The sequence below is a fragment of the Culex pipiens genome, chromosome 2 (genome assembly GCF_016801865.2).
Source record: "Culex pipiens pallens isolate TS chromosome 2, TS_CPP_V2, whole genome shotgun sequence".
In the NCBI taxonomy this organism is placed as follows: domain Eukaryota; kingdom Metazoa; phylum Arthropoda; class Insecta; order Diptera; family Culicidae; genus Culex; species Culex pipiens.
The window spans coordinates 40,005,405-40,249,411 of record NC_068938.1 but is presented as its reverse complement, the minus strand read 5'-3'; the positions used below and the strand labels follow the sequence as shown (position 1 = coordinate 40,249,411).

Genomic DNA, 244,007 nt, shown 5'->3' with positions numbered 1-244,007 from the left:
ACCTGGACTGAGCTAACGACCTATCCTTTTTGAGGATAGTCCGGGGCCAACATTTACTTCCCGTCCGACGGAAGGCTTGATCAGACAAATCTCGTCTCGAAAAATGCCACCGGGACCGGCAATCACGCTTACTCCTACACCACGGTCCCGAGACCCAACGCAACGGACTGCTCAGGCTAAATTGTGGTACCTGGGTACTCCACGGAATTGCGTCGGTCTTCTCAGAAACCTACGTGGCGCCCCACCGTATGTTAGAAAAGTCGCGCCTCGATGTGGAGTTGAAGATCATCGACCAGTACGGTTTGCGCAACAAGCGCGAGTTCTGCCACCTCAAGTACACGCTGGTCAAAATTCATAAGGCAGCCTAGACCTGCTGCCGCTCTGTTACGCCGTTTGGTCCACATCGGAGTGCTGGACGGGTCCCGATTGTGCATGATGGACACATCCCTCAATTCCTTTTGCTGCTCCATTTTCAGTCATCCTAAATACGATTTGGGGCCGAAATATGTAAATCAAAAAAATTGACAGCAGCGGAGAAATTTTCCTAAATGACCTGATTGCCCGGGCGGCATGTCCATGGAGCTCAACAAATCGAACATCCCCCTCCCGATTATTGTCCGAATGATCAACTCGGTGCACCACATCGTGGCCACCTGGGAAACAATCCTGGCAGATATTCGGCCGACGGTTGGATGTAACGGCGTTGTAACATTGTAACGCAGAGCGAAGAGGAGGATAAGAAACCCCTTCTGGACGCGACACTTCCGGCTGCTTCGGAAATGGAACCCAAACAGAACGGCTCACGGCAGAAAGGCGTTGGGTAGATGGAGAAATATCCGCCTGTGTTTGAAGCGCCGGAGCTACCGTTAGAACGATACGACCTCGGCAAAACCGAAACCGGTCACATCACGTGCGTTTGTTCGTCCACCTCGGATGACGAGTTCTTCAAGTTTGACCAGACCTTCAAGGGATTGCAGCTGGCGAAGGTTCTAAAAACGCTGGATAATATTGACGAACGCCTTGATGTCGTTCCGGAATCGCCGACGGCGGTTTTCGGAGTGCGGTTCGAAGGAACAATCATGAGGGTCATTCGGAATAAGGTGGACGGTGAAGGCGAGCCGTGATTTATTCAGTTGCTGAACACGGGAGAAATTGTTCTGCTGGACACGTCCATGGAGCTGTATGAGGTGCCTCCTTTTACGCCCGATTAGCGCCGTTTACGGTACCGTGTCGCTTGGAGGGTTTTGAGGATAGTGCGTTCGAGGCCGATGATAAGCGAGCCTATCTGGGTGGCAGGTGTGGCAAGTCGGTCGATCACAATTGAGCGTCCGGCTGGGTCAACCGGGAGATACCAACGAACGATACCAACGTCAGAACCGAGTTACAAGAACTCGATGGACACGTTGAGTCCGGACCAGATTGAGGAACTTAATGAGGAGCCGCTGAATACGACCAATGTGACCGTGTTGGATTACGTTTCGCAGGATGGTCGGCGAATCTGTCCGTTCTACTATCCGGCCATCGAAGGTTGCTTCAAGGGATCCGACTGCCGGCTGGGACATGTGACCAAGCTTGAGGATGGTTGGACCAGGGAAAGTAAGAAATTGAGTAGCCACGCGTAGGACCGGAAATGGTCATCATCCCGACGTTTGTGGTCAACGTGAACGAATTCTACGCGCAAATTTGTCTACCAAAGCTAAGCGAGGCGTTGAATGATATGTAGAGCAAGCTCAACGATCCGGAGTACACGCGTGACTTTAAGCTGCTGAACCACCGCACTTTCACGAGCTGGGTTTTGCAAAGTTCTCCGTCGATGGCTGCTGAAAGCTTGCGGAAGTGGTTGAATTGTTCTCCCTTGACCGCATCTCCGTATTTTACGTCGACTACGGCAACCCGGACACGTTGAAGATCGATCAGCTGTGCTACTGGGACGACCGGTTCGACTATCTGCCGTTTCTTGCGGTCCATTGCAGGGTCGCAAACATCAAACCGCTCAAGCAGCATCACCCGGAAGCGATCGACCAGTTTCGCCGGGCGGTGCTGGACCGCGGCGTGAAGATCCACGTGCTCGACAATTAATCGCCGTGGGAAGTGCTGAAATACGACGAGGACGGGGAAGATATTGGCGAGATTCTGTTGATGACCAAATTAATAAAAATAATTCCAATTTCAAAACGATTGCAACGAGTAGATCGGTGTTTATAAACATCAATATACAAATGTCATTCTATCAGTGCTGCGAGTTGATTTTATTTTGGGGGAAAACCAAGGGGTCTCTCAATTTACCGTGACTTTGGCGGATCACGGTGATTTCACGGGATTCACGGTGGGGAAACTTTTTGAATAGGATTTTCCACCGAGTGTCTTGTCGTGTCGTCGGTTTCATGCCGTACTTTCCCGCACAAACTGGATCAACTTTGGGCCTGGCCGGAGTGTCGCTATGGGAACACGGAAAAGAACCAAGGTGGAACAGCTCGTGACGACGTCGTGGTGTTTACGTGTGGGAGTTCTGGAAAGGTGTCAATTTGTCATAAACTCCCGCGGTTCGTGGTTGAGGTTGAGGTGTCGACGGCTTTTGTTCTGGTTCCGGCAGGTTTGATTTAGAAGTTAAGACTTCAAGGTTGGTGTATATCGTATGACCATAAGTACATCTACACGCAGAAAAAAGAGTTCCCAAAATTGTGAACAAGCGTTCATGAAAAGCGGAACCACGAACAAAGTGTTCAAATTTCATGGTACGTTTTTCAAAATCGTACCATGGGATTTGAACACTTTGTTCGTGGTTCCGATTTTCATGAACGCTTGTTCACGATTTCAGGAACTCTTTTTTCTCCGTGTAGCATCTAGATGTTTGAAAGCGTTGAGATTTTCGACAGCTAACCGCCTGCGGTTGAGCAATAATAGAATGTTATAACATTTAGAGCCCAAACAATTTGGACCTGTTGGTGGCCCCAACGTCCACACGTTACAGACACAAGGCACCACATAATTGCCCTTTGAAAATGGTCTTTTATTTGCTGAACGTGTGCGTTGATACCGGGTTCGGCGGTGGCCACAATCCCAACTGCTCCAAATCTGCCGTAACGTTTAAAAGGTAAAAGGGTACACTCCTGTCCTGTCATGGCAGCAGCGCAGAGTCATTGTGGAGCCTTTGGTTATAGACCCCGCGAGGACTCGTGCAACCTTTGCGCGGCGGCAATCACGAACCGCGCCCATTTAGGTTTAGGTGGCCCTCCGGTTCCACAACAGCCCCTCGGTGGCGTGGAGTTCACGCCAGCTGAAGGGGACTGCTGCAGCTGTAGATTTGCTCCATATTGATAGTCATTTATTATTATTTTTTGACTCCGTGAGCACATTGAGTTGGGAATGACTGAACGCGGTGGTTCAAAATATATATTTTAGCAATAAAGTGAGAAACTTGAAATTTTTAAGACATTGCGACTGTTCAGGGTGATTTTTGAAATGATTAGAAAACTTAAATTAAAAATCATATTTTGGATCACCGAGAGCCAAAGGTAGAGGGCACCCCTCTCAAAGGTCCAACATTTATAGTTCAAGTCGAATTGTTGCATAGGGTGGTGGCGAAAAGTTTACGCGCCGGTAATCAATGACCGATTGGAGGTCCAAACGCGCGTTTGGCCACCTCGCTCGATTACATCAATTTGGCGGGACTGCTGACCGCGGCTGTCAGCTGGTGGACGGCAAAATCAAACAAATGTGACATGGAGATTTGTCCTGACCAGAGTGTGGACAAATATTTCGAGTGTAGCTGCGTTGCTGGGGCGGACGGACAAATGTTGACAAATTGTTTAATGGGTAAAGTAGCCACTTTAATAGCCGCGATGTCGTTAGGAGTTACGGGTTTTCTTTCAACGACACTTGTTGCTGTCCACGCGCACACAAAAGTGTATCACTTGACAAATAGGGCAGGGAGGTTTCGGAGCACACGAGACCCTTGAACAGGTCACGAGCAAAAGGGTCAACCGAAAACTAATTGCCGCGGTCGGTGTATTTCTCAACGTTGTTGACCAAGTCGTTGTACAACAGTTTTACGGCGTCCTTTGCGAACAAAAAGTCCATGTGATTGAACAAATCCAACTCAATCAAGTGACTCTCGAGCAGGTTCGGCAGCTGTGTGGCCAACCGTCGAACGTCGTCCACGTGTGCCATGTAGTCGTTGGCTCCGTAGTGCAGAACCACGGGTGTGGTCACCCGGGTGAGGTTGTACGCCGGTGGTTCCGCTTGGCCGTACTCGTACAGGTTCTTCACCTTGCCGTAATCGTACCGGCGGAACTGACCCGAAAGTACCTCCTGGCCAAAGTGGACCAGCTGTTTGGTGGATGAGCCTGCCGGGATGTGGCCGAGGATGATGGGGACCATGACCTTGAAAAAAGAAGACTTTTAGTTACTGAAATCAGATTAGGATCATAATTAAAACCTACGGGATCAATTTGATCTGGGTTAGCTCCCGCTAGCAGGAACATCACGTTCAAGCACAGGTTGTTGGATTGCGATGTTGGGCAGATTAGCTTTGCCAGCTCCAGCAGCACACTGGGTATTGGTTTGAACTCTCCCAGCCCGAAAAAGTCGATCATTGTCTAGAAGTGAAAATTAGTTCGCTGTTATTGGCAGGAAAAAAAACGCAAAAAATGTTTGGAGAAAAAAAATGTATTCAGAAAAAAATGCAGTGATAAAAAATTATTCGCCAAAAGTACCTGCTTCATTTCACCATTATCATCGAACATAAAGAACATTTTGCAAAGTTTTTTCATTATTTCTGGAGTTTTTTTAGTTTCAATAGAACCAATAAACAAACTTATAGAGGTGGGCAAAACTGCTTTTTTTGGAGCCGCTCTTTCAGGCTCGCTCATTAATATGAGCGGCTCTTTTTAACGGCTCTTTCGCTTTTTTCAAAATTTTGTTGAACAGCAGGTGTGTTTATTATGCATTTTTATATTATTTTCATAAATTATTAAAAAAATACAAACAAAACATTGGCATGCAAACCATAGTTACTTGGAAATTTTCTTTGTAAAGCATTTTGAAAAGCTCAAATGTATTTTCAATTTTGTGAAAGAATTTGTATTTTGTTAGAAATCCATTCAGCTTTACTTTGTGAGTAATTTCAAAGTTTACTTGAAAAACTGTGGTGTTCAAATACCGGCACAAGTGCTATTAAGAGTCTTTAAGAGGCTCCTCTTTAATTTGCCTGATTATTAAAAAAAAAAGTTACTTGAGCAATTCTCTACCAAAACCGGAAATGGATTTTTATTGTATTTTTTGATTTGGCTGAAACTTTGTGGGGGACTTCCCTATGACCAAATAAACTATTTTGTGTGATTGGTTCATCCATACAAGTCTCCATACAATTTTGGCTGCTGTCCATACAAAAATGGTATGTAAATATTCAAACAGCTGTAACTTTTGAGTAAATTTTCTGATCAATTTGGTGTCTTCGGCAAAGTTGTAGGTATTGTTGAGGACTTTTGAGAAAAAAATAGGTACACGGAAAAAAATTGCACATTTTTTTAACAACTTTTTTCACAAAAACTCAATTTCCCAAAATACGTATTTTTTGATTTTCGAGATTTTTTGATATGTTTTAGGGGACAAAAATCCGCAACTTTTGAGCCATAAAGAAACATGGTCAAAAAATCTGCCGCCGAGTTATGAATTTTTGAAAAAATAGTGATTTTTGGAAAAAATCGAAGTTTCATGCAAAAACAAGTTTGACATTATTTTTTAATGCAGAATTGAATTTAAATCGAAAAGTACTTTCCAGATTTTTTGATAAAGGGCTCCGTGCAGTTTTTCAATTTAAAAAATAGTGACCATGAGTGACCGTTTCTAAAAATATTTTTTTTGAAAAGTTCAGAAAAAATCGTGAAATTTTCCGATTTTTTTCGAAAAAAATATTTTGATTTTTTTTAAATCAATACTAGCATTTTAAATGGGCGTAATATTATATGTATGGCCCATTTAAAATGTAAGTCTAGATCTAAAAAAAAATTCGAAAAGATCGGAAAATTTCACGAATATTACATGTATTAACATTGATAATTGGACCATTAGTTGCTGAGATATCGTCATTAGAAAATGGTGGGTTATTTTGGTGAGATTAAGAAAACTTTAATTTTCAAGTTTCTTTTTCTTAAAGCGGCTCTATCTCAGCAACCCGAGGTCACATCTTCAATGTCTTTTAGACAATTTCATAGCAAATTTTCTGAACTTCTCAAAAAAAATATTTTTAGATATGGTCACTTATGGTCACTATTTTTAAAAATCGAAAAACTGCAAATATTTCGCTTAATTCAAACTTTCGGTGGCTATATCATGAAAATAGGGCAGCGAATGACCAAGAAGGTTAAAGCTGCCAGAAATAAATAACTTAACAACAACAACATCTTGAAAACGGAGCTCTTTATCAAAAAATCTGTAAAGTACTTTTCGATTGCAAATTCAATTTTGCATTAAAAAATAATGTCAAACTTGTTTTTGCATGAAACTTTGTTTTTTTCCAAAAATCACTGTTTTTTTCAAAAATTCATAAGTCGGCGGCAGATTTTTTGACCATGTTTCTCTATGCCTCAAAAGTTGCGGATTTTTGTCCCCTAAAACATATAACCAAATCTCGAAAATCAAAAAATACGAATTTTGGGAAATTGAGTTATAGTGAAAAAAAAGATGATTAAAAAATCTGCAATTTTTTTTTTCCGTGTACCTATTTTTTTCTCAATTGTTCTCAACAATACCTACAACTTTGCCGAAGACACCAAATTGATCAGAAAATTCACTCAAAAGTTACAGCTGTTTGAATATTTACATGCCATTTTTGTATGGACTGCAGCCAAAATTGTATGGAGACTTGTATGGGTGAACCAATGACGCAAAATAGCTTATTTGCTCATAGGGAAGGCCCCCACAAAGTTTAAGTCAAATCAAAAAATACAAAAAATAAAAATCGTCGAAATCAGCTGATTTCGTAGAGAGTTACTCACTTGGAAAAGAACACCGTTGGATAATTTTGACAAATTTGGCATTAATTTATGATTGTAATTGTAATTTGTTGCTTTATTGGATACGATAACTTGTAGTGTGTACTTTTCGTCAAGTCAAGGAAGGAGCTGTAGGATTTTACAATAGTGCCAAAATAAAGATAAACAAATTTTCCAAACAAAGTTAATCAAAAAGTTTGAAACTAATTTTCATTCCTCAAAAACAATTAAATCAGTACAATCTGTTGGAATTTCAATGAATTAAATTTTTAAATTAAACACAGACACACGTTTTAAAATCTATTCATCTTTAAACGATTTTTTCAAAAGGCTTGAGTTTCAAATAGAAATGATGTTCAAATTAACTGGCTCTTTGAGTGGCTCGCTCTTTTTTTGCCTCTTTTTATAACCATTTGTTGAAAATTGCTGGACAACTGGATATTTGTTTTTGGTTAATTATCCCTTTCTATAAAGGTGGGATTGGACTGTAGAGGGTAAAAATTCCTTTTTTCATAATTAGAAATAGCCCCAGTACAAGCTTATCACTGCACTCCACTTCTCCGTTGTCAACACCCAAGTGGTCACCACTCACCTCAATCGCTCCCAAGTACTTGACCAAATACCGGAGCAGCGGGCTACCGATGTTCTTCATGTAGGCAACGGGTGCCAACGCCTGCATCAGGATGACCTTCTCGCTGTACTCCGGCCTCTCTGAAGCCATTACGAAAAAGGTAGTCGTACCCTGGGAGTGCCCGATGTAGTGCAACCGTGGCTTTCCCGTGCTCTCCAGCACGTGATCGATGATGGCCGGCAGATCGTACACGCCAATCTCGTGCCACGAAAAGTCCCAGAACTTGACCATGTTGGGCGTCCAGCTGACGTGACTTCGGCAGTACCGATTTCCGCGGGCATTTCCCAGCCACACGTCGTAGCCCAGATCGCTGAGGTGGTAGGCAAGGCCGTTGCCTGGGCCGATCAGCAGCCAATCCGCGGACGAGGTTAGAAGGCCGTGCATCAACAGGATTGGCGGAAGTCGCTTGTCGTACGCCGTGGAACCACTTCCGGTGATTCGGTGCAGTTCCAGCAGATATCCATCCTCGGTTTGTACTTTGTGAGTTTCCGCCCGGTAGCCGTACTTGATTGCAAGCTCAGGGGCAGTTATTTTGGCGTCTTGAGATTCGACCTGAAAGTCGAAGTAATCCGGAACGACAAATCCTTTGGTTTGTTGAGTTAAGCAACTTGCAACTATCACAACAACGAAGTAGGAGTACATTTTGTCTGTCGTCTGACACTACGTTCCGCGACGAAGCATAAACTATAACTGAAGATGTCCATTGTTTCCATAATGGCAGCAATTCCTTATCGATTGGCATTACATAAGTAATCCAACTATCAATAAATCAATAAGCTGGTTCTTCACAAAACTAAAAATCAATTTAAGTATAGTTTTTGCTCAGTTAGTTTATGTTGACATCGTCAAGCCATGATTCAATAACAATAACAAAAAACAACTTTTGCGATTTTCCAGAGAACCGCTGAAGTACAGCTAACCCCTGATAAACGCTCATTCACCACGCCACTTGTCAACCTCTGCATGTCCCTCTCGTTAACCCGCGTAATCCGCGTAATAATCGTTGTCTACGCGACCGGAAAGTGGTCCATTATCGGACGCAAAACCGTGCCGATTGATTGACTCTACCGGCAGGAGGGTTCACGCAGCAGCAGCAGTGGCCACCGCCGCCGCCAAACTTTTTTTCGTAATCCATTTTTCAAACCAATTTGAAAGCACAACAATCGGGTTGGTTGGTAAAAAATCGTTAATTGATTTTACAATCAAATTCCCCTCCGCCGATCACGCTGAGCCAAGCATAATCGAGCCAAATTTTTTCGAAGGGGGTGGGTTTTCGAACACCGGCTTGGCAGCGAAAGTATTACGGCACATCCGAAAACACTTGTCGGCGTTGTGTGGGGAGATAGGAATCATGTTGGGCACTGTTAAAAAAATAATATAATAATTTGAGCTTTCAATCAAGTATTTTAAAATTCGTTCCGAGATTAAAATGTTCCCATTAAAGTATTTCATTAAATTTCATGGATTTTCAACAGTACACAGCAAAATAATATTCACTCTTTTTCAACTCTACTGTTTTGCAAGGTAATTGTTTCTCTTCAAGCTAACCGACCACGTTGTCGTAAGCTCGTTTTTGGTATTTTTTCTCCCCTCTGCGATGTTTGTTCTTTTGTGTAAGTGTTTGTTGGTGCTATTGTTTTGCTCGTGTGTGTGTGTTTGTTTGGAAAACACAGATCAATAGCTTGCTCGTGGAAATTAATTTTTGATTAACAGGCCTATTAATTCGTGCTGCGTCTGGTGGGAGCAGCTTTAAAAGATTATTGGAAAATAAAATTTATTGAACGTATGACTTTTGAATAAGTTTAAATAAACTTTTTTTTTAATTAATTCAGAAAATTTGTCATTTTGTTGATAATTTGTAGAACACTTTTTGATTGCAATCTAATTTTATGTTAATTGAAACAATAAGTCCCCAATCTACATCGACTTCTGAACATTTTTGGTTACCAAACTGTGGTGGCCGAGGCAGTTAAGTCATTAGGTAAGCCTGTCAAAGGTCTCTAGTTCGATTCCCGAAGTTGTCACTTTTGTTTTTCTGTGCTGTGTTGTGCTATCTGAGTCCGTAAATGGTACAACTATTCTCTCAACTAGAGGCAATTATTCTCTCGTCCCAGTCCTGTCCAGTTTTGAGTTTAGGGTTTTAGAAGTTTAACTTTTTGTAAAAAAAAATAAAAAACTTAGTTGTTTTTTTGCTGCTGCACACTAAAATAAAATTAATTTTACCCAAAATAAACTCCCAAGCACACAATCCCCCTTTGAGCAAGGTAACAGCTTGTAAACTTCAATTGCGGTTAGCACGGATCACGGAATCCGACAGTTTGGTTCCCTTTTTGCTAACTACTAACCCACTGAACTAATGCGGCTGCTGCTGCTCTGATTTGCCAATTTTAATTTCAATTTACAACCCTCATTTGGAGTTGCAACAGCTCTGGTCTGGCTCGCGCGCAAACTGGCCCCCAGTTCAAACATTGAAAGATATACAAACTGCTTAGCAGCAGCAGCAGCAGCAACTAGACAACAACACCAATATTTCATGCATCAATCAGATCAAATAACAACTTGCCAGCTTCAGAAAGCTGCCCAAGTTTTTCTTCTGCACCAATTGACATCGATCTGTTTTGGTCTGTGCCTTCCAGGTTGACCAACCTGGGGGAGCTTTACTGAGAAAAGAGAAAAAAAGAGTTTTGCTACAAAGTGGGTACTTTTTTGATACGTGCTGGGTTCGAAAAACAGCAACTGGCATTAGCAGCTAATTTGTTCTGCCCTAACCCCCTCAAGCTGACTGTGGTGAGGCAAATTCGATCATTATTGGCCAGATGGTGTGAAAAAATTGAACACCAGGAAATGCATCTTGGCGCCGCCACCACCGCCCTTTGTTGTGTGTCGTGGTAGAACATATTTGTGCAATTGTCGAGAGGCTATCGAAATGCCACTAATGTCCTGCAGCAGAATTGAGGTGAGATGTTGATTACGTTTATTACACACCTCGCAGTGGGTGATACGTGCTGCATTAACACCCAGCTCGGTTATGCAATTTGAATTTTATTGCTTAGAACAAAATTATCTTAGAATAAGCTTGATATGTTCATGTTGCATTGCAATGTAATTCAGATTTTTAGTGTCCACTTTCCTCTAACGATCACCAATCTATGACCTATTTCGAAGGTTTTCTTGCAATGTTTTTTCCCGTTGAAAGGTAGTTCATATCTTAGCTTAAGATAGAAACTGTACACAAGTAGTCAACGAAATAAATTAAAATTATTGGAAAATGTGTTAAACGTCGACAGTTAGAAGAATTCAAAATGATTCCATTTTTTGATAAACATTAACATCATTGAACAAAATTTAAATGCAGTAGTTAATATTTCCAAGCATTTTTTTAATTTTTGCAATACTATTTTTCTATAAATGTTTAATATTTTATCAAGTTTACTTTCATCCGAACTCTACCCTAAATCTTTTTTAAACTTGTTGAACTAGAGCGTCCAATTTCCCGTCCGAGGAAATATATTCCCTCAACTTTTTTTAATATTTCTTAAAAATGACACCAATGTTTTCAAAATCATTTAAAAAAATAAAAAGCTCAATTCAATTGTTGTTATTATTTGTTGAACTTATCTGCCATTCTGAAAATATCACATCCACATTTCATTTTTTTTATTAAAATTTTAATGTCACAAGCGGGAATAGCTCTTGCTTCGGCAATAGAAATCACAATAGCATGCAATGAAAATAAGCATTGACATTTTTGATAAGCGTTTTAAAGAATAGTTAATTTTATATTATTATTTAATTTAAAAAAGGTAACTCCTTCTCGAAAAAGTAAAATTTGAAATTTTTGCGTATTACTGTAAAACAAGCAAATTGGAAGAAAATGAAATTTGTATTATGAAACACGTATAATAGAATTTTGCAAGAAGAATTAGGGGTAATTCTCTACCAACTCACACGAAATCGGGAAAAGTTGCCCTGACCCCTCTTCGATTTGCGTGAAACTTTGTCCTAAGGGGTAACTTTTGTCCCTGATCACGAATCCGAGGTCCGTTTTTTGATATCTCGTGACGGAGGGGCAGTACGACCCCTTCAATTTTTGAACATGCGAAAAAAGAGGTATTTTCCAATAATTTGCAGCCTGAAACGGTGATGAGTTAGAAATTTGGTGTCATAGGGACTTTTATGTAAAATTAGACGCCCGATTTGATGGCGTACTCAGAATTCCGAAAAAAACGTATTTTTCATCGAAAAAAACACTAAAAACGTTTTAAAAATTCTCCCATTTTCCGTTACTCGACTGTAAAAAATTTTGGAACATGTCATTTTATGGGAAATTTAATGTACTTTTCGAATCTACATTGACCCAAAAGAGTCATTTTTTCATTTAAAACAAAATTTTTCATTTTAAAATTTCGTGTTTTTTCTAACTTTGCAGGATTATTTTTTAGAGTGTAACAATGTTCTACAAAGTTGTAGAGCAGACAATTACAAAAAATTTGATATATAGACAAAAGGGATTTGCTTGTAAACATCACGAGTTATCGCGATTTTACGAAAAAAAGTTTTGAAAAAGTTACTTTTTGCGTTTCTCTTTGTTTCGTCATCCGTGTCTGTCGCGGGTGACCATGAACGACCATGATCGATGACGACCAACTTTTTCAAAACTTTTTTTCGTAAAATCACGATAACTCGTGATGTTTACAAGCAAACCTCTTATGTCTATATATTCAAATTTTTGTAATTGTCTGTTCTACAACTTTGTAAAACATTGTTACACTCTAAAAAATAACCCTGCAAAGTTATAAAAAAACACGAAATTTTAAAATGAAAAATTTTGTTCTAAATGAAAAAATGACCCTTTTGGGTCAATGTAGATTCGAAAAGAACATAAAATTTCCCATAAAATGACATGTTCCAATAATTTTTACAGTCGAGTAACGGAAAATGGGAGAATTTTTAAAACTTTTTTAGTGTTTTTTTCGATGAAAAATACGTTTTTTCGGAATTCTGAGTACGCCATCAAATCGGGCGTCTAATTTTACATAAAAGTCCCTTTGACACCAAATTTCTATCTCATCACCGTTTCAGGCTGCAAATTATTGAAAAATACCTCTTTTTTCGCATGTGCAAAAATGGAAGGGGTCGTACCGCTCCTCCGTCACGAGATATCAAAAAACGGACCTCAGATTCGTGATCAGGGACAAAAGTTTCCCCTAAGGACAAAGTTTCACGCAAATCGAAGAGGGGTCGGGGCAACTGCTGTGTGAGTTGGCGGAGAATTACCCTTAGTTGAGTTCGTTTAAGTCACTACCAAGGTTGTTAACGATAAAATTATCGATAACGATAGTTCTATAGTTAGTCACGATAACGATAATCTATTGCAAACTTAGCGAAATTAAGCATGCGTTTCACTTAATAGAGTTTTATTTTTGATACTTAAATTACCACAAATTATCGTAATTTTTCGAAAATACTCAAATTTTTCAAATATAATATAACGGTACACATTAACCATAACTTTTGCACCAAGATTTCTGTTGCAGACATTTTATTATCTTTAAAACTACGGGACCTATCGATATATTTTTTTATTCCCCCCATTGTTATTTACAACAAAGTTTGACTATTTTGGCAATCAGATTTTTGCAGGATTGGGTCCGTAAGTTTGACAATTTTGGAATAAGAAGACAACAACTTCCATGGTTGCGGTGCACCCTCAAGCTTTTTGTCTAAAATATAATTTTTCACAAAATACCTTTTTTTTATTTTAAAATTTTTAAAATTTTCAATATGGGTTTCAAACGAAGCTATAATTATAATTCGTTAGCGTTTTCACATTGATTGATTTTTTTAAATACAAAAAAAATCACAAAATAAAGTATTTTTTGAAAGAACTAAAATTTTTAAAATATGCAATACTAGTAACAAAAAAAGCAAAATTTTGTTTGCTTTTTCACTTTGTAAGAGTTTTTTAATTATATTTTTTTCAAAATACCATATTTTTCGAAAATACTCATTTTTTGAATTTGCCATATGGGTATCAAATAAAGCAAAATTTGATATGAAGCATTCACAATTTAAATGTATGTATGAAGCATACAAAAATTCTCTTCGTTTGATACCCAGATTGCAAATTTAAATTTTTTAAAGTATATTCGAAAAAAATCAATGATTTGTGAAAATTTTAGTATCTTCCAAATAACTCTAATGAAATGAAAAAAAAGCATACAAAATTTTGCTTTGTTTGATACCCATTTTGCATGTTTTGAAATTTTAAGTATTTTTGAAAAATTACGATATTTTGTGAAAATTTTGAATTTAAAAAAAACATTAATAAAGTAAAAAGGCAAACAATTTTTTTTTTTTTTTTTTTTTTTTTTTTTTTTTTTTTTTTTTTTTTTTTTTACAGCAAATTTTGAAAGTTTGAGTTTTTTTCAATAAATTACGGTAATTTGTGAATATTTTAATATTTTCAATTAAACGCTCTAATATACTTAAGCATACAAGCATACAAAATTTCACTTCGTTTGATACCCATATTGCAAGTTATGAAAATTTGAGTAACTTCGTTAAAATGCGGTATTTTGTGAACAATTTTGGGTATATATTTTTACTTTGAAACTTACTAGATTTTCAAAAAATATATTCTCGATGAAAGCATTGAAAATTTAACATGATATGGTTGAATTAATCGATTTAAGAAAGATTTTAAAAATGATTAATCGTCCATTATCGGCGATAAGATTATCGCCGATAGAATTAACGAAATAACGATAACGATAGATCTATCGTTATCGTCTCGACGATAACGATAACCATTATCGTTACCGTCAGACGATAATATTATCGACGATAATTTTATCGATTACCAATCTTCACCACTGCATTTATTTTCAAGTTTTTGTTTCAAAGTATACACCCCTTCCTGACCAGTGAAAATCCTTTTTTTTACGTTTTTCCTTAACCAAAATGGTTGAAAAGAAACGTTTTTTTTTTTTTTTCATAAAATTATTTTTATTAGGTCCTTTTCGGTACTGGGACCTGGTTAGGACCGAGTCGGCTTTTGTAATTACAAAAAACTTAATAATTACAGAGGATCTTGTGTGTAAATGTTAGTGGGAGGGGAGCCGATTACCCGCGGCCTACTCGGGGTTAGTAGGGAAGGGATTGATGTTAAAGACAAGGCGTGGGATGGGAAGGGGGATTGTGTAGGGGTCTTGGTTGGCTCTGCTGGCCTTTGCTTGTGTCCTCAGCCGCAACTCGGTGTCCAGCTGCTGGGGCGTTCTTGCTTTGCTTCCGTGAAAAGAAACGTTATCAGCAAACAGCTTCGCTTCGCTTCGCTAGGAGACGGTGATTTTAGCGGATTGCAGACTGGATTTTTCGCCATGTGATGTGATGATTGTCTAAGCCCAAGTTGCCTAGGAAACGATAATTGGGAATAGAACCAATTCCACCTGAACCAGATTCTCACCACCATGGCAGCCGTCCATTGCCGGCCGCTCCCATCTCCACCGCGCACCAGGGACAAGGAAAGGGAATTGGAAGACGGGAAGTGTTGATGCTCCACTTTTTTAAGAGTATTAAGGGAAAATCTCCACGGTATCCTCAAGTAAGTTTCGCTTGGAGTTGGACGGTTTTTGGGAAGGTGAATGGTCTGAGGAGCCACCCTAGGCGAGTGGTAACGACCTTTGGCATTGTTGTTCGAATTCTTCGTGTGTTCTCATTTCTAATGCACCCAAAGGAAATATATATCTCAAAATCTGCAACAGTGGATTTGCTGCAGAAAATGTCACATTTTATAACATTTTTTGCAGCAAGCCCGTAGATCATTTTTGCCCGCGTGTAAACATTTCAGCGATCTGCAGTTCTCACCAATACATATAAAGCTGGCCCGTCCAAGATCAACACACCAAAGAGAAGAATATGTTGGTGCTCTTTCACTCACATTTCATCAAGCGTCCATAGGGACGTGGCGTTACATCGTGCTGCCACCTGGTTTTTTTTAAGTGCAAGAGTGGAAAAGTGCTGAGTCATCGTCTAAAAATAGACGGCGTCCTATCTCGCCCAGCAAAATGAAGTCGATAAAGTAGTCGGTTTCGATGCGAAAAAGTGGAAAATGTGGTCTAAAAATAGCGACGCCATCCCCCTATGGCGCGGTGGTAGCGTGTCGGACCAATAATCAAGAAGTTGGTAGCTCAATCCTCGTTCTGTTAAGATTTTTTTTTATTTGTGAAATACAACCAAAAAGCCGTCGGTGATGTCGATAATTGTCGATAACGGGCAAAAATGTCAAACCCCTATATTGCAAAAAATGCATGAGGACAGTTTTCATGCAGATTCTGATATACTTTCATGCCGCCATGCATCACAATCATGCGACCGCCGTTTGGGTGTGGGAATGCTTTCAATTCTTCTCATCTCTTATTGGATGAATTCTATTTTTAGATTCAATTTCAACTGCGCTTGCAATCTTGTTTGAGTTCTGATGTTCAACTTGCATTCAATTTGACTCTTTGTCCGATTCTTGGATTCAACTATACCAGTCTAATTCCTCCTCAAGCTACCAATGCTCCTCGGTTAAGTGGAAAGCATTTTGCTTGCCAATCCTAAGTACAGGGGATCGAACCCCGCCGTGAGCTGAAGTTTTTCATTAATTCCAAATTCAATGAGTCCAGAACTTTCTCGTTGGGAGCAGATGGGTATCGAACCCAGAACCATTCGCTTATAAAGCGAACATCGTAACCATTCAGCCACGACCGCTCCCAAAAGAAACGTTATCAGCAAACAGCCTAAAAAAACTGTTTAAGAGTAATTATTTGAATTTATTCAACAGTTTCGAGAAAATTCAATTTGATTTGAAAATTTAGTGCTGCTCTGGAGCTACCATGGGCGTTATAGGGTTATTCGAAACCAGGATCAAACAGTGTTTCATAAATTTCAAATTTCCAGGGATTCCAGGGAAAATCCTGAGCTCAGTATTTAGAGAGTTAGTTAAAGTCATAGCTTAAGGAAAATCGTTTATCGTCCTCCATCATCGCGTCACCCAATCAATCAACGTTCCATTAAAGTCGATACAATGTTTGTTGTGGCTGACTTTCCTTCTATGAGTTTTCCTTCACCCTCGTGGATCAACTCTGGCAGCCCAAGGCTCAAGTGATCCAGCTACCAATTCACTCTTCATAACAGCCCCCCTCACTTTACCCTGCAAGGCAAAACCTATGCAAATATGGGCTGTATACATTTATAAATATTTTTGATACAGTTTCGAGCGCGTTATTACTTCCCTGTGTTTATACTGGAACACAACGCTCGAGATTACCGAGCTGGTGGCCTAATTGACAGTGGCGCAATCCGAGCAACATCACCAGCAGCAGCAGCCCAGGTATCAACGATTGGACGATTGGAACTAATGGCTGACTTGAGGCCCTCGCCTCGTAATCGTGCAGTTTCTGCGTTTTGTTGGCATTATTTTCCCGGGCTGCACGCCAATCTCTTCCTGCTTCTCATGGAGATTAACATTTTTGAGGCAGGTCCCTGATGGGTGCGAGATGTAAGGCACTTCGCTCTACTAGCAAGTAGCAAGTTAACGAGCCTGAGTTAGTTGCTGGTGGACTGATTAGATCGCGTGTACGTGGGTGGTTTTCGCGCATAAAAATATGCTGAAACGAAAGGTGGTGGTATCAGATCATGAACCGCTTATCGTGTTGTAGAATTAGGAAAACAATGGTTATTTAGATAGGTCTGGAAGATTGGATAATTTCCGACTAAACAAAATGATTGACATTAGGGAATTGTTTTTGTTCTATCTGAAATCATAGATAAAATCACATTTTTCATCAATTAAGTAAATCTTGCATTTTTTTTTTTTTTGTAAATATGTTGATTTCAGTTTTAAAACAATTTTAAAATCATAATTGCTGGCTTTCCAGTTTTTCAAATGGAAGAATAATTATTTACCTTCAATATGCAACTAATTTACAGTCAACCAAACACCGAGGTCATACTCACGACAGAACCATGTTTTCCTCACCGTCACCAATAGCTGATATTTTACGACCAGACTAGTTCTCCACCCGGATCGGGTTCTACACTGAACTTATCCGCCAACTGGCAACCTACGTCCTCAAACTGCTCCACAAAAACGGAACACAGACCTTAGCGGACCTCAAATCGAAAGTCTCGCAAATAAAATTGTTCTAATTTCGTGACATGAAATTTTAGTGCTCAAAAAAATGTGCTGCTCGATCGCGTGCCTCGTTCGGCCGTAGAGATCGTTCTGTAGACTAATTTGCCAACAAGACCCCACCCCCGCCCAAATACACCAGGGTGCATATTAGCACCCTCAGCACTTTTTTATGGTCGTCACGGAAACCTCCCAACGCCAACCGAAGCTGCTGGGCTGGTGGTTTTCGCGTGATCGGCGTCAAATCGCCTCTTTGCTAAAGGTGGCATTTAGTTGGTTCTAGAAGGGAAAGCTGCAAACTTGGCCGGTTAACAATATTGGTAAATTTTTGGTTTGGTCATTCGGGGGCGTTTTGAAACTTTAGAAGGGCGCACGAAAATTCCGTTGGGTTGTTTTACGGGGCGATCGGTACCACGGGCACCACAAATTGATAGGTCTCCAAGGTATTGGCAATCGATTGACAAGTTCAACGAGTATGTGAGTCATACCGGGTAGACCTTGAACATGTGGACAATTACCGAGCACGTACCGTATGATTTCGGACCCCTAGGCGTGGGTTCACGTTCCGGGGAGGAGGTCTCTGGGGTCACCACCCCATGATCTAGATCTAATGGCAACAATGTTCCCGCGGCGGTGAACAGCTCTCCGAGGAGTATTGTCATATGAGTCAGCAACAAACCACCTCCGCGACGATCGATCCGTCGAAGTCGACCCGTAATTACATGCTGGCCACAACAGCTCACCATTTGTGCGTTCATGTACCGTTTTGAACTCGGCGCGCGCTCTGCTGCTCTATTTTGCGCCTTGTCCGGCCGCACCCTCGCGCCAAGATCTGATCTCATTTTTTGGAGCTTGCGCCTGTAGGAGGTCACACCATGGCACTTCGCACCTCACACCACCGCCTGACCTCACGGTGGTGATCAGTTGTTTGAACCGTACCAGCCATAGATTAGAGCAGTGGTTCTGTTTTTGTTGTCTTGTCCACTATATAGTTTCATATACAATTGCAACCCTCACAAGTCAAGTTGGGAACCTCTGGCCCAAGTGATCCAAGCATGCGCCCCACCGCGGACGTTCGCCGATGTTGAGTGCGTCAAATCAAGGCCACCGTGATCGCTGCCTATTTGTTTCATGAAAATGCCACAGTTCAATAAGTGTTTCGGAAAGAACACACCTCAAGCGCGTCAAGCGTTGTTGTCGTGTTGTCGTAGTCGTCGGACATGTGCTACATACTTTGAGAGACAGCATGACCTTGATGTTTGTGCGGCAACGGCATGAGCTATCAAAAGGAAACCCCGCATGCGCATAAGGCACGCGTGACCGGCGTGGCACCCCCCTGAAGTCACTTACCTGTGTATGAACCAGTTTTAGATGTCAAGCAGGACATTTTGGCTCAAGTAGGCATTTCGGTGAGTGCCCTCCATTGACATTGACGTTGGAATTTCTGTTTTTTTGTAATCGTAGACTACGTTCGGCTTATTCACAAGATAGTTTTGCCAAAACTTATCAATTTAGAACGGTATTGAACTTATTCCATACTTGACAATGCTCCTGTTCTGCCCATGTTCGCATAAATGTTTTATATAAGCTTCAACATATCGTCTGTTTTGTGCTATCTTGTAACCATGACCATATTGGTCGAAAATGAGTTAATGATGACGTTTTGCTATACTTAACAAACACTAAAAGATGCTTTAATCCGGTTTTGTAAATTCGCTTCCGTTTCCCGGATATCGCAAAACAATTTTGTGACATAGACATATAAAATGATCAATTGTGCACACTTGTGACACGACATACATGTTGTTGGAAAATGTGAAAAAAAATTGAAATTTTTCACAAATTTGTTGTAAATAATCTTTTTTTTTTTCAAGCAATTCCATCTTTTGTTTTTGAAAATAAACTGTTTAAGTCGATTAAACATACAAACATATGGAAATTCTGTGCGCACTTGTGACACGTAGTACAATTCTGGAGTTTTTTTTAATGGTCCAATAAACCAAATTTCCATTTTTTGCTTTATGGGTGTTTTTAAAACCGCATTGATTCAAGGGTACCTTTTCAAAAAAAAAACTCCAGAATTTTACATTCAAAACACACTTGTGACACGTGTTTTTTAGATTTTTGTTTACATAATTTGCTGTATCTTTTAACTGGTTTTACCAAATTAGTTGAAAATGGAGCGTTTGATTAGCGATAGTATATGAACCGATTGCTTCAAAAACTTTGACTCCATCATTCTTAGTTTTGAAGTTATTTACTATTTAAACTTTAAAAATTAATTTTTCCGAAAAGTGCTAAAAGGTCTTTGTCACAAGATAGCACACAACAGACGATATTTGGTTTTTCATACTTTCTAATCATTTTTAAGATGTTGGGCTTTTGTTAACCAGCAATTATACAATAAACTTGCATATTTCAACAAATTGCGTTAGATTCTTCATACCACAATATTTTGTACACTAAACAATGACAAAGTCACTTGGAAAAAAATCAGCGAACACTAAACCCAAACTTGCCAAATGCTCTGGAAAATTTGTCAGCGATAGCAACAGGTGTTTTGCGAGTGTTTTCCTGTTTTCCGTTTCGTTTTTCAATAAACTTTATTTTCATTCATTGAGATATATTTATAAGTCACCCAGCTGTAAGGATCCCCCAAAACTCTGTACTGCATCTACAAACTATTATTAATTATTAAATCCAACGAGGTTGGATAAATACGACGAATGCTGAAAACATCAAGTTTAACAACGAGTTGCTTACAACATTTTTTGCAATTCCGAAAAACGCTTCTAGATGGAATTTTATGTTAAACATTCAAGTGTTTAGTAAAATCACCGCTGAAAAGTGGAACTTTTCAAAAATCAATTCAATTCAATTCAAAAGTTTTACTTTTCAGCACTGGTATTGAAAGGTATTAATTTTCCATTCTGTTATTTTTGGAAAAGTAGGCCGTTTCGTTTCTCCAGAAGGACAGGAAAAGTTGACAGTTTCACAGCGGAATTGCAATAGTAGTTTATGCAACAAGTTGCAAAAAGAGGATTTTTTCAGCACAAGTAGTACATTTATCCAACGAGGTTCACCGAGTTGGATAAATACGAAGAGTGCTGAAAAAATCAAGTTTTGCAACGAGTTCCATACAACATTTTTTGCAATTCCAAGAAACACACACTGAGTGAAATTTTATGTCAAATTTTCATGTATTTTGTCAATAAATCGTTTAAATCAAAAAAATGTTGAAAAGTGTTACTTTTCGAAACAAGTGCTGAAAAGTTCAACTTTTCAGCACCCATTTGAGTGCTGAAAAGTAGAACTTTTCAGCATTTTTTTTGAAAAGTGTTGCTATTCGATTCTGTTATTTTTGGTACAGAAAAGAAGGCTATTTCGTCGTTCAAGAATGACAGGAAAAGTTAGTAGTTTCACGACGGAATTGAAAAAAAAATGTTTGTAAACCGTCTGCCACTGAACGAATTATAGGTTATTTAAATGAGAGCATATCGGCAACGAAATGTCAAACTGAAGAAATGTAATTTTATTTGTATGAATTAAATAGCCTATACAGTGCATTAAAAAAATAAAGTGGATGTTTCTCATAACTTTTCACAATTGATAAAAAAGGTAAATTTAAACTTTATGTCATTAGTCACACAAAATCATAGCATAAAGTCGAATATTAGTCATCCTGTCGACACTGATTTAGCACATTCCAAGTGCCATTCTCTCTTTCGAGTAAGCCATAAGCAAGCGACAGCGTCAAGCATAATGTTTCCCCCATAATCTATGAACCAGAAGAGTTAGGCAGCGTAAAAAAAACTAAATTCCAAGACCTCTGAACATTGAATGATGGTGCCCGGGTCGCGGTAGCGCACAACTTTATGCTGGCTGGTCGCAACCCACCCTCCCCAAAAGTGCCACGATACCCCGTTATATTTTGCCATTCATATGGATATTAGCTCAAAAGCAAAGCCCACAGAGTCGCCACCGTCGCTGCCATTATGTTCACGACTTTTGACAAGAGTGACAGCCTCGGCCGCGTAGCAACTTGCAAAAAGGCTTAACCCTCTAACGCCCAGAGCTGTTTGCTTATCGTAAAAATAGTAAATGGCTTAATTTTGGTACAATAATGCAGGAAATACTTTACTTTGACTCACAAACATCGAATTGAGGCAAAAAAGTAGAATTTGAAGTGGTGCACCAGAGCACCATCAGGAAGATGAGCAACTTTTTTTTGAACCACAAAATCTCGTTTTCTTCAAATCTATTGGTTCATTTGTTTGAAAACGCTTCGAAATGTGTTAAAAACAACTTATTCTTTGCTGTAATACCATATTTCTGAAGTATTAACTACAAATTCTAAAATCTCTGCATTTTCAGGTTTCTTTGATTGGCTCATTCAAAACCCACAAACAACCATTTTCATGAAAAATGAGGAAAATAATAAAATTATCGGTCTAATAACAATGTTTTGTCTTGTTTATGAATAGTCAAAACGTTTATAAACTTTTGTTTTGATAAAAATAAGCTTTTTCTGTAATTTAGAAAAAAGAGCTCCTGAATATTTAGTTGCTCATATGCCTAGGTGGTGCTCTGGTGCACCAAATGAAAAAGGTTGAAAAACACTTAAAACCGGTCCAAACTCACAATGTTATTCACAGGGGTTCTTGTCCAAGGTTCAAATGATAGCAAAACATTTTTTGTTTCATAAAATTTTGTGTTTGGTATTTTTTACGGGCTTTCGAAAACAGGTCTTATTTATTTCCCTAAAATTGGCCCATTTTTGTTTACATTTCACACTGTAACTTTGCTTGTGCTTAACCAAATTTGATGAAATTTGGGGAGATGTTAGTATACATTCTACATGAACACTTGCAACTTAAAGCATCATGAAAAGTTGTGTCAGTTCCAAGATATTTGAGTTCAAAGTTTTGGTGCTCTGGAGTAACCATGGGCGTGAGAGGGTTAAGCATAAAACACGCGCCAACGAAACGTGTGCTGGAGCGCGCGCGCGACATTAAACACATTCCAAGCATGAGGAGAACCAAATTCACCGTGCCAGGGCACACGCCTAAATTGCTGTTCTTGCCAGGTCTAGAGAGTGAAAAAAATAAAATGAAAATTATCTAAAAGACACATTCGAACTTGAAGCAAAAAAACATTGCGCAGATCGGCAAGAGAATTTAAACATAAAAAACTGTAAGCACTCAAACATACACTTGCTTATTGACCGCTAATATTATTTTCCAAACTTAAGAATGGTTGACTTAAGGATATATTACAGTAATAAATTATCACTTCAAAACCATCTTTTTTTAGTTTTTTTTTAATAAGGCTCGACATTATCTTCGATATTTTATTCAGAGATGTTCACACAACCTTTAAACGAACATCCATAAAAAAATCGCAAAGATCTGAAAACTTCCATTCAGTTCTGAAAGGACAAAAAAATCAAAATTGTAAGATTGTTGCATCCTTAATTTAAAAATCAAAAAAAAAATCCAAATACAGGGCCACGCAAAACCCTTTCTACTTTTTATCAGGAAGTGGTACAAATTGCACTTTTGCTCGTAAGTCATAAAATTGAAACTGCACATTAAAATGTTATGCAATCGTCAATAATTTGACAGCAAACCGCGCGCACGCGGGAAAATCAATCACAACAACAACGCGCGAGCCACTTTTTTCCCAACCCAACCCAAAAGGTGGGTGGTGCCGCCCAATCAGTCAGCGAACCCTCTCACATATCGCAGCAGCAGCAACAACACTCATCATGACTTCTCCGCGTGAAGGCTTGATTGATAAGCGGAAAAAGCTACCTAATTATGGAGGCTAACTGGTAAACGTTACATGAGCTGAAGAAGCGTTAGGTGCGATATGTTCACCCCCGTCCCCCCTTTAAGCCACGTGTACAACTCATTTCCATCGCTCATAATGCACACACACACAAACACCTGTTGGGAGGTTGTAAGCAACAGAAGCAATATCTCATTAGGCACCTTTTGCGGACATGATGGAGTCAGCTCCATCCAACCCAGAATATCATTTGAGAGTCAAATGGGCACCGCCGATTCGTCGAGTTGAAGAAGCATCATAATTATGAGAGCAGTTTCTGCACGTGCACGTCAGCGAGAGTGAGAGGGTGGAGGCGTGCCACGGTGTAAGATTTCCACCTGGCGCAAAAAAAAAGGTAACCTGCACTATCAATTTGATATGCCGACTGAGTCATTGAGCGTGCTCGCTATAGAGATACATATGCATCAATTTGTACCGTTGATGGTGAGTTATGATATTTGATGCCCTCCGCTCTGAATGGAGGCGGAGAGTTAAGTTCACATTGATTCACATGAATTTTCATGTGGAAAATTTGCGAAGAAAAGGTGTTGTGTAAGCTCGTGGATAATCAAAGTAAGTTGGATTCGATTCAACGGTTTTTAGTTATTTAAAAAAAATGATATTTTTTTTTTGAAAGGGATCAGAATTTTTTTGTGGAAGTGATGAGATGAAAAATCTAAAGATAGTTTTTGAACAAAATATTTTTTAAATTTTCAAATAAATACTTACATTTGAAATGATCAAAAATAAATGTTGTAGTGCCAAAATATTAGAGTTACTGAACTCGAAATGTAAAACAGTAGATGACCTACGTCACTATCATTTACCACAGCGGATTTTGTTAAAAAGTTACCTGTTGTCTCAGAAATTGAAAATAGTTCCAGCTGAAAAAATCTATTTGCTCATTTCAAACGTTGCGTCTGATACATAGCAAGTTTTGTGATTTTTACGAAAAAAATGTTTTGGGAATAATATCAAGAAAAAAAACACAATTATTAATGCAAATAACTCAATAAAATAGAAATTTATGCACAGTACTTTTCGATTTAAAATTTAATTTGACTTCCAAATATAAGGCCAATGTAAATAATACTAAGAGATTATTTCCGTTGACTTTAGCATAGGTCAAGAAGGCGAGGGAGGCGTAAATAAATAAAATTGTGTTAAAATTGAAACTACAAACCATCGTTTAACCCCGTCTTTCGACGGGCTTCAATTTAAAAAATCGCAAAAATCAATTTTTCAACCAATTTTTGATCTATATCTATATTTTAAGTAAAAACAAGTATGCAGTATTTTTTTAATTGTCCCAGACTATGTCTCTACGCATTTTTCGACAGATTAAATTGTAATGATGCCATTTTGTAGCAGAAAATGTGAAAAACGAGCGAAAAATTGAAAAAGTGACTGTAAAAACATGAAAAAAAATAGATAGGCAAAATTTAATGATAGGAGGTGGTAGAATAGGCCAAATACTACCAAAAACAAACATAAACTAAACAAGATAAATGCAAATTAAAATACTAAAAATGAAACAAGAAAAACATAAAACAAGAGAAGTAAAGTTTTTGTAGAACAAAAGTCCTGACCTCCTGAACACGGGAAAAATAAAATGGGCAGTAGAGGGTTAAATTTAATAATGATTTTTTTATGCAGTATACAACAGTACAGTTGTTTTGCAAAAAAAAACTTTGTGTTGTGCTTTAAACTACGCATCCACTAATATTTGAAATATGTTTTGTATGAGCTCTAACGTGCTAAATTTGATTATAAACGCAGGAAAATGCATTCTAAATTGTTTTTTTTTATGAATAAAAAGTCATTTGAAAAATGATTCTTGATGAATACTGAAAAGAGAAGGACGACATAAACTTTGAAAAATATTAGCAACGGCCTAAAGTAAAAAAGAATGTTCAAAATGTCCCCCTTCCTCAAAAATCATGTTTTTTCGAAAAATTAGCAACACTTCCAATTTAATTTAGACCAACATGTGCCATAGCCAAATTTTTGTCATCATTTCATTTTTCAATACCTTAAAACGCAGTGATTAAGATAGCCGGGGTGGCTTTGATAGGTTTGAAAATTTTCCGCACATTGAAAAGTACAACTTAAATACGTACGGAATGGTATGGAATCGTTTTGACCGCGGTAGAGAAGTATCCAAAGTACCTCAAGATGAGCTTTTCATAAAATTTGGAGAAGTTTTAAAAGCTACTTAACTATAATTAAGAAACTGTTGATGAATACCATTTTTTTAAATTTCTCAAAGTGCCATGATTTTTTAAACGAACACGATTTTGAATCAGAAAATGGAATGCATTTTCGGTTTCTTTGGACAATTTTTCACTAGGAGAAGGTAAAACAAATTGTAGATAATACCTAAATATTATGTGTTTTTAGAACACAATTCAATAAAATCTCCAAATTTTTTGGAATTTTTTGTCGAACAATTTTCGTATAAAATGTAAAAACATTTGATTCGTGATTTCGAAATTAGTTTGTAATGCAATATTAATCGATAATTTTATAAACAGAACTAGTTTGAACGAATTTCAGCAAAAAATCTGACTTTTTAACATATTTACTTAAATTTTATATATATATATTGTTATCAAGCTTATAAACTAAAAAAAATCAAATCAAATCGAACTTGATTTACAAAAAAAAATATTTTCTGATATGTTTTAGGAGACATCAAATGCCAACTTTTCAGAAGTTTCCAGAATGCGCAAAAAATCTTTGACCGAGTTATGAATTTTTGAATCAACACTGATTTTTCCAATAAATTTAAATACTGGTCGCAAACAATTTTCAACTTCATATTTCGATTTAAAATCAAATTTTCCATCAAAAAGTACTTTAGTAAAATTTTGATAAAGTAAACAGTTTTCAAGTGAGAGCCATTTTTAGGTAACTTTTTTCAAAAAAGTCGCAGCTATTCATTTTATAAAATAATTGCCCGTGTTTGCCCACCCTTGAACAAGATACTTCTTAAATGCTGATATCGATATCTCTGCAACTAATGGTACGATTTTCAATGTTAAAATATGAAATACTCGTAAAATTTTCTGATCTTTTCGTAAAAAAAACTTTCGAATTTTTTGAATGAAGACTAACATATCAAAAGGGCGTAATATTTATTAATAGCATTTTTATCTATAGATAATCGTTGAAATTTGAAAATATGTTGACAAAAAACTTCGGCCATCTCTAACACAGCAGGATCTGTTAAATAAAATTCCTCCATTAACAAAGTTAAACAGTTTGACAACCTCTGCGACCCAATATATCAACAATATTTTACAACCGTTTATTCTCTCGCGAAGGACACGTCAGCCGTAATCTGAACCGCTGACAGTAAACACAAAATGTGTGGAAAGGAAATCATATCGTCACGATTTCCTCAAACTTCCTCAATTCACGATTTTCCCCGCCCCAAAAGACTCCACCCACACATGCAGCCAGGACATTCACGAGGTCCAATCAAAACTGCTATGCTACAAACTTGGCGCATACGCCCCTCGGCAATCGTCATAACCAGGGTGGTGGTGCGCAAACCACCCTTCCTCTTATGCTCCAGAAAGACACTTCTGGGTTCTACGCCGCCAAGGGGGGTGAATTTTCACCACCGTTGCGCCACCTTACATAACCCAAATGTAGAGCAGCCCGGCATCGAAATGGCCTTTTTGCCAGTCCAGGCCAGTTCAGCTCCCGTTGCCTAACGGCCTTTCGCGTCGCCAGTGCATAATCCAAGCATAAGTGAAGAAATTATCTCAATTTAAGCATAAATCTACACTAGCGCAAGCCGCTATACGGATGGTGGTGGCACACGTTTTTCGGGTGAACTGAATGGAATTGTTAGTTGGGGTTACATTGATCACTAAAGAAGTTTGTTTTTAAAAGATTGTTTATTATATCAATACATTGTTTATATGAATTGATGATTAATTAAAAAAATAGATTTTCCATCAATCCAAAATATAATAATTTAAGAAATCAGTTCAACTTTTCTCCAAGTCACGGTTACAACAAGTAAGTTCATAGAGACCCCAAGCACAACATAATGATATCAACCTCGTGCCATGGGGCACTTGTGTCATTTTGGCTGTTGAAATATCATGCTCAATTTTTTTAATCCCATTTTCAATTAGTCAAAACCTTTCCATCGCTGGACCAAGTAACAACGACTTTGGTGGTGACCAGCATAAAATTACCAGGAAAACATTTTCACCGTCCATCGGGTATTACACGACAATCGATTTTAATCAGCCCAGAAATGGTTCAGTTTCTTATCGGACCCCAAAATCGGACACATTTCTTATACAGAGCCTTTGGGCATTTGGGCAAGCCTCCCCTCGCGAGTAAATGTGCGGAGGTAATTAGTTGGAGCTGGGTGGGCAGGCAGCTTAAGCTAATGTTCGAACCAGTTTGGAAATTACCAAAAGCCTCCTTTCGACACGTCCATCGCGTTACAGTACAATCTCATTATCCCCCTGAATGCAACCTCATAGGCTGGAATGTGTCCGGCGTGGTGGTCCACAAGAGCAGTGCCCCCCTACATGTGTTTATTAGATAATCTCGTTTCAGGGAAAAGTTGTTTATGGGAGGTGAACAATGGTCATTTTTTAGAGGAGATAGTGTCCCTTTTCCCCCTTAATTGAAATATTCATGGGACTTGACATGGGCAATATTGGTAAGATTGAAAAAGTGTGATAACAATCTTTTTTGTTTTAATCAGAGCTTGTGCAACGCTTAATGAAGGCAACTGCATATAAGCTCTACAAAACTTTTTCTTTCTATGCGAGACGTTTCAGTTCGAAATCAATTTGAGGATTGTGTTACAGTTATTTTAAGGAATAATTGCAAAGCAAAACCGGGTATCAGATTCTCAAAATTATTAAAATGATGTACCTCCAAACTCCAGAGGCCATCTGCAGGAATAACTAGGCATAGCCACAGCACAGGTGCAGTACGATACAAATTAAATTCAATTTTCCTACATGGAACGGAAAAGTTTCTTGAAATGTTTCTAGTCATACATTAGAAAATGATATGTTTTTAAAATAATATTTGTTTATAAAATGTTCTAAACAATAAAACAATGAAAATGTTAAAAACTAATCAATTAAATTAAAAACAAATTAAGCCGATTCGACTTTTTCAAAAGTAGTTGCAGATTTGTTGCATATCCTTCAGGCGTAAAACATGGGTATTAAGCCGTTACAAAAGTAACGCACTAAACGAAGCATGTTGAAATATTTCTGGCGAACGTTGTTGAATGGTTTCCTCAGTACATATTCAGAGAACTAATGATTTGTCTAGTCATGCTTTAATTAACGGTAAAACACCATGCTTCTCCAAACTTAAATTCCAATTAACAACTGAATTAATTCTAAAACAAGGATTTTTGTACTAAATGACAACTTGAGATATATTATGTTAAAAAAGGGTGGTTTAGATTATTTTACAGTAGGCTTAAGGAACAAACTCAAAATAAAGACTATACAAAACTTGCATGATCAAAAACCTACTAAATCTGCAATCTACAAAATCTGTTGAAAAAGATTATCCAAATCCTTCTTTAAATTATATCTTGTTTACAGTTAAACACGATTTGGAAGCTCATTAATTTTACTTCTAAATCACATTCAAGTCAATATACCAAGACACTAATTATATTTTTTGTCTCTATAGAGCAGCATAAATTTTAATTTTAGAAATATTCTTTTTTTTTTTTTGCTGAAAAATGGTTCTACTCAGTTACAACATGTTAACGCACATAAGAGCGTCTGTTGCTTGGATCGTGGCATAATCGGATCTGGACAGAACTGAAACTCGCGGGTTAAACTAATGCACAGAAATTGTAATCAAAACTTTATTGCTCTCGGTTTCTGTCGGTTTATTGAACTGTACTGGACGGTAATTAGACAAGAAAACTGTAACTTTCTACATCTTGAGCTGTATTTCAGAACAGGACGGTTCTGTTCTGTTCTGTCTGATCTGTTCTGTACTGTGTCTCGCGGAGCAATGGCCACTTCTAGAGAAGATTCTTGTGACCAAAGCTGATAGTTCTAGCGGGAAATTCTATAACAATGCTAAGAACTCATTTGGAGATGCTTAGAATTATTCTGTAGTACTAGATCTAACTAAACTGATACAAATCTACAATCTGAACCTTTTGCATGCGCAAACACAACATGTGTTTAACTTGTTAAATACTTTTTGTGTCAAAAATACAGTCGACCCAGTCTGTCGATCTTATCGATGTCAATATTGCTACTTCTGTCAATGAATTTGTCAGTCCCCTCTAAAAAAAACGGAATCGACGTAACACCTTATAATGTGGCCTCTTAAACCTTGCGGTTTCGTCAACGGATCCACAGGCGTGTATCGTTCTTTTTGCGGCAAGACTCCGCCTCCCGGGTCACCTAAGTGTGAAGGTATGGCATGGGGTTGAGGGCACCGAAAACCTATATTTACACTTAGAATTTTTTGCGTCCGCCTCGGGATTTGAACCGGCGACCTCTGGATTGTGAGTCGCGGTCCGATTGATCCACACAAGCTGACATAGTCTCCTCTAAAGCATGCTTTGATTTTTTTCGTTCTTTTATTTGATACCTCTCGACGGTCCCTTCAATATCGACACAGAGAGAGTCCACTGTACTGAAAATACGAAGTGTTCTTTTATTTTTTTTTTAAATTTTAAAGTTCAATCAAATCAAAGGATTAGCATTATAAAAAAAAATTAGTCAAAGAAAATTCTAACATAATTTGGCTAACGTTTGTACCATCAATTTTTTTAAGAAATAGTTGCAGATAAAACTCTGCAGGAAAAGCAAAATATTTTATGGTTTAGTAGCAGGCGACCCTTTTGATTCTTTTATAAATATTTAACAGTTATATTTTGTTGGTAATTAAAAAAAAATGATGGTAAAAACAGCAAAATAATCGAAATAGGTCACTTACCAAGCGACCAGACGTTTGTAATACGACATTTTCAAATTCTTGACCATTTTCAACATGTTTGAGTTGATTTAAAAATTTGTTGAATTATAATAAGTTCTTGTAGTACATTTTTGCAAAAAGTTTTCAAAAATCAAAAATCAAATTATTCGCTCTACAGCATTGCCTTGGCGTTCTCGATTGCGAGATTCCTACTCCAAACTAAGTGTCCGAAGGCTTGATTGTTGAGGCAATTGCAAACCCTTTTTTTTACACCTTAGCTTCCATCCACCCCGAAATTCGAACTGACGACCTTTGGATTGTTGGTCCAACTGCCTACCAGCGACTCCACCAGGACAGGACCCAGGGGAGACGACTCCTACACCTGAACTGAGCTAACGACCTAACCTTTTTAGGTTAGTCCGGGGCCAACATTTACTTCCCGTCCGACGGAAGGTGTGATCAGACAAATCTCGTCTCAAAATTTGCCACCTTCTGGGACCGAACCCAGGCCGACTGGGTGAGAGGCAATCACGCTTACCCCTACACCACGGTCCCGGCCTCAGTTTTATTTTTCGCAAAAAATATTTTCGTCAAGATTTTTTACTCCAGATTTCTAAAACAATGTTCTGGATATTTTTGGGTTTTTTTTCTTATTCAATTTTGCTCCCAACTGCATCAATAACTCAAAAGTGATTAAAATGCATATGAAATAATAATTGAAAACACAAAACAAGCAAAAGGTTTGAGGTTGGTAAATAAGTCTGGAAATATAAACAAAAATGATAAAAAAGCAAACCAAATCGAACAAGTGGATGTAAAAATACTAGAAGGAATGAAAAAAAAATAAGTTTCTTGTAGGCTGTGACAGTCAGGAGTTAATGAAACACATTTTTTCTAAATTTCTCGACGTTTTGACACTGTTTTGAATCTTCTTCAGAAGGAGCTAGGGTTTATTAATTACATAGCTCAGTGTAATCCCTCGCAAGTGTATCTACAGTCGTCCCACATATTCGGAACTCCCACACAATCGGAAAAAATAATGTGATAATTTGTTTATAATTTGATAATTAATAATTTGATAATTTCAAGACCATTTTATCCAGACCAGCAAAAGACTGCCTCCAAATTCCCTGTTCCATAATTGTGGGATGTTATTGAGCCTCCCACAATTGTGGAACACCTGAATTAAACTAATATTTTCCCAAAAAAGTTATCAGACCATTCATAAAACACAACCAAGCTTAAGTTTCATTGATTTCAGTGTTTGTATTCATTTTTTTGAAATAAAATTCCTGAAGCGAACCAAAGTTTGATTACATCCGCAAGAAAAATGTGTTCCGATTTTTTTGGATTTCAAGGGTCAATATTTTTCTTTAAAAACTTGATACAAAACGTAAAAAAAATCAGTCGGTCAGCGGTCAGTCGGTCAGCTTTCACATGAAGGTAAAAGTAAATCATTAGGTTCAATTATCGATTTGCTATGATTTTTTGAACATTGGCCGATCTGTAAACTGTTGCGAATATGAGGGATGACTGTAACCACTTACTTCGTGTCAGACAGTGTCCCAAGTCCGAATTGCTTACACAAAGCTTGGTCGGGGTGGGATTTAAGAGATCCTTTCGTCCAGACCGGCAAGCAGAATCTTGAGGAAATCAACATATCGCTCAAGAAGTTGTGATGCTTCCAGACTCACCCCAAATGATAGTGAAGAAGACTCAAACCAGAGTCAAGACCGGAGTCGAAGTTTTGAAGATACAATGTCTGTAACAAAAATCTTGGTGCAAAAGCTCTGGCTGATGTTCTTCGTTAACGCTTCATTGTACTAATGATGTTAGTATTGAGTTGTACGTTACAACAGTTAACAGATACTCTCTATAACATATAGTCCCTTAGCCATGTGCTCCAACAATATCCCCAAATCTCAACACTATTATCGCAAAACACAACCACTATCACACACATCTCTGCACACTATTCCACTACACAGTCTTGCATTCCCCATCAAATCAGAGTCTGCTCGAACTCAAACTGCAAAGTCTTTTCTACTCAGCTACCTTGTTCACTACAAACTTTACGTGTCTGTGTTGAGCTCAACCTCATTTCTCATCCGATATTTTTTCTCGTTTTTTTTCTTCAACGGCTAGTACCGTTGCAGTTACACGGTGCGGCACACCACGCGCGCCCAAACACCCTCAAACTTGACTCTGTTCAAACTGAGCGAATCTCACCGCACCACAGCAACGCACACACCCACAACGGTCGCGTAAAAATTCGCGTGAGTGAGGTATTGCTCACTCTCAACCAGCACAACTACGCGCCATTTCGATTTCCACGGCTCAGTACTAGTGTGTCTTCAGTGGTTGAAACAGTCGTCGTAGTCTTCGTCGTACTAAGCGTTTGCTCTTCTCTTGTGGGTGAAATGCTGGAAAATTTCTCCTAGTGCAACTGCAGTTTGGTCGGATTTGGAATTGCACGATTTTGGCGGGATAGTGACGCTCAAACCTGATTCGTCGTGAAAGTGAAACATCGTGAACGAGACTTGGACGGGGAGAAATCCTTGAACTTTTGAAAAGGGGAAAGTACCTTGGTCAACAAAGACCCCGCAGGAAGAAAGTGATTTGGGCTGATGTGGATGCAGTAGCTGATACTAACTGTTCCCCAGATATTGTCGGGCCTGGAACTTTCTACACAAGATGAGTTTGGCGCTCAACTTTGAGCGCAAGTGTCGCACCTGTGGCACGGACATTCTCGAGCTGACCTGCGGGATTCCGATCTTCGGCAGTGGGCTGCAGCTGGACCACAAGATTCATCGGTACCTGGGCCTGGATGTAAGTGGTTGGGGTGGCCCCAAAACGCAATCAAACTGCGTCATTGGAAAAGCGCACTCTTTTTTCCCTTCTGTATAGTTGCTTGCTGTACACGTAAGAGAATGTTCCTCACTCTATAGTGTGGTAACGTTCAAGGTACAGCACACCAGAGATAGGAGGGAAGAAAGAGTGAGTGAGAGGGAGAGGCACCGTGTCTATGTATGGGTGTAGCTGGCCTTGGGGATGTTTCCAAAAAAGGGTACTAAAGTCAGGACATCAGCTGAGAACCACCAACAGCATTAGCTATGAATCAAACTGCATTTTCCAACAATTCTATGTTTGTCCAACACGGTCATCAAGTTCGATCAACATCTACTCTGTACTCAGCGCTCTCTCGCGTACCAACACATTCACAAAAACATTCAAATCGTGAGCGATGTGACCCTCAACACACATCAACAGCTGCTCCCCAAACCCATGCCGAACCACCCTTCCGAGACTCATGCTGCCAATGTTTACACTCTCGCATCCTATGCCATGCTCTGCAAGACACGTGTTGGGCCCAACATACATACAAACATACAGAGTGTTGTTGTGGACAAGTGGTCATGAGCTACATATAGTTTTTCACCCTGACGCGTGTTATCTCTCCTCGCGCGAGCAAAATTTGTCGTTCGGGGTGAGGGTGACACGCGTTCAAAAGTGAGCATAGTCAAATCATAAAGAATGTGTTTGTATAGTGTGGATTGTAGAGGAGTGTTGTTTTGGTTAAATTTAGCATGAGGGAAAGCATAGTTTTTGGGAGAGCTTAGCAAAGCTTCACTGATATCGTGGAATGGTACTTTTTTTATTATTTTTATTTTTCATTTGTCTGAACCAAGGCCATGGCAAAAACGGAATAGAATGGGAATAGGAATGCAATGAAATTAAAACACTTTTTTTTTAATCCACGAATAAACATAATAATGCATTTTTGAACAGTTTCATTGGCTTGACAAGCTTGCACTTTTACTTTTTTGCATTTTCAATGCACCAGATAAATTATTAGAGCAAAAACACTCTCTCTTCCTTAAAAATACAAGATCGATTCTTCGGTTCTTTTCCAAAAACTTCCCAAGTTTTTCTCTGCGTTCAGCGATAATTGATTTTCCTACATAGAAATGTCATGTAGAATGAACATTATTGTATGTACCTTAGGGTGCCCAGAATATGGAACTTTTTTTCAAAACCTCGCTCCACAAGCTGAATATTGTTCCTTGACCTATTTTAGGACTCTGGGTCAAATATGAGCGAAATCGGTCATCATTTACCCATTGATACTCGGAGGTGAAGTTTGTATGGGAAAAATCGAAAAAATGTATGGAAAATCCAAGTTTCTTACGATTTGGTCTGCACGGTGCGCTACTGCCATCCAAATATTCCCAAAAGTGAGAATCTCATTGAAAATTTAATGTTCTACAACTTTGTAGAACATCTCAAAGCTGTGAAACTTGATCCTGAAAAGTTATTAGCGATTTAAAAAAGTCATTTTTGTATGAAAAACATTTTTTTCACCAACTTTAGGCTCGGGTATCAATGGGTTAATCTCATCCAATTTCGCTCAGAATTTACACAGATGCTTAAAATTACCCAAAAAACCGTTTTCCGCTTGTGGAGCAGGGGGTCATTTTTTCTGGGCACCCTAATGTACCTGTGCTTCCCCTGAAATGAAAATTTGGCGAGACGGGACAATATCATAAAACTGGACTTTTTAAACTCTTCTACACATTATCACAAACTGAAAAACGATTCTTTTGCTCGTCGAACTAAACAAATTGGTTGAAATTTGAGTTTTTGCCAGCCATTTCTTTGCATGACGGGACAACTAAAGTAGCAGAGTTATGAAAAAAAACTCCTCCCCCATTGGCTTGCAAACCAAATTTGATCAATACTTTTGGTGTTTAAGGTAAGAAAATTTACTTAAAGCATATTGCAATTATGGAAGCATAATAATAAACTTTGCGGATCTGTAAAAATCAAATGAAAGCTTTATCTATCTACACTCAAACCCCGATGATTTGACACCAACTGTTGTCAAACGAACGGGGTCACTTTTTAGTTTGACACCCCTTTTACACGGAGTTCACACTCACTACCAAACATATGTTTTGATAGTGTGCGTGAGCGCCGTGTAAAAAGTGACAGTTCGTCACTTTTTAGTTTGATATTGACCAACCAACGGGGTACAAACTAAAAATGTGTCAAACGAAAAAGTGACCAACCGCCGGGGGTTGAGTGTATAAGCTATTTATCTTGCTTAGTTTATGTTTTGTTCAGGAATTATTGCGCTTATTCCCGAAAAAGACACGCGGCATACCAGCCTCGAAACGACGCGCCGCACTTTCGGCAAATGCGCGCTGTCAAATCCCATACTGTGCGTTTTGTTTTTGTTGATCTTCTTCTTGGAATTGCATGGCATTGTTGCCGGGAATATTTTTTTATTGCACCAAAAGTGCAGACAATCGCTGGCAACAGTATCTGCGGCATACCTGAAATGCCGCGCGGCGTGTATCTTCGAGAGAAACGGACAATATTGGGTCTGTTCTCTGATGTTCAATAATTGTCTTTTAACCGGTACACTCAAACCCCGGTGGTTTGACACCAATTGTTGTCAAACGAACGGGGTCACTTTTTAGTTTGACACCCCTTTTACACGGAGTTCACACACACTACTGAACGTTTGTTTTGATAGTGTGCGTGAGCGCCTCATACAAATTGACAGTTCGTTTCTTTTTAGTTTGACTTTGACCAACCAACGGGGTACAAACTAAAAAAGTGTCAAACGAAAAAGTGACCAACCACCGGGGGTTGAGTGTAATCGTTTGTCATATTTTCCAGACACTGTTTTATTTCTTTGCATAAAAATAACTCATTGGACGTCTGTTAACCAAATTGGCTGAAATTTGGGCTCACTATTTCGGGCTGTCTCTTATACTTTAATATCTAAGCAACTAGTTTGTAACAAAAATCTTTGTGCAAAAAACTGTGCACCGTTGAAACTTCAAAAAAAAAATGATCAGAAATGATGAAAATCATCACTTTTCCAAAAAAAAAAAACATTTCGTAAAATAACTATAGATAACTCGTTAAAAATGCAAAAATCTATTTTTTGTTTTTTGTTTTTGTCTGTTCTACAGCTCTATAAAACATTGATAAGCTTTAAAAAGTAATTTTGAAAAATTACAAAAAAACACGTAATTTTGAAATGGTTTGTTTTGTTCTTTTCCCAATTTTGTGTGAATTAGCGGAAAATTATCTAGCAGTTATTTTTTAAAGTTTATAGCTACAGACTTTAGATTTTTGTCGAATTGGAATCTGTTATGTAATAGGTATGTTGAATAATTAGAATCTAAAAAGTTCTTAATAATTTCAAATAAACAGATTCCATATTATTTTCATGCTTTTAAACATAAAATCAATCAAAACTATTTCATTTTTTTCCACCACATTCCAGGTCTCCCTGCACGACGACCTACCCAAGTGTCTGTGCGCCACCTGCTTCATCAAGATCGAAAGCATCGACAAGTTTGCCATCCTTGCCAAAAAGACCGAGGAAGCATACCTGGGCTGGTTCAAATGCATCCGAGCCAACATTGCCAAGCACTACAGCCCAATCCCGGGCTCCTCAGCCACCGTTGGTATCGCACAGACGCCTATAATGTCGCCGGGCGTGATTCCACAGAAGATCGACTTCAACGCTCTCAAGCTGGCCGTGGACGATCAAATGGCCAGCTCTTCCCAGCGGGTCTCCCCGTCAACGGACGTGCAGGTGGTGAAGTTGATCAAGCCGGAAATCCCGATCGTCTCGTACAGTGATCTCAAGCTGGGCCTGTTGATCAAGGACCAGGAGTTGCTCAAACTGATTCTGAAGGCCCTAAAGTGGGCGGATCATGATCCGAGGGCGTCGTTTGAAGTGCTGATTCAAAGGTTGAAGAATACCACGTTTAGGGAGGTTTTGTCCAACCATAACTTGTTGAACGACAGTGATCTCATCCAGCTGTTGCAGTCCTACATTGGACAGGAGGCGTTCCTCAAGTTTAGTGGGGGTAGCGGAGCGGGTGGTATGAACTTGGGTGCCCGAGCTGTGACGATCAAACCTGCCGTGCTGCCAGTTCCGGTTAGAGGAAACAATTACAGTACTGCACCGTCGTCGACGGTGGTCAAGATGACAAATGAAGTTCGAATCGAAGAGGATAGCGTAACCCAGATGGAGGTTGGAGTTGATCCAAGTCTGTTTCTTGATGATGATGATTCGCAGAACAAAACGAAGATTGATAAGCCTAAAAAGCCGGAGAATGTTGTTACCATCAAATTGGTACCGGCTAATTTGACAAACAAGTCTCCAGCTGAAAAGGTTTGTTAATTAGTTTTTTAAAAAGATGAAAATATTGATAAGAATCTAAATTTCAGATGATACCAGCGATTTTAAAGTGCGATGTTCGTAATAATGGACGCCATGCCTGCACGACCTGCCCAGAGTCCTTCCCTACCAAAACCGATCTCCAGCAACACATTGTCACTGCGCATTTGGCGAAAACTCAAAAACCAGCGTCAGCAATCAAAATTGATACGAAAGCAATAAAAATAAGAGTTAAGAAGGCCAGGACCCAAGCTCAAGACGAACCACCCAAGACACCTCCAGCTCAACCGATCATCCCTGCATCGATTCCGATTTGTATTCCTCCAACCACAACGATAACAGTGGTACCGGCTGTCACTAAACCCGTGGAAAGCACGGTTCAACCTGTAACCAGCAACACCAATACCGCAACCAGTACAACGACTTCTACGCTTCAAAAGCCTACGGAACCCCCAAAGGTATCCACCAAGTCAAAGCGAAAACGCGATATCAAGCGTCCGCTCAAGATTCGTCTTCTACCCCCAAAACGAACTCGGGGTAAAACGGTCACCGTCGCCAGCAGTTCAAAGCTGAGCTGCAGCAGCTGCAAGAAAAGTTTCTCGTCTAAAAGCACTCTCAAAGCGCACGTCGAGACCCACAAAGTGAAGGAATCGAAGCCGGATAAGCCGCAACAGTACACCTGTGAAAAGTGCAACCAGAACTTCAAAACCAGCTCGAGTCTTGCCAAACATCAGCAGTCGCACGTCGGGAATAAGCCGGATAGGGCACGGAGAGGAAATTCTTCCAGTAGCGTCGGTAGTTCGTTGAAGACCCGAACGTCGCGTACGGTGACGCCAGGTCGTGCAAGTGCACGGGCTGGAACGAAGCGAGGTGGTGGGTCCAGAAATTGAAGGTTGGTTTATTACATTATTGATGACTTTCTTCAATCTTCAAAGACACAATTACTTTGCAGATTTCTCTTAACTCACCTTGGAAATTCGCTATCGTCACCGAAAAAGAGTGCTGAGCGCCGTTAAATGGCAACATCACTTGGTCCAGCTGATCATTCAAGCTTGTTTTAGAATTATTTTATTTTTATTGCAAACGCACAAAGTTCAAAGTTTATCGTTCAAATACCCCTTTCTCTAGCGATCCCAGCGAGAACCCCCCAATGTTACATACAGAATGATGTAAGATTTGCCAATCCCGCTGCAAATCCATTCTCGCACGTGACTCACGTGAGCATGAAATAGTGTGAAATAAAGCATGATGTTGAAATCAATCGTTGCGCGCATTCTATCATCACTGATCCGAACTTCTGGCTTTTTCCCCGCGCCCGTAGCGAGGATTCAAACCAAACAAACCGACGGCCATCCCGCTGCTCTGTCAGCGCACGAGCAGTGTCAGATTTGACCTTCAAAATACCTTCACCGTGGGGCCACGCTTCGCGAGGGAGCACGGTGGAAGAATGCTGATTGATACATATTGGGGGAGGTTTGAATGAAAGTGGTTATGAATGGATGTAACAAATGTTGGTAAATTCACGAGTGTTTCGAAATTTCGTTTAAACTGGAAATAAAGCATATCAGTTGAAAATTACATGACATTGAAGTAATTCAGCCCAGCCCACCATAAATCCAGCCGTGCCCCCGTCCACGTTCTGCAGTCGCCCCCTGAAGGTAGGCCTCTCCGCGGGTGCGCACACCACCATAACAGTCCGGCTTCGGCCACATGTGGTGGTGTCGCTCTACTGTGTTTACAGTGTCAGGAACACAGTCTACACATGAACAGACCTGGTCCACAAACTACACACAAAACGAAAATTGCAACTTTCATTGACATTCAGTTGTGCTTTCGATTTCGTCGGGTTCGGTTCGCAAAAATACTAATCGTAATCCTTTAAAAACGGGCTCACCCAGGTCAACCTGCTTGAGATAGTGTTGAGCCTTGTGGCTGGCGCTATCAGCTCTTCAAGGTTCGGGAGCTCCTCGGACAGAGATTTGAGGTTCGAACCTGATATGTTTTGGGCGACCAGCACTTGTACTCATCTGCTGCTACCGCGACCTTGGTGAATGTTTCTGAAGTGAATCTCTGTGCTGTCCACTCCGCGCAACAAACAGTGATTGAAGCCCTTTAGTGGTGTCCCGTGTGTGTCCCTTTCTGTTTCAAGTGGCGCCGACGATCCTCGCCCAAGTCCTGAAGAAGCCACTCCAAGTGCGCCGACGAAATCGTAACTAGTTTTCGGGTGTCCTGTAAAATTCCATGATGTCATCCAACAACAGTGTTGACCTGCTGGAGGACGGCGCGTTTGCCGCCAACAAGAACAGTTGGAATCGCTACTACCAGAACAGCGTTGTCCAGCCACTACTCACTGGTAAGAAACGGGGCAGACTCCTGCGCCTGACTCTACCTTCAGAATCTGCATATGTGCACTTTTTACACACGCTACTACTACTCGATATAATTAGCTGCCTTGTGTGTCAAACCGAGTAATAGTCTACACTTACGCTCAATGAAACCACAAGTGCCCCACCAACACCCACAAAAAGTGTCACCATCAGACTACTACATCGTTAGTGTAGTTCTCCTTCGCGAATTACACTCGCGGCCAGCAGTGGTCAGTGTGTTAGCGATAACCTACACCACGGTAGAACACGCGACTTTTGGCAAAGTGTGGTCCCCTCGTCTCACACACAACGAGCCCCGCCGGCTTACTAATCGACGCGCGCGGTGAATATGAGCCGTGAAATGTTTGTAAATATTCGCGTCGGAACACGATAAAGCATGGATTCGGAATTGGATGAACAGTGCTGACTAAGAAAGGGCAATAAACGAAGGAATTTGGACTAGTTTACTCTTGATTACATGAATAAAACAAGGATTCATCAAAAAAGATTGCTTCCTGAAAAAATATTATTGTTCACTCTTATTTTAGTTTTTTATGCATTTTGATAAATGTAAACACACTTTTCACTAAGTTTGAAAAGTTGCATTGTGGTTTAAAATACCAGTTGTACGGCTGATTTAAAAAAAAATCTATTTATGGTCCTCACTTATGAAAATGGTGTGTAATCGGACACCATAGTTAAATTTAAGCTTCCTGATATGTTTTACAGAGAAAAAATCTGAATTGTATACAAACATTGGGAGGTTACTCCACAAATTTGACCGTTACGATCAAAAATAAAACAAAAACAGTTTTATAGAAGGAGTGGAAAAATCCGTAATTATTGTAAAATAAAAAGATATTAACCCTCGGCAACCCAACCCCGTCTCAAGACGGGCTTCGATTAAAAAAACGCCAAAAATCAATTTTAGAAACAATTGGAGCATTGGAAAAAAGAACTCATAATTTTTTGTAAACTTTGAGTGTGAGAAGTTTTACTTGTTTTATGTGACTTTGCCAATATTTTTTAAAATGATCATTTTTGTAGGGGTAAACTTTGATAGTGTTTTACTAACATTTCCTGTATTTTAAGTAAAAAGAAGAATGCAGTTATTTTTCTAGTGTCCCAGACTATGACTACGCATTTTTTTTTTAAATTTTGAATGATAATAGTGCAGAAAATGTGAAAAACAAACAAAAAAATAAAAAAGTGACTGTAAAACATGAATATAATAGATAGGCAAAATTTAATTATAGAAGGTGGTAGAATAGGTCAAATACTTCCCGAAACAACATAAACTAAACAAGATAAATGCAAATAAAAATACAAAAAAAGAAACAAGATAAACATAGAACAAGACAAGTCGTCGCCGTCGTGTTAACTAGTCGCACGAGCATTTTGGGCCAAATTGAGTTAAAAGTACCATTTTGCGCAGCTCACAACGCCTCACTTTTTGAACTTCACAGATCCCCAAAATTCGATTTCAATCCTGAGATATTCAACAAAATCAGAAAAAACTACGTGCATCGTTTTCACTTTACATATTAAAAAAGTTCCAATCATTCAATATTACGCCCTTTTAAAATGTTAGTCTTGGTTTAAAAATTTTGAAAATATATTTTTTGAAAAGATAGGAAAACTTCACAAATGTTTCATATTTTAACATTGTATATCGGACCATTAGTTGATGAGATATCGACAATAAAAAATGATAAGTTGTTCGGGAAAACATAAATTTTCCTGTTTTTAAACACTTGCATGGCAATATCTAAGCAACTAAGGGTCGTGTCAACAAAGTTCAAAATGCAAAGTAAAGAGAATTTTCTCAGCTTTTCAAAAACATTTTTTTCAAAGTGGGCAAACATGTGCACTAATTAAAAAAAATTGCGACTATTTTCAAAAAAATTATTTCAAAATGGATTTAACTTGAAAACGGTGCACTTTATCAAAATTTCACTAAAGTACTTTTTGATTGCAAACCATATTTTACATCGAAAAATGAAGCTGAAATTTTTTGTCATCAATATTTCGATCAATATGCCATCAATATTTCATTTGTATTGATTAGAAAATTCATAACTCGGTCAAAGATTTTTTGCACAACCTGGAAATTTCAGAAAATTTGTCATTTGATGTCCCCTAAAACATATCAAAAAATAATAAAGTTAGTGTTTTTTCGCAAATCAAGTTTTAGTGACAAAAAATGAAATTAAAAATCACCAAATTTTTTTTACCGTGTATATTTTTTTTCAATGCAGTCCTTATGCATACCAACAGCTTTACCGAAGACACCAAATCGATCAAAAAATTCCTTCAAAGGATACAGATTATTGAATGTTCATACATCATTTTGTACAACTGCCAAGTTTGTATGGAAAATTATATGAACAAACTAATGATGCAAAATGGCTTCGGACCATCCATAAACCACGTGGACACTTTCGGATGGGGGGGGGTAAGGCGATTGTCCACGATCCATAAAAAAAAGTTTTTTTTGCATGGACAATTGTCCACGAGGGGGGGGGGGGGTAACAGATTCCCAAAAAAGTGTCCACGTGGTTTATGGATGGTCACTTCTGTGGGCATACCGAAGGCACCAAAAAGTTTCAGCCTGATTTACAAAACAAAAAGTCGAATGACCGGAATCTGAGAGAATTGCTCACCTTCAAATTTGACTTTTAAACATAAAAATCAAAAAATCTCATAAAAGTGGTGTGTTTTTTTCTTTAAGTGTATTTTTTTAGAAATCCCGTCAAATTTCCTACAAGTTTGTCTCTGACCACTTTTTGATACGACAAGATACAGCGATATTTAAATTACGAAATGCAAAAATGTTTAAAACGCTTACGCCCTTCGCTATTGTCATTATCGAGTGAAACTGGCTCTATACACGGAGAGACCGGCCAGGGCAAATCTAAGAAATTCTTGGTTAATTTAACTAAAAGTATGGGCTAATTTTTTACACAGCTTTTTTTCAACAATCGATTGTTGATTTTGTTAACCCGAAATTGCTGACCACCAGTAGGTAAAAGTAACTAAAAAATAGTTAGAATTGCCATTTTTGTTGGTTAAATGACCAAAAAAAAATTCTAGCAGTCGACTGCTAGAATATTTTTTTCAGAAAATTAACTATTTTTTTTTGTTTTCAGCTGAATAATTGTTAAATATTCTGTAAAAAACAGGCTGGACAACTTTTTTTTTCGTTGTATCAACTGAAATATTTTTGCATGCAGCAAATTATTAGTGGTTTATAACAAAACATTTCTTAATTAAACATAATTTATGTTAGTGTCTATATATATTTTCTTTAATTATTTAACGATACAGGCTGGGCCGAATTTCTAGCTATATTTTTAACTAATGTCTTACTTGAATACAGAAAAATATTCGTACATGTAGTCAGTAATTAGCTGTAGTTAGCAATATTTTTATTTAATTTGCAGTAAATTTTGTAATAATGCCTCACAAATTAACTTGTTGTACTTGTACTTATTTGTATTTTTTTAATTGTTATTATAAAACATGTTATGTTTGATTAATGTTTTAAAAAAATTATAATAAAAAAAGCATTTTACAAATTTTGTTAAACATGTTCAAAAAATATGTTTAATTTCTCGTAAATTCCTTAAAAGTAGAAACCGAGCAAAAATTTCACCAAGTTTTAAGCTTATATTTTTATTATGTTGTATACAATTAAGTGTTGTATTCACTTACCATCACTGAGAAATCATCCGATAAGTCGTCATCATCTACAACAACGGTCTCATGTTTAGGTATTTTTCTTGAGGTTGGACACAGAATTTACACCAAGGCAAACCTTTTGCTGCAAATAGACATATGAAATTTATTATTAATCTAATAAAAAAATTAATTCCGGCTCTAAACTGATAAAAGGAACGTAAATAAATGTAATTATAAACAAGAAATATCAATAATGCTACTTACCCAGTTTGCACTAATTTAACAACTACTTTTGGCAACATACTTTCATTGCATTTGATTCAATTTATTTAACGTACTCCGATTCCTGAAAACAATATTTTGAGTTTTACTTACCAGTTTATTGAGCAGTCTTTTTCAACAGCATTTTTAAAATATTAATATCTTCTTTTTTATATCTTTTATATATTTTATTTTTTTAGACATTTCCCACCATCGAATTTTTATTTTGATATAATGTGTACGCATTTCCATGTATTTTATGGTTGATGATTCTGAAATATCCATCGTAAGCACGAAGGTTCCTGGTGATTCAGTTTTCTAATTAAAAACACAATAGATAAATTTTTGTGTAAAATTAAACCCATACTTACTTAGATTAACCAACATTTTGTTAAATTTGCCCGTGCAAGTATTGTGCAAGAGTTGGCCCGCCTCTTCCTTCCACTGCCCCTCTCTTTCCTCCAAACATTATCATAAAGTCCCCTCGCATCAGAGGTCCCCATTGCGAATGTCCTCGTTTTGCTCTTCATAGTTTAACACCTGCAAAGAAATCATCAACAAACTTACTCACCAATTCCACCTTCACAGTTGCAGCAGTGTGCACTTCGATTTGCCACTTCAACTTAGCCAAATAGTGTAATTTTCACCTTTCACATCCTCTTACTTCACAATTAACAACACGAACTCAACAAACCGACCGCTCTCGTTCGAATCCTGACTTCAAATGACAGATGTAAACAAACCCAAGTTTATCTTCTAAATATTCAACCAAATGTAAATTATATTCAACCAACAAAATTTTTGATTTTCCTAAAACAAAAGCTAACAGTCGAGCACGTTCATTCGAGTTCGGGAAATCTGTTAGCTTTTTGCCTCTAGCATTTTCAACAAACAGGTTATTAAATAAATACTGAATTTTAGTTATTTTAACGGAATATTGGCAGTAACAAGTACGTTTTTGTTAAAATTTACGAAAGTAAAATCAACAATTTTAATTGTTAAAATTTCTGGGCACAGTCTCTCCGTGTACCATAATAACAATGAAATTAGTCTTAGCAATAATTTCCGATTCAAGATCATGCTTGAATTTGGCTCCCAAAATAAATTCCAATCGATTCAATGGAAATAATTTAATTTTGATTGCATTCCGTCCTAAAAATAGCTTCGAGTACAAATGCCATGAAATCATTCTTTGAAACAAAGCACCTCCAAATGAATACCCGGATTTGGACCACCCTTATGGGGGCGCTTAGTTTTTCAAATGATTTCAAAGGACGAAAATGAACTAAAATTTAAATATGTCAATTGGAACAGCACTTTACATTAGCATTTCGAATATATTGAGCCATTAGATCATTACGAAACACCTGTGAGACCCCGGTTTTGAATTGACCCCTCCCCTCCCCACTATGACACAATTTGTCACACTGGCTCTGAAAAATAAAAAAAAATCAAACCATCCACATTAACGACCCCCGGGTCTTTTGTGGTCTCTATTGCAAGTTTCTGCTCGAACCTAGGAGTCCGAAGGCTTGAATGGGGAGAGCACCCAAACCTCTTTTACTCCAAGGAACCTTCCACCCCAGTGTTTGAACTGACGACCTTTGGATTGTGAGTCCAACCGCCGCCAGCGATTCCACCGGAGTAGGCTTGGTTTGGTGTGTTGTTTGTACTTATGGCATGGAGACGACTCCTACACCTGGAATGACTTAACGGCCTAACAAACCAAGGCCGGGACCGACATTTTACTTCCTCATCCGATGGAAGGTTGTAGCAGATGGGACACTGGCTCTGACCCCCCTCAAAAAGTACGTCACGTTTGGTCGGACATGAAATTCACGGCAGACAACAAAATATGTTCATTGAGTATTTACTGGATTACTTATAACTGGATTTCCTAATCTAGATGTCACAATCTGACGTAAATCAAACACATTTACATTCGTCACTAAAAAAAAATCAATATTCAAAAAATAACCTAGCGTGACGTCACAGTACCACGAACCCACCCTCTCCCCCATGTTACATTTTGTCACGCTTGCGAAGACACCGCCCCCTCCCCCTCCTAGAGCGTGACGTACTTTATGGATGACGCCTAAATAAACCTTTAACCCTTGCTATGAAAATGTTATGTCACTAATTTGTACTACAGACCTACCACACTGCCGAACTTATCAATGAATTCTGACGTCACAGTATTATTTAATCGACCACTACGGGAGTGTGTGAGACCATATGGCGTGCTCCCACCAATGAAAAAACACGCGTAATCTTATCTAGAAAAAAAGCTTCCTCCAGATTGATTAATTTCAAATTCATCAGCTATCGCGTGTCGCTAGAAAACTGAAAATAATTGAAGCATGAATTCATGACCTGTTTCATCATCACCTGTCTTTTAATCGACTCTTAACCATTTTCATTCTTAGAAAGTAACATTGTTTACTTGTCTTACAAAAATTTATTCCGATTCAAGCTAGTTGTAACCCTCATTTAACTGCAATGTTATACAAATATAAACCGCGGCACGGAACTGTTGTCATGTTTACTCATTTTATAACAAGTAAAGTTTGCACTTGACGGTGCGAGTCTTATCAGCCTCAGTGTCTATTCTGTGACGCTTTTGTGATGGTTTCATATGATTTGTATGTGAGAGACTTTGGCGGCCTTCCTTGGCCAACGTTAGGTCCGTGAGATAGGGAATGGTTAGTTTTGCGCACTCAGTAATTATACACCGAGTTATCAGCTTTGTGTGTAGCCTTGAAGATGATGCTCGAAGCGTTGTTTCTCAACCTTGATTTCAATACTGATATTTTTTTTTAAGATTAAAATGTTTTTTTTTGCAAGGCTATGTTTTTTTTCGAAATGTTTTTTTTTTTTTAGAAATAGCTGGAATTGAATAAAAGGTTTTGAACAACACAATGCTTTAATAAATAATATATAATTCACTTTTCAGTGTTTACGATTATCACGTAGACATATTTGTATTAAGCCATTGCAAATTTTATTTCAAAATTCTGTTGAACTTGGTAAACCTGTCCCGTGTGCATTAAAAAAATCGTCAGTTATTTTTTTTTTGTATTTCTAAAACAAAATTTTAAAATCGAGGTAATTCATGCACACGCCAGCTGTCTTGAGAGTCTTCACCCCAAATTTCAGCTAATTTGGCAAATTAAATCAAGAGATATCGCGGCATTCGTAAATCAACTCGGTATTTCAAGAGAAAAAACGCCCAGAAAATTTCCGCTTTGCGCATGGCTCAAAATTTTGCTTAAATCTGTCTGTAATTTATTTTAATCATGAACTATCTTCAAGTAACATTCAAAACTTATTGGAAATCAACTGTTTTGTGAATTTAATAAATTTTATGGCTTTCTATACCCTTAACTTAAATTACCCCAATGCGTATTTTTTAACCAATGAGGTTCCTTCCCTTAAATGGCTCATAATTTAAATTGCTCAATAATTTCATTTGTAGTTTAATTTTTTTTCGTGATATACATTTTCAGAAAATTTACATTGCATTTTGCTGAACTTTTTTGATTCCATTTACAAAACGATGTTTTTCCTTCCTTTTTCAGATCTCTACCAGATCACGATGGCGTACGCGTACTGGAAGTCCGGCAAGATGGACGATCACGCCGTGTTCGATCTGTTCTTCCGCACGAACCCTTTCCAGGGCGAGTTCACCATCTTTGCTGGACTGGAGGAGTGCCTCAAGTTCATGGAGAACTTTCACTACTCGGAGACAGGTATTGCAATCTCACGTTAAACAATAAATTGATTGATACCAACGCAATCTTTCATTCACAGACGTTGAATACCTGAAGCATGCCCTTCCGCAGGGAATTGAGGAGGAATTCTTCGACTACCTTAGCCAGCTGACGGCCAAAGACGTCACGCTGTACGCCATCGAGGAGGGTTCCGTTGCGTTTCCCAGGTACGTGTCAACGCTGGCTGAAATTGAATAATGATGGTTAATTTGAGTCCCATTTTCTACTCCTACACCTCGCACGTAGAATACCGCTCATCAAAATAGCAGGCCCACTGATTATTGTGCAATTGCTGGAAACGACCCTGCTGACCCTGGTGAATTACGCTAGGTACGTGCGCTTCAAACTTGGCGGGATCAAGTTCAATAGATATGTTCTTTTCTGTGTACTCCACTCAGCTTGATGGCCACGAACGCGGCCCGATACCGGATGGTGGCCGGACGCCACATCAACCTGCTGGAGTTTGGCCTTCGCCGAGCCCAGGGTCCCGACGGAGGCCTCTCGGCGTCCAAGTACTCGTACATTGGTGAGTCACGTTATCATTAGCAGCAAAAAAAAAACACTGAGTCAAAGAAATTCGACAGAACTCGGAATGGCGTTCCGAAATTTGCAACACGTCAATCGATCGCTTTTGGGGAGCCATGAAACGCCCCACTGAACGACAGCAGTGCGGAAAATCACGCGATTCCAATCCGAATTTCATGCAGTCCGTGAAATTCGTTCCGGGTAGAACCAGGAAAAAATCGGCGTCACGGAAGCTCCTCTTTCAGATTTTGAATAACCTTGGCAATAATTTTGAGCTGAACAGGAAGTCTTCAACTGCGTTTCTCAAGTGCATACAAGTTAAACTACTTCTGTCGACCTGGTTACCCTAAGCCGAAACTTGCAAAGCGATTCTCTATCGATGCAATGTGTTCAAAGTTGCTGTTCGTTCGAAACCCTGTGGAATCCAGCGGAACGGTCTAAATCGAGAAAATAACATCGAATGTGATTTTGCGGGTGGAAAACAACACCTTGACAGTGAAGTTGCGCTTGTTTTCGTGATTTTGACAGCAGGGAGGGGGGAAATTGAGGTTCAAGAACAACAGCGCCACATTGTTGGCTGGGTTGGTTTGGAAACCATGTCTATGCCGTGAGGTGTTTACCGATACATCGATAGGCTAGCACTTTTCACACGGTTTCATGACTGCGGAACGATGTGGCCGCGGGAGCACATGTTTTGGGCGGTGGAAAGTTCAATGCTAAGGTTGTCACTTTCTCGGGAAGGCCAAGCCCTGACTGTTTGTGGGAAATTGGCATGCACTTCAAAAAACTAATATCAGTTTTGATATTGAACCCTCGACGTATGTTATGCATGATGTGTTGGTATTTGTGTTTATTGATTGGCTGATTGATTGATTGCGATACATGAAAAGTATTTAGTCAAAATTAATTTAATTTTTTTTAAACATGGTGACCGTATTATTGATATATTCAGAAAAAAATTCAGAAAGAAAATCAACTCAGCTTATACAATTTTAAGGCAGTTATTTCCTGTTGAAGGACCTACCAGAACATAAATCCAAGTTGCATGAGTGCACCGCGTGCATGTGCAAACTTATTAAAAACATAGTTTGGATGGCATTTCCGGCTCTTGGAAAAGAAACATACTTAATGAAACTTCTCAGAATTGCTACAAAGATTTTTTTTTTGCTTCTTTCTATTTTTCATAAGGTATGGTGATCGTGCAACTTTCCATGCAGTTGTGAATTTGTTTTCCGTTGAAGCATCCAGTCTAACTTTGAAGTGGCCCGCAGTGAGGTCTATTTCTGTCATCGGACCATTGATAAAGCTATTCAATAGGGGGGCAAAACTGAACATTATCCAGTGCTCTTATTCAACCAGAGCTGATTTTACGACGATGTATGTCACTGTGTTGTTCGGAGTAGATACATCGATTGTCCCTCGTGGTTTCATGATAAACCCTTGTAAATCGACCAATTTACGATCTTGCGCCGATTTATGTTTTTGTCGTATGATTTAGAAAAGTTATAGATGTTGCTGAGTCATTATCCACCCGAAATCGGAAAAAAGTTCTCCGATTTCCATGAATCTATACTCTAAAGAATAATTGTTATACAGTAGTTGTTCGGTAACTGGGCGCTCGATAAATAGGCTGCAGCCCAGTTCAAAAGCAAACAAACGTCAAAAAAAATCAAAACAAACCAAAATGACCGAGGGGTTAATGGATGCAAAAGTCGTTTTCAAAAAATACAAAAACTTTTTCGAGCATTTATTCAATTTCAAGTCACAATTATAAAAATATATACAGTGAGTATCATACATTAATTTGAGTAACTTTTATTTTAATGTTTCATCAGGAAAATATTATGCATCGGTGGTCCCCTCGAAATTTTGCGTTCAGCCCAGTTAGCGAGCAGCACTCGGTGACTGGGCTACGTTCTTAGCCCAGTTACCGAACAACTACTGTACCTTCTCACGAATCCAAGGTGTATTTTACGGTATCTCATGACGGTGGGGCGGTGCGACTCTTCAAATAATTATTGAAATTTGATGCCAAAGGGACTTATACAGCGATTCCACGGCAAACCAGAAGGATCCAAATCAAAAGTGCTCCGATTTGGTTCAAATTGGCATGGGAGTTCCTCGGTCAAAATTATTTAATCCGTAGTTCATTATTTGGCAAATAAGGTGATCTTACCCGAAATAGGGTGGTCCAAAAATGATGTTTTCTAGCATATTTCACAAAAAACATTATTTACTGAATTGGGTGCTAAAATGAAGCTTAGATTGCTGATATTATTGTTTACAGCGATAAAACTTATTTTTCTGAGTACAATGACCCTTTGTACGATCACAAAGAGTTTAAAATGGATTTTTAAATCAATTTTGAAAAATTAACCTCACGGTCCTTCTTGACAGAAAAGCTCCTACTTGACAGCTTGTTCCAAGGGGACCATAGTTGATCCATCAAAAAAACGTTGTCTTGTAATTTTTTGTTTTCTATAAAAATGAAAAAAGTGATCAGAAATGGTTTTAAATCGTGTTTTTTACCGTTGTAAATAAAAATTGATACAGGGCTTTAGTACCCAATTGAAGGTTTTGGACCAAAGATAGCTCACAGCTAAAAATATTTTATCAATGATTTTCATGATATTTTACATAACGTATGATAAAAAATAATAATGTGGATTTCTGTACATTTATAGAATCTAAAAGACCATGCGTCTCCAACAAACTGTACTGGGAACTCATTTCGAAGGAGAAGCGTGGTGCTTTAAGTTCGATTGATATAAATACAGACATCTTATTTTAATTTTCTCAAAAAGTAATGTCTTAGAATTCATCTTAGGTAAAGGATATTGTTTATTTCTGTAAAACACCTAAAAATGATAGTAAAATATTTTCTAGAACTTCGGTCTCGAGACCTCCAAATCAACAAACAACAAAAAAACCCATGATTCATACAAAGAAACACAAACCAACTAACAAAAATAACCTCCAGCTGCAAAATAACAAAACACTCCTCATCAGCACAAACGATTTGTCATCCCACAAACAAAAACAACAACTGTGCGCAGAATAATGGCGTGAACTTGATATAAAAATCGCCAAAATTGTTTGATTTTTCCTCTGCCAAAGACCCAAACACGGCTCGTGTCGCCTCGTGAGAAATCGCACCACGTGGAGGTTTTCACTGCACGCCTTCACGGTATCGTGACCAAGGGGGGGGCAAATAATTGCACATCCACCGTCAGAAACCGCGGGCCACCACCTTCTACATAGCGATTTTGTTTTCTTTCTTTATTCCCCATTAGAAAAGATTGATCAATAATTTCAGTGAATATCTGACTGCTCGTTGGAAACGCCAAAGCTACCAACGTGTTTTTTGCTGATATTTTCTAGCACCGGGAAGTGCTGCAAAATAAGGGTGGTTTTAGCAACCACCTTCAGTATTGGGGCTAGGGAAGACGGGTTTTAGGGTGGTGATGCAATAAAATGGTACCATGTTTATCAACACGCTCTCTGCGGCGCGAAAGTCAAATTAATGTGGGTGGTAGAAAGTTGGGAGACATAAACGGGCGGCAGGAGAGGAACTTTATTTTCTGGACTGGAAAATAATCATAAAAAAACTGTAAAAAAATTAAAATGTGTTTTGAAAAAATAACAACCTTACCATTAATTTTCATGCTTCACCTTTTCCACTGGACTTTTAAACGATTCTAATTTCCCGCTTCATCCGTTGCACCAGGTGGCTTTGACGGCACGTCCAACGTGTTGGCGGGCAAACTTTTCAACATTCCGGTAAAGGGAACCCACGCCCACGCGTACATTACCTCGTTCACCGGCATCCAGGAGCTGAAGACGCGTGTGCTGGCCCACAAGGAAACCGGTAAGCCATGGCGGTATTTTCGTTAAATTTTCAAGCCAAAAATTGACAAAATTTCGAAACCCCCCTGAAGGTGACAAGCGTGACCTGCTCGAGCTGGCCCTGCAGTACCGCGGCCAGCTGGCCAAGATCCTGGACATCTCGACGGACGAGTCGAGCGAGGGCGAGCTGGCCGCGATGGTGTCCTTCGCGATCGCCTTCCCCGACGGCTTCATGGCCCTAGTCGACACGTACGATGTCAAGAGGTATTCCGCTTTTAGGCTACACTCTCTCGGATTTCTTCTGCCTGTGTTGGTGTGCATTATTTTCTTTTTTTTTATCTATTTTTGTTATTTATTTCTTTGGGTTACTATCAAATCGGCTTGCTTCATTGGCTTTTGCCAACGAGCTCAAAATTGAATTTCTCTAAATTATTTCTCCCACTTCAGTCTTCCTTCTGTTCGATTTTCTGACCATTTCTGTACTGTTTCCTCACTTTGGTTTGGCTTTGTTTTAACACACTTTGACGTGGATAGGTTTGCGTTTAGTGTCATTTTAGCATAACTTTGATTTGAGATTTGTGAATAGCACAAAATAAAATAGATTTTTGAAGATGATTTCACCTTCTGAAATGTGAATTCAGATTTTTCAACTATGTACAGACATGAGCAGTATGACAAAGAACATTGGATAACGAAAATACTAAAAGTCCGTTCAGGAAAAATCTGTAAAATCTCAACAGCGGCCGAATTTTAAAATTTGCTAACAGGCTTCATTTTATAAATTCATGTTTCATTAATTATAATGTAAAATTCTTTTGAAAAAACTTGATTTCTTATAAAAGAATTCAGATGTGTATTGGAATCAGCAAGATTTTTTTCATATTTTTCAATTATATCAAAATTTGAATCTGTTAAGCATTCATAATAAAACAAATTATTCCGGATAATTCATTAAAAACATAATAAAGAAGAGGAATGCATCCGATTTCATTTATAAATAACATTGCCATAATAGAGCAGTTATCTCAGATTTCGGTCATTCGATTTTTTTGTATTTTTTGATCCGACTGAAACTTTTTTGGTGCCTTCGGTATGCCCAAAGAAGCCATTTTGCATCATTAGTTTGTCCATAAAATTTTCCAAACAAATTTGGCAGCTGGCTATACAAAAATGATGTATGAAAATTCAAAAATCTGTATCTTTTGAAGGATTTTTTTCATCGATTTGGTGTCTTCGGCAAAGTTGTAGGTATGGATATGGACTACACTGAAAAAAAATGATACACGGTAAAAAAAATTGGTGATTTTTTATTTAACTTTTTGTCACTAAAACTTGATTTGCAAAAAAACACTTTTTTTTATATGTTTTAGAGGACATCAAATGCCAACTTTTCAAAAATATCCAGGTTGTGCAAAACTTCTTTGAACGAGTTATAAATTTTTGAATCAATACTATTTTTTTCAAAAAATCGAAAAATTGGTCGCAAACATTTTTCAACTTCATTTTTCGATGTAAAATCAAATTTGCAATCAAATAGTACTTTAGTGAAATTTTGATAAAGTGCACCGTTTTCAAGTTAAATCCATAATATTATTGAAGTGACTTTTTTGAAAATATTCGCAGTTTTTCATTTTTTTTTAATTTAAAAGTTGGCATTTGATGTCCTCTAAAACATATAAAAAAAAAAATAGTGTTTTTTTGCAAATCAAGTTTTAGTGACAAAAAGTTAAATAAAAAATGACCAAAAAATTTTTTACCGTGTATAATTTTTTTCAGCGTAGTCCATATCCATACCTACAACTTTGCCGAAGACACCAAATCGATGAAAAAATTCCTTCAAAAGATACAGATTTTTGAATTTTCATACATCATTTTTGTATGGCTAGCTGCCAAATTTGTATGGATAATTATATGGACAAACTAATGATGCAAAATGGCTTCTTTGGGCATACCGAAGGCACCAAAAAAGTTTCAGTCGGATTAAAAAATACAAAAATTAAAATTTAAGAAAAAAGTCCGATTTCGTGGAGAATTGCTCAATATAATTACGATTTCAAATACAAAACAAATTTAAATGGCAATAATTGAAACGTTAAAAGTATGCAATGAACCTTTCGTGAATAATTACGTTTCAAGTTATTTTTTCGGTATTTTTTATTTATTTTGTGATTAATCTAATACAAAGTTTATTTTGATTTATGACAACAAGTCATATAGTTGATTTTTAATTTCGATCAGATTTTAATTTACTTATAATTTAAAAAATATGTTATGTGGATGTAATTCTGAAACGCAGGTTATCAAATTGTTACGCCAACTCAGGGCCCCATTGTGACTTTCGGCAAATTTTCTCTTTTTTCTTACTTTCAAAATCTGTCCTCCTAACACCACACAACACCTCTCCACCCTTGTTACCCAACCCTTCCGGTTTGATTTCGATTTCACACGCGACAAAGCGATAAGCATGACACAAAAAGTACGTTCCTGGGCGGTGGAGACCCCGGTTGTTTGCCCGACGGAACCCCCCAGTACGATCCGTGCTGTCTGTTGACCGGGGACCACCGACCGACGCCGGACGACTACGACTGTGACTCGTTGCTAGATAACCCGGACCCGGAGCTAGCCGACGTAGACTGCTTCGAGCCGACCGAGCTGGAAGGCGCGGGGGAAACAGAAGGACAGGATGAGGACGGCGGACAGGAAGACGGAGGTGGCGGCGGTGGTGGCCCGGTCGTCGATAGTAGTAACTGTTATTATTGTCGTGATAGAGTGACACGTGCTAACAACGATCCGTGTGCGAACGGTGGTAATCTTCAGCAGGACGGCGACGAAGATACCAACGTCACTAATACCGATACTAATGATGATGGTAGTTTGCCTGCACAACCTCCAACAGCAGCTGAACCGGACCAGGTATGTCCGGAGAATGGCAACGGAACCGCCGACGAGGAGCTGCTGGTTGGTAACGGTGACGACGTCGTCAACTACGAGGTGGAAATGCCCGAGGACAGCGAAGAGCTGATGATACCGTACACGGAACAGCATCCACGATGCTCCAACTGCGAGGCCAACGCACGCGAAACTCGACCGTGCGTAATCGGGCACCTGAAGGCCGTCGGGAAGTGTTTCAGGTGAGGCGCCATGAATCCCGCCATCCCGCGAGCGCAAACTAACTAGTCCCGGGCTGTACAAGTCCAAGTCCCCCTGAACTCCTCCTTCAAACACACACTCTGTTCGTTACACACCCAAAATTGGTTTTGTTTTATTTTGGTTCAATCATCCCTCGACCCGCCCCTCCATACCAGTGTAGTGTAACCCCGTTGCGTAACACCCGGGAGCAACTTCCGGAACTACCACCTCCACCACCAACAACAACAACGCATGCCACGTGATCCCGGGTTTTGTGTGTCGGGTTAAGCTACCATTTCGCTCGCTAATTTCCGCTCTTGTCAGAACTGCATAACTTATGGCGTCCAACTTTTGTTCAGTTTTGTTTTGTTTAATCTAACATCAACACGCAAGAGCTGCTCGTTACAAAACTTTCCGTTTAGTTTCCTGTTATATGTCTGCTACCCAACGGAGCATGTGTAATTCCGGGCTCAACTTACAACACTGCATCATGCCGAACCACCACCAGATCAACAACACGCGCACACACACACAAACATTGCTACACCTACCATCATACCTTAGAAAGACCACTTCACCAATCAAGCAATACTAGGCGCAGCCACCAAAGTACCTTAAGAATACTATAATTTCAACCAATTTGTTCGAGAACAAATGGGGCAAGTAGCCATTCATGTGACTAACACGTCTAAAATCATCAACTGATTGGCAAAACGGACAGAAAACTGTTTCTAGCAAACAACGGGAGCTTCCCCAGGGTCGTACTTTTTGTGTATTTGTGCTACTTGGCTAAAACATACCGAAACATTCGCATTACACAGTATTTATATTCAATTTTCCCATTATCGAACTCCAAACATGGATTCGTTTGTTGCGGTATTTAATGTAAAATCAGTTACTACTACTAGTTACTTCTAGTTTTTCGTAAGAAACCTTTCAACAACTAACTCAGTCCGAGAGAGCACTGCATGGCTTGGGTTGTATATAATTGGAGTATTTGTAAGTTTGTTTGAATCCTTTTTGTAGTGTTTTGTAGCTTTGTTGTAGTTTTAATGTAACTTTTGAAATAAATTATGAGATAACTGACACAGAGTCTGGGTAAGATCTGATGCTGATCAAGGATGCTATTTGCTATTTGCTTTATCAAAACGGTATCCAAGAAAAAATACTTCAGATATTGGAAACACCTATTTCAACAAAATTCTTAGAAAATCCGGGACCGTGGTGTAGGGGTAAGCGTGATTGCCTCTCACCCAGTCGGCCTGGGTTCGAACCCAGACGGTCCCGGTGGCATTTTTCGAGACGAGATTTGTCTGATCACGCCTTCCGTCGGAAGGGAAGTAAATGTTGGCCCCGGACTAACCTAATGGTTAGGTCGTTAGCTCAGTCCAGGTGTAGGAGTCGTCTCCCTGGGTCCTGTCTCGGTGGAGTCGCTGGTAGGCAGTTGGACTAACAATCCAAATGTCGTCAGTTCGAATCCCGGGGCGGATGGAAGCTAGGGTGTAAAAAGAGGTTTGCAATTGCCTCAACAATCAAGCCTTCGAACACCTAGTTTCGAGTAGGAATCTCGCAATCGAGAACGCCAAGGCAATGCTGTAGAGCGAATAATTTGATTTTTTTTTTTCTTAGAAAATCCAAACGTTATTTAATTCAACATTAGGTAAAAAAATAAACTGATAATATATTAAGAGTGTATTTATATATTAAGAGTTTATTTTAAATAAAAACTATTTAAAACACAAAGTTCAATTCAAGTTATAAAAAGCTTCATAGAACGTGAGCAAGAATGCTATTTTAAAAATTTTCAAAAAAAAATTGTAGATAGAAGCAATCGACAAATTTAATGGATCAAATTATTAAACCTACAAAAAAGATTAAAAAAATCTCTTCAGAACTCTAAAAAATATCAGTGAGTAAAACATATTTTATTGAATCTATATTTTTACACCTTTTATTTTCAAATTGTTTACAAATATTGGCCCATTGTGAAAAGTACTCGAGGTGTATACTGCCCAGCGATGGAATAATCATCATCGAAAGAAAATCTTTGGATGTTCATCAAGAGAAAAAGTCCGAAGAGAGCATGGCTCTTCTCTCTCGCGCACGAAAGATCGGTAAAAATAATCTAAAAAAACACATCATCTTGATTATTCGGCGGAACATATTTTTCACTACAACACTTGCAAGTGTAACGTTACACGTCGAAAAATGACCTGTCACATTTTGTAGATGGGCAATGTGTGTAAACAAACTGAAATAAATATTTTTGAGTGGTGCTAAGAAGGAAATTCACAAAAAATCATAGGCAGATTGATTTTCTTGGAGAATTTCGGGAGCGATTTTCTTATGCGTGATTTGCCTCCTCTCTCTTTCGCGGGTGAAGAAAGTTCGCAAGCGAAATTGATTTTTTTTTGCGATTATTCCATCCCTGATACTGCCGTTCTACGCATATTTGTCCCATGTTCAAAAAAGTGCAACTGAGAAAAACGCGATTGAAATTTTTCGATCGATTCCTGTGTTTCTACGCATAGTTGTCCCGTGGGACCCTATTCACCCCATAAGTCCCTAATCATCCCAGTTAGCAGTTTAACACTCTTATTTGTAATCTTCTTGCTATACAATAGGTAAACAAGACACAATAATTCGTAAAACTGATAATTTCGTGAAAGAAAATACTTGGTGGGACAATTATGCGTAGAAGAGTAACGATGGGACAAACAGACTTGGTGTTGTTTTTGATGAGTTTCCGAATTTTATGGGTTTTTGGAAAAGTATGCGACAAACTAAACTTAAAAATGTCAAAATCGTCAAAAAATGACATGGGACAATTATGCGTAGAACGGCAGTGTAGGTAAGAGCAAAATTCTCTCATTCTTATTTCGCGTAAGAGAGAAGGGAGATTTGAAAATTTTCAAAGTTTTCTTTCGCTGAGTTCAAAATATCATGAGTAACAAAGCTCGGAGCAGAAATATAGATTTACTGCAAAAGTGATTTACTCACATTTCCTATCTCATGTCATAAAAAATTGCATGACTAATGGAAAAAAAATTGCAGAGAATATTTGTTCAGTTTAGATATCATTCGGTAAACAACCTAAATTTGCAAAGTCCAAATCTCAAATTTGTAACAAAAAATGTAAAAAGAATAGTATGCTTTTAGGAATAATGTTGAATTTTATAATTATAATCAAATACTTTTGCTGTTGAAGCTAGCTTTTAATTATGTTATAAATAAAAAAAACTTTCCTATAAAATTCTTGCTGGTAAACTCCCACAAATAAACACAATCTTGAAAACGTTTCCCTCTCCCGTTCGTGCCGTTCGCAAGCATAGTTGGCTCAACCACCAGCACCATCCGCCGCTTAGTATCTATCCACTTTGTCGGTACCCCTCCAGTAAGACTGAGCTAGACACCTCATCCTGCTCCGCCATCAGTAACCACAGTAACGGTATCGATTGTAGTACCTACGCTAGTTCCGATTGGCATTCCGTTCGAAATTGCTACCACGAATTGGACCAAGTTTTGATCAGGTTAGATGTTGTTTCTTTAGTCAAAATTACGCTTCAAATTGAGGAAAGTTAATTTTTTAATCATAAATTTTGGTTTTTATCACTCACGTCAGCATTCATTCAAAACACGGTTCGTCACACACACAAGTACATAATTACACATCTCTGAGTTCTAACTCTTGGCCTAAGTGTATCTCTCTAATCCCAACTCTCTACCTCTGCGCTAAGTTTCCTGCAAACAGTTTAACTCCTGGTGTTGTTCTTCCTCGGCGTGCACGTGCACGTTGAACTCCACTAAACCTGTGCTCTCTTCTCTCGCTCTTCCACAACCGATTCTACCTCTTCTTAGGAGCGGCCTGTTGAACTTTTGCGCCGTGGCATTGGCCCTCAACGATCAGGGTTACCGCGCGGTCGGCATCCGCATCGATTCCGGTGATCTGGCCTACCTGAGCTGCCTGTCACGGGAGACCTTCGAGCGGATCTCCGAGCGCTTCAAGCTGACCTGGTTCAGCAAGTTGACCATTGTCGCGTCCAACGACATCAACGAGGAAACGATTCTGAGCCTGAACGAGCAGGGCCACAAGATCGACTGCTTCGGCATTGGAACGCACTTGGGTGAGTTGTTGGGCTTATTGTAGAAGAAAGTTGGAGTTCATAACGCTATTTGTTTAACTCTAGTGACATGCCAGCGACAGCCGGCCCTGGGCTGCGTCTACAAGATGGTCGAGATCAACAGCCAGCCCCGGATAAAGCTGAGCCAGGACGTGGCCAAGGTGACGATGCCGGGCAACAAGAACGTCTTTCGCCTGTACGGTGCCGACGGGCACGCTCTGATCGACCTGCTCCAGCGGGTGGACGAGAGTCCGCCGGAGGTCGGCCAGAAGGTGCTCTGCCGTCACCCGTTTCAGGAGTCGAAGCGCGCCTACGTCATCCCGACACACGTCGAAGCCCTGTACAAGGTGTACTGGGCAGACGGGCGTGTGACGCAGGCGATGCCTTCGCTGGATGAGGTTCGCGAGCGGGTGCAGAACTCGCTGAAAACGCTGCGTCAGGACCACAAGCGTACGCTCAACCCGACGCCGTACAAGGTAGGTGATGCCAACTACACCTCTCCAAAAAGATCTAATTCAAAGAAATCCAACTTTGAACCTCGTAACAACTTTCAAAGAAAGTTATTGGAAATCTGTGGACTACAGACTCAGACTACAGCCACAAAAAAGATATTTTACACTAAATCTTCTTTCCACATTCATTCCCACTTCCAGGTCGCCGTGAGTGACAACCTGTACAACTTCATCCACGACCTCTGGTTACAGAACGCTCCGATCGGCGAACTGTCATGATAAGTTTGCCCCCCAAAAATTGAATAAAAACACCACTTGGAAATGCATACCCCTCGCTTGAGGGATGCTGCAATTTGTTACGTAATGCACTCAAAGTGTGTTATGATTGTGAAGAAATACTCCCCACCCAAACCGCGGGGAGTCGATTGTAAGGGTTTGTTGAAAATTATTTAAAAAACAAGAAAAAAAATGTTAGCAATTCCACACCGAAACACACAGATTGTATTCCTACAGGAAGAGAATAGAAAGCTGGAAAAGAATGTCGAAAAAAAATGATTGAAAAAAACAGATTTTTGCACGAAGGCAGCGAAAGGGATTGATTCCGGATGGAAGCTTATTTTCAGATGTGAAACACTGTTTAGATCATTCCGTAGCAAGCTCAATGCTAAACTGTTTTACAACACCTTTTTATTGCAGAGGAAAACAAAGTAACAAACAAACACATAGTCAACGTAAAGTACAACCGGTTATTACTGAAGCTTTTGAATAAAGATGTAGGATTTTTTTAAACCTATTTTATACTACAAATTAAAACTTAAAAGTTTGTTTTATTTCATTCAAAGTAGTGTTCACGAATAGAAAATCTTTCAGCCCAGCCACAACTAAACCTTTCTGAGTAGTTTTGAACTAAACTCTGTTGAAAATAATTTCACTCCAAAACACGCTGAGGATCACAGAAGCAGTGCCTTACCGGAAAAAAACAGATATCGACAACATAATTTAGAAAACAGAGAAAAAATAGAAACACTTTAAGTGTCTAACGGTTATCATGTAATTCTCGAAACACAAATTTTTACTTAGTTCAAATCTCAAAATAAGCTTTCATTTCAAATAAAAAACATTGAAGAAAAATATTTGAAAACCCACTACAAATTTGTCAAACTGTGGAAGCATGTTGTGGAACATTTTTTCCGAAAAAACAGAAAATTGTTAGCAGATTTATAAACACCATAAATATTTATTCTCATCGGCAAAGAGGTAAAACAAACAACACTTAATAAACACTATTAAAACAACCTATAACACACAAAACAATGGTAAAAATAAAACAATATAAACGAAAGAGCGTCGTCACACAAAATAAGTATAGTCAGAGTAAGGAAGAGTTGTACTCGCCCGTGGGGCTTTGGATAGTAAATGTGAATAAAACATTTTAAAACACCAAAGATGAATCTTGTTTTCCTGGACAAATATCACTCTCATCCATATCGCTAAATAATTGATATTTTCTAACTGCTGAATTAAAATCATTTTTTCAGGTTGAATTTTGACATTTTAAAAGGTAAACTCAGAAATTGTGCTATATTACCTCATTTCATGCGTAATTCCACATGTTCCACCTGAATTGAGGTAATATTACATTACATCATAAAAGATAAAATATTATCACCAAATTTCACACCATCGAAATTCACATTATTTCTTATGTAAAACACAGTCTCTCCAAATATTTTTTTTAAGATCGTGATGTAAAATTATTATCAAACTTTAATAAGTTTTATACAGTTGCATACATACAATTACAATAATTTTCACAATATTTATCTAAATCATAACTCAAGCTCTCCAAAAAGACACGTTTGCAGCATAGTCAGTGCAATCCAATATACATACAAAGTAAAAATAGGACTTAAAATATATATTTTTAGTTTGTAATGTAGTAAAAAAAATTTTAGGCTGTTGACCATACAGTATGTAAAAAAAGTATTTACACCCCTTGGGCACTATGCACATTTTGTGATGAAACATGTAAAAAATTAAAGTTTGACAGGAACCTAGTACTACGTTTTGTTCAGAAACTCATGCCAAACATTTTGCTACAAAAAGCTCATGAAAAGATGATTTCTATAAAAAGTTATATAACAAATACTATTACGAAAATAAAAAAGGTGCAAAAAAAGTTTGTACACCTTTCGAAAAATTAACATAAATAATGTTATTTGTTGACAAATCACCATAAATCCAGTCTCCCAACTCCAAATAGGCATCCTTGACTGATTAAAAAAATAATTTGGATTGAATATAAAGTTTACTAACTACTTAGTTTAAAAGTTTATATAACTCTGGAAATTCTATATAAAACTTATCTAACCTTAATTTTGCAAACTTTTAATTCAACTAAATGTTAATATATTACCATAGAATTGCTAAATAAACACTTTGGAGTGGGTATAACACCGTTTTGGGGGTATTAGTATCGATAGAATAGATTTTTCGTTGGAATTTCGTACCAACCCGGAATTACGTCGTAGGAAAATTCGCCGGCATCCGAACCGGTCCACAATTCACAAGTCAACCTATGTGGAATCGGAAAGGGCATAAAATTTCCGATGTTTTGATACCCATACATCTAGGTTTTCTTTAAAACCTACGTTTTTAAATACCTGGGCAAAAAGTAAGTTTGATCCACGAGAACAAAAATTACGAAATTCCATACATTTTTGGCAGGTTGCTCAAACGAAACCATAACAACGTTTTTACTTAGGTATTTAAAAACGTGGGTTTTATAGAAAACCTGGATGTATGGGTATCAAAAGATCGGAAATTTTATGCCCTTTTTGATGCCACATAGGTTGACTTGTGAATTGTGGACCGGTTCAGATACCGGCGGATTTTCCGACGACGTAATTCCGGGTTGGTAGGAAATTCCAACGAAAAATCTATTCTATCGATACTAATACCCCCAAAACGGTGTTATACCCACTCCAAAACGTTTATTTAGCAATTCTATGGTAATATATTGACATTTAGTTGAATTAAAAGTTTGCAAAATTAAGTTTAGATAAGTTTTATATAGAATTTCCAGAGTTATATAAACTTTTATACTAAGTAGTTAGTAAACTTTATATTCAATCCAAATTATTTTTTTAATCAGTCAAGGATGCCTATTTGGAGTTGGGAGACTGGATTTATGGTGATTTGTCAACAAATAACATTATTTATGTTAATTTTTCGAAAGGTGTACAAACTTTTTTTGCACCTTTTTTATTTTCGTAATAGTATTTGTTATATAACTTTTTATAGAAATCATCTTTTCATGAGCTTTTTGTAGCAAAATGTTTGGCATGAGTTTCTGAACAAAACGTAGTACTAGGTTCCTGTCAAACTTTAATTTTTTACATGTTTCATCACAAAATGTGCATAGTGCCCAAGGGGTGTAAATACTTTTTTTACATACTGTATATTATGATTTTGAAATTTTGTTTAATATCTAGTAAATATAAATACATTTGAAAAAAAATATATCTTCGATACCAGATTATGCACCATCCTAAACTCTTGAGCAAAATTTGCCTTTTTTGTTTTTTAACACATATAACAAATATTTGAAAATTCCTATTTTGGAAATTCAGCTTTAACTTATAAAAAGTAAATTTAAAAAAAATCCTGTCGAAGACACCAAATCGATCAGAAAATCCCTTCTCAAAGTAAGGATTTTTGAGTACAGTCCAGACTCGATTATCCAGAGCCTCGATTATCCGAAGTTTCAATAATCCGATGTTGATTATCCAAAGGTTTGTATGGTACTCCGGATATTCCTGGATTTCCGGGATTTCCCGAAAAAAAATATATCCCGTTTATTTGTGGTATCTTTTTTTTAACGAAAATTGTTATTAAATCATTTTTAAATATAATATTAACCCACTCCGACCAAGATCAAAATTGAGATTTGTTTAACGTTTTTGTTCACCGTGACCAAATTGGATGAACATAGAACGGCTATCATGAAAAAAATTAAAGAGGGTTGTGCAAGAAGAGTTTGTTTAATAGTATTCTATAAATTACAGGTCAATAGCAATGCATTCTGCTAAAACGCTCAACCAAACCACAAAGTTTAAAATTAACAAGCACTGGGGCTACAAGGGCGTAAAAGGAGTTAAATATAAAAACATGTATCGTTTAATTTAAACCAATTTTTGCACTTAAAATTCATTATTTTGTTAAAATTATGTACTCATGAAGAGAACCAAAGTTTGTTTACATCCGTAAGAAAAAAGTATTCCGAATTTGTGGATTTCAAGGGTCAAAGTTTTCCTTCAAAAACTTGATATGAATGTTAAAATTTGCAATTGTTCGATACAGCATTCGAAAGATCGCAAGAAAAGCTTCCAAATGAAGGTAAAAGCAAATCATTAAGTTCAATTATCGATTTTCTATGATTTTTTGAACATTTGCCGATCTGTAAACTGTTCCGAATATGAGGGATGACTGTAATCTTAGTAATTTATTGGGCTGAATACCATCTAGAAAAACCTGAAAAATGCGAAGAATTACTCATTAGAAAAAGTATGTTTGTTCTCAATTCAAAATCTGCTTCATTCGATTCAGTTTCCCCTAAACCTTTGCAGCATAAAACTTCTTTAATCTTGCATACAACATTCCGCCATCCTTTTTTTATGCTGCAACATAAAACAATCCACCCTGCCCATTCAATGTTCGAAACAATCTCCCATCTCGCTCTCTCACACACACAGATTCGTCGATTCAAAAATATGCTTATGTTTCATTCAACAAAACGCTTGCCTGTGTGTGAGCGGTGAGTACACACCACGCAGTCAAAACAAACACCACTACAACCGTTGCGCGCTCCTTGCTACACACGGTGCCGTTGTTTTTGTTGTTGCTTTCCCTGCTTCCCCCCACCTCTTTGATGGTGTTTGTGACCACTTTCGGAAGCTGCCTTTGTGTGAGTGCGATTTCTTCGATTAGCTCAGAGGGAGAGAAAAGTCAGCTTTCGTCGGGTTCTGTTCAGTCATCAGTCAGAGTTGGAACGAAGAAGAAAATCGTCGTCGCCGAGCTTCGCGTTTCGTCGTTTTTCTTCGAGTGGAGGTCTCTTTCGCGGATAATCCGGTCCCCCGAGTGGCCACTTTAGTTCGCGGACCCAATCGTGCCGGGTGGACAATCCGTAAAATAAGCGGTGAAATTGTGAGTGCTCTTTTTAATCGGGGTTTCTTTGGGCCATTTGTGGCGAACAAACACGCAAGGTGAAAAGTCACCAACAGCACAGTCAGCAAGGGAGGAGTGCTAATTCAGCAGAAGAAGAAAAAAGAGTAGAAAAAAGGTTCGTGAATACCGCACCCTCACACACACGCGCACACACACATACCTGCGGAACGTTTTATTGAACGGAGTAAGTGCAGCGAAGAAGGATACGAGTTGATCGAGCACGGTGGGTTTGGTAAGGATTACGATAATGATTTGTGGCAATTGAGCAAACAAAAATTTAATAGGTTGTATGTTTTTAACACTGTTTCCTAATATTTTGGTAATTCTCCTTTCTGAATTCGCATTTTCGGCCTTCATTACAAACATCCTATAGTAATCAATCGATATGTTACAATCCTTGACGCACGCAGAAAAATGTTTTGTAGAATCAGCCTGTACGAGGTTTAAATCAACAAAAATTTTGTTGAATATAATCAACAACAAAATTGCGTTGAAACAAACCTTGATTTTCTCAATTCCACAAAAATCTTTTGTTGTTTTGAAAAAGCTGCTTTTACGTTTAGCGTTGATTCAACAAAAATCATGATTTTCAAAAGAACAAAACGTTTTGTTCTTTCAAATATGCCTTATTTTTCTGCGTGCGTGATCGTTCGCTAATTTTTTTTTAAATTATTGTGGTTTTAGTGAAAAAAGGATTTTTTCAGTTTTTGTCATTTTCTCGTTTTTGCGCGCGGCACGTCGATAAACTCAGTTTTTAATTTAAAAAAAAATCATATCTCGCATTCCTTTTAATGCATTTTTTTAAAATGTTATATTAAATTTTCCCATAAATCCGATAAAATTATTTTCAAACTTAGGCTCTTTCGTCCCAGTACCTTCAAAACAGCATTTAACGGTGCACATCAAACATAGCTTTTGCACCCAGATTTTTGTTACAGACATTTAAGTATCTTCAAAACTACGGGTACTATCGAAATATTTTTTTATTCATCCCCTAATGTACTGTCCACAAAGTAATTTACAACAAAGTTTGACAATTTTTACAATCACATGGTTGCAGGATTCGTTGCTGTGCACCCTTAAAGTTTGCATTTATAAATCTCAAGAAAAAAAAAACTAAAACAAGAACAAAAACCAAATATGAAAGCGCTGAAGAGATGCTGCATCACTTAAAATGTAGAGAATGTAAAACGTAACAAACCCCAAAATATAATCAACTGAAAGTCAAAAAAAAATTAGTTTTCGTGTGACCTTTCAAATGTCAGATTACATTATTAAAACTTTAAACTAGTTTTTCTTAAAAACCTAACTAATTATCTAAAGTCGGTTGAAATGGCGCGCAGTTATGATTTTTCCAAAAACGTGGTTTTTGCAAAAATCGACGAAAATTATCATTTTATGGACCACCCTAACAAGGCGTAGGTCCCTTGGCAAAATAAAAAAAATATTTCGGCCAAAGAACCCCCTTACCAATTTTGGGCCAATTTTTTCCGAATCATGCTTTTTTGGAGGGAAATTGCCGAATTTAAATTTAAAAAGGTTAAAAAACAAAATATGTCACTTCATTCAGTCAATTCACAGATCATAAAACCTATACAGTTATGTTCTTTTCTGATAGTTTTCTTATTGGCAATGTAGTAATTCACAACAAAATTTATGATAAGATTACGATAGAATCAAGTAATAATCAATATTTATGGAAAATAGTTTTTTTTCCCTTTTTAAATTTGTTATGTGAGGCCGTTGCAAATATTTTTTGAAGTTTATGTCCCTCGACTCTGACTAAAGTCGTGGGGGGGGGCGAATAATTTTTTTGCGGTGATGTACATTAGAATTTCATAAAAATTCAAAACATTTTTAAACAAGCCCAAACATGCAAAATATGATTATCTTATATTTTTTACAACCAGCAATCAAATTGCACTATAGTTGTTTTTAAAATTTAAAACTTTGATGACTTTTTCGTCACTTTTTCAAACGTAAAAGTCTGTTTGTCGGTGTCCTCAATTGATTAATAATAATAAATTATTAATTTTACCCTCTAACATGCTAATATATTTAAGAAAATATTTTTATGAGATTGACGGTGAGCTTATTTTGAATGTTAAATGAGACTGCAGCTTATTTTTTTTACGAAATTTTGTTATCATTTTTGTTTTTTTGAACATAATTGTTTTACCATAAGGCTTTTCCCAACTTTCATATTTTTACATTTTAAACAAGCTAAACCCGAAATAGTTCGTCTTGTCTTTTTTCGTTTTTTGAAGTTTTTAGCTTGTTTGCTTATTCAGCCTCCTGTGATCAAATTTGATTTCACGGAACTTTTGCCATAAAATCTGTAGATTTTCAGGAATCGGTTCCAGAGTTGCCAAAGTTGTCATCTTTGGACTTATACGAACCCAACGCAACAAAGAGCAGCGATCCGACGCGTTCTAACAAAACCATCGATTTTTTTTATATATATAGAGAAGATAGAAGAAAGAAGAAGATAGAAGATAGAATATGCAACGCTTTTTGGAGTCAACATTCGAAAATCTTATTGACTAACAACAAATGAACACTTTTTACATAGTTTTCGAGAATCATTTTTACACCTCTATGATTTGCACTTGTCTGCAGCCCAACACATTCAGTTGTCAGTTGATTTTGAAAGCATAGCTTACACAAAAACGGAAGTTATTTTGATTGGCTAATAATCGTTTCTATCAGTTTTCGTCTTTTTAAATCAAACATTATCAGATATTTCAACTCCATTGAGTTGATTGTCGTTTCTACTCAACCTTCAAGCGTCATATCAAAACAAATGTGCTCTAAATTGAATTGCGGAATTCGGACGAAACGAGCCAAAATCTGCGGGTTTCCAGTAGCAATTACTTTCACTGATTCCCGTCAGATAAATTAGCTGACTGTCTGGCTACTGTCAACGAGACAAGCGTACCGTTAACATTGTCCGCGACGATGACATAAACCACGCAGGCCAAAACGTTATCGCCTAATACAAATCTTTCAATTACGATCCTATGTAAGCGGGCCTTTCTCCCCTGCCGTCCGTCCAAAAGCAACCAACCGAAATCGTAATTGTTATTTTTTTTAATTAAAAAATCGTGTTATCTAACCGCACAAAACCCACCGTGCGCTCACTGGGTGTTGATTTGTCATCATTTTCGTACGCTCGCTGGTATTGGTGCAATGATTTCCAAGCTGAATGAGATACGCATACATAGATAAGCCAGAAGCAACACACGTTTATGTTACGCGCGAGTATGTTTTTCTCCTCTATGAATGTGAGCGTGAAGAAAAAGATGACGACGACGGTGAAGCAAAAGTGACAGCTCGCGTTTTTTCGAAGTTGTGAGCCCGCTCCAGGAGAGCACCGAGCTCCGCAGTCAGACATCGCGTGTGTGACAGCTCGTACATCAACATAGAGTAGCAAGCAAGACAGAGAGCAATAGACGGGAGTGAAACAGAGAGGGGCTGGAGATTATTGTGCAAAAAAAAACGCAGGCAACAAGAAGAAAGTTTCGGTTTGGGTGAAAATCTGCGCCTTTAAAGATTTTGGAGTCGCGATTCTGCCGGACAATCTGCCCGCGGAACGGCCCAGCGGTAGACCGCGGTGTCCGGGGATCAGGAAGAATTCGTTCCTCGCGCGTGTGTGTTTGTGAGTGCGCGGATGTATGTGCCAGGGGAAAGAAGGTTCCAGTGGGTTCAATAATCAAAATAAATTGTGTGTTTTTATAGCATTTCATTGCGGAGTTTTGGGCGAGAGGGAAAAGGGGGCCACAAACCTCGCAATAAAAGTGATATTTGCAATCAAGAGGAAGAGGGTTTTCAACGAGAATCGAACCCTAGAAGTGAAGCAAATCAGCGAAGACGACGTGTGCAGCATAGTAATAAACACGACTAAGAAGAAGAAGTAAAGTGTGCTGAAAGGAAGGAACCGCAAGAGAAGTGAGGGAGTGGGGGTCGAGTGATATCAAAGACTCTTCAAGGAGGACGAGGTTTTGTGTCGATTGTCCAGAAGCCGAACATCGTGCCGCTGTCTCGTCATCATCGTCTTCATCAACAACAACTGAGGATTGACATTCAAGTGAGTAATAACAACGTGCCAGTGTCGCGGCATAATCGCGGGGTTAGTTGAAGGTGACAATTGGCCTGCGGGGAGTGTAGCTTTAAGAATGATTGAATTCTGGAATGAGCTTATTTTTTAATCATCTTTTTAAATGCTAACTATATTTTTCAGCCATGTTTTCTTTAATAACGTTTAATAACGTTTCGACATATTTCTATCCAATTAACAAATTCTCACTTTATAAAAAAATTGTTAGCAATAAGCAAAAAATATTAAATCTACCGAGTATGTCTTTAAATAGGAAAAAATGAAGAATCTATTTGATAAAGAACAAATATCAAATTTTATAACAACCATAAATGGCTAAGTTCAAAAATGCCCAAAATTGATTCTGCTTGAATAAAATATAATGTTGTTTTATTTTTTTATGTATCCAATGCTACTTTATCATTACATTGATGATTTGGCATTTTAAAAATGAGCAGTTGGAAAAAAAAACTTTAAAAATAATTCAATACAACATATATTATTATTTTTTTATTATTCTCTTCTTGGATACTCATTTTACATAGTAAAAAAAATCATGGTAATATTACATCTGGGAAGGGGTACATCTTTTGTGTCAGAAAAAATGTGTAATTTTTCCTCTGAAAATGTGTAATTTTACCATTTTTCTAGTGTAATGTCTTTTTTTCTTTCTAAATTGAGGTAAAATTACATCATAAAAGAGGTAATATTCAACCTTCCAAAATTACACCTTCCAAATTTAAATTATTTTTTACTGTGTAAATATAAAAAGGCCATCTTACTGCCCTGATTTTTCAAATAAACTAAACTCAATAAACAACCGAACGAATACATTCTTATTATGTACTTCTCATCGTGTATTTCAACAGTAAAATATTTATCTGATTCTTTTTTTTATATTGAGCATTTGAATTGCAATGTAAAAAAAACATTAGTGAAATTTTCATAATTCTCTTTACAGTTAACTTCGTCAGAAATTTTAATTTTTTTAAAGGATTTGTTTTATATTTTCGATTTGATTTTTCTTTATTTTTGGTCAAGCTTGATATCACTTTAAACTGTATACAAACTGAACATTCTTGTTGGTTTTAAATTTGATACTTCATCTGAGTAAATTTGGTTAAAATTGACTATATTTTAGACGAAAAAAAAACGGTTTGATTTAAAAAAATATCGCAGCACTTTAATTTCAAATTGTATACTAGAAGTTACATTAAATTTAACATTATTTTCATGTAAAAACACTAAAAAAGTGTATTTTTTTAGACAGTAACATAAATAACTACAATTTTGCCAAAGTTACAAAATCGATAAGAAAAAATCTTTTTCATCCTACACTTAAAACTTTTGGCGAAAAATCATTCCGCTCTATCTAAATATTTCTTTAAATTTCTTACTGCACCTGTTTCTGAGAGACCCAAAGTACATGCTTCCCCTCTCATAACTCTTAGTCAGATGAAAACTACAGATTTACAAAAATCTAAGAATTTTAGGAATCGCTCTAATCTTATTGACTTTATATGAGTTTTTTTTTTTTTTTTTTTTCAAACGAAGTTGCACGAACATTCAAGAATTTTTTCAAAAATACTGAAAACTATGTTGTTCTTTTAATCTTCTCTACCAAAATATTAAATTTTGATTTATTTCAAATAAAAAATATTTTCAACACTTTATTCCTTATAGCCATTTTCTGCTTTGTACATGGAATAACTTAAATAAATTATTCTCTAAAACAAAACCAAAAAAATTAATGGCCTGGAGAAATTAGGGGGTTTCTAGATTTAACCATTTTCTTCAGGGTATATCAATAATCAATAAAACAATAACTTTTAGGGTATATCAAATGAATAGAAAAAAAAATTAACTAAGAGTCCACCTGCTAGTGACATTACAAAATTGAAAGCTAGGAAAGATGAGCATTTTCATTAAAAGGATATTTTCTGACAACCCAAAATGTAATTTTAAGTTGTTGATATCATGCAAAAAACACTACAAACTTTAAATAAATATATTTAACAAACAACAAAATCTTGATAGCAAATATTAACAAAATATTTTCAATAAGTAAAAAAGAGTGTTGCGTCTTCACTGTCAATCTATGATTCAATAAAATGAGTACAATGCGTTTGTTGAAGGCTTGAGTATGCGTTTTTCGACCATAAGTTCTTCAGCAAATGGATAGAACTCAGCAAAATCTACAAAACTTGGATTTTTTGTCCCAAGTTTTATGTAGTTCGAGAGAGGAATCTCTGAAAAAATTTGCGTAAACCATTTTTAGGAGAAAATTATATACCAATCTTTTGTAAGGAAGACAAATATATGAAATTTCCTGAACTTCAGATAATGTATTCGAATTTTTAAATTTAATCATGCTTTTAAAGAGTTCAAAATCATGCGATTATTATTAAGAAACATTTGGCATTATTCGGGTGAAACTGAGAAAGTTTAATGTTGCCGGTTATTTATATTTAAAAACATTTTTCTCAGCTTCAATTGTCCAAGCATTAATGATATTTTGGCTTTGATTATAAGGTAATTATACAGTCCAAACTCGATTATCCAAAGTTTCGATTATCCGAAGGTTTGTATGGGACTTCAGATAATCGATTCATGAACAAAAAAACTAGAGTTTTTTAAAGGTTCCATAATCAATTGTGTTTAATTTATAGGACCTTTTCAAATAAAATCACAGAAATGTTTTTTTTTTGTTTTTTATTTATTTTTTACTCTTAACATTAAAGTCGAGTTTTGCTACCCAATTTTATTCAAATTTATATAGTTAACTGCCTATAAAATTACAGAATGCATTTTTTCTTTGTTTCATCTTGGATTTAAAAACTCTAATTTGGAATCAAAATATGAATGAATCAATAATCTTATATTTAAAAAAAAAATTAAAAGAATCATAAACATGTTTAATTCGAAAAAACGCATTTTGAAAAATCACTTTACAAATGGTCAAAGGGCCATTTAACATGACCATTCAAAATGGGTCCGCGGGCCACAAAAAATCACCTCGCGGGCCACGTTTGGCCCGCGGGCCATACTTTGGTCACCCCTGGGATAGACCATTAGCGCGCGTTTTTGCATTTTTTTTATTCGATTGTGAGTAGCGAGACCTCGCGGTTACTCTGCAACGTGTTTTCCGAGCCTTTCATTTTTGATATTTTATTTTTCATAAATCCTTCTTTTATCATCGTTGATTGGAAGGCACGCCGCCGGCTTAGTTCGTTTAAGTTATTGTTTTCATTTCATTAGAATCGGTTACGTAGTGTCCTGTTTTCTTTTTGTTGATAATCGTGGATCGTAATAATTTATTCCAACTGGCAGTTCTAGAATTAACTCATCAAACTATCGATTTTATGAAGAGTAAAGCGTTTTTTATTTACTATTTTTGAAATTTGCACGCGTTATCTAAATTGTACAATTAGTAAAAATAAACTGATAAGTCCAGCCCATAGCACTACTGCTCGGTTGGCACGCGTTCGATCAAAAAAACTTTCTAACTAATCAATAATTTATCTTTCCGCAGCCGGCTGCCTAAGATTTAAATTTTTCAACCGATAAACAAAATGCTTATGGTCACATCACTGCCACTCGTGAATCCTGACCTCATACCCATCTACTAACCCCCTCAAAACTCATGTGAGAAGCAGTCGATTGGGCGGTCTCTATCACTCAAGTATCGGACTAACATTCCCATCCACTTCCCCGTGACTCTACCACTGGTCGTGGCCGGCGCCGGTATTGATCAGCATGATAGGGGCCTTTGAGAAGTGGCGAAGCGAGGAAAGAAAGCACCCACTCATCTTCCACGGCTCGTGGATGTAACTTCTGGAGGTCCTGGTCAATAACGGAGTAGCAACTGCGAGTGGGCACCTATGCTTTTTGCTATGCTTCTTGGATTTAAAAACTCTAAATCACTTTAGAGTAGTTTATGGCTAAAGCTCTATATAGTTAAGCTTAACAATCATAAGACATAAAAAAAATCCTGATTAGATTATCCGAAGTGATTTTTTTCCAAGGTCTTCGGAGGATCAAGTCTGGACTGTAATATGGTTACCGGTATTGTGGAATCAATCATCTATTAACAACACACTTTTTCAAAAATTAATATAACTTGAAAACATTGCATTTTAAAAAATGTTAAGTCCTGTGCCTTAACTCAAGGATATATTTTGTATTTTTAATAATTTGATATTTGAAAAATAAACTAAAGACCTCTACATATTTATTCTGGTATTTTTTTTTCTGTACCTGAAGGTTCAAAATTTCGAATGTAAAGGCCACGTTGTTTAGACGGGAACCCTATAAAGGCTGAGGGACAGAAATAAATTCATCGTATCTTTCTAAATGTTCAAGCAAAATAATCACAAAATACTTATGATTGATTTTTCCTATTTTCACAATATTGAAAAAGATGGTTAAATTAAAAAGGTAATTTTTTAAGTGATTGTATAACCTTTCTTCAGTGAGGATGGTAAAAAGTGAGTTAGATGAGAATTGAAGACAAATCTAAACAAATTAGAACACAAAACAAAAAATAATTAAGACCAGCCACATTTGCACATTCCACCCACCCAGTGCTATCTGAAACAGATACCCACCGCAAGAAACGCACGCAACCAAAACAAATCAATCGATTAAACACATTTGATTGGATTTGGTGGCGGCTTCGATTGCCATCGCCTGATGGATGCCACACTGCAGCAGTTCGTCGGGCCGATATATAGGCCAGGCCACTTTAACCATGAGGTGCAATCGATAGATACCACATTGCAGTGTGACCGATAAACGCAATTGAGTTTTTGAGCTGCTAATAAATGTTTTATTGGCGTTGAATTTCCAATGCAGACTGGTTTCGATTGAGATATTTGTTATTTTAATTAACTGGGTTAGGGAAGGTTAGTTTAAGTTCTAAGGGTTAGCTAAGTGTCTGAAGTTAAGAGAGAGGCAAAGAAGCTCAAATTAGTTTAACAGAACGCAATTATTGGTGCAACGCCTGATGATCTGCTCATGTATAGCGTGACTTCTTCAATGTTTGAGAATAAAGTTAATTTTTTTTTCAATTTTTCTTCCTGTACTACTTCTACTGAAATAAAAAGTTTGTACAATCCGGAGATCCGGAGAACATGCCTTCTTCAGGGTGTTGTTTTTGCACAATTTCGCAAATCTATACCCCCATTTTACCGGGCGTGGCTGCGATGATGATCACTGTTAAGGTACTTTTTGCCAGAACGGCTATAGAAATAAAAAGTGCAGCTCGGTAGCCAGGGAATGTGTTAAGTCATAGTCCGTAATGAAATGGGTCAGCAAGCCGCAAAAAAAACCCCATTCAACATTCAGCCAGCCAATCGCAAAGGGGGGAAAATCTAGTGGAAATTGGCAACGGAACCGAAGACAGGTGCCCATCGAATGGGCAGTTGACCGTGAACGGTTTGTCGATTTGCGGTAGCTGAACCAGGTTACATCGCTTTTCTCTCTTTTCGTTTCATTCATCAATGAAAACCAGATGAAAAATCTTCAAGAGTGGAAAGTGTCACGACGTCGGTGATTACAGCGAGGAATTCCAAGCAGGTCGATCTCGAGTGTCTCCGGTTGAACTCTACAACTCTTTGGAAAGTATCGCCCATTTGGGTGGAACGCACTCGAGAGTGAAAGAGTCTAGTGCAGGTTGCATAATAGCTCGAGAAAGTCGGAAGGACCATATATGAGGGGTGAGGCTGGTGGTTTGAGACTCGTTACTGCACTGGGTACAGCATAAGTGCTGCGTTCGAGTGATGATGGCTTTCCAACATCTGTGTGTGGAGTCCGTCCAGTCCACGCGATGGTCGTTTCGCTGGAAGAGTGAGCCGGAGGCCAACGGCCCTGATCTTAGTCACTTCCTTTTGGCGATGCTGCGGCACGTGGCGGAAGATTTGCTTGAGTTAGTTTTCTGAGGATTTTTTGAAATTCCTCTTAAAAACTGAGTCACTTCGTTGTGGGAATGAAAATGTATTATTAAATGCAAAAAAAATCAATTTTACATAAGTCTACATTGTTTCTATCTATTTGAAATCGACTGTTCTTATTGTTAAGCCAATTATCCGGTTCTGAGAACCCTAGAGTCGCCCGGAATCGCGCATATGCCGGCTGTGACCGTCATTGTACTCCAGAGTAAAGACAATTATCCACGGCGTTCCCTTCTATGCCAAACTTCAGTCCAGTCCTCCCCGCCAGAACCTAGAACAGAACCCTTCAGGATACACTCACACCGTGAAAAGTGTGCAGTTTTTCCTTCATTTTCCAACCCTCGTACTCACCCTCTCTAGGGGAATTCCCCCGGACCACCTATCGAGAGGAAAACGACTCCTGCGATGACACCCGGGTGGTGAGTTGCTGCCCCACCCAAAATCATCCCGTCCCGTCGTTGTCTAGTATAAGCTTGTGTGTCCTCAATACTAATGTGCTTAGCAGGTTTGGATAAGAAGGATAAGCCATGTGCCGGTGAGTTTTTCTTTTTCTCCAGAACGCAAACACACACTACTCCGGCGAACACTGACAGACGGCGAGTCCCCCCGGCATCAGGAAGAAAATATCGATTTCTGGTGGCCGGCTTCTGACTGGGTGGGGAAAATGAGAGCACAAAAAGTAGGAGGAAGGGGACACTCTTGCCGGATTTCGGAGGATTTGAGGAATGAGGCAAGAAATGGCGACACTGCTTATTTGAGGGATGTTTGGTGGTTTTTTAAGCTTAAATAATGTTGTTTTTTGTGTGGTTGCTACAAAATATGTTTCGCTGTACTTTTGAACGGTACTTCTCGGAGTTGACACCGTTCTATTTGTTTTGTATATTTAACACTGTTGTGCAAACATCCGAGAAATGGTCATGCGATAAGACTCGTGGATTGTATCGTTTACACGAGTTCCAAAAGGTGGTGCAAACAAAGATTATGGTACATCAGCATAGTATGATGTCATAAGTTCAACAAATGTAATATCTTTTTTTTTGGCATCAGTACTTTTACAAACGGTTTATTTCGTATTATTGCATTTAAGAAAAAAGAACTGTCTAGTAACTATCAACACTTCTAACTCCTTGAAACAACGATGGTTTGTATCAATGTACTCTAAGCTGGAATAAAATCAGGTTCCTTCAGTGACCTACACTAAAGCAACATTTTGTTGAAATTCATTGAATTCATTTAATTTTGAATTGTTTTAATAGTTAGGAAACTAAGTACAATTATATTGCTAAATAGGATTATTTTAAAACTCTCAAAGTTTCGTGATTTTTTTCAATATAAATGTGTTTGAATCGGAAAATGGACTGAACTATCGGATTCATGGGACAATTAGACACTATGAACAGTTAAAATTAGTTTCCGTGTTACAAGTTTTAAGTGTTATAGAAAAAGGAACATCTGATTTATAGATACCAAGGTTGTTAACGATAAAATTATCGAGGCTCGATAAAGATAACGATAATTCTATCGTTATTTCGATAATTCTATCGCCGATAATGGACGATAACTCATTTCTTAAATCTTTTTTTTAAATCATGTTAAAATTTCATTGCTTTCACTAAGAATATATTTTTCAAAAACTTTGAATCTTTGTAAACGAAAAACGCAATCGACGTAACACTTTATAATGTGGCCCTCTTAAACCTTGTGGAAACTGTATAAATACTTAAAATTGTTTACAAAATAACGTATTTTTTCGAAAGTACTTAAATTTTCATAATTTGCAATATGGGTATTAAACGAAGCGAAATTTGAATGCAGTTTCAGTTTTTTTTTTGTAAAACACATAATTTTTTTCACAAAATATCGTTTATTGACGAAATTACTAAAATTTCTATGATTCGCAATATGAGTATCAAATAGTGCGTCCATCCCGGGAATTCCCGAATCCTGGGAATTTTTATATTTTGTCCCGGGAATTCCCGAAATTGAAAAAAATCTAAATTTTGGTCTGGAAATTCAGATTTGGTTGTGGAAATAGATGAAGAATTGAATACTTAGTAATCGATTAGAATTTTAAAGCATCAAAATTTGTTTTTGGATATATCAGCATAAATTTGGAATATTAGGGAAAATTGTTAAATTTTTGTTTACAGATCCACAAAATACCTAGCGCTTAAAATATTTTCAATTTAATTTTATATATTTTTACAAAGACTGGGTTTTTCATTTTATTTTTTCACTTCTTGACGTTTTTAGCCTCCTGTGATCAAAATTTGATTTTACGCAACTTTTCCCATACAATCTGCATATCTTCCGGAATCGGTTCCGGAGTGGCCAAAGTTGTCACTCTTTAGCGTAAGAACCTTCCTTGGGCGTATACGAACCCAACGCAGCAAAGAGCGCTCCAATCCGACTTTCCGTTATTAACTGATGCGCGTTCGAACAAAACCGTCGAAATTTTTTATATATATAGAAGAAGAAAGATAAGAGACTCATTTATTTTGAAAAACATTGGATTAAAAATTAAAAGAACAAAAAAAAACATTTTTTGTTTATTTTCAGCTATCTAAAACTGCTGTTTTTATTTAGATTGAAGTGTAATTAATCACCAATAAATAGTATTAAGTAATTCTTGAAAAATAAAAAAAATATAATGAAAATCTATGTTTCAGCCATGAAATCTATGTTTTTATGACTTTCAAAAATTTCCCGGGATTCAAAAAATATTTTTCCCGTTTCCCGGCAAATTCAAAACCCGGGAAAATTGGACGCCCTAGTATCAAACAAGCCAAATTTTGAATGCACTTTCACAAAATATTGTATTTTTTTTCAACATACTCAAATTTCCATAATTTACAATATGGGTATCAAACGAAGAAAAATTGTATATGAAGCAAACAAAATTTGAATGATTGTATGGAGCATGCAAAATTTCGTTTCGTTTGATACCTATATTACAAATTAAAAAAATTGGAGATTTTTCGAAAATTACGGTATTTTGTCAAAATTTTAGCCTTTTCAAAAACAAAATGTTGAATGAAAAAATGTTTTGTGGAAAATTTAATATTGTTCAAAAAAAAAAATACAAATAAAATGAGAAAGAAAACAAAATTTTGCTTCGTTTAAAACCCATATTGCAAATTTTGAAAATGTTAGTATTTTTAGAAAATACGGTATTTTGTGAAAAAATTAAAAAAAAAGTATTTAAAAAAACTCAGAAAAAATCGTATCCAAGCTACCGATTTTTGAACATTTTTATGGCATTTTGTATGGGCAGCTTCCAAAACTAAATACAGATTATTTGTATGGTCGAACTAATGATGCAAAATGGCTTTTCAGTAAAAGAGAAAACCAAATTTCAGGCAATTTAAAAAAATCAATAAAATTACAAATTCTTGTAAGAATTGATCTTCTTTTATACATATAAGAGTTTTTCTTTCAAAAAATTAGCACGATCAGTGAAGAATGTTTGCATGAATGTTGTAAACTATGTATTTTATAAAATCTCCTCTACCCAAATTTTAAATTTTGATTGAAAATGATTTTCAAAATGTTCTGATACGGATTTCCCACTTTCATGAACTTTAAATAAAATTTGCAATATCCTAAGATATAAAACGATTTTTCTTGATCATTATCCTTCGGATAATCGATAGTCTGGACTGAAAATTTTGAAGCTTAGGCATTAACATTGTCGCATAAAAACTTGAGAATTTTCACTCTGTATACCACCAACATTATGGAAGAAAAATTAAGCCAGTTTGAGTCACTCTAATTTATATCTATCCATGTGACTACCTCGCGACATTGTCAAAGCTTTCTCAACCCTCACTGAACAAGAGTTGAGAATTGACACCCTGAAATACGCCACTCCGTACACTACACAAAAGTCCGTAGTCCGTAGTAACCTTTCCTCCCTGCTGCTGCTGCTGCTAAATCAGCCATAGTGGGTGGGCGTTAAAAAGGGGGCGAGTTTCGCGTAAAATGGAATTTTAAATTACGCTAATGCATTTGACGACGGAGAATGCGACCCAACGAGGGGTTGAATATTGATGAATTTCGCGCTGTTTTTACAGAGGGGGATGGTGGCAACGATGATAATGTTTGCTAATCTTATCAGGGATGCGGGATCCCTGAGGAATACTTCCCGCTGTCGCTGCCTTGCAAGGAAATATTGATCCCCCCCACGTGTCGTCGGGGTACCCGGGGAATGGGCAAGTGCACTCTGCTGCTGTTGTTGTGTTGTGAGCTGTTTTTACGAGACCCATTCGTGTACCTTCACGTCTGACGGTTGCCCTAATGACACTCTGTGCTTTCATCGTTCGTCCCCTGATGTTGCTTCGTGAGGCAAAAAAGCGTTCATAACGGAAATCACTGGCCAACGGCAGCGGGTCGTGTAGAGAGAAGGTTGTTAGGAGGGCTGGCTAATAAAATTGTTCGTACCAGCTTTACGTCAGAGCTTATGAGTCCGCCGGTAATCCGGACCCCCGCCGACGGAATGACCGCAACGAAATTGCGCTTTAATGGATATGGACGGAAGTCATGTTGATCTTTCGAGCTATTAAGGTGTCCCAGTTTTGGCAGGTGTTATCTTTTAGTGGCGCGCATGTCTGCTGGTAATAACATAAAAAAGGATCAACAACAACTTCGCCTTCAGTAATGCGATATGCCACACGTAACGCAATCAATTACAGGTAATGTCACGTGTGCCGTCCCAACTCGTCAAATATAACCAAATTAATTATCCCATCATGAATAATGCCCCCGGATTTCATCGTAAGCAAATTCAATCCCAGTTTGATGAAGGGCACCGCCCTTCAATTTCCGGTTGACTGAGTACCTCGCAGACCGTCCAACGTTGATGGGGGGAAAGGTTCCATACGACCTTGCAGAACTGACTGCACTCCACTCCGGGAACCGCAAAAAGAACGGAAGGGAAGCGGAACGGTTTCGTGTAGAGAGGGAGCCCTCGCTTCACCATATAGAGTTGCAACCGCCGCTCCATTTCACCTGTGTGACGTTGTGGTGGAGTTGTAAGGTGGACTGCTGCTTTGTAAGGGGAGCAAGTGGGAAGTCAGTGGTTCCCAGAGTAAAATTGGTTTCAATGCATTTTTCAAATTTCAATATTCACTTATTTTTAATTAAGATTGAGGACGGCAATACTAATTTCTATAACCTGTTCAAATAAATCTATCGTAACACATTTGGGACCTTTTGACCTAATGGCCAAGTAACATTTTTAAACCAACTAGCCACCACCTAGTTTTATTAAGGTTTTATGGAAGCATCTTGATTGCTTAATAGTTTTATTTGGGCATTCACCGCAACCAACAAGCAAGAGCTAAGTTATAGGTTCTAACAGGGTTTTACGCCTCGGACATAAAACCTTGTGACAATAAAAGCTAAATGGCTATCAATAAGGTTTTATAAAAGTTTTAAAAGAGTCTTGAAAACCCAATGGCAATGTCATGCCAAACGGTTTTATCACATGCTTCTTTAAAACCAAGGGCGTTTTAGCGGCAAATTCCATTAGGCATGCAAAAAGCCTAATTAAAACCACAAGCTCCTGAAAAAGCTTTTAACGCGGCCAATTAGCAGTGCATAAATATGGCGCTAAACGCGTGTTCTGATTGAATGTGATTGACCGCCATCTTGGTTGAAAAAATAGAGAACTGAGAAATTTGATTTAAATTTGACGAAAACACTCATTTATGCTGAATTTCTGATATAATTAATATAGCGATAGATGTTTAAAAATAATTTGAACATTTTTTTCAAAGAATTGCAATAAAATATGTTTTAACATTAAAAACTATGATTACAAAATAATGATTTTTCATGAAGCGAGTTGATTTTTTTAGCTCTATCTCCCCTTCATTTATCAGTGAAATTTCAACCGCAGCTGAATTTGAGCCACCAATTGCGAGAAATAAGCTTTCAAATTATTTTGATAACCTCCAATATCTATTATTTTTCATCGCCATTTTTGCAAACCATCTTCAGTTTATCATTTGACTTATTTTTTGCCAAAATAAAACCTATTTGGCATAAGACGTTTGAAGACGTATGAAATGTCATTTTTCCTTAACTCCTGACTAGGTTTTAACAAAGGTTTTATCAAGGCTTTGAGGATGTTGTTAGGATTCAGTTGTAAAGCCTTGAACTCCTATGTAGGTTTTATAAATAGGCCGTGACAACCTTCTGCGGAGGTCCTTTTGGGTTTTAAGTGAGGTTTATCGGGGTTCTGGGGAGGCTGTTACGACTTAGTAATTTTGGTTTTGGCTGTTAGGTTTTATAGCGGTTGTGACAGCTTTGACAAAGCCTAAAATGTTACTTGGGTGGCCTAAAAAGTGCAAGTCTAGTTATTTCAGTCAAGGAACCCTCAACCAAATTTGAGCTAAATCGGAGTACTTTTGATATTGAACGATTCGTTGTTTTGTGCAACTGCTGCATTTTTCTTGAATATTTTTCGAAACACTGTTTGAGAACCCCTTCCATCTAATTGCATGTCCGCCTCGACCATCAGGTAAATGTGAAAATTGACCGATTCGAAGGTACAGGTGGTGCACCTGTTGTCGTTGTCAAAACTTTACTTGGCCAAATCATATTCCCTGGTTCGACTCCAATTTCATGGACTGCGTGCATTTTTTAGACTTCCACGACCATTTCCGACTGATAGTCCGCAAGTGTCCAAACTACTTCGTTATGAAAATCTTTTTTTTTCGGGCAGGAATACCTTTCTACTGCTTCGAGCACTTTCACTCTTATAACAGCTTAGTGCTCTGGGATCTTAAATTGAGACAATACTCGAAAAGATCACTTCCCCTTTGTTCGTCAGATTAGAGCCCACTTCAGACGACGACGTCGACAACTCTGTACGCTGTGGACTGGACTTTCTATGAAACCCGTCATAATCTCTTCGCAGACTTGTGGGTGACGCTCAATGTCTTCCCCAAACTTTTCCCAAGATTAAATTTCGAGGAATTCACATTGTTTTGGTGTTCACTAGTGCGTCCATCCCGGGAATTCCCGGGACAAAAATCCCGGGATTTTTCTAAAACCGGGAATTCCCGAATCCCGGGATTTTTTGTAATTTGTCCCGGGAAATCCCGAAACCCGAACAGACGGTAATAACTAAATTCACGCCATTTCAATAACAAATACCGTTAAAATAACAGAAAGTGTTATGGAGTATTCTTGCAAAATACAATTTTGCATAAGAGTTTACTAACAGTTTATGTTATCATAACACAATTTGTTATTGGTATGATATTGATTACAAGCCAAAACAACTTAGGAATAACATTTTTTGCTATGGAAGAATATCTCAAACTTTTATTGGGATGATCGGATTAGTTGTTGAAATAACAAAAAATAATAACATAGATTTGTTCGAAGAATAACTAAACATGATGTTAGTCTGTTATTACAATAACAATCCAATAACGAAAAAATCATAACGGCGAATGACAAACCTTGTTATATATAACATAAAATGTTATTGGCCTAGTATTTTCAAACATCAAAAATTGTTATTCCCAAGTTATTTCCGTCTGCTCGGGAATTGAAAAAAAAAACAAATTTTGGACTGAAAATTCAGATTTGGTTGTAGAAATAGATGAACAGTTGAATATATAGTAAGCGATACGAATTTCAAAGCATTAAAATCTCAAAAAAATAAAAAAAAAAGAGTATTATATTTACTTATATTTAGGATATTGAATTTAAAAAAAAACCTATTAAATTATTTTTCATCAAATACCGGCAAAATCTGGGGCAAATCAGGACATATGTAACGTATTAAGACAGCTATTGAAGCCATTTTTTGCATAATGACTTCGGTTCAAACAGGAACAGATCATTATATTCCTAGTAAAAATTTAAGTTCATTTAAAATCCAAAGCACAACAGAGGATAAAAAAACAATTTTTAATTTCTTTTAATCTATTTCAAAACGGTCGTCCTTGTTTAGATTGAAGTGTAGATTGTCACTAATTAATATTGTTCTGCTTATTCTATGATTTTAAGCTTGAAAACATATCAAATATTATGAAAACATAGATTTTATGACAGCTTTAAAAATTTCCCGGGATCCCGGGAATTCCCGGGATTTCAAAAATATTTTTCCCGTTTCCCGGGAAATTCAAAACCCGGGAAAATTGGACGCCCTAGTGTTCACCAAGTAGAAGAAGACGGTAATTGTGTCAGTTTGCGTGTGTTGCTGGCACGACCCGTAGACTTTTGCGTTTGTTGTCGAGGCGACGTTCTAACGACACGATAATTAGAGGCCGCCAGTGGATTGATAAAACAAACGCGACAAATTTTTCGCTAATTGAGGACACTCTCGCACGCAAAGTCGCAATAACTCTACCATCACATGATCCGAAGATGCGTGTAGATTTGTGAGTCTATTCTTGGAACTATTGCCGGTTCGCGTTTGGCTTAAGACGTTGAGTTGGAACGAAATTGATTTGAATCGCTTTGAAGCAGCAGCACTTGATAGTTTAAAGCAGATGCAGTACCGAACCTCCAGCTGACAGCTCACATATACAAAGGAATTGCACACAAGCGCACAAAGGTGCACTCCTGTATCAACTGGGAAACACCCTTTTTTCTGTCGAGTTGTGAGCAAAACGTGACACATCTTACTGCACCTGATGGTGAAGAATGCACTTCTCTCGAGAGACGCTTAACCTTTAGTTTTATTCCATCAGGCACACACGATGATATCATAAATCACACCCCGTTTTACGGCTTAATTGAATTCCAATTAAATTCGTTGGCTGTCGCCACACGCGCCACGCGGTGGCCAACCGGCCCCAAATGTAGAGAACATCCGGTGAAGAGAAGCGATGAACTCCGAGGCACAAACGGCGGTAATCATTCTTAAGGACGTCATCCGTCAATAGAATTTCAAATTGAAGTTGAGTAAGGTTATTTTACTAAATCTTGACCCAAAAAAATCTCAAGACAAAATTGCAGGTTAAGAAATTTCATAATAAATGAACGAGTTCTTCCAAAATCCTACCCTTTGGGAGCGTTCTTTTATTACGTAACGCAATAGGGGAGGAGGGGGGATCGAAGGCCGTGTTACGCTCCATACAAAATTTTTAAAATATGTATGGAAATTTTGTTACGAGATTGGAGGGAGGGAGTCTAAAAATTCGATTTTTTGCCTTACGTAATAAAAGAACGCTCCCTTTGATTTACAGTAAAATAGATTCGGAAGTCATTTGCTTTTGACTTTGCAACATTCAGCTTTGAAAAGTTCGACCAAGGTTTCTAAGGTGGCGATGTTTTATGTCAGCTTTACTGTATCTATATCTATTAATTTATCAAAATGATCTTCAGAATATCTTTTCAAAGGTGAACAGATATATGATTTTAGAAGTCATTTGTGTCATAATTTACGACTAATAACTTTAGATACGTCTGCCAGATATTCAAAACATTACCCTCATTCAAATACACATTCAATGTTAAAAAATTAAACAATCGTGAAATTTTCCGTTCTTTTCGAAAACAATATTGTCAAATTTTTGAAGCAAAACTGACATTTCAAAAGAGTTCAACGTTCAATATTACGACCTATTGAAATGTTAATCTTGATTAAAAATATTTTAATATATTGTTTTCGAAAAGATCAAAAAATGCACGAACGTTTATTTTTTAATGTTGAAAATTAGACCATTAGTTGCTAGGACATCGGCATTACAAAATGGAAGGTTGTTTGGGTTAGACTTAGAAATCTTTAATTTTTCTATTTAATTTTCTTTAAGCCGCTGTATCTCAGCAACCAGCGGTCCAATCTTCAATGTCTCTTAGACAATTTTATAGCAAATTTTCTAAACTTTTCAAATCAAATAAAAATAGAAATGGTCACTCATGGTCACCATTTTTTTAAATAAAAAAACCACAAATATTGCATTTAAATCTAACTATTTCTTTAAAACGAAGCACTTTATCAAAAAAACTGTAAAGTACTTTTCAATTGCAAATTCAAATTTACATTTCAAAAAAAAGGACAAAAAATGTTATGTATTAAATTGAGATTTTTTCCAAAAATCATTTTTTTCAGATTTTTTATTGATAACTTATACAATTCCTTCAAAAGTTACGCCGAAAAAAGTCTTCCAGGCAAAAGTAAAAATCTTTTTAGCATGACTTTTGAAGTTGTTTATTGCACCTTAGTTTTTCAATGGTTACTTGAAACCGAATTGAATCCGGCCATGAATTGATATGAATTTTATTTTATCAAAATATTGTTGATATCTTTAAATCGGTAACTTCAGGTTGGCAAGTCAAGTTGGAAAGCCGGGAAAGACCCCGAGCAGACGGAAATAACTTGGGAATAACATTTTTTGATATTTGAAAATACTAGGCCAATACCATTTTATGTTATTTATAACAAGTTTTGTTATTGGCCGTTATGATTTTTTTGTTATTGGATTGTTATTGTAATAACAGACTAATAACACTTTTAGTTATTCTTCGAACAAATCTTTGTTATTATTTTTTGTTATTTTAACAACTAATCCGATCATCCCAATAACAGTTGGCGGTATTCTTCCATAACAAAAAATGTTATTTCAAAGTTGTTTTGGCTTTCAACCAATATCAGACCAAAAACAAATTTTGTTATGATAACATAAACTGTTATTAAACTCTTATGAAAAAATGGATTTGGCAAGAATATTCCATAACACTTTTTGTTATTTTAACAGTATTTGTTATTGAAATGGCATGAATTTTGTTATTACCGTCTGCCCGGGACGGGAATTCACAAAATCCTGCAAATATCGGGAACTTGTGATTTTATTGTCAAAAAATCGGGAATCTTAAGCAAATTTGCAAAGGGACCATCCACAAACCACGTGGACACTTTTTTTGGTAATCTCAACCCCCCCCCCCCCCCTCGTGGACAATTGTCCATACAAAAAAAATCTTTTTTGTATGGAGCGTGGACAATAGCCATACCCCCCCCCCCCCCCCTAAAGTGTCCACGTGGTTTATGGATGGTCCCAAATTATTTTCTAACGTTTTAATAATTTGTATAATTTTGTACTCAATTTGTTTAGAAAACTTTATATGAAATGTAAGGTTCGTTAAACTATTTTAATATACAGTCCAGACTCGATTATCTGAAGGTTTGTATAGGACTTCGGATAATCAAATCACGACCAAAAATTTTTTTATCGTTTTTTTCATTTTTCTTGTTTTTTTACATCAAATTCGAGTTGTGCGACCCCATTTTAGTCAAATTTGAATAGTTGATTGCATATTAAATAATAAAATGCATTTTTTCAATATTTTGTCACCACCATATTGGCCGCCATCTTGGAATTCAAATTCTAAACCACTTTAGCGTATTTAAGCGGTCATACTTTAGCTCGACAATAAAAAATAAGACATCAAAAATATTTATTTTCGTGATTCGATTATCTGTAGTTTCGATTTTCCGAAGTGAAATTTTTCCGAGGCCTTCGGATAATCCAGTCCGGTATTTCAAAATGAAAGACTATTTAAGCTCCTAAGACTGTATATAAAAAAAGGAAATGTAGATTTACCACATACATTTATGTCTGATTAAGTTTCATAATAAAAAACGTAACAGTAGACTTAAACAATAACAATAGCAAAGCTGTGGAAAACCCAATTTAAAAAAAGGCTTTAATTTCAAAGAGAGTGCCCAACGTAAAGGTATTATTCTGTTTAATTTTGTCAAATTGTAAAAAAAATATTTGGAATCATCTAAATTGAGTTTGGCTATAATTTTTTTTGCAGAAAGCATTTTAAAATGTTTAATTAAATTAATTTAGGCCGTTGCAAATATTTTTTGAAGTCTATGTCCCTCGACTCTGACCAGAGGGGAACACCCGTAGAGAGTATTGAGGCCGGCATTTACAAAGCGGATTCAGTGACAGTTATTAATCAACTTAATGTTAACATGTTAAGGTTGATGTTAACATACCATAGGTTGTCTTCCTAAGGAGTCATGATAAGGTCCAGTTTGTGACGATACACTACCTTCCCTTTACTAAGCAATCGAATCCAGAAGGGAAAAGATCACCAGTTGTGTTGGTCCGAGCCGGGATTTGAACCCCGATCTACCGATTACGAGGCGGAAGCGTTACCACTGGGTTACGTGGCTCGGTCTGTACTTTGGAATTTCATTAAAAATTCAAAACATTTTTAACCAAGTCAAAACATGCTAAAAAAATGCATTTTAGATTGTTTTCAGTTGATAAGACTTCTATTTTCATAGAAATTTAGAAGTTTATTGGAAAAAAAAAAATTTTGCCCTTTGATTTTTCTGACCAATTTTGAAGGGGGGGGGGGTGGGGGCGACATAAACTTTGAAAAATATTTGCAACGGCCTTAATAATTTTAAAAATAAAATTTATTATTTTTTATAACCTGAAACTAACAAATATGTTTAATGAATTTGTCTCTTGTAAAGCTTTGTAGTTTCGGGTTCAGTTAAAAATAATTTTAATTTTAGTGAATTTTTAATGTACAGTACCGCAAACATTTTTTTTCGCTGAAATTTATTTTTTCGTCAAATCTTACTTTTTTCGACAGTTAATAGTTTCAAGTGAATTTGTTTTTTTTATTTATTTAGAAAACTTGTGCTATGTTCTATGTTGACTTTTTTTTGTAAACAGTTTTCGATCTCTAATAATAATTTGAGTAAAAAAATCCTGCTTTTTGAGGTTTTGGAAAAGTCGGGAAAAAATCGTTTATTTGAAAATGGGATTTGATTGGCCACCCTGTATTTTTCATATCTCAACCATATTTTTTCTTAAACTTCTTTAAAAAAGCCTTTTATAATTTATAATAAATTTGGCACTAACTAATACACAGTTTTTTTTTCAAAGCTATGGCTAATTTTTAACTTTTATCCTTAAACCGTTTTAAAAACAAAAATTATGTCAAGCGATAATAGCATTAAAAAAAATTTCTAAAAATTTTACGAACAAAAATATTCAGAAAAACGATCAACATGGTGTTTCCAACAAAACTGTTGTATAATAAATTTTTCAAAATAGGTAAATTATGGCATGATCTTTCAAAAATCTGTGAATGTTTTTGAAAAGTTCCTAATAAGAAATTTCATCGATAAAAAAAACCCAACCAAATTTAAATAAAAAATTGCAGATAGAAACATAATCAGCAATGAATTATATCTACCATTAGAGAAAAAATACAAATTTCTAATCATGCAACTGTTAATTAAAAAAAAACTATGATCTTGACTCAAATCGGTAGAATGATTAAAGAATGATTTTAACAGATAGCTGATGATGATTAACAATAAACATATCATTATGTCCACCAACCAATTGTCACAGAACACGAACATCGCAGTACAGATAAGCCCGCAAACACACATAACCCGGAGGGGTAGAGGGATGGTACACCAATTGTACCGATATTATCAGCGGCGACAATGGTGCACATGCGATAAATATGTTGTGAGTAGGTACTTATTTAGTTATCGTGCTTGGACATTTTTTTTCTCTCTGCCCTCTTTGTCATCGTTTTGTTAGTGAGTCATTTAGAAGTTCCCCTCCGCGCATAGTTTCATGTGTTCCGACTATTCTAGATTTGGACGAATTTCGGGGTGAAACGACCAATTGTATGCTTTGGACATCTAAATCAGTGCACTAGCTCCAAGTGAGTCAACATGAGGGGCATTTACCCTAGCAATTTCAAGTAATACGACGAGCAATACTCTGCGAGGGGGACCGTTTTGTACGGGATTGACCACTGCTGATAACGTCAGCACAAAATTGTATGTTTATTTTAAGCTCGACACCGATAAGGCGCAGCGATATGTGAACATGACCTTTGTTTGAGGAAATCTTTGCCGGGCCGTTGTACCTTCTCTTGTGGCGCTGAACGCGGTCAGCAAGACTTCTTATCGCTTGCCGAAGATCTGCACTTCCTTTCCTCTTCGCACTTGGGTGTGGTATTAGCTAACCATTCGGATCAACGGTGGTGTGCGTAACAGCCCGCCGAAATGACTGTAATTACCAAATTGCACAACATTAATATTAATAATTGCAAAACTCTTTTCGTTGCTCCGTGCTTCACACCCGTTGCTTCCGCTGGCTTCGCTGGCTTAGAGTTGAACACCAGGTAAACAACGTCGGTGTACAAACTACCAGCTTAAGTCGTCTGGTAAGAGTACGAAAAGTGAGTGGGACTGTGATTGGCTATGCTGGAGTTCCCTTTACTTTTAAGGGGTTACTTCACCATCAATTTTTCTTCAAAAAAATAAAGTCTGTTGTGATTTTGAGAGGTCTTGGAGTGATTCTTAATTCTTAAACTTCACGTAACCCCTTTCTACGCAAGCACTACCCAAAGTAGATCTTGTTTCTTGATCTCCTTGTGAACCATACCGTACCATAACTGCTCATTTGGAGTGCTGCGCACATACAATCTCTTCACTTGCTACGTAACCTATGAATGGTTCCCTCGTTCGCCGAAGTGCACCCGTGAGTAATCCTCCGAAAAGCAAGTCTGAGTTGTTGAAAGACCTCCGCGCTATAAGCTAGGTGCGGTCTTGCTAGTTGGTCGGAGTAGTAAATCCATAAAACACCCATAAACATCGTAAAAATCGTCGTCGCTGGGCGATTTGTTCCTTGGTTCGTTGGTAAGATAGAGTTACGGCATCGGGCTCGCGCGGGACGATTCACTTGGCGGGAGATTTACTCAGACGCGAAATTGTTGGCTGGTTGTAGAGTGTCTTACGTGTGATTTTTGTGTTTTTTTTTTGTCAGTTTGTCAAACTTTTTTATTACCGTAGGGTGACAACCCGACTTCGGTTTTGAAATTCCTGGTTGTCTTCCGAGACCTAAATAGTTTTTCCGGAAATTTTTTAACATATTTTTTTTTTATCTGACCGGATTATCAAAATACTTAAGAAATACATGTATTTTTTATATTTTCATTTCACTTATTGCGAACGGATCCGTTTTGAATCGGTTTTCAATCCAATACCTGAATTTCAATGAATTGTGGGATTTCAGCTTTTCCAAACTCAAAATCAATAAAACTTTTTTTTGTTATAGAAAATAATGTTTATTATTACTGAAAAGCAGTAAAGGCTCATAAAATTCAATTCAGTTTTATTGGTGAATAATCAAATTATAGTAAGTTAGCTTTACGTACATTACAGAGTTTTTGAGTTCATTACAGCTGTGTTTTGCATAATAATTAGTTTTTGAGCAATTGGAAATGTTAAATAAGGCATAATCAAAAGTAAGAAAAGTTCAAAAAAAAACTTACAAAATTAAGGCCAAAAAATACATTTTAAGAGTCATCAAAATCAAATTATTTGCTCTACAGCATTGCCTTGGCGTTTTCGATTGCGAGATTCCTACTCGAAACTAGGTGTTCGAATGCTTGATTGTTGAGGCAATTGCAAACCTCTTTTTACACCTTAGCTTCCATCCACCCCGGGATTCGAACTGACGACCTTTGGATTGTTAGTCCAACTGTCTACCAGCGACTCTACCGAGACAGGACCCAGGGAGACGACTCCTACACCTGGACTGAGCTAACGACCTAACCTTTAAGGTTAGTCCAGGACCAACATTTACTTCCCTTCCGACGGAAGGCGTGATCAGACAAATCTTGTCTCGATAAATACCACCGGGACCGTCTGGGATCGAACCCAGGCCGACTGGGTGAGGGGCAATCACGCTTACCCCTACACCACGGTCCGGCTTTAAGAGTCATATTAACTTTAAATTAAAAAAATCAACAACCCAAAAAATCTCGTATAATTTAAGAAAAGTGATTCTTCCAAGAATTAGCCATCTCTTTGATTTTTTTTGTATTTTTTTTGTTGGTTGAAATTTGATGAAGATTTTTTCATTGACCATTGCCATTTTACATCATTAATTTGTCAATATAAATCAACATACACACTGTCCATACAAAAATGCCATGAAAATGCTCAAAAATCTGTACCTTGAATAAGATTTTTTGTAATCGATTAGTTTTACAGTCGACTCTCTGGTTGTCAATATCCAAGGGACCGTCGAGGAAGAGAAGCATCAGTTTACAGAACGATGTAAAATGAAGACTCGATTGAAATTTGTTTTTGCTTGATGAGCAGCTATGGGAGAAAATCATGGCAACGTCCAGCAAACAAAAACAAACAAACGTCAAACACCCTTCAAAGCTTCGTTTCTCAAAGAAAAATACCTATGCAAGTCATGAGAAAGTGAAATTATTGACAACCGGAAGAGATTTTTAAAGCAAAATTAATCCAAGGGACCGTCGAGGAAGAGATCCTTCAAGCAAGAGAAAATATCGAGGAATAAGGACATTCAAAGTTTGAAGGGACTGAATAATTCATCGGTACATGGAGCAATATTGATATCGAGAAGATCGACAGCCAGAGAGTCGACTGTAGTTTAAAAACAAACCTTATTGCATTTTTCACAAGAATACGGAATTGCACAAAATATTTATTATGTATGTTTGTGATTACTTTTTTTTTTGCTTAATTTTCAGATTATCTACCTGAAAGTTATTGTATTGCATACTAAGTGACTTTTATACCAGAAGAAGTCATAATCAAGCTTGGCTTGAAGATTGAATGGAAAATTTCTTTAAATTTGCAATTTAAAATAATGAATATATACAGCAATTCCCCACGAAAACAGCATGATTCGAAAAAAAAGTTTTCCGATCGGGCTCAAAATTTTCCTGGGGGTTCCTTGGCCGAAATAATTAAACCCGTATTTTTTTGTTTGCCCATTAGGGTGACCTACGCCGTGTTAGGGTGGTCTGAAAATTCCAATTTTCGTCATTTTTCACAAAAACCACTTTTTTCAAAAAATCATATCTCCACGCCATTTCATCCGATTTTAGCTGTCCTAGACGCAAAAGAAAGGTGATTAGTTTGGATATTTGGGAAAAATAGTAAGAAGTTTCAAAAATCTAGCTTAACATTTGAAAAGGTCGTATGAAAACTTAAAATGCTGTTTTGAAGGTCTCGGGACCAAAGGGCCTATATCTGAAAATATTTTTATCGGATTCCTCGGAAACTTTCACATAACATATCAAAAATTGGTGAAGTTATGTTTTCAATACTCTGAGATACGATTTTTTGAAAACAAAAACTAGGGTATTCGACGCGCTACGCGCAAAAATGAGAAAATGACGAAAACGGGAAAAAATCGACTTTTTTTAACTAAAACTGCGATAACTTGAAAATTTCAGCGATGACCTGGACATGTTAGCGTACCAAAATTTTCGTAATTGAAATACGCAAGCCCGAGCTCGATCGGAGAACTTTTTTTTGAATCATGCTGTTTTCGTGGGGAATTGCTGTATATTTATATGAAATCTGCCGAGCTGAACCAGCGTTTATGACTGAAAGGCTCGTTAATAAAGACAACTAACTAACTTACATAAAATCAATATGTTCAACATGTTTTTACAAGTATTTTTCTGTTGAAGGTTTCCAAAACATCTGTTTAAAAATATGTTAAATTCCAAATATTTCAAACATTTTAAAACTAATACATCATATACTCAAATCTGGTCAATTCAAAAAAACGTTTGCAACTTTTTTTTCTCAGGGATTTATCATCGATTCATAAGGCTGGTACAAATTTTATTTAAAGTTTTTGTCTCTCCTTCTTCAAAGTTGGCCCGAAAAATTAGGGGGCAAACAAATATTTTTATCAAAAAACATCAAAATTTCAATGGAAATTTAAGTGCAATCAGCTGAAATCAATTTAAAATGCATTCCCTTGCGTTCAGAATCATTTTTAGCATGTTTGGACTGATTTAAAAATCTTTTGAATTTTTTGAAAATTTTCGATCTTTAGTATCGCAAAAAGTTTTTTTTGTTGTTGAAATTTTTGTTTTCGTGAAATATTACATTTTTTGAAAACTAATGATTGCAAAACAACTTAGCTAATGAGCAATTCTCTGCAAAATCGGTCTTTTTATAGAATTTCAATTTTTATATTTTTTAATCCGGCTGAAACTTTTGTGGTGCTTTCGGTATGCCCAAAGAAGCCTTTTTGCATCATTATATAATTTTCCTCACAAATTTGGCAGCTGTCCATACAAAAATGATGAATGGAAATTAAAAAAATCTGTATCTTTTGAAGGAATTTTTTGATCGATTTGGTGTCTTCGGCAAAGTTGTAGGTATGAATAAGGACTATACTTAAAAAATATGATACACGGTAAAAAAAAATTGGTGATTTTTAATTTAACTTTTTGTCACTAAAACTTGATTTGCAAAAAAAAACATTTTTTAATTGTTTTAGACGACATCAAATGCCAACTTTTCAGAAATTTCCAGGTTGTGCAAAAAATCATTGACCGAGTTATGAATTTTTTAATCAGTACTGATTTTTTTCAAAAAATCGAAATATTGGTCTCAAAAATTTTTCGACATAAAGAAAATTGCAATCAAAATGTACTTTAGTGAAATTTTGATAAGTGCACCGTTTTCATGTTATAGCCATGTTCAGGTAACGTTTTTGAAAATGGTCGCAGTTTTTCATTTTTTTAAATAAGTGCACATGCTTGCCCAATTTAAAGAAAAAATTTTTTTTGAGAAGCTGAGGGAAAATTCTCTATATTTTGCTTTTTTGAACTTTGTTGATACGACCCTTAGTTGCTGAGATATTGCCATGCAAGTGTTTAAAAACAGGAAAATTGATGTTTTCTAAGTCTCACCCAAACAAACCACCATTTTCTAATGTCGATATCTCAGCAACTAATGGTCCGATTTTCAATGTTAAAATATAAAACATTTGTGAAATTTTTCGATCTTTTCAAAAAATTATATTCTCAAAATTTTGATATCTAGACTAACTAACTAAAACAAAAACAAAAAAAAAGAAGTCAATGTCAATTATAATTTTCCCGAATTATTCACATAGAAAATAATGAGTACAATATCCATTTAGAAAAAAAATAATTGAATGCATTTAAGAGAAATTTGTTGGATTTAACTTAACTCACTAAATCAACTCATTTCTTATTTGAAATTCAGCCATTCATACAGTTGAATACACTTAAAATTGGCAATTTCATGTCATGAAGACTGTTGCTTACAAAAAGCACATAAAGTATAAAAAAAAACATACAGTGAACTCTCTGGCTGTCGATCTTCTCGATATCAATATTGCTCCAGCTGTCAATAAAATTTTCAATCCCTTCAAATAGATTGCTTTGATTTTTCGTTCTGTAATTTGATAACTCCCACTCTCGACGGTCCCTTCAATATCGACAACGAGAGAGTCCACTGTATAAAAAAACCCCTCAAGTAAATAAAACACCCTGGCGCCTTCCACAAAATTTCATAAATCCACCGTGAAATGCGTTTCCATTCATTCATGAACGCTCTCCACAAATCACACACTCGTAACGCCCGGCCCTGCCCGGATAACCTCACCGCCGTGCCGACATAAATAAGTCGGCGTAACCCATCGTTAAGTTTACAACTCACCGAGCGCAACGCATTTTTCTCCTATCTTTTCCGAACGGATTTCCGATTTTGGTTTGGCACACGCGGGAAAAACTCACTTTCTCGCGGGTGCGCAATACCAAAAAAGGTCTTGCGTGTTTTTCCTTCCCCTTAACGAATCGAAGCACACTCACTAAAGAAAGCATAAATTGCGTTGATAATGAAAAGTTTGCCTTCTTTTGCTTCGTTTTTTTTATGATTCATGATTGACATGAATATAAAAACGAAACCCTTTGCCAGCTGAGCCGCGGAAAATGGTTGACGATGGGTGGGTGTTTTCCTGCTGTCTGTTTTCCACCCACTTTTATTCATTAAGCTCACGTGGTGAAATAATGAATGCAACAACAAACCCAGTTGATTAGTGAAACATTAACGAAGCATTAGAAAACAAGTTGAACGAAAATGAGAAAGATAAAAGAGCAATCGAATTCAGCTTTTGTGCATTATAAAGAAAAGGCCCGATCTGCTTCCATAAACAAACAGATAGAGAAAAAAACAGACGAACGCAAAGCCACACTTGAGACTTGAAGACTTGAAGATGAGTGCTAGTTGCATCAAAATTCAAACCAGAGAAGAAAATCCAACGTGACGTCGTCGGTAGTGGCACCGAAATCTATCAGGGCATTCACTCTGGAAGCGTTTCAGCGCGCGGATTCTCTTTAATCTGGTGTGTCCAGGGGTGGTGGCGGTGGGGTGGTTATAGTTAGTTCGAGCTACTATAACACATCCGAGGGTGTTGTGTGTACTCTACATACATAAATATGGAGAGAATGGAAAAGATGCAGTTATTCACACCGCCGCGGTGCACACGGTCGTCGCCGGCGATGATGCGCTTTATTTATGCGGACTAGTGTTTTGTTTCTGGAAGCGGGCACTCGGGATTTAGTGGAACCATGTGTGATGTTACAAGTGAAATTAAAAAAAATGCACTGCAAATGTTTAAGTAATCTTAATTTTTTTATGAATTTTTTTGAACATTTAAAGCTCGAAAAAATACATTTTATCTTGGGGTTTCAATGCCTTCCGAGCTGCGATGCGATGTAATGGACTTGAATAGTCACATAAAAATAAACCTGTCGCCGAGCCTTCCGTGTTACAATGTTATGGAAGGATATATTCTGGTCAATGCTATTTTTTGTCGTGCAGCAATAATGTTGCTAAATCAATTACAAGTAATGATTATAACTCCACAAACCCAACATAATCCCGTGCCTTTACATCAACGATTAAGGCATAGCCAAGTGAAAAATAAATAAAATAAATACCAACACTAGATATTATCAATGAAATCCTAGTCAAAACTTTAAATAGGCATAACTAAATAAAATAATTTGGCACAAATTTTATTTGAAGTGGTTGTCTCTCAGCTCTGGTCAATGTCACGGAGTCAAAAAAAAAATGAATCATAATTTGAAATTATAAGCCTGTTTTTTTTTATTTTGAAGCAACAATTATCACAAAATTCATTTTTCTACTTTTATATTCGTTTTCAGAATGTCAATCATTCATTTAAAAATATTTAGAGTTTTGTGAATTTTTGTAGTGCAGTATCGCAAAAAAAAATTCCACAGGAAAATTAAAAAAGAATTTGAAATTTTATACCCAATTTTCAATACATAAAAATGCGAAAAGTATGACCAAATGCTTTATACATTATTGCAGTTTAGTCCCTGTCACAAATTTACTTAATATCCATAAATCTATGAAAATATTGATTTCCTTGTGTCTCACGTCTATTTTTGATCTGTGTTCCCAAATTTAAAATTTATAAAAAGCTTAAAAATGCTCAATGTCGATTTTTTTTTGAAACAAAAATGCACGAATAAACTTTATTTAATGGATCCTATTCAGTTTACAACCGATTGTACAAGTTGTTTTTCCACGTATTTTTTTGTTATTTTAATTTTTTTTGCAATAATAATTTTTTTGCATCCTGATTTTTTGAGGCAAGGGTAGAGAGGACAAAAACTTGAAGTAAAATCTGCAATGGTCTTATTTATTGAATTTTTTTTCCTTTTTTGTGTCTCAAATGTTTTTTATAAGAGTTTGTTGCTTCAAAAACATTTTAAATAGAAAACAAATTTTAAAATATAAATGTGAAATTTCGAGTTTGATTTTCGAATTTTTAAATCAATGAATATCAAAAAATGCTCCACACATGCTACTATCAAAGATTTGCATTGATACAATGAACTTTTACCACTTTTAACAATCTTTGGTCCAAAAATTCAAAATTTGTTAAAAGATTAAAAAGTCATTTATTTATTAAAACGGCATAAAAAATGGTTACAATGTATTCTGTATAGTTTAGTCGATTGTACAAGTTTTGTAAATGAAAATTTCAATTAAAGCCAATAATTATTTTCTGCCCCGACGAAACACTAAAATAAAATTTGCAATCGGCTTAAACAAATTCCGCCGTGTTAAACTAACTTTTCTTGTCATTCTCGAACGACAAAATGGCCAGAATCGAAAATTAATACCTTTCAATACCAGTGCTGAAAAATTGAACCATGTCAGCACTTGTATCGAAAAGTAACATTTTTCAATATAACACATGGATGTTCGACATAAAATTAGCAAAAAATCGTTGCAAATGGAGGGTGACGAGCGGGAATTCCCGGGAAAAAAATCCCGGGAAATTGACCATTTTTGGACATCTCGATTCCCGGGAAATTCGGTCGAGACTCCCGGGAAATTTAAACTTATAAATATCGAAGCAAAATTATATAAACTAATCAGAAAAACATTTGAAAAATTCAAAATTGTTTAGAACATTGAATGTCCAATGTTCGATGTTCAAGTTCGAATAAACCAATGTTTCTCTAATCTTCTTATTCAGAAAGTGTAAATTTTAACTTGTCAAAAATTCCAATAACTTTAATTTAGAGAAGCCAAAAAAAGGTGGACCCCAAAATTTACCTAAAAAATTATTTAGCAGTTACACCCCAGATATGAAATCAATTTTTTTTTTCAAATATTATTTTATCTAATTATTTGTAAAAGGGAAAAGCTTTTTCAAGTTAAGTTCAATTTCCATATCTTCTCTTGAGCATAGCAATCCAATCTAGTTTTTTGTAAACATTTGGGTTTTCCTGATAACTGTAAATATTGCTTCAATGAATATTTAATGTTGAATTTAAAAATTATAAAAAATAATTTAATTTGTTGTTTTGAGTCGTTGTTTATCAGATTGCAAAATTCCCGATAATGGGAAATTATATATTAGCTATATAAGTTATTTTTTTACAAAAATCTAATAACAAGTTTGTGAACCTTTTGAAAAATCACTCAGTGCGAATTAAGATTCGTAAATATTTTAAACTACAATTTTGAGTCTTAAAAAACTCAAGAAACGATTTTGTTTTTGCAGATTCAGAAAAAAAATCTAAAGTTTTATATAGTTCCTCAAAACAATGAGGCTGCTTAAATTAACGTTTCATAGAATTAGTATGAATTAACAGTAACTGAATGCATTTAAAAGAAACAATTTTATTACCTTTCATTTAAAATTTTTGACACTGTTGGCGTAGTAAAAAAAACTCCCGGGTCCCGGGAATTCCCAGGAAATTGCCAAGTTCAACTCTCGATTCCCGGGAAATTGAAAATCTCGAGAATCGTCACCCTCTAGTTGCAAAACTTGATTTTTCAACACCCGTTGTATTTATCCAACTCAGTAAACCTCGTTTTATAAATTTACGATTCTAGCTGAAATAAGCACATTTTTGCAACTTGTTTCTTAAAGAAAATGTAAGTAAGGCTGTAATTGTTGGTCTTTTGATTTTGATAAGAGGTTTTTTTTAAATAAATGATATAAATTAAAAACTGATTTTTAGATTGTTTTTTTTTTGCAACTAACGGAAAGGCAACAATCCTTTAGTTTTGCTCTTGTTAATTTTTTTGTCATTAAAAAATTACAATAAAAAAAATACCGCCTGAAAAATAAAATTTGGCCGGCCAAAAGGTTAGGCACCCCTGCCCTAGTAAGAGTAAACTCAGTATAAAATCCAAATAAAAGCAACATAGATTGAAATTCTTAATATAAAGGCAAGCTTAATGAAAGTAAAATGATGTTTGTGATGTCAAGAATAGTAAATTTCATAGCTTTTTAACAAAATTTGATTAATTGAAAATGTTAGGAAAATTTTTCATGAGAATTATGAAGTTTATGGCACTCTTTTTTTTATATGATTTGAAGGTATTAAAAAGTGGGCAATATTTTATGAGAATTATGAAATTCATAAAAAATCACCATTCTTTCTTTACGAGATTTAAAAATATCACAAAGAAGGGAGAACCTCTATGAAATTCATTATCCTCATTAAAAATTACCCTCCTTTTAGTAAAACAACATCAATAAAAATTTCTAAGGAATTTCAATTCTAGGGAATGGGAGAGAACTCAACATTAAAAGTTAAAGTTCGGTTAAACCGTTTAACCCCACTGTTCCCAAAATTCACTATTCTCTTTGAGTAAAGAGTAAGCCGGCAGCCGCCGCCGATGATTTGTCCATGATGATGGCGTTGTACTCGGCAACTTTAAAAGTTCTCAGTTGCGCGCAGGCTTGGCAGCCGGCTCGCCAACAGTTCGGTAGTAGGAGCTCTTCTATGAATGTTTTTTTTTTCTTCACTTCCTCAGTCTTCCTTTCCTTATGAATAGGAGCGCCACACGCTGGGGAAAATATGACTTTTCTTGTTTCAACGATGCGCTTTTATTGTGCATTCACCCTGTATACTTGCCCCTTGACATGAGATTCTTTATTGCATACTTTATTTTTACTGTGTCGTTTTACACTTAAAAATATGAATTCAAAAGTGACGATTCAATCTGGAAGAAAAATTAACAGTGTCTTTTTTCAGTTTTGTAAAGAATACTTGAGACCACTTTTTCTACTGTCATTGAACTGATTGAAAAAAGTTCAACTCTGAGATATCGTTTGAGCTTGAGCAAGAGATCGGCATTTTCTTAATGAGAAAAGTACTTAGAAATAGCGGAATGTGTACATTACAAAACGATCTCCAGAAGCACTCGATGATGAGCGGCGTGTGGCGCTTGACTGAACTCGTTACTCGTGGCAACATTTTTCCTTCAAGTCTTTTTTCTTTGCAAAATTGTATCCCGACTTTCTTATGATTTCAACATTTCACTTGGCGAATTTGGGTAACGGTGCCCAGGTCCATATAAACCCAACAAGTTTAGTAATTAAACTAAGCCCACTTTGGGTTTGGCAACAAATGTACCCAATTCCCACAGGAAGAACTATTTCCGATCCTCCCGAAATTTAACGTCATTTAGTGTGGAGTTAGCAGCAGAACCAGCGATGTGTGCGATGAAATTGAGACGGTTGATGGAGACCGGTTGAGCCGGTAAAGTACTGTCGTAAAACTGATCCACTCACTGGAGGAAAGTCGCTATAATGTTAATTGATGTGGGAAAATGTTTTTATTTACATTTTAGAATGATTAGTTGAATAAAAAAAAATCCAAATCAAGTTATTATTATTATTATTGAGAATTTGCTTATGTAGCAACTGAAAAGATTCTGTATAAATTAAAATTTTCGCATTGTTTCCAAAAACTCTTGCGAAAAAATTATAAAATTTTGGATCCTCAAAAAGCATAAAAACATCTAAAATCATTAAAATTGCCTTTATTGGACTGCCGTTCTACGCATAATGTTCCCATGTCATTTTTGGTCGATTCTGACTTTTTGTCATTTTTAGGTTTATTTTGACGTTTACTTTTCGAAAAACACATAAAATTTAGTACTTTGTTCGGAAACTCATTGAAAACAACACCAAGTCTGTTTGTCCCATTGTTGTACTTCTACGCATAATTGTCCCACCAAGAATTTTCTTTCAAGATTTTTTTATTTTTTTTAAACTTCATCATCCCGGTATGAGAATCGAACTCACGACCTCTGGATTGGAAACCCAGCACGCCGCTAGTCGAAACCCATCCCCTACCGGTCAGTATTCCCTATGCCGAGCCAGACAGGAATCGAACCCATCACCTTCCGCTTACAAGGCGAAACCCGTAACCTCACGGCCACTGAAGCTCGGCTAATTCATCAGTTTTACTAAGTATTGTGTCTTGTTTACCTATTGTATAGCAAGAGGATTACAATTAAGAGTGATAAACTGCTAACTGGGATGATTAGGGACTTATGGGGTGAATAGGGACCCACGGGACAATTGGGTCCTAAAATGAAGCTTAGATTGCTTATATTATTGTTTACATCGATAAAGCTTATTTTTCTGAGTACAATGACCCTTTGTACGACCACAAAGAGTTTAAAATGGATTTTAAAATCAATTTCGAAAAATTAACCTCGCGGTCCTTTTGACATAAAAGGTCCACTTGACAGCTCTTTCCAAGGGGACCATAGTTGATCCATCGAAAAAATGACGTCTTGTCAACTTTTTTTTTTGCATTAAAATAACAAAAAGTGATCAGAAATGGTTTTTAAGCGTGTTTCTAATCGTTGTGCATACAAATTTACTTTAGGACCCTATTATGCGTAGAAACACAAAAAACGGTCGAAAAATTTCAATCGTGTTTTTCTCAGTTGCACTTTTTTGAACACAGGACAATTAGTAGAACGACAGTTGAGAGCGCAATTTTTCTCCGTGTTATCAATTTAAGTCAAAATAAGTTTGCATTCCTTTGTGTACACCAGGGATGGAATAATCTCAAAAAAATCAATTTCGCTTGCGAACTTTTTTCACCCACGAAAGAAGGAGGAGGCAAATCACGCAAAAGAAAATCGCCCCCGAACTTCTCCAAGAAAATCAATCTGCTGATGATTTTTTGTGAATTTCCTTGTCAGCACCACTTAAAAGTGTTTATTTCACTTTGTTTACACACATTGCCCATCTACAAAATGTGACAGGTCATTTTTCGACGTGTAACGTTACATTTGCAAGTGTAGTAGTGTAAAAGATGTTCCTCCGAATAATCAAGATGATGATTTTTTTAGATTCCTTTTACTGATCTTTCGTGCGCGAGAGAGGAGAGCCATGCTCCTTTCAGATTTTTTCTCTTGATGAACGTCCAATGATTTTCTTTTGATGATGATTATTCCATCGCTGGTGTACACGGAAAGAAACTCCATCGCCAAATCAGCAGATAAATTATCATGATTCGATTTTGCTTATGTTTGACAAAGTTTTTGCTAAATTGGCCATGTTTTTCACTAATACCAGCAATTTAATTTTACTGGTTTGTTTAAGTCCTGCAGAAATAGAAGTTTTTTTGCTGGTTCGGTAATTTTTTAGTTGCTTTGAATCCAGCGAAAAAAAGCGATTTCAGTTAAGGCACATGTTTATCTCAGAAAAAATATTAAAATCTTGATTTAGAATGCATCAGTCAAAAAATTGCTTTTTTGTAAAAGTATTTTACACATAGTGATTCATTTTTAATTCCATTTACTATTTCTGTCTCTAAATCCAGAACTATTATTCATTTCTCTATGACTGAATGACACCATCGACGACCTTTATTTTACTACAAGCTAAGAAAACAGTTTATTCGCAAGTTTTTACTAACTTTATCGCCTGTAAAATCAACCCTTTATTAACATCCACCAAAATTGTTTGTTTGCATAACTATTAAACAACTAAATAAAACTTGACAATTTTCAATACCAGGCTTTGGGACTCAAAACTAGACCGAATGAAACAAATCCCGACAGAATTCGCATCGTGTACAATTTTCTCTTTGAGACATTAAAAATCAGAAAAATTATCTATTTGTAGACCTTCTCAAAAGTAATGCTTATGGAGAATCTAAAGATCGACAATTAGAGACGGAAACGGAATAAATGTCAAATCTCTGTTTTTGTTCTGGTAAAAATGCTTTCAAAATTTTAAAATCAAGCTTTCGTTCATAAATTACTTTAAAAGGTCGAAACCTTCGTTAACGTAATTGAAAATAATAGAGCGGATATTTCAAAATCTGTTTTTTGCACCTTAAAAAAAACATGGGATATGTTTTTAGGCCGTGTCATAACCTTCTCATATCGTTAAAATTTGTTTTCTCAATTATCGCCCAAATTTCTTCACCCGAAAACAAATTGCCCAACACGGTGGTGGCCCGCATCCAATTATCGCCGATTTTTGTCACGAACCGACAGTTTGGTGCGCGTTGTTAGTACACATTTCTCTATAACTAGGCAGCAGCAACCAGTCTCCGGCGACATTCCAAGACGGCGGCGAGTGATGATCCAATCTGGAGCAAAACAGCATCTCTGTCTCGCTGTGTCGCAGCGCCGCCGTGGGGAAAATTTTCAATTAACATAATCGCCCACTTCCTCCCTTCCGTCCGAGTCCCCGCCGCCGGTGCAGTGAGTCAGTGTGACCTAAAGTGGGGTTCGAGGTTGTGGCACACGACTTTAATCACGACTATTTTTTTTTGGGTCGTTTTGAAAAAGGTGCGTTTTTTAAAAGAAAATGATACGTTTCTAGGGTTCACAGCAAACTTGTTCCATTTCCCAAAGGCAAAGTAATTAAATTTCCCTTTTCGCTCTCTCGCTTCACAGGTTGTGCGAAGATGCGGTTACCGCGCCACTAAAAAGGTTGCTTAACTGCGTCGCGCAGTCGACACATCAACAGAGGAGACTACTACCCCAACAGAGAGAAACGCCGCGTAACTCATCATGCCGCTGCCGAAGCGCCTCGTCCAGCCGGTGTACGTGGCCCGGTCCGTGTACGTCCGGGAGGAGCTTCCGGCCGAGCTGGAGACGGTCACCAACACGACGCTGACGAACATCGTGCGGCAGTTGTCGTCGCTGTCGAAGCACGCCGAAGATCTGTTCGGGGAGCTGACGCGGGACGCCGGCAATCTGGCCGAACGGGCCAACTCGCTGCAGGCGCGAATCGACCGGCTCGCCATCAAGGTGACGCAGCTGGACAGTACGGTGGAGGAGGTCTCGCTGCAGGACATTCAGCTGAAGAAGGCGTTCAAAAGTGCCACCATGTTCGACCAGCAGATCTTCTCGCGGGCCACGATGCCGACGGCGATGCTGGAGGTGTATCAGGTAAGAGGGTTCGCCTTAAGATCCTGGTGCTCGTACTAATTAGAACTTCATTTTAGGCCTGCGACAAGCCGCCCCCGCTGGACAAGCTCAACTGCTACCGGGACGACGGCAAGGACGGGCTCAAGTTCTACACCGACCCGAACTACTTCTTCGAGCTGTGGCGACAGGAGATGCTGAAGGACACCGAGCGGGTGATGCACGACCGTGGCAAGAAGGTGCACAAGCCGCGTGACGGCGCCGGTGGCGTCGAGGGCGGAGGACGCCAGAAGAAGCGACCGCGGGCACCGCACAATACGCGCGAAAAGCAACGCCAACGGGCGATCGGCCACGGCGAAACGCTCATGCCGAACAACGTGATCTACCGAACGCCAAATGCGATCGCGCAAGCCAACGAGGAAGCCATCTACAACAGCACCATGGGCGGCAACATCATCTACGACTCGCGGAACTCGATGGCGGCCCGGCCAAACTCGATCGAACTGCGACGAAGTTACCAACCGGAAACGCAGGTCGACGGCGGAGGTTACGCCCCGCCCTCGCCCCACTACCAGCAGCAGCAAATGATGCAGGGCGCCAACAGCTACCAGCAACAGCAGCAGCAACAACCAATCTACGACGAGTACAACGGCCAGCCCATGTACGGTACCGCCAACTCGAGCCAAATGTCCCAGGAAAGCCTGTACGCGCCGGGAACCCCATCCCGGTCGAAATCGCGACCATCGCAGCCTCCGCCGGCGCCTCCCTCGACGGGAAGCGGCGGAGGCACGCCAAACGCATCGAACGCCAACACTCCCACCCGTGGCCGAAGTATGTCGACGGGTCGGGACAATCTGCCACCGCCGCCACCCATCCCCGAGGGCATGCAGTCACCGCCGCACCTCCCGAACGGTGGCGTCGCCGCCAAGCTCCTGATCAACCGAAGCAACTCGCGGTCCGGATCGCCCCAGCTCGGGGCCAACGGGCAGCCGGCACTGCCCCAACTGCCGCCCCAGCACCAGCAGCAGCAGCAGCCCGTCATCGACCAGAACCAAATCGCGCTGGCCCAGCTCAACCAGCAGATCAACAATCTGAACAACCTCAACTTGCAGCTGAACCAGATCTCGATGAACGACCTGCCCCCGCCGCCGCCGATCCCGGAACAGGTGAGTCCCACGTTTATTTGTTACCGAAACCCAATTTTAAAAAAATCTTCTCAAATAGTTTCGCAGCTCGATTTGCATTCGCTTTAGCTAGTGAAATGAGGAAAAGTAGAACTAAAGGTACCACGCAAAGCTACATTGTGCTGTTACTAATCCACCCCCTTCAGTCGGACTGGAGCCGAAATGTAATGTGATATGGTGTTAACGGCACGAAAAAAAAGTGATACGCGTTGAAGCGTAATTGGGTGTTAATCGTGTTTGGTAACAAAATGTCGGTTTTGAATTTCCCTGCGTTGTCGCTAGTAATTATTTACACGAGCAAATGTGGTTGATTGCATTTGACCTTCTGTCCATTTAGGTTCCTTTAGCAGATGCTCGGGGAATTTAGTGGAAAATGCTTGTTTTTCTGCCGGTTTCAAATCATAAACATAAAAATAGTTGGTTTTTAAAAAAGCATTTTTCAAAAAGTTCTGCTGATTGAGGGAACTCGAATACACGTTTGAAACTAAAACAAACCGAAAATCGGACAAAGCAACAGAACGAGCTAGTTGATGTGTTAATTAGACACTTTTACTCTTCAATTACTAACTATCTTTAATTGCTGTTTCCCATGTGATAAATTCAAGTTAACACCTTCAAGCTTCGAGTACTTCTTTTTTAACATTTCATGGTGAAATAAATAATTTATTTGGGATTTCCTTAAGAAATTTATTCAACTTCTAGTCCAAGTCCAAAGAAAGCATATTTTTTTGGTAATCAGGGGACACAAAAACCACAATTTTTGAGCAATAGTAAGAATAGTATCGAGAAAAAAAATTCCTTCAAGTTATGATTTTTTGAAAAATCTGTATTTTTTAAATAGAAATCTTACTCACAAGTTTTTTTTATGTAAAATCAAATTTGAAATCGAAAAGTACTTAAAAGATATTAATTTAAAGACTAACGTTTCAAAAAGGTTAAATTTCGAATTTTATGCCCTTTTAAAATTCTAGAAATAATTTCTAAATATTTAAAATATTGTTTCCGAAAGGATCAGAAAATTAAAAAAAAACATTTATTAACATAGAAAATTCGACCATTGGTTTAAGAGACATTGGTACTATAAAACAAAATCTACAAAATTAAATATAAATTTCTGAAAATTGCAAAGTTAAATTGAAAAATTTCTTAGATATTTTTTTACTAAGAAGGTCACTTTATTATAGGATTTTTTTAAAAATCTAAAAAAAAATATTTACCGTTATTCCGCTTACTCCGATGGGCATTGACATAAGGTCTGAAAGGGATACATTCAGTGTTTACATTTGTTTATGGGTAATTCTCTACCAACTCACACGAAATCGGGAAAAGTTGCCCCGACCCCTCTTCGATTTGCGTGAAACTTTGTCCTAAGGGGTAACTTTTATCCCTGATCACGAATCCGAGGTTCCGTTGCAAAGTTAGAAAAAACACGAAATTTTAAAATGAAAAATTTTGTTCTAAATGAAAAAATTACCCTTCTGGGTCAATGTAGATTCGAAAAGTACATTAAATTTCCCATAAAATGACATGTTCCAAAAAATTTTACAGTCGAGTAACGGAAAATGGGAGAATTTTTAAAACTTTTTTTGTGTTTTTTTCGATGAAAAATACTTTTTTTCGGAATTCTGAGTACGCCATCAAATCGGGCGTCTAATTTTACATAAAAGTCCCTTTGACACCAAATTTCTATCTCATCACCGTTTCAGGCTGCAAATTATTGAAAAACACCTCTTTTTTCGCATGTTCAAAAATGGAAGGGGTCGTACCACCCCTCCGTCACGAGATATCAAAAAACGGACCTCAGATTCGTGATCAGGGACAAAAGTTACCCCTTAGGACAAAGTTTCACGCAAATCGAAGAGGGGTCGGGGCAACTGCTGTGTGAGTTGGCGGAGAATTACCCTTATAGGACCTTATAACAAATAAGCCAAACATTTTCTATTTTCTTTAAAATTCTGAATTTTTAAAAAAAATATTTTTGCTTCTCTATTTTTGGGGCCGATTTTGAAGAGGCGGGGGGGGGGGAGGGGCACATAAACCTTAAAATATTCGCAACGACCTTACAAAAAAATAAAACAAGACCTTAAAACTTTAAAATAACTAAAAAAATTAAATTCCAGAAAATATTTTTTAATTTCTGAAAAGAAGAAAATTTAATTTAAATTTTAATTAATACAGACTTATAACTTCTAAAATTAAATAAATTCAAAAAAAACAAATTTCGAAAACGTTTGAATTGGAATTTCAACCTTAACCCTCTACAGCCCAATTTTTTTTTCGAAATTTTTTATTTTTCTCGTATTTAGGAGGAGGTCATTTTGAGCAACTTTTGTTCTACGAAAAACTTTACTTCTCTTGTTTTATGTTTTTCTTGTTTCATTTTTAGTATTTTAATTTGCATTTATCTTGTTTAGTTTATGTTTGTTTTTGGTAGTGTTTGGCCTATTCTACCACCACATTTTGCCTATCTAATTTTTTCATGTTTTTACAGTCACTTTTCAACTTTTTGCTTGTTTTTCACATTTTCTGCTATAAAATGGCACCATTATCATTTAAATTGTAGAAAAATGCGCAGAGGAATAGTCTGGGACACTACAAAAATTACTGCATATTGCGGATTTCAGAGATTTTTAGAAAATCGTGCAATTTGTGGAAAGCTCTCCAACAAAGTGCACACCTCAAACTACAGCAGAAAAAAAAACTATCCAAGACACACACCCTAGTTTGAAACTGTTCTAAAGTGGTCGAAAGCAACAAAGCTCAGTCGAGACACGCACCACTCTAGGCGAGAGGGGGGGAGAAGGGGTAGGATTTCAAGTGTGCAAATATTTGGTGTGCAGATATTATTTGCAAGGGTGGAGAATTTGGTGCAAAGTGTGCAATACTTCTTTTTACTTAAAATATAGAAAATGTCAGTAAAAAACACAGCCAAAGTTAACCTCTAAAAAAATGACATTTTTAAAAACATTGGCAAAGTCACATGAAACAAGTAAAACTTCCAACCCATAAATGTTCTAAAATGTTAAGAGTTCTTCTATCCAATGCTTTTTAAAGATCAAAAATTTGTTGAAAAATTGGTTGGGGTTGGGTTGTAGAGGCTTAAATGTGGGCAGGAGGGGCAGAACGACCCGCCTAAGTAAAATGCGCCAAAAAACCATAGAATAACATAAAAATTTATGAATTCAGTGTAGGCTTATGCTTTGGGATGTTCCCTTCAATGTTGTATACTTGGCTGATGATTTTTTTTATTTTAAAACTATTTTTGATGCAATTCAAAAAAAAAATTCGGCTGCATTTCCAGGGTGCGGGGCAGAATGGGCCACCTTAGAAAACAAGCCATATCGTCTAATACAACGTTGAAGGGAGATAAGAAATGACTTAAGGGACCTTTCTAACATAGTTTCTATGAAGTTAGACCACTTTTATGAAAATAGTCACTTACCAAAACAAACATTTTTGAAAATAGTGTTAATAGGTTGAAATAAGACACTATTTTTACAAATAAGCATCAAAACAAGTAAAAAATCAACTAATGTTGCATTAAAAGTGATTTGTGAAGCTACCAGGAGTGAAATAATCCATTTAGCTCAAATTCCGAAACTTTTGATTGTTTTTATAAGGCAGGATAAGGGTGGTCCATTCTGCCCCCAAGTGGATTTTAATTTAACACTTCCACCACCAAGCCTCTAAATGATTTAAAGGTTCGGTTGTTGTTTGATTACCTTAGTAGTAACATCTAGTAACATTATAAGCATTAAACGAACTCTTTCAAACAATCCAACTTTTCAGAAAGCTTATTTTAAAACCTCGAAAAAAACAACATTTTCGTGATTTTGTCAATAAATTTACATTTTTGCTCATAGTTCGAAAAAAAAAACAATGAATTCAAATGTCGTTTTCGGTATGGTGATATTATTTGACGTGAGATCTAATCAAAATGAAACTGCTAGGTCGAGTACCCGCCTGGTTCTTGCTCTATGATTAGATGGGCGGGACAATGCTCAATGACCTCAGCATTTAGCCGACAGTTTCTCTGTCATTCTGAAATTGGTCCTCAAATGCAGCGCGAAGGCTTCTCAACCTAATACTAGGGATTGAGATCAGCATAATCAAAGTCTGATACAAACTAGACTTTACCATAATTTCGATGCCGGCCTATTTTTGACAAAGTTGTAGAAAATTTAATGTTCTACAAGAATTTTACTCAGTATGTGAACGCCAACGGTCAACAGTGATTCGTATAACTTATTCGATTTGGCAAAACTATCTCAATTTTCAAAATGGATATAACAAAATAATAAGCTCGGCTAGAGCTTCTTGACGCACATTGTTTTACTTACCTTTTTTACATTGTCAGGTTTATGTTAAATGTTACAGGTTCATAATATTCTAAAGTTCCTTCCAAACGAACCGAATTGATACCAATGTTATTTTTACTGTCTCTCATCAAGTCCTCGCGTTATCGCTCCTTCCCTCTCGTGTATAACGCTCCGTTTACTTCCCAGACGATAAACAAGTCCACGTTCCGTCAAATTGTTATGATCCCTGCTCACTTTATCGCCGTCCCTCTTGCTTCCAGCTATCACCGAAGCAGTCCCCGCCGAACGTGGCCCCACCGCCACCTCCGCCGCCACCCCCACTGCTGGACGGCCCGCTGAGCCCCTCGAAACCTCCGCTGGCGAACGGCGATGTCATGAGCGGCGGCATGCCCAACGGTAACCTCATCATGGGCCAGATGCACCAGCTGAAGAAGATCCCGCCGCAGGAGAAGATCGCGTACGAGGACCCGCGGTCCGACCTGATGAAGGCCATCCGCGATGGTGAGTTGAAGTGTAGACTTTGCTCAAGGGTTGATTCTGATTCTTTTCTCTCTCTCTCTCGCAGGAATCAAGCTGCGCAAAGTGGAGCAGCGGAACGACGCCAAGGAGAATGACCGCACGATCGAGCGGTTGCACGACGTGGCCTCGATTCTGGCGCGGCGCGTCGCCATCGAGCTGAGCGAGTCGTCCGACTCGGAGAGCGACGACGACAGCGAGGGCTGGATGGAGAACGAAACGTCCGCATGACAGCACGAGGGGGCCGCCGCCGGAGGCGCAAGTGCCGGTGGCGCCACGATCGTGGCCGGTGGCGGCAAGAAGAAGTAAGCGGCGAGCGGCGCGTGGTAGAGCACAGTGTAAACGATAAGGAAGTCATGCGAAGTCGCGCGATAAGGGTCTCCTGCTGAAGGGGAGGGAGGGAGGAAGGTAATCCAAGTTTTGTAACCATTTTTGATTCGTGAACACTTTCGGCAAACGCGAATAGAGCTGTGCACAAAAGGGGAAAACCGAAAGTAATTTGGTTTGGATAACACGATGAGGGGGATTCGCGCCGTGGAACGGGGTGATATTTGGGGAGAAAACGAACAGAAGAGATGTGTATTTTTATTGTAATTACTAAGTTATTTATTTACATAAAAGGGCGTAACCGGGAAAACGCGAGCGAACGAAATAGAAAAGTGAGTTACGAGAAAAAAGAAAAGGAGTTATTTTTACCTTTGAATCTTTATTTTGTACAGTTTTCATTTTCGACTCTTCTTTAGGTTAGTCAGGTGTAAAGTACGCGCGAGAAGGCAAATAAAGTTGGCGAGAAAGCGAGTGAAAAGAATCAAAACTATTTCAAAGCTGTCAACAACAGCAAAGCAGTAGCGCTGTGTAATTTGAACTTTGAAAGTGCATTTTCGTAGATTTTTTTTAAGCGGAACCTACTCCCCATAGAGAGCAGCAGAGCAGTTGCACCACAAAGCGCTAGATTCAAACTTGTTGCTGCGTGGCTTATGTTTCAAAGTTGTCCATAAAAAAATCCTACAAGGTTGTTGTGAGTTAAAGGAATTATCATTGAGAAAAATGCTGAAATTTTCATTAAAATGAAGGGGTTTGCTTAAAAAAATCAAGCATTTTTTTTTCGCCAGTAATGCCGTTGCAAATATTTTTCAAAGTGAATGAAATGTTTGGCCCGTTTTAGTCGCCAAATAGTCTGTTTTGGTGTATATTTTCTAAAAACTGTCTTGAAGTGTGCTAGAAATTGCTTCATTTTGACATTCTTCACTCTAGTTGCAATGTCTAATAACAATCTTGTGAAACATTCAAACATGATGTAACCGGAAATTTCGTTCAGAACAGTATTCCTGAGAGAAGGTCATTAGGAAAAGAACTTATGTAATAATCAAAATTTCAAACTTTCAATATTAAAAAACAGCAAATCAAAAAATTAAATTGAAAAATTGTCCTCGCCAAAATTTCTCGTCATATTATAAAATCTTCAGATATTAAAATAACGAAATATTTATATTTATCAAAATTTGCACCTCAGACCAGAAATATTACCTCAAAAATATTCTAAGGTAATCTGGTTTTGTTTTATCTAAGATGGTGGCCAAAATGGCGACACTGGGGTTCTGCAATTTTTTTTGTAATGTATCAGGCAAACAAAATGTAAAATTTCACCTCAAAAATAAAATTTAGCAAAAAAAAAGTGTTCATTATCTGAAGTCTATACGAAGTCTTCGGATGTTGTTTTAAAGATTTCGGCTTCAGAATAATTTATATTTTAAAGATTTTTAGTATTGAGTTCAACTTATTAGGTATATTTCTAGAGTTTTTTTAAAGGTCCTATAAACATATGAAACAAAATAGCTAATAGGAACTTTAAAAATAAATCTAGATTAAATCTAGATAAATCGAAACGTTGGATAATCGGGGTTTCGGAAAATCAAGGTCGGACTGTATAAAAAAAAACTTTTTAGATTTTTGAAAATTCATTTTTTTAAAGCATTGAAGTTTTGAGTTGAACTTTGTTATATGGGTAAATTTTAAATTTTAGAATATTTGAATTATTTTTTATTTGGTTTTGAACTTGGAAATTTTCCAGTTTTTCTAATTTTCAAATTATTTAAATTTAAAAAATCTGAATGTTTTGATTTTTTTAATTTATTAATTCACAATTTTCTAAAAAGCAACCATTTAAAAAAAATCAAAATTTTTCTCCTCTTTTGAATGATCTTTAAAACAAATTTCTCAAAATGATTAGATTTGAGTATCTTGCTTTTTCGTATGGTGGCATTTTACATTTTTGATTTTGCATACCTACATAAAACTGAGTTACAAATGATGTTTATTTTCTGTGACATAGCAGCCTTTCCTCAATCAGGAAAGGACATTTAAATTTTAAAACGCAAATTAATAGATGACTTAATTTTCTGCAATTTTATGACATCAAATTTAGATTATTGAATATCTGGGCAATATCTGAAAAAAAAACTGCAGGCAAATTTTGTTGAAATTCTCTTTAAAAAACACGATATTTCCGACTTAATTTTTCCATTTTTTATGAACACTTTTTGATCGTGGATCGGATTTTTTTAATCAAACATTCAAAGTTTTGCATTCTTTTGGCAGCAGCATTGGCATATTATTGCTTTTTTTCAATTTTAATATTCGACTTTTCAAGTCTTGACTCGGAAATAATACGTTCACTAACAGCAACCTTATCCCGTACTAAAATTAAGAAAAGAGAACACCACACCACAATTCCGTAGAAAACTCCTCCCCCAAATAGCCCAGTTTAGCGGATAACCATTAGATGTTATGCAAGTTTAAAATCGGTCAAAGACTCATTAACAAAAAAAAAGATAACAATATTTCGCCTCAAAAGAAAGAAAACCATTTAGAAGAAAAAAAAATCAATAGAAACCCATTCGAAATGGATGTTAAAGGCTCAACCTTTTGGCGAATCATTTGCTAGTTTAGTGGGTAGGAAACAATAGACAAAAAGAGGAAAACAAAACAACCTTAAATTCACAACAATCGACAAACTTTGCTTCCCTGGCAAAAACTCTCGTCAGCACCCTATCTTTCCACCAAATCCTTTCGTCGCGTCGCGTTGGCTATCACTTTCCCACTATCTCTTATCGTGAGCGCGCCCTAACTTGCTTTTCTCAGCTGTTGCAATTTTATGTGAGATCGCTGTTAAAGTTGGTGTGCACGCTTGATTGTTCCCTTAAAATTTTGCCAGCCTATATTCTTTCTTGCTTCGCTCTTCTCTTCTCTCACACACAAACACAACATCAACTCGATATTACCTAACTTTAACTCGGAAATGAATGAAAAAAAAAATGGAAACAAAGAAGAACGTGTTGCATCAAATGCTTTTTTTGGACGAAATATTATGTATTAGAAAATTATTGAATAAACACACACACAAAAAGACTCATCGAAATCGCTAAGCTAGAGGTAAATTCCATTTCTCTGAGAGTTGCAAAACAAGATTTCAGACTGCCAGTTTCGTTCGTTCTACTTGGCGCGCGCAGTTACTATCTCACATACTCATTCTTCATCACAGACAGGCACACACACACCGAACAATAGCTAATCGAATACCAAAATTATTTATAGCGAAACAAAAACAAAACACTGGAAAAGTATAATCAAAGAACATGGACACGCGAACTCTTACTAAAGACACTCACACAGAATAATGTACTAATCGATAGATAGAGAGACAACACTAACGAAAAGAAAAAAAAACAAGAACATTCTTCCAGCAAAGCAGCAAATACCATTTAAACAGTAAAAGTTGTTTTATTTACAATATCCCATCATCAAGGCAGAATCAATAGTAGGAAAAAAGCAGTTACATTTAAAAGTGAACAAACATAGCGAAATTAAAAGGAAACGTAAAACAAATATGTTCAACTTTGTAGTAGCGAAAACAAAAGAATAAACAAAACACAGACAGCAAACACAACCACTAGATGTAATAAGAACTCAATAAATTTGCCAACGTAAGCTTTTTGTACGCATGATGATGAAAAACATATTTCGAATATAAACACATATAAATGGGTCAAACAAACAAAAAAAAACACGCAGTCAATATTCGAAACTAGGTGGATTAACGAAACAAATTAAAATCTTAAAGGAAAAATACACAAAACAAAAAAAAATGGGATAAATCAAACCGGTCGTTACTATTTTCTGCGTGAACGCGCAAACTGTATAATTATTATTTGGGCGCCCCTCAAGGTGCGCGCGCGTTATCATAAGTGAGAGATTCTAAATACTTGTTTATATAGGTTTAGTTCAACTATTCATACTGAAAAAAAGAAAGAATTCTGCTTTTAATTACTCTCCCTATTCCAGTCGTCGTGCGCGCGTTGTAACATTTGTTTTTATGTATAGTCTTTTTTATTTTATATATTTTTCCAATTAAAGTGTACGACATAATATAATCAGACAAAAACACACACACTCAGCCCTATAAGAACTTTAAATTCAACTCTGTATCATATACTTGCTAATGATAATAAACAAAAAAGAAGTAAACTACTGTCAAATCTTACTAAGCGAAAGATAAACAATGGATATAATATTGAAAAATTTATTAAAATAAAGTGAAACTTGAAAAAAAAAAACTGTGTTGGTTATTCGTGATTGAGAAAATGCCTGCAACCAGTATCGCCTCCTCTATCTACTTCCGGATCTTTTCATTCAATTGGGTACTAAAGCCCTATGTAAATTTTTATGTACAACGGTAAAAACACGATTAAAAACCATTTCTGATCACTTTTTTTCATTTTGATGCAATTTTTTTTTTTACAGTACAACATTTTTGCGATGGATCAACTATGGTCTCCTTGGAACGAGCTGTCAAGTAGGAGCTTTTCTGTCAAGAAGGACCGCGAGGTTAATTTTTCAAAATTGATTTAAAAATCTATTTTAAACTCTTTGTAATCGTACAAAGGGTCATTGTACTCAGAAAAATAAGCTTTATCGCTGTAAACAATAATATTAGCAATCTAAGCTTCATTTTAGGACCCAATTATGTGCCTTAATTCTGTTCTACAAACTCCAATCGTTATATTTTTTTCTGTTGTGTGATTTGAATAAGCCTTTTAAATATTTGCAACAGCCTTATTGAATGAAAAATCCTCGTAGACTCAAATTTTTATATGAAAAACATAATAAATATGTAAGGAAATACGGATTTTTTTGTATTTCTGTGGATTAAAAAAATGGTTGATTTATATAAAGAGGAAGAAATCCACAAATTTTGGTTCAATCGTATTAATCTTAATCAAAACATTGTTTATACGCTTTGTGGTTGAAAACCTCATTTCCCTGTTTGTTTTTCTCTCAGCAACTGTAAGTCCAATCTTCAAATATATTGGAATATTATGAACAAGGAAACCATATTTAAAAAATGATTATTTAAAGCCGTTGCAATATCTTTTGAATTTAATGTCAAAATCGGCCCGAAGTCAGGGGACAAAAAATCGTCAATACTTATATATTTGAAAAAAAAACAGTGATTATTTATTGTCTCTCCTCCCAACCCCTCCCCCCCTCCTCCTCGACTTTGGTGAGAGCCGAGGGACATAAGCTTCAAAAAATGTTTGCAACGGCCAAATAAAAAAAAATATATTAAAATGATTTATAAATACCTAAATAAATAAAAATGTTTGGAGTGCACATCGACACGTTCTCAAGGAACCGATATTTTAATATTTTATAGGCATTCCATATTAAGCTGTCAAAAATATACGAACAAAAAATCGAAAAATTAGATCACTCTTGTGAGAATTGCTCAAAAAATAGGGACCATCCATAAACTACGTGGACATTTTTTAGAAATCTCAACCCAATGGTATAATGGTATTGTTTATACAAAAAATCTTGCTAAAAATTGGCCCAAAACTTGCCCAATAAAATTGAACCACAAAGTTAGTTACTTAATATCAATTTATATGAAAATTTTTGATTAACCGAAGAAGGCCTTGGAAAAATGTCACTTCGAATTATTGAATCACACTGACCTCTAAACTACGCTTAAGTGATTTAGAATTTTAAAATACTAGATGGTGGCCAAAATGACTATGATAAAATATTTAAAAAAAAATATTTTGAAATTTAAATTCAACTATTAAAATTTGACTGAAATGGGGTCGTAGAGCTCAAATTTGTTATAAAGACACAAGAAATTTTTTTTTTGCGAAAAAAAAACCGTACCGTAAAACGGGGTGACATTGATAGGATTTCAATTTATTTTTGGAATAGTTTGCAACTGATAAGGTTTTTATCAAGATTTTTTTTAAAGAAATTTACTGGGGTACGCCACACAACGTCCATGCGCTATTTTTGAAAAAAGGTTTTTCAATAATGCTTAAAAAAATAGTTGCGTTGAAAAAAAAAATTTGAATTCCGGGTTGACTATGACTATGACTATCAACATAGTTTATCTTGTTAAAATCAGATTTAAGGTGTTCAGATTGTATTTTTACGTCAAATCTATCATCGCGAAGATTGCTAATATAGTTTCTAAGAAAAAATCAATGCTTATATTTAATTAACTAAGTTTATAGAGCAATTCCAGCCCAAAACAGGAATTTTTTAGGTTCTTTTTTCTCGACCCTCTCCGATTTCAATGAAACTTTGTAGACATGTTATCCTAGGCCTATATAAGCCATTTTGTGTATATGGAGCTAGTTTCACGCAATAATGACATTTGAGAAGGGCGTACTGCCCATGTTCGCATAAATGTCCCATATGCAAAAACAGCAAGCTGAGAAAAACGCATTTGAAGTTTGTCCCATACATAAGGCTACGTGTTAAGTTTTCGCGAAAAAACTGGATTTCCTCCTGATTTCTAGAACAAAGTACTGGATGTTATAGGCTCTTTCGAGAGAGCACACAGTTTTGAACCAAACTGCATCAATAACTCGAAATCGCTAAAAATGCATATGGGACATTTATGCGATCATGGGCAGTGTACTTGTTTTAAATATTTTTTTTCGGAACTTAAATATCGCTGGATCTCCAAGCCGTTGCATCGTATCAAAAAGTGGTCAAAGACAAAATTGTAGGAAATTTGACGGGCTTTCCGAAAAAAATACACTGAAAGAAAAAAAACTTTTATTAGATTTTTCGATTTTTAAGTTTAAAAGTCAAATTTGAAGGTGAGCCCACGATTTTTCATCTTTCAAATTGTTTGTGAAAATAGCCTAAAATGTTTCAAAAATACTCACGAAAAATGCAGGATGGAGCAACTCACCTAAAAAAAATACAAAAATCATTTACTAAAACTGTTTTTTTGAAAAGTGCTCTAAACGTCAAAATTTTCAAAAACCGAATACGGGAATCGATTCTTCAGACAATTTTACATAAAAGTATCAATATTGACCACTGTCCTAAGTCCAATCCTTGTGATGTTACAGCGGTTTTATAAATAAAAATGTTGAAAAAATGTTTTTTTTTTATGGTTTTTGACAATTTCTATATGACAGACGTGATTTTTCAGTCATGTACATATTTTTTAACGGAAAGCTCGTCCAATTTCCCATAAGATTGTCTTCGACCACTTTTCTAAATAACTCGTTTTTTTTTTTGACGATTTAAGCTAATTTACTATCGGTTACTACCATCCACTGAACTACACTAAAAAAAATATTCAGTTTTCAGTAATGAGTAATGCAATTAGCTTATATCTGTGAGCCCATACTTCAAATTGAAATGTGGATAAAGACAATCTTATGGGAAATTGGACGAGCTTTCTGGTTAAAATATACATTTGTTTTTTGCTTTTTTTTTGTTTATTTTTTTTTTAATCCCACATATTCAAACACTCAGTTAAAACTAATATTTCAAAATGTATAGCATTTTCCAACCTTCTTCAAATATGATTCCTGTTTTTTTTTTGCACATTTTGATGAGCAAATGACACATGAAACACTTAATTTGACAAGTTTCCTGAACAGTTGTTAAAAAGTTTCCATTAAATAATAATGAAATTTAAAAACAAAAAAAAACTTAAAAAAAGAATTTCTCAGCTTTTTTCTAATGAGACATTTCGCTCTTTGAAGCATTGGAAAGCTGAGAATATTTTCTATAAGACACTTTTATAAGTACACGCAGAAAATTGTTTTGTAGAATCAGCCTGTACGAGGTTTGAATCAACAAAATTTTTGTTGAATATAATCAACGCCGATTTTGCGTTGAAACAAACCTTGATTTTCTCAATTCCACAAAAGTCTTTCGTTGTTTCGAAAAAGCTGCTTTGACGTTTAGCGTTGATTCAACAAAAATAATGATTTTCAAATCAACAAAATGTTTTGTTGATTCAAATATGCCTGATTTTTCTGCGTGTAGCAATGGCTATTTTTTCCTTTGCCGTGCTTTGAAAAGGTGGTCTTAAACAATGCCAAAAGTTTTAAAAGAACTATTAAATGGTCGGCCTATATTAAGAAAACAAAATGCATCTTGTCTATAAAACTCTTTTTTTTAAGTCCATTCCAATCAATTGCAAAAAACGTTCCAAAACCTTCAATAAAGCAAGTCGTATCGAGCGGTTTTTAAAATCGCCTGAAACCACCTCCAACCTCCCATTAATCAGCCTGGTTGGTGGGGCGGTATTCGAACAAGCAATAAGTGTGTTAATTATAAAAACAAGATCATCCCCCTTGCTCGGTTTCCACCCCTCCATCAATCGTCGACGGCCGATGGCCACCCCGCGCCGGAAGCCTTTATATAGTGATTAGCTCAAGAGCCAGCTCCGTCGTCGTCGTCGTCGTCACTGGCTAGTTGGGCATTCTATTTAAGGCCATCCTCGGATCGATGACGGAGAAGGTATTTTTATACGACCATAATTGCCTTCTGTGTAGAGAGAGTGTTAGCCCTCATCGCCATCGATCTCGGACAGGAAAAATTAAAAATAATACCTTCACTTGACGCTCAACATTGTTGTAGTTGATCAGGTACTTACGGACTGTACCGACGTTTATGCGCAATTTTCCCTGCCCTGTTTGGGGCTTTCGAATAACTTGTTCTAGTACTGCTGCTGCAGTACTATAATAAAGGTGGAGGGGGCACGCGAACGACACGTGATTGCCCTTCTTCATCAGCGCCAAGTCTGTCGCGACCAGATTCTGATTAGACTAGAGAAGCTGCCGCCGCGTGGTGCGCAATCGCAAATTATAACGGACCTTTGGAGCGACGACGCCTCAAGTCAAGTCGGCGCGTGGTGCGTGATACGCCTCGATTAAGGTAAATCAGTCCTTGCCGGGGAAAAACAGGTTACTTTCAAAGATTGCATCAACCGCCTCGATTATCAAGAGGCCCCATAGCTCAGCTGGTTAGAGCGTCGTGCTAATAACGCGAAGGTCGTGAGTTCGATCCTCTCTGGAGCCAGAATAACTTTTTTTCTCTGTTTTGATGTGTACTACTTTTTTACTAAGCGCAATTCTTGTTCTAGAATCGAGAATCAATTACGTTAAATTTGATAGATGTGGGTTATCAACGACAGCGTCGAGATTCGCGTGTCTGGTCGCGGCGCGGCTTATCAGTCTTATTTATTATGACGCTTCGAAAACGTGATGCACTAGTTTTGTTTATTTTCCTGTTAAGATTTATTAATGATGCGCATTTAGAATCTAAGCGTGGAGCTGTTGTTCTTTGGAACCGTCAAGGATATGGCCGTGATTTTTTCTGGGTCAAAGCAGGGGAGATGTTATTTTTAAATATTATATGTATTTTTATTTTGAACACAATATTTGTTTTATATGCTGAAGCAGTGATTATTCATAAGTGTTATGCCATTTTTTCGTTTTTTTTTTAAATAAGGTATTTCCCTTTGTGAGAACCCCTTCCAGCAAAAGAGATTTTAATCGTTTTAGTTTAAAACCATTTTAATTTAAATTTGAATTGTTATCATGGGCGTACGAGGGTTAATTATAAAAATGGAAGCCTTATTGAATAATATATCAATTTCTCCTTTAATTTAAAACATTTTTGTGCTCTAAAATCACATTTGACCGAAGTAATTTTTAAAGCTATAGACCATTTAACATACACCATCATTCCATCAAAAAATACTTCTAGAGTTTTTTTAAAAGGTCCTATAAACATATGAAAATATAGGACCTTTTCAAAACAAACTCTAGACTTTATAATGAATGTAATTAAGAACGCTAATAGATTTTTTAGCTACAAAATATTAAAAACTCAAATTAAATATGATTTAATAAAAAAAAAGTTTCAAAAAACAACGCAATCAGATTTGTTCTTGAATTCCCGAGCAGACGGAAATAACTTGGGAATAACATTTTTTGATATTGAAAAATAATAGGCTAATAATATTTGATGTTATTTATAACAAGATTTGTTATTCGTCGTTATATTTTTTTTTGTTATTGGATTTTTATTGTAATAACAGACTAATAACATTTTGAGTTATTCTACGAACAAATCTCTGTTATTATTTTTTGTTATTTTAACAACTAATCCGATCATCCCAATAACGAAACGAAGTTGACTTTATAGCTGTCGGCCACCATTGCTAGTACCAACCACTAGTGTCTTCCTTTTTAACTACAAGGACTTCGCCGCCCTGGGCTCCTAAGTGTTTGAAAGTATGGCACGGAGCGACGGCGCCGAATACCCATATTTACACAAAGAATTTTAGAGCGCCCGCCGCGGGATTCGAACCAGCGACCTCCGGATTGTGAGTCCAGTGCGCGGTCCGATTGATCCACACGGGCGGGATCTCATCCCAATAACAGTTGGAGGTATTCTTTCATAACAAAAAATGTTATTCCAAAGTTGTTTTGGCTTTCAACTAATATCAGACCAATAACAAACTTCGTTATGATAACATAAACTGTTATAAAACTCTTGACGGTTGATTTTTCAAGAAGATTCCATAACACTTTATGTTATTTTAACAGTATTTGTTATTGTAATGGCATGAATTTTGTTATTACTGTCTGCCCGGGTTGTTATTTGTCAAGATAAACATAATTTCAGCACAGTTTTCACTGTCGATATCTGTATCAAAATGACATTTCCTCAAACATACCTAAGATTTTAATATTTATTGTAGTATTGAAGTACCATCATCAGGGGTGACACTGGGTCTGGGGGGTGAGATCGGGTCATACAAATTTGAGCATTTTGGTATGACCCAATCTCACCCGCACCCCCAAGACCCAATGTCACCCCTGATGACGGTATTACACAAAAATTAAAAAAAATATGTTCTTCATGTTGTACAATATTTTTACATGAAATTAAGTCATCAATTGAACATCACACTAATTTCTGATCTGATCAATTTCCAATTAATTTAAAATTTCCCAGGAAATCCCGGTATTTCCAGATAAATTTGTTGAAAAATTGCCGTTATCCACGATTTTTGTTACCCTAGAATTTGGACGCTCTACTATAAAAGGTTTTTTTTTTGCTAAAATTTTTGTTTTCGTCAAATTATACATGTTTTGAAAACTTATGATTGCAAAACATCTGGACTAGTGTAAAATGCATTTTAAAACACTTTTTCCATGCAAATGTTGGAACTAAGGCTTGTTATTTCAAAAAAAAATTTGCCCCATTTTTTTGTTCATTATTGTGTGAAGTTTAAGATTGATCAGGTCTAGAAGAAAAGATTAGATTTAGAAGAAAAAATTTTCATCAATCATTTTTGATGAGAGGAAATATGTCGAAAAGGCGTGTTGCCAAAAACGGGATGACGCTGTACCAGAGCAGTGAATTTTCGAAATAGATGTGATTTCGGAAAATTTTGACCTTAAGACTAAAACTTTCGAAAAATGTTCCATTACTTAAAAAAAATCGTACCTTTTTTTAAGAATTTTATGATTGGATTGGTGGTGTCTGATATGCTTCTAGTGCCTTTTGAGAGTTACATTTTGCGGAGAATGTTTTTTAATTAGTGTCAAGAAATGTGTTTCCCCCTATGTAAAATGCAATTATTGAATAAACAATCGCCCTCCTATACCTTCACAAATACCTTTTTAAGGAAGCTTCAACCATTGCACATTCATGAATAATTGCTTCTTTCTTTGTCTTCATAATGTCAACATCAATATAATGTTGTTATAAAAAGCTTTTTATCACAGCCGCAATATGCCTTTGATAGGATAACAAAGACGATCAGGTAGTAATGAAGAGTGCAAAAAAGATGTATGCATTTTCGCACCATCATTCCTCTTTCTCTCTCTCTCTCTCTCTCTCTATCTAGTTGCAGCATAAAATGAATGATCGCGTGATTGATTGATGGCTTATCAGCTTCCTCGTAAAAAGTTGACGCTTCGGTAATGGGCGGAAAACTTTGATCAGGTGTCCCGGCGCCCGGTGTCCGACCAGTGTCCAACATGGTCGTCATGCACCTACGATACGAACATGAACCTCCTGTGAACGAGCGAGGGCTTTCCAACGTGCGTACCCTGAGTACAAGAAGTGCAAGTGCTTTTGCATAGACCCTTCATTACCTACCTACCGCTGTTAACCAGAAGTGAAGTGCACATCTATATTTCATGCTACTTGTAGCGAGCATCAAGTCTCATGTGGAATTTGCAACCGTCGCGCCGTCATCCGTCAGCAGATCAGTTGCAGATTGTCGAGTAGACCCACGAGAGGAATGATATCAACTCTCGCCAAGATTGCATCATCAATCAGCTAAGCTAAGGTTCATCATAATCATGTCGGAGCACCTGCGATATGTTGCAGCAGCGAGGTGTAGATAACACGAAGCAGGGTGACATTTTGGCGCGCCAAAGTTACATCAGCAAATTTGTCTCACGGTGGAAAAGCTTTCCATTAGCTTGTTGTCTACTCTCTAATGGCTTAATAATTGTTTACTATAGGGTAGCGTAATTAAGTCAAACTAGTCGTTATTACTAGGTGTTATTTGTCAATAACAACGGAATAATTTATTTCTATTTTTCAAATTTTTCCATTACGCATTGATTTATGATTCATTTTTTAATAACATCACTGTACCAGTCACTTTGTACTTAGTAATTTCTTATTACCTATTTTGTATTGCAATAGATTTTGAACGTCCTAGTTTTCTGGAAATCTAGGAATTTCCTGGGAAATGATCTTAATGCTTGTCTTTATTTAATTTTTCAAAATTTAAGTGACAATATTCGATGTCGATGAAACTTCGTGCAATTTTCCATTAAACTTAACATATTTTCAATTTAAATCAAAATATGTTAAGTTTTTCCAAGCAAACGACAAGAGTTTTGACAGCTAGTTACGTGATATTTATAAGTGATGATTTCAAGAATTAAATATTTAAAAAAATGTATTGAAAAATGTTTTTTATAACCATTAAACCGAGGAATTCTCGGGATTAAAAAAAGTTTCCCGGGAAAATTTAACGCCACAAAATATTTATTAACTTGTTTTGTAAATGACCGTTGCAAAAACTAAACAAATAACAAATGAAATTACAAGTAATTTGTTTCAATATTCAATTAGAAAGGGTATTAAAATTCATTTTAAACAATTGCAGTTGTTTTGAAATTATTTTTTTTTCTAAATATGTAAGCAAAGTCGATTTCTTTTTCGCAAAAAAAAAAAACATGTATTTAAAATTGTTTTTTATTAAGTTGATAAGAGTTCTTTTTCAATTACCATTTTTAAGCTTTTTTTTTATGGGTTAAATCCCTTTAAACATTCAAATGCAAAACGACAGCTCCTGTTAAGTTCAATCAAGCTCATATTTGGGATTTGAGCTCAGTATGCCCACCGTAACCAGTCCCTGAATGACCGCCAAAATGTAATTTTTGTTACATCCTGCTGAGTATGATCGTAGTAGCTATTTATAACAGAAATGAGTTGAATATCGAAGAATTATGAAAATTGGCAGCAATTTTCCGACTAAAATAGACATAACTTTACTGAAAATGGATAAAGTGTCATACTTTTTTCTGCAAAATTGTTCTTCATTTTATTGCAACATTGCTACAATATTAGTTTTTGGATTCAGACATGACAGTTTATTTACCAGAGCAAATTGAAAATATTTTTTCAAAATAACGCTATTTTATACCTCCTGATGACGCTGGGACTCAAGTAATGGATCGATTTAAAGTGTACTATGTCAGGAATACATTTTGGGAGCTAAGAATTGATATCTTGATGCAAATTTACATCTTTGTCCAGAGTCAGACCGTGATTTTAGACGTATTTTTTAGGTTTATGGTGATATATTAGGTTTTTTAACTTCAAATTGAGATAAAATCAGTTTTCACCGACAGAATATTTTGGGAGTCGATTTTTCTGACTCAGAAGAGTCCCCCCAACAACCTCCAGAAGGAATATCCGAGGTGCATGCAAGTTGCATAATAATCCCCTTCTTACCCACCGTGTATCTTTAAATGAATTCATGTCATTATAGTTCTCAAAAAGTATAAAGGAATTTTAAAAAAATCTCAAAAAAGGATTTCAATATTTTCCCATAAATTCATGGGGCAAAATATTACCACTCAAGTACTAAATTTCAAGGAAAAACTGGTAAAAGCAATTGTGAACTATAAAAAATACATTTTATTACGTTTATTTTTGAAACTATAATCAAATCGGGTATTTCGGGGTATCGGGTTTGAAACTTGAGGAAAAAAAAACAGATATTAATTGACGTTTCGCAATTTTTTGGTAGTAACTATTATAATGATTAAAGCATTTTATGGCGCTTTTTGTGTAAACATGTTGAAGATTAAGCTTGAAATGAGAATTAAGAACTTGTCCAGGCCCGGACAAAAATTTTAAAAACTATTTGTACCATTCTTATTTATTTCTTATTTAGAATTCATTAATTATTAAATCTGGAGCAACATTTGAAAAGGATGCATAGCATTTTGACAGCTGGAACTATTTTGCAAATTCTGAGACAACTGATCACTATTTAAGGAAACCCGTAGTGTTGGAAGGTAGCTGAAGCAATTGTTTAACACTTCTAGTTATACGAAAAAGTTAAAATTAGCCTGAGAATTAACAAAATAGTCCAAACAGTCAAAATGCTTATCCGCCCTTTTCTCGTGTTGCTCTAGAAATGTTGTAACAATTCTATTTTAACTTTTGTTTTCATTAAATTCATATATTTGCAAGAGTTAAATAAAGAATGTCTCGTTTTAAAAATAAAAAAAAAAATTACATAAACATGTTTTGGGGATAAACTATTTGTAAAAAAACTTAGGCAAATTCTTGAATTTCACTAGATTTTGCGAGAGTTACAGAATTTCCAGCATTTTACTCTGTCCGCAAAATTGTGAAAATGCATTAACCCTAGTCACAAAGAATTTGCTGTGTGCTGTGTTGTAATGTTATTTTGGTGCATTATTCTAATGTAAATATTTCAGAAATCTGGGACTAATGCAGCTGGCAGCTTTGCTGACTGAAAATTCAGATAATGAAAACTTGGCAACATCTTCAAAAAAAAAAGAATAAAACATTAGTAAAGACTCATAAAAATGTCAAAAGTATGTGACATTGGACGATTTGTCAAACCTAACTCAAAATTAAAATGGCTGGTGTTCGTTCGTGTTTCAACAAAATCTCAACAAATTTTCGGCATAAGTATTTCGGAATGCCTATTTCAGATGCTTTTGAAAAACTGAGCTAGGTACCTATTATCGTTTCAAAGTTATTGTCATTTTCGTAAAATACGATTATGACCCTCAGCAAAAAATTGTCCTTTACCCAAATTTGTTGAAAAATAACACAAAATGTCATAAAAAAAGAAATTTGTTCGAAAAATAACTCATTCTGTTATCAAAAAATATTACAAGAAAATCCGATAACAGAGACAAAAAATGTTCCCGATAACTCAATTCGATATTGGTGGGATAGTTTTTTTGCATTAGTAAATAACTGATTTTGATATTGATTTCTTATTATTAGCTGATTATTTAATTCTGATATTATTGATTGGCTACAATTCATTGTTTTTTAATAGGTTGAAATATCATATGAATAACGCGATCAATGATCGAATGATTTTCCATATTTCATACTTTGAGTTGTTATTGTCTTACTCTCTTAAAAAATCTTTTCAATAACAATTTTTAGAGTAAGTGTCGGGCATGTTATTGTTTTTTTTTTTTTCTATGTATGTATGTATGTATGATCCCCATACCCGCAGGCAACTTGGTCCCGAAACACATGTGAGCGCTAGGTGAACAATTCGATCATCTTTTACTCCGTAATCTGTACACCCACGTACATAGGTTTTTTTGCACGAATTTTAATGCTTCAAAAACCGGCGCATGGATCAAAATAATTTCCCGCTTCCCTCCCCAAGCGCCGGAAATTTGTAGCGGGTGTAGGGACACTTTGCATAGACGCCCTTGTCCCCATCACGTCACTGAGGGTATGGAGCGACGAGAAATTAATAAGCATGCCCCCCTAGTCGAACCTTCATTAGAGAAGCAGGCAATCCACAACTCACAGCGGACGACCAAGGGAACACCCTACCGCGTATTTAATGGTAATTTGGCGTGGTTGTCTTGAGTGGTTTGAGCGAATGTCAGAGTATTAGTGAGAGTTTTCTGTTTTAGAAAAAGAACGGGCTCACCAAATAATGTAATCTTCAAGACCAGCTTCATTTGAGTTCCGGGAGTTGTCCGATTTGATAAACTTGCGACCGGATGAACTCCCTTCTACAAACTTAAAACAGCCAACCACAACTTTCAGCTGGGATTGGTGACGTTGCGACGGACTCCACCGTTGTCCATGGAAGTGTACCGGATGAATTAGCTGCTGCTGGAAAATCTTGACTACGATGATTTTTCGCGTTAGAATCCGGGAAGCAGCTCCGACATCTGCAACTTGCTCGGGCTCTACGTTTTTTGGCCGTTTTAACATGTAACACCTTTTCGAGATCCAAGTTTTGTTCCAATTGCTCTGCTGGATACCGCTGCTGAACTGCTCGTTCTTGACCACAAAGTTTTCTTCCGGATATTGCCAGGAAAGGGCAAAATTAAGTTTTTCATTTATTTTTTGTACGAAAATTTGAAGAACCAAATTGACAGCGAAAAATTTCGATCCGCACACGCGCATGGTTTACTTCGATCTTCGCATGTTATTGTTATTGTTTTTTTTTCTGATAACAAAATTAGAAATTTTAACAGGACTTGTTATTGAAATGTCCTCCGTTTTGTTATTCCCACCTGCCCGGGTAGGACAGGCCACGAATTTACAAAAAAAAAGATTTTTTATTTCGAAAAATCACAATCTGTTGAAAAGTATTTAAATATTTTTTTACCGTCATCAGGGGTGACATTGGGTCTGGGGATGAGAATGGGTCATACAAATTTCTGAATTTTTGTATGATCCAATCTCACCCCCCAGACCCAATGTCACCCCTGATGACAGTACATGTTAATTACACGAATTTGTAAAAAACTTAAAACTTAACGAAAAATTTGCACATTTTTGAAAGACGCAAGTTGAAGTTATGTTTAAAGCAATTTGTGATACTTTTTGTTTAAAAAATAAAAAAACGGATAGAATATTGTTTTTTTTTTTGCTTTTTCTTCGATCCCAACCAAGGCCGATGGACAGAAACTTTAAATCAATTTTGTAATGGCCTTTACAGTTCAACTGATTCTGGGGACCTTCTGATTATTCTTATGAGCCATTCATGTAATATATTTATTTATTTTGTAATATTGTCATTTATTTTAAGTTAATTTAAATCTTGCTATATTTTTAATTTCAAGATTATCATACTTGCAAAACCATTAACAACCCCAAACCTAAACCACCAATTAGAACTCATGGCTAGTTTGTCTCTTTTTTATCGCGGAAAATCCACACACCACAAAGTTCTGCTCCTCTCCGCGGTCAAACAGTCGTCGGTGGTAAGCCAACAATCATCAACCACGGAGCGAAATCGCGCTCAGCAGTTGTGGCGCACAGTCAGTCAGTGCAGCAGTGGCAGTATCGAGTATGGGCTCCTTGCGCTTGCGCTTTTATTACAAGATTGGCCGTCGAGCCGTACGGACGTGTCGCGCGGGTGTTTGTCTCAACCGAGGCTTGTGTTTCTAGAAGAGTCCTTTTGCTGAATTTTGAGCAAGAGTGAAAAATACGAACTTTTCCAGTGTGTTAAATCAAAGTGATTAGGGAAGTTTAACAAATTACACAACCCGCTTAAAACTATCACACGCTTTTCAACCTGCCGTGAGTGAGTGCATAACTTGGATCGCGTTTGGACTATAAGCTAGGTGCCCAGGAAAAGCGCGTGCACCAAGTTAACGCTTTTCCGCGCCGTTTCATGCTGCTGAGCTTTCGTGCTAGCAGCTCGTCAGCTCGAAGGGTTCACGTAACGACGTCGACGACTCGCGACTGCTCGTGTGAATTAAGGCATCACTCACCGGGCGCGAGGAGGCTTCAAAGTCGTTGGCCATCATCTCGGTTACAGTTGGAAAATCTACTCCGCTGCTAGTGCTGGTGGGCAACCTTGGCTGCGATTTTTGTATTTGGCGCGATTAATTAAGTCCATAAATTAAAAGTGAAACCGTGGCGGCGTCGACTTTGGTTCAGAGACGGTCATCGTCGTCGTCGACTTAAGGCTCCTCCACGTCGTGCTAATGACCGATAGTGCAGAAAATTGGTGCAGCAATCACATAATACAGTGCTTGATGAGTGCTGAACTACCTACTAGCGTGAGGTGTGCATAAAATCGCAGCATAAAATTCAGCAAGTGTAGCACAATAGTTCGGTTCGGTTGTGATTGTGGCGCCTGATATCGATACCCGCTAGCTGCTTCTGGGTTGGGCCGAGTGGAAAATCAACCGTGTCCAACCGACCGACCAACAGTGTGGGGGAAACGTGAGTGAATGTTTGCTGGGACAGTGAGGAAAAGTCAATAACCATTTCCGCGGACCGGTGAAGGTGGAGGAGTGTCGACAGCTGAATTTGAGCTAATCAGAGCTGAGTGGAGTTTAATTTGAATCTGATTTTGGCGCTCCTGTCGAGGCAAAGTGAGCAGCATGGCGTTTTTCAAGAGTATCTGGAAGAACAATTCGAAGCACAAAAGTGAGTACGGAATTTTGCTTTGTCTTGGTTAGAATTGTTGTTGTGTGAAAACTTTGTAAGTTATTTTGCACTAGACCTCATTATTTTAGATTTAGAATTACAAAAGTCAAAAGTTGAAATATCTCGCAGGGCATTGAATTGTGGAAGTATTTTTTTCCAAAGGCAAATACTAATTTTCAGTAAATTTTAGCATATTAAATTCACTCGGAAAACAACAGTTTAAAAAAAACTCTAACCGAGATATCGTTTGAATGGGATCATTCACAGAAAATATCGACAAAATTGTAATCTTCGTGCTATCATACATATTAAGAGCAATTCTCTGAGATTTCGGTCATTCGTTTTTTTTTTTGTATTTTTTAATCCTTCTGAAACTTTTTTGGTGAGCAATTCCAGCTCAAATCAGGATTTTTTCTGGTACTTTTGTACCCGACCCTCTCCGATTTCAATGAAACTTTGTAGACATGTTATCCTAGGCCTATATAAGCCATTTTTGTGTATATGGAGCCAACAGTACTCGAAAATAACATTTGAGAAGGGCGTAAGTTGTGCCTTCTGAACAAAGAAGCCATTTTGCATCAATAGTTTGTCCATTTAATTTTCCATACAAATTTGGCAGCTGTCCTTACAAAAATGATATGTGAAAATTCAAAAATCTGTATCTTTTGAAGGAATTTTCTGATCGATTTGGTGTCTTCCGCAAAGTTGTAAGTATGGATAGTATGGACACTGAAAAAATATGATACACGGTAAAAAAAAATTGGTGATTTTTTTATTTCACTTTTTGTCATTAAAACTTGATTTGCAAAAAAAAACATTATAGGGGAAATCTACCCATTTTAATCCTAATAAGCGGTCGTGTTTGAATGATGCTGATAATCTAGAGTCTCCCTTGAATTTTACTAAAACCAAGTACACCAACGAGTAGAGCAAGTTTTTGTGAACATTTCTGTTTATTTTCACTTTCACTAAAAGTTATTCTATTTCTTTACCAAGCATTTAACAAAAAAAAAATCCCAAGGGTATTCTAATCGAGGCGAATGCATTGGGCCACGCCCATTTTTCTAATATCGGCTTAGTTCTTTTTTCTTCCAACACTCTGTCGAGTGTTGCCATTTGCGCTGACAGTTCAAACGAACACTTACGAAAAGTGGCATTTATAGGGAAAGTTTCCTGGCATCGCTGGCTGTGCTGCTGGTGGTGTTGACGGCCAGCCTTTGTTCTTTTTTGCCTTCCTCTCTCGCTCGGTTTTCTTCAGCCTTCGTTTGGAATGCAAAGTGAAAATTGAAACGTCAAACGACTTGGCGCGTTTGTTTTTTTGATGGCGCTTGCTAATTTATTACATTTTTCGGGATTATTCTTCAAGTGAGTGCCTTACTAATGATCAAAAGAACATGTTGCCGGTAGTTGGAAGCAATTTCATATCTTAAGCGCCGTGAAAAAGTAAGCGAAAGTGAAAAGTTAATTTTGGCGATATTCATTAAGCGTTTGAGGGATTCTCGTGTGTGTCACTGTGTGTGCCAACAAAATGATGAGAAGTGGTCTCGCAAAATACAAATTATGATCAAAAGTGCATTAAATGTGATCTTTTTGGCCAGTAAGTGGCATACATTTGCGTGCTTACTCGAGGCGGTGCTGTTGCTGGTAAGTTTATAGCCCAAATAGTATTTTTGGAGCTTTAATCGAGCATCAAACTCTCCATATGACGAAGATAGGTGTTTGATTGGAAAGGGTAGATTTCCCCTATTTATTTTTTTTATTTTCTGATTTTTTTTAGAGGACATCAAATGCCAACTTTTCAGGAATTTCCAGAATGGGCCAAAAATCTTTGACCGAGTTATAATTTTTTGAATCAATGCAATTTTTTTTGCCGTTTTTTTATATAATTTTTTTTTTCACAAAACTCAATTACCAAAAATACGTATTTTTTTATTTTCGAGACTTTTTATATGTTTTAGAGGACAAAAAAACCCGCAACATTTGAGCCACACAGAAGAAAACAAGTTTAAATTTGGAAGGTTTAAGTTTTGGTTGATTGAATATTTACCTCTTTTCTGAAAAATGCGTAAAAATTCATCACAAACTTCATCAATTCCTGATGTAATATAGCACATTTTTTTTACACAAAATCTATCACCATTTCCTGATGAATATTACGATCATTTTTTTTTCTGTGCGTAGAAAAGTATGTTAAAAAATGTTGCTGCCGAGTTATATTTTTTTTTAAATTGTGATTTGTGGCAAAAATTTAAATTTAACATATATTCTTTTACCTAGTTTTTTTTTTATTTAAAATTGAATTTGCAATCGTAATGTACCTTACCGATTTTTTGATAAAATGCACCGTTTTCAAGATCTTGAAACCGAAAGTTTAATTTCAGCGAAATATTTGCAGTTATTCGATTTAAAAAAATATTGACCATGAATGACCATTTCTGAAAATATATTTTTTGAAAAGTTCAGAAAATTTGCTATAAAATTGTGTAACAAACTTAAATATGAAACACTCGTGAAATCTTTTCGAAAACAATATTTTGAAAATTTTGTAATCAACATCAACATTTCAAAAGGGCCAAACATTCATTTGATTTGAAATGTTAGTCTTGATTTCAAAATTTTGAAAATATTTTTTCGAAAAATCGGAAAATTTCATGGTTGTTACATTTTTGTTGGAAATTTTTGTTTAATAATAAAACATCAAAGAACAAAACTAATTTTACAAAGTTCAAACTCCAACCAGGTGAACTAATACATTTTTCAACAATAATTCCTCCGATTTCAATAATATGTGAATACATTATGGTCTGTCTGGATCAGATAGGTAGAAGGTTGCTAAGGGCAGTTTGAGTCCAAGTTCATAATTGAATGATTTATTATTAAATTTAAATGGAATACTTATATTTTTGCTATCTTTTAATTGAAATACCAACAAAAATTGTCTTTGATTTAAATATTACTCTCTCAATCACATTCAATGGAGTGAAATTGTTTCAGTGTGTTTCAGTGTTTATTTCTGTCGTATAAACAGAACTAAAATATGGATAAATCACTAATTTAATATTTCTCGGTATAAAATAAAATCTCAAAAAATTGAATTGAACTTCCACTGGAAATAATTAAAATCACTTTACCGATGGGTCAAAGGGACATTCTACAGTATCATTCAGAACGGGCCCGCGGGTCCTAAAAAATCAACATGTAGGCCACAGTTGTCCCACTACTTTGGTCTAGGGGTGCGTATACAAAAATTTCGTAACAGAAACACATTTTTATAGTAAAGAGTACAAAGATTAAAAAGTTGGTTTTGGTTTTGTACACCACACGAAATAATTCGTTTAAAATTGGCTCTATCGAGACTGTGTTTGTGTGATTGTATTAGTATGCGATAGAGTATACAATTTTACAAAATTTGTTTCGTCAATCTGACAAAAATGTTTCGTTGCCAAAAACCACGAATTCCGTCTTTAAAAACCCCAGAAAAATATTCGGATATCCGTGAAACGAGAAAAATTTGTTCTGTTAAGCATTGCAAACTATTCCCTGCTATTCTGGTTTTTTTAAATCATAATTTCCTGTTGTTAAATCAATCAAAAAAATATCCGAGTATCCGAACCCGCATCCCTACGTCACCCTCTGCGTAAATGAAAAAAAATAAAATGAAAAAATGCGCTCAAAAAACCTGCAATTCTGCATAACTACAAGTGAGATTGAAAATGACCTTGTCAAACAGTAAGATTTTCTCAAGCCGATACTGCAAAATAAAAGAGACTATGACAGCTTAATCCCCGGAAGAAAATTAATTTAATTGCTACAACCTTCACTTGCCTACTTCAAATTTAGAGAACTTTTGAAGCTTAAAATTACCCAACGTTTAGAACAATCGCTCTCAAATTATAACACTTATAGCCTCCTCCGACTCACTCACAATCGTCACAATCCTTCCGTGATGACAATGATCACCGTTTGCCATTCACTGAATCTTTTTTCTGCTCGCATGCCCACCAACTCCGAAAAAACTCAGCTGATCCTTCAATCAGAACCAGAACCAACGAGCATGTCGTGACTGGCGCGAGTGCGATTTTCCATTAGGCTATCAAAGTCATAAAATTAACAGTCGGTTTCAAGAAAAATATCTCGCGCACCACCGACCACCACAAGGTCATCCATCCGCGCCGGCCGGGCTCGGTTCCAGCAGCGAACTGAATGTGGATGATCCAAAATTAGAGTTAATTCAATAAACTCCCCACACGCTCAATACCGGCCAGAGAATGGATCTCTGTGCACTTCATCAGCGCACAAAGAGCGGTTGCAATTTGAATGTGCAGCCGAAATTGGAGGGGTAAGAGGGCCTAAACTGATTTCTGAAGCATGTTATCTGTAAAGGCTTTAGCTAAAACATTTTTTCTTATCTTTTTCTCAAAATTTGGAAGCTTTAATTTTTTTCGTGTATTTGAGCAACTTTTGTATACTTATTTTGTTGACCTTAAAAACATTTTTTTTTTTTTAAACATTGAATAAAGTCACATGCAACAGGTCTTGCAAAACAATTTAATTGGGCCAATGTCAAAGTGTAAACAAAGAGTCTAACCTGCTCGTTCCTAATCTAATCATCAATTGGCGTGAGCAGGATAGACTCTCTGTTTACACTTTGACATTGGCCCATTCACATTGTTTTGCTTGAAGTAGAGTCATTAAAAACCGAGATTATATTTTTTTAAAAAGAATTGAAAATTATAATTTTTAATGGTTTTGAAAGATTCAAGATTGCTTCAAAAATAGATTTTTTTTATTGGTGGTGGTGGTGTAGTTGGAATTCTATAAAACAGATTAACCTTTTCAATGGGCTAAAACCACCTGTTTAAACTATTTAAATTTATGGACTCGATATTTAATTTATAAATAATTTTAATTAAAAAGAACAGAAAATTTCACAAAAGTTCATTTTTTTACATTGTAAATCGAACTAGTAGATTCTGAGAAATTTCGAGTTGAAAAATGAGGACTAATTCGGTTGACTAGGAAAAATACATTTCACACAATTTAATTAAGAGGCTGTACCTCAGCAACCAGCAAACAGACCAACAAAGTCAAAAAAAGATTAGTTTTTTTTGCAGAGGTGCCTTTCCTTCATTTTAATAAAAAAAGTAAAAGGTATTCATAAATGCCAAAAATATTATTTAATTTGAAAATGGTGCACTTCATCAAAAAAAAAAGTTATGTCATTAGTGATTGCAAATTTGATATTTTACCTAAAAATTATTTTTGACAATATTTTTTATTTTTTTCCAGAAATCTTTTTTTTATTATGTCTCTTGAAAAAAAAAACATTTTGAAGGAAAAGTACCTTGAAAAAGACATTTTTAAAAAGTTGAAAAAAATTTAAATCGTTTTCTTTTATAACTGAGAAACAAATAAAAATTTTAGTAAAATCAATTCTAATTGCTTTCTATTCTGACCATCTGAGTTTAAAAATTTTACAAAATGCATAACATACACAGTAAAAAAATGAGTGATTTAGGGAGGTGTAAAATTTGAAGGTTTAATATTACCTCTTATATGATGTAATATTACCTCAATTTAGACTGAAAAGGTGTCATTACACGGAAAAGAGAAAAATTTACACATTTTTAGTGGTCAAATTACACATTTTGTTTGACATAAAAGATGTACCGTAAACTGGGGTGACGTTGATAGCCCGGGGTGACATTGATAGAAATTTGATTTGGCCGCTAATTTTGATACATCCAATGTAACAGTCACATTTTTGCATATATTATGTTCGATAATAAGCTATCCCTTAATGCTTACATACTCAAAATTCTCAAAAATTTAGATATTAATTTGATGGGCATTTGAAAAACCTATCAAAGTCACCCTGGGCTATCAAAGTCACGGTACTCATAAAAAGTAGAAATATTACCATGTGTTTTTTCACACTATATAAACAAGTTCAAAATGTCTTAGAAATTGATCCTTTTCTCGTCTCTTTGAAACAAAAAATCACAGAAAATCAAAAATACGACTTACATTTTTAAAGAACCAAATGAAGATTTCTCTAAGGCTTTAGACATTGAAGTCAAAAAACATAAAAACTGAAATTACAAGCTTTGAATCAATGTTTTAATGGAAAAGTTTTGTAAATTTCATAAAACGCCAGTGGTTTTTAATTATTTATTTTCAAAAAAAATCAAGATTAACAGAAAAAAAATCATGGAAGGTTTTTTGTTTGTTACTGTAGTTTGAATTTTCACCACGAATTTTCTGATTCTATTTAAAGAGGACGTTTTAGAAAAAAAAGTGACATTCTAAAAAGTATTGTCTTAACTTTGAAATAAATTTGATAAAATTTATTTATATTAGTTTTTTTTTTCTATTTGTTTCATTAAACATAAAAAGTCATGATTTAGCCAAGTTGACAATTCTTTTTCAAGATGCATTAAATTTTTGAAAAATAATGTTTAGAGGTACTCTATACAAATTTTGTAAAGGGTACCTTTTTCTACAGTTATAGCTATTAATATGTATTAAAGGCAATTTTTTATTAAATTTAATGAAAATTGTCCTTCTAAGATTTGTTATGAAAAGCTGAAAATAACATACGACTCACCCTTTCAAATATGTTAAAAAATTAAACATTGAAAAAAATACCTATCTCCTTGAAAAGAAAATCGATATTGAAAAATAATTAGCACTTGAAAAAGGTTAAATATATGAGTTTAAAAATTACAAATGAAAATATGGGAGCTGTATATATAAAATCTTTTTTATTAATTTATGTTCAAACAATGCACACCCACCAGCCTTTGTTTTCACTTTTAAATAAACGCCCCAATGCCAAGTACCCCCGAAAATGTGCCAAAACGCACAAAAGCAACAAGCATTCAGCTTCACAATATTTTGCGCTTGTTCGCACACAGCAGTGTAGGTAATTGAACACTGGAAGCTGAATTGACGATGAGCTAAAACACCACGCTGCTGCAAATCTGTTATTGGAACAACGTTTTTTTTTCGCCAACTCTCCAGCACGCAACGATTGCAATCAAACAATCAATCAAAATTGGTAATTTGGGCTGAACCAAGTCAAGTGCGCTGCATCTCGAAACGCTGCCGCTGTGAGGCAAGTAAAAATAGATGTCAAAAATAATAACTATAGTGAGCAGGAAAAAAATCGAAAAAATGAGAGTAAACTTTTAAGGTAAAAGGCACAGCAAAAAATAATTAATACTGAATTGCTTGGTGGTGGCTCGCTCGCGAAAGTTGGCGCAGCCAATCTCCGGTATCAATTTTAGAATTTGCATTTTGATCTCGATGGGGTGGTTGGATTGGGTTGAAGTTGGGTTGGGCCATGTGGTTGCAATTATAATTGCAATTGCCTGACGCGAGCGCGAACCCCGTGGTGGAAACGGTGGCAAACAGTTTAGAAAGTGAGTCAAACTTAAGTGTTGCTGCTGCTGCTGTTGCTACTCTCGGACGATTTAGTGTTGCTCAAGTTAATCGATCAACGCGAGTAATTATCTCGTTGTCCGAGGTGCGACGATTTGCATTAAATTAATTATGCAACTTTTGGAGTACTGGCTAATTGGGCCATTATGAGTTACACACGTTCGAGACATGATAAGTGAGCGACGAACTTTGAGGTTGCGAAGCAATAGATTGCAACATTATGCAGATTTGGATGGTGAAGTCTGGCAGATTTATTGCTGGATTCGTATCTATAGGGGTTTGATTAACATAATATCGTTTTTTTTATTTATTCGCTGATAATTATTAGTAGAACGATTTTTTTCAGAAATAAAAAAAAACTGATTAAATTATTTATAAATCAAAAAGGTTTACTTGTACAACTTCCTTCAATGCTCAATTAATCTTCAAATTCCCCTTCGCAACAAGCGCCCGATTTTCCCACATTTAATGCAACCAATAAAACGAGTCCAAGATAGGTCATATCAGTGGCTGCACCCTGACACTCTTATTCAATGGACTACGTTGCACTTGCACTTTTCTCCCATAGGCACTCCCAATCTGTTTAACATTTCATCTTCCTGCCCAAATGCAACAAAAGTGATAATTGGCACACGTTCTCGCTGACTTATCTCGCAGAATTGCCACACCTTATACAATGTGTGTTATGTTTAAAAAAAAAAAAAAATGTTTTTTCTTGTCTCATTCCAGAGCTGTGCGAGGAGCTGGCGCTGGCCAACAACATCCGGGACTTTTCGGACAACCACGAAGAGCTGGAGGATGGCTTCGAGGAGGCGATCACGTACAGCGTCAAGTACCTGGGCAACACGACGATCCCGACGCCCCGGTCGGACAGCTCCACGGCGGACGCCGTCAAGCGGATCATCACGGCGGCGAAAGGTGAAGTTTCTCTAGTTTTTTTTTTATGTTTTTGAGCCTTAGAATATCCGTACTTTAAGCTGTCTATATCCTTTCGAAATCGTTATTTATTTTCTATAAAAGATCCCTCATAACTTCAAAAAATATATAATAATTGGTATTACAAGCAAGGATACCAGATACACAGATTTGTCTGTGTTTCACAGACATTTGAGCTTGTGCCAGAAATTTTTTGAGGTGCACAGACTTTTAAAAAACATCATTAAATTAATATTTTGTAAAAATTTCAACCGAAACTTATTTCGTTAGTCTTAAAATGCTTGAAAACGCAATTTCTGATGGAACTCCATGAATATAAATTGATATATTTGAATTTTAGACAAGTGCACAGACATACACAGACTTTTTCCCAGACATTTAAAAAAACATGTGGCATCCCTGATTACAAGTCAGAATTTCAACTTATTTTCAAAAAATATTTTTATTTCAGGGGTTGCTTTCCTTGTTTCTGAGAAACAGCCTCACAAATAATTCGAATCGATGAAAATGAGTTTTTCTAAGTGTCACCTAATTATCCTGTAATTTTCAACTGGCAATATTTTGAAAATTATTGGTTCAATTTTCAATAGAGCGTCCAATTTCCCGTCCCGGGTAAAAAACTTCCCGGGATTTCCAGGAAAAAAATATTTTCCGTATACCGGGAAATTTGTAATTCCCGAAATACAAGCGGAAGTAAACATATTCCTATCTTTTTGGCACATTTTTTTTAGATGATACAACAAATAATAATAAGTGAACTTGATTTGATTTTATTCATTCCAAGCTACTGTTCATATAGGACTAATCAGCTTGTCTGTAAGTTTCATGTCTAGGTTAATTCAGATAATATTTATTTCTGAAGCATTCACAACTAGGAATATTGTTTGCTTATATGTTGGGCAACGATTATTTTACTTTTGACAACCTATTTTTTGTCATATAATTTGAAAATAAGATATTTACCTCTTCCGGCCAAGATCAAAATTGAGATTTCAGTTGCAAAGTAACCGCCGACCTTACAAGTCGCATTCTCAACGCCAGTCCGCAGTTTGTGTGCGCGTCGCCGCTTTTTTTAAAATGTGCACCGTAGACAAAAACAGTGTGGTTCTGGACTTTTGTCAACTCCAAAACCAACCAAGCCCAAAGCTTGTAAAAAAATTTCTCGCAGACCTTCAAGTAAACCAAGAAAACTTGCGAGCATTGCAATTATGCAATAGAAGAAAAATAGCCGTGTTGCAGTTCGCCGACTCAGCAATGGCCTCGTCCATCATCGACAAACCTCTGGTATATCAGGGTTGCAAAATCCCGATTTACCTGGACAACAACGCTACGGAAGTTCGTGTGCTTGACCTACCTCTAGGCATAAGCAATGATGACGTAGTCAAAGTGATGAGTAAATACGGCGAAGTTTTGACCATCACCAACGACCGCTGGATTAACTTCTTCCCAGGGATCCCAAATGGAGTTCGGACCCTGCGGATGTTGCTGAAACAGCCAACGCCGAAATTAATCACTGTAAACAATGCTGCTGCAGCAGTGACGATTGTAGGCAAAAAATCGCTTTGCAAACTCAAAGCAAAGAACAAAAAATGTGCGGATTCGAGTAAAAAGGTTAACCAAAAAAGCAGTACACAACCGATTGAACCCGAGCCAAGCAGCAGCAGCAGTAAAAGCAACAATAGTAAACCAGAACAAAATGCAATGGAAACAAGTGAAATCGACGAAGAAGACAACGATGGATTCGAGACCGTGCTTTCTAAGCACACCCGCCGCCGAAATCGCTTACAGGCATATTTGGACGCGGAAGTAGAACTAACAAAAAAACGAAGAGAGATGGCTGCAGAAGAAACAGATGAAGAAGATGAAGATGTCATAAAAGCAAAATATTATAAGAAAAAGTGTTGTGAGATAACTTCTAAATCCCTGGAAGAAGAGGACGAAGATAAACTTGAAGAACTTGATAATTCATTCTTTAAATATTCTGCTAAATATTTGAAACATAGAGAGAAATCGTTAGAAAAAAGGCATGGTAATAATTATTGAAGTGATTTTAAACTCTGTAATATTTCCTCTTTCACTATCCACCTTGAAGAGATGAATGCACAATGGTGTAAAGTCTCTATAATAATAATAAAAAAAAAAAAAAAAAAAATTGAGATTTGTTTTACATTTTGGTTTACCTTGACCAAATTGGGTGAAATTACTGTTTGAAGTTATAAATTTATGAAGCACGTGAGCTACCAAGGGCGTAAGAGGGTTAAATATGAAAAAAATATCGTTTAATTTCAACCACTTTTACACTATGAAAATTATTTTAAATGTAATTAATTTATTAGGCCATTTAATCATATAACTAAAATCATACCATAAATGGAACCATGAAAGATCAATTAAAAAACAACTTTGCATCATATGAAATTTACCCAAAGAAAGCAACCATACTTTAAAAAAACTCGCTTCAAATATTTTAAAACTTTGAGTCGTGATTCAATGAAATAGTCTTTCAAGTTAAATAGCGCTAGAAATTAGATTTGTGAGGCAAATTCAATGATAATCTATTTATTCACAAGCTGAAAATACTTGTTCTGAAATAAGTTATTTGCCATGAAAAGCATTATTTCTGCATGAATTTTTTCCATTTCAACTTTATGCTCACTGAGACAAATTTAAAGGCAATTTTATTGTTGAGGAGCATAGATTTTCACTGTCTAAACACTTTGATTTAAAAAAATACTTCTCAGCCAAAAAAAACCTTTTTTTTTTGATTTGGTACGATTTGAAAAACAGCATAAAAAATTACAAAGATTTATTTATTTTTCTCAAAGTTGCATGATATTTTACAAGCAGTCAAGCCATTAATTGATCCTCCTAGAGGTGGGCAAAACCGCTCTTTTTTAGGAGCCGCTCATTTCCGTTCACTCATTAAAAAGAGCCGCTCTTTTTTCAAAATTTGGAAGAAAAGGTTTTTTTAAGAATCGTGTGATTTTATAATTTATTTCGCATTGGACATTTATAAATTTTTTGATAAAAAAAAATTAGAACTGAAAACGAGAAGATGCCGTTGAAACAAACTCTATGTCAAGATTTCTACTCAAACCTATACATTCGAGTAATTGAATGACATCCAAACTTTAATCTAGGAAAAATTGCTATTTATTTAGAATTGCGTTTAGATTGCGCAAGAATTGAACTAATGCTTATATTTCATTTTGAGAAAATCTGTAGATTTTTGGTAATATTTTACAAATTATGTAACTTGAAATGCTCAAATTTGTATTCTGGTAAAACAATCAGTTGTAAAATGAAAAGTTTTTTGCATTTTGTTTAGAACATTATTTACTTTTGAGATTAATTTTTATAAGCATTTAAATATTTGGAACTAAATTTTCAATTCTCAAAAACAAATTTCTTACTTCATTTTTTTGGAAACCAATAAATTATATGTATAACAAAATTCATGCCATCCTGAAATGGTTCTTTCAAAAGACCGGAGTTTAAAAAAGAACCGCGGTTCCTTTTTTGTGAGCCACGGTTCGTTCGCTCTTTTCAGTGAACCGGCTCTTTGAGCGGCTCGCTCTGTTTTTGCCCACCTCTAATCCTCACAATCATTTTGACCATTATAGTTGGTGTTCTATACAATTATGTTGCAAAATATTTATCAGAAGCGGGATCAGAATAATTTTCATTAAATTTAAAATTTCCCGGGAATTCCAGGGATTTCCCGTGAAATTTGTTGAAAATTTCCCGTTTCCCGGGAATTTTGTAACCCCGGGAAATTGGACGCTCTTATTTTCAATGTTAAAAGTTCTTTCTATAAAAATATATTCAAAATATTAAATTTTGGTCTAAAATATTAAATGAGGAAAATTACGGACATCATTTTCATCAAAGTATCTGAGATTCGGCCTCAAAAAAGCGTATGATTAGCACTTCAATGCGCATAACTTTTGATAGGGTTATCAGATCTTTAATCTTTCTGGTTCATTAAAAAGTGGTAACATTTTAAAAATTTGCAATATAGCTATCAATCGAAGCGAAATTTTGTATGATTTTTCACTTCATTAGTTTTTTTTTTTTGGATCATACTAAAATTTTCACAAAATATCATTTTTTTAAATGCTGAAACTTTCAAAATTGCAAAATGGGTATCCAAATTTAGTGAACATTTTTATTTTATAACAGTTTCTTTATATTAACCCTCTAAAGCCCATGGTTGCACCAGAGCACCACTTATTTTCACTTCAAATTGAAATTTATCGAATACTTTCGAATGAAATTAACTCATTCTTCCTGCACAGTGTTACTTAGGACGTTTACTGCCTCCAATTCAAATTTCATCCAATTTGGTCGATTCTGTAAAAAAATGCCAAGGGAAACCGTAAAAATCTCGATTTTGCTATGGGCGGGAAGGGGTTGAAATACTATAATATATACTTTTCGGAAATACTTAAATTTTTATTATTCGTAATATGCGTATCAAACAAAGCAAAATTCAGAATGCATTTGAACTTTTTTTTTTGTAAAACGCAAAAAATTTCACAAAATCTCGTATTTTTTTTAATATACTCAAAAATTCATAATTTTTTTTTGGAATTTTGAGTGAGCTCTGAGCTGTTTTGTTGTTGAGTCGTGATGAGACGGAGAAGGCTTCCTGAAGAGGTGTTCAACTAGTTGGTCCAATTTTAGCTTAGCTACACCCTTCGCTCCAAAAGGAAAAAGTGTCGGTATCGGTGAAGTATCGGTGTATTGGAAATTGTTTCTCAGTGAAAACATCACCCAATACTTGTGAGTTTGTCGTGCAACACAGCAAACGTTGGCAGTTGATCGGTCGTTTAGGCAGCGATGGTTTCCGGAGAAGAGATTTTCAAAGGAAGATGACAACTGTTTCGCAATAAATGGAAAAGAGTGAGAAAAGTGAACTAGTGATCAAAGTGTGTAGGTGTTACACTGATTGCCCGGTGTTGCAATCGTCGCTTCATCTATTTGAGTCTCCCTCTCTTGAGACTCGACTCGACTCAAATTGGAAGAGCAGCAACTTTAAGGATCTCGGTGAGGACTTTCCAATTACATGAAATTTTATTATTTATTATATTTGCATTATGTATTATTAAATAACAGCACACTAGACACACCCTAGATTAGATTAGACAAAAAATAAATATGCTGATTAATCCCATTACACAAAAAAAATTAAATGCTAACTAGTTAAATGCTTATGAATCGGTCGTTTTAATTTAAGTTCTAACTCTCACATTTAAATAAAACAGATGAATAAATAAATATTTGATGTTCCCTCCGCATCGCTGTAAGAGTTTAAATTCAAGATTCTAATTATGCGTTAAATCATCTTTAGCCTCGAATTTCGCTTAAACACATAATAATTTATAGAAAAATATATAAACTTCGCTTTACTCTTACAGTCGATAGCTTGAGTTTAACAGCAGACATGTTAAAACTGTGTTTAATCAGCATTGTTTTACCTGAGGAAGTTTAGTAATACTACAGACAATTTAATCATGCACGGCTTCGTCGCGTTGTATCTGCCGTGACTTTAAATCGAATATATATATAAATCATGCATCTTTTACACTGTACAATCATCTGTATAAGTTTAATAACCAAAAAACTAAATTTACTTGACTCGCCCGCAATACCTTTCGGGGTATATCCTAGGGTTCTACCTCTCCTACTAACATTGAGTCCAAAACCTCCCTACAAACATCTATACCACTAAGGTGACGTAGGGGTCCCTGCGCACTTTAGATAGGTGTTTACTAACATTCCTTCATTTCCCCGAGGATAGCTTGGACCCGGCGTGGACCCCCTTATGCCCTGGGCTGTATTACACACTCATCAAAAGATGAAGACATGGTATCTCCCGTGTTGGATTATTGTTCCGGATGAGGGTCTAACACAACCATACCAAACAGTGGGATAAGCGTTGTGGAGCCTTCCGGTGGTGGGGCGTCCTCCAAATGCTAATGCTAATGCTATACTCAAAAATTCATAATTATTTATGCTTTGAAACTTATGCTGGTACAAATTTTACTTAAAGTTTTTGTGTCGTTATCAGGTTTGGGTTGATTTAGAAATCTTTTGAATTTTTTGAAAATTATCAATGTTCAGTATGGCAAAATGATTTTTTCGGCTAAAATTTTAGTTTTCGTCAAATCTTACATTTTTTGAAAACTAATGATTTCAAAACAACTGAACTAGTGTAAAATGCATTTCAAAACACTACTACTATATTTAAAATGTTATCTATTCTTGTGCTTCTGCTAATCTTGTGCTCTTTCCCCCACAGGCAACAAAAAGCTCCAGCGCGTAACGCTGTCCATCTCCCCGAAGGGCATCGAAATGCTGGACGTGACCACCGGCGAAACCCTGCTGCAGGTCTCAATCTACAACATTTCGTACTGCTCGGCGGACTCCGCCCACGACCACGTGTTTGCGTTCGTCGGCACCGTCGCCAGCCCCGAGTCCGAGGTGAAGGAGATGTGCTTCCGCAAGGACGTCTCCGAGGTCGACTTTGAGGGTCCGCTGGTTTGCTACGCGTACCTCTGCCAGAAGCGCAAGATGGCCCAAACGGTGACGCTGACGGTGGCCCGGAGCTTCGAGCGGGCCTACCAAATCTGGCAAAACAAGCAGTTTCACGCCGAGCGAAAGCGGAAGGATCTGGAGAAGCGGAACAACGCGTGCAACCGGGCGGACAGTGCCAGCAGCAGCGGAAGTGGTCGATCCCAGGTCAAGCGAACGGACGATGTGCTGATCGACTTCAATTCCGACCTGACGGCAGAGATTTGCTCCAAAGATCACCGCGAGCTGTTGCAGAACACTTGGGTAGAATTGTAGTTGATAAAATGAACAAAATGTTTTTACTAATGAAGGTTGCTTGCTTTGAAGGTATCATTTGACGATGAGCAATCACCACAGGAGTTCTTCGCAGTGCCAAATCTTAACAATGCCGTCAACGCCGCCGCCAGCAACGGATGGAGCCGGACAGCCATTTGCTCAAACTGAGGTCATCATATTTAGTGTCAGGAAAAGAAAATGAGATTTGCTTTTATGCTTTAATTATTACTGTTATTTTTCAGCAAAGGGGAAATAATTTTAACGTAGTGTTATTTTAAATCGTTGCAGGTGAGATCGTAGCAATCGGGGTGTGCGGACGCGAAAACTGTTCGCTGTCACAGTTTTTCTCGGGCTTCAATAATTTTTGATGAAAAGTTGTGAAGTTACGTGTTTCAAACGAATAGTTTTTGGCAGAAATTTAAAAATCTTGATAGAACGCGGTGCTGATGGTGCTGGAGAAGGGCGGTTGAATCAAGGACGTGGCTCGTTCCGGGTCGGTTGCGGAACTGGTATGGAACGCGGTAGCTGTCGAGCATTCCTCAAAGACCAGGATGGTGGGTTCGACCGGGAAGTGCAAAATTATCGGTCCTCGATCACCGGTCCCTGTCAAGGTAAACATCCAACGAACAAAAGGGAATCGGAGCCGAGGGCCATGGATTAGTTTACTGGCACCGATAATGTGGAACGCAGTCGTAGCAAGGAGGTTCAGTTGCCGCAGCGACAGAAGCTTGGAAAAATCCTACAAAAGAAGGACGACGGAGCGGATAACGAGTGGAGCGGTGACAAGCGGAAGCAGCTCAAGCGGGAACCGGCCTTTTTGAGCGGGTACCAGCCCCCGTTTGACGGAGACGATTGAAGATAAGCTGGTTTTGAAGAATTTGTTGACTGGTGAGCTCGTTCTTTTTATAAGACCACAATTCTTTCATTTATTCTGACATACATACACATCATTCAAGACAAAACCGGTAAGGTGTTTACAAGGAGCAGCCGTGGCTGACTGGTTACGGTGTTCGCTTTGCGAATGATCCTGGGTTCGATGCCCATCTGCTCCCAACGAGAAAGTTTAAGACTTAGAAATACTTGAAATTCTTTAATATGAACGAAAAAAATCAAAGTCGCTCGGGTGGGGTTCGATCCCCCGTCCTTTGTATTGGTAAGCAAAACTGCTAACCACTACGCCATCACGGCTGCTTGATGAGCTATGACTGGAATAAGGAATACTGTTACTACCACCTATATACGCGCTGGGCCTTTGTCCACTTGGCAAGGGTTCGGAAGTTCTAAATAACGTTTGAATCCGATTGATGCAAACGTTCTTCAGGGCGGGGCTTGTCGATTCAAGCTGAGGTACCTCGCGCACGGCTAGCCTGCGTAGAAATGGGTCACCGAAGCTCGGCAGAGCTAACACCATCCAAATGCCTATGCGAGTTATTTGCATGTGTAGAATGTAAAAATTCTAAAATACATGGAAACAACTCAATTTGTAAGAAGCGACCGCGTGGTTCCGTTTGATTGGTTGCACACACACACACACAGTGTTATTTTAAATCGTTGCAAATCAAGACAAAAAAATAAAGAGAAGAGAAAATCATGGCAAAAATAATAAAAGAATAACGTGTACGAGTAGCCTTAGTATAATTGTGATAAATTTGGATATTCTTTTACATTAAAATTTATTTTATGCAAGCATTAAAAATAAATAAGTATTTTTTTATGAAAGAAAATGTCATCTAAAAACATAGCATTGAATGTCGGATTGTTTTAGTGCATAAATCAATTTTTACGTACAATTCTTGCCCAATAGTTTGTTTTTTAAAAAGCTTCAAACGTTCGCAGCCTTACAAGATAAAATTCCAGACTTACAGACCTCCCTCTCTCCGTCACGCCGCCGGCTGTTGGCCCTGCACCTTGGCCATTTCCGTCTTGAACTTGGCGATCGTTTCCCGCGCCAGCTTGAGCTTATCCTTGAGCAGTGTAATTTCCGATTTGATTTTTGCCTTCGTTTCGATTATGTTCTCCAGCGATTGAACTTTTTTCTCTTCAACTAAAAAAATAAGGCAAAATTAGATAAAAAAAATTCTTTTCAAATTTGAATAAACCTCACAATCCGTGTCATGCTTCCACGCGCCCGTTGTGACCGGTTGCACGTTCGTCAGCAGTTGCTGCATCAGCTGGGTCGGTTCCTGAAACACAATCTCCTCGTACTGCTCCGACACCAGGCCCTTCTTGCCCTCAATCTGCGTCGTTGTAACTTCCCCGTCCAGAATCGGACTCTGGAACAGCTTCAGGATGTGGTACATCGTGACGGGTCGTTCCGTTGGGTCGTGAAAGTGGATCTTAATCACGATTTCAAACTCTCCCCAGCCCGTTTCGGTCACTTCGAAGGGGGGTTTTGTGACCACGCGATTTGGGTTGGCGTAGCTTTCGTGCAGTTTGAAGTGGATTTTCTTCACGTACGTGGACATGTCTTCGTTTTGGTACGGCTTTACGTACACCGTCCACTGGTGGGTGTGGCCGTCTTCTTCGCGCTTTTTGCCGAATGATCGGGCTACGTTGCCGTAAATGAGAGGTTTGACGATGGTGAGGCCCTAGAGAAGAAAAGATTTTTTTTAAATAAATGTTTATTTATAAATAAAATAAACCTTCTCTAATTTCAACAATTTTTTTATTAAAATTTAATTCTTAAATTCATAAATTCTTAAATTCTTAAATTCGTAAATTCTTAAATTCTTAAATTCATAACTTCTTAAATTCTTAAATTCTTAAATTCTTAAATTCTTAAATTCTTAAATTCTTAAATTCTTAAATTCTTAAATTCTTAAATTCTTAAATTCTTAAATTCTTAAATTCTTAAATTCTTAAAATCTTAAATTCTTAAATTCTTAAATTCTTAAATTCTTAAATTCTTAAATTCTTAAATTCTTAAATTCTTAAATTCTTAAATTCTTAAATTCTTAAATTCTTAAATTCTTAAATTCTTAAATTCTTAAATTCTTAAATTCTTAAATTCTTAAATTCTTAAATTCTTAAATTCTTAAATTCTTAAATTCTTAAATTCTTAAATTCTTAAATTCTTAAATTCTTAAATTCTTAAATTCTTAAATTCTTAAATTCTTAAATTCTTAAATTCTTAAATTCTTAAATTCTTAAATTCTTAAATTCTTAAATTCTTAAATTCATAAATTCTTGAATTCTTAAATTCTTAAATTCTTAAATTCTTAAATTCTTAAATTCTTAAATTCTTAAATTCTTAAATTCTTAAATTCTTAAATTCTTAAAATCTTAAATTCTTAAATTCTTAAATTCTTAAATTCTTAAATTCTTAAATTCTTAAATTCTTAAAATCTTAAATTCTTAAATTCTTAAATTCTTAAATTCTTAAATTCTTAAATTCTTAAATTCTTAAATTCTTAAATTCTTAAATTCTTAAATTCTTAAATTCTTAAATTCTTAAATTCTTAAATTCTTAAATTCTTAAATTCTTAAATTCTTAAATTCTTAAATTCTTAAATTCTTAAATTCTTAAATTCTTAAATTCTTAAATTCTTAAATTCTTAAATTCTTAAATTCTTAAATTCTTAAATTCTTAAATTCTTAAATTCTTAAATTCTTAAATTCTTAAATTCTTAAATTCTTAAATTCTTAAATTCTTAAATTCTTAAATTCTTAAATTCTTAAATTCTTAAATTCTTAAATTCTTAAATTCTTAAATTCTTAAATTCTTAAATTCTTAAATTCTTAAATTCTTAAATTCTTAAATTCTTAAATTCTTAAATTCTTAAATTCTTAAATTCTTAAATTCTTAAATTCTTAAATTCTTAAATTCTTAAATTCTTAAATTCTTAAATTCTTAAATTCTTAAATTCTTAAATTCTTAAATTCTTAAATTCTTAAATTCTTAAATTCTTAAATTCTTAAATTCTTAAATTCTTAAATTCTTAAATTCTTAAATTCTTAAATTCTTAAATTCTTAAATTCTTAAATTCTTAAATTCTTAAATTCTTAAATTCTTAAATTCTTAAATTCTTAAATTCTTAAATTCTTAAATTCTTAAATTCTTAAATTCTTAAATTCTTAAATTCTTAAATTCTTAAATTCTTAAATTCTTAAATTCTTAAATTCTTAAATTCTTAAATTCTTAAATTCTTAAATTCTTAAATTCTTAAATTCTTAAATTCTTAAATTCTTAAATTCTTAAATTCTTAAATTCTTAAATTCTTAAATTCTTAAATTCTTAAATTCTTAAATTCTTAAATTCTTAAATTCTTAAATTCTTAAATTCTTAAATTCTTAAATTCTTAAATTCTTAAATTCTTAAATTCTTAAATTCTTAAATTCTTAAATTCTTAAATTCTTAAATTCTTAAATTCTTAAATTCTTAAATTCTTAAATTCTTAAATTCTTAAATTCTTAAATTCTTAAATTCTTAAATTCTTAAATTCTTAAATTCTTAAATTCTTAAATTCTTAAATTCTTAAATTCTTAAATTCTTAAATTCTTAAATTCTTAAATTCTTAAATTCTTAAATTCTTAAATTCTTAAATTCTTAAATTCTTAAATTCTTAAATTCTTAAATTCTTAAATTCTTAAATTCTTAAATTCTTAAATTCTTAAATTCTTAAATTCTTAAATTCTTAAATTCTTAAATTCTTAAATTCTTAAATTCTTAAATTCTTAAATTCTTAAATTCTTAAATTCTTAAATTCTTAAATTCTTAAATTCTTAAATTCTTAAATTCTTAAATTCTTAAATTCTTAAATTCTTAAATTCTTAAATTCTTAAATTCTTAAATTCTTAAATTCTTAAATTCTTAAATTCTTAAATTCTTAAATTCTTAAATTCTTAAATTCTTAAATTCTTAAATTCTTAAATTCTTAAATTCTTAAATTCTTAAATTCTTAAACTCATAAATTCTTAAATTTTTAAATTCTTAAATTCTTAAACTCTTAAATTCTTAAATTCTTAAATTCTTAAATTCTTAAATTCTTAAATTCTTAAATTCTTAAATTCTTAAATTCTTAAATTCTTAAATTCTTAAATTCTTAAATTCTTAAATTCTTAAATTCTTAAATTCTTAAACTCATAAATTCTTAAATTTTTAAATTCTTAAATTATTAGATTCTTAAATTCTTAGATTCCTAAATTCTTAGATTCTTAAATTCATAAATTCCTAAATTCTATTTTTTTTTAATTCGTCAATTTTCATATTATCATGTTAAAATTATTTGTTGATTTTAATATTATTTTTAGATTATTATTCATACGAATTTTTCCATTTTAGGTATTCTGAATGTTTTATTTTTTATGTTCAACATTTTGAATTTTCGAATTCAAAAATTTACGAATTTTAAATGTACGCCTTTTTTTAATTGAACAATTTTTGAATTTTAAATTAATCACTTTTTAGTGAATTAAAAAAAATCTATTTTTTAACGTTAGAATTTTAAAATTGCATAATTTTTGCATTTTAGATTTGTGTTTTGTATTTTCCAAGTTATGAATTTTGTTATTTTCAAATATTTTTGGATTTTGAATTTTATTTGTTTTAATTTGTGATTATTGTCTTTTTTGAATATCTCAATTTTAAATTATTCAAATTTCATCTTTTTCTGTTTTAAAACTCGAAATATAATATAAATATTCTGCTTTTTGAAATTCGCCATTATAAGGCAATTCAAAATTATTGATAAGTTTGTAATTTTCAGTCGCATTCCATTTTCAATTTGAAAAAAAAAAATATTTTTTATTTCTTCCACACATTGTTTGATTGACGTATTTTGTTTATTTTGTGAAGATATAATGTATAAAAAGTGAAAATACACTGTTTTTGAACACAAAATAGCTTATTACTTTGAGAAAAGTGGCTTGCCAGATTTTTCCCAGATTTTTTTCTCTTTAGACCTGGTACCCTGCCATCAGCCTAGGACAATGTTGTGATTGGGTTCACTTTAACCCCACTCTCCCCGAGCAAGATTTGCTGCGATCAAAACAAGAAAAGCTTACCTTCACTCGCCCGCCTGAGTCCGGTCCGAAATCCGTAGAAATATTCATTTTGACGCTGCTGAACTATCCTAGGGACACTGCAAAACTTTTTAAATATCAATAATCCCTCTAAATATAGCAAATTTTGCTTAAAAATCTCCTCGAAATTATTTCCACTTTCGATGCCGCCACAATCAAAACAAAGCCGCTTGCTGATCTGTCAAAAATATTGTGCAGTGCTGCCAGCTCACTCGACCCCGTTCAAAACTCACCACACTCGATTCTGTTTTGCTCGCTCACTTCGTGAGCAGCGCACGTGTGTTGATAAACAGAAATCTGACGCAAGTGGACCGGCTTTCTCGTCGGTGTTCCGGTAGATTTTCGGACTCAAAATGCTGCTCCAGATTCGGAAAGTGAGCTTGCTCCTGCGACGAGCCAAACACAGCAAGTCCCACTGGGTAAGTTGCTAAAAAAAATGTTTTAGAATCGTTCAAAAAGTAGTCTTTTTCTCGATTTAGTCCCAAGTGCAGAAGAAGCAGTTCGCCCGGGATCGGGCGCTGGAGAACTTTGACGACTTTTACGGCCAGGTGTACGGCAACCGGTGGAAGAGCATCCGGGTGGCGCTGCTGAGCGAGCACAAGTACATGGCTTTGGTGAATCAGTTTGGCGACTGCGAGCGGACCGTGGCCGAGCTGGAGGCGGACGGAGCGATTAATTTGCGGGAGATTTACGCGGCCAAGAAGCGCTCGTTGAGTGGGCGGTTTGAAGAGCGGGCGGGTGGGGATAAGATTTTCAAGATGGACCAGCGGATTGAGGCGTTTGCGGAGAACCGAGAGCGGCAGGAGATGGAGCGGTTGTACAAGGAGGACGTGCCGGAAGTTGGGACTAGGGAAGAGGTTGAAGCGAAGGAGGAAGGAGCTGTGGATTTCAAAAAATCTCTTAGCAAAACGTTGCAAGACGATAAGGAGATGGACTTTCAGCGAATAATCGATCCAGATTTTGGAACGTCCGCGCTTCACGAATTTATTCCGGCAACGAAGCTGAAGGGAATGGAAGATTACGTTCCGGAATCGGACCACTATAAATACTACAGCAACAGCGCCGACTTTCCCGTCACGATCGAGATGGAAAACAGTTTCGAAATCCCCCAAAACTTAGACATTTACACCTACGAGCGCGGCAACTGTTCCGACTTCCGTCCACCTCGAAACTGCTCAACCGGAGTTCTGTCCCATTTCCTCCTGGACGGAGCCTCAATCCTCCCAGCCCTAGCCCTAGACGTCCAACCGGGTGACCGCGTCCTGGACGCCTGCGCCGCTCCAGGCGGCAAGTCCCTGCTCCTCCTACAAACCCTCCGCCCAGGAACGCTCGTTTGCAACGACGTCCAGGAAAGTCGCGTGAATCGCATCCGAAAGCTCATGGGCAGCTACCTGTACGACTTTAGTGAAAACTGGAAGCAAAAACGGTGCTTCATCACGCACGGAGACGCTCGCAATCTCACCGAGTACGACATGTACGACCGGATCCTGGTGGACGTTCCGTGCACCACGGATCGGCACTCGGTCATGGAGAATGACAACAATATTTTCAAGTCGAGTCGTGTGAAGGAGCGGCTGAGGCTGCCCGAGTTGCAGGCGGGGCTCTTGGCGAATTGTTTGCGGCTGTTGAGGCCGGGAGGGTCGTTGGTTTACTCGACGTGCAGTCTGAGTCCGGTGCAGAATGACGGTGTGGTCCACATGGCGCTGAGCAACGTGTTTAATGACACCGGGATGACGGTGACGGTGAGGTGAGTGGAATGGATTGAAGTTAGGTAGTTGAGCAATTCTACCTACCGGCTGAAACTTTTTTGTTGCCTTCGGTATGCCGAAAGAAGCCATTTTGCATCATTAGTTTGTCCATATAATTTTCCATACAAATTTGGCAGCTGTCCATACAAAAATGATAAAAATTCAAAAATCTGTATCTTTTGAAGGAATTTTTTTAATCGATTTGGTGTCTTCGACAAAGTTGTAGGTATGAAAAAATATGATACACGGTAAAACAAATATTGGTGATTTTTAAAATCACTTTTTGTCACTGAAACTTGATTTGCAATAAAATACTATTTTTCTTATTTATTGATATGTTTTAGGGGACATCAAATGCCAACTTTTCAAAAATTCATAACTCGGTCAGAGATTTTTTGCACAATCTGGAAATTTCTGAAAATTTGGCATTTGATGTCCCCTAAAAAACAAATCAAAAAATTTTAAAAATTAAAATATTGTTTTTTTTTTGCAAATCAAGTTTTAGTGACAAAAAGTTAAATAAAAAATCACCATTTTTTTTACCGTGTACCATTTTTTTAGTGTGGTCCTTATCCAAACCTACAACTTTGCCGAAGACACAAAATCGATCAAAAAAATCCTTCAAAAGATATAGATTTTTGAATTTTCATATACAGTAGTTGTTCGGTAACTGAAAATTGACAAAAATTAAAAGGGAACTTGATAAAAACATTTTTTTTACAAAATTTTAAGAGTAATAACAGTGATTTTTATAAAGCGTTCTTTGATTTAAAATAAAATTAAAATAAGAATGCAATTTTAAACTCCGTTATCTTTAATCTTTTGCCATTAACTGTTGAAACTTTTGCCAACTTAGGTTATTTTTCAAAGACTAATTGTTTATTTTTCTACTCTAAATCAAAATAATGTGTGCTTTCATTTTTGAAGTATTTTTTTTTTAAGGAATTTGTTGTTAGGTTTCCGTATTTACAAAAATCGTCAAAAGCTTGATTTTTTTGCGATGGTAAATGTTGACTTTATAAAGAGATTTTGGTTTGAAATCATTCTTTAGATAGGAAATGCCTATTATATGAGTTTCTGGAAAGGACGAAAAAAAGTCGGGAATTTGAAAATGGGATTTGAGTTTGAACATGTTTGAATGTTGAGATTCTTGAGTTTTTGGTTTTCTGAATTCATGAATTTATGACATGAATGCCATAAAAGTGATAAAATGGTGGTTTATGGATAGTCCCTAAATAAAAAAAGTATTAATTTTTTTTTATAATTTTTGAATTTTCGTATAGCAGTATTTTTAAAATTTGAAAACTGTAGAACTAATAAAGTTTACAGTTTAAAATCTTAAAATTTTTAATTTTTAATATTTATGAATATTGGTTTTTTCTTTGAATTTTTAAGTTTTTGAAATTTCTAAATTCTGTTTTTTTAGTTTTAAATATTTTTATATTTTGAAGTAAATTTTTGTAAATTTCTGAATTTGTGTTTTTTTTTTGCCAAAAAAGGGTTTTCCCTCTGTATTACTTAGTAAACAAATAAAAATACGTCCTTCCTTTTAAATTTTTGATATTCAATATTTTGATATCGAATACAGTTTTTTTTTAAACGGTTGTAATTTTTAGTCTCATTCAAAATAAGCAAATCAAAATTATTTGGTTTTTCAATCACAACATGTTGAAAAGAAGCACCGCGCGAAGAAACAATCTAGAGCTTTTTTTTTAAAAAAAAAAGGTCCTATATGCTATTTTATTTCATATGTTTACAGGACCTATTCAAAAAAACTCTTGCAATCCATTTTTTGTGTGAAAAGTCGAACTAAAAATGTAGGTATTTTTTTACAGTGTAACTATTTTTCTTAGAATTGATAAGCTATACGGCTAAGTTTGTCGAAGACACCAAATCGATCAGAAAATTCACTTTAGAAAAAAATCTAAAGAAATTCAAACATAACTTCAAAAATACTTTTTGAATCTTTGGATTTTGGATACACATTATTTAATAAAGTGCTCCGTTAGCAAAGAAAGAGAGAGAGAGAGAGAGAGAGAGAGAGAGAGAGAGTATTTTTCTTATAAATGAAAATTTTGACATTTTTTGAGAACATTCAAGCAGAAATAATGCCTTAAAAAATGACATAATTCGAAAGTCTTGAATATTTGCCAATTTATTTATACTATCCAGAGACCTGAGCCAGGTGATGCAACCCTTCTCGGACATGTACAAGTTTGCGTACCCAAACACGCTCAAGTACGGCCAGCTGGTGCTTCCGTTCCTGCCCGTCAACTTTGGTCCGATGTACTTTTGCAAACTGGTGCGAAATAATTAGATAAGATTGCGAGTTGTTTTAGAAATGTTTATTTTAGTGAAAGTAGAAATAAAGTAACATGAAAAATTTATCACATTTAGGTTTTCATCTTTTTCTTTTTCGGTTTGGCCGCAATGGGCGCGGGTGCCTTGAAGACGGTGCTGGAAAGAAAGAAAATCAATTTTTGAAACGATTCACAGCTACAAAAATACTCACTGGCAGGTTGTACAGATCGGGCTAAACTTGCAAAAGATGGACAGACAAACCGAGCAGACGTAACCGATGTCGATGAGTTCGCGGTGGCAGAAACAGGCCGCTCGGTAGTCCACTTTTACCGGTGGAGGCAGCACCAGTTTGCAACGCATCTGTGGATCCGGCAGGAATACCCACAGCAAATACTGCAGAAATCCGTCCAGTTGGGGCAGCTTCAGGTATTGTCCGCCGGTGATGTCGCAGCCCTGCTGCAGAAGACTGAGCGGTTTGTCCAGCGCGCACACGTCCAGCGTGACGTTCTGCTTTTGGGCGGTGAAGAACACGTTCATGTAGGTCATGTACTGCGAGGCGCACTCGTTGCTTCCGGTGACCACTAGGATCCGGGAGTTGATTTTCACTCCAGCCGGTTTGTTTCGGTTTATCTGCAAAATTACAAACATTCAGCAACCAAATCAACCAACCTTCCCTCAATCGCGTAACCTACCCTAGCGATGTAGCAAAGGGCCATGGCCATACTGCCGGCCAGCAGCGATTCCGTCGGAGCGGCCAACCTCGGCGCCTCGTTAATCATCCGGGCCAGCTTCTGCTTGATGGTTTTCTCCACCAGCGTAAACTGCTCGTACTGCCCATCGACCTGACGAATGTCCAGCGGTTTGCCCGGGTTCGGGTACAGGAACTCGGTCGCATGGTGGTGGCACGCCAGCACGGCCAGTTTGTTGTGGGCCTTCTGCATGAGGTGGGCGTTCGCGAAACCCACTATCGAGTCCAGACATTGCGTCAGGTGGTGCGGGTTCTCGCGGATTATGCGCTGCGACGGGTTCGTGTCCAGCACTATGACCAGCAAGCTGGTGTCGTTGTTTTCTGGGGATTTAAATGGGATTTATTGAAAGATATTGCGAAAGTTTTAGAAAATCTTACCGTCCATCGTTGCAATCCGTTTTGTATTCAGAAAGGTAGATCAAAACAAATTTGGCGAAATGTCAAATATATTCACCACCACTCAGGCCTGAAACAACATTTGGAAAGGGAATAGGGAGCGTTCTTTTATTACGTAACGCAGTAGGGGGGGAGGGGGGGTCGGAGGCCGTGTTACGCTCCATACAAATTTTTTAAAATTTGTATGGAAATTTTGTTACGAGGGGGGGGGGGAGGGGGTCTAAAAGTCCGATTTTTCGCGTTACGTAATAAAAGAACGCTCCCATACAATCAGTTTTTTTCATGCTGAGTACGGAGCTCGGAAGGAACGTGATCAAGAAACGTTTTGCAGATTTAAATTGTTTAATTCTTAATTTTGGGGCTTAATTTAAGAATTTAAGAATTTAAGAATGTAAGAATTTAAGAATTTAAGAATTTAAGAATTTAAGAATTTAAGAATTTAAGAATTTAAGAATTTAAGAATTTAAGAATTTAAGAATTTAAGAATTTAAGAATTTAAGAATTTAAGAATTTAAGAATTTAAGAATTTAAGAATTTAAGAATTTAAGAATTTAAGAATTTAAGAATTCAAGAATTTAAGAATTTAAGGAAAAAATTGATCAGAAATGGTTTTTAGTCGTTGTCTCGGTCGTTGTTCATAAAATTTTCATAGGGCTTTTTTTTTCTAAAGGCTAGTATGCTGCCCACCAATGAAAAAACGGCTAATATCCACTTTTGGCAAAAACGAGATATTAGCACCAGGTGGTAGAGGATGTTCCAACGCATCTTCTGCAACTTGAATTTTAATGAAATAGTGCTTAGACTTGGCTGCCGATGCGAAAAACCAAACGGCTAATATGCCACTCTTATGGGAAATTGCCTTGACGGAGATTTTGTGACAAACACTAAAACGCGTTTTTCTCGGAATACTTGATTTGGCATAATAGCCGAATTTTCAATTATGGGCAGTATGGAGATCGGAAGGAAAGGGGTCAAGAAACAGCTATACGAACAGCAGAACAAAGGAGAGGGAGCGTTTTCTTGGGGCTTTTCTTCACCCTATCTGGCTTGCTTTCGCTGCCGCTGCTGCCCATTTGAAATTTTTCTTGACCGGTTCCTTCCGATGTGCATACACCGCTTAAATTAGGACCCTATTCTTAAATTCCGTCCGTCACGATGCATCAGAAACTCACCACTAACTGTACTGGCAGCACTGCAATTCGCGCTCTCTCAACCAGAACTTTCGAGAGAGTTCTGGACGCAGGAGAGAGAGCACCCAACATGCTTGTTTTGGTTCGATTGCTCAGTCAGCTGTCAAATTTGCATCATTCTACAAGAACGTCTCGAGAAGGAAACGTGCTAAAATTTACTGTGAAATTATCGTGAATTTCGTGCAAATCTATAAGTTAAATCGTGTAGATCAGAATGGCAAGTGGAGGAGACAATCCGGATCAACCGAGACAACCCCGAAACATGCAGGTAAGACTAGAAAATCAAAAATCTTTAAGAACCCGGAAATTAACGTTGAATTCCACTTTCCAGGGTCTGCTCAAATTTGCTATGGAGGCCACGGCGGCCGAGGACGCCCCTGCTGCCGGCCAGCTGCCCCAAATGGACGAAGATCGGCGTCGCTTCCTGGAGGAAGCCCTCAAAACGCTCACCGTCGATGTGGTCCAGGAAATCGAAAAAGCGATGAAAACCCTGATGGATCCCGCCACCGAGGAGGACGACAAAGCGGAAGCGATCGATGTTATAATCGATTACGTGGAGGACATTGACGCGGCCAACGATTTCTTCAAAGTGGGAGGGTTCGTCATCATAAAGCCCGGACTAAACTCGGAAAACGTCGACGTGCGAACGGGAACGCTCCGGCTGGTTGGCGAGCTGGCCCAGAACAATCCCACCTGCCAACAGCACCTGCTCGAAGCGGACGTCCTGCCCCGCCTCGTGGAACTGCTCTCGGACGAAGCTCCGGTGGCCAGCCAAGCGATGCACGCCATTTCCTGCATGGTTCGGCAGTTTGAACCGTGCCTGGCCGCGTTCATCGACATGGGTGGCCTCGAGTGCATCCTCGGCTGCATCCAAACGGACAACGAAAAGCTCCGCATCAAATCGTCCTTCCTGATGTCGGCCCTCTGCACGGAATTTGCCGCCGTTCGGGATGAGTTTATCAAGCTGAATGCTGTGGAAAGGGTGGTGGCTTCGATTCGGCCCTCGAAGGAGTTCGAGCCCAAGCTGGAGACGGCGCTGTCCACGCTGACGGTGCTGACCGAGAGCCAGGACGCGATTCGACGCTGCCAGGCGGCCGGTTTGAGCTTGAGGTCGAAGCTGGAGTCGATTCTGAAGCTGAACGATGGGAAGGAGGAGTGTTTGGTAGGGCTTTGAAGGGCAAAGCATTTGGTTTAAGTAAACTAATTTTGGTATTTTTTTTAGGAGCAAATTGAGTACGCCAACACGCTGCTGAAGCGATGTTTTACCGACAACAATGGTGGAACGGATCGGTAAGACATCTGATTACGGTATGGTTGATTTGTTGAAAGAATCGTAATTGAGAATAAAGCTGGGAGTTTTACATTCAAAAAGTTTTGCAAAATGTGTTTAGTAATCGATGACTGCCTTGATGAAGCAGTGACCACAAGCATGACCGCAAGTACTGTTCTCAAAAAGAAACCACAAAGACTTGGTTTATAGATAGGGGAAATTACCCTTTCTCGGCTCATTTCCATTATCGGCTTATCAAAACTTTGATCATGAATTACAGCTTTCATAAAGAGTTTTTGGCTATTAATAAATATAAATAGCACAATTAAAAATGAGCTATTGTTTTGTTTTGCACTGTTGTCTCTCTTTATAATCTTTATATGACACACCCTGCAAATTCCTGTAAGTGCGACAACTGGCCAAAGGGATTTTAGTCAGAATGCGTTTGACACACGTACAAGCCCGACTAGCGTAAACATGTCTGGAGTTTTATTTGAAAAGGTCCTAAAAACAATTTTTTTTTTGCTTTTTGGGTGTTATTAGAACCGCCATGAGTCAGGGGTATTCAAAAACACTTAAAAAGCACAAATTGAAAATTTTGTTTATAGGACCTTTTAAAAAAAAACTCCAGATGTGTAATTATAACTCGGGACTCCGGCAACCAAACTTCAGGACAATGCACAGAATGGTCAACCAAACAAAACATGTTTGTTATTGTTTTTACGCGTGGCTTATAAAAAAGTTTTTAATTTCAAAACGTCGTTTCTTTAATTTTTATTTTTTTAATCTGGTCGAACATTATGGAGTGCTTTCTGTGTACTCTAAAAAGCATTTAAAATTGTTTTTCATGAAAAATATAAAAAAATTTCTTTGTGTAAAATTTAATTTGCAATCAAAAAGTACTTGAGTGAAATTTTGATAAAATGCACCTATTCCAAGTTAAAGCTAAAAATAGCTCAACTTTTTTGAAGAAAAAAAAATCGCTGTTTTCTTCATTAATAACGTCATGATTCGAATTCCCGGACGCTTCGAAACCCGGACACTTCAACTTGTTTTATCAATTATTTGGGTATAAGTTCGCATTATGAATGTCAAAACTGTGTTATTTGATGAATTCTAACATCAACTTCCATTCCAAATTAGTTTGGACGTTGTAGTTAATGCCAAAACAATTAAATAAAATAAAATTATAAGTTTACCAAAAATGCGAAACATTTCAACGGAAATATTTCATAGGCGTCCGAAGCAACGGGAAGGCAAAGCAGAAATTTATGTTTTTGATTTCCTTGAATTCTATCAAATTTTTATATAAACTATCGATTGTTTTGATGTTAACAGCTTATATGAGACCTAAAAAATGCCATTCACTAACATTTCAGTCCAAATTTGTGCGATTCATAAGCAAAATCGAGTGTCCGGAATTCGAAGCAAAAGTGTCCGGATTTCGAATCAGCTTTTAACAGTGTCCGGGATTCGAAGCACAACAAGTCATTTTAATTTTCAAATTCTGATTAAAAATTGTTAGAAAATACATATTTTGCATGCATTCTCTTAAAACTGACTGTTTATAATAAATCCTGATGATATTTCTACATTTCCTACTTATTACATGATTTTTTGCCAGCTATAACAAAAATAATATGGTACTAAGTGTCCGGATTTCGAATCATGACGTTATTGCCCATTTTTGAAATTATGAATTTGAAAAGTTCAGAAAATTCGCTTCATTTAACTTTTTTTGAACTTTGTTAATACGATCTTTAGTTGCTGAGTTCTGTCATGTAAAGATTATAACAGGAATAAATATTTCGATTTATTTCCGAAATCACAATAATAAGTTTTTTCAGTGTTGGCCAATCTGCCCTCGTGTTTTGATAATTCGACGCCAACATTTCAAAAAGCATCATGTACAAACCATGCGTTTTGAGAAAAACGAATTTGAATGTTGAGCATCCATTTTCAATTCCCATTTTAATATAAAAGCAAAATAAGATGTTCTAATGATAACAAACGATGAAAAACGTTGCTTTTATTGATACTTGATCATCCAAATTCAATAAAACATTATTTCCGTAATTTTATTTGAGAAAAACAAACATAACTTCTTTTGAAATAACGAACGTCTATATCACCCTGCTGTCATTGAGGGGGACGCTTTGTTATGATTCGTTTTTCTTCGCCGAATGTACATGGCGCTTTGTTTATGTTGCTTTTTTTTCGTCACGAGGTTCATGTAGTCTTTTGTTTGACAGGTTGACAGGGCTATATAAACAGGGACTGCTGATGGCAGAGATTTTGTTTATGTTACTTTATTTAAAATCATGATTAAACAGACTTTACTGAAGTAATTTTTGCTCATTTTTGGTGGAGAGGTAGCTTATTAGGAGTACTTTCAGAATAAGCAATAACTCAGAAAGTGTCAAAATGTACATGATGCCTATTGAAATGTTACCGTTTATTATTGTTCGCTTTTTCGAAAAAAAAATCGGAATTTTATATTCAAGCAGAACTTGTTAATAAAGCCAAAAACACTTATTTTTGACATTTAAAAATGTTTTTTTTTTTTCACATAAGGCCGTTGTAAATATTTTTAAAAGTTTATGTTTATGTAATTTTTGAGGAAATCTCATGTACAGCACCGCAACAAGTTTTTCTTATATATATATATTTTGAAAACTAATGATTGCAAAGTAAGTGTAAAATGCATTTTAATACACTTTTTTCTTTCAAATGTTGATTCCATGGCTTGTAATTTATTCATTTTTTTATTTTATTTTTTTTGTATTTTTTTAGTGACTTTTGGAAAAAATCGAAATCGTACACAAAAAAATAACCTAATTTTTTATGTAAAATTGAATCTGCAATCGAACTTCCCGTCGAATGCAACTGACTAGATAGAAATTGGTCAATATCGAAAAAAACAAAATACGCCATAGTTGTAACGTCACTCTACATATTCGCTCGTAGAACAGAAACCAACACTTCAAATCCCAAACCTAAAGTTGATTCTTATAGCATATTTAACGTACTTTCAGAATCTGTAAACTTTCCAATAAAAAATATAAAAGTTTTAAAAAAAGATTTCTGCTTTATCCAATTCAAAAGCAGTCCTACTGACCCCACGCAGTTTCATAATCGAAGTCAAACTGTCCCGCTGGTTTGGGCCCAACGGTCATGTGGTGTATCCTGCTCTGCCAACGTTGGTCAGCTATCGATCGAAAGGATTCCCACATGATGAAAACGGACCTCTTTGGGGCAGGAAACGCGAAAGTAGCACACACACACCAATCAAAGTGTCACAAAACCGAAACCGGCGCAGCAATCGCACAAATCCGCAATCCTTTCAATTGGCCACCCCCGTTTTGCAAATGGAAAGAAAAAAAAACGAAAAAAAAAACTTTCACCATCATTCATTTGAAGAGAGAAAAGAAAGAAGGAAGAACGTGGATGGCACAAGGAAGCCAATAATGCCGGAAAACATAAAACCGCCATCTGCAAAATGCGAGCCGCGGCAAATCGGAAACAATCTCTTCTTGAAACTTATACACACTGGCACACTAAGAGCAGTCAGTGTAATGCATATGGATTGAGGTTCAGGAACTGGCGAAGAAAAGATTGCCGAGAGTCGGGAGCAGGAGAGGAAAAAGCGCGGGCAACTTTCGCGAAGCACGCACAAATGTAGGGAGAGTGGAGGCATTTGGGGCAATTTTAGAATTTTCTGTTATTCCGTTGCAGTTAAAAATAGTTTTTTTTTGAATATAGATCAAATTGGTCCTTTAAGAAACACCCAGATCAATTTTTTAAACATTATTTTTAACTTTTAAGGCCGTTGCATATATTTTTCAAAGATTATGCCCCCCAAAATCGGCCAGAATAATCAGGTGGCAATTTTTTTTTTAAGAACTTAAACATTTTAATGAAAATTAATGTTTAATCAACTTAAAATAAGTTGAAATGCATTTCCTGCGTTTATAATTATATTTGAACTCCTTTGAAAACATTGAAAACATTTTTAATTTTCATAAAATACCAATGTACAGTCCGACAAAAAGTTTATTTTTCGCGAAAAATATTTTTAAAACTAATAATTGGAAAGCAACTGGGTGCATGTAAAATGTTTTTTTTCTTGAAAGTACTACTTATTACCAGTCGAAAGTCACCTGGAGCACAAAAATCCGTTGAAAATCCACTGAGGTATGGTCATTTCGGTAAAAATAGCCCCGGAGTAAGTTCCTTAATATGGCCAAATTTCAATCGGAATTCGTTATGTCGTTAATCATAGAAAAAATATTTGTCTTATTTTTGATTGTCAGGCTTTAGTAAGACCTCTAAACTTCTTTAAAATTTTCAAATCCGAGCTGGCAGCCAATATGGCAGTAATGACAAATTTAAAAAAAAAATACATATTGTTATATAATAGGCAATATTTAAATTAGACTAAAATTGGGTCGCAAAACTCGATTTTTAATGATAAAAGTAAAATACGAAAAAAAATGTTTTGTTCGAGATTCGATTATCCAAAATCCTTCGAATCGAGTTTGGACTTGAACTGAAAAGCATAAAAAAAATCAAAACAATTGTCCACTAGGTCTGAAATTTTGCTCGATTATCCAAAGTCTTGATAATCCAAAATTTTCGAAGGTTTGTATGGGACTTGGGATAACCGAAACATGACTAAAAAAATATTTAATCCAATAAATGTCAACAACAAAAAAAAAATGTTTTCGTGATTCGATTATCCAAAGTGAAATTTTTCCAACGTCTCGGATAATCGAGTCTGGACTGCACACCGAAAAAAATCCGGTTTTTTATTTTACATTGTGAATAAAAGTCGAATTCCCAAATACGTATTTTGAATATTCGATTTTTTTTATGTTTTAGACACTTAAGCCATAGTGCATGATGGAAAATCTAGTTCTGGAGATACGATATTTGAAAAATATTTTTTTTTAATTTTGAAAAAAACGGACAAATTATTTTTTTTTTAAAACCATAACAAATTTGCATATGAAAAGTTCTTCAACATTTTTTTTAAATATGTTGTACCGTTCTCAAGTTACACTTTTGGGTATACATTTTGGATTTATTATTTTTTGCATTATAAAATTATTTCTTGAAAGAAAAGCAAAGAAAAAAAATATTTGTGCAAGGTTGAGAAAATTTCTTACAAAACGCACTATACTAAAACCTACAAACTCAAGCACTAGCTCAAGCATAACTTTTTAAAAGGTTTACAATTAGATAAATTTATTTATTTTTTTTTACATTTTTTTTTATTTTGATATTACAAAAAGTAAATACAGTGCCATTCCGTTTTTGGCAACACGATTTGTTCAAACTTTTCTGCCTGCCTGAAATTAAGTCAATTTTTAAATACATAGAAAAAAAAAACCTTGGTGATATTCATCAGGAAATGATGACAGATTTTGTGTCAAAAAAAATGTTAATTTTACCTCTGAAAATGATAAATTTTCATCAGTTTTTGGTGAATATTCATCAGGTTCTCATTTTTACACATTTTTAAGTAATATTACACAAAAAAGAGGTAATATTCAACCAAGCAAATTTTCAACCTTTCAATATTCAACTTTTTTTTCTGTGTATTAGGTCATAATTGTGTGAAGTTTTATTTTGGGTTTCGCTCAACAATTTATAAGAAAAAATAGGCTAATCTCATTCATAAGTAATTTTGGAAGACAATCAAATAAAAAAGTTTAAATCATGCCGAAGTAGGCTAATTTGTAAAAATAGATTTTGGTAATAATTTATTACAGAGGGCATTTACAAATTACGTAGTTTTTGAGTTATTTTGAAATATTAATCTTGAGTTGCATTTTGGCACAATATAACCCTTTAGCTCAAACATACTTTTGAGCCATCTCGTAAGCCTTTGCTCAATTCTCTGATTTTTATTATTAAATATCTTGTATGCTGAAAATGTCAATAATATAAATAAAGTCTCTGTTTTTTTCAAATTTAAAGTTAGTTTTGATATAGAAAAAAAGCTTTATCTTTAGCCTCCCCTAACTTCTGTGGCTCTGCTGCTAGATTTGCTGCATGCGGTAAAATGAAATGAAAGTGTTACATTATGCGTGGGAAAATTTCGCTCGGTATAAGATTGGTATAAATTTACCGTCGAATAGAGTAGTTTTACAAATTACTAACGCACTTGAATCCTCGTAATTTATGTGACATAACTTTCATGAATGAATTTATAAAAAAAAAATCAAAAATGCATTTTATTTTGGAATATTGAATTTTTTATTGGACAATTTCAACCCCCTGGGACGGTGCACTAATCCGAGCGCATCCGACGTGCAGTAAAGGGGAAGGCGGAAGGTTACTACAGAGACAGATGCCACGCACGTCGGCCGCGACAGATGGGATGCTGATGGGGGGTACAACGCAGGTGAAGTGCATTCGCAAATGGTTGATCCGCGTGTGAGGTGAAAGTGATTCGATTCTCGTTACACGCATCACGAGGCTTTGCAGCTTTTAGCTTTACGGTTGGCTAAGTTTGATGTCACCATTGGAAAAAGATGAAAAAAATTAAGCAGACAGAACAAAAACTTACCTTTAAGTTAGCATAACTCACACGTTGGCCTAGAACTGTCCATTAGGATCCGATTTCAGTTACAACGACCAGCTAAGTTGTGTTTGGCCCAGAAAGGGCCGTTGGCGCCAAACATTTAAAAGGATTCGTTTTGTGCCAATTTCACGGCGTGAAGAAACGCTAAGTAAACCGGGACTTGCCGTTTTTGTTGCTGCAAATTGGCCCCGTTTACCCATCGCCAGGAAACTTGTTTGCCTATACAGTAAGAAGTGTGTCTTGGGTGGAGGTGTACATCGATTTGTGTGGTTTGGGGTTTACCCCCGCCCCCCTCTAGTTCATTTTGCAGCTGCAAATTAAATCGATAAACTGCGAATTGGAGCAAAGTGCGAAATGTGGGGATTGTATTTATAGGACGTTGACTTGCTTAGGGAATTGCGGTTCCTTGAAGATTTGAAGACAATAATGAATAATTAGCTGAGAAATCACTGAAATAAATTAGGTAATGTTAAAAGAATTGAGGTAAGAGAGTGTACAATAAGAAAAAGTCTGAATAAGTAGCATAAAATTGCATCTTTAACAAAAAAATAATGAAAAATCGACGCTTACTTTCCAAACGTTCAGATTTTGTCCTTGAAATTCCTTGATTTTTCTTCACGGTTTTTATAACAAAAAATTGGTTAATGTTTTTCCCGTTTTTGACTGCACAGAAAAAATGATGGTAATATTCATCAGGAAATTGTGACAGATTTTGTGTCAAAAAAATTAGTAATATTGGTGAATTTTCATTAGTTTCTGATGATTTTTCACAAGGTCCACACTTTTACACATTTTTTGAGTAATATAACTCTAAAGAGAGGTAATATTCAACCAACCAACCCTTTTCAACATTCCATAATTTGCTTTGTTGCTGTTTATATCAATCTTTAAATTTAATTTGAAAATTTAAAAAAATATTTTATATTATATTCGAAAGTTCGGAATATTTCACGATGACGACTGACTAAATTCAACGCTATTTTGGTGATGCAGATGATCTTAATAAGATAATATCTTCAATATCTGTGAAGTAAATTTATAGGAAAATTTCCGATCTTTTCGAAAAATATTTCCAGATGAGGTCTAGCTTGGTAACTTTCGATTGCATTTTGATTTAACCTCTAAAAATAATGTCAAAATATATTTTTCTAATTGTTTCCCAAATATCATGATTTTTTTTTGTATTTGTAAAATTGTCAATACTGTCGAATTAATTGTGATTAATTGTCATCTAAAACATATCCAAAAATGTAGAGAAAACCTCGGAGGCTGTAACTTTTCACTATTGGTCTAATGTTTAATATCTCCAAATCTTCAAATTTATAGTAAATTTTCTGGTCTTTTCAAAAAATATTTCCAGCGATGGTCAAGCTTGGTCATGACTTTTATAGTAATTTATGCATTTGTAAAAGCTGATTTTAACTTCTTTATTTTTTAAAATTTCCTTAAATACAGTCCAGACTTGATTATCCGAAGCCTCGATTATCCGAAGGTTTGTATGGGACTTCGGATAATCGAATCACGAACAATTTTTTTTGTTTTTTTCTTTTTCTTGTTTCAAAGTCAAATTTGAATAGTTAATTGCTTATTAAATAAAAAAAATGCATTTTTTCAATATTTTGTCATCGCCATATTGGCCGCCATCTTGGATTAAAAAAATGTAAATCACTTTAGCGTAGTTTAGGGGTCATACTTAAGCTCGACAATCAAAAATAAGACAGCGAAATTTTTTTTTTTCGTGATTCGATTATCCGAAGTGAAATTTTTCCGAGGCCTTCGGATAATCGAGTCTGGACTGTACATAATTTAAAATAAATAGAATTTGCAGATATATGCTTTTAGCTGTCAATTCTGAAAAGTACAATAGTTTTACATCAGTTTATATAGGGTTGTATAGAAAGTAGCTTAGGTACTATTAAAACTACACACTTGCAATATAATTCAACAGTCTCAAGATACAATACATACAACTAATCTAGACCAGTTGAACGAGGGATACTTCTGTAAAATGTTTAATAATTTCTGTATATATGACATGGCTGCTCAAGAACGAAATTTTCTTAAGATAATTTATCAACTTTGTCGTATGAAGCAAAACAATCTTAGTTGGTCATAACTTGTTTTATTGATTCCACTTTTAAATATTCCTTCAAACTTACGCTTCACTGGTGCCAAACAAAATATACTAGCATCACAACTTTACATCAATAGTTTATTGACAATCAATTGCAGTCTGATTGTTTCGATTTGCCGAGTGTATGTGTGTGCGTTAGTGTGTGCCCTTCACACATTATTGAACGGTCGATGATGGCGCGTTAGCTTTTGGTCAACGGACTCTTTGCGCGCCGCTGAACTGTTGAACCCCCGAGAGACGACACCGGCTGTGGGTTGTGGGTACTGTACATAACTGCAGCTCCGATATGTGCAGTGTATACGTAGTACGTACAAGTACAATAACTACATGAAAGTGCTTTGCTGGGACGCGTTAGGGTTGTCGTCAAAATTGTCGTTCAAAACTTCAAGAAACTAAACTAAAAATAATAATCAAACAATATTTGATAAAATTAACGTAGTTAGTAAATTTAAGTTAATAGGTAGGATTATCCACAAATAAGTTAAAAATAATTAAATGTAGCCCCCCTAACAGAACCATGCGTGTACGTTACGGTTCAACGATGCGTCAGCTCTTCGACCTCCGGGGTTCCTGCTGCCATCGTGGTCCCCATCGTCGCCCCGTGTGCATTATGGTGCCCCGTCACGTGGGACAGTGGCCCAGGAAGCAGAACGGGTCGTCGGGACGGGCATCATGATGGAACATGCGTGCACAGGCGATTAAAATTTGTAATTGCAAATTGTAATTGGAGTTGTTTTGTCGTGCCACCTTTGAGTTGCAATTTTTTCCCGTGTCCACCAGGTTGTAACTCAACTTTTTTTTTTGCTCAGCTGAATAGCCTAGCGGGACGTGCTCATCTGTCCCCGAAAGAAAAAGATACGAGCTTGTAAACATCTGTGGTACTAGTTTTTTTGGGAGGGAAATTAGCTAAATTAATTGCGTTATTGTTGGGACGTGTTGGCGAGTTGCTTTTGGGTAGAAATTGAATTAGTTTACTGTGGTCAACAGTTTAAACGACTTTTTTTTCGTGCAGCTTTGAATTACTTTGAAAGTTTAGCTGGGAGCAATTTGGGAATTTATTCGAAAAATTTATTTAACTTAATTGAAAAACCACTTTTCCATTAATTAAATCCTTTTTTATCAACAACTGTTCAGGTTAGGTTACTAAAATATGTAATACCGAAATTTAAAAAATCTGAAAAATTTAAGCTTGTTTTTATCAGCAAAAGTAACCAATTTGAAAAAAAACTTTTTTGCTCCCCTTATTTTAAGAGATCTTTGTGTTTTGTATGTTTGTATTTTTGGGGGTTAAAGGCAACCACGCTTACCGCTACACCGCGGGACCCGCGGGTATATTTATTTTTTTTTTGTATTTTTGTATTTTTGTATTTTTGTATTTTTGTATTTTTGTATTTTTGTATTTTTGTATTTTTGTATTTTTGTATTTTTGTATTTTTGTATTTTTGTATTTTTGTATTTTTGTATTTTTGTATTTTTGTATTTTTGTATTTTTGTATTTTTGTATTTTTGTATTTTTGTATTTTTGTATTTTTGTATTTTTGTATTTTTGTATTTTTGTATTTTTGTATTTTTGTATTTTTTTTATTAGCCCAAGCCCGTTAACCACCCTCAAAGCTCCACATTTTCGCACCAATGTCCGTGGGGCTGATGGCAGGTAATTATTGTTTTCTATATAAATAATGATAGTAATCGCATTGAGCCTTAAATATATTTTGAGCTTATCGTGTTTCGCCTTGACTTGTGCTGCTGCTGCAGCTTCGTCTCGATGAAGTGTGCCTGGTGGTTTCACCGTGGATCGATCGAGTACGATCACGGTTATGGCCCTGCCTTGTCCCGTGTTTCTTCACATAATATTTTTAATTCAGCAACGATCGATTGTATCGTAGTGGGTACGTAGCATTGATCGGTGATCCTCTTACTTTGAGATACTGTAAGAGAGGTTTTGATAAAGTACCAGTCGTTACATTATTTTAAAGGTTTTTTTTCCTTTGTGTATAACATCAAACAAACTCTGCCTACACTCAGTTTTTAAACCACATAAATTGAATAAAAAAAGTAAAAACTGCAAAACAGTTATCAAGTGATCAATATTTTTAAAATCAAACTTTTGACAATACACAGAAAAAATAATGTAAATTTGGAAGCTGTAATTTTAAAAGGTTGAATATTACCTCTTTTATGATGTAATTTTACCTCAATTTAGACTAAAAAAGTGGCATTACACCATAAAAGTGGTAAAATTACACATTTCCAGAGGTAAAATTACACCTTTTTTCTGACATAAAAGATGTACCCCTTCCCAGATGTGATATTACCATGATTTTTTTTTCTGTGTACATATTAAATGGGTCACAGTTATAAATAAACTCATTTTGATATTTAATTCACTTTATTGAAGTATATAAAGTTTTTAAGCATAAGCATAAGCATAAGCATAGGTGCCCACCCGCAGTTGCTACTCCGTTATTGACCAGGACCTCCAGAAGTTACATCCACGAGCCGTGGAAGATGAGTGGGCGCTATCATTCCTCGCTTCGCAACTTCTCAAAGGCCCCTATCATGCTGATCAATACCGGCGCCGGCCACGACCAGTGGTAGAGTCACGGGGAAGTGGATGGGAATGTTAGTCCGATACTTGAGTGATAGAGACCGCCCAATCGACTGCTTCTCCGACAAAGTATCACATGAGTTTTGAGGGGGTTAGTAGATGGGTATGAGGTCAGGATTCACGAGTGGCAGTGATGTGACCATGAGCATTTTGTTTATCGGTTGAAAATTTTAAATCTTAGGCAGCCGGCTGCGGAAAGATACATAATTGATTATTTAAAAAGTGTTTTAATCGAACGCGTGCCAACCGAGCAGTAGTGCTATGGGCTGGACTTGTCAGTATATTTTACTGTTTGTACAATTTAGATAACGCGAGCAAATTTCAAAAATAGTAAATAAAAGACGCTTTACTCTTAATAAAATCGACAGTTTGATGAGTTAATACTAAAACTGTCAGCTGGGATAAACTATTACGATCAACGAATATAAACGAAAAAAAAAAACAGGTAATCACGTAACCGATTGTAATGAAATTTAAGCAATAACTTAAACGAACTAAACCGGCGGCGTGCCTTCTAATCAACGATGATAAAAGAAGGACTTATATCAAATAATAAAATATCAAATAAAAGGCTCCGTCAAACACGTTGCAGAGTAACCACGAGGTCCCGCTGCTCACAATCGAATCAAAAAATTCAAAAACAAAAACCCTATAACGATGATTTTCAATGAGATGTGATTTGGATTTATCGACCGATTCTGGAGATTTTACGCGGTTTTGAATATTTATTGGGCTGAAAAAAGAACAAAAAAAAAACTCATTCACACTCTCATACACACATAAACTAATTTACCTTTTTTCAGACTTCAACATTATAATGAGAAAGATTTTTAAATTAGACTTGAAATCATTTTTGAATGGCATCAATATAATGAAAACAGCCTGTACTGCAAAAATAAGAAATAACAAAGTACCCTAAATTGGGTAGAATTTCCAGCAAAGGAGAAAATCAACTCGCGAAAAAAAAAGTTCTCACTCGCAAATGGTTTTACTCTCACACTCATGATTCATTCTTCAACACACACACACACACACACACACACACACACACACACACACACACACACACACACACACACACACACACACACACACACACACACACACACACACACACACACACACACACACACACACACACACACACACACACACACACACACACACACACACACACACACACACACACACACACACACACTTGAAATGTCATCAAGGAACGAGCTCACCGGGGTCTTGAAGACTGGAGACTGCTCCGCCGCCGCAGCATCGAAATCAGGTGCAACCCGACCACACCGCCCGACGACTGCAGCACCGCACAAATCCGTTTGTCGTCGGCCTTACTGCTCCGTGTATTCACCATCCGACCTACTGACCGCTGCTCCTCTCACATGTTGCCTCAATCAGTTTCACAATATTTTTTTCTCTGGGGCACGAACAAATCCACTACACAATTTTTAACGCTCACAACACCCACCCTCCTTCCCCTACCCACCACGCACAAACCCAAGCTCGCCATAAAACGAGCTCACCCAATGTTTGTAAAAAGTCTGCAGGTTATATCTAAAGTCTGCATGTGTAGATTTTGCCATTTTCAAAAATTACACTTCAAAGTTCAAATGACGTCTGTCAGAAAACCTCGCGAAAAATGAAGCAACAGCAGAATCCATCTGCACTTCACACAAATACACACACAAGCAACCAGCTTGTGCTGTCACCGCTCTTCTCTCACAATGCACCACCCCTCCACCCTCCACCTGCTCCCGACTCAGGAACCTGAACCCTTGCCCTTGGAGAGTAAGCGACGGCCACTCCGACTCCCCCGCCAACCGGGAACTGTTCTCCGCCGCACAGCAGCGTCGAGTCGCGTCATCGGCAAACCAAAACACTTCACCGAACACACACTCTCCTTCCTGAGACGCTCTCCGAGAGCAAACTCTCTGCCAGAAATGACGTTTGGCTGCTTTTTTCTTCCTTAGATACACGACAACAAAAAATTAAAATGGACCAAAAACCACTTTCAAAACAGAAACACGCGTAATTTTCACAAAAATCGGTTAGCCTGCCACTTAATTATTGTATAGATGCACTTTCCCGGACCGTAGCACTACAAAAACACTTCGAAATCGGCAAGATAAATCGCGACGGAAATCCACAACTTCCACACCGCCGCCATCTTTTCCACTCACCTCCATTGAAGTATATAAAGTTTTTATCCCGCGAAGACAGATGCGTGTAAATTCGATGAAAGCGTACGTAAATCAATATTCAACATAGTATCGAAGACCAAGAGTTTAATTGTTACTACAATAGCGTTAATAATAGTTGCAGCAAAAAAAGAGTTGAAATCCCCTAAGACACCAGTAAAAACGTAGTTCAATCGCTTAAAAAGCCTCATTAAATTAAGACACTTGTTCTGCATCGTGCTTACAGGCCCTCCCCTTTTCCCACCTCCAGCATTGTTCATCATTTTGCAAAAAATAATCAATTTGGACCGCGCGCCACGTGCATTGAGCCATTAATTAGCACAAAATGCCGCGGTGTCTGGCCTAATTGAGCCACTTTACCTTAATATGCAAAACAGGCTGGCTGACAAGAGCCACCCATCGCGAGACCAACTGCCATAACTTGACCTACTTTTGTCCCCGGACGAGGAACCTCCTGCCAGCTGTATCCACCTTAAGCTTCCATTTTGATCCTTTTTTTTTGGGGGCTTTCGCCACAGACAGTGTAACTTTAAGGCTTAAGTAGCCACTCAGCAGGTCAGACCCCGGCCAACATTTTTTATCGCACTTTAATCCACTTTCAGGCTGAATTACAAAGTAAGTAGGTTTTATGGTCTTCGGTGGGGAAGCACATGCATCACGGACGATGTGTTCCAATTAACGGCCGAGACCGGCCAGCCTGAATGCAGTTTGGCGGGGGCCGAAAAAGTCATATCTTAGGATCCGAGGTCGTGCTTACAACGTGTGTGTGATTGTCTTCTCAGCTTTGACCTCGTTTTGGGCTTAAACCTCGTGGGGAAAGGTGCTAAATCAGCCAAAGCATCGGCAGTTTTTGGGCTTTTACTTTCCAAAATGAATCCTCTTTTTTATTTGGTGCCAGCTATAAATGACGTAACGTTTCCTTCAAACAAGAGAAATGGAATAACAAAAATCGAACTTATGTTGTGTGTTAAACTCTATTAATTTTGAAATAATGCGAATATACATTATTTAATAAATTTTGTAATTATTGCTAACACTGCACAGTGATCCAGATCGCAAAATTAAGCGGAATATTGATTTTCCGAAAAAGTTTTCGAGCTTTGGTGTTTTCAGAAGAGTTGTTGCAAATGGAAAGGGACAACTTTTAATTTGGTTGAAAATCAGGGTGGTTCAAGATTAGGGTGAGTTTAAAAATCTAACTTTTCAGGAATATTTTTATGATTTTTTTTGTATTCTAGAAAAGTTAACCGACTAGCCAATCCATGTAACTTTGTCGAAGATACCAAAATTTTATATCGCAATCTACGCGTTCTAAGACCAAATTTAGAAAAAGCCACCGAGCAATTCTGGGTCAAGTTTTAGAGAAATGAGATGTTCAGGGCACTTTCAGAGCTCTGAAAAACAATTTTTTTTTATTTTTGACAAGTCAATTTAGTTACAGTCATTTTAAGGTTAAAATCATGCAAAACCTCAATATCTCGACAAGGAGTAGGTCAATCTTTAAGCGCCAAGTTGCATTCTAAAGCATCACAAACGCTGAAAAAATCTTAGGGAAATTTTACACTAAACTAGAGATATCTTCATTTGAAAATGTATATTTTGCCTGCTGAATTTGAATCTGCCTTCAAAATTGTACTGATTTTTAAAGGTTTTCTCAGATATTTTCTCTAAATTTGGTCGTGGAAGGCGTAGAATGCGAATGATAAAATGTTGGTATCTTCGACAAAGTTGGCAAGCCCAACAACTTTCTAGAAGACAAAAAATATTAAAATTCATTTCGATCGCGTCCAAGGCAGCGTTCTTTTATTACGTTACGCAGTTGGGGTGGAGTCGGGGGGGGGGGGGGGGGGAGGCGAAGGCCCTGTTACGCTCCATACAAAAAAATAAAATAAAATTTGTATGGAAATTTTGTTACGAGGGGGGAGGGGAGAGAAGGTCTAAGAATGTTTGTTTGCGTTACGTAATAAAAGAACGCTCCCCAAGACATTCAAAATCTGATAACCCTATCGATTTTGTCGGTTTTGTCTGAACGAATTTTGACCGAATTTGTTCCTTCCGGTTCAGTTTCGGTTCTCATAGCTTATGGTATTGAAAGTGGTCAAGTTGAATTAAGTTGTTAAATGATCATACAAACAAATAGTGCGTCCATCCCGGGAATTCCTCGGGACAAATTTCCCGGGATTTTTCCAAAACCGGGAATTCCCGAATCCCGGGATTTTTTTCTAATTTGTCCCGGGAATTCCCGAAATTGAAAAAAAACACAAGTTTTGGTCTGTAATTTCAGATTTGGTTGAGGAAATAGATGACAAGTTGAATATTTAGTAATCGATAAGAATTTTAAAGCATTAAAATTTGTATTCGGCATATATTTGGAGTTTTTTAAAGGTCATACAAATAAAATTATCAATTTTTGTTTTTTGGGTGTTTTTGAATATCCCTGACTCAAGGTGGTTTTAAAAACACCCAAAATGCAAAAAATATTTTTTTTTCATACGACCTTTTTTTTTTAAAAAAAAATCTCTAGATATCAACATTTATTTGGCTTTTTAGGGAAAATCGTTAAAATTCTTGTTTACAGATCCGCTTTAAATATTTTCTATTTAGTTTATATTTTTAAAAGACTTGGTATTATATTCACGTATATTTATGATATTAAATTTGAAAAAATAAATCATATTATATTATTTTCTTCAAACATCGGAATCTAGGGCAAATCAGGACAAATGTAACGAATTAAAACAGCTATTCAAGCCGTTTTTTCGCATAATATTTTGAACGACTTCGATTAAAACAGGAACAAACCAAAACAATTAGTACACCGAATTCCAAATTTTTTGCTCTAAAATCTTCTGTATTAATTCAGACTGTAGTCCCGTTTTTCCTTGTTTTTTTTTTACAATTTCAAAGAATTTTTCTAGGTTTTTTTTAGTCATGTCATATAAAATATAAATAAAAGAAATATATTTATATAATTATTATTTAATGTGAATCACATTGGATAAAATTTTTACTTCATTGAAAATATAAAGCACAACAAAGTACAAAAAAGATCAATATTTTATTTCTTTTAAGGTGGTAGATGGTGTCCTTCACTTTTGGGGCAATGACTGTCAATGATGGTTCTGAATTCAGGGTCCAGAAATAGTAAATTGAAATGAAAAAATAATCACTATATGTAAAATGCTTCTACAAACAACACAAAGAAACCCATTTTTTGATTGAAAACTTCTGAATCAAGATTTGAATGTTTTTTTTCTAAAACAAACATGGCCGCCAAATGGCCGATCGGGAATGATGCCTTCCAGAGCCTTAAGCTATTTAAAAACTGTCATTCTTGTTTAGATTGAAGTGTAAATTACCACCAATTAATATTGATGAGCTATTTCTATGATTTTAAACTATTAAAAAACATAACAAGTAAAATTCCCGGGCTCCCGGGAAATTTTTGAAACAGAGCAATTCTCTACGGAATCGGTCTTTTTTCTTTAATTTTAATTTTTGTATTTTTTAATCCAGCTGAAACTTTTTTGGTGCCTTCGGTATGCTCAAAGAAGCCATTTTGCATCATCAGTTTGTCCATATAATTTTCCATACAAATTTGGCAGCCGTCCATACAAAAATGATATGTGAAAATGCAAAAATCTGTATCTTTTGAAGGAATTTTTTGATCGATTTGGTGTCTTCGGCAAAGTTGTAGGTATGGACATGAACTAAACCTAAAAAAAACGATACACGGTAAAAATTTTTTTGGCGATTTTTAATTTCACTTTTTGTCACTTAAACTTGATTTGCAAAAAAACACTATTTTTATTTTTTTGTTATTTTTTGATATGTTTTAGAGGACATTAAATGGCAACTTTTCAGAAATTTCCAGAATGGGCAAAAAATCTTTGACCGAGTTATGATTTTTTGAATCAATGCAATTTTTTCAAAAAATCGAAATATTGGTCGCAAATTTTTTTTAATTTCATTTTTCGATGTAAAATCAAATTTGCAATCAAAAAGTACTTCAGTGAAATTTTGATAAAGTGCACCGTTTTCAAGTTATAGCCATATTTAGGTAACTTTTTAGAAAAAAATCGCAGTTTTTCAGTTTTTTAAAATAGTGCCGATGTTTACCCATTTATGAAAAAAATATTTTTGAAAAGCTGAGAAAATTCTCAATATTTTGCTTATTCGGACTTTGTTGATACGACCCTTAGTTGCTGAGATATTGCCATGCAAAGGTTTAAAAACAAGAAAATTGATGTTTTCTAAGTCTTACCCAAAAAACCCACCATTTTCTAATGACGATATCTCAGCAACTAATGATCTGATTCACAATGTTAAAATATGAAACATTCTGATCTTTTCGAAAAAAATATTTTCAAAAAAATTAAATCGTGACTTACATTTCAAAAGGACCAAATATTCAATATTACGCCCTTTTGATATGTTATTCTTGATTTAAAATTCTTGAAAATATTTTTTTTGAAAGGATCGGAAAATTTCACGAATGTTTCATGTTTTAACATTGAAAATCGAACCATTAGTTGCTGAGATATCGGCATTAGAAAATGGTGGGTTGTTTGGGTGAGAACATCAATTTTCTTGTTTTTAAACCTTTGCATGACAATATCTCAGCAACTAAGGGTCGTATCAACAAAGTCCGAATAAGCAAAATATAGAGAATTTTCTCAGCTTTTCAAAAATATTTTTTTCATAAGTGGGCAAACATGGGCACTATTTTTAAAAAATGAAAAACTGCGATTTTTTTCAAAAAAGTTACCTAAATATGGCTATAACTTAAAAACGGTGCACTTTATCAAAATTTCATACTTTTTGATTGCAAATTAAATTTTACATCGAAAAATGAAATTAAAAATTTTTTGCGACCAATATTTCGATTTTTTGAAAAAAAAAGTATTGATTCAAAAAATCATAACTCGGTCAAAGATTTTTTGCCCTTTCTGAAAATTTCTGGAAAGTTGCCATTTAATGTCCTCTAAAACATATCAAAAAATAAAAAAAAAAATGGTTTTTTGCAAATCAAGTTTAAGTGACAAAAAGTGAAATTAAAAATCACCGTGTATCATTTTTTTTCAGTGTAGTCCATGTCCATACCTACAACTTTGCCGATGACACCAAATCGATCAAAAAATTCCTTCAAAAGATACAGATTTTTGCATTTTCATATATCATTTTTGTATGGACAGCTGCCAAATTTGTATGGAAAATTAAATGGACAAAATAATGATGCAAAATGGCTTCTTTGGGCATACCAAAGGCACCACCCAAGTAACAATTTTAGTTTTACTGTAGTTTTGGAGAAGTTATGTAGAATTCCTGAGAAAATGTATGCGAGATGCCTTTTAGTCCCACATGCTGTGTTAAATAAGTGTTAAATCAGCAATAAAGCTAAAATGGACTACTTTAGGAGGTTAGCCAGAGTAAAAATTAAGAGTATCATAAGACATTATAATTTTATTGTGTACCTAATAAATACTTTATAAAGCTCTTCAATGCTCGAATAAAACTTTCTAGTTTAGAAAATATTTTTGTGGCAACCTGTAGGAACTCCTGAAAGTTATAACAAAGCACGAAGCATTTATGAATGTTCTCTCAAAGAGATCCAAAAGCCTGTACAAAAAGGGAACAGCATGCTGATTTACTTGATTAAAGACAAATATTCTTATGTGAAATGGAATTCTAAAAGGCTTATGGTAGTTGATTATTCATTTGATAATAATTGTATAAATATATTTAAGCACTTGCATTTTTCGAATGAAATGTACCGTTACAGTAGTGCCAAAAAAATTACCGAACATTTTTTCAAGATAGCTCGAAAAAATGGAACGCGCCTTTAAAATTATCACAAAAAACTAAACTTTTATCGAAAAAAAAAATCTTTTTCGCCGGTTGTTGCTCCGAAATTCAACATGGCTACGATTTTCAGCACCTCGATTTGTTTGGCAATATGGCGAAAATTTATAAATATTGAAATTCTTTTTTAAGTCTATTTCAAATTCAATGCTTCTTCAAAGACTCTTATCTAAAACTCGCTAGGAATAACTTGATTTAAAAAGGATTTATTAGGGTTTAAAACAGGCTCACAATGCTTTATCGTGGTCTTAACCAAGATTAAATTGCACTCGGCTGGGAACGTAGCGCATGCGGGCTTCATCAACTGCAAATAGATCGACTTGGACAACGGATTTGAATTTGGCAATAATTCAATAAAAAACACATTTTTGTTAGTTTGCATGGGGTTTATTTATTAAATAACAACTAAAAAAGCACAAACTCGGTCACTCAACACAGTTCAATGACCAAACTTTAAACAGCGAAGGTGGTTTGGACACTGCCTTAAAAAGCAGCTACTTTCACTGTTTTTACCTTCTGTTGCTATTACAATCATTAACTCCACCACAATATAGACTGCGCACCACAAACAATGATATTTTAAAACGATTATCACTCTCTTTTCAAATTAAACATATTAGTGAACAAAAAACCGCTGCAATCAGCACAAGCAAAACTGTAAATGACAGCGCGTAGCAATACAGATAATAATATCTTGATAGTTTGGAACAAGGTAACTCTAAGGATGAAAAGTTTTATCAACTACTTTTCGAAAACCATATGTATTTAAAGAAGTTCTAATCAAGACTGAAAGGCTTTGATGAAAGGGGCAGGACGAAGAACACTAAAACGAAAACAATTTGATAAAATGCCTCGTTTAGTAACGATAAATTGCCAAATAACATGATGTACATCCACTTTGACACAATAATGATAATGCACAGCACTAGTACATGCAACAATTGCAAAGCAAAAGAATTTCTGGTTCAGTGAAATGTTCCGATTTCTCACAATTCTATCACAATTCAAACACGATAAAAAACCACCAATTAAAAAATATTTTATTATTATCAACACATAGTTAATAAGTCATATGTAATTTTGAAACTTTCACCGAAAATTCACTAGTAATTATGCCCAGAAGCGTTTTTCAAAAAATCAGCTCGCCTCTCAATGTATTTCACTGCGCTGTTCACGTACAACTGAATATGTCAAAGTGAAAGTACAAATCTAACAAGATTGATAAAATGCTTACGGAAGACTTAACAGATTTAAAGCAGCATTTGTTAAGTTAATCAAGCTATATCAAGAATTCTTCAGGCGTACTTGAAGTGTAAAGTTGAAAGCCTAATTAAAACTTCTAAACAAAATTCTTCATGATATCTTGAAGAATTCTTTAAAATATGTTTAAGTTTGTGGAATGGTAAAACCTGTTGGATTTGGTGAAAGATGTAACAAATCTTTATTGCATTTGATAAAACTATTATAAAAATGCTTAAGAATCAAAGGCATTTGTCTTGCTACTTGGGCATAAAAGTTTCAGCTGGATTAAAAAATACAAAAAAAAAATCGAATGACCGAAATCTCAGAGAATTGCTCAACAGTCATAATTTTTTTTATAGATTTTCTGACTGTTTCAAAAATTTCTCGGGATCATTTGACCTCTTGCGGATTTATTTGGAGCTTCTTTTCCAAAGCTTTGATTGATAGGCTTTATTTGTAATAATAAAATACAAACAGAAAGCTTTACCAAATAATTTGATGAGGAAGGCATGGAAACAGGGGTGGTTTAAAAAAGGTTTTTTTTAAAGAAACCATCATAGAAAATAGAAATCTCCTTTCCAGAGGTTGTAATGTCTTTCCAAAGCAAAAATGCACAGCAAAGGAAGAGATGCAACCCATAGCAGTTTGCCGCACCGAACGCATCACGTTTCGTTGCACTCTTGTGTGCAATTTTGGTTTCTTTCATTCGCGGTTGCTTTGGCTTCTTTGACTACGGTGCATTTTTGCTCCTTTTTGGATGCTGCTTTATTCATGCAATTTCAGACAGTACAGTTTGCTTGTGTTGGTGTGTGTGTATGTGCTAGCCAAATAATGATTTCTTGTTTAAATTCTGTAACAAAACTTCTCGTTACGTTCTAATGCTGTTTTATTTTTTTTAATAAAAAAATGTTTTTACACTTTATCTACGCACACTAACACATATTCACGTCCCAATCCAACCAAAGCAGAGTGCATTCGCTTAGAATCTGGTTCTTATTCTCTTCTAAGATGCATACATTTTTCATTTTTTCCTTCATCCCGTTTCACGTCGCGAAATTGCTTCTTTTATGCTGCTGAATGCATTAGAAAACAAGTTTTATGCATGCATGCAGTTTTTACGTTTCGCTTTGATTCGTTTTTCTTTTTAAACCTCCATTCGGTTCCTTCTTCCTGAAATTTAACAAAAAATGCATTAGAAATCGTGATGGTTTTCAGCAAAATCTCTTCGGGAAAGGGCCCGCGTCCCGTCAATTTGGTTCCGTCGCGCGTTTTTGCCCTTTTTCGCGCGCGCTCTCTCTCTCGATCTACCGAGGGAAGGCAAGGGAGAGAACTTGTAAATCAAGTTTATGGCAACGATCCCGGGACGCGGGACTGTTGGGCTGGTTTGCTGTAAAAGTGTGGGATGATTATATGTTGGGACGATTAGACGATTTGTAAGTATCTGTTTGCTAAGTGGTGTTAATTGCTGAACGCAAGTAACATGATTTGTCGCTGCAATTTGTTTGCTATTATATTGCAGCTAGAAAAAAATAGAAATTTTTGCTTTAGAAACTTATCATTTAAAATAAAAAATTTGCAAAATCTTTTAATTTGATAATCAAAGAAAAAAGTTTTTTTTTATCTTTGACAACTTAGCTTATTTTTTAATGTTCCAGATTATTTTGCTCAGGTATGCCCAACCAACGACCCGCGGCCGGATCCGGCAAAAAAGCAAAGCAATCCACTTTGACGACCCCCGGGTCTTTTGTGGGCTCTGTTGCAAGTTTCTGCTCATTTCTAGGCTTCCGAAGGTTATGTGTGGTGAGTCACTTAAAACCTCTTTTACGCAAATGGACCGACGTTTTACTTCCCCATCCGATAGAAGGCGTGGTCAGGCAAATTTCATATCGAAAAATGCCACCGGATCCGTCTGGGATTGAACTCAGGCCTTACTGGGGTGAGAGACTATCACGCTAGCCATTACACCACCGGTCCCGGCTCGTGAATTGGACATTGAAAATGTTAATTTATTGAAATAATTAAGAAATGTAATAAATAATGTTGTTGATTTTCCATGGAATACAATGTTCATGTTTTCAAAAAAATTTTTAGCAATTTTCTAAGTTTTTTATTTCTAATTAATGCAATTAAAAATAATATAATGTATTATAAAATGTTTTGAACATTATAAGAATCACGCTACTGTCAAAAAATTGCAAAAAGTTTAAGAAATAACGAACATGTTTACCCTTTAATTTAGACGGTTTTTTAAATTATTATTTGAAAATATTAGCAATCTAGAGTTTTTTTTAAAGGACCTATAAGCTTTCCGAAAACAACTTAGAAATCTATTTCAACATTAAAAAATTAATTTAAGTTTATGGATTTGTGCAGGGAGGAGAGAGTGCAGCAAATGAACATAATTTGAATTTGCGTTTGCGTTCATTGTAAAATAAATGTGAAATTGTCTCATTTTAATGACACTTGGAAATTTAACGGTGCACATCAACCAGAGCTTTTACATCCAGTTTTTTGTTACAGACATTTAAGTATCTTCAAAACTATGGGTACTTTCGAAATATTGTTTTATTCATCCCCTAAAGTACTGTGCACAAAGTAATTTACAACAAAGTTTGACTAATTTTACAATACCGTTGTTGCATGATTGGGTCCGTAAGTTTGACAATTTTGGAATAAGAAGACAATAACTTCCTTCGTTGCTGTGCACCCTTAAAATCATAATTGAAACATTGTTGCATTGTTTTATAAAGAACAAAAAAAATGAAATCTTAAAGCAAAATTTTTAGTCTCATAGAAATTTGAAATTAATGAAACGTGAAAAATTTTGCTGCAAACCTGCTGTTAAAAAACTTCATTCGATTTTGTTCTTATTTTCACTATATCTAATTAAAATTAAAATTAGTAAAAAAAACTTAAAACTGTTTAAAAAACAAAATTCCGAATTTTCCAAAAAGCATCTTTTTAAATTAAACAGAAAATGAGGTTTATATGAAGATTGTGTCCTTCTTTTTTGGCAACTTCTAATGTTGAGTATAAAAATTGAGAAAGATTTATTAAGAAATTGAAACAAATGTTGTGTTAACACTTTTTTCATCATTTGTTTTATTCGTTATTTTGTTTGTATTTTCGTCATCAAAAATTAAAATCAAAACATATCCCCTGATTTAGCTTAACAATCAGGAAGGTAGTAATTCTCTACGTTTGGCAAATAGACTTTCCTCTGTTTTTATTTTTATTTGAATGCATGCACTTATTATGTCAAAGTAAGCCATATTTGCAACATTAGTTTTTCTATACAAAGCTCCATACAAATGTGTTTACTAGTCATACAAAATGGGCATGTGAATATTCGAAAATATTTGTCTTGATATTGAGGAAGGTGCAAAATCTGGTATCGGAAATATACATTTTCGACCAATATGGATTTGGGATGAACAAGAATATTGTCAAACTTAATTTAAAAAAAATAAATTATTTTTTAAGATTGAAAATCAAACCAATTGTTTTCAAGAGACTGTGATTTGAAAAAGAAGCTAATAAAGTAACACTTTTAAATACTCATTTCACAAAATTTAAATTTTAAGAGGCTGTATCTCAACATCCAGCACTCCAATCATAAAAAGTCTTAATAAGATTTTATTTTTGTAAATTTGTTCGGGTTTTCAATATTTTTTGTATGAGTTCTATTTCTTCATGTTTTACAAATGCATAAAAAAAACATTGAAACATTGCCCTTCCCTATATTTTTATTTTCTGAAATTTGATATTACAGATAATTTATTAAAATGAATTTTTCTTTCAAATTACAAATTTCATTTGGGATTCCCTAACAAATTCAAAGAAGTTTCCAAAAATATTTATTCTAATTAACTTTTTTTTTAAAACCAAGATGTGAACTTGGCAGAAAATTTCTGAATTATTTGGAATATATATATTTAATATTAATGAATATAAATCTTATTTACACAGTAAAAAACTTGTAATTTGGGTAAATGTGTAAATTCTCAAACAAGTTCCTCTCAGATTTTGAATACAAGATTGATTGGCATCAAAATTTCAATAATCATAGTTTAAGAATTTCTTCATTTTAAACTAGCTTTTATTCAACCATTCGTACAACCTTTAAAATGACATGCTCCAAAAAAAAAAGTTGAGTAGAGAATAGTGGTAGAGTTTTTAAAACTTTTTTAGTGTTTTTTTTATGAAAAGAACGATTTTTTTGGAATTTTGAGTACGTCATCAAATTGGGCGTCCAATTTTACATGAAAGTTTCTTTGAAATCAAATTTCCATCTCGTCTTTATTTCAGGCTGCAAATTATTGAAAAACATGTGTTTTTTCTCATGATCAAAAATGGAAGGGGTCGTACCGCCCTTCTATCACGAGATATCAAAAAAAGGACCTCGGATTCGTGATCAAGGACAAAAGTTAAAACTTAGGACCAAGTTTCTCGCAAATCGAAGAGGGGTCGGGGCAACTCTCTCCAATTTTGTGTGAGTTTGTAGAGAATTACCCAAATATAATTTGTTAATTATTTTGTTCATTTGATTGATTTTGGGTTCCTTCCTAAAAATTTGTGATGCCCAAAAAGCTCATAATTAATTTTACGTAAAGAGATAACAAACAAAATCCTGCCAACGTTCGTTTCTAATTAATTGTCCGAATTAAGTTACAAACATGATGAGTGCTCAATTCCATCGAAAATTCTTAGAACTCCCCGAAAAAAAAACAGCGCAAACCACCACCGAAACCCTTTCGCACATTATTCACACGAAAGCGCATTTTGCGCAACCGGTGCATTTGAAAAAATGCATCCAAAAAGGGGCTACGACAAGCAAAACCGCAACAAGCAGCAGCAGACAGAGAAAGAAAGAGGACAAAGCAAAGTGAGTTGAAAGAAGAAGAAAAAAAACATGACGCAGAACTCCGAGAATGAGTTTAATGAACTTTCACGAAATGCGCTCGCCTGGGCTGCGCGCGCGATCGTAACGCGCGAAATGCGAATAAAATAGGAAGAGACAGAAGGGAGGCAAAAAAATTCGCGTAAAAAATGCATCCAAACAAGAAAGACGGGATGAAGAGTGAAAGAGAGAGAGAGTGAGAACATCACGAGAGTAAAAAAAAGAAAAGAAAAAAAGATTTCAAACTCCAGCAGCAACAATCCAAATGAAATGTACGAAAAATAAGCTAATAAAAATAGTGAGAAGAAAATGCTCCCAGTGGTGAGCGATCCAGCGATCGTCTTGAGAGAAGTGAGGAAGGAAAGAAAAAGTGCATACAACGAAGAAAGAGGATCTCCTCGCAAGAAAAGTGCATTCGCATGCAGCTTCAATGGACCAAACTTCACCACCGCTGCACTTTCGATGAGAGAGATGGACACAATGGAGGGAAAGTTTTGGGGGCACAAACTCCACATAAATATAGATGAATCGAAGGGGACGATTTTTTTGTGCTCTTGCTGCACTTCTTTTAGGATAAACTAAGATTTATTGTGTTGTCCCTGGAAAAGCGTAACGAGATGAGTACAGTTCTGGTGGGATTTTCGCTGATTCAATTGATTTTTTTTTTAATTCAATTAAGCAATTTAAATGTTTGTGCAAAGTGTTCAATTATTTTGAAAAAATATTCGAAAATTTTATCCTGTTGAAGAGACGGGATTTTTTGATCGATTAACTGTCTTTTTCAAAGTTGTATTATGGCTATACAGAATAAATGTACATACTCTGAAACAAGTATAATGTGTATAAATAATTCAACCGAGACAAAAAAATAATTTGACAAATTTAACCTTTTGCGTAACGTTATTTTTTGTTGACGTTTTTTTATGTTTTTATGAATGGTATCGAAAATTTATTCGAAAAAACTGTTCAACAATCATAAGTAATCGGCTTTGCATTCTAAAGTACACTTCGTCGCCATCGTGCTAACTTGTCGTACGTGCATCTTGGGCCAAATTGAGTTTGGAACGCCATTTTGTGCAGCTCACAATGCCTCACTTTTTGACCTTCACAGATCCCCAAAATTCGATTTCAATCCTGAGATTTTTATTGAACTCCGTGCATTTTTGTAACTTTACATATGAAAGTATTTTCAATCTTGTCGTGCTATCTTGTCACTCCCTGAAAATTGATGTAAGTGCGACAATTGGCCAAAGGGATTTCAGGTCAGAACGCGTTTGACGCACGTACAAGTGAGACTACCGTAAACATTTGTAATTATAACTCGGTACTCTGACAACCAAATTCCACCAAACTTCGGGACAATGCACAGAATGGTCAGCCAAACAAAACGTGTTTGTTATTGTTTACATTGCGTGCTCTAGTTTTCGTTTATTCAAGGTCAAACATTAAAACGCGTTTTTCTCGGAACGTCGAAATGGCGGGTGTGACAAGATAGCACGACGACGTCGACTTGTGAAATATTGATAGAATGTTTTTTTGTGAAAAACTGTCAAGATTACAGTTAAAAACAAGATTCCTTCCTTGTCCATCTCGGAACAAGAAAAAATATCAATAATTTCGAAAAAATAAAGCAGTTCTAATATATTGATATTGGTGATTTGACTTTGATTTTTCGATTTGTTTGTTTCGATTTGTTTGTAATGGTTGTTTATTTTAGCTCCAATAGGAAGTGAGAAAAGATATTTGTTTGTAATGGTTGTTTATTTTTGATTTATTGCTTATTACTTTTCAGCAAAAGTGTGATAACTAAATTGCAAAAAGTGTTATTGAGTTTAAAAAAACACAAAAAAAATAAAAGTTTGATTTAAATTAAAATACACAAACTACCTTCAAGAACAATTAATTAGATTTTATCAATAAATTAAATGTTTAAAAAGTGCAAGCTTTCAAAACATTTAAAAAGGACTTTCCTGAAAACAAACAAGAATTTTCAAATACTCGATTTTCTCCCTAGAAGTTTGGCGGTGCTGTACATTGGAATTCCATTCAAATTTAAAGTATGATTTATCAGTGCAGAAAAATGCATTTTTGATTGTTTTCAGTTGATTATTTTTTTATTTTCATAATTCACTGTTGAAATTTTTCTAAAGAACTGGTTAAAAAAATATTTATAATTATTTAATACCAAACATTCAGATTTTTAAAGACTAAAAAAATATTCCAATCCGATTGCTCCAAAAATATTATTTGTTTTTGTTTTGAGGATTTATCACTAATTTGCAAATATCAACATTTTCTTAGCAATTCTCCTAAAATAGTTTAAAAAATAATTAAGAAAAAGTATATTTTTAATTCCTATAAATTTTCTGCTGTAAAAATGGGTAGATATTCTAAATTTTTCAATAAAAATATTAAAATAAACATTTAAAGTAAAATATAGAATTCACTCGGTATTTCATTGTATTTTATGAGTCCCAAAAATCTATAAGACTTTAAAAATAATTTGGATGTGTGAATTTTTTATATATGATTTTAACTGTTGATAAGCAAATTTGAAGGGAAAACTGACATTTATCTAGAATTTTTTTTATTGAAATTTTAAAACTTGAGTTTAAGTTTATTAGAGAAAAAACGTAATGAATACTTTCTCGAATTTTGATGAAAAAAATCCTGAATTCCCGACATTTTCCGGGGTTTCCCGAGGTGGGTTAACCCTCTACAACAGGGGTGTCCAAACTTTTGGCCCTGCGGGCCAGATCTAATTTTTTTGAAGCAGTGGCGGGCCGGAACCTATGTTTGTAAAAGTTCAAAAAAATAAAAAAAAATCTTAAAATGCTATGCTATGCTATTAACATTAAATACCCTAATATCATTAACAAAAATAAACAATTCAATTGTTTGAAAAATCAACAGCACAAGATAAAATTTATTGAATCAAATTTGGATTCAAATCTTCTTTACGAAAAAACAATTTTTGCGTTGTTGTGCACCTTTATTCAAATATTTTACAAAACATTTCAAAATGATGGAGAAAAATAAATATCTGATAGTTTTTAATTCGTCATTCTTAAATTTTCTTAGAAATATTGAAGTAAATTAGAAAAAATGCTGTCTGATTTTTGACTCATTTTGAAAGATTTTTAAATATTTAAAAAATATTTGAAACGATTTTTATTTTCGATAGGATTTGCTTAATTTGCTTTGTTGAAGCTTTTTTTCATCAAACATTATCATTAAAAAGATGTTCTGAAAAAATATATTATGTTTGCTTACTCATTTATGAAAAATCAATTTCAATCAAAATCTTCAAAAATGTAACAATTCATTTAGAAGTAAAAACAGCCAAAACTTTAAGAAACTAAAAAAATACAAAGGCAAAATCCTAACAAAACGTAGAATTAGAAACATTTTATGTCAAAAGCAAAAATTAAACAAATGTTTCGTTATAATATCTGAAAATTCGATCTCAAGATGATCTTTTAAATTTTGACACTAAATTTATTTACAATTTATGAACAGCCTTTAGGGCCGGTCATAGAACTATTTTGAAAAGCTGTCGCGGGCCGGATGAAATGGCTTCATGGGCCGGATCCGGCCCGCGGGCCGGACGTTGGGCAGGCCTGCTCTACAACCTTTCTCTAGGCGGGTTTCGATTTAAGAATTTGTAAAAAATCCATTCTCAACCAAATTTTCATCTATAAAAAGCATAGGAAAAAAGAACTCTTTAAATTTAAGATAATTTTTGGGAAGTTTGACTTGTTTTATGTGATTTTTCCAATGTTTTTTCTTAAAATGACATTTTTCTGGGGTAAAATTTGGCTTTATTTTAGGTGAAAATCAGTATGCAGTAATTTTTGTGATGTCCAAGACTATGTCTCTATGCATTTTTCTATAATTTAAATTACAATTTTATCATTCTATAGCAGAAAAATTGAAAACAAGCAAAAAATTAATATATAAAAATAGCTGTAAAACATGAAAAAAAAACTAAAAAGGCAAAAGATAATGATAGGAGGTTGTAGAATGAGCCAAATACTATCAAAAACAAACATGAACTAAACATGATACATGCAAATAAAAATACTGAAACAAGAAAAACCAAAAACAAGAGAAGCAAAGTTTTACGCAGAAAAAAAGTTGCTCAAAATGACTTCCTGAACACGGGAATAATGAAATTGTTTGAAAATAGAATTGAGCATTAGAGGGTTAATTTTTTTATGAGCTACTCTTGTTATTGTATTTTTGTTGATTTACATAAAATGCTGCTAATTTTTTATCTTGAATGATATCACAACAGATATCCTGCAACTCGTTGCATAAACATTTTTTTCGTGAAAATATCTACATTGTCTGCGAAAGATGGATTTTCTATAGATAAAAGACTTCCAATAATATTTGTTTACCTAGAATAAAAATAAAAAAAATACTTTTTCATAATTTGTAAGAATCATAATAAAGACAAAAACAAGATAACAACGTTTAAAAGTTAATAAGGTGCAAGGGTCGAACTTTTTTTATACTTCTTTACCAACGGTATCTCATCTCATCACCTTGTTTTTCTAAATAAAGAAGAACAATGAGAATTTAGTGCAGATGCGCTAAAAACCGTTGCTTTGGCTCAAAACAGCCGGGATCTTCTATTCTTGCACAAAACATCACACGCAGATGCAAATTGTTCCAGATAGAGAGAACCCCGCGTGCGCTGGTCCCATGAAGTACACCGGTCGGTGCCAATTGACCGTTCGAGGGTCATTGTACGTCCGTTGTTGTACACTCAAGAAGATCATATTCCCATGGTTGGCCTCCAGACTGGACATCCCGCGTGAGAGATCAATTATGATGCCTTTTTCTAAGCATCCCTTTGGCGGGGCAGATGTCTTCTCAACCCCCTTATTAGGAACCAGCAGAGATACGGCTAAAAGGGTCGCACTGCTGGACATTCTTCTTCTTCTAGCCGTTATCTCTAGTAGGTTCACCCAAGTTCGCGAATTCAAGAGTCTCGTCTATAGCTGCGAAAACAGACAAAGCGGGCCCAGCCGGGGCCCGTCCCGTCGTTGGCAGCCTCCGGGGGTCCCGAAAACCGGTTATGCAAAATGGCAACTTTTCTAAACGCACATTCGCGGGACCCGCGAAGCTCATGAGAGGAACATTCCGTTGCAGGCGACGGAGCATTAGCATATTTTACACATCGTGCCAGCCAGCATCATCGGTTGCGAACATGGTGACCACTGATTTATTGAAGTCGGAAAAGCAACTATTTGTTGTACTAATTCATTGTCTTATTCATTGTTATTTTTTAAAAAAATGTCAAATTTCAGATAGTCAAATTTCATAGTCCTAATTATTTGAGTCACCACCCTGCACTCTGTGTGTTGCATCCCGAAGATTTCTGACCAAAACTCATCCCCCTCCATCATCATTGCACGAATTCGCGGACCCAGTTGAACCCCGGGTGATACCAAAGTTGCAGGCCAAGTGTCCGTTCGTGGGATTCGTTGGTTTAGTTGGTTTAGTAACCAGAACCAGGAAAAAATATGCGAGGGGAATAGGAACCGTGGAGATACCAACATCTTAGGCAAGAAAAAAGGTGAGCTGGCTTTTTGCCTAATCGCCCGGTCTGGCCCAGGTTCTGGGGACGAAACGGGCAGCATTTTGCGTAGATTGTCGGTAGGGTTGGTCGATGAGTTTGAGAATATATTTTATGTGAATTGTGAAATAATTCTTGCATAATACAGTTCTACATCTTGCGAGGGATTTTTCGCACCGAATCCATATAGCGTTCCTTCTCTCAGGATAAGGAAAATCACGAGAGCCCTCATGTTTCCAACACAAATCGCGTACAATTTTGGGATTTCCAGGCTAAAATAAAATTTACTAAAATACTAAAGATAGCACGTGAAGTTCTTTTTCATTGATTGAGTATGTATGTAAGTTAGTCTCATTATCACATTAGTATAGAACATGACTAGTGACACAATGATTTCATGGTGAAAATTAATAGAGATGCATAATCTTAACAATTGTTCAACTCAAACAGAACATCTGATCGTAATTAGACCTCAAAACAACCGTCTTAAATTAGGGAGCAATCTGAGAAGACACGGCTTTCTGTCAAGCATTTTTGTTATTTGATTTTTATAATATTATATTTTTTTGCCAATTTAAAAAAAAATATACAATATCGAAAATAGAGAAAATTCTCTAAAACTATCCCAAGAAAGTATAGTCCTATCTTGATCCTGGCAAAAAATACAGCATTTCAAAAACGCCCGTGTGGATTAATCGGACCGCGCACTGGACTCACAATCCAGAGGTCGGCGATTCGAAACCCGTGGCAGGCATTCTAAAATTGTACGTGCCAGGAGCAAGATAGGACCATACTTTCTTCAGGAAAATTTTAACAAATTGTCTTTATTTCAATGCTATTGTATTAGTTTTTCAATTGGCAGCAAAATGAAAAATACAAAAATCAAATAACAAAGAATAGGTTTTCCTATAGCAATTCCCATAAAAAAATTAAATGCTTTGCGGAAAGCCGGGTCTGCACAGAAAGCCACCAAGTTTTGAAAGGTTGTTTTGAGGCTTGATTGTGACCAGAAAATGTCTGTTCTGCATGTAGAGCACCCTAATGTATAACAAATCCAGGCAGTAAACAATCCCGGGTTTTAGCAGTTTTGTAAAAAAAAAATTATTTGAAGAGTTTTTTTTTTTGAAAATGTCCTATTTCCATATTTAACTTATGAAAGACATTAGTTTATATGACATTTTAAAAAAAAACTCTAGATTTGAAGGTTTTTAGAGAAAATACATTCGTTTATGATATAAAGTTTTAGATTCATATGTTATACGGCCTTGTTCTTAAAAATTGAGCTCAAATATTAGGAGGCTATTTTTTAACTTTAATCTAATTAGAAAAAGATGTTTAATCTGTTTAAAGACAAGTTTTAAAACATTTTCAAAACAACAAAGTTTTTACTATCAACGAAAAACGAAACTATTGGCACTACGCCCCCCGGGGCATGGCCTTCCTCTAACGTGGGATTTCTGCTCCAGCGCCTCTGACGAGACAGGAGAAACCGGGACCGACGTTTTACTTCACCATCCGATAGAAGCTCAGTGGATAAGGCGGGAATCGAACCCGCGTCTCATAGCATCATCGGGATCGGCAGCCGAAGCCGCTTCCCCTGCGCCACGAGACCCACTACTATCAAATTAAAAGCAAATTTTAAATATTTTCGAACAAAGTGCATCCAAAATGGCTGTTTACATTATTTTTAAATTTTGATTGGAAAACATAAAATAAAAAAGCAGTCTTATTTTGATTATCATATTCAATCCATGAAATGCAAAAGAATTCTGCTTAACGCGGATTCGCTTCGCTTCGCTAGGAGACGGTGATTTTAGCGGATTGCAGACTGGATTTTCGCCATGTGATGTGATGATTGTCTAAGCCCAAGTTGCCTAGGAATCGATAATTGGGAATAGAACCAATTCCACCTGAACCAGATTATCACCACCATGGCAGCCGTCCATTGCCGGCCGCTCCCATCTCCACCGCGCACCAGGGACAAGGATAGGGGATTTGGAAGACGGGAAGTGTTGATGCTCCACTTTTTTAAGAGTACACCCAACTGGCGGTCGCATGATTGTGATACATGGCGGCATGAAAGTATATCAGAATCTGCATGAAAACTGTCCTCATGCATTTTCTGCGATATAGGGGTATGACATTTTTGCCCGTTACCGACAATTATCGACATTACCGACGGCAGATTGATTGTATTGCAGAAAAAATCTTAACAGAACAAGGATTGAACCATCAACTTCTAGGTTGCTGATCCGACACGCTACCACCGCGCCATGGACGCTTGATGAATGGTGAGGGACAGAGCGCGAACATAATGTTCTTTCTAGAGTGTTGCTCGGGGACGCGCCAGCATTGTATGTGTTGGTGAGAACTGCAGATCGCTGACGTGTTTACACGCGGGCAAAAATGATCTATTGGCTTGCTGCAAAAAATGTAATAAAATCTAACATTTTTTGCAGCAAATCCACTGTTGCAGATTTTGAGATATATTTTTCGTTTGGGTGTATTAAGGGAAAATCTCCACGGTATCCTCAAGTAAGTTTCGCTTGGAGTTGGACGGTTTTTTGGGAAGGTGAATGGTCTGAGGAGCCACCCTAGGCGAGTGGTAACGACCGTTGGCATTGTTGTTCGAATTCTTCGTGTGTTCTCATTTCTAATGGGAATGCTTTCAATTCTTCTCATCTCTTATTGGATGAATTCTAGCAGTCGCCCAGGCTATTTATAGCGAGGTAATGTAGGTTCATTTCAAATGCGCCTGCATGCATGCAATGCAATTGCATTCTTGTATGTTCTGATATTCAACTTGCATTCAACTTATTCTCGTCCGTTTCTTGGATTCAACTATATCAGACTAAGTCCTACTAAAGCTACTAATGCTCCACGGTAAAGTGGAAAGCATTTTGCTTGCCAATCCTAAGGACAGGGGATCGAACCCCGCCGTGAGCTGAAGTTTTTTTTCATTAATTCCAAATTCAATGAGTCCAGAACTTTCTCGTTGGGAGCAGATAAAGAATTCTGCTTAACGCGGATTACTAATAAATAAAATTTTACGTCAAATATCAAATATGACGATCACTCAAAATAGAATTGTAATTCTTATCAACACAATACAAATTCGTCACTGTCGTGATATCTTGTAGCACGTGCATTTAGGCCAAATTGAGTTAAGCACGCCATTTTGTACAGTACACAATGGCTCACCTTTTGACCTTCACAGATACTCAAAATTCGATTTAAATCCTGAGATATTCAATAAAAACCGAAAAAACTTCTTGCATTGTTGTCACTTTTCACATGAAAAAAGTTTCAATCTTGTCGTGCTATCTTGAAATACCTCAAAAATTGATGTTCGTGCAACAATAGGCCAGCGGGATTTCATGTCAGAACGCGTTTGACATACGTAAAAGCCCGAGTACCTTAAATATTTGTAATTATAATTCGGGACTCCGGCTACAAATTTAACCAAACTTCCAAACCATAACCAAAAACTTTTTTCGTAAAATCGCGATAACTCGTGATGTTTATAAGGAAACCCCTTATGTTTATATATATATTTTTTTGTAATTGTCTGCTCAACAACTTTGTGTAACATTGTTACACTCTAAAAAATAACCCTGCAAAGTTAGAAAAAAAAACACGAAATCATAAAAAGAAAAAAATTGTTCCAAATGAAAAAATGCGTCTAATTTTACATAAAAGTCCCTTTGACACCAAATTTCTATCTCATCATCGTTTCAGTGTGAGTTGGCGGAGAACCCATTTGTTATTGTCTACATTGCGTGCTCTATTTATTGTTTATTTAAGGTCAAACATCAAAATGCGTTTTTTTCGGAACGTCAAAAAGGGATGTGCGAAAAGTTAGCACGACAACGTCGATTTCATGAATTTATGAGAATTATTCGATACTATTCGTGAATGTAAGTGTTGTAAATTAGTGAAATTTCGGGCATGATAATTGTAGTCGCTGAGAATTGAAGGTTTGATGTGTTTACAACACTGGTTTATGGAATTTCAAGAATTTTTGCTGGATTTCAAATTTTTATTTGATTTGGAATAAAATTTGGGAATACATTTCCAATGTTTTTTAAGGTCTAAGTTTTTGGAGTGTGTTTTCGATCAAATGATTTTTTACGATTTTTTAACCATTTAATACTTCTACTACAACCACCCTAGTTCACTGTTCGGAACCACAGTTGCTCCATCAGCAGGATCCCAATTGCATACAATGATGAAAGCGACCTCGTCTTCCGTCCTCCCATCCTTCAATGAAAATCACAACGTCCTTTCTTCAGTCTTTCATTCAGGGTTGCTGTGCTGCATTTTAAATTTATAAAGGCATGATTTTTTAACAGTCGACAAGTTAAAAAAAGCTTTTTAATGTTCGTGTCATAACATTTTAAAAAGTTCAATCAAATATTTTCTTATTTAATAATTTAGGTTTAGCCTGCCAATTTTTTTTATCCAATTTTATCTAAATGCTCTTCCAGTTAAAAAAAAACCTTGTACCTTGTAACCCTGCCCGTAACCCGCAGCCAGCCAGAGCCAAGAGGTGAGCCCGAGAGTGCAGCAGCATCCACAAAACGGGACGATAGCGACAGGATCAGTTCACCGTGGAGGATGAAGATCGGTTATGGAGGATGAGGTGGGGTTAGAGGGGATCCAAGAAGTGCACACACACAAACACACACGCGCTCACAAATAGAGAGAGAGAGAGAGACTGTGGATAAAAGTCTGGCCTCTTCGCTTTTGGCTTCGGCCTCAGAGTTGAAGTTGAATGACCTCGCGAGTAGCTGCAGCAGCATCAGGATTAACTGGCAGAGAGTCCGTGTGTGTGTGCCTGATTGTGTGTTTTAATGTTGAAAGAAGAATACAAATTATAAAAATCTCGTTCACCCTTTTTCATTGTTTGGCGGCTTTTTTTTTCGCGCTCGAAGTTTGCTTTTTTCTGATTCGTTTATTTTTGCTATCAAAGTTTGAGGGCAAAAATGCGTATGGAAAGAGTCAGATTCTGCTTATGAAGCAAATAAGTGATTTTAATAAGTTTTTGCAATTTCATGAATTCCAATAAATATGCTTTTAAAATCATGAATAAAAGTTTGAAGGTTTCATTTCCACGTCTTACATAAATCAATGTACAGATAGTTTGAAACATTTCTCTCCAGAACCATAAAATGGACGCAATTTTTCCTCCATCCTCCGGCGACGATATCCGCAAAGAATGCGAAATCTATTTGAACATAAAATAAATGCCGGACGCTCCGTCAATCTGCCTAGATTGATGCTGCACGGAGGTAAAACATTATAATTTAAAATGCAAAACATTAAAATTTATGCACCAACCAATAAACTTTAATAACACCCATTTCTCGAACGCATCACATCGTCAGCTTTAGTGGCTGCAGGCGCTCGCGTCGTTCGGTCGGACCCGTCAGCAATTTCATTGCTCAATTTTATGTGAAATCTCCAAGTGCGTCGTCGCGGTCATCATCGTCGCTATCGCTTGTACGCATGTCTCGAAGCGACTGACGCTTCTGATTTATTTTAACATTCAAATAAAAAAAAGGAAATGAAAAAAAATGTGAAACCTTACCTTAAATTTATTAGTACGAGCTATATTTTTTGAATGTCTATTTATATTTAAACAATAATTTAATACTAATTTGCAAAACAAAATGCTAAAGAAAAACACACTTTTCACAAAATAAAATTTTGGATTTTTGAAGTCACGAAAATGAAACATAAATTTGTCACGGACAATTTTTCAACATTTACGCCGTGTGCAATGAAAAATCTCATGCTGTTTTTTTTCTTTTCTGTAAATAGCGCCTTTTCAACTTTTTTTTCTAATAGGACATTTAAATTTAACTGTCAGTTTGATTTTATAGGGATCCGGGTTTTTCTCAGTTCAAAGTTCATCATGAAAAATAGTTCTTTTCAAATTCCTTACAAAACATAAAAAGATCCAAAGGCTTTCTAAAGCTAGTTAAAACCTGTGATAATTTGAATTAACACATCTATAGTCGTTTTTGAAAAGGTCCTATAAGCTATTGTGTTTCACATGTTTATAGGAACTTTTTCAAAAACGAAAAACTGATATAATTCAATAAGCAAACTTGATATTTCGCAAAAATTATAAACGTTTAAGGCAATGGAAGGCATCATTCCAGATCGGCCATTCGGCGGCCATGTTTGTTTTAGAAAAACATTCAAATCTTGATTCAGAATTTTTCAATCAGAAAATGGTTTTCTTTGTGTTGTTTGTAGAAGCATTTTACATACAGTGATTATTTTTTCATTTCAATTTACTATTTCTGGACCCTGAATTCAAAACCATCATTGACAGTCATTGCCCCAAAAGTGAAGGACACCATCTTCCACCTTAACAAAAAATGGAAAAACATGAAGAATAGATTGAGCAAATCACGGTTTATTTTGCTAATATTTTTAAACGTGCAAGTCTGATAGGAAAGTGAAATTTGTTAGCTACAAAAACGACAAAGTTTTATATTCTTAATTCGCATGTTCCAAATTTATCCCAATAATTTCTTGACAGTTTTTGTTATACAATGGTATCATATCTGCAAAGTGTACGGATTTTTGTTCAGCAAGAGTTGGTAGCCTAAGTCATGGTATTATCATTTGTATAAAAATGTTTAAAATGTTGTTTTAAAATCATTAGTTTTCAAAAATATCTATATGAGGCAAACTCATTTTTGCGGAACAAAATCTATTTTTGGTACTGTACATTTAAATTTCACAAAAAATAACATATTTTAAAATCCATCCAAAACATGCTATTTTTTTGCAATTCCGTCGTGAAACTACTTACTTTTTCTGTCATTCTTGAACGACGAAAAGGCCTACTTTTCAGTACCAAAAATAACAGAAGAAAATAGCAACACTTTTCAAAATAAATGCTAAAAAGTTCTACTTTTCTGCACTGAAATGGATGCTGAACAATTGACCTTTTACGCACTTATTTCGAAAAGTAATGTTTTTTCAACATTTTTTTTAATTAAACGATTGATTGACAAAATACATGAACATTTGACTTATAATCTCACTCAAAATCTGTTTTCGGAATTGCAAAAAATGTTGTATTGAACTTGTTGCAAATCTTGATCTTTCAGCACTCGTCGTATGTATCCAACTCGGTGAACTTCGTTGGATTAATGTACGACTCGTGCTGAAAAAATCTATTTTTGAAACTTGTTGCATAAAGTACTATTAAACGCAGGAAATTGCATTTATTTTTTTTTGGTTGCTTAGACATTTGCTTCCATTTAAATTATGGAGTTTCAAAAAAAATATTTTTTTTACCTCTTATTTCGTGCCAATTTTTGCCCCCATTAACTTTGAAAAATGTTTGCAACGGCCTTACTAAAAGTTAAATCCCCAACACAAGTATTTTTTTAATTTTCGTAATATTTGGTTTGTTTTAGGGGACTAAAACAGATGTCATTTGCGATATTGTTCAGTATGTTGGAATATCTTGTACCGGAGATATTATTTTATGAAAAATAGTATTTTTTTGGACAATTTTTAAATTATCACAAAATTACGTATTTTCGAAAAAATACTATAAAATTCACTTTTTTTCAATGGGTATCAAATGAAGTTCGTGATTTTGTGAAAATTTTTAGTATTTAAAAAAAAACTATCAAAATGTATACAAAATTTCCAAAAAACAAAAAAAATAATTTTCGTAAAAAACCTAAAATTTGTAGAATTTTACAAAAAATATTATTGCCATCAAAATGTATGAAAAAATCCCGATCATTTGCAATCATTTGTAAACCATATTGTAAAAAACATAGACTTTCAGTATTTTTTAGAAAATACGTGGTTTGTGAATTTTTTGAGTATTTTTACAAATATGTGTTTATCACTTTCGAAATGTATGAAAAAATACCGATCATTTGATCCCATATATTATTTGATCCGATATATCGTAAAAAAACGAAATTTTGAGTACATTTTCCGAAAATACGTAGTTTTTTGAAAATTTTGAGTATTTATAAAAATGTATTTTATAACTTTCAAAATGTATGAAAAAACTCCGATCATTTGATACCCGTATAAGAAAATCAATTATTTTGAGTATTCTTTCGAGAAAAAAAGCATTTCCAAATTTTCTAAAATGATTTTAAGATGTAAAATTGATTTGCAACCTTCACACATTTTTTTGAAAAAGTGCTCTGTTGCAAGGGGTTTCCAGCATCAAGGATTACTGACCAGTCTAAATGGAATCAACAGGATAACTGGCAATATGTCACGGATTACTTTGATTTCCCAGAATTACTTGGGATTTCCAGAAACCACGCAGAATTGCTAATATTTATAAAAATAACTTGGAATTACTGCCTAGCTTCTAGCATATTGAGAAAAGTCTTTGGAATTGGATCGACTGACAGCTGTCAAACGCACAAAATCACGTGCTTGGCAAGTGTGCGTCCATCCCGGCAATTCCCGACTCAAAATATCCGGGATTTTTTTTTCAAAAACCTGGATTTCCCGAATCCCGAGAATTTTTATATTTTGTACGGGAAATTCCCGGAATTAAACAAAAATCTGCTATGCTTGTTTAGATTGATATTAATAGTATTGAGTTTATTCTATAACTTTAAAGCTTGAAAAAAAATAACAAATATAAAGAAAACATAGATTTTATGACTTTTTCAAAAACTTCCCGGGAATAAATATTTTTTCCGTTTTTCGGGAAACTCAAAACACGGGAAAATTGGACATCCTACTTGGAAATCTTTAAAGCTATCTAAAAACTGCAATCCTTATTTAGATTGATATTAATATTTATAGTATTGCGCTAATAGTATGATTTTAAAGCATTGAAAATTCGTCCGAACTAAAAACGTCATTCAAGGGTTAATGTTATTTAACTTGTTTATCGTCGTGATACATTAAGATGCGCTGTTCGATGGTGCTTGGTGCATGATGGTGCAGAAGGTCAATTCTCAAAAATGAAAGAAAATGTACTTAAAATATCATGAAAAATTATTTGTACCGTCATCAGGGGTGACATTGGGACTTGGGGTGAGATTGGGTCATACAAAAATGCTGAAATTCACCCAATCTCACCTCCCCCTGACGGTATACAAACAATGACAATGGGTGACATTGAGTTTAAGAGGAGAGATTGGGTCATACAAATTTCTGCAAAGTTTGACCCAAACTCACCCCTGCTGACGATTTTCAAAAAAATGCTCAACTCATTGTCTCTCGTCAACGCATCACGGACGATCTTCAGGTCACGAGACAAACGATCAACGCTGGAGGAGACGCGAACGAACGCGCGCCTTGATTTTGGATTTTGTTTTATGAGTTTTATTAATAGCCAGTGAATGACCCGAACTGAGCCATTTCCACGTGTGTGTGTGTGTGACTTTGCACCACGTCGTCGTCGTGGTCGGCTGAGCGCGCACGCTCTGCAAAAAAATATGTGTGGTTGTGTGTGCGTGTGCTCTGGTGCATCGACTACACTCTCACTCAAAACACGATCAGCCCAAAATCAGACGATCGCGTTCGTCGTGGGATGCATGCGATGAGAAACGACGCGGAAAATAAACTTCAAAAAGGACGAGCAATGATGAGACGCGAGATCGGTTCCTCCTCTCTTCCTTGCTTTATACTTTTTTTTTCTGTTGGCGTCGTTATTTACGATCGAAATTTGTCGCTTAATTTTTGGTTTACAACCGTAATCGAGCTATAATTTAGCAACAATCAAACCATTAATTTGGCCGAGCAAATGAGACAGCTCGAAACGGCGAGTTTGACACAGTTTGTGGTGTTCTGAGAGGGAGGTTGAGGAACCTTAACTGGACTGGTGAGAGCAGTTGCAACATTGTTGCGTTAATTGTGTGGAAGCAAATGATATGTTTTGTTGATCATTAAAATTTAGAGAAACTGATAAAAGATGTTTGAAGACGTGAGCTCTCTGGTCAAAACTCCGTCATTTTTTAGTTTTTTATTCTAATACTATTACTCTGTTATTTCAAACATCAAGAACTTTTCTTTCTTCAAATCATTTACTTGAGTAACTAGACTCAAAAACATTATATGAACTTACGAAACTGATTCCGCAGTTCCACTTTTGATCTTCAGGTCACAGCACAAAGTTATTAAATTCATAAGCAGTCACTCTGTCATCGAAGAGGCCATTGTCTTGCAGATCGTGAGGTGGTTCTCTTTGCCGCCAGCCAGAATCCTCGTCATCCCTCCCCGCCAAGTTTGCACAAAAACCCGATACGAATCTCCCCAAGTCTCCACATTTGGGCTCTATATTCTTCTTTAATTTTCCAATTTTTGCACGTTTCCCCATCGGAAGAGTGGCTCGCATCATGCGTGCCACATTGAAATGTCTGTTTCCAGGAGGTTCCCGAAACGGCCCAACGAAAAAAGGGCCCCAGAAAAAAAATCTGACTTGCATCGAAATTTATCTGCGTTGATGATGCGTTTGCTGTTGCTGCGTGTTGCCCTCCTGCTCTGGTGCATTCGGGGTTTGCTCGTTATTTTTTCAGGTCGTTTTTTTGCGCTCTCTTCCAGCATCATTTTGCGTGAAATTGGACCTCTGTGAAGTCCTACCGAGGACCGGCGGGACCACAAAACCTACCAAGCCGGTTTCGCTTAATCGAAAGTGGCAGTTTCGAAACTATTTGGCGCGAAACTGTCGCAACCAGGGGGTAGCGAAGAAGCCGCCATCTTGGAAGTTCAGATAAGAAACACTCAGAATCAGTATTATTCATATTACTTTGGTAACACGAAGTGTGTTATCCTGGTTAAACTCAAAAGTCCCATGCAAATGTGTAAAACCAAACTGAAAAATGTGTAATGCCGATTCACAGTGTACGGGCGCACTGTTTGATCGACCAAAAGAAAAAAAGCAAAAAAAGGTAAACAGAAAAATCACTTTTTTCGATATGAATTTTCAGCCAATATTGGGATGGAATCTCCAAGGATATGATAGAATTTGCCATCAGCAACACAATTCACGTGTTTTTTTCAGGTATTTATCGATTGAATTGCGGGAAATTTGAAAATAAAAAACCCAAACAATGATTTGTTATGGGCTACCATTTGACAGCTAATGCTTTTGTTGTGGGCTCTCATTTGACAACCGTGCTAATGTCGACTGTTGTCAGTTTGCTTTGGTCGGAATAGGGTTGCCATCCCCCCGGTCGCAACCCACGTGGGCACTGCTTTGGCGTCCTTGAGAGATGGTCGTTGTCTCAAACTTACCAGCGCAATCGTGCACGAGAAAGGTCAGCAATCTTTATTTGTACCGGTGAATCTCGACCGCTAATACCGGAGATCAAAACTTGTGAAACTTCAACTATAGTCACAAGTTAGGGTCTCAGGGAATCAGCAGAAACAAAACTAAACAATAACACTAATCTAGTTTATGACAATGATGGAAAGTGGGTGTTGATGGTGATGTAAGCTAAAAGCGGTTGAAAATGAATTGGGTGAAACATGAATTTTAAGGAAAGTACACATATTGAGAAATAACGCAAGATTTATGCTTATTCGAAAGAAATGCAGAAGCGTAAACATAAAGACACAGTTTAGAATCACACTGAAACACATCGACACTTATAAGATATTCTAATCTCACACAATAGTTTTTCCTCAATAGCGAAAATCGTTGAGAGGCGCCCTCACAAGTTAAGCTAGCGGATTGCATAGTAGATATTGGATTTTCAATACTATACAACCAACTACCTCAACGTGGGAGCAGCGAGATAGTAGCTTTCGCGTGAAAACATTGTTGAACACTTTAAATTGCGTTTCCTGCTTTTCTTCTTTGATAGGTTTACACAAGATATTTAGAAAATTGAACGTCAATTATACTCACTGTATTCTGTCCTGGGATTTTGATGGTTTCAATTTGAGATGATATTAATAAAATAAAATAAAACAAAATAAAAATTAAATTAAATATTACATACATCTATCTGTTAGTATGATTTATCAGTAAGCAATTTAAAAAAGTTTAGACGATTTAATAATACATAATCAAAATCAAACCATCCACAATCACGACCCCCAGGTCTTTTGTGGTCTCTATTGCAAGTTTCTGCTCGATAATACTGCTTAATAATACATGAAAATTATGCGAAAACAGAAATTTGTTAGATTGATGCTATACATAATATTCAAGAATAAATTTTGATATGTTTATTGAAAAAAAATGACTTAGACTTAGACTGAGTTTTTTTGGCACCATGAAATAGGGGAAGGTGGGGCAAGACGACCATATGAGGCAAGAGGAACAATCGCTCGTACGGCCGTAATTTTTACAATTTTGATTATTTCCAGTATGAGGAATTGTTGCTAGCAATGCAATTAGCTGATTCTACTACCACATAACCGCCAAAACGACGTAAACGCCACGGGGCATAAGATTTAATGAAGTTTTTTTTTCAAAACCTTTAAAAATTACGAATTGCTGCAACAACATATTTTATTGGGAAATAAATACATGAAAGTACTTAAAAACTGATAAACAATTGTTAATAAAAATTGTCCATACAAAATATAGTGATATTATGAAAATTTACAATTTATCATCCAAGAAATATTTTTTTTTCGTAGAAACGATAAACTTTTTAGTAAAAGTTTATTATTTTATCTAAAAATGGAAGAAATCTTTCAAATACATTCTAATCTGATGTATCTTAGTGATAACAGTTCAATTGTTAGCAAATTAACATGTTTTTTCATGCATTGTTCCTCTTGCCCCAACGGGTTGTTCGTCTTGCCCCACTAGTTGAGTAGAACGTACGGAAAATCAAAAATTTTAAAATCAATTTTTTAAATAAAAAAACCGGATTTTTTAAAAACTTGTTCTAACAAAGTCTTAGTCAAGACCTAGAATAAGATGATTATAATAAAATCCTACAGATTATTTAATTTTTTAATGGGTTATAACGAGCATTTCCTTGGCTTGTTACACTTGCTCCATTTTCCCCTAAGGACTTTTTCCCGACATTTTGGTGGGTGAATCGAAATATTTCGTCAGGGGATCTAGAAATTTTACGTCAGAAAAGTCCTTGAAAATGTCGATGGATTCATGTTAATATCCATTAATTTTATTTTAATTATGCCTTGGGAGGCTCTCAACAACAAATTTCATCAATATTTGACCTTCAATATAAAAGTTTTTGAAACTACATTTACCATATTTCTAGCCTTTTTTTCAAACTATCTCAAAATCAAAGCTAGAAGAACCGAAACCGAACCAAATTAAAATCTTTTCTTTGTCAAATGTGTCATGAAAAATTATAGCCGGATACAAATTTTAGCATTCAATGATAAACTTAGAGTTTGTATTAAAAAAGCTATCTATTACCCAATAGGCTCACACAATTATCCAAATCTGCCACAATCTGCCAAATAAGCATTATTTCCATTATTGGCAATTTAAAGCAATTTTCAAGTAGATAACAGTTGGCAGAACAAGTTCCCTAAAAATATTAATTATGGTTCAATATAAGCGTGTAACAAAATAAGGGATATGCCCCAGTATGGCCTGGGTTCAATCCCAGACGGACCCTTTGGCATTTTTCGAGTCGAGATTTGCCTGATCACGCCTTCTATCGGATGGGGAAGTAAAACGTCGGTCCATTTGCGTAAAAGAGGTTTTGAGTGACTCACCACACATAACCTTCGGACGCCTAGAAATGAGCAGAAACTTGCAACAGAGCCCACAAAAGACCCGGGGTTCGTTAAAGTGGATTGGTTTGCTTTGTTTTTTTGCCAAATTTCATAAAATAAGAAAAGTGACTTCCTCCAAAATTTCTGGTGTTTTTTCCCTTTCATACCATAAACACGGTCTGCATCTAGTTCACCGGCCCGTGGCTTAATGGCTACGGCTCCCGCCTCATAAGCGGAAGGTTCAGGGTTCGATTCCCGACCGGTCTCCTTGAAATTTTTCGACTGTAAATGAACTTGAATAAGAATTTAAAAAAACGCATAGAATCAGGTGGGATTTGAACTCACACCTTTTGATTGGAAGTCGGATGCTTTAGCCATTCGGCCACCAAGGGATTTATACTCCTTGAGTGAATTAATCCGTAGTGGTGAAATAATGTCACAGGGTCATTTACTATATAATACAACAATCCCTTCCCCAACGATTCCTCTAATCTAATATTTTATAATAATCAGGCAACAATGTCTTTTTTTGAGTGAATTGTGAAACAATAACCACAGTAAAAAGTTTCCATGGCATTCGCGTTAATTCCTTGTTCCACTCTTGGAGCTCCAAAACTTCTTAGCAGGGTGGCTCCCATCGATTCATAACTCAAATAAACAGGAGCGTCAGCGAGGGGTCCCCACATTGCTTCCTTTCCCTGTAGATTCAGATCTGTATTTTTGAATAAACATTCACGTTCAAACTTATACGAATCAAATTCAATGAAACATTTTTGCGGTTAACTTTACGCAGTTGGCCTGGTCGTTAAGAAAAGGAAGATGTTGAAAGTAATCGCCTCAATATTCCCCAAGATCGAGAGGATTAGTTTTGAAATCGTACTAACCTTCTATTTTTAAGATTTTCATTTTCCGACATCACCGAATATTCTTAACTATAATAATTTAAAAACCAATAATGATCGACCATACAGCAAAAAATCTTTATGAAATTATTTAATATTACAAACTGAACATACAGATCGAACCATGCAGCTCTGTGGCTTCCGACTTGAAAACGATAGATCGTGAGCTCAATTCCCGGTTAGGAGCTGAATCCGCTTTTTTTTAAATCCGGCCCCGATACTCTTCACGTAAAAATTATTGCTTTTATTAAAAAATTAGTTTTTCTGCACATAAAAAATAATTCAAACCTGTAAAACTCAAATCCTTTAGCACGAAGTGGCCTGCGCCTTAGGCCACACGGTATGAGGCCTTTGAAGAATATTTTTGATGAACGTCAATATGAACTGGACATTTCTATCAAATAGTTGTACCATATTGATGAGGTACATGTTTCTACGTGCCATATTACATAAAATTTCATGAAATAATGCAATATTTGTTTTTTTTGTAATTAAAATACGCAACTTTTGGTACCCTAACATATATAGGTCATCGCTGAAATTTTTAAGTTATCGCAGTTTTAAGTGAAAAAAGTCGACTTTTTGTTGTTTTCGTAATTTTCCCGTTTTTGCGCGCGAAGCGTCGAAATATTTAGTTTTTATTCTCGGATCGTGATCGTGATCGGATCGTGTCTCGGAATATTTAAAATATAACTTCACCATTTTTTTATATAGGGGAACTATACCCTTTTTCAGCCTATTTCTATTATCGGCCTATCAGCACTTTGCTCATGAATTAGAGCATTCATAAAGTGTTTTTGACTGGTCCAAAGTAATAAATAGCTCAAATAAAAGTGAGCAAACAACTCTCCATTGTTGATACACTTGAAAAAGTTGATTTAATAGCGGAAATCGGCAAAAGTGATGAGAATTGGTCGAACGGCTTAGAGTGATTAAAATGGGTATATTTCCCCTAATATTTAAAATTTTCCGAGGAATCTGATAAAAATATTTTCAGACATAGGCTTTTTGGTCCCGATACCTTCAAAACAGCATTTTCAGTTTTCATTTGACCTTTTCAGATGTTAGGCTAGATATTTGAAACTTTTTACTATTTTTTTCTTAAAAGCCTATCCAATACCCTTTCGTTTGCGCTCAAGAGAGCTAACATCTGATGAAATGGTGCGGAGTTATGGTTATGATGGTTTTAGCAAAAATCAACGAAAATTGCCATTTTTCGGACCACCCTAACATGGCGTAGGTCACCCTAATGGCCAAACAAAAAATACGGGTCTAATTGTTTCGGCCAAGGTACCCCCAGAAAAATGTTGAGCCCGACGTGAGACGTTGCAAGTGCAGTACTGAAAAAGATGTTCCGCCGAATAATCAAGATGATGATTTTTTTAGATCCTTTTTACCGATCTTTCGTGCGCGAGAGAGGAGAGCCATGCTCCCTTTGGATTTTTTCTTTTGATGAATATCCAAAGATTTTATTTGATGATGATTATTCCATCGCTGATAATGCCGTTTTCGTGGGAAAAAGAAAGAATTTCCCAAAAATTGTATAAGAAAGCCTAGTACAGTTTTGCCCCTTTTCCAAGTGTTTTGGGTTAAAACAATTTAATATTATATAGATGTCTGAAATTGGTCTTTATTCGAATGTTAAATGTTTTGAACTGATTGTTTGTATTTTTTTTTTTATAATTTATAAAGATAACCCAGTTGCAAGATAAAAATCCGTGGCAGCTGAACTGCCCCTGATCGCATAAATGTCCCATATGCATTTTCGTCACTTTTGAGTTATTGATGCAGTTTGGTTCAAAATTGTGTGCTCTTTCAAATGAGCCTATAACATCCAGTACTTTGTTCTAGAAATCAGGAGGAAATCCAGTTTTTTCGTGTAAAATTAACACGTAGCCTTATGTATGGGACAAACTTCAAACGCATTTTTCTCAGCTTGCTGTTTTTGCATATGGGACATTTATGCGAACATGGGCAGTAAGAAGTTCATGTTTTTTTTTATTTATATCATACATTTTTATCTGTATCTGTGCCGGAAAATACGTTTCATCTCAAAATCGTTATCAACTGTAGCTGAAACTATTGAAAATAACTAGCAAAAATTAGGATTGCAGCAGTGAAATTTTGGCTAATTCTGGTAAAACATGTTGCTTGAACATCCGAATAATTGCCAATGTCAGCAGAAATCAAACAGCAAAATGCTGTGAGCTTGTTTGATTTGAGATCCATTTTTATTTCTACAAAATATTGCATTTAATAAGTGCAGCAAAATACATTTCCAAAAAATTATATGTGGAACGTTATTGTTCGTCCTACAATGATGAATTTAACTGAAATTTACACAAATATATTTGTTTACATTTCTAAGAAAAAAGCGTTTAAATTTGCAGTCGGTCGATACATCAATCAAATGAACTCGTATAAAACTTTCTTTTAAGATATAACACAAATCTGTATGTTCAAAAATCGATAATCTATAATCTTTTGGATTTATGTACATAATGATCATATTGGTCGCTCATATATTTGCTCAATTTCACAAAAGGTATTTAAGAAATAGTGTACCTCATTCAAGTGTAACCGATATGAATGCAATTTAAACTAGAACATCGATTTATTAAAATATACATGATTTGTTGCGTATGTTTAAATCCCCATTTTCAGATGCTTTTCTTTTAATAATGAATTATGGAATTATTGTAATCGGTATTTTTTTAGATATCTTTGTTTTTACCTTGCATAAATAAGATTTATTTTCATTTTATAAAATTAAAGAACTTTCCGTTTTTTTTCTTATAGTTTCACTAGCAGCAAAGCATCTAAAATTGTATTTGAATCTAAACTTTATTGAAACATTTGTTTAGTATAATATTTATATTGTCTTATAAGACTTTTTCTTCAGCTCGAGTTACATACCAAAATTCTAAACAGTAGAATGAATGTAACTTTATATCAACAAAGGTGTAAACATAAAAGTGTTTTACAGTTTACAATTTCTAAGGTAGAATTTTTTATGTTTAACTTATAAATATTTGTTATTTGTGACATCAACAATGGTTTATATTGGATTATACTTACCTTTCCTACGATGATTTTAATTTTCGAATGTGATGAAGTTGAAGTTAACAGTTTTTGATTATTTTGGAATCCTAAAACCCTTGAGGTTCATTGATACGTCCTTTTTCTGGTCACTCTTTTTAGTACCATTGGTAAGCAAAGTTACTTTTTGCTTCAGGGACTTCGCCTCGGAATTCGAACCACTACACCGTCTAATTGATCCACCCAGGCCGACTTTTTTACATAAATTATCCAAGACAAAAATAATAAACTTTTCAACTGAATGCTGCCCGAAACAAACATAAATCGGGCGAAAATTCTTAGTTTAGTTTGTGATGAAACTCTAGATTCATTTTAAGATTACCATGAATAATATGATTGCCCTAGTTGGGGTTTTCAAACTGCTTGAGATTATGTTTAGAAAAAAGCTTGTGTCTAGAGTTAGTTTCCACAACGAGAGTATTGAGACCATGGGTGGTCTCTCATGCTCACAACGAGAGTATTGATTTGATTATTGAGTTGAAAATTGAATCAATATGGAAAAACTTAGAATTAGGTATCATTCTATTGTTGCCATAAAAACGACTTAGTGCACAATAGTATGTGAAAAAGATACGGCTTTTTCAAAATGTTTTTGTTTTTACAATAATCCAGGTAATTTTGCATGGTATTTAAAAAAAATGATGATTTAAGTCTAGCAATTAGAAAAATATAGTAAAGCTTTCATGATAAGCAATGTTACCATATAAGTTTCACGAATTCATTAAATTTTGTTTAATCATCCATATAAAGAGTTATTTGAACAAATAATTAAAAGGAATAAAAAAATTAACTGCTAAAAATTTTAAATTAGAAAGAAATAAACGAATTAGAACTATTTTTGTGAAGGCTTAAGATCTCCTGAGAATACTCTTACGAAAAAAAAAACATTAATTGCCAAGTAGTCTGGCACGATGAAATTTGAGTTATAGTTGTTTCTAAAAGTGATTATATATTAGGGTGGGTCATTTTTTTCGAAAGTGCTCGGATTCGGCTGAAATAAAGACCATCTTGTAGAGGGGACCCATAGGAACTCTCATACCAAATTTGGGCTCATTTGGTTGAAAACTGGCTTGTCGCTCGGGGGTTAAAGTTTACATGGAAATTACTATGGGAAATGAGTGATTTTACTTCAAACGCTCCTACAGGCTAAGCGACAAACTTAAGCCCACACTTACACTAGGTAGCCGTGTCGGGGGTGGTCCAAGGAACATTTTTCTCTAAGGGTTCATGGTCATTCGTTCAACCCTGAGCTTGCGCAAAGCCGAAACATCCGGCGACGCCGGAATCCTTCTAAATTTTAGTTTTAACGGTCAACGCATGCTACGAAACTATGATTGAAGCATCATATGAGTGAATGAGAAACACGACGCCAAACATCAACTTGCTAAAATTTAAGCGCAAAACAACGGTTCGCCGTCGATTCCAAGTTGGTGTTCGGAAGAGCGCTGAAACAAAGAGCTGATCAAGTTGGAGGAGAAAGAGCAGCAGCTGCAGGGTTCGAAAAAGAAGGTCTCAAATCGGTAAGTTCAATTAATTGAGTCTAGAACTTGAAAACCTTTCATTAACCGTCATATTAAATTTCAGACAGTTGTGTCATGAAAACGCAGAAAAAAATCAACATCGTCAACATTGACCGCTCAACATCGTGACAAAAATGGCAGCATCCTGGAAACGCCCGCAAAACCGACAAAAGTTGGGGAGCTGTTGTCACAGAAGGGGGAGGAAGGCGGCCAAACCAACGCGGAAAGCATCACCGGCAAGGCAGGAAAGGCAATCTGATCCATCGATGTTCAGTCCGTTGCAAAGGGCGTTTCAGGGACGCAAACCGGCTGAAGCCAGAACTAACGTACACGATGGCCACCAAAATATCCGTGCGGGATGTGGATCGACAAGAGTCACATCCAAGATGGAGATCGGGAACCGGTGGTGGAAGTGATTGACCGAAATAGAAGTTAAAAATGTGTTTATTATTTTGTGGTTGAAATAAATTCATAAGCAGTTTGTTCTTGATTTATTTAATTGTCTTTCAAGCGGATCAGCTTCTAAGCATCCTCCTAGATTTCCCCCAGCAGTAGCATCTGCTCTCGCTTGACCTTCTGGGTGGCGGCACACGGTACAAATGCCCCCAATACTCGCAACCATTCTGCCGGAAGTGCATCGACGTGTGGTTCGCAAAGGAGGTCAACTGTCCGCCGCCGGGTTGAACAAGGCACGTCGGAGAGCATTTCGACGCCACCAAAATGCTGTACAGTCGGTTCGTCATCCCCCCATTGGTGGATCTTGTTCAATCACTTCTGATCTTGCAGACATTCGCTGCAACAAACACTTCCCGTGCCGTTAGCCTCAGTCCGAATTGTTCCGGAACGTAACTACTTCATCCCGCTATCTACCGGAAGTCATGCACACATTAATGCTAACTGTTCTCGGTCAAAACCGTGGCCACTAACCAATGACCAAGCTGCAACGCGCGGTTCGTAAACGTTTGTGAGCAAGTGTGTTGACGTTTGGCGTTTCTCATTCACTCATATGATGCTTCAATCATAGTTTCGTAGCATGCGTTGACCGTTAAAACTAAAATTTAGAAGGATTCCGGCGTCGCCGGATGTTTCGGCTTTGCGCAAGCTCAGGGTTGAACGAATGACCTTAGAGAAAAATGTTCCTTGGACCACCCCCGACACGGCTACCTAGTGTAAGTGTGGGCTAAAGTTTGTCGCTTAGCCTGTAGGAGCGTTTGAAGTAAAATCACTCATTTCCCATAGTAATTTCCATGTAAACTTTAACCCCCGAGCGACAAGCCAGTTTTCAACCAAATGAGCCCAAATTTGGTATGAGAGTCCCTATGGGTCCCCTCTACAAGATGGTCTTTATTTCAGCCGAATCCGAGCACTATCGAAAAAAATGACCCACCCTATTATATATACAATATTTTATGTAACGTTCAACAGTTAACCAGAAACTCTACCTTTTTACAAAGCGCTACGAAATTTTAATTAGAAAACCATACAGAGAGAAAAGAAAGATAGCAGTACGATAGCCAACAAAGGGGGTATGAAGAGATGATACGATAGAGTTAGCCAGCAAACCAATCCTGGAACACGCCAATTCGACATCCACCAAGTTGCAGTTGTAGTTTTTTTTTACTTTTTAGAGAAATCAAGAGAATGGAAAATCAAGGACTTAACTTCAGTTTTTATTCCCGGACCAGGACGTGAAACAAAACTGCAGTAAGTAAAACAGCCAATTGTTTGTAGTTTTGCTTTTATTTCGATTTTTTTGTTTTTTTTTCGTTGTACCAATTTTGCTTACTCTAAATTAAATTGCATATAGTGTGGGATGAGAGGGGTTGGAGGAAGGAAAGCTCGGGGAAAACTAAGAACTGGAATTTGTTTTCCTCCTGTCGATTGCTACCGATTGGCTATTGTTTTCGATCACCTTATGGAGCTCACACACACAGTTTTTTTTTCTCAAAATTAGTTGGCAGTGGTCCAAATTTACGGATTCTGCATCCTTTTTCCGTTTCCACCACCACTACTACTACGGGCGCGTATTTGTACACACACTTACACAATGAAGACCGTCTCACACCCACCAGGGGCTGAAATTCTCACTCACATGACCGCGCCACTATTGTCGATGTGTAATTTTGCAGGTATTGCCTTGGTTTGGTTGCATTTTTCACGATTTTCCTGCACACAAAAACTGAGGGAAAGCTGCTGGTTTGTTGGAATTTGCCCTGCACCACAAAATAGAAACACACACAGTCACATACACACATGGAGACACAAAGTGATTCGCTTTTTTCCACGATTTGTTTGTTGTTGGTTCATTCACCAGGACCACCACCCCACCAAGGATTTTTTTTTTCTTCTGGGAGTCGCCAATCGATCGATGCTTTTTCCACCCATCGGCAGGATCCCATATATCCGGCCTTGTAACGTGTAAAAAGGGCAGCACAAGTTCGGATCTACGGGTTCCCGCAAATGGGAAATGCTGTTGGACAATTTCACTTGGTTGGAATGCATTCCCCAACTGGGAATTCAGGTCGACGCGGGTTTCGTACAGGTTAACGAGGGAGCGGGAGCAGGGAAAAATCTATCTCTAGAGTGGGATAATGACAGAGCTTTTGGGGGAGGATTGCATAGAATGAGGGGGTGTACTGTACAGATCTTACCAAAGGACGTCGCAGACAAAAACCTAATAATCCAAAGAGTGTGTGGTGCACGGATGCTGCAAAGAGAAAAGAGGAAAATGGAACTTCATTAATGATTAATTCGTGCTAATTTTAGTCACACATCAGCTGATTTGAACGATATTTGAAGCTGCGTCGTGTGACGGAATTGTTAAATTTTGCCTTGTGGAACGGGGCTGAAAATAGGACAGAGACATTCCCTGGAGTGGAGAAAACTATCGCAAGGGGATGGTCCCCACTCGTCGGGAAAAGGAAGGGAGTGACAGCTACCGAGGCTGCGTTAGACTGGTTCAAATAATCACAATTGGGTCCTAAAATGAAGCTTATATTGCTGATATTATTGTTTACAGCGATAAAGCTTATTTTTCTGAGTACAATGACCCTTTGTACGACCACAAAGAGTTTAAAATGGATTTTTAAATCAATTTTGAAAAATTTTCCTCGCGGTCCTTCTTGACAGAAAAGCTCCTACTTGACAGCTTGTTCCAAGGGGACCATAGTTAATCCATCGAAAAAATGTTGTCTTGTCAAAAAAAAAAATTGCATTAAAATGAAAAAAAGTGGTCAGAAATGGTTTCTAAGCGTGTTTTTTACCGTTGTACATAAAAATTGACATAGGGCTTTAGTACCCAATTTGATAGAAATACTTAATACAATGTATTTCATATGCTTAATCAAAGATAAAGCGTTTTGTTCTCTTTTTTCTATCTTGTTGTTGTTTTTGAATTATATCACAATATAAACATATCTTCAACTTGTTTTTTAAACATATTTTTAAAATCAGTTTAATAAATTCATGATCTTGATTCTAGAGTTTTTTTTAAAGATCCAATAAACACACTTTTAATATAATACTTTTTGAGTGTTTTTGAAACTGACTTGAGTAAGAAGCATTAAAATAGTAGTTTATGCAACAAGTTGCAAAAAGAGGATTTTTTCAGCACGAGTCGTACATTTATCCAACGAGGTTCACCGAGTTGGATAAATACGACGAGTGCTGAAAAAATCAAGTTTTGCAACGAGTTCCATACAACTTTTTTTGCAGTTCCGAAAAACACCCAGTGAGTGAAATTTTAAGTAAAATTTTCATGTATTTTGCCAATCAAAAATCAAAAAAATGTTGAAAAGTGTTACTTTTCGAAACAAGTGCTGAAAAGTTCAACTTTTCAGCATCCATTTCAGTTCTTAAAAGTAGAACTTTTCAGCATTTATTTTGAAAAGTGTTGCTATTCGATTCTGTTATTTTTAGTACAGAAAAATAGGCTATTTCGTCATTCAAGAATGACAGGAAAAGTAAGTAGTTTCACGACGGAATTGCAAAAAAAAAGTTTTATCTTGATCACGGAACAATATGTACAAACAATCAATTTCATTTGAGGATGACGCGTAATGTTAATTATAAGCATATTAATGTTATTGGTTAGCGGTTCAAATCGCTTGAGGCCATACAAAAATATTGTCGCATTTTTATGAGGATTTGATACTCCCCTTCCCATCATAATTAAAAAAAAAACCTTAAAATTTTGGATAAAAAAAATATTGACAATTTTTTTAATTTTCATTGCAAAAACTTGTAAAATCGATTGTAAACTATTCAGAAAACATTGTACAACGCTTATCTATGTTTTTTGTCAAATAAATACTTTTAATCTTTTTACAATTTTTGGAATCAAATATCCGTAAAAGAAGTTAAAGTTTCTCTCCATGTGTCCCGATTCGCCCCAGGTGATGTTACCAAAAACTAAAAATAAAAAAAAACAATGGATCGAACGAATAAAAATGCATTTCAATGTATTATTTTCAATATTTTAAAAATGTAGCATACAATATTATAAAAATCAATCGTATTTGGACTCTCAAAAGTGTTTTGTTTCGGATTTATTTTTATTGAAACTTTACAATTTAAAAACAAAGATTGTAGGAAAATTAGAATCGTGCAATTGAATTCGAATTGATTCTTTTAATTGTTATTTTTGTATTTCCTTCTTTTCATCTTCGACAAATGTCACTAACTAGAAAATTTTAAAACAAATGTTGTAAACAAAATAAATAAATGGAATAGATAAATATCACAGTTCAACAAAAAATCAAATGTTTCTTGTCTCTGAGACGAGAATATGTGTTCCTAGTAGATTTTTGCCTGCTGAATCCGAATCCGGGTCCAGAATTGCTCCAAATGGTCCCAATTTTGAGATACACCCGTTTGAAATGTTAGTTTAGGCCAAAATTAGCTACTTTGTCGACTATTTTACAAAAGAACTATTGAATAAACAACTAAACCAATACATGTATCTTAAAGTTCACGTTTTCCCCTTTCTGAAACACCCCTGGTTTTTAAAATTTGATTGTTTCTACGCATATTTATAGCCATTTTAAAATTATATTTTCAGTTGGTTCTCATTCAAGTTTTTCCAACTTGCATGCAAGTCAAATTCTAATTTTAAAATGGCTATAAATATGCGTAGAAACAATCAAATTAAAAAAACCAGGGGTGTTTCAGAAAGGGGAAAACGTGAACTTTAAGATACATGTATTGGTTTAGTTGTTTATTCAATAGTTCTTTTGTAAAATAGTCGACAAAGTAGCTAATTTTGGCCTAAACTAACATTTCAAACGGGTGTATCTCAAAATTGGGACCATTTGGAGCAATTCTGGACCCGGATTCGGATTCAGCAGGCAAAATTCTACTAGGAACACATATACTCGTCTCAGAGACAAAATCTTGTTGGACTGTGTATTTGATGTAAATAAATTTAATAGATAATGGATACTTGAAAAAAAAAATGGGTAGGATAGCAATTGTTGTAAAATATGGATTTTAGGATTTTTGAGATCCTAAAATACATACCTACAAGTATTTTTTATATGGTAAATTTGTTTCCAATGCATGATTATATAATTTGTTAAAATATATTATTTATTTCATTATCCATAAGAAACAAACTTTCGTTCTTTGAAAAACTTGACTTTGCTTTTTGTATTATTTTTCTTTAATTTTGAGTTGTTCTACAAGTTTTAGGTCAAATCTACAACCTTCAATAATTATTTTTTACTTTTTTCCACAAAGAGATTCACAAATTTGGTAAAACCTGGATATTCAAATAATATTTTTTTAAAGGATTACACATTTACATTAACATTGAATACATAACACTAAACTTCTACGAAAATCACAATATTTTGATTTTTTTTTTAACTCTTTCAATTTAAGTTTATTTGAGCAAACAAATTGTACATGAAAAATTTATTTGGAGCGATTTTAAATATTAACCCTGTCTAAATTTATATTGTTTAAGGTTTGTACATGTTACATAGTTTCTCTTTATAAAAAAAATGTAAAAGAAAATCTGTTTTCAAGCTTTATAAATTGTATTAAAACACAGATGAAAATTAATAAAAATCTTTATCAATAACAACATGTTTGAGATTTAACGGCTTTGATTCATTTAAATATTAAAAACAGGCTTTAGTAATGATTTTCATACTTGCCCTTTTTTTCGTTTTAAATAATAAATTTTGCTTCCAACAATATGTTGACAAAATTAGTTACTTAGAATACACAGAAAAAAATGATAGTAATATTCATCAGGAAATGGTGGCAGATTTTGTGTCAAAAGAAAAAAAAAATGATTAATTTTTTTTTATTTTAATATTCATCAGGTTCACATTTTTACACATTTTTTTATGTAATATTACTCAAAAAAAGAGATAATATTCAACCTACCAAATTTTCAACTTTCAAAATTCAACTTTTTTTTCTGTGTAGTAGAGATATGAAACTCATCACAGTCTTGTCAGTGTCTCTAAGATAGAAAAAAAATTGCGCGTTCTGATTCAATTCGTCGTTTGCTATTATCTATCAAATATTAAATAAGAATGTTTAAAAAATCATTGTTAAAATCTAGAGTTTTATTGAAAACGTCACATAAACGAAGGACAGTATATAAAATTTTAGAGTACTCAAATGTTTCCAAACTTTTGGCCCAGTCTATCCGCTATTTTTCGCGAGAGAACGAGCTGTCAAAATTTTGCTCCTACACCACATCCAGCAGCAGTGTGGTTTCGTCACAAACACCTATACTATGGAGCTGCTGCTGCTCTGAGAGCCCGTCACTACTGCACATGCTCACTAATGACAACAGAACTGATCCTGCACAATAATTGGATCGAATGCCATCGGACGAGCCAGAACAAAGAAATCTATATTTTATCTTTTTTTTTCTTTTTGCTATGTGTATGAAACCGTCTGACGGAATGGAATTTTGGAAAACTATTGGAAAATTGCTAGAGAGATAGCTAGGGTTAATCAAAGATAAAACAAGCTTTTAGTAACACAGCAGTTGTTAGTTATTCACTTCCTAGAATCGTTGCATTCTCTGGAAAACTGACTGAAAGTCTACAATTTTCCAGGTTTTCCTCAAATTCCAAAACACAGTTATCCTCATGGCGTTTTTGAGTATTTTCAGTTCATATTTCGTGGTTTTCCAACGTGAAACTAGACACTTTTGCACTCAAGTTTTTCTTGCTCCTCCAAACTGGCTCTAGACTAGACACTTTTTCACTCACACGAACCTTTTTGCTGGCGCACGCACTTCCGGGACATTTTTCCAGCGACCTGGGTACGTCCGGAAGGAAAAAACTCGAATTTTCCTTCAAGTGCTCCGGATTCTGGAGAAAAAAACAGTTTCGGGAACCCTTTCCATCGCTGCGGACTGCTCTCACGGTTCTGGGACGGGAAAAAGTGGCTCCTGGCAAGTTGGCCTGCCTGCTGCTCGCGAAAAACTCCTGGCCGTCCCCAGAATACTTGGCTGCTGGCTGGCTGGCTGGTAGAACCTGGTCCGTCCCGTGACTGTATTTGTCACCACCACCACCAGTGTGGCATCGTCACTGTTGGAGAGGGTCCCACGTCCAGCAAAGGGTGCCTGCTGCTGCTCCTGGTTTGGCATTCCTGGCACATTAGATAGCACACTGTATGAGTGTGCGAGAGAGAACGAGAGAGAGAGAGAGCGCGAGAGAGTGAGATGGGACGTCGATGCGGCTGCGCGGGTTTCCTTCGCGGAAAATCTCATCGTGTGAAAAACTTTTCACCAAACACACACACACGTGTGCGAGTGATAAATGGCTCGCGAAAATGGTGCGAGAGAGCAAGAGAGAGAGAGAGAAAATCCTGTTTGGCGAGAAAATTCGAACAAAAGTACGAAGAAGAGCAGCAATTTCTCTCTCAAACACAGAGGAAAATCCTTTCTAGTGGGCTTTTCACGATAGAGAGTGTGAGAGAGCGAGAGCAATTGTTTTTTTTTTGTGGAAAGCTGCGTTGAGCTGATTGTGCGCGGGAGAGGACGACACTACACCGTCTGACAGACACTTTTGGGCTGGCTGGCTGGCTGGAAACATGTGACAAGGTAATAAAGAAGCCACAAGAGAGCGGGAGATAAGAGCGCTGGAAAAATGTTGAGCGAAAACTCGTTTCGAGGAAGTTGGCGACGAAAAACTTGTTTGGGCTGGCTGGCAGGAATGCATGTGTTTAAATTTTGTGTTTTTCTTTGGAATGTTTGTGTATTTTGCACTTGGGTCAACTCGTTGTGGTTTTGGACTGCTCTTTATTGTTTCAAAGATTATTTATATTGACTTATTTGTTTTTTGAGGCACCGTAAGCCTGTGAGACATTGATTGGATTTCATTTTTTCTTACGAATAATTTTCAACTGACAACAAATCTCCTTAGTTCTTCTTTTTACTTCGATAAATTTAATTTGTGATTATAGGGTTTTTGTTTATTCAAAATTTTGCATAAAAAATGTATTGATGAAAACGGTTTGTCAAATGTGCGAATCTTGTACAATTAATCGAAATTCGTTTCATCGAATGGACATTTCGTCGATTTTTAAGCTTAACTAATCATGGGAAAAGTGTTGTGCTTCTTTTTGGCTGAAATAACTAAATAACTACAAATTAGAATTCGAATTCCCAAATCAAAATCATTCAAATAATGTTTCTTGTGAGACTAAATACAAAAACACTGCAATTTGATTCTAAAATCCCAATCTTATTGCAAAGAAATGCTTAGGCTTAGTGATTTTTCACGCTGTAAAAATGCAATTTTCACGGGGACCACTATTCAAGAATACGGAATTAATTTAGTTTAACGGAAATTTCACGAAGCGAAAAATGATAAAATAACTTATAAAATCTTAGGTTAAACAACCGGAAATATTTTTGTATACTGAATTCTAGATAAAGCATCCAAGCAAAGTGATCTTAGGTTTAACAACCGGAAAGATATTTGTAAATACTTAATTATATATAAAGCATCCAAGCAAAGTGATATTTCAAGCTAAAAATTTCCAGTTTTCACTGGGAATTCTGCGTAATTTCATGAGACCAAGAATCAAAAACCGAAATACCTATTCCAGAAAAGGGCTGTTTTTAGATTAAAATAATATGTTTAAGCTTGGTCATTCAATCTTGAATAAACAGAGTTTGAATCTTCAATTTGCTTTATGGAATGCTACCGTTGAAATGAAATGGTAGTCAAATTGTTATTACACGGAATTAACGTAGTACATTAAACTCTATCATTAGTAAAAAAATGAGTTTTTACAACAACAAAAATGACGAGTAAAACTCTTTGCCGAACTGCACATTGAAATTACACTAATATTCAAAATGATTTTGAATGAACCCAATCGTGCTGAAAGTGACAATAAAAGCAGGAAAATGCATTTGTTTTTTTGTAGAATTGTAATTCTATTTTCACTAAACATTACAAAGAATTTAGAAAAAAAAAGTGTTGGTCCAATTATTTTAAGCATAATTTTTTATCAATTGATACATTTATACAGTTAAATGTTATTGTGAAAAAAAAAAAATAAAATATCAAAAAAGCCTCAAAAAATCCCGAAATGCTACTGGACAATTTTGCAGGGGGGAAGACAAAAACTTTAAAATAAATTTGCATTACCCTGCACTGCAAACTTACTTTCCTTATTTTGGGATCATTAGACAATTTCAAACATAAAGTATTCTTTTTATTACAATTATTTATTGTTTCGATTAGGTATTTAAAGCATTCATTTCTTATTAAATGTTATAACAGTTCTCTTTCAATAATTGATTTTGTCAAATATTAGAGTTTAAAAAGTAAATATCACGTTTCAATTGGAAACTTATCAAATTCACACTTAAAACTTTTGTATATAAAATATTTGACATTTTTGTGCATTGATTTCCGAAAATCCTTGAATTTCACGGGATTTCGCGGAAATTGTATGAATCATTTAATAAAAGTTTTTGTGTCAAAACATTGGATATTATGCTTGAAATTTGATTTTTATTAATTTTTATCCTTCTGGTTGACATCGATCAGGACAGAGGTACAAAAGCATTTGTACTAGCCTTAGTATCATATACATAAAGCATAAACATCTTTATTTTATTGAATAGGTGAAATTCATCCCAGTTTTTATCCAGCTCAGTTTAAGATGCCTTTTTAAAAACTGTTATTTAACGTTAAAGATCTGATTTGTCTTCATTAGGTGTTTGATGATGATTTCGCATGTGCTAAGAGAATTATTTTAAAATTGTTTTCTGCCAAGACCTGAAAGGGTTAAAAGCAATCTCATACTTTTCCATATGTTCACGCATACAGCAGCTGCTTGCGTGGGAAATTTTCCCATGGTATGCGGAAAACTCTTAACGATCCCCAAGGGCGATGCATTTGCTGGCACGTCAAGGGGGGGAAACGTTACTGTGGTGTCATGCTGGGCCGGATCATCATCGTTATCTCTCAGGAGGGCATTTGCTGTGCCCTCCTGCTGGGGGAGCATTAGCCTACGGATTTGATGCACATGTAACTGCGTTGGATTGCTGTACATGTGATTTCAATTTCTTTTTTAGTTTTTCATCCAAATAGCAGTTTTTTTTAAATTTTATCTGTCGATAGTTTTTCGTTTTTCTAACAAAAATTCTAATAAACTTGTCTTCCATTAAACAAAGAAACAATGCCAACGTTGAATTATCAGCCGTTTTGCCGTCGTGTCGTGTCATGTCTCTTCGCTATTTCCACCCGTATGCCACCCGTATCCACCAACCCATACATCGCTGTCTGGTCGTGATCGTCCTCGACGGTTAAAAGACCACACTATAAATCGATTTTCCTTTATCTTGGCGTCCCCATCTGAGCAAGGCTGCTCGGTACATTATGTGCGAGCGAGCTGCATATACTACTATTGCTACTATTTCTCATCTGTGAGGAAGTGCAACGTTGGATTTTTTTTTCTATCTTGTTCATATCTCTTCATTTCTCATCCGAAATCCCATGAGTAGATTAAAGAACTAGAGAATAAACAGCAATTTTCAATCTCCTTTTTCTTAAAAGATCAAAGGAAAAAAGTATTTTTTTTTTATTTTCTAAAAAAACATCTTATAGTTTTTTGTGTATACTTTGTTTAACAACAGTTTCTCCTTCAAACGAGTATGTTATTGTTTTATTTTATTCGAATCATATTGGCATTCTTTTGAACCTTATCAACAAATAATATATATTTTAAATTTTGTGCCACATACAGTCCAGACTCGATTATCCGAAGGCCTCGGAAAAATGTCACTTCGGATAATCGAAACTTCGGATAATCGAATCACGAACAAATTTTTTTCGTTATCTAATTTTGGATTGTAGAGCTTAGGTATGACCCATAAACTACGCTGAAATGATTCAGAATTTTTAAATCCACGATGGCGGCCAAAATGGCGGCGATGCAATATTGAAAAAATACATTTTATTTTTAATAGGCAATCAACAACTCAAACTTGACTAAAATTGGGTCGTAGAACTCAAATTTTATGTTAAAAACAAGAAAATGAATAAAAAAATACGAAAACATTTTTTTTTTGTTCGTGATTCGATTATCGATTATATTATACCTTCGGATAATTGAACTTCGAATAATCAAAACTTCGGATAATCGAGGCTTTGGATAATCGAGTCTGGACTGTATTGGAAATTTCCAAATTTGATAAGGCCAACGCAAATTTTAAATCAAAATGTGTAAAAAAATTCCAAAAGGATCAAAGGAAAAAAGTATTTTTTTTAAAGTATTTTTACTTCATCTACCTCCGTGATAAATGCTTTCCTCCTAAAATCAATTGAAAAAGCTTTATGTATGTATTCGATCAAATATGAAACATGTATACTAAGTGCTATAAAAGTGTTACTTACGTTGAGGCCATAAATGGTTAAGGTATATCTAGGCGGTGTATTTAAGAAGTTCATTTTTTCAGTGATTTTATAAGTCTTTCCTCAGTGAGGATGGCATAAACTCATAAATTTGATTGTAAACTATTTAAAATACTTTAATTAAAATAATTAACTCATTTTTACTAAATTAGGGCACTTGATATCATATTTTGAGTTTGTAGATCACTGATCTGGAAAAAGCGTTTAACTTCAGGAAACGAAAATTTGTATGATATTTATATACATATCTGGATTAGACGCTAAACTTTAGATTATTGAAATTTTTCATGAATTAACTGAGTTTTTTTATTTTGATCTCAGCATTACTGTACCACCGCAATTTTTGATAATTTTAATTCAAAATATTTTAAAATTTGGCTTAAATTTTTTAATTATTTTTTTCTTAAGCTTAAATGCAACAAAATTTTGTGCAATGGACTTTCAATAAATAAAAGAGATCTTTTAAAATATTCCTTGTTTTATAAAGAAATGCTGTTGGTTAGAAATTAGATTACACCTGGATCACTTATAACATAAAGTGCTACAAATATCTACTTCAGAGCGGTTCGAGCTATACAAAAAAAAACCTTACAGTACCAGAATTTATTCGATATATCTGTTTTTGTTAATGCCAGAATTACATAATTTAAAAGTTATTTTTGAAATATTAGAAAATATTAGAACATAAGACTTGACTCATGATTTATATTTTTTAAATATATACAGCAATTCCCCACGAAAACAGCATGGAAAAAAACAAAAGTGCTCGGATCGGGCTCAAAATTTTTCTGGTGGTTCCCTGGCCAAAATAATTAGACCCGTATTTTTTTGTTTGGCCATTAGGGTGACCTACGCCGTGTAAGGGTGGTCTGAAAAATGGCCATTTTCGTCGATTTTCGCAAAAACCACTTTTTTCGAAAAATCATAACTCCTCGCCATTTTAACCGATTTCATCTGTCTTATACGCAAATGAAAGGTGATAAGTTGGCCTTTCAAAAAAAAATAGTAAATTTCAAAAATCCGTTAAAATGCCGTTTTGACGGTGTCTGGACCAAAGAGCCTATGTCTGGAAATATTTTTATCGGATTCCCTGGACATTTTTACATAACATACTAAAAAATGGGAGGAGTTCATTAACAGGATTCCGAGATATGATTTTTTGAAAATAAAATCCGTGTTTTTCGACGCGCCGCGCGCAAAAACCGGAGAATGACGAAATTGGCAAAAAATCAACTTTTTTCACTAAAACTGCGATAACTTTAAAATTTCAGCGATGACCTATAGATGTTTGGGTACCAAAATTTTTGTAATTAAAAGACGCAACTTTTAGTAAAAATGTCCGGGGAATCCGATAAAAATATTTCCAGACATAGGCTCTTTGGTCCAGACACCGTCAAAACGGCATTTTAAAGTTTCATACGCCCTTTTCATATGTTAGGCTAGATTTTTGAAATTTCTTACTATTTTTCTTTGAAAGACCAACTTATCACTTTTCTTTTGCGCCTAAGACAGCTAAAATCGGATGAAATGGCGCGGAGTGGTTTTTGCGAAAATCGACGAAAATGGCCATTTTTCAGACCACCCTAACACGGCGTAGGCCAATTAGGGCGTAGGCCCTAATGGACAAACAAAAAAATACGGGTCTAATTATTTCGGCCAGGGAACTCCCACAAAAATTTTGAGCCCGATCCGAGCACTTTTGTTTTTTTCCATGCTGTTTTCGTGGGGAATTGCTGATATAATACAACAATCCCTTCCCCAACGATTCCCCTACACACCACACACCATTATAATCTATAAATAACTCGAACCGGTTGGTACGGTATGTCCCCGGCTTCTTCTTCTTCCCCTGATGGTTCTATGAAATGTGGGATCCGTTCATAGAATCTGTCTCATGCGGTTAATGCAACGCAGTAGGCCGGGCCGCTTTAATGAGTGTAATACACTTCGGGGGTTCTCGAAAGTATTGCAATCATTAATAATGACAAGAAGGAACTTGAGGCGTTATCTAACCATAAGTTCTTCCCGGATGCTTTCTTCGGACTGGCTGCGCTTGTGTTCGATTAGATTAGATTAGATTAGAAATACTGTTGGTTAGAAATTAGATTACACCTGGATCACTTATAACATAAAGTGCTTTTGACTACAAATATCTACTTCATAGCCTTACAGTACCAGAATTTATTCGATAGATTTGTTTTTGTTAATGTCAGAATTACATAATTTTAAAGTTATTTTTCAAATATTAGAAAATATTAGAACATAAGACTTGACTCATGATTTATATTTCTAAATATATACAGAATTGGGCCACACAATGTCCATGCACGTTTAGTTCGATTTTTTTTTTACTGACTTTAACACTGTGATTCTTACAAATTTTAGCCTTATAGCGAGCAAACTGAATTTATGACGTCAAATTGATCAAGAGTAACATTTCTGTTGATGTTTCATTTGAAATATTTAAAATTACTGAGTTTATTAACTTTTAATCAAAATTATATAAATTTTCTGATAAGGAAATAAAAAGTTCCAAATAAAATCAAAATTGATTACATATTGATTTTTTCATAAACATATGACATTATTGTTTTCGCCAAAACCAATTTTGCAGACTGATTCATAAATTTTCCAAATTCACTAAGAACATTGTTCTACTGAAAATGCCTATAACCTGAAAATATTTTTGATTTCTATTTCAATAACATTTCAAGCCTGTAATATAGAAGCTAATTTTAGTTGTTCATAGTATTAAATTGTCCAAAGAATATGAAGATGTTGTCCATTTTTCGATTCGAACTCGTTTTTATTGATAAAAAATGACACTTTGAGAGTGTTTTCATAATTATTTTTGAATGCATCTTTTGCAAAAAAAACTTCAACCAATCAATGTTACTCTGGCTATCAATGCTTATGGTATTTTAAGAAATGTTGTCAGTCTGATACGATGAAGAGTATAAAAACCGATAATGAAGTTTTTTTTACATAGAGTGGCCGTCAAACCCTCTTCTCTCTTAAAAGAGAAATACAAAAGTAAACGAAATTAGTGTAAATCTGATCATTTTTGTTAGTATCAGTCAGTGAGACTAGCTTTACGATATATTATGATTTTATTATTTTGTTGCTAACTTTCTAAATCAAGAAATAATTGTCAAATTCGTTTATTTTTGGTTTACATCTAGTTTATAAATCATAAATACTTTAAAAATGCCAATGTAATCCTTACGAATAGTGAACATTCCCAAAACATCTACCTTTTTTTGTCTCATCCTCAACTTAACATCCAAGAAAGTGCCGTAAGGATACCAAGCCAAGGAAGACTCCTCCGCTTCCAGAGAGTCATTTCCTCGTGTCCGAAAAACCCGGAATCTCCCAAGTACCCAATCCCGGTACACATAGAATTATGCAATTTGCTCTTATCTTCTCGCTCACCATCGACTTCGTCATCAGTTTTCGGGAAAATGCACGAAGTCAGCTGCGCCTCGCCGTGCTCGTCGTTCACCTCTTCAGGAGCATGATGATTGTGCACTTTCTGGTTCGGTGGGTGGAAAAGCTCCCAGAGGTGCGAGGGGGATTGCCGCTCTCGGCAAGTAAGAAATCTACTGCCCTACATTGGGCGAGCTTTGCGCATGAACGTTACTTCTTACTGTTCGAACACGGAAGCAAACTCCGAACGGGGTTTTCCTGATTTGGGAACAAGGAAGTGCACGAACGAGCGAGCGAGAGAGGGAGAGAAACTGCTGAGAGTGAGACGGCACGAGAGGAGAATGAACTCTGGCACGATTCATCGTGGCGGGGTTGGTGGTGAAAGCTCTCATCCTTAATTTTTCTTATTTCGGTTTGTGTCATTTTGAAATTGGTGGGGTGAGTTTTCTTCGAGAAGGATAAAGAAAATATAGCTGGAGGATGGTTTCGAGAGCTTTTCCTAGAGTGGCATTTTGAAGTGGCTGTTACGGAGGATGACTAAACTGTAATTATTTGCTGTGCGATTCTTGTTAGTCCTGAGGGAAGGAACATCGTTTAAGGTCCTGTTCAACTTAATGCAGACATAACATCTTACAGGTTGGTAGCTTTAAATATCATTCCATCTTGATATTTTTTTTTAAATGACTCTTTATCAAAAAAACTTGACAAATAAATTTTTATTAAGGTCAAAAGTATAAAGCTTCTGTTTTCTTATAAGTTCCAAATTTGTCCAGCAGAAGTCTTTCTAATCGCTCATCGTCACCCCGATCATTGTGTCAGATAATTGCTAATGATTCGCTGCATTTGTCCCCATTTTTTCTTCTTTGCTTGCCAGTTTAACAGTCTTGTTTGATGAAGCAAACCCTCACCACATTGCCACTCATTTCAACCGGCAAAGAGTGAGCGGGTGGGACCGCGGGATCAACATAATCGCTTTGTCACGAGTTTGTTTTTCCGCTGCACTCTCATTTCCACTCTCAACTGCAGGCTGCTCAATGAGTAAAGTAGGTGGAGTAGGGGGAGAAAATCGTGACAATTGTTCTGTCGTGGCTGTCAAAGAGGCGGGGTGGCCGGCAGAGGAATCAGGTTTCGCGCGATCAGTATCTAACTGTTTGTTGAATTAGATGTTTTTTTTATGCTGTTCTGTGCATCTACAGCTGTCATGTCGGATGTGGTGCAGATATGGTGCAATCGAGGTCGTGTGCTCAACAAGTTGAAGTTTTGTTTGCTTTTGAAAAGTGCAGATGACTGTCGCAATGATCTTGTTGTGTCTAGATGGAGATAATTGAAGCTTCGTTGTCATGTTTAGCAAATAAGTGTTGATTGCAATGAAAAGTTATATAAAGTTTTATTTCAAAAATCTTGAATTCTGGAGTATTTCGACGGTTTCGTGCTATCTTGTCGCACCCGTTATTTCGACGTTCCGAAAAAAACGCGTTTTAATGTTTGACCTTGAATAAACAATAACGAGAGCACACATTGTAAACAATAACAAACACGTTTTGTTTGGCTGACCATTATGTGCATTGTCCCGAAGTTTGGTTGAAGTTGGTTGCTTGAGTCCCGAGTTATAATTACAAATGTTTACGGCAGTCTAACTTGTACGTGCGTCAAACGCGTTGACCTGAAATCCCTTTGGCCAGTTGTCGCACTTACATCAATTTTCAGGGAGTGACAAGATAGCACGACAAGATTGAAATTACTTTCATATGAAATTTTCGGAGCTTTTTTGGTTTTCATTGAATATCTCAGGATTGAAATCGAGTTTTGGGGATCTGTAAAGGTAAAAAGATGAGGCAATGTTAGCTGCACAAAATTGCGTTCTTAACTCAATTTGGCCCAAAATGCACGTACGACAAGTTAGCACGACGACGACGATTTTGTTTATGGTCCTAAAGGCGAAATATTTAAATAATCAAAAAAAATCATAGCATAAAACTCGTAAAAATCACATGAAAACTTCATTTGCTGATTAGAAAAATGCAATAGCCACATTTATCACATCAAAATTTATCAAGAAATAAAAAGATCGTTGTCAAAATGTAATTTTATACCATCAAAACTCCAGTTAGGACTTCCATAATTGTCTTAATTACCTAAACAAATATGTGTTTAATTATTTTTGTATTGAAAATTTCATGCAAAATTTGCTCCAAATCGGTTTTTAATTCTGCTGGTTTGACGTGGAATCGCTGTAACTATATAAGTTATAAAGCTGTTTGTTCAAGTTGAAATGCAACATGCATTTCTCACGAAAATAAAACTTAAAAGAATAAACTTTCCACATTGATTTACACTTATTATCTCACTGCTGAATCAAAGTTTTATAGCACATATTACTCTGAAAGATGAAAAAATAAATAAAAAATTCAATTAGTTTTTTTTTTCAATCTTGTAACTTTGATGTCAAGGTTGGGTCAGATAAAAAACTAAATATTTTTCTATATTTAGGTAATTGCTAATTTTATTTCAAGTTTGTGTCCCCCCTCCCTTCGTCAAAATGTCTCCAAAAAAACCATAAGAAACTTTTCATAATATATTGAATGCCCCTCATTTATGCACTTTTAAACCAAATCAGACTTTTAACCATTTTGAAAATTTGGAATTTGGGACCACAGAAATAGAAATAGATTTAAAAAAAATGTTCGTGAAATTATTAATATTTTGCATTTTTTTTTATAGAACCATAACTGTAATAACGCATCAGGTATTTTTTTTTTAAATACAGTCCAGACCTGATTATCCGAAGGCCTTGCAACAATTTCAGTGCGGATAATCGAACCTGCGGATAAACGAATCACGAACAAAACAATTTTTCGTTGTCTTATTTATTATTGTCGAGCTTAAGTGTGATCCCTCAACTACTCTAGTGAGATTAGGAATTTTTAAATCCAATATGGTGGCAAAAATGATGGTGATGAAGTATTGAAAAAAATCATTTTGTGATTCAATAGGATCTTCAAATCTGATAGAAATCAACTATTCAAATTTTATAGAAATTGGATAGCAGAACTCAAAACAGAAAAATAAGTAAAAAAACAAAACAAATATTCGTATTATCGGAAGTCTCCTAAAAACCTTCGGATAATCGAATCATCAAATAAATAAGGCTTTTGGATAATCGATTCTGGACAGAACTCTTCGTTTTGAAATCAGGCTCGATTTGACTTTTACTAGAACGGAGGGACAAATAATTTAAATAAAATTCAAACTGGGCTTTGCGTGATAAAATCAAATTATTAATTTTTATTAGTATTCAAAGTGATTCTCAACAAAAAATAAAATTCAAAAAAGAGCAATTTAAATGATTGTCAAAAACGTGACATTCAAGACATATATTTCCTCGAGGCTAAGTATAGCAAAAATCTTGTGGTTTTGGATATTTTATAATAATTTGTTATTAAATAATAATCAACTTGCAAGGAACCTTTTTTCGTTCCTTAATGTAATTTTTCATGTTTGCGGATTAAAAAAAAGATTATTTCATATCATATCAGAAATATGACCAAGTTAAGGTAACCTTTTTTTTGTGCAATGATAGCAATTATTGTGGCTATGGAAATAAATCAAAATTTCGCGGTGACTTATCTAACACTACTAGTGATGGCTCAAAATATTTAAATTATTATAAACGCAGGGAAATGCACTTCAAATTGTTTGCAGCTGATTGTACTTAAATTTGCAGCTTCATCCTTACCTAACGGACTTTCGACACTCTGTGCGAATTTCGAGCTTACCGAGTTGCTTTGGAGAATTTGAACGATGCGCGTCGCGGTTATCACGCAGGATTTTCGTTGCCGTTTCCGTCTTTGTTTTCCCCCCGATTGTGTGTATTTCGACCCGGGTGATTTCGCGATTGTTTGACAGTTGCTTTGGAGAATTTGAACGGTGCGCGTCGCGGTCATTACGCAGGATTTTCGTTGCCGTTTCCGATTGTGTGTGTGTGTGTGTGTGTGGTCCGGGCGGTTTCGCGTTTTCGCATTTTATTTGGTTTTATCTTTCCACAGCCGGCTGTCTAAGATTGAATCATTTATGCTAAACTCAACACCAAATAACCGGGAATAATCTCATCCGCATCCTCCGACTGTTTGCCTTGAGAATGCATAATACATCACACCATTAAACAAAATTTATTGATTATTGGGTCGCATCATCATCCTCTATGTTGAATCCTGGCCATTACCCTTACCCACTAACAAAATCCCAAGTAGAAGTAGTTTTCCGGCACACGTGGGGGTGTGGATATCGTATAGAACCCACCCTTGGTAGCAACCTGTGCTAACTAACATTCCCGTCCCAATCCCCCGAGATCTACAAACTGACATGGCGGGCGCCGTTGGTGGCCAATGACTGTTACCTATTTGCTTCAGATCTAGTTTTAATGATCTTGATGTTTTATCTTTTCAACGCATTCATACATGCTGTTGATAAGGGAAACACCATTAGATCATTCAAGCGTATGGTCGGTTGTATTGATAGCATATTACGGTCCTGTTCAGCAACGGAGAAGGACAACCATGGGTGGTCTCTCATGCTCATGCTCTGTGCGAATTTCGAGCTTACCAATTTTTTCTTCATATTTTCTACAATTTATGTTAATACTAGAAAATATTCAATGTTTTGTTTAAAAACTTAGTTGAACTAAAGTTCTACTTGTTTGACAAGGCTGAATTATATTGAGTAAAAAAATATAACATGGAAAACGAGCTCATAGCAAAAAAAAAAAACTGCAAAAAGCACAAAAAAGAATCCAAGCAGTAAATAAGAATTAAAAAAAAAATTCTGAAGCAAAAAAAATCAAACGCATCTCAGCAGCAAACTGCAAAGGTGAAAGACCGTCTCGTGACTGAATTAATTTTACTCCACTCCTTCACCGACTGATTGGTTGGCAGTGTGTGTGTGTTATCTGTTCCGTATTTCCGTGTTTGGATGCGTTGCACTAAGATTCGTCGGAGTCTGTGCATCATTCGTCGTCGTAAGAGCTGCTGCTGCTATCTGTTATACGCTCCTCCAGCCTGTCATGGTCCAAGTACAAATTTATTGCAGTTACTGTTTGTTGAATCCAGGGTTGAATCCTGGATTTCTTCTTCTTAAGTTTTCTTTTTCTCTTCAAATCGTTGTCAATTTCTCAAAGGATTGTTTGGACAGTAATTACATTATTGTCTGCTGAATTAGCCCTTTATGCTCTCTCCACTGTTGACTTCCTGTCCTGCAGTCAGCGCGCGGTCGGAAGCCAACAGTGAGACAGTATTGTTATGCTAATTCCGCAACTTCTTTTCTACTCTCTCTCGAAGACATATTGCCTTTGTGAGTCTGCAGATTAGCTTGCCGGGGTCCAGCCAAACGCTGGGATGCTGTCAGCATGTAAAATGAATTAAATACATTATAAAAGTCTCCGCTCCGGTCGGTCCACATTCCACAGTACCTGGTGTGGTCCCCCCTCCCCGTTCCGCGGTCCATGCGAACAGTAACTGGGCAAAGTTCATTGACATCGGTGGTGGTACCCTGTCCCGTCCCGCTTCGTTCTCCCAGCGGAGCGCGCTGTCTCGTCCTTGTCTAGCCGGGTGTGACCCGGAGAAAGGGGAAAATTGCTCCAGCCCGAGCTGCAAAAGCGGAAACATAAAGGAAAAACAAATCGGCCTCGTGTACGACTGGAATCGTACCATGACTACGAGCGACGACGTCGGCGACGATTCGCCAGACAAAGTGGAAAATCGTCCAAATAAAGCAGAAAAAGTGGTAATATTGTTGAACCTGAATTGTTGGACAAGTTTATTTTGGTGAGATCTTAAAAAAAGATTTTGTTTAAAAAAAATGCATCGGTTTGCAGTATTTGAAGCCTGTAACAAACAAGAAATTATTTTTTTTGCGTTTTTGAAACATGAACAGCTCTTTACAGAGAGTTTTTGCATTATTTTCAGCATTAAATGTTGTTAAAAAAATAATTTGGCTTTGAACGAAGCAGGTATATGAGTTTTGCATATTTTATTACAAGAGATTAATTATTTTCTTTCTTCGACTTTTTTTTCTTAAAAGTTCTTTAAATAAAGTTGAATAATTCATTTTAGTTTTCAATTATATTCAAACATGAGATCTTGAAAAAACTATTTTTTTTGCAGTCAATTTCTGCGAGTTGTCTCATTTATTCATTACAAGTTTTATTTATAAAGAATAATAAAAGTAAATAAAAAAATAAAAATAATTTGTTTTAGTTTTATGCGTTCTCTAGTATAAATCTTGCAGTTCATTTAATGAGTTTTCAGAAAAAGTTAGTTTTTGCAATCTAAAAGCAGTGCAAAAAAATAAAATAAAAATTGAAACATTTTTTTGGGATCAGTTTTTTTTTCATACATCTTAAAGTCTCAACAACTTTAACAAACAATAATCTAGTTGTGAATGTACGCCCTGCAGTGTAGTGTGCGTGCATACAGTTTTACGAAACTGTCAAACGCATGTAAATGAGCAATGTTGAAGAGCTGTGCTGAGTTTCGGATCATTCAGATTGACTGACAAATTGCAGATTGATGTATTTTGAAGGAGATTTACGTATGTTTGTCTGTGATAGAATTATGGATTCGTTCATACAAAATTTAATCTGTATTTAAAGAACAAATTTTGTGATCAATTTTGTGTCTTCGGCATATTTTACTTCAAAAGTTTTTACTAATAAATAAATGGGCGTAATGTTGAATTTTTTGTCCTTTTAAAATGTGAGTAATGTTTCCAAAATTTAAAAACAAAAATGTTATTGAAAAGATTTTCACAAATAATTCATTTTTCATCATTGAAAATTGGAGCATTAGTTGCTGAGATATTTGCATTAGAAAATATGGGATGATCGGATGAGACTACAAAAACTTCAATTTTCATGTTTCTTATTTTTATTCGATGTGTTTCAGCAACCAGAGGTCCAATCTTCAATTTTTTTCAAGCAATTTAATTGGAAATTATCTGAACTTCTCGAAAAAATGCCACTATTTAAAAATATCGAAGAACGGAATTTTTCAGTTGAAATTAAACTTTTAGTGGCTATATTTTGAAAACAGTGCACTTTATCAAAAAAATCTGTGAAGTACATTTCGATTGCAAATTTGATTTTGTATTAAAAACAGGAGTCAAAAAAATTGTTGACTAAAATTTATGTTTTCCCATATTAATTTTGTTTCAAAAAAATATAACTCGGCGGCAATTTTTTTTCCTTACCCTCTACTCATAACTTGTGGTTTTTGCCCCTAAAATCATATTGAAAATATTAAATGTTCAAAAATACGAATTTTTGGAAACAGTTTTTTTGTGTAAAAAAAGGTTAATTTAAAAATCGGCTTTTTTCGTATTCTTTTTTTTCTGCGAAGATACCAAGTCGATCAGAAAATTCCCAGTTTCAACCAATTCAACAAATATAAATAAAATCCTTTTCCGGTTATGGTGGAGAATTGCTCAACAGCAACATTTAGCTGTTTTTTTTTCAAAAATTGCTGATTTTATTTTACATTTGCAAAACACGTTGGAACCGTTATAAATATACATAAAGTGTCGCGAAAAATGGATAAATTTGGTCAGTAAATCTCTTTTAATAAGTTAAATTATTGCGCAATTCCCACTAACTTGGACCTCGCACTGATTTATTGCTATCGATCGCACTATTGCGACTTGTCAAACTGGCTTGGGAAATTTAAAATTTCCTAGAAAATGATCAAAGCGAGCCGAGGTTACTCGCTCGTTTTTCAGCTGTCACTCGAACTTTTGAAGTGCGGAAGTCCAGTTTGGTGGAAAATGCGACTGGAAATGTAAATAAACAACAACAAGGCAACCAAGTTTTCCAAATTCTTGTCGTCAAAAGTGCGAGAGAAAAGTGCGGGCCAAATCCAAGTTACAGTGCAAGGGTCAATATTATTCCCGAGATTTTCAGAATGAACTGAAAAAGCTGTAATTGCTGTCAAATCATCTAGGTCTTTCTGTACTACAAGTAGCTCAAACTTACACAAACATGCAGCAGCAAAACTTACAAAACATATAAAGAGAAAGAGAACTTTACGTCAAAAAAACTCCACCAACGACGACCAGCACGATTGGAAGGAAGAGAATTCGTTTCAGACATAAGTTTAAACACCTTATGCGCTTTGGCGGCCTTTCAACCGGGGCACACAAATAAAAAAAGAAAACTCACATTCAGCAACATAAGCCTTTGAGTTGCGAGCAACTTGAGAAGCATAAACATTTGGGGCTCGACTGGCTCTCTGCAGTCGTGAGTGTGTGTGTGTTTACAAATGTGTTTTTGCACTGTGTGGTTTTTTGTTTGTTTGCATGCATGCATGCTTGCAATTGCAGCAACAGACTGGGCTCACTGCAGATTTTCAACAAATCGTACAATCTGTTAACACGTTATAAACTAAATGGTCAAAATGCTGTTCTAGAGGGAGGGTGGGAAAACTTTGCGTGTAACTTTTTGAGTGGAAGAATGTTGGCTGAAATGTTACATGAGGGGTGAAATAAATTTCAACAACTTTTTATGTAAGTTATTTTGAGTAGTTCTGTGCCTTAAAAGCTGAACTGAACTGCAGAGTTTGAGTATTTGAGCTTATTAGAAAATGATGAGTTAATTTGAGAGACTACAAAAACTTAAAATTCTTAGCACAAACATTTTGATAAATACGGTTAATAGAATTGTGAAATATCGGATTGATTTTTCAAACAAAATAGTCCTTGTGAAAAATAAAATGATGGTTTTACACCGAAAATCTTCCGTGTGCATATAATGACGATTTGGCTGAAATCAATGTAAATATCGCATCAATATTTCACACCTCTTTTTCAACTTAATATTTGTTTAATCAAGAGAACTTAAAAAAAAAATATTTTAGAGCACCAAAATAAATATGTCAATTTAAAGTGATTGATTCCCTCCATCATTTCCCACACAACTTTCAAGCTTGACTTCACATATACAAGATTTGACAAATATCTTCCCTTCCGTTTCCTCTCAGACATTTCTGAGCTGCTGCGTTCCCAGTCTGGACGTGTGTGCATCGGCCTCGGCCGCGGTCAGTCTCGATCGGTCGGAATTGGAAGAATGAGTGGAATGGCACAAAATGCAAAATAATTAAACAACAACAAACAGCATGAAAAAATAAACCTCGACGTCGTCATCGTCGGCGACAACAACCCGACCACCGACGTCCCACGGGTCCTGTCCAAGTCCCACTTGGCTCACCCCGCGTCTGGGGATGCGATCGTCGTCGTCATCGACGACGGCTAACTTGGGTCAGGCCAGGGTTGTAGGGAAGTGTGAGGGTTTTTATTTACCGTGATGAGATGTGGTTCATTTTGTGGTCACATTTCAAATCAATTAATAAGGAATAAAAAAATTGTAAATTGGAACCATTATTAATTAATCTAACTAAATTATTTCAGACTAAATGTAAAAAAGATTTTTTTGTATTTAGAGATATCACACTGAATCAATTTTATTAAAAGTTATTGAATTTGCACTCTAGTCGAGTAAGGGTTGGAGGGATCTGTAAATGTTTACTTTCAAAATTCAAGCTTAATATTCAAACATTATTTGAACTTGACCAAACATCATAAGTGGACCAAAATAAAATCCATATCCAATCTTTGAACCATCCCAATCCAATCGTTGGCTTATGTTGAAATTAAATAGAAGTATTTAACAAATTTTATGTTTAATCCCGAAATTCGGATGCTTCTCAAAAATCGAGGATGATTAAAATATTTAAAAAATAATTAATATTGCAATGAAGCACATTTGACAATAACCAGTTTAAAGAGCTTTTTTCTTCGATTGATGTTGTTGATGTTGTACAAAAGTTTTTGTTTGATATGTTTTCATATGTATTTTTGTCATTTTATTCATTTAGCATTCGAGTGATTAAATTTTATGCTTTTTAATTGAGTTATTTTAAATTGATTGCATTTTATCTTGTCATTTAACCACCAATTTTGTTTGCCTTATTTTACTGTAATATGTCGTGGTTTTGTGTTTAGCCACTACAAATATTTTGGAAAGGTTCCCCTCCCATTTATTTTTAAAACAAATTATTTTTTTAAATATTTCAATTGAATATGAATCTGGAGAAAATAAGAACTTAAGTATTTCAATCTATTCAATAATTTAGAAAAAAAAATTTCTCTCAATTTTCAGACGGTATAAAATGGTCTACTGATCATTTCCAAAAATAAAACAATACCTAATTGTTCATTATTGCACTCATTAAAGTACTAAAAAGTTCGACAAAACGAAACAAGTATCTAGTAATTTTTGTTGTGTCTCAATCTACGCTTAAAAGCATTTAAAAAACACTCAACAAATTGAGAAAGGGGCTTAAAAAATATGATAATGAATAAAAAGGCAAAGGATTCTAGGTTATATAATTGGTACAATACTAAAATACTAAAGTTTCAGTTTTTTTCCCCTAAAAAAAAGCTCTCTTAGGAAAAATTAATTTTGAGAAAAAATCCTGGATCTATGAAATACTAAAAAAAACCTGAAACAAGAAAAGTAATTTGCCTTCCTCACCTTACTGAGAAAAGGCTATGGATGGATGGGTTATCAAAAAATCATTCCAATGCATCTAGAAGATTGAAGATCTGACAACCCTATCAAAAGTTATGAGCACTTAAGTGTTTATTTAACACTTATCAGAGGCCGAATTTCAGATTTCTGGATATTTTTTTTTGTCCGGATCTGTCATGCGACCCATTGTTGGATTGGTAATAAAAAGACCTTTTGAAAGAACCCGAAAGATTAAGGATTTGAAAAAAATGTGGAAAATATCAAATATATGTCCATTACGGTGGTCCAAAATCATAGATTGACCCATCACTAGGCTGAATTCCAAATTTGAGCTCATTCTTATCACGGGAACCCCTCCTTCTAATCGCTTGACGTTTGTATGGGAAAAATCGTCAAAATGTATGGAGAAATGCAACTGTTTCAGTTGTTTACCTGAGGAGAGCGCAATAGTCGTCCAATCTTTTTCAATTCTTAAATGTAGAACCTTCATTAAATTTAAAACAATTTTCCCGAAGATACCAATTTTTTTGATTTTCTATATTTTTTGCCTTCCTCACCTCACTGAGGCAAGGCTATAAAATCACTCAAAAATTGAACTTTTTAAATAAGCCTCCAAGATATACCTTTACGTATACATATCGACTCAGAATCAAATTCTGAGCAAATGTCTGTGCGTGTGGATGGACGTAGATTTTTTTTTTCTCACTCACTTTTCTCGGAACTGGCTCGACCGATTTTGTCCGGATCTTTGTTTTTGGATTTGCCTTCAGGTTCTTTAAGTCTTTTTTAAATTTCATCCGGTTTGGTACAGTACTTTAATAGTTATCTTCGAAAAACTGTTTTGGTTGATACTAAAAAGGGTCATTATTTACATAATTTGAAAGCTCCGGCGGATAGCTGTCGGAACTTTACGGTCAGTGCACGCACACAAACACTGCAGTGCTTTCAAATGGTTCATTAAATTTATCATAGATGGCAGCACTCAGATGTATAGTGTCTTTACTAAGTAAGCGTTAGCCAAAGCTTTCGTAGTGTGTGGTTGCAAGGCTTTTAGGAGGAAGGCAGCAACCACCTTCTGGTGGATTAAGTAACGTTTTAAATAAGTATTCGAAATCCAATTCATGAAACACTCTCAACTCTTTTGGTCTCTGGACCTTTAAAACAGCATTTTATGTTTTATACGAAATTTTTAAAATTTTCAACTGGTTTATTGAAACTTCAAACTGTTTTTCTTTAAAGCCTGACTAATCACCTTTCATTTACTTCCAAGATAGGCGTAGGTCACCCTAAAATCGGTCTAAATGGCGCTTGGTTATGATTTTTTGAAAATTCTGGTTTTTGCAAAAAATCACGAAAATTGCCATTTTTGGGACACCTTAACATGGCGTAGGTCACCCTAATGGCCACACAAAAAATACGGGTCTAATTATTTCGGCCAAGGTACCCCAACACCAATTTTGGGCTCGATTGGACACCTTTTTTTCTCGAATCGTGCTGTTTTCGTGGGGAATAGCTGTATAAAGATTTACAAACTTTATTTTCTAAAATTGTATAAAAAATATTTCCACGATTAAAAGTGTCACAGAGATTATGGACAGTTTAGGAAAAATAGTTATCGAAAGTTGAGATGGCTTTTAGAGTCTACCCAATTTAAATCAGTGTGTAAACTTTGTAGTTGTAAATCTGTTCTAACTCATACGAATTATTGAAAATAACATGAACATTTGCTGTCTAAAATTATAGTTGTGAACCGTTTAGGGCATTTACATGCATAAATTAGGGTATATAATCCTTGGAATAGATGAAGATTAAATAATGAAGGGAAAGTTGGGTCGATGAAAAGAATGTTAATGAATACAAATTTAAATATTTTTCCAATGTTTCAATCATTTAGTTAAGCAGATATTTAATTGATTGTTTTTGAATCAAACAATCTCTTTTATCCCCAGTTTACGGTTCCGTTTGTTCTCTTCCCTTCTTCACAGGAGCATCCAGGCCAGTCCAGACCAGCCAGAGCAGAATGGGAAGCAACTTCCACAGCGATGCACGCCAACGTCGTCGTCGAGGCCAAATTGGTTTCGAGTGGGCCACTACGGCTGGCCACCGACCGAACAAACGACCCTGGTGGTAGGTTCCGGGCGGAGGTGGGTGTGTCTGGTCGGGGCGGGAGGCATGTCCCGACCCCGACTCTGTCTAGAACACGCCGTGGTTCCATTCTCTTGTCCTCCCCCCCCCCTCCCTCTCCAGGGTCGGTCCTCCTCTTCTGCGTCTCCTCTTTTGGCGTCGATTCGCACACAGGCCAAGCCCTGAACCACCGGCGTTGCCGTCGTCGTCGACGTGTATTCATATTTTTCGAAAAGTTTGTTGACCTCTTGGCAGTGCCGCGCAAAAACAACAAAAACAAAGCCGCGTCTGTGTTGGTGCCAGCCAGTCAACTCGGGTCAGTTGGGGATGGAGGAGGACCCTTGATCGGGGAAGTGGGGGGCACCGAAAAATCCTCGCACGTCGTCATCGTTGTCGTGCAATTCTGGCGTAGCCAAAACACACTCACACATGCTCATGAATGGTGGCACTGCATAATATGCGAAACGATATGCTGCACACTTTGTGTTATGTTATGATACTCGTTCGCACCCCCCCTGGACGGGCGGTATTTGGTGGGAGGGAGGGAGGCAGATCATAAGCGTTTTATGCTGCGATAGCATGCGGATATGGGACACATATACACTGAAATCAGCGTGTTGCCGGTAGTGGAGTCTGCTTCCTGAATAGGGGTGATAATAAATTCATTCGGTATCATCACATCATTTGCAAAAAAATGTGTATTTTCATACATTCTTCAAAGAATTATTATCAATTTCCAATGAAATATCGGAAAAGTTGTTATTTTTGCTCAAAATTGTTAATTTCTTGTAATTTTTAATTGAAATGAAAATGAGCTTTATTTGCATTGCAATTTGAATTTATGCATTTACTTATAAAAAAAACGAAAAACGAAGAAAAAATACTTCTAACTTAACCTTTTAACCCTCTACACAGGAAAAAAAATTATGGTAATATTCATCAGGAAATGGTGACAGATTTTGTGTCAAAAAAATGTGTAATATTACATCAGAAAATGATGAATTTTCATCAGTTTCTAGTGAATATTTATCAGGTTCACTTTTAATTCATTTTTTAGGTAATATTACTCTAAAAGATGTAATATTCAATCTACCAAATTTTCAACATTTCAAAATTAAACTTTTTTTTTTGCTGTGCAATGTCCATTTTTTCGATTTTTTTATTTTTAGCAACTTTTGTTCTGCTTGTTTAATGTTATTATTGTTTCATTTTTAGTATTTTAATTAGCATTTCTCTTGTTTAGTTTCTGTTTGTTTTTGATAGTATTTGACTTTTTCTACCCTCTCCTGTTATTACCTCTTGCCTTTTTAGTTTTTTTTAAATGTTTTTAAACCACTTTTGCATAATAAGGCATAATCTGGGACAATACACAAATTAATGAATTTTAATGTTTACATAAAATATAGAAAATGTAAAAAAAATGGGAAAAGTGTCATCAAACAAGCTGAACTCTTAGCCTACAATTTTCTTAAATTTTAGGAGTTCTTCTTTTCAATTCTTTTTTAAGATCCAGAATTAGTTGAAAAATAGTTTTTTTTTAAATACAAAGTTCATCATTTTTGTATGACCCAAACTAACCCCCAGATCCAATGTTAACCCTTATGTCGGTATGATGAAACTTTGTGTGTTCTTTTTTCTATGAATAAAACAGACATTTTACACCATTAGTTGGACTATACAATTTTGGAAGTTGTCCATTAAAATATTCAAAAATCAATACCTATGGAACGAAATTCCAGATCGACTTGGTGTATTGGGCAAAGTAATAAGTATTGTTCATGATTTCCTGAAAAAAAAAACACTCTAAAAAAATTATCCATTTGTTTATTCGACTTTTCATACAAAAAAATATTGCGCAAATAACCATTTTTGAAAAATCCTATTTTTGGATGTTTCCATGACAAAAAATTACGCAAAATGTTTAATTATTATGAATTTTTAAATCGTAAAAACTGATAAAAAGTTACAGATGCTGTGCTTTTTTTTACTTTTTATTGTGTGTGTGTTTTTTTTTGCAAGTTTTTGTCATGTTACAGTGTTGTTTTAAAATAAAATTTAAAGACATAAAAAATATTTAAAGATTTTCACTATGACTATGACTATGAAATTCATAGAAATCCACTCTTCTCTTCCATGACGATCTTGTAGATTTTGATAAGAATGGTAATTTTTTACAAGAACTTTGATTTCATAGAGATGTATCTTCCTTTTTTGAGATTTGATAATTTTAAAAAGAAGGGTTAATTTTTTCGAGAAAAATGATTTTTTATAGATTTACCATTCATTATTTATAAAATATTTATAAAATAACGGCAACAGTCATTTCTGGGGAATAGATTCATTCAGTGGAATGACAACATATTGAAGTTTAAAGCTGTTTGAAAGTTGTAAATCAGATTTTCTTTCAAACTTTGGCAAAGACAGGTATTTATACGCGAGAAAAAAAACTAGTTTAAATATATTGACAATACCATCCCTAGTGCAAATCACATTTGCACATTGCGGAAATATTACTGAGCACAGATGAAGCAGTATATAGGTTTATGCTGAGCATAAAAAAGCTGTTTCTCTCGTTCTCTCTGCCGTGTGTTGCAGAAGCCAGCGTACGGACAATCAGCCGGCATTAGATGCTCTACAGACGGAATTTTCAAACGTTGAAGCCGTTTTATGTTTTGCTTTGATTTGCAACTTCAAGCTTGCAGAAATAGTTGATTTTATGCGAGTGCAAACGATAACTCGTACTTTTGCCAAAGTCATACATAAAAGCTTTTTGCGAGTTTTCTAACTAACTAACCAACACATTGAAAAGCCGATCACAAGACGACTTCCCGAATAATACCGAAGTAAATGTCCCACCAGAGCACACACATTGACTGCTCCCGCTGAGTTGCTTCCAGGATGACTTACGGGCTTCCCGTCCTCGACACTCGTCCCAGCAGCCGCCGTTTTGCGTCGGGAAATCACAAACACCGAGACGGTGGTGGAAATTTAAAACTATTACTGGTAAAGTTTTTACATATGACAAATTACAACTCCAGGAAGAGAAAGTTTGTGCTCGGGTCGGGTCGGGAAACGGAACCGGCAACGTCTGAAAACGGGTTCCAGACAGCTCGGACTTTGGGGCGGGCGGTGATGGAGTGGATTCGTGTCCGGTGCCAGCAGACGCGAGAGAGCTGGTTGGTTGGCTGACTGGCTAGTCTGGCCCTGGAAGAGTAATGCAGAAAATCAATTTGTCTGGACTCGTGTGGCTTTTCGGGAGTGGATTACTGAGAGGTGGAGTACCTTTTGAAAATGAAGTGGGATACAGGTGGTGAAATTAGAATCGAATTTGACAAAGCTTTGTTTTTGAAGTCGTGGAAATCTTAATGAATAATTAAACATTTAGTAATTTTGCCAATTCTGATCTGAAATGGAATTGATCTAAAATATATTATACTGTATGATATTCTAACCTTTCTATTTTGTTTTTAATATATTTTTTTCGGACGGGGAAATAAATGTTGGCTTCGGTCTAACCTAGAAGTTAGATCGTTAGCTCAGTCCAGGTGTAATAGTCGTCTCCCTGGGTTCTGCCTTGGTGGAGTCGCTTGTCGGTTGTTGGACTCACAATCCAAAAGTCGCCAGTTCGAATCCCGTTGTGGAAGGGAGCTTTGGATTGTCTCGCCGTTGAAACCTTCGGACACCTAGCTTCGAGTAGGAATCTCGCAATATAGAACGCCAAGGCAATGCTGTAGAGCGAATAACTTGAACATACAATTTTGAATGTCAAAATCGGACTAAGCATGTAGTTTTGGTCAGTTTAACAAAGTTTAATTCAAAAATGGAAGACGATTCCTTCGCCACAAATATGTAAACATCTTCACCAACAACCGCAACGCTTCGTAACCGCAAGATGCAACCGCTCAAACCAACTTGACCGATAACGATCGAAAACTTGAGTTCGCGTGATAGAATCCAGTTTGCGTGCAGCACATCGCAGCTTCTGTAACATTCATTGTTGCAGCTACCGGGCTTTCACTGAAACGGGGATTGTTAATGAGATAATTCTATGTTCCCAGTGTGTACTGATAGCAAAACATCTTCGAGATATCATGCTACATGAAGAATGCATGACTTGGTGAGGGGGTCGTTATTTATGGTTTCACTATTTGAAATTCCCACGAAACTGGCTAACAAACCACATTATATGTTGACATCTTCGTGGCAGGACAGTACATATGAGAGACCACGGCATATGCCACAATCAATTAGCTGGTGGAACCCGTATACAAGAACAGGGAAGTGTGGCCCATCATATCTTCAATTCATTAAACTTCAGCTGAAACGTAACACCATATCAGAACGGGTGGTTCCAGTAATGTTTGCGAAACCTAATTGCGTTCCATCGTCAGGGCGAAAATTATCTGCTGTGACGAAAATGCATATTAGACGGGGAAAAAAGGGGGAAAATCGACCCTCCGAGGACGAACTCATTATCGGATCTGATCACTGACTGACGTTATTGCATATGTGTGGAGCTAGACAAGGGGGAAGGGGATTTTTCAACGAGTTATCTGCGATGACGACGTGCAGTTAATTGTTAAATCATCCATCATATCGGGTCCGTCCTCACAAAACATGGGGGAGGTGGAAATGACTGTGATGGATTCGTGACTTGGGCGCTCAATTGAATTTGCATTTTAGCGTAAATGTGTGCCATATCACTCCTGTCGCACAAAGCGATCAATTGGTATGTCATTGGATGTGGGGTGGACGGGCACATTATATTCATTACTTAAATTACTATTATTACTTCATTGCATTTCTGCGATAATGTGTTCCGTGTTTGTCAGTGCTTGAAATAATGTCAATAAATAACATTTGATTTTTTTAGGAATGCATTTTTTACAAAGGATTTCTAAAGAAATAGAAAAAATTAAGAGAAATTTGCTAAATTTTGTTACAAAAAGCCATATTCCTTGTTATGTTTTCAAATTCGGATTCGGGGTGAATCTCCAGCTTATAATTACAACGGTCAATGACATTCCTTTCCCTCCAACGTTCAAAAAATAAAACTCCCTCCTTTGAAGCCACTTGGCTAAATTTAGCTCAACTCTTCAATCCCGCGGCCATAAGTCTCTTCCCTCTTCAGTGCTGGCAGTGCGGCGAGCGGCCAACTCAAACTGTCCTGAACTACTAACCCCAAATCGGAATCGGTCTGCCCCACCGGTGCAAATCAGTCAGCCAAAGAATTTTGCACTGTTTATTTCTATTTTTTTTGCAACATCATTTTCGCCCCTGTTGCAACAGGAAGGAAAAAGTGTCCAACCAAAGCGCGGGCTAAAAATAGCAAGTCGAGCAGCACATTTATACTGCAACACTCTGGGCCAGAAGCCATACTATACGGTACGGTGCAAAAGGTGCAGCAAAATAACACGGGGCATGAAAACAAAATGTGGCCCCGGTCTGACGCCCGTCTGAGCAGAAACACTCACAGCCAGTTGAGCTGGAAGAAATTGAGGAATGCACTGTTATTGATGGGGATGGACATTGGAGTGACACTGGTATTGAAGTAAGGTGGGTTAGTATTTGTAATTACTGGTGCAAAAAAGCACTCCTATATTGTCAACAATTCTACAAAAAATGTGTGTATTTGTTCCGAAAGTTTACCATGACTATTGTTTAAGAATAATGACAAATATAGTAGATAAAAATCGAAGTTTTTTATTTCTATATTGTATGCGAAACAATATTGAAACGATAAAAACGTGACAAAAGATTACAAATATTTTTTAAGATTATCTGAAAATTCAAAGTATTAGACAAAGTCTGAAATACTCTTATTTCAATATCTGGACAAAATGTCATGGAGTATTTATTAGATATGCTGTTTTCTGTTGTAAATAAATTTGATTGTAAATTCTAAAATCTGGCTGAGTTGCTTACATAGGTATCAACCTAAATATTTTTTTAAATTGTTTTATCCTGCACTAACATTCTGAAAATACCACTAACAAAATGATAAAAATTTATGTAATTATAGTGTAACATATGTACATAAAAATTGAAACCTTAAATATTTGCTTTAAAAAATATTATTTTTGTTCCACAACTCACTATCACACTCCATTTGTATGTTTTCATTTGAATTATTCAATTGGAATAGTATTGTTGTAATACAAAATGCAGTGTTTTTCTAGAATTTAGCCAATTTGAACGAGATTTTAAATTTTGCATTTTTTTTTATTTGGATGAAACTATGTCCATTCCATGTCATTTGGCAAAAGAAGCCTTCTTGCAACATTAGTTTTTCTATACAAGCCACCACATTACTTTTGAGGAGCGGCCGTGGCTGACTGGTTACGGTGTTCGCTTTGTAAGCGAATGGTTCTGGGTTCGATTCCCATCTGCTCCCAACGAGAAAGTTAAGTACATAGAAATTTGAAATGATGAATATGTGTGTGCGTGTGTGCAACCAACCAAACGGAGCCTTGCGGCCGCTTCTTACAAATTGAGTTGTTTCCATGTATTTTTAGATCTACATTCTATACATGCAAATAACTCGCATAGGCATTTGGAAGGTGTTAGCTCTGCCGAGCTTCGGTGACCCATTTCTACGCTGGCTAGCCGAGCGCGAGGTACTTCTGCTTTATCGACAAGCCCCGCCCTGAAGAACGTTTTGCATCAATCGGATCCAAACGTTATTTAGAACTTCCGAACCCTTGTCAAATGGACAAGGACCCAGCGCGTATATAATTCGATAGTAACAGTATTCCTAATTCCAGTCCACGCTCACCAAGTCGTCATGGCTTAGTGGTTAGCATTTTTGCTTACCAATCCAAAGGACGGCGGATCGAACCCCGACTCGAGCGACTTTGATTTTTCGTTCATGTTCAGAGTTTCAAGAATTATATTTCCTATACTTTCTCGTTGGGAGCAGATGGGAATCGAACCCAGGACCATTCGCTTACAAAGCAAACACCGTAACCAGTCAGCCACGGCCGCTCCCATAGAAATTTGAAATGATGAATATGAACGAAAAATCAAAGTCGCTCAAGACGGGGTTCGATCCCCCGTCCTTTGGATTGGTAAGCAAAAATGCTAACCATTAGGCCATGACGACTTGGTGAGCGTGGACTGGAATTAGAAATACTGTTACAGAGAGCGAGTTGTGGCGCTATAACCACGGCAAAATAGTGTCCAGGGCATTCGTGGAAATACAATGTCCCATCCCAGAGGGTCCCGGAGTACCAAACCTTCTTAGCATATGGTGCTCCCAACGAATACAACCAAATCTCGGAGAATATGGTGGTGTGTCCCCACGCTTCTTCCTCCCCTGTCGATTCAGAATTGTGTTGTTGTTCGAACACTCAGTGCTCAAACTCAACCCAATTACGAGTCATCTCTGCGATACGGCTTTACGCAGTAGGCCTGGCCGCTTTAACGCTTGTGATGTTTCAATGCATTCTAATGCAATGGCGCACTACAAATGTTAATAAATCTCGATTAAATTTTCAAAAGGTCCTATCTGCATAGGAAACCCATGAGGGATAGGTTGTTTTGAAAATTTAATCTAGAAATGACAAGAAGAATGCTAGGCGTCATCTAACCTAAGGCACTCTCCAGGATACCTTCGAAAGATTGGCTGCGCTAGGGTCTGATTAGATTAGATTAGATTAGACAAGCCACCACATTACTTTGAGGGCTGATCATACAAAATGAACATGTGAATATTCGAAAATATGTATCTTGAGAATAGATTTTCTGATCGAGTTGGTGTCTTCTGCAAAGTTGTAGGATGATGATATGATTAAGGCTTATCAGAAAAATTAGGTACAGGGATAAATAAAATTTCGTATTTTTTTCATTTGATTTTTTATCACTGAAGGTAAAATTTTCAAACTACGTGTTTTATTATTTGAGATTTTAGGTTACTAAAAAGGCATCGGAGCAAAAGTTTAGATTAGGATAAGCTTTTGAAAAATTGTGACA

The 244,007-nt window shown here is 36.0% G+C and overlaps 9 protein-coding genes and 1 non-coding gene across 16 annotated transcripts; 7 read left to right on the top strand and 3 right to left on the bottom strand.

Annotated features, from left to right (window-relative positions):
- Positions 1–3,698: 3,698 nt before the first annotated feature.
- Positions 3,699–8,312, bottom strand: LOC120420541 (lipase 3-like). The gene is made up of 3 exons (XM_039583614.2): positions 7,588–8,312; positions 4,443–4,598; positions 3,699–4,383 (listed from the first exon to the last, which is right to left on the bottom strand). The coding sequence occupies exons 1-3, from the start codon at positions 8,266–8,268 to the stop codon at positions 3,991–3,993; spliced, it is 1,230 nt and encodes a 409-aa protein (XP_039439548.1). The 5' UTR covers positions 8,269–8,312; the 3' UTR covers positions 3,699–3,990.
- A 24,602-nt stretch (positions 8,313–32,914) lies between these two features.
- On the top strand, positions 32,915–39,045 carry LOC120420599 (early growth response protein 1-like). Its single transcript, XM_039583676.2, has 4 exons — positions 32,915–33,406; positions 36,879–37,778; positions 37,835–38,676; positions 38,737–39,045. The coding sequence occupies exons 1-3, from the start codon at positions 33,272–33,274 to the stop codon at positions 38,672–38,674; spliced, it is 1,875 nt and encodes a 624-aa protein (XP_039439610.1). The 5' UTR covers positions 32,915–33,271; the 3' UTR covers positions 38,675–38,676; positions 38,737–39,045.
- Positions 39,046–39,604: 559 nt separating this feature from the next.
- Positions 39,605–61,382, top strand: LOC120420574 (nicotinate phosphoribosyltransferase). Of its 3 annotated transcripts, none has more exons than XM_039583663.2 (11): positions 39,605–40,137; positions 47,671–47,841; positions 47,903–48,029; positions 48,109–48,192; positions 48,261–48,388; positions 52,115–52,255; positions 52,326–52,497; positions 55,107–55,364; positions 59,221–59,486; positions 59,550–59,959; positions 60,137–61,382. In XM_039583663.2, the coding sequence occupies exons 1-11, from the start codon at positions 40,026–40,028 to the stop codon at positions 60,212–60,214; spliced, it is 1,947 nt and encodes a 648-aa protein (XP_039439597.1). In that variant the 5' UTR covers positions 39,605–40,025; the 3' UTR covers positions 60,215–61,382. The 3 variants fall into 3 exon arrangements, with proteins under 3 accessions (XP_039439597.1, XP_039439591.1, XP_039439601.1); XM_039583657.2 differs by having other exon boundaries at positions 54,690–55,364; XM_039583667.2 differs by lacking the exon at positions 55,107–55,364.
- A 3,577-nt stretch (positions 61,383–64,959) lies between these two features.
- On the top strand, positions 64,960–113,838 carry LOC120419902 (actin-binding protein WASF3). 5 transcript variants are annotated; one of them, XR_008212020.1, is made up of 7 exons: positions 64,960–65,276; positions 68,900–69,248; positions 103,257–103,754; positions 103,811–104,896; positions 109,494–109,734; positions 109,799–110,408; positions 110,493–113,838. XR_008212020.1 is itself a non-coding variant. In XM_039582782.2 (6 exons), the coding sequence occupies exons 3-6, from the start codon at positions 103,374–103,376 to the stop codon at positions 109,978–109,980; spliced, it is 1,890 nt and encodes a 629-aa protein (XP_039438716.1). In that variant the 5' UTR covers positions 64,960–65,140; positions 68,900–69,248; positions 103,257–103,373; the 3' UTR covers positions 109,981–113,838. The 5 variants fall into 5 exon arrangements, 4 of the variants coding, with proteins under 4 accessions (XP_039438716.1, XP_039438706.1, XP_052563471.1 ...); XM_039582782.2 differs by having other exon boundaries at positions 64,960–65,140; positions 109,799–113,838; XM_039582772.2 differs by having other exon boundaries at positions 109,799–113,838.
- A 5,218-nt stretch (positions 113,839–119,056) lies between these two features.
- Trnai-aau (transfer RNA isoleucine (anticodon AAU)) lies at positions 119,057–119,130 on the top strand. Its single transcript has one exon. It is a non-coding gene; the product is annotated as a tRNA-Ile (tRNA).
- Positions 119,131–127,680: 8,550 nt separating this feature from the next.
- On the top strand, positions 127,681–144,302 carry LOC120420429 (low density lipoprotein receptor adapter protein 1-A-like). The gene is made up of 4 exons (XM_039583456.2): positions 127,681–128,784; positions 136,957–137,145; positions 143,468–144,003; positions 144,067–144,302. Exons 1-4 carry the CDS (start codon positions 128,739–128,741, stop codon positions 144,181–144,183), a joined length of 888 nt encoding a protein of 295 aa, XP_039439390.1. The 5' UTR covers positions 127,681–128,738; the 3' UTR covers positions 144,184–144,302.
- A 1,502-nt stretch (positions 144,303–145,804) lies between these two features.
- Positions 145,805–150,206, bottom strand: LOC120420160 (YEATS domain-containing protein 4). Its single transcript, XM_039583128.2, has 3 exons — positions 150,019–150,206; positions 146,120–146,603; positions 145,805–146,059 (listed from the first exon to the last, which is right to left on the bottom strand). Exons 1-3 carry the CDS (start codon positions 150,064–150,066, stop codon positions 145,896–145,898), a joined length of 696 nt encoding a protein of 231 aa, XP_039439062.1. The 5' UTR covers positions 150,067–150,206; the 3' UTR covers positions 145,805–145,895.
- Positions 150,207–150,296: 90 nt separating this feature from the next.
- Positions 150,297–154,176, top strand: LOC120420145 (5-methylcytosine rRNA methyltransferase NSUN4). Its single transcript, XM_039583107.2, has 3 exons — positions 150,297–150,455; positions 150,516–151,783; positions 153,957–154,176. The coding sequence occupies exons 1-3, from the start codon at positions 150,390–150,392 to the stop codon at positions 154,099–154,101; spliced, it is 1,479 nt and encodes a 492-aa protein (XP_039439041.1). The 5' UTR covers positions 150,297–150,389; the 3' UTR covers positions 154,102–154,176.
- On the bottom strand, positions 154,108–155,325 carry LOC120420151 (general transcription factor IIH subunit 3). Its single transcript, XM_039583117.1, has 4 exons — positions 155,212–155,325; positions 154,778–155,154; positions 154,297–154,715; positions 154,108–154,241 (listed from the first exon to the last, which is right to left on the bottom strand). Exons 1-4 carry the CDS (start codon positions 155,216–155,218, stop codon positions 154,178–154,180), a joined length of 867 nt encoding a protein of 288 aa, XP_039439051.1. The 5' UTR covers positions 155,219–155,325; the 3' UTR covers positions 154,108–154,177.
- A 1,203-nt stretch (positions 155,326–156,528) lies between these two features.
- On the top strand, positions 156,529–157,790 carry LOC120420516 (hsp70-binding protein 1). Its single transcript, XM_039583581.2, has 3 exons — positions 156,529–156,687; positions 156,751–157,581; positions 157,642–157,790. The coding sequence occupies exons 1-3, from the start codon at positions 156,634–156,636 to the stop codon at positions 157,711–157,713; spliced, it is 957 nt and encodes a 318-aa protein (XP_039439515.1). The 5' UTR covers positions 156,529–156,633; the 3' UTR covers positions 157,714–157,790.
- Positions 157,791–244,007: the final 86,217 nt, after the last annotated feature.

Coding starts and splice junctions, on each gene's coding strand:
- LOC120420541 (XM_039583614.2), bottom strand. CDS start 8,268: ATGTACTCCTACTTCGTTGTTGTGATAGTTGCAAGTTGCTTAACTCAA. Junction 4,599..7,587: donor AGTACTTGGGAGCGATTGAG/GTGAGTGGTGAC, acceptor TTTCACTTCTAG/ACAATGATCGACTTTTTCGG. Junction 4,384..4,442: donor ACCCAGATCAAATTGATCCC/GTAGGTTTTAAT, acceptor TCTTTTTTCAAG/GTCATGGTCCCCATCATCCT.
- LOC120420574 (XM_039583657.2), top strand. CDS start 40,026: ATGATGTCATCCAACAACAGTGTTGACCTGCTGGAGGACGGCGCGTTT. Junction 48,193..48,260: donor ACCCTGGTGAATTACGCTAG/GTACGTGCGCTT, acceptor TACTCCACTCAG/CTTGATGGCCACGAACGCGG. Junction 48,389..52,114: donor GTCCAAGTACTCGTACATTG/GTGAGTCACGTT, acceptor CCGTTGCACCAG/GTGGCTTTGACGGCACGTCC.
- LOC120419902 (XM_039582782.2), top strand. CDS start 103,374: ATGCCGCTGCCGAAGCGCCTCGTCCAGCCGGTGTACGTGGCCCGGTCC. Junction 103,755..103,810: donor CGATGCTGGAGGTGTATCAG/GTAAGAGGGTTC, acceptor ACTTCATTTTAG/GCCTGCGACAAGCCGCCCCC. Junction 109,735..109,798: donor GATGAAGGCCATCCGCGATG/GTGAGTTGAAGT, acceptor TCTCTCTCGCAG/GAATCAAGCTGCGCAAAGTG.
- LOC120420145 (XM_039583107.2), top strand. CDS start 150,390: ATGCTGCTCCAGATTCGGAAAGTGAGCTTGCTCCTGCGACGAGCCAAA. Junction 150,456..150,515: donor AACACAGCAAGTCCCACTGG/GTAAGTTGCTAA, acceptor TTCTCGATTTAG/TCCCAAGTGCAGAAGAAGCA. Junction 151,784..153,956: donor GGGATGACGGTGACGGTGAG/GTGAGTGGAATG, acceptor TATACTATCCAG/AGACCTGAGCCAGGTGATGC.
- LOC120420160 (XM_039583128.2), bottom strand. CDS start 150,066: ATGAATATTTCTACGGATTTCGGACCGGACTCAGGCGGGCGAGTGAAG. Junction 146,604..150,018: donor ACTCAGGCGGGCGAGTGAAG/GTAAGCTTTTCT, acceptor TTTCTTCTCTAG/GGCCTCACCATCGTCAAACC. Junction 146,060..146,119: donor GTGGAAGCATGACACGGATT/GTGAGGTTTATT, acceptor TTATTTTTTTAG/TTGAAGAGAAAAAAGTTCAA.
- LOC120420599 (XM_039583676.2), top strand. CDS start 33,272: ATGAGTTTGGCGCTCAACTTTGAGCGCAAGTGTCGCACCTGTGGCACG. Junction 33,407..36,878: donor ATCGGTACCTGGGCCTGGAT/GTAAGTGGTTGG, acceptor ACCACATTCCAG/GTCTCCCTGCACGACGACCT. Junction 37,779..37,834: donor ACAAGTCTCCAGCTGAAAAG/GTTTGTTAATTA, acceptor TCTAAATTTCAG/ATGATACCAGCGATTTTAAA.
- LOC120420151 (XM_039583117.1), bottom strand. Junction 154,716..154,777: donor CCCTTTGCTACATCGCTAGG/GTAGGTTACGCG, acceptor GTAATTTTGCAG/ATAAACCGAAACAAACCGGC. Junction 154,242..154,296: donor CCGATCTGTACAACCTGCCA/GTGAGTATTTTT, acceptor CTTTCTTTCCAG/CACCGTCTTCAAGGCACCCG.
- LOC120420429 (XM_039583456.2), top strand. CDS start 128,739: ATGGCGTTTTTCAAGAGTATCTGGAAGAACAATTCGAAGCACAAAA. Junction 128,785..136,956: donor GAACAATTCGAAGCACAAAA/GTGAGTACGGAA, acceptor GTCTCATTCCAG/AGCTGTGCGAGGAGCTGGCG. Junction 144,004..144,066: donor AGCTGTTGCAGAACACTTGG/GTAGAATTGTAG, acceptor CTTGCTTTGAAG/GTATCATTTGACGATGAGCA.
- LOC120420516 (XM_039583581.2), top strand. CDS start 156,634: ATGGCAAGTGGAGGAGACAATCCGGATCAACCGAGACAACCCCGAAAC. Junction 156,688..156,750: donor GACAACCCCGAAACATGCAG/GTAAGACTAGAA, acceptor TCCACTTTCCAG/GGTCTGCTCAAATTTGCTAT. Junction 157,582..157,641: donor ATGGGAAGGAGGAGTGTTTG/GTAGGGCTTTGA, acceptor TATTTTTTTTAG/GAGCAAATTGAGTACGCCAA.